We start from the raw sequence: 288,358 nt of genomic DNA on the forward strand, positions 1-288,358 counted from the left end.
TATTCAATCGCAGATTAATGTGAGCTCTGATTGTTGATATCTGGATTTATGTCACTGATACTGAGTATTAAAGTATTTTCCAGGTTGTCGCCTGCTAACCTTTATGTGTGTTGCATTTATTTTCCATAAGAGAAAAAAAGCTGTTCACACTTATATGTGCTTCCAAAAAAAAAAAAAATTCATTCTTGCAAGTGATCTCAGTTGCAGATATTTCTCTTCAGTTAAAGAAGGTTTATAAAATTCACCCAGGTTTACTTTTTCAAATTTAGATTTTAAAGGTAACCAGTGGTTCCTTCGTCTCACCTCCTCCAAAACCCAGGCAGTCATCATAGGCCACACCACCCACTCCTTCCGTCTCCATAATTTCTACCTCACCCTTTATGGTCGTCCCATCCAGCTCACCCCCACCCTGAGATACCTTGGCCTCACCCTCGACCGTCACCTCACCTCCTGACCATCCAGCAGAAAGCCCATTCCCACCTCTGCCTCCTCAAACTCCTGTCTGGCCAGACATGGGGTTTGCATCCTTCCACCATCCTCCACACCTACAAATCCCTCATCCGTCCTATCCTCTGTTATGCCAGCATAGCCTGGATCTCTGCACCCATCCGCTTTAACAAGGCTGTCCAAATCCTCGAACGCTATGCGCTCCGCCTTACCTTCCATACCCTACATGGCTCCTGTACGACCTCATCTCCTTCCCCCACCTCCTCCTTTTCCTCCAACATCTCCACATCCTTTACACTGTCTGCAGGCTGGATTCCCCCCACCCCCTGGTTTCCTCCTTCCTCTCCAACCCCCGCCCATTGCCACGCCTCTATCGCTGTATCCCCCCATCTCTCCACCTCCACACCCTCCATCACCTTCATCAGGGCAATTTCCAGCACCTCCCCTTTCCGGATGTTGAACATCGCCATGACATATACCCTTCCTTCCAACTGTAACCTGGCCTTGTCCCCTCCCCCTCCCTAGGGCCACCCTTTTCCTCTCCCCTCCTTCTCCCAGAGTGGATTTTCCTCCTTTCCCCCTCCCCCTGAGTCCCCGCACCCCATCCTCACCTCTTCCCTCCCACGTCCCTCCCTCCCTGGCCCTCTTCGACTTGCCCCCCGCCCGTCTCCCCCCTCTCTTCCCCTCCCTTCCTTCTACCCCTTCTCCCTCATCTCCTTCCACCTGGCAGATACTTCGTTTTGCTCGTCGTCATCAGTGTGCTACGTCAGTGTCGTGTTTTGCGCTGTTCTCCTGTGCGATGGGAGGTGTGATTTTAATTGTGTGCTGGACTTACACATAGTGTTACTGTCAGTGATTGTTATGTGCTACGCCGTCTGTCGGTACTTTTATGCTCCAGTTATACTTCGCCTTGTGTTCTTTTAATTGTCCCAGTGTGTGGTTTTTTGTGCTCAATACTTTGTAAGGTTTTTGTCTCCATTTTACAGTCGCACTCTTTTTGTCTGTCCTTATCCATTATGTTCCCCCATTTTTATATTTTTGACCGCGATATTTTCCCTTTTGTAATTTTAAATGTCTTCTGTTGTTTCATTATTGTCTTTTGGCTGAAGAGCAGGGCATATGCTCCTGCCAGCCCGCCCTAGATGGGGAACTGAAATTCAATAAAGAAAAAAGCGGCGCGGCAGCCAGCTGGAGTCTCTGGTCTGCTGATGATTTGAGCCAACCTCAGGAAGTGGAGAGGTCCGCCATCGCTCCTCGACTGTGACAGTGTGGACAGCTTCAGAGGGAGAATTCCTGCCACAGACTAATTTCTTTTAGTTAAAAATACTCGCAAACTAAAAACTGCAAATGTGTGTTACGTGTCATTCCCTGTCCAGTTCCTACACACGCATTGTGTTATATTGTGTTATACTGATGCGAAATTTTTTATGTGTTCGGATCGATAGGTGTATGTGTGTGTGTTTGTGTTTGTGTGTGTGTGTGTGTGTGTGTGTGTGTGTGCGTGTCTGTCTGTGTTCGCGCTCGCTCGCTTGTTTTATTTCAGCATTCTTGACTGTCATCCTTTTGCCTTGTCTCGAGCTGTGTCGTCTTGATATGTGTTGTTTTCAACTGCGTTGTTAAATATGCTGTTGGTTTGACAGCTGTAAAGAGAATTCGCCGTAAAACGACATATGATCAAAACAAATCCATGCTCTATTATTTGAATAGTGGTTATAAAATTGGAGAAAATTTGTAATGCAGCTGGATCCCCGTTTACCTGGAAGTGTCCTCGACCACTAGAGACATTCAGGTGGCAGTTCGCAGAATGAGAGAGAGAGAGAGGGGGGGTCTTACATGCGTGAAACATCTGATGCTAATCCTCTTAATCTCGGACATACTACGTAGGGACTTCAAAAAGTAAGTCATCAGTTCTGTCCCACTCTAAGACCACTGTGCAACAAGAGCGACGAGTTTTCGGAAGAGACACATTTTGTTGCAATGAGGATAACAGGTAAATGACGTTGAGCGAGTGAAACAGCGCGGTAGTTGTAAACGTACTCCAAAGCTGAGGTATTTGGGGAAAGCAAGACTCTCGAGCAAAAAGCCAGAACTGCATACAGGTTGACCGTGAAATTGTGGTATGTGGACCAAACGCGATGTCGCGTTCAGCCGTAGTAAAATGGTGAAGAAGGTCACACAGACGTGGGTGGTGATGATCCAGTCTTGCATCGCACAGTTTCCGTCTTCTCGGTAAGCTGGAACAACTTCTGGGGAGAGAGATTTTTGCGCGGTGAGGAGTGTTCTGGAACGGCGCTGTTAGCAATGAGCAGATTTCTATTGTCGAGTAACCGAACAATTTGTAGAACCACAGTTCACACGCACTTAGGACCGTGTTAATGAATAGTGTCAAGCATCTGTCACTTTCAAGTGTAATACAGCGTTCAATAAAAGTAGTTTGACCTGTCATGTGCAACTAACATTCTGAAGTTCCCTCGTAGTATCTGACTGCTGGTCAAATACCACTGATTTACTGAATGGTAGGCATCTTTAAAAGAGGATAAATGCACGATAATGTCCATGACAAAGAGAAGAATCACGATAGTACCAGATTACAAGATTTGTGGCAAACTTCGGAATGCTGTCATATCGTTTATACTGTATATTAGTACAACTACGATGCCCTGTGATATGGAAGCAACGCTTGGAATCAGTACTGGGAAAAGTAAATGGAATACACATTTGTTGGGAGAGCTCTGAGAAAGTGTGGTGCTCGTGTATAAGAAACTGCACACAAGATGTCTGTGCTGTCAATTACAGACTGCGTGGCATCGTTGTAGTGCTTTACGCTCGGGTGACATCTGTTACTTTTTTTTTTATTTGTAAAGGTATAAATATAATAGCTTTGCTCAGGAGGTTTAAGATTTAAATCTTCGTCCAGTTAATTACACTGACTTCATTTTAAGTCTTCCTCAAGAATAACACGACAAGAACAACGGAATGGCTCCGTACACCCGGCCACATCCAACTTCGCCCTTGACTAATGACATCTTTTTCCGGAGTTGACCATGGTGACTCGTTGAGGTGGATAACATAATGAGCCGTGTCACGGCTCAGCATTTTTCATTTACCCGCGAAATTATTTCACTTGTTTCCGCCGCAGCGATAGGGGGCGTGATCGCCGAACGCTGTTGGCGCTGGTGCGCGAAGCAACAGTTTTTGGGAGGACGGCTCGGCCGGTATATGGCATCAGGACGGAAGGGGTGGGGGGGTCAACTGGTGCCTGCCGATTAAGGACTGCGAGGAGTGCGGCTGTTTGCGAGCATGTGGGGAGGACGGAATGCTCGCTAGCTTAGCGAGGTTCTCCATGACCAGCTGTTGTTTGTTGGGCCTAGCACTCGAGTGTAACAGGAAACTGCATTGGTGTGGCTCTCATCACCTGGCGAAGGCCGACATTTTCATATACTTTTATTATATTTCATGATCATTACTTATTATGGGGTTGGTACTTGTAGCCAAAATTTTGTGATTTGAAATAATTCAGAGAATATCATAATGCGCCAGGTACCTACTGTGAATAATTCTTAATTTGTTTCATAGTGTATGGCACGGTATCCACTATCATCGATCATTTTATGAAAGTTCTGTCCAAATTATTATTACATTAGATTTTGTTAAAATTGGTGCGTTTAAATTGCAAATTTCCTACTTCTACTGATATTGTTTGGGATATAGATTTTGAGCTGTGTTGTGTATGCACTTAAAAGGATTGTTGTGAGTGAGAAGCACACTTGAGTGTGTAATGTTTTTAGTTCCATTGTTAAGAAGTGACCATTATCTATATTGCGTGATTTGTTGGATTTTGTAGTGAGTGGAACTTTAATTTGTGTGATTCTGTTTTGTAGAATGTTTTTCGTGGCAGCATTTGAGAATCAATTGTTACAAGAAGTTGCTAGCTCTGAATTGTCACCTCGTTAATCAATCATTTATTGACAGATGTATTTGTCTGCCTGTAGCAAGTGCGAGGCAGTAACTGTAGCTTGTTAGTACAAATCTGTTATGCAGAAATTTGAATGGAAAAAAACAGTTATCTTTGTATTATAAAGTTGTTTTATAGTATGTTGGAAGATCATTTTTTTGAGCTGTGTTTATTCTGTATCAATCAAATTTAGGTATCACACAGCTGGCAGAAATTACTGTTGAGCTCGTAATAGACTGTATGTGTGAAATAATTCGTGTAGTTTTGTGAGTGATGTGTTAAATAATTTATTTGTAAGGTGTTGAAGATCTGCATTTTTGGTGTTTTCACCTTATGTTGAACCAAAACAGAATTCATGAGGTCTTGATGACTGCACATGATATATAATATACCGTTTACTAACAGTACCTTTATGTAATGTTTCAGAGTGGGGCTGCATGTTCTTCTGGAGAATGTTTTTTTTTTACTTTATTGCTAAAATTTCTTTTCAAACTGTTAATTGTATTAACTTGGATGTATAACCAATTATTGTTAAATAATAAATTTGTGTCAACAAGGTTTGGACCGAATAAATGTGCCTACACCTTCCCCCTCCTGGCTCTACTGCCGTCTGTACATTACACATAACATTATTTTAGAAATACCTGATAAGTGAAGAACCAAAAGTGCAATAACCTTGAATCCATTCGATGCAGTGCCGTTAAGCTACTTCAGCTATGGTTGCATTTTATTTCATACGATGAGATAGCTGTTAAGTTTTAGCTTAAACTGAAGTGATGGGAACAACCGAATGAAAACAATCGATTCAGTCGGTTGTTGGAAAACAATCGACTCATTTGTTTAGTTTAAAGCATCAGTTGAATAATTCATTGATTCTTTTGAGTGAAGCTGGTCAATGGGAGCAACCGAATGGAAACAATCCAATCAGTCAACTGTGCTTCCACGTATCGGTTAGATTTTTATTTATTCATTTCTTTTGCGTGAAACCAGTCTCTGGGAGTAGCTGCACGCAAAAATTCAACCCAACCCAGTCGCGTTTTACGTACTGACTGAGTTATTCATTCTTTCTTTTCTAGTGGAACGAGTCTTTAGTTTTTCTGTCGGGTGACGCATGTATTCAGGTGAAGGTATGGAGATGGAAAGAGTACACTCTAGGCACGTGTGAGTGGGAAGACTTGTCTGATGTGATAGAAGGCGAAACAGGAGTCGCTAGGGGACCCAACATCAGAATCGGAATTTAGAAGAGGTCAGAGAGACTTAAAATCAAGTAAGGCAGAAGGGATAGACATTATTCAACCAGAATTTCTGAAATCATTGGGGGAAGTGGCTACAAAACGACTATTCAAGTTGGTGTGTAGAATGCATGAGTCTAACGATGTACCATCTGACATTTGAAAAAATATCACCCACACGATTCCAGTGACTGAAAGAACTGAAAAGTGGGAGAATTATCGCACAATCACCGTAAGGACTTCGGCATCCAAGTTGCTGACAAGAATAATATACAGAAGAATGGAAAAGAAAACTGAGGATGTGTTAGACGACGATCAGTTTGCTTTAGAAAAGGTGAAGGCACCAGACAGGCAGCTCTGACGTTGCAGTCGATAATGAAAGCAAGTCTAAAGGAAAATGAAGACACGTTCGTAGGATTTGCAGACCTGGAAAAGTGTTCTAATATGTCAAATGATACAAGATGTTCGAAATGCTGAGGAAAATAGGGGTTCACTATTGGGAGATATGGGTAATACAGCATGTACAAGAGCCAAGTGGGAATAATAAGAGTGGAAGAAGACTAAGAATGAAGTGCTCGGTTTAAAAAGGAAGTTCAATCTATACTTCGAAAAAGTAATGGAAACAAAAGAAAGGTTCAAGAGAGGAATTCAAATTCAAAGTGAAAGGATACCAATTTTAGGATTCCCTGATGACATTGCTATTCTCAGTGCAAGTGAAGAAGAATTGCAGGAGTTACTGAACGGAATGAACAGTCTACTGAGTAAGGAATAAGGAGTCGAAGAAGGACGGAAATAATGAGAAGCAGCAGATATGACAGGAGCGAGAAGCTGATCGTGAAGTTAAGAAATTCTGCTGCCTTGGCAGAAAAATAACCCACGAGAGACTGAACAAGGAGGACATCGAAAGCAGACTAGCAAAGGGCATAAGTCACAAATTGAGGAAGACATTTCTGAGAATGTACATTTGGATCACAGCATTGTATGGTAGTGAAACATGGACTGTGGGAAAACCTGAACAGAAGAGAATCGAAGCATCTGAGAGATGTGGTGTTATAGACGAATGTTGAAAAGTAAGTGGACTGATAAGGTATGGAAGGAATGTCTACGCAGAATAGGAGAGGAAAGGACCACTGACAAGGGCAGGATGATATGACATCTGTTAAGACACCAGGGAATAACTTCCCATGGTATTAGAGGGAGCTATAGAGAAGACAAGAAGAGACTGGATGGAAAATAATTGATGTTGTAGGTAGGTTGCTTGCTGCAAGCACGAATCTGCTGGTACATCAAAAGGAACAATTCGTGGCGGACTGCATCATACCAGTAGAAGACTGATGACTCAATAAAAATATGATTAATTAAATTAAAAAAAGCATTTTAGACTGCGCGCCCGTCCCGCACGCTCCGCGTCAGCGTCCTGCTACTGCCAGTGCCAGGCAGGCAGCCGGCGCGAGGAGGTGGCCAGTCGCCGCTGGCGCAGATCGCAACACTGCGCTCGCGTCGGCCACCGCGCCACCTCCTCGCACTGGCTGCCTACCTTGCACTGGCAGCAGCTGGAGGAGGCTACGAGCGGCGGCGGAAACGTGTAAAAAAAAGTGTAGAAGTAAATAAAATTACTCAAACCCAGAGGCTGACGGAAAAAGTTCACACAACTGACGTAACCGACAGTTGCTTGTGTCAGTCGGTTATCTAACATTAAGTGAAATCTATTTTTTTTTATACAGTCGACTGGTCTGAAGGTTGTTGAAAACAGTCGGTTATCCCATTACTAATAAATAAACTGACTAGCAGAACACTTTTTATGATGGCAAACCTTAAGCAACATACGTTGTTGTTGTTGTGGTCGTCAGTCCTGAGACTGGTTTGATGCAGCTCTCCATGCTACTCTATCCTGTGCAAGCTTCTTCATCTCCCAGTACCTGCAGCCTACATCCTTCTGAATCTTCTTAGTGTATTAATTTCTTGGTCTCCCTCTACGATTTTTACCCTCCACGCTGCCCTGCAGTACTAAATTGATGATCCCTTGATGCCTCAGAACATGTCCTACCAACCGATCCCTTCTTTTAGTCAAGTTGTTCCACAAACTCCTCTTCCTCCCAATTCTATTCAATACCTCCTCGTTAGTTATGTGATCTGCCCATCTAATCTTCAGCATTCATCTGTAGCACCACATTTCGAAAGCTTCTATTCTCTTCTTGTCTAAACTATTTATCGTCGATGTTTCACTTCCATACATGGCTGCACTCCATACAAATACTTTCATAATCGATTTCCTGACACTAAAATCAATACTCGATGTTAACAAATTTCTCTTCTTCAGAAACGCTTTCCTTGCCATTGCCAGTCTACATTTTATATCCTCTCTACTTCGACCATCATCAGTTATTTTGCTCCCGAAATAGCAAAACTCCTTTACTATTTTAAGTGTCTCATTTCTTAATCTAATTCCCTCAGCATCACCCGATTTAATTCGACTACATTCCATTATCCTCGTTTTGCTTTTGTTGATGTTCATCTTATACCATTCTTTCAAGACACTGTCCATTCCGTTCAACTGCTCTTCCAACTCCTTTGCTGTCTCTGACAGAATTACAATGTCATCGGCGAACCTCAAAGTTTTTATTTCTTCTCCATGGATTTTAATACCTACTCCGAACTTTTCTTTTGTTTCCTTTACTGCTTGCTCAATATACAGATTGAATAGCATCTGGGAGAGGCTACAACGCTGGCTCACTCCCTTCCCAACTACTGCTTCCCACTCATGTCCCTCGACTCTTATAACTGCCACTTGGTTTCTGTACAAATTGTAAATAGCCTTTCGCTCCCTGTATTTTACTCCTGCCACCTTTAGAATTTGAAAGAGAGAATTCCAGTCAACATTGTCAAAAGTTTTCTCTAAGTTTACAAATGCCAGAAATATAGGTTTGCCTTTCCTTAATCTTTCTTCTAAGATAAGTCGTAGGGTCAGTATTGCCTCATGTGTTCCAACATTTCTACGTAATCCAAACCGATCTTCCCCGAGGTCGGCTTCTACCAGTTTTTCCATTCGTCTGTAAAGAATTCGCGTTAGTATTTTGCAGCTGTGACTTATTAAACTGATACACTCCTGGAAATGGAAAAAAGAACACATTGACACCGGTGTGTCAGACCCACCATACTTGCTCCGGACACTGCGAGAGGGCTGTACAAGCAATGATCACACGCACGGCACAGCGGACACACCAGGAACCGCGGTGTTGGCCGTCGAATGGCGCTAGCTGCGCAGCATTTGTGCACCGCCGCCGTCAGTGTCAGCCAGTTTGCCGTGGCATACGGAGCTCCATCGCAGTCTTTAACACTGGTAGCATGCCGCGACAGCGTGGACGTGAACCGTATGTGCAGTTGACGGACTTTGAGCGAGGGCCTATAGTGGGCATGCGGGAGGCCGGGTGGACGTACCGCCGAATTGCTCAACACGTGGGGCGTGAGGTTTCCACAGTACATCGATGTTGTCGCCAGTGGTCGGCGGAAGGTGCACGTGCCCGTCGACCTGGGACCAGACCGCAGCGACGCACGGATGCACGTCAAGACCGTAGGATCCTACGCAGTGCCGTAGGGGACCGCACCGCCACTTTCCAGCAAATTAGGGACACTGTTGCTCCTGGGGTATCGGCGAGGACCATTCGCAACCGTCTCCATGAAGCTGGGCTACGGTCCCGCACACCGTTAGGCCGTCTTCCGCTCACGCCCCAGCATCGTGCAGCCCGCCTCCAGTGGTGTCGCGACAGGCGTGAATGGAGGGACGAATGGAGACGTGTCGTCTTCAGCGATGAGAGTCGCTTCTGCCTTGGTGCCAATGATGGTCGTATGCGTGTTTGGCGCCGTGCAGGTGAGCGCCACAATCAGGACTGCATACGACCGAGGCACACAGGGCCAACACCCGGCATCATGGTGTGGGGAGCGATCTCCTACACTGGCCGTACACCACTGGTGATCGTCGAGGGGACACTGAATAGTGCACGGTACATCCAAACCGTCATCGAACCCATCGTTCTACCATTCCTAGACCGGCAAGGGAACTTGCTGTTCCAACAGGACAATGCACGTCCGCATGTATCCCGTGCCACCCAACGTGCTCTAGAAGGTGTAAGTCAACTACCCTGGCCAGCAAGATCTCCGGATCTGTCCCCCATTGAGCATGTTTGGGACTGGATGAAGCGTCGTCTCACGCGGTCTGCACGTCCAGCACGAACGCTGGTCCAACTGAGGCGCCAGGTGGAAATGGCATGGCAAGCCGTTCCACAGGACTACATCCAGCATCTCTACGATCGTCTCCATGGGAGAATAGCAGCCTGCATTGCTGCGAAAGGTGGATATACACTGTACTAGTGCCGACATTGTGCATGCTCTGTTGCCTGTGTCTATGTGCCTGTGGTTCTGTCAGTGTGATCATGTGATGTATCTGACCCCAGGAATGTGTCAATAAAGTTTCCCCTTCCTGGGACAATGAATTCACGGTGTTCTTATTTCAATTTCGAGGAGTGTATCTTACCCCTAGTGAGATAAGCCTCTACATCCTTACATGTGTTCTCTAGCCATCCCTGCTTAGCCATTTTGCACTTCCTGTTGACACATATCATAAATGTAATTAAAACTTGCTGATTACTGACAAATTTACAAATCAGACTTACCTGAACAGTAGGAAGTCAATACTGTAACTAGAGTAACAGCTGACACCTACTTGGGATTTGGCAAGCAAGTGTTATTACGACTGTGTGCCAGTTGATGTCTGAGGACGGTACTGTGTACCGAAACTGGTAGCTAGTACGCAGAGCAAAGAAAAAGTGCGACTGAAGGCTGAAACAAATACTTTTTCTCAATATACTGATGGCTATTGCAACTGGCAGTATGTGGGAAATGCAGATATAGTATGAGTCACCACTCCAAACCACTCGTTTCCAGTCACCCAGTTGTGCCGCTCTGTACTCCTCCTCAAGTGCCAGTTAACACTGACTACAGAACTCGGTGGCTTATGATGATCTGCTCGACCATCGTATCCCATTCCTTTTAAATCCCTGTGCACGGTCATTACGTTAACTGCTCTGCCAGTAACATTTATGGAACACATACGTTATTCTGTTCACTGATTTTGTGCGACGCTTACAACCACCCTTCGCAACGCAGGACAGTCTGTGTGTGCCAGTACGTGAGGCCTGCCTGGTGTGTCGATTTAGCCCCAGCTGTTCCTTCACATTTCCACTTCACATTCACGTCAGTAGTTGAATTTGACAGTCCTAGAAGGGTCGAAATGTCGCTGATGGATTTGGTAGTCCAACAACACCTAGTACATATTTGAATCCACTGACCTCTCCTGACTGACCCGCACTCTGTGATATTCGCTACTTTTGGCTTCATTAATACAGCAAATGGTTAACACTATCAGCCAGAAGGCAAACATTTGTTTATAAAGATTGGCTGATGTATAATAAGGTGTCGCATAGCGGCGGTGGAATTTTCTAAATAATGTAATTCGTCGTCTTTGGGCGGCAATATAAACAGAAAAATACGGATAGATATGCGATCCTTCACTATTTGTTTCGCTGGAGAACAAATGAAGCCTTGAGAGCCAAAGACTTGTACCGTTTTTCTTAAGTACGACGGACGCAGATTTGTGGCGGTCTGGTCTAAAATTTTACTGTTGTTGTTGATGTGGTCTTCAATCCTGAGACTGATTTGATGCAGCTCTCCATGCTACTTTATCCTGTGCAAGCTTCTTCATCTCCCAATACGTACTGCAGCCTACATCATTCTGAATCTGAAAAGTGTATTCATCTCTTGGTCTCCCTCTACGATTTTTACCCTCCACGCTGCCCTCCAATACTAAATTTGTGATCCCTTGATGTCTCAGAACATGTCCTACCAACCGGTCCCTTCTTCTAGTCAAGTTGTGCCACAAACTCCTCTTCTCCCCAATCCTATTCAATACTTCCTCATTACTTATGTGAACTACCCATCTAATCTTCAGCATTCTTCTGTAGCACCACATTTCAAATGCTTCTATTCTTTTCTTGTCTAAACTATTTATCGTCGATGTTTCACTTCCATACATGGCTCACTCCATACAAATACTTTCAGAAACGACTTCCTGACACTTACATCTATACCCGATGTTAACAAATTTCTCTTCTTCAGAAACGCTTTCCTTGCCATTGCCAGTCTACATTTTATATCCTCTCTACTTCGACCATCATCAGTTATTTTCCTCCCCAAACAGTAAAACTCCTTTACTACTTGAAGTGTCTCATTTCCTAATCTAATTCCCTCAGCATCACCCGACTTAATTCGACTACATACCATTATCCTCGTTTTGCTTTTGTTGATGTTCATCTTATATCCTCCTTTCAGGACACTGTCCATTCCGTTCAACTGCTCTTCTAAGTCCTTTGCTGTCTCTGACAGAATTACAATGTCATCGGCGAACCTCAAAGTTTTTACTTCTTCTCCATGAATTTTAATACCTACTCCGAATTTTTCTTTTGTTTCCTATACTGCTTGCTCAGTATACAGATTGAATAACATCGGGGAGAGGCTACAACCCTGTCTTACTCCCTTCCCAATCACTGCTTCCCTTTCATGTCCCTCGATTCTTATAACTGCCATCTGGTTTCTATACAAATTGTAAATAGCCTTTCGCTCCCTGTATTTTACCCCTGCCACCTTCAGAACTTGAAAGAGATTATTCCAGTCAACATTGTCAAAAGCTTTCTCCAAGTCTACAAATGCTAGAAACGTAGGTTTGCCTTTTCTTAATCTAGCTTCTAAGATAAGTCGTAGGGTCAGTATTGCCTCACGTGTTCCGATATTTCTACTGAATCCAAACTGATCTTCCCCGAGGTCGGCTTCTACCAGTTTTTCCATTCGTCTGTACAGTTTGGTCATTTTCACATCTGTCAACACCTGCTTTCTTTGGGATTGGAATTATTATATTCTTCTTGAAGTCTGAGGGTATTTCGCCTGTCTCATACATTTTGCTCACCAGATGGTAGAGTTTTGTCAGGACTGGCTCTCCCAAGGCTGTCAGTAGTTCTAATGGAATGTTGTCTACTCCCGGGGCCTTGTTTCGACTTAAGTCTTTCAGTGCTATATCGAATTCTTCACGCAGTATCATATCCCCCATTTCATCTTCATCTACATCGTCTTCCATTTCCATAATATTGGCCTCAAGAACATCGCCCTTGTATAGTCCCTCTATACCTTTCTGCTTTCCCTTCTTTGCTTAGAACTGGGTTTCCATCTGAGCCCTTGATATTCAAACAAGTGGTTCTCTTTTCTCCAAAGGTCTCTTTAATTTTCCTGTAGGCAGTATCTATCTTACCCCTAGTGAGGTAAGCCTTTTCATGCTTACATTTGTCCTCTAGCCATCCCTGCTTAGCCATTTTGCACTTCCTGTCGATCTGATTGTTGAGACGTTTGTATTTCTTTTTGCCTGCTTCATTTACTGCATTTTTATATTTTCTCCTTTCACCAATTAAATTCAGTATTTCTTCTGTCACCCAAGGGTTTCTACTAGCCCTAGTCTCTTTACCTACTTGATCCTCTGCTGCCTTCACCACTTCATCCCTCAAAGCTATCCATTCTTCTTCTACTGTATTTCTTCCCCCATTCTTTTCAATTGTTCCTTTATGCTCTTCCTGAAACCCTCTAGAACGTCTGGTTCTTTCAGTTTATCCAGGTCCCATGTCCTCAAATTCCCACCTTTTTGCAGTTTCTTCAGTTTTAATCTATAGTTCATAACCAGTAGATTGTGGTCAGCGTCCACATCTGCCCCTGGAAATGTCTTACAATTTAAAACCTGGTTCCTAAATCTCTGTCTTACCATTATATAATCTATCTGAAACCTGTCAGTATCTCCAACCTTCTTCCATGAATACAACCTCCTTTGTTAGCTATGATTAAGTTGTGCTCTGTGCAAAATTCTACCAGGCGGCTTCCTCTTTCATTTATTAGCCCCAATCCATATTCACCTCCTACTACGTTTCCTTCTCTTCCTTTTCCTACTATCGAATTTCAGTCACCCATGACTATCAAATTTTCGTCTCCCTTCACTATCTGAATATTTCTTTTATCTCATCACACATTTCTTCAATTTCTTCGTCATCTGCAGAGCTAGTTGGCATATAGACTTGTACTACTGTTGTAGGCGTGGGCTTCATGTCTATCTTGGCCACAATAATGCGTTCACTATGTTGTTTGTAGTAGCTTACCCGAACTCCTATCTTTTATTCATTGTTAAACCTACTCCTGCATTACCCTATTTGATTTTGTATTTATAACCCTGTATTCACCTGACCGAAAGTCTTGTTCCTCCTGCCACCGAACTTCGCTAATTCCCACTACATCTAACTTTAACCTATCCATTTCCCTTTTTAAATTTCTAACTTACCTGCCCGATTAAGGAATCTGACATTCCACGCTCCTATCCGTAGAACGCCAGTTTTCTTTCTCTTGATAACGTCCTCTTGAGTAGTCCCCGCCCGGAGATCCCAATGGGGGACTATTTTACCTCCGGAATATTTTACCCAAGAGGTCGCCATCATCATTTATCCATACAGTAAAGCTGCATGCCCTCGGGAAAAATGATGGCCGTAGTTTCCCCTTGCTTTCAACCGTTCGCAATACCAGCACAGCTAGGCCATTTTGGTTAGTGTTACAAGGCCAGATCAGTCAATCATCCAGACTGTTGCCCCTGTAACTACAGAAAAGGATGCTGCCCCTCTTCAGAAACCACACGTTTGTCTGGCCTCTCAACAGATACCCCTCTGTTGTGGTTGCACCTACGGTACAGCTATCTGTGTCGCTGAGGCACGCAAGCCTCCGCACCAACGGCATGGTCTATGGTTCATGGGGGGGGGGGGGGGGCGATTTTTACTAAATGTATTAAAACGTGTTACATCTAAGTTTGAGTAAAGTGGAAAAAGAAGAACTGTTATAACTTATCGTCACGACGCACGAGCGACTCAAGAGGACAATGGCTATATAAAAGAGCGCTCAATGTACATGAAACGGACATAAAAATCTACTGTCAATGTAGTACTAAGCTTAATGTACTATATATGTTTTAGTTATAATGAATATTTGTTCTGGAAATATTGGATCAATTGGCAGTGCTTATTCCTATCATCTCCTCAGTATTATTTTCATTTTAATTGTGCATTTTGTTAAGATTAAAGACACCCAGATCAGCAGTCCAATTTGCGAGTTACATTGATAAAAAGAAAACTGTTTTATCGTCTTCTTGCATCAGCTTTAATATTGAATTTCTCTTTTGTGTGATGTTACAGTTATTTTTGCGCCCTTAAGAACTTTCTGATCCCTTAGGAAATTGTTTTGTTATAACAATAACCTCACCACCGGGTACGATCGTATCTACGATCATGAAGTATTTAGAAAGACGATAATGCAATTTCTTAATCAACAGCACGCTAGCTGTGACTGCTTCAAGCCACGCGAAACTGCAAGTAAAGACTATTCACATTTCATAATGCAATATTTTTTGACAATGGTCAATCTATGATTCTTACGCCAATTGTGATTGTTAAAGAGTAAGCGAAATCTCGATTTCCAACTTTTCCATTGAATAACAATATCACTTTTATTTTGTTACATTACAACTCCTGTTACTGCTTCTCTGATAAAAAAAAAAAAAAAAACAAAACAAAACAATACACCCGACACATTACACCACACTTGCTTTTATACTATGGCCAATACAGCACGTCTGTTTCACTACCAAATGTATGAGCTGACAAATGATTTCCGACAAAAAATAAATGTCTTTTAAATTAAGAATCTTCTAAAACATCGACAGAAAACAGATTCGCTCAAGTGGGCATCCTCCATTTCCAGTCAGGAATCCGTCAGAGCAGACAGTTAATTTTATTAAAGTTCACCCTGTATATGGAATCATTAGAAATTAAAATAAATAATAATGATCACGAAATTTATTTCACATTTGCTAATTTACAGTACTTATTATGAAAAAGATATCACAGCTTAAAAGTTTTACATTGTTAAGAGCATTTTAAACCTACAAATCATAATACTGCCGTACCCTTCAATGAATTATTTTGACTAGGCAGTAGGAACTCATTACACACTACAAATATTTTGATCTTTTAATTTACAAATAGTAACACCTTTGCCACAAAGTATATTCAAATCTATAGCAGGTCAATACAAACCAATCAAAGCATACTGCAATAAACAGGTACATCTCAGGACGACAATTTTACACTCGCGAAGGTAGCCTAGAAGTGAAACTGAAAGGGAACAGACAAACAAATGCAAGAACTAGCAATGGAGCATACCACGTAGTACCATTTGTTACAGAGTTATAATTCAAGTAATATCTGACACATCAGCCACCTGCAATACCAGTGTACAGAATGCAAGAAATACTATTATTTTGAAACTGGTGTGCAGTGAAATCTTTTACAAGTGAAAAGACATCTTGCTATACACTATAAGCTGCATATAAAAGTATTTAATTGCGAGACCAAAATTCAAGCATATAATCCAGTGACATTTGATACAAAGGACAAACATGAATGTATGCACAGTGATGTCAGTAACATAAGAACATCCTGTACATATTGCAGTTGACATGTAAAGTTACATACATATTGTATGCATTATATCAATGATGTGTATGTGTCAACTGTAAGATCTTTTGATGTCAAAATTTATGTGAGCCTAGAGAACACAGCATCCTATGGATATTTAAAATCTAATCATAACCATGTCTATGTAATCACGATAGGGTTCATATCCGTACCTCTGTGGTACACAGCTCATCATGTGCGGAAGTTACAACTGGCTAAAGCTGAACAGCCATACTTCTTGGCCACATTGGACATTACTTTTGCAGGATGAAAATGTGGAACTTACACTCAGGGCAACCAGTGTTATATTACAGGACTCTTGCTATCTCTGAGAGAGATAATTCATGTCTAGACATGAATAATTACAAACTGTGGACCACAAAACATCACTTGCCATCTCTGACGGAGGATATTTGTGCATTGAAGGAGGCACCCACTACGGTCTGCCAAAACAATCCAAACATTTACCTTCAGAAATTGATGTCTGGTAGCTTTCTTTGACAACAGATTAATGACTAAAAATATTAATACGATAAATTTCAATATGAATTATTACCATAAAATGAATACTAGCTCGCTACAGCATTTGTTCAGATGATGCGGAAATGTGAATTAAACACGACCAGTTTGGTAAACAGTAACACACACAACAGTGTAAACTAGGGCCGAGAGTTTCAAAACACAAAGACGTTCTGTTACAGATACCACACCGACACACAGTGACCTAGAAACGAGGCCGCATCTTTTCCTCACTGCGTCTTCACTTTATCTCGCTTTGACCTGAATAGGAGGGCGACTGTCCACCGCAGGACAAAGCACACGACAGTGACTGCAACTACGGCCACGAGCAGGACGAAGCCGATGACGTCCAGCAGCAGCAGCTGCCACCAGCGGAGGTCCAGGGCGGCGCTGCGCAGGTGCGGCGCTCCCTTGTGGCGGATCATGTACTCCAGCCACCACACCGCCTTGTCCAGGGACGTCTCCCAGTGCTCGCGGAACAGCTTCGAGTACTGCTTCATGTTCTCGGAGTACCTATGGAAGGGAAGACCAGCAACAATTTATCTCGCATGCTCACGGTACAGCTGCTGCTGTATTATCACATCTCTTTATCTTTTTATTAAATGTTAACACATCTGACTTCATCAGTGCTGTTCGTGTTTAATGTTGTTACTGTTGTGTACATAGTTCCGCGTAGTCAAATGGTTCAAATGGCTCTGAGCACTATGCGACTTAACTTCTGAGGTCATCAGTCGCCTAGAACTTAGAACTAATTAAACCTAACTAACCTATGGACATCACACACATCCATGCCCGAGGCAGGATTCGAACCTGCGAGTGTAGCGGTCGCCCAGCTCCAGACTGCAGCGCCTAGAACCGCACGGCCACTCCGGCCAGCTCCGCGTAGTCAGCGCGTACACAACTTTCCCACTAGAGCGCGCCCCGCTAAGCACAACAGCGCAGGCGCAGCGCTCGTCCGCGCGTCCGTCTCCGCACTACAAGATGGCGCTGCCTTAGAGACGGACCAAATTCTGCTTCCGCCGATCCACGTATTAATATGTAACGCAGCCAATGAGTTTGCTGCTAACATAGAACCTTTTCTCCTCACGGATCACACTCGTAAAGTGATACCTGAACGCGCGAGGTATTATAACGAGTGTACAGACCTCCGATGAGTCAGTCTGCATTTGTCTGCAACAGTCTGTACCAGTCTGCATTTGTCTGTACCAGTATATGGTCATGTTTCAGTCTGCGCCTAATCAGATTATCATATTCCTATACATAGCCATGAAGAGAAATGTATAGACACTTTTTCAAGTATCAGAGATATGTGAGAAGAAGATTAACGGACCAAGGAACTTCAGATTGTCAATTGTAAACAGCATCCACAATCAAGTTATGTAATTTCTACGCTTTTTTTATTTTAATAAGTGTGTGTGAAAGTTAATCAAGTTCTGTTTAAAGTTGGTCACCGTCGATCTACTACTCTAAGCGTGCAAGTGGCATTTCTATCGTCTGACCTAACAGCAGAAGATAAACACGCCACGGTAAGACCAAGAGACATATTGCTGACACTCGCCTACTTCGTTAGAGCGACAAGTCAATAATCTGATGGTGTGTGTACCGAAGGTCTTACAGTATGCACACCGCAGTTACCATGACAGATAGGATTATAATGGCCACAAACAGCGTTAGATCCTAAGTGGTCACTGTGAAGGACTCAGAGGTCGCCACAAGGGAAGCCTTTATATTTTGTACCAAACTCATGTGCACCTGCCACCTGAGAACAGGTTACGGACTCCCTGCAATAATGTATCATCACTTACCATTGCTCCGAGAATAGCAGCAATCGGATTACCTTCCCACACTTACGTGCTGTTAACCCAACATAAATGACTGCATTTGGAGTCGTGGCATGATTGGGAAGCATGGACTGCTGATCAGTGTCATTGCACTGTGGTCAGTTCTGCACTAAACTGGATGACTGTCGATGGCGCATTTGATTGCGTCCTGGAGAGAACTTCCATTAAGCCAGTGGTTTGGTGTGATGGTGTAGGGATCCATCAGGTCACGGCTGACAGAGATCGAGGCAACTCTGATGGCACTACGGTACAACACACACATCCTGTGTCATCGCGTGTTCCTATCATACGCCCATGGAATGGTACCACTTCTCAAGGGGCAATGCTCAACCTCACATGGCACATCACACTATAAACTGACTCTGTGACTTCAAGGTATTTACGTGGTCAGCGAATATCAGTGGAACTGGCTCGGACTTTCGTCCCAGTGCCAATAGGCAGGATACTGAGGATCAGTTGCAACACTTCTAGGCCATCTTATCTCAGAAAGAGATACAGTGGCTTTATCACGTCCTTTCCTACCAGATCTGGGCAGGTATCCAGGACAGAAAGGTGCAACGTCATACTGATAAGCGGACCCATACAGTAAAGTTCTTTGTTAATTTCATTCGAGTTTGTAATCACTGAAAAAACATCACATATCCTCTCAACCATTGAAGTGATTACTTCTTTCGTCAGGCAGTGTACTTACTTCTTGTGAAACTGTCTGGCAATATGTGTTATTTATACTTAAATTTCATGTGGCACTTGGTGGACTGGGACCAGGGATTCTTAGTGCTTCAGCGACCAGTAATGTTCGTCTTTAAATCCTGATATAAGCCGACAGTTGTCAGTGCATGAGTTCAATATGAAATGCCACACGATGTTTTGGTGGACGAAACATCAATTCATATGAAATCTGTATAGTTCATTTGGAACAGAGAATTATTACTCCAACAGCAGTATAAAAACAAAACAAAATCTTTCATCCTGTGCAAATTTTTTTCTCCGTATTGTTTCTCACTTGATAATACTGAAACGTTACCACGTTCAATGCATCCACTTAATTTAAGTAATTCATTTACGTCATTTTTATCCTCATCTATACAGCAATCTATTGCTCGTACCTCGATAAATTAAATTTTTCGATAACCGGATTTACTCTTGTCCCTTCGAAAAAAGTCAATAAATCTTAAATCCTAAGTGTTTTGACACACTCCCACACTCCATAAATCGAAATGATCATCATGACAGACCGAGCACAAACACTAAAAATCGCAGTTGGCGGCAACCTAACATTCAGTATGAAACTTCCTGGCAGATTAAAACTGTGTGCCGGACCGAGACTCGAACTCAGGACCTTTGCCTTTCGCGGGCAAGTGCTTTACCAACTGAGCTACCCAAGCACGACTCACGCCTCACAGCTTTACTTCTGCCAGTACCTCGCCTCCTACCTCCCAAACTTTACAGACGCTCTCCTGCGAACCCTGCAGAACTAACACTCCTGAAAGAAAGGATATTGCGGAGACATGGCCTTAGCCACAGCCTGGGGTCGTGCTTGGGTAGCTCAGTTGGTAGAGCACTTGCCCCGAATGGCAAAGGTCCCGAGTTTGAGTCTCGGTCCGGCACACAGTTTTAATCTGCCAGGAAGTTTCATATCAGCGCACATTCCGCTGCAGAGTGAAAATCTCATTCTGGTAACATTCAGTAATTTGAATATTTCGGTACATCTTTCCACTTTCAACTATTTGTGACACTCCTTTGTTTAGCCAATAATGAATAACTGAAAAGCGATATGGTATAAATATTTGGCCTTCTCGTGTATCGCCATTGGGTATTATATAATAGAACGACATTTCTTGACATAACTGGCCGTGACAGTCAGCCTATTACGCGCTAATATTAGTGAAACTATGTGAATAATTCTGACGTATTATGTCAAGTGGAGGTAGAAAATCTAATTTTTCTACTCCAGGGAGCTCATTCTCCACCAGATGTTGACACACAGTCAGCACGGATTCAAAAAATATTCATTCTTGAGAAACACTACTAGCTCTTTATTCACAGGAAGCAATGAGTGGTATCGACAGCAAATTGATTCCATATCTCTAAATTTGCAGAAGGATTTTGACACCGTTTCTCACGAGAGACTTCTAATCAAACTGTGTGCCTATGGAACACTGCTTCAGTTTTGCGACAGGATCCATGATTTCCTCTCAGAAACGTTACAGTACGTAGTAATCGATGGATAGTCATAAAATAACACAGAAATGATATCCGGCATTTCCCAAGTAAGTGTTATAGGCCACCTACTGTTCCTAATTACATAAACGATGTTGGTGATGATCTGAACACTCAACTGGGAGCCGGCCGCGGTGGACGAGCGGTTCTACGCGCTTCAGTCTGGCAACGCGCGACTGCTACGCTCGCAGGGCATGGATGTGTGTGATGTCCTCAGGTTAGTTAGGTTTAAGTAGTTCTAAGTTCTAGGGGACTGATGACCTCAGATGTTAAGTCCCTTAGTGCTCAGAGCCATTTGAACCATTTGAACTCAACTGGGACTGTTTGCAGATGATGCTGTCATTTATCGCTTAGAAAAGTCATCATAAGATCAAAACCAATTGTAAACGTACTTAGACATGATGTGTAAATGATTTGAAAAGTGATAATTGTCTCTCAATAAGCGTGACGTCATCTACATCAGTACAAAAAGAAATCCGTTAAATTTAGATTACAGGATAAAGCACACAGATTTAAAGATTGTCAGTTTGACTAAATGCCTAGCAGTTACATTAATGAATAACTTAAGTTAGAGATCACTTAGCTACTGTTGTTGGGAGGGCAATCCCAAGACTACGTTTTTACTGGCAGAACACTGAAATGTTATGATCGTATGGCATTGTTGACCGGGAGGCCTCATTCGGGAGAGTTCGGCCGCCGTATTGCAAGTCCTTTTTATGTGACGCCACATCGGCGACTTGCTAGTCAGTGACGATGAAAATGATGCCGGAAATCGAACCCAGGTCCCCTGCGTGGTAGGCTATAACGCTACCGCTACTTACGGAGGCGGACCAAGTCCACTTCACCATGCTTGTGGGTCCTTCGCTAGAGTGTTGCTGTGCTGTATGGGATCTTTACCAGATATGGTCGACGGAGGGCGTCGAAAAAGTTCAAGAAGGGTAACTCGTTCTGTAGCATCGCAGAATAGTGACACGGATATGATAAGAGAGTTTGGATGGCAATCATTAAAACAAAGGTGTGTTCGTTGCGGCGAGACCTTTTCACGAAGTTTCAGACACCAGCTTTCTCCTCTGAAAGTGAAAATATTTATTGTCGACAACCAACGAAGGAAGAAACGAACATCTTAATAAAATAAGAGAAATCAGAGGTCATTCAGAAAGATTTAAGGGTTCATTTTTTTCCAAGCACTGTTAGAGAAAGAGTCCGAAGCTGCTTCGAATAACCCTCTGCCAGACACTTGAGTGAGAATTGCAGAGCAGTCATGTAGGTGTAGATAATCTCCGTCGCATCTTCTGTGGGAAATAAATTTGATGCACATAATTGGAGTCACATTCACGTATAAAGCCAGCACGCTGTTTACTCAGGTACAGTTGTAAGTAGGCTGTTTAGATTTTTATGTTGGTAAGGCCACGTAGCGCTCTGTATGAAAGTCACTGGCTGTGCTGTGTGCAGCCTGTGGCTGGTTAGCATTGTTGGAATATTCGCTATTCTAGCGTTGGGCAGTTGGATGTGAATAGCGCGTAGCGTTGCGCAGTTGGAGGTGAGCCGCCAGCAGTGGTGGATGTGGGGAGAGAGATGGCAGAATTTTGAGAGCGGACGATCTGGACGTGTGTCCATCAGAAACAGTACATTTGTAATTTTGGATATCATGAACTGATATATATATTATGACACTATTAAGGTAAATACATTGTTTGTTCTCTATCAAAATCTTTCATTTGCTGACTATGCCTATCAGTAGTTAGTGCCTTTAGTAGTTTGAATCTTTTATTTAGCTGGCAGTATTGGCGCTCGCTGTATTGCAGTAGTTCGAGTGACGAAAATTTTTGTGAGGTAAGTGATTCATGAAAGGTATAGGTTATTGTTAGTCAGGGCCATTCTTTTGTAGGGATTTTTGAAAGTCTGATTGAGTTGCGCTAAAAATATTGTGTGTCAGTTTAGTGTTCATCAGAATAAGTAAAGAGAGTAATGTCTGAGTACGTTCAGTTTTGTTCAGCTGTTTGAAAATCAAGTAACGTAGAGGTTTATCAGCACAGTAATTCATTAATTTTTCTAAGGGGACGTTTCACAGTGACCGTTTTCGAACATAGGCAGGATGATTCCGTGATGATGTTGCAAACTTTCGGCGTTGATGGAGAAGAGTGAATGTAATGAGGTAAGGGATGCTGGTATGGAAATGACCTAGTGGAAAGTTACAAGCGAAATCTTTTCAGTTAAAACGCACTTCGTATATAGGTAAAAGCACCATTTCGTATTTCTAGAAAAGATTTGGTGCCTTCTCTGAGGGGACTTAACATCTGAGGTCATCAGTCCCCTAGAACTTTGAACTACTTAAACCTAACTAACCTAAGGACATCACACACATCCTTGCCCGAGGCAGGATTCGAACCTGCGTGGTTCCAGACTGAAGCGCCTAGAACCGCTCGGCCACTGCGGCCGGCGATGACTGACATCACCTGTGTACCAAACACTAGAGGAAACTACTTTCAAAGATGATCTACAGTGGAAATAAAATTTACATTACCACAGCTGTTTAGCTTCACAGCCCTAATAAACTGAAGCAATATTACCATATGTACTGCGTTCGTTACGCTGGAGTGATGGTTCTCGTGAAACACTACGATAGCAGAAGACGGTCCTTTGACTAGTATACTCTAATACTTTCTCCTCTCTGTGGTCTACAGACGAGAAACGCGAATTCCCAGCCACAAGGATCGAGTTCAGGTAACGCCTCAACGTGAGTACAGGCAGAAGAAGTGCTTTCAATCACTGAACGCTGCATACTCAATGACGACTCCCCACCCAGAGGCGAAGTCCAGTATCGTATAAGTTCGCAACAGTACAGTGCCTAACCGTTCTAACTATAAAATATCCTGAGAGGAAAGACAGCAAGTCCGTCTCTACCAAGAAAACTGATACTGAGCGACCGTCAAACACGGAAGACCTCTTTCTCTCCACCGCTGGCTTCCCAGCAAAGCTCAGCTCCACTCCCTCATAACTGCAAAAGGCGAATCATATTCTCAAAACCACGGAATATTCTCCCTCTCTACAGAGTCTCCCAAACGCCGACCAACCATTTTCAGTCTCTTGGCGTCCAGCACGGAAAGTTTGCGAGGAAATATCTATCCTGGTTAATTAGGAATACATACAATGGTATGCTTCTCAGAGTAAAAATCCTCCGAAATAACCCAGCCTGCGTGATTTCCGTGGTATCGCTTCCTGGTTCCTCTCTGCCGCGTCCAAGATTTTCTTTCCGAAGTATTATCTGGTTATCCTACTGGCCCCGCTACAACACCGGCCAGCCACCGCTGTATTGTGTTTCAGCATTCAGGTGCCCCGCCCGTCCGTCTTGGCTACTTCCCGTGTTAAGCAGGACCAACACACCTTTGCGGGCTTTTCCACCAATGGCTTACGCCTTTTTAAATATTCATATGTGCTATGTACAACCTGCCGGCTGCGGTGGTCTAGCGGTTCTGGCGCTGCAGTCCGGAACCGCGGGACTGCTACGGTCGCAGGTTCGAATCCTGCCTCGGGCATGGGTGTGTGTGATGTCCTTAGGTTAGTTAGGTTTAAGTAGTTCTAAGTTCTAGGGGACTTATGACCTAAGATGTTGAGTCCCATAGTGCTCAGAGCCATTTGAACCATTTTGCTATGTACAACCTATCAAATGATACCTAATTACGGTTGTAAATCACGGCAAAGTATGTATATGAATGCTTGTAAGGCTACCTTACAATGGTGAGGGGACGCATGATGTGCAGGGGCATACTGACCACCCAATCTTTGAACACGATACACTCACTGGTTAGCGTTACTACAACACTGTACTCATTCCCCATGTGCGACTTGTCAGCGGTTTTTCCGGCCCAGACTTCATTTTTACGGATGGAAATGCGCAGCAGCAGGTGGAGGAGCCCTCGCAGAACAGACTGTCCTGTCCATCACCCCCTCCCCCTCCCCAAACACACACACTTCCGATTTATTATCCAGCCGACCACATGTGAGATTCGTGAGACGTATTGCAACACGGGCACATGCGCCATTGTTGTCTACCCCGCTGGTGGGGAAATGGAATGCCCTGCCACAAGAACTCCTCCTGGCCAGCATGGGAGATCGCTCCAGGACAGGCACTGCCGTCCGTGGCGATCTCACAGCCAGTTAACAAGCATGTTCTGATTTTTGTTATGTCCAGGGGGCTGTCTTAGATTGCGGTAATTTCAGTGTGGTTATTGTTCATGAATAAAGATGTTGTTTCTGTTCGTCTCATTGCGTATTTCTTCTGTATTACACTGCAGTAGTTCTTTACATGTACAGTCCAAGCTATGTTACTTGACAGTGACGCGTCATGCGAAAGTTCCTTTCATCCGCAGGTTTTGCACACCGACGTAGATAACTTCAACATTTGCGAGAAGTCTGGGGTTACTATTAATATTATCCTGTAGGCAACTAATAAAAATCAGGTACACCAAGACTTACACTACTCTGGAGCACACATGAAGTTACTTCTACATTTGTCCATGACTCTCCATCTAAGATAACCTGATGCATCCCCCCTAGCATGAATCCCTTATCCAGTCACAAATTTTCTTTGATACGGAGTATTATCGTCATTTCGTTGACAAGCACTAAAACGGTAAGAGTTAAATACTGGATGATCAAATAGTCAGTATAAATTTGAAAACTGAATTAATCACGCAATAATGTAGATAGAGAGGTACAAATTGACACACATGCTTGGAATGACATGGGGTTTTATTAGAACCAACAAAATACAAAAGTTCACAAAATGTCCGACATATGGCGCTTCATCTGATCAGAATAGCAATAATTAGCATAACAAAGTAAGACAAACCAAAGATGATGTTCTTTACAGGAAATGCTCAATATGTCCACCATCATTCCTCAACAGTAGTAGTCCGCCGCTCGTGGTCTCGCGGTAGCGTTCTCGCTTCCCGAGCACGGGGTCCCGGGTTCGATTCCCGGCGGGGTCAGGGATTTTCACCTGCCTCGAGATGACTGGGTGTTTGTGTTGTCCTCCTCATTTCATCATCATCCAGGAAAGTGGCGAAACTGGACTGAGCAAAGGTTGGGAAATTGTACGGGCGCTGATAACCACGCAGTTGTACGCCCCACAAACCAAACATCATCATCATCATCAACAGTAGTAGTCGAGGAATAATATTGTGACAGTACTGTAAAGCATATCTGGAGTTATGGTGAGGCATTGGCGTCGGATGTTGTCTTTCAGCATCCCTACAGATGTCGGTCGATCACGATACACTTGCGACTTCAGGTAACCCCAAAGCCCATAATCGCAGGGACTGAGGTCTGGGGACCTGGAAGGCCAAGCATGACGAAAGTGGCGGCTGAGCACACGACCATCACCAAACGACGCGCGCAAGAGATCTTTCACACGTCTAGCAATACTTTTTTTTTTTGTTCTAATAAAACCCCATGTCATTCCAAGAATGTGTGTCAATTTTTACCTCTCTATCTACGTTATTCCGTGGTTGATTAAGTTTTCAAATTTATACTGACTTTTTGATCACCCGGTGTTTAAAAATAAAAATTAATAAAAAAAACTGAAAAACCGGTTGCGTTCTGGCTGTCACTTTCTGGTTCGCTTTCTAAAGAAATAGAAATGTTATTGAAATTACAGTAGTGCGTTTTGCTTTTTGTTTGTACAGGATACTCTTATTGCGGATTTTAGCTGATTACATTTACTCAGTCAAGCTTTCGCCACTCCAGTCTGTCAAGTAACGCAACATTTTCTGAGGACACTTGAAACTGACACTATCGGGAGTCGACGGTACTGCAGTTTACACGATGCTCTGTCTACATGGCTCGGCAGTGTAAGAGCATCTCAGAGAAAATGTCATAAGGTGGAGAAAGAATGGGAAGTATGGGCCAGGCTATCGAGAATTGAGTACGTATTATAGCGTCCCCAGTGAAATAATAAGAAAAGACTTAAAAAAACAGTATTTGTAAAGCAGACACATCTAAAAATTGAATAATATACATTTTTCTCATGTATTCGTATTATAACAATTTCTCTTTGTAAGTTTCGAGGGCAAAGAAATATAACAAATTGATCTAAAGAGACGACAAGATACGCTCTTTTGTTAATTTTTTAGTCGTCTTCACTTCTTCTCTTGTCTTGGTTGCGTGTAGACGGACATCTTGAGAGCGCTGGCAAATGTAAGCATATTTGTACTAATTAAGCAGATAATATATTGATTTAATATTATTGTTCACTTGTAATTTGTAAGAGGTGATCCCGATTTCATGTCCGCCTTCCTTGAATTAACCTGCATTCGAGTAATTTACAGTGCAACAATAGCAGCGGTCGATGCAGCCAACGACGGCATTACGTGCCGATATTAACATACAAAATTAGCGGAAGCGAAAAACTCGCCCGCTATTAACATAATATACATTTTTCCCCACATCCGCTCGACGTTGCAGAAAATGCGTAGCTTTAAGATTCTCATTTTCAGTACCACAGCCGAGAGCCAGAGCCAGGACTCCGACTACAATGCAATGGTTAACGGAAGTAAGAAGAAATACTCTCGCGCGTGTGTGGGCCGCAATTGTAATTAATAACTAAAGACTTTTTCCAGAATGAGATTTTCACTCTGCAGCGGAGTGTGAGCTGATATGAAAGAAACTTCGTGGCTGATTAAAACTGTGTGCCGGACCGAGACTCGAACTCGGGACCTTTGCCTTACGCGGGCAAGTGCTCTACCTTTTTTTTTTTTTTTTAATTTCATTTTGTTCGCTTTGGCTAGTTACATCTGCTCGGGGCGAACGGCGTAAGACATCCGTTTAAGGCCGTTGTTGATCGATTAAGTCAGTTTTCTTTTTTTTTATTACAGAGGGCAGCTAACCCTCTGACCGAACACGCTGAGCTACCGTGCCGGCCAAACGGAGCTGCCAAAGCACGTCTCGCGCCCCGTCCTCACAGCTTTACATCTGCCAGTACCTCGTCTCCTACATTCCAAACTTAACAGAAGCTCTCCTGCGAACCTAGCAGAACTAGCACTCTTGAAAGAAAGGCAAAGGTCCCGACTTCGAGTCTCTGTCCGGCACACAGTTTTAATCAGCCAGGAAGTTTCTTTCATATCAGCGCACACTCCGCTGCAGAGTGAAAATCACATTCTGGAAACATCGCCAAGGCTGTGGCTAAGCCATGTCTCCGCAATATCCTTTCTATCAGGAGTGCTAGTTCTGCAACGTTCGCAGGAGAGCTTCTGTAAAGTTTGGAAGGTAGGAGACGAGATACTGGCAGAAGTAAAGCTGTGAGTACCGGGCGTGAGTCGTGCTTCGGTAGCTCAGATGGTAGAGCACTTGCCCGCGAAAGGCAAAGGTACCGAGTTCGAGTCTCGGTCCGGCACACAGTTTTAATCTGCCAGGAAGTTTCATGAAGATTTTTTGCTTTAAAGTGAACTGACTAGTCGAGGAAATTAATATGAGAAGTTTATTCCATTGTTCAACTTATATGTTCATGCTTTAAGACTCAGTGAGTCTAAACGTTCGTTAACGTAAAAAATAATTTCCACTCAAATTTAATATTGTTAAAAAAAAGAGAAGTTCACAAAAACATTTAATTGTAAATCAAAATTGATGGAAATATCATTTTGATTAAGGCCCACCACGTAAGTCGGCAACAATCAACATTACCAACAAATAATACAGGGTGATTCAAAAAGAATACCACAACTTTAAAAATGTGTATTTAATGAAAGAAACATAATATAATCTTCTGTTATACATCATTACAAAGAGTATTTAAAAAGTTTTTTTTTTACTCAAAAAAAAGTTCAGAGATGTTCAATATGGCCCCCCCAGACACTCGAGCAATATCAACCCGATACTCCAACTCGTTCCACACTCTCTGTAGCATATCAGGCGTAACAGTTTGGATAGCTGCTGTTATCTCTCGTTTCAAATCATCAATGGTGGCTGGGAGAGGTAGCCGAAACACCATATCCTTAACATACCCCCATAAGAAAATATCGCAGGGGGTAAGATCAGGGCTTCTTGGAGGCCAGTGATGAAGTGCTCTGTCACGGGCTGCCTGGCGGCCGATCCATCGCCTCGGGTAGTTGACGTTCAGGTTTCATAACTAACCTTTTTCGTAGGACTCTCCATACAGTTGATTGTGGAATTTGCAGCTCTCTGCTAGCTCTGCGAGTCGATTTTCCTGGGCTGCGAACAAATGCTTGCTGGATGCGTGCTACATTTTCATCACTCGTTCTCGGCCGTCCAGAACTTTTCCCTTTGCACAAACACCCATTCTCTGTAAACTGTTTATACCAACGTTTAATACACCACCTATCAGGAGGTTTAACACCATACTTGGTTCGAAATGCACGCTGAACAACTGTCGTCGATTCACTTCTGCCGTACTGAATAACACAAAAAGCTTTCTGTTGAGCAGTCGCCATCTTAGCATCAACTGACGCTGTCGCCTAGTCAACAGCGCCTCAAGCGAACAAATGTACAACTAAATGAAACTTTATAGCTCCCTTAATTCGACGACAGATAGTGCTTAGCTCTGCCTTTTGTCGTTGCAGAGTTTTAAATTCCTAAAGTTATCAGGAGAAAGAAAACTGGCGTTCTACGGATCGGAGCGTGGAATGTCAGATCCCTTAATCGGGCAGGTAGGTTAGAAAATTTAAAAAGGGAAAAGGATAGGTTAAAGTTAGATATAGTGGGAATTAGTGAAGTTCGGTGGCAGGAGGAACAAGACTTCTGGTCAGGTGATTACAGGGTTATAAATACAAAATCAAATAGGGGTAATGCAGGAGTAGGTTTAATAATGAATAAAAAAATAGGAGTGCGGGTTAGCTACTACAAACAGCATAGTGAACGCATTATTGTGGCCAAGATAGACACAAAGCCCATGCCTACTACAGTAGTACAAGTTTATATGCCAACTACCTCTGCAGATGATGAAGAAATAGATGAAATGTATGACGAGATAAAAGAAATTATTCAGGTAGTGAAAGGAGACGAAAATTTAATAGTCATGGGTGACTGGAATTCGTCAGTAGGAAAAGGGAGAGAAGGAAACATAGTAGGTGAATATGGATTGGGGGGAAGGAATGAAAGAGGAAGCCGCCTTGTAGAATTTTGCACAGAGCATAACCTAATCATAGCCAACACTTGGTTCAAGAATCATAAAAGAAGGTTGTATACGTGGAAGAATCCTGGAGATACTAGTAGGTATCAGATAGATTATATAATGGTAAGACAGAGATTTAGGAACCAGGTTTTAAATTGTAAGACATTTCCTGGGGCAGATGTGGATTCTGACCACAATCTATTGGTTATGAACTGCAGATTGAAACTGAAGAAACTGCAAAAAGGTGGGAATTTAAGGAGATGGGACCTGGATAAACTGAAAGAACCAGAGGTTGTAGAGAGTTTCAGGGAGAGCATAAGGGAACAGTTGACAGGAATGGGGGAAAGAAATACAGTAGAAGAAGAATGGGTAGCTCTGAGAGATGAAGTAGTGAAGGCAGCAGAGGATCAAGTAGGTAAAAAGACGAGGGCTAATAGAAATCCTTGGGTAACAGAAGAAATATTGAATTTAATTGATGAAAGGAGAAAATACAAAAATGCAGTAAATGAAGCAGGCAAAAAGGAATACAGACGTCTCAAAAATGATATCGACAGGAAGTGCAAAATGGCTAAGCAGGGATGGCTAGAGGACAAATGTAAGGATGTAGAGGCTTGTCTCACTAGGGGTAAGATAGATACTGCCTACAGGAAAATTAAAGAGACCTTTGGAGAGAAGAGAACCACTTGTATGAATATCAAGAGCTCAGATGGCAACCCAGTTCTAAGCAAAGAAGGGAAGGCAGAAAGGTGGAAGGAGTATATAGAGGGTTTATACAAGGGCGATGTACTTGAGGACAATATTATGGAAATGGAAGAGGATGTAGATGAAGACGAAATGGGAGATAAGATACTGCGTGAAGAGTTTGACAGAGCACTGAAAGACCTGAGTCGAAACAAGGCCCCGGGAGTAGACAACATTCCATTTGAGCTACTGATGGCCTCGGGAGAGCCAGTCATGACAAAACTCTACCATCTGGTGAGCACGATGTATGAGACAGGCGAAATACCCTCAGACTTCAAGAAGAATATAATAATTCCAATCCCAAAGAAAGCAGGTGTTGACAGATGTGAAAATTACCGAACTATCAGTTTAATAAGTCACAGCTGCAAAATACTAACGCGAATTCTTTACAGACGAATGGAAAAACTGGTAGAAGCCGACCTCGGGGAAGATCAGTTTGGATTCCGTAGAAATGTTGGAACACGTGAGGCAATACTGACCTTACGACTTATCTTGGAAGAAAGATTAAGAAAAGGCAAACCTACGTTTCTAGCATTTGTAGACTTAGAGAAAGCTTTTGACAATGTTAACTGGAATATTCTCTTTCAAATTCTGAAGGTGGCAGGGGTAAAATACAGGGAGCGAAAGGCTATTTACAGTTTGTACAAAAACCAGATGGCAGTTATAAGAGTCGAGGGGCATGAAAGGGAAGCAGTGGTTGGGAAAGGAGTAAGACAGGGTTGTAGCCTCTCCCCGATGTTATTCAATCTGTATATTGAGCAAGCAGTAAAGGAAACAAAAGAAAAATTCGGAGTAGGTATTAAAATTCATGGAGAAGAAGTAAAAACTTTGAGGTTCGCCGATGACATTGTAATTCTGTCAGAGACAGCAAAGGACTTGGAAGAGCAGTTGAACGGAATGGACAGTGTCTTGAAAGGAGGATATAAGATGAACATCAACAAAAGCAAAACGAGGATAATGGAATGTAGTCAAATTAAGTCGGGTGATGCTGAGGGAATTAGATTAGGAAATGAGACACTTAAAGTAGTAAAGGAGTTTTGCTATTTAGGGAGTAAAATAACCGATGATGGTCGAAGTAGAGAGGATATAAAATGTAGACTGGCAATGGCAAGGAAAGCGTTTCTCAAGAAGAGGAATCTGTTAACATCGAGTATAGATTTAAGTGTCAGGAAGTCGTTTCTGAAAGTATTTGTATGGAGTGTAGCCATGTATGGAAGTGAAACGTGGACGATAACTAGTTTGGACAAGAAGAGAATAGAAGCTTTCGAAATGTGGTGCTACAGAAGAATGCTGAAGATAAGGTGGGTAGATCACGTAACTAATGAGGAGGTATTGAATAGGATTGGGGAGAAGAGAAGTTTGTGGCACAACTTGACTAGAAGAAGGGATCGGTTGGTAGGACATGTTTTGAGGCATCAAGGGATCACAAATTTAGCATTGGAGGGCAGTGTGGAGGGTAAAAATCGTAGAGGGAGACCAAGAGATGAATACACTAAGCAGATTCAGAAGGATGTAGGTTGCAGTAGATACTGGGAGATGAAGAAGCTTGCACAGGATAGAGTAGCATGGAGAGCTGCATCAAACCAGTCTAAGGACTGAAGACCACAACAACAAAGTTGTGGTATTCTTTTTGAATCACCCTGTATATTAAATTACGACGGCCGACTGACGCGAGAGTATGCAGATACTGTGAGGTCGATACGAGACGCGTGTGTGCCGTGCTGAGGGGAATGGAGAGAGGGCGGGGGGCTCACGTGCGGTCCTCGAGTACGGTGCGCACGGCGCGCAGCACGGCCTCCTTGGTGATGTGTCGGTGGCGCAGGCGCACGCCGATGCCGGCGGACACGATCTTGCCGCAGTTGTGCTCCTGGTCGGAGAAGAAGGGGATGCCGACCAGCGGGATGGCTCGCAGCGCCGCCTCGTTCAGGCTCTGCAGCCCGCCCTGCATGACGAACAGCTTCACGTTGCGGTGCGCTGAAACAGCAATGCACGTCAACTTAGGGCACCTGTCGTGATTTCGTAGCACAGAGCGAGCCCTCCCCACTCGTCATGCGGCACCAGAGGTGGAGGTGTCTGCTCGCTGCAGCAGGATGGGAGTCAGAACATCGAAGAAGCTGCTGACAAAAGCACCGGTGTCGACAAGCGAGCGACCGTGAGGGGAATCTTGCTGCGAGTAGCAGAACAGCTGGCTGGCGGAGCCACAGCTGAGGACTGAAAATACTCAGAGAGCAGGTGGCGAATGCACAGGCTGGGCGGTCCTCGCCTGGTGCCTGGAAGAAAATGGTTGAAATGGCTATGAGCACTATGGGACTCAACATCTTAGGTCATAAGTCCCCTAGAACTTAGAACTACTTAAACCTAACTAACTTAAGGACATCACACACACCCATGCCCGAGGCAGGATTCGAACCTGCGACCGTAGCAGTCCCGCGGTTCCGGACTGCAGCGCCAGAACCGCTAGACCACCGCGGCCGGCTGCCTGAAAGATTTCTGCCCGGAGAGCACTGCCGTGACTGTTACTTGTGCTGCGTGTCCAGTACGCAGGGCTGTCCGAGGAAACTTCCATACCTGTCAGCGAACAGTGACCGCCCTTTAATACTAGCTACTGATTGTTTTGGCTTCTCAAAGTTATTTCGTCGAAACCTGTGCAAGTTGCATTTTTTAACCTGTGTGCTATAATGCCACACTTCGTGCACATGGACGACACTTCTGTGCCCGGGAGGGGAAATACGAGGGAGGGGAAAACGGGTTCCAGTGTAGCAGACGAGCAGAGGGGCTGGAGACGGCATGAGAATTGAAGAAATTGTAAGCGTATTTATTTTACGTGGGTAGCCACGTGAAACATACAATTTGGCCGTAAACAGTACGGGGTTTACAGATCATTACAGTAATTAAAGACACTATAACGCATTAAAAATAATGCAGTTTATCGTTTGGCATAAGACTATGGATCTTTCGTTGTCACTATTTCCAAATACAAAACATACTAAGAAAATGCTCCATCCCGCTTTTCCTCATTTTACGTATCCGTGTTCGTTTCACTTTCCCTGGTAGTCACTAATTCACTTTCGTCTTCCCTTGCAGAATTATAATTGTTCCCATCAGTGTGACTATCACTATTTGAGTATATACCACTTCCCACATTTGTAATCGTTTCCAGCACTAGTTCCAGTAAATCTTCACTTGAAATATCCTGCTCTTCAATTTCATTTATGTGCTTATGGCGTTTCTTCCAATCTTCTTCCTTCCATCGAAGCAATTTGTTTATCAGTGTTAAAAACCACTCAATCATCAGGCCATTAGTGGCCCATCGGGACCGTCCGACCGCCGTGTCATCCTCGGCTGAGGATGCGGATAGGAGGAGTGTGTTGTTAGCACACCGCTCTCTCGGTCGTCATGATGATTTTCTTTGACGGAGCCGCTCCTATTTGGTCGAGTAGCTTCTCAATTGGCATCACGAGGCTGAGTGCACCCCGAAAAATGGCAACAGCGCATGGCTGCTGGATGGTCAACCATCCAAGTGTCGGCCACGACCGACAATGATTAACTTCAGTGACCTGACGGGAACCGGTGTATCCACTGTGGCAAGGCCTTACCCTATCAGTGTTATAAACATGTCCATTCTGAATGACACACTATGTTGAAAAAAGCTGTTCTTGACTTTTGTTCCTTTCAAACCGCACAGGATTCCATTCCCATGATGTCCTAACCTGCCTCGATAGAGAGGGTGTTCGACTATTAGCTTGGACAGGAATTTCTCGAGATCTCTCATCCACTGAAAATATTTGGTCATGGGTCGCAAGTGACTTGCACGCCTTTATCCTCTAGCAATTACTATTACTGATTTCTGACATGACTACTGAAGATATGAAACAACATGGGTAACTATGTAATTTGAAACAGAGCCACATTTCTGGGGCAACTCTCCGTGGTAAATTCAAGGTCCCTACATAACTTGATACCTGTCACGTGCCAAAATAACCTCCCCCCTCCAACACTAACACTGTCGGCCTATTGTACTAGTAAAAATTGAGCAAAATGATGATCACTGTGTGGGTTCTGGTACCAAAATCAAAGTCACTCTTTTCCCATTAGCTGAATTACGATAGTGTAACTACTTCATGGTATTTTCTGTAAGCATTCCAGTGCATAACTACTTCGCACAGCTATTTACAATTTTAAAATAATTTGTTCCAACTTTTAGTAGATTTTCCTCCCCAGCATTCCAAATATCCAACTTAACCCGAAGATGCTTGTAAATACCTTGTATATACCAGACTTCAAATGTTAACTACACTTCATAGTGTGATGTTTTAAACAAATGCACCAATATCCCATGTTAAAGAATTAGCACAGGCCGATATTTTAAATAATACACAATTATCACACAGTAAACAATTAGAACACTACAACAAATGCTCTCTTCCTACATAGCAAGTCTACATTTGACTGTAAAGACCATGTTGTTGTTGTTGTGGTCTTCAGTCCTGAGACTGGTTTGATGCAGCTCTCCATGCTACTCTATCCTGTGCAAGCTTCTTCATCTCCCAGTACCTACTGCAACCTACATCCTTCTGAATCTGTTTAGTGTATTCATATCTTGGTCTCCCTCTACGATTTTTACCCTCCACGCTGCCCTCCAATACTAAATTGGTGATCCCTTGATGCCGCAGAACATATCCTACCAACCAATCCCTTCTTCTAGTCGTGCCACAAACTTCTTTTCTCCCCAATCCTATTCAACACCTCCTCATTACTTATGTGATCTACCCATCTAATCTTCAGCATTCTTCTGTAGCACCACATTTCGAAAGCTTCTATTCTCTTCTTGTCCAAACTACTTATCGTCCATGTTTCACTTCCATACGTGGCTACACTCCATACAAATACTTTCAGAAACGACTTCAAAAAACGGTTCTGAGCCCTATGGGACTTAACATCTGAGGTCATCAGTCCCCTAGAACTTAGAACTACTTAACCTAACTAACCTAAGGACATCCCACACACCCATGCCCGAGGCAGGATTCGAACCTGAGACCATAGCGGCCGCGTGGTTCCAGACTGAAGCGCCTAGAACCGCTCCGCCACACTGGTCGGCTCAGAAACGACTTCCTGACACTTAAATCTATACACGATGTTAACAAATTTCTCTCCTTCAGAAACGCTTTCCTTGCCACTGCCAGACTACATTTTATATTGTCTCTACTTCGACCATCGTCAGTTATTTTCCTCCCCAAATAGTAAAACTCCTTTACTACTTTAAGTGTCTCATTTGCTAATCTAATTCCCTCAGCATCGTTCGACTTAATTCGACTACATTCCATTATCCTCGTTTTGTTTTTGTTGATGTTCATCTTATATCTTCCTTTCAAGACACTATCCATTCCGTTCAACTGCTCTTCCAAGTCCTTTGCTGTCTCTGACAGAATTACAATGCCATCGGTAAACCTCAAAGTGTTTATTTCTTCTCCATGGATTTTAATACCTACTCCGAATTTTTCTTTTGTTTCTTCACTGGTTGCTCAATATACAGGTTGAATAACATTGGGGAGAGGCTACAACCGTGTCTCACTCCCTTGCCAACCACTGCTTCCCTTTCATGTCCCTCGACCCTTATAATTGCCATCTGGTTTCTCTACAAATAGTAAATAGCCTTTCGCTCCCTGTATTTTACCCCTGCCACCTTCAGAATTTGAAATAGAGTATTCCAGTCAACATTATCAAAAGCTTTCTCTAAGTCTACAAATGCTAGAAACGTAGGTTTGCCTTTTCTAAATCTAGCTTCGAACATAAGTCGTAGGGGCAGTACTGCCTCACGTGTTACGATATTTCTACGGAATCCAAACTGATCTTCCCCGAGGTCGGCTTCTACTAGTTTTTCCATTCGTCTGTAAAGAATTCGCATTAGTATTTTGCAGCCGTGACTTATTAAACTGATAGTTCGGTCATTTTCACATCTGTCAACACCTGCTTTCTTTTGGATTGGAATTATTACATTCATCTTGTAGTCTGAGGGTATTTCGCCTGTTTCATACATCTTGCTCGTCAGATGGTAGAGTTTTGTCAGGAATGGCTCTCCCAAGGCCGTCAGTAGTTCCAATGGAATGTTGTCTACTCCGGGGGCCTTGTTTCGACTCAGGTCTTTCAGTGCTCTGTCAAACTCTTCACGCAGTATCGTATCTCCCATTTCATGTTCATCTACATCCTCTTCCATTTCCATAATATTGTCCTCAAGTACATGGCCCTTGTATAAACCCTCTATATACTCCTTCCACATTTCTGCTTTCCCTTCTTTGCTTAGAACTGGGTTTCCATCTGAGCTCTTGATATTCATACAAGTGGTTCTCTTTTCGCCAAAGGTCTCTTTAATTTTCCTGTAGGCAGTATCTATCTTACCCTTAGTGAGATAAGCCTCTATATCCTTACATTTGTCCTCTAGCCATCCCCGCTTAGCCATTTTGCACTTCCTGTGGATCGCATTTTTGAGACGTTTGTATTCCTTTTTGCCTGCTTCATTTACTGCATTTTTATATTTTCTCCTTTCATCAGTTAAATTCAATATATCTTCTGTAACCCAAGGATTCCTACAATCCCTCGTTTTTTTACCTACTTGATCTCTTCTGCCTTCACTACGTCATCCCTCAGAGCTGCCCATTCTTCTTCTACTGTATTTCTTACCCCCATTCCTGTCAATTGTTCCCTTATGCTGTCCCTGAAACTCTGTACAACCTCTGATTTACTCAGTTTATCCATGTCCCATCTCCTTAAATTCCCACCTTTTTGCAGTTTTTTCAGTTTTAATCTACTGTTCATAACTAATAGATTGTGGTTAGAGTCCACACCTGTCCCTGGAAATGTCTTACAATTTAAAACCTGCTTCCTAAATCTCTGTCTTAGCATTATATAATCTATCTGAAACCTGTCAGTATCTCCAGGCTTCTTTCATGATTCATAAACCAAGTGTTAGCTATGGTTAAGTTATGCTCTGTGCAAAATTCTACCAGGCTGCTCCCTCTTTCATTTCTTACTCCCACTCCAAATTCACCTACTACGTTTCCTTCGCTCCCTTTTCCTACTGCCGAATTCCAGCCACCCATGACTATTGAATTTTCGTCTCCCTTCAATATCTGAATAATTTCCTTTATTTCATCATACATTTCTTCAATTTCTTCGTCATCTGCAGAGCTAGTTGTCATATAAACTTGTACTACTGTATTAGGCATGGGCTTCGTGTCTATCTTGGCCACAATAATGCGTTCACTATGGTGTTTGTAGTAGCTTACCCGCACTCCTATTTTTTATTCACTATTAAACCTACTCCTGCATTACCCCTATTTGATTTTGTATTTGTAACCCTGTATTCGCCTGACCAAATGTCTTGTTCCTCCTGCCACCGAACTTCACTAATTCCCACAATATCTAACTTCAACCTATCCATTTCCCTTTTTAAATTTTCTAACCTACCTGCCCGATTAAGGGATCTGACATTCCACGCTCCGATTCGTAGAACGCCAGTTTTCTTTCTCCTGATAACGACGTCCTCCTGAGTAGTCCCCTCCCGTAGATCTGAATGGTGGACTATTTTACCTCCAGATTATTTTACCCAAGAGAAAGCCATCATTATTTAACCATACAGTAAAGCTGCATGCCCTCGGGAAAAATTACAACTGTAGTTTCCCCTTGGTTTCAGCCGTTCACAGTACCAGCACAGCAACGCCGTTTGGTTAGTGTTACAAGGCCAAATCAGTCAATCATCCAGACTGTTGCCCCTGCAACTACTGAAAAAGCTGCTGCCCCTCTTCAGGAGCCACACGTTTGTCTGGCCTCTCAACAGATACCCCTCTGTTGTGGTTGCACCTACGGTACGGCTATCTGTATCGCTGTGGCACGCAAGCCTCCCCACCAATGGCAAGGTCCATGAGTCATGGGGGGGGGGGGGGGGGGAGAGACTTTCCCTGGTAGTGTTAACTAATTCACTTTCGCCTTCTCTTGCAGAATTATAATTGTTCCCATCAGTGTGGCTGTCACTATTTGATTATATACAGCTTCCCAAATTTGTGATGGTTTCCAGCATTTGTTCCAGCAAATTTTCACTTGAAATATCCTGCTCTTCAATTTCATTTATGTGCTTACGGCGTTTCTTCCAGTCTTCTTTTCTTCATCGAAGCAATTTGTTCATCTATCAGTGTTAAAAAGCACTCCGTCATCAGGCCACAAGTGGCCCATCGGGACCGTCCGACCGCCGTGTCACCCTCGGCTGAGGATGCGGATAGGAGGAGTGTGTCGTCAGCACACCGCTCTCCCGGTCGTTGCGACGGTTTTCTTTGACCGGAGCCGCTACTATTCGGTCGAGTAGCTCCTCAATTGGCATCACGAGGCTGAGTGCACCCCGAAATATGGCAACAGCGCATGGCGGCCCGGATGGTCAACCATCCAAGTGTCGGCCACGACCGACAATGATTAACTTCAGTGATCTGACGGGAACCGGTGTATCCACTGTGGCAAGGCCTTACCCTATCAGTGTTAAAAACATGTCCATTCTGAATGACACACTATGTTGAAAAAAGCTGTTCTTGACTTTTGTTCCTTTCAAACCGCACAGGATTCCATTCCCATGATGTCCTAACCTGCCTCGATAGAGAGGGTGTTCGACTATTAGCTTGGACATGAATTTCCCGAGATCTCTCATCCACTGAAAATATTTGGTCATGGGTCGCAAGTGACTTGCACGCCATTATCCTCCAGCAATTAGTATTACTGAATTCTGACGTGACTACTGAAGATATGAGGCAACATGGGTAAGAAATAATTTAATCTCAAGGTAACTATGTAATTCGAAACAGTGTTACATTTCTAGGGCAACTGTTCGTGGTAAATTCAAGGTCCCTACATAACTTGATGCCTGTCAAGTGCCAAAATAACCCCCCCCCCCTCCAACACTCACACTGTCAGCTAATTGTACTACTAAAAATGGAGCAAAATGAAGATCACTGTGTGGGTTCTGGTACCAAAATCAAATTCACCCTCTTCCCATTGGCTGAATTACTATAGTGTGACGACATCATGGTATTTTCTCCAAGCATTCCAGTGCATAACTACTTCGCACAGCTATTTACAATTTTAAAATAATTTCTTACATTTTTTGGTTGATTCCCCTCCCGAGCATTCCAAATGTCCACTTTCAAGGTCTTAACCCAAAGATGCTTGTAAATACCAGATTTCAAATGTTAACTACATTCCATAGTGTGATGTTTTAAACAAATGCACCAATATCCCACGTTAAAGAATTAGCACAGGCCGATATTTTAAATAATACACCAATATCCCACAGTAGACAATTAGAACACTGCAACAAATGCTCTCTTCCTACATAGCAAGTCTACATTGACTGTAAGGACCATATGCCTGTATTATTAGTGTGTTAACGACAATGATACACACACACACACACACACACACACACTCACACACACACCACTACGTTTACACTGTAAAGAATTATTCCAACCCATCTGTGCTGCTAACTTTAACCACCTGCATAAAAATGACTTTGTAGTGCGATCATGACGTCACGAAAAAGATGTCTTAGAGGAGTGAGGCACTATAAGATTACAGTATACTTGTAAATAATTATGGTAAAATCCGTGTAGGAGCGTTTCTGCAGAAAAGTATTTTATGTTAAAAAACACACACACAAAACAGCACTAAACAGTACTACACAGAATTACCCCACTTCTACGGTAACAGCAACGACTGCTGCTTGATAGGAATGGTAGAGGAATGTCCTTTATTTAAAACAAAGAGTAACTATTCATCATCCACTCCATAAGTGCACATGGCCTCTGCACTGTCTGTTGGCACCGTATAAACAGGGTCACACTCCACCCACTACAGTTCTAGTTACAAACATCTACTGCACACTAAACTTTTCTTTTATCCTGAGTGTACTAAAAACGTTCTGGGACATTGGCAATGACAATTACACAAAGAGTTGTTTCATTGTGACAACCTGACTATAACTAACAACCTCGTACGGACAGGGCTGTGTCCTTCTCTAAGAAACCTATCTGAGGAGGATCCGATATCGCACAGCAATACACTAGACAAGGAAAGAGAGTATTAGTAGTGCAATACATATTCTACGTGCTCGCTCTTCCACATGGCTTAGACACACACACTCTGCTGGAAAAGATATGAGTATGCCCTTTTAGAGGTTTCAAAGTCACTCAAGATTAACTGCTGAAACAGTGCATATGTATTACATGAAATGTTCACATTTACAGAGTGATTCTGTGGTAGCACGTATCGCCCCATACTGGAACACCTGTACTAGTATGTGGGGCAGCTCCCTTGGGCGGCAATGCAGTCGCTGACTCTGGCATCCAGTCAATCGAACACATGGCGAATACTGTCTTGGGATATGGTACGCCATGCCTGCTCAACCCCTTCACATACCACTGTAAGAGTTATTGGTTGGCAAGTTGCACGAGTCATTTCTTGTCCCGTCATATCCCACACCTGCTCGACTGGATACAAGACTGGGGGGATCGTGCTGGTCAAGGATACTGCTGCACTTCTCGAAGAGCACGTTGAGTTTCATGGGCAGAGTGTCGGCGAGCCTTATCCTTCTGGAGTAGCACGTAACCTTCCTGTTGCAAGAACAGCAAACGAAAAGGTCTAACACCATTCTGCATGTGCTGAGCTCACCAAAGGCGAACGAGAGTTGTAGTTTATGGCACACCAGGCCATAGGGCCGGGGGTGGCGCCAATGTGTTTTGCACGAATGCACACTACACTACGCAATAGTACTCACCAGGTCTACGTCATGCATGCGAAAGACCATCACCTGCGTACAGCCAGAATATCCTGTCATAGCCGACGGCCATGGTGCGCCATTCCATCTTTCAAGGCACCAGGCGAGCCTGCATGTCAATGCTCTGAGTGGAAGACAGGCTAGAGTTGTGCATACCTGTAGTCCCACTTCTAATAACTGGTTCGCAACAGTTCGTGTTGATACATCTGGGCTCACAAGACATCTGTACTGTGGTACCTGTATGATCTGCTTCCGCTGCCTTTACAATACGACAATCCTGGAGGGTGTATGTGCTGCATGCATGTCCAGGACTACCTCTACAGGTGTGACGATGTTCATGTGACCACTGATACCAAAGTTATTTCACAACTGAGAAAGCACATCCAACTCGTGTGGCAATTCTCCAAAAGTACCATCCCACAACTTGGAAAGCCACAATATGGCCCATTTCAGACTCGTTCAGTTGGCTGTTGGAAGCATGATTGCATCTCCATGGCACGGTTACCTGCTTGCTTCTCCATTTTGACCATACTGAGCCTTCTGGCTGTGAGCATTACCTTTTAAAGGGTACACACAGATAGCGCTGTGGTAGATATGCCATTTTACTGCCTTTTGGCGGAAGCTATTGAGACCATTATCAGTAGATCTACTATCCCCCCGGTGCCATATGCGGTCTTTGGATCAAAATCGACGTCGTCTTTCCAGACATACCATTTTTTTCCAGCAGTGTAGATATAGACACACACACACACACACACACACACACACACACACACACACACACACACACAATGTGTGTCTTATGCGTTTGACACACGGCACAAGGCAAATTACAATCGTCAAAAGAAAATTACAGATAGATGGCGCCGTGCTGTTGGTATCACTTTCTACTGCACAATGATGTAAGTGTTACGAATATGCAATGAAAAAAAGACAGAAAAAAGACCAATAGCTATTAATAAGCGAAAAACTATTGTGAGAAGATGCTTTCGAAGAGAACTGTGTTTCCATTGTCACTACAATTATACAGTGTGTGATGGTTATAAATTCAGATATTTTTATAGATGGTACTGGAATGTGCACACATACCAGCGTGTTAGTTGTTTGCCCTTGCGTCAGACAGCCTTCCCACAAACAGGTTACAAACTTTATGATCTGATGTATTCTGCACATTGATAACTACACCACTAAGTGTACAATACATGTCGGTATAGACTGTCTGTTTTGTGTCCGTGCAACGACACTTCAACACCTGATCTGCTGCGCAAGGGAAAATAAGTATTAATGGCCTACTCTTGCCACATGTGCCTGGAAGTACGAACCAACCAAAAAATATACTACTCCTAACAGCTATAATCATAAGTATGTATATGAAGTAAATACTGATACACTGTCCTCGGTCACCCACAGAAATGTCTGCACTTATACCGGTTACTCCTGTATATCTGGCATAGCGGTTATAATGTGGATTAAAGCATGTACGAGCACAAGGATATATAACTATCTTCTTTTCTTTGCTGAGTATGTAAAAGTGTAATAGGAATGAAAATCGATGTCACTGCTACAACACACCCTCCGCCTTCCATTGCACAGTGGCTTGTAGAGTGCATGTATAGATGATGTGCATGCAGACGATGCTGTAGGAGGGGTGCAATGCCAGAAGGCTAGTTGCAAAATGCTTGTAAGAACTTCATAGAATCGATGATTGATATACGAGACATGACATAAATAAATGTAACATAGTGTGTCCATAAAGAAGGAAAGATATCCATCAATTTTCGTTACAATACTGGCAGTAAACCACTGGAATCAGTAACAAGCAACTAAATACCTTAATGCAGAATTTTTATATTCTGTACTACAACTTGTATAAGAATCAGATGCCATGCTGAGGTTCAATGGCAGAGTGTTAAGAAAAGCAACTCATCATCCACGGAGTAGGCAGTCAGCAAAATATCTTTTTGACCAATTAAATCTTTCCACACACAACTTGAGATTTGCAGTTACATCTGTATCCATTGTATCAGCATGTGGTGGACAGGTTATCATTGTTATTCTATGGGTTTTGAGAAGTCAAAACGCCTTAAGCTGCAACTGTTCCACTGATATTAAGAAAATGATGCAGTGTATCTAAATACTTAGATAGGTTGCTATTAAGGAAGTAGTTTTAGATTCCTGCAGCAGATGGATGAGATGTACGATACACTGTCTTAAATCCGATGTTAGAAACGGATATTAGCTGCTCTGTGCTTCCTCCTCAATGACTTTGTCACAGACAGAATGTTGACTTGCGTTCTTCCATACTGGTTTTATTCCTCCCTCAAAACAGTGCTCAATGCCAGTCACATTACAATGAGTGACTGATTTTCTCTTCGCTCGCTTGAGCGAAACGATCTCTGTGTATCAGAGTAATGCTGAATTTTACAAAATGTAATGTTACTTTTGATGGTATTCTCACACCTACACTGAGTTCAGGTGTCCATTCATTCGCTGCGCAAAATAGCGTGCAATTATCTGTTGATGTTTAAAAAGAAAAACCATCTCGACCACTTTTAACTTTCGGCATCATTTTAGTTTCTTGTCCACTACACGAAATGTCGTTAATGTCCAAAAATCTCAGTATGTGATTCATAGACCAACAACAGGGCTGTTGATATAAATCGTCACGGAATGCTCTCACTGGCAGTAAGATGGAAACAGCGTAATTCAAGGAGAATAAGAAGTTGCAAGGTGGCGTCCTATCTGGGCCATGCACTGCAAGTGAAAGGCCCTCAGTATCCGACAATTATCATTTTCATTACAGAATTGAGGGTTGCCATGGCAACAGGCAAAGGGCGGAAGTCATGTTAAGGGTCCCACACGCCTAATTATAGCTATCACAGGTCTGTTAAAGACACGATGAGCACAAGCTGCATTGCAGTAAAAATCTCGTATTATGAAGAACTTTTCCGTGGTAGAGTTCTCTGCCAGGAACCACTGCAAGTGGGCTCGGTGCTGAGCAGTCGGGGAGAGATTTTTTTACGCCCACAAAGAGGGCCACCCTAGTCGGCATCCAGTGCAGAAGTGTCCCTCTGATCTGACCCTGGACCGGACGCCCGTACCATACAATGGCGGCGCCGCTGCCGGACGGCAGAGGGACCTAACGTGAATTCTGAAAAAGGCGCCGGTGTGGCGCTGGGGCCACTCACCTCAGTCAAACGGGCGCCTACCAGAAACAACGCTGATTGGACAGCCGCTGGGCTTCCAAACAGTGAGCGGGAGTGACGGTGGTTGGACAGTTCGTAAGAAAATTATTACTATTGAACGGGCCCCGTCTGATAGTTACAGAAATTAGAGACTCTCACGTTTTGGGTTCGAAGCAAAATTTGGAAATTTGTGGTACGTTCCTGTGGGACCAAACTGCTGAGGTCAACGATCTCTAGGCTTATACACTACTTAATCTAACTTAAACTAACTTACGTCGTGGACAACATACACAACCATGCCCCAGGGAGGACTCGAACCCGACGGGGTGAGCCGCGCGAACCGCGGGAAGGCGCGGCTACCTCGCGCGGTAGGTTCGAAGGGAAACAGTCGCTTTTGCTCCGCTCTGTGAGACAGAGTGATAGCGAAATTTGTGTTTCGTCCGGCAGCCCGGACATTAGTTTTGCACGTACACTATCACGTGGGGCAGCCACAGCTACAACAAGACGCTGATCCACATCTCGACACCACGAGGTTGTTTTCGTGACCTCTGCGTCACATTTGTTTGAGTGCGGTAGCTCGCCAGCCTTGTTCACACGTTTTTGACTGGTTTAAATTTGAATGTATTACTTTCTAGGAACTTCATTAGGGTAATTTGCATACTGTAGTTCGTGATTCAGTGTTCCAATGTTACGCGTGACACGCAGCCGTGCCAAACTGTTGGGGTCAGAACAATCATGTGGACATGGCAGACACATATGAGAATGACAGTGTAAGGCGGGGTGGTTTGGTAAATAGCGAGATGGAACGTACAGAATTAGCAACACAGTCGGTACAGTCACACAACGGTACGGTTTTTCAAAATGACGTCACCGACGCAATTCACAGTTATTCACACACGGGTGTGCAAGCCTAACACGACCACAGTACGATCGTTAGGCGCGTGCAATCGCGTAGTTCAAACTCAAGTCAGTGACAAGTCACGCTTGAATCGGCGCAAAACAGTGAGCAACACTCATGTCTTGTTCACGTCGCACCCGAATCACGAATATAATCTCCATCCACGCTTAGTGAACAATGTGACGTAGACAATGACATAATGTCTGCATTCTGGAAATGATTCCAAGCAATGCGCGAACAAGAACGTGCAGAAGGTGCGAAAGAACGCGAACAAGAACTGTTAAAAAAAGAAGTGATAATTAGATCAAGACCGCACGCTGTCGACATCAACGGGGACAGTTGAAAATTTGTGCCCCGACCGGGACTCGACCTTGGGATCTCCTGCATACATGGCAGACGCTCTATCCATCTGAGCCACCGAGGGCACAGAGGATAGTGCGACTGCAGGGATTTATCCCTTGCAGGCTCCCCGTGTGACCCACATTCCCAACTTAATGTCCACACACTACAATCGTAGTGCACCTGCCCATTACACTCGTTACTCGCGGCAGAAAATCTTACTGAGTCCCGTAAGAGTTCGTGCAATGCGTGTGCATCTGCGCAGAAGAAGAACGTCAATGGCAGGTTAGCCTTAACTATATGAAGATGGTATCTGTTCTTTCAGACATCTTCTCATGTTAGAGAAAGAACAAAAACGCATTGCGGACAAGGCAGAGCTCCGGGCTCAGTTTGATAAGTTACAAAACGTCGACAGAAACTGTTAACGACACAGTACGTAAACAGAACGAAAGAAGTCCACCGCTCGTGGTCTCGCGGTAGCGTTCTCGCTTCCCGAGCACGGGGTCCCGGGTTCGATTCCCGGCGGGGTCAGGGATTTTCACCTGCCTCGAGATGATTAGGTGTTTGTGTTGTCCTCATCATTTCATCATCATCCAGGAAAGTGGCGAATTGGACTGAGCAAAGACTGGGTAATTGTACGGGCGCTGATAACCACGCAGTTGAGCGCCCCACAAACCAAACATCATCATCAGAACGAAAAAACAGATACCCTACGCGCGGTAGTCGCGGAAGTAAACCGAACATCCACTTCTGCCAAAAGAGTCGCCTGTGTAGCACGAGTGCCGGCCGGAGTGGCCGAGTGGTTCTAGGCGCTACAGTCTGGAACCGAGCGCTATGGTCGCAGGTTCGAATCCTGCCTCGGGCATGGATGTGTGTGATGTCCTTAGGTAGGTTTAAGTAGTTCTAAGTTCTAGGGGACTGATGACCTCAGATGTTAAGTCCCATAGTGCTCTGAGCCATTTGAATTTTTGTAGCACGAGTGGACGCCGCCACTGCTAGTAGAACGTCACATGTCGCCAGAAACAAAGCGAAACTTGCAGTTTCGACGACTACGATGACATCTAAGGCAGACCACGACAGGTTTGCTGCAGCAGAACAGAAAATTTATGAACAGATCTCCGTTCACCAGGAAAACAATATGCAAAAATTCGAGTTAATTGGTCGAAGGATCAAAGGCTTGGAACGGAAGATCAACACTCAAAGTCCACATATCGACAACTCGTCTATTAATTATACACCGTTGTCACCCTGTTCTTCCACACCGTCGGACACAAACATACGAACGCTGTGAAGTGCTTCCTTACCACACTACAAATGAATCTCAGCGACAGCACTAAATGGCTCTGAGCACTATGGGACTCAACTGCTGCGGTCATAAGTCCCCTAGAACTTAGAACCACTTAAACCTAACTAACCTAAGGACATCACACACATCCATGCCCGAGGCAGGATTCGAACCTGCGACCGTAACGGTCGTGCGGTTTCAGACTGTAGCCCCTTTAACCGCTCGACCACTCCGGCCGGCAGCGACAGCACTATTCCAGGTTGAAAACACGCACTTTCAACAACAGGCACAATTACAGAATGCATCAGCGGATGTTGCATTTGACTTCAAGCACTACGTGTCTACTTGGAAATTCGCTTGGCAAAGACAGTTCCAAAAATCATTCCCAACGCCCTGGCTGTTTTATGCAAAATTAGTGTTTGTGTACACGTATACGGACGATAAGATGCGTCGCGAGTACTGCAATTCATACGAAATCATTGATAGCAAAGGTCAAGGCACTCTGCTCGTCACCAATATAACAATCGCGTGTAAAACACGACATTATAATGTGCCCCGACATTGAAGCTACCTGATATGACGTCCACGACCGATGACCTCAGATGTTAAGTCCCTTAGTGCTCAGAGCCATTTGAACCATTTGACGTCCACGAAGATGCTAGAAGCACTAATGCGGAAAAATCCGTTTCTCGACTCTCCATATTCGGAGCGGGACATCAAAGGAATATATTATTTGAAACTGCCTTTCACCTATCAAGAGGCCTCGGTAGAGCGTTGCCAGGAAGATGTTGTCACGTTCCGTCATCTGTCGCAAGAGGCTGCTGTGGTGATTCACCATCGCACGGAAACCGAAGGCAAAAAATAAAACGGACAGAATAACACTTAGTCGTGCGGAAACAACGGGCGGCGGGATTACTCAAAATACAATAACAACAACAACAATGGTAAACACATAACAACGGTGGTTACCACAGTAGTCAGCAAGACGACAGGAATTGGCGCGACTAGGCACAAAGTTCATAACCGAACAAAGAAACGAACAGCCAGCGCTTCATTGAACGGAATGGCGAGCTCGTCGAATTTGCGGGGTCCTAACTCGACCCCGCATTCTGACAACGCCAAAAACGGCAGTTGACGGGAAAGACGTGCGAGATCATCCCGTAATTCGCGACACAACAAACAAGAACAAGAGTCAGCGAGTCGCATCGGCTGTGAGGAAATACGGGATGTGCTCGCGGATTAGGAGGACAAGGACAGTAATCCTGCCGTTCACCCCGTCATCGCCTGTGGCGGCGCTCGGCGCCGGCGACCGCTGCTGGCCTCTCGCCTGTGATGGCCTTGCAAAAAAGTTGTTGAAGCTATTACAATTGTAGCTATTAAGTTGTCCATCTCTGTTTCCGTACGAATATAACGGCAACATTATGACAGGTAAGCCTCATTACAAGACGTATCTAAGGTGTACACCTATGCGGCAGCGCGCCAAGCGTACAAGTTTTGGCCTGCAGACTGGTTCTGCTAGGCCTATTGAAAGGGTCCTGTAGCCACCTTTCATTAGTCCGGTAGCCCATTTTCACTAGTATTTCTCTTTCCTTCCTTGTTTCTCTTTTCTCTTTACTCTCATAGTGGCGTGATTGAATGAATGTGGTTGTGTGTCACGTTGCTAGACGGTGGCGTAGTCTGCTGCAGAAAGTCTGCAATAGTCATACAGATTCAGCAGCAGTTGTACAAAATAGCCAACTTTGGTAGTGGTCAAGTAGGCAAAGAGGTTTTCGCTACTTGTGAGAAATCCACCTGCGTTAGGTTGGTGGCGGAAATGGCATCTTTTGGTTTTCCGGGCCACGCGGAGCGTGGAAGAGGCTGGAGAAGAAGCGGGAGGCAGTCTGCCGCCAGTACGGGAAGCGTCCACAGCTGTACTCCCGTCGAAGAAGGGTGAGTTAGACTGACCGCGTGGCGCGTTGTTACTGTTAGCTTTTGGTCTCGCTTTTTAACTCTGAAAGATTGCTTTGCCTTGTCGCAGCAAGGAATGCAAAACTTTGGCAGATTTTACTTTCAGTAAATTTCTATAGCAGACTTGGATCCACCGGAAGAGCGCCACACAAAGGTGTCGATAAGAAGTGAGCACTCGCTTCTGTATGAATGTCTGTTTGCCTTCAGCTGTGCCTGTATAAGCTTTCACCTTTCTAAATATTTATAGCTTTGCCTTCTCAAATGGCTCTGAGCACTATGGGACTCAACTGCTGTGGTCATAAGTCCCCTAGAACTTAGAACTACTTAAACCTAACTAACCTAAGGACATCACACACATCCATGCCCGAGGCAGGATTCGAACCTGCGACCGTAGCGGTCGTGCGGTTCCAGACTGTAGTGCCTTTAACCGCTCGGCCACTCCGGCCGGCGCTTTGCCTTCTCGTACATTTTCCTTGCTTTATGTGTCTTTCGTCCGTGGGGAGCCAACCACGTGGTAGAACATTATAGTTGTTGGGCTACCGGCACACTAACTGTCCGATCTCATGTTTGTCTTAAATAATGTTAACTGTTCATGACTGTGTGATGTGATAGTTGCCATTTGGGCACTATACCTAGAAATTGTGTCTCCACAAACCACGTGGGCACGCGGGTGTACCGCGAAACGTGTACCGTTTCACGAGTTATTGCAGTCAGTTGTCAGGCAACAACAGTTGTATGAATGATTCACACCAATGATTTTAGGTGTAGATTATAGCGGTGAACGTATCGACGCTTTTCTTCAATGTTATCAGGAATTGTGTACATACCTCACATCCATGTCTTACAAATAAATGATGTGAACCACAATTTTCTCTTGTATTCCGAGGTAACGTTTTTGCACCTAAGCCACTCACCTCGTAGCTTTCCTGTTAGCACATCCAACGCGTTTCCTTACGAACAGGTCCAGTGATTAGTTTCCCTATATTTTAAAACAAATGCCTTAGATTAAGTCTTATTTTCAGGTGTGTTGCTGGAAGCTGATCTTCTGCACAGTGTTCTTGCATGTGCTATTTTATTTTAAATGGTTGATTCTCGTGAACAGTGCACGGGAAATACTATTAATTACGTCGCATGCTCTGTGAGCGATATCACGACGTGCGTATTTTTTTGAGTTTTTGGTCTGTGATCAAATTAATTTATTTTCCGACTCTGCCAAACCTTTGATTAGTTGTATGGTTAGAGTCGGTGGCGACCCTAATCTTCACACGTTAATTTCAAAAGCAATAAGTATTTACATTCCCAATAATAACGTAATAGCCCGTAGAAACAGGTTAGTTAGACTATTACATTACACGATTCCCGCGTGATATACCTGTCGCGAATCAGCGCATGCGCACTAGAGCACAGTAACCCATGGAACTGAAGGAGACTTGTTTTGTTGTAAAGTCGTTCTCACACAGGCTAAAAATGTTGTAAAATAAATTATTAAATTATATACTAAGAGAGGAAGCTGATCGCCATATTAAAGAAAGGTGCATGTTAAACGGAAAGTACACTTAACTTTTCTTTATAGGCCGGCCGCGGTGGTCTCGCGGTTAAGGCGCTCAGTCCGGAACCGCGCGACTGCTACGGTCGCAGGTTCGAATTCTGCCTCGGGCATGGATGTGTGTTGTCCTTAGGTTAGTTAGGCTTAAGTAGTTCAAAGTTCTAGGGGACCGAGGACCACAGAAGTTAAGTCCCATAGTGCTCAGAGCCATTTGAACCATTTTTTTTCTTTAAATCATATTCACAGCCTGCTTGGTATGCACAGTTTTTCCGAACTGATACTTCGATCCGACAACAAGCAAATGCAACAGTGTTCTGAGGAAGAGACAATACGGGCGGGAGCATTGTCTTGGCCAATAATCAGTTCTATCTCTGAAATCAGTTCTACCAACTGACACGTCATTCTTTTTTCAAGTTATTGAACTGATACAAGTGAACAAGTCTTTTATCTCTGAAGGTGTGGTTGTACCAATTTCAGCAATTCATACTAAAGGGACCCAGTCCTACGGTAAGTCAGCATACAAATACATTTCATAGCGTATTTATTTGGCTGCTATCATACATGACAGAATGAAAAAAAAATTCTGCCATGTATGATAATCGCACAGCGTATTCGCTATCTATGAGGTTCATTCAAATGAAACCTGGTCAGTGAGTCTACCTTTGCCTTACACGTAAGGTGGCACCACGTAACTTCGGGTATGGTGGCGCCATCTATTGATGCGTACCGTTTGACGTTGCATAGAGCCAGTGTGGTTTCACGTCGAAGAGAAGGTGGTCACACACCTTATCGTCCACTACCGAACAGGCGAGTAAGCAGGAACAACGAGGAATGATTCGCTTTTTGGCGGCGGAGGGAGTTGGAGGCCGTGAATTGTACCGACGCATGAAGGCTGTGTACGGTGAGTACACTCAGAGTCTTTCAAGTGTTGTGGAATGGCGCAAACGATTCCTTGAGCGGCGCGCGTCACTGGAAGACGATGCTCGTCCTGGATAGGCTCATCGTGTCATCACACTGGAAATGGTTGCGGAAGTGAATGCTTTAGTCTTGGACAACCTGAGAATCACTGTGGACGAGATCCATCGGATGCTGGGTATTAGCGTGGGCACTGCCCGATCCATAATGTAACAATAGCTGACCTTCCGAAAAATCTGTGCGCATTGGGTTCCTCACCAACTGACCGCCGATACGTTGTCACAGGTGCCGACTCCATGGGGCCTGAGGGGGCCCGAGCCACCTCGAACATTCGTTTGGGCGGCTTTTGTAAAATTACAAAATTATGTTGGAATTTTTTATTTTCCTTGTTAGACATTAGTTACCTTTTAAAATACATTTAGTAATTAGTTGAAACAAATAATTATTATGGTAGTAAGCAGGTTAACTGGAAACGAGTGGTGTGAATCATGATAGTGTTCCGGTGCTGCAGGCACACTTACAATTTGGCCCGGTGCGCGAACCTTTGGGTAAGGCCCGGCGCCGGCGGGCCAGCGCTGCGGCCCTGGCGACATCCAAAGGACTGCAGCAGAAGCTCCTGGAAGCCTCCGCTTCACGTTGCCTTGACGCTTTGAGACATTACGACGCTGCGGCTATATAAAGCCCACCCTGCTGTCGCAGTCATTCAGTTTGGATGGTTTCGTTCAGTGCACGCTGCAGACGTGTTTAGTGTTCCGACTTCAGTGACTAGTGGACTCTTTTATATGACTATATTTTATTCGGTTACTTTAGTCTCTTAGTGTATTGTGAATTAAGTTTGCAATGGATAAATTTGTTACCAAAAAGGCGCGCTTGGAAGTTGATGATGCTGCAAGTCAACCTCCAACAATTATTGTGTCGTCAATTGCTTCGTCGTCTTCTGCTGAGAACCGTTCACAGGCGAAACCTGGACAATATGGTAAGGGAAGATCATTTCAGAAGTCTTCGTTGATCAAGAATACATGGCTAGAATACGAAGCATCTACCGAAAGGTTTTTGAAAAGCCTACAAAGAGGCAGATACTAAAAACCTATTACAATTTTCTTCAAAAAATAAGATCCATTTACTTCCGTAGGGTTTTCTAACTGGGAAAAGGATTTGGAAAAATTCCGTCTTCATGAAAATACGTTTACGTATAAAGAAGAAGTTATGAAACTAAATTCTATCACTAACGGAAGTGTGGGCACCCAACTGAATGAACAGTTAGTGATATGAAGAAAGGCCGTTTAGCTCTTGAGACAATTTTTACTACCGTGCGATTTCTATGCCGACAGGGACTAGCAATTAGAGGGCACGAAGATGTAAACTCATTTTTTTTTTCAATTGTAGGAACTCTCAAAGAATGACTTATCTGAGTTTAAAGTTTGGTTTGGGCGTTCGGGGTATAAGTGGACGTCCCACGATATTCAAAACGAGGTCATTGATCTATTAGGAAAGTCTGTGTGGAGAAAGGTATTGGCTTCAATCAAGAAGACTGAATATTTATATATTATGGTCGACGAAACAAGCGATTTTTCGATTCACGGACGAGTGTCATCTTGTATTTGTACTATCGATGATTCCTTATTCATCAACGAAGATTTTATTGGCTTATACGAGACCCCCAACACTCAATCACAAACTCTGTTTAGTATTTTAAAAGACGTTTTTGCTCGTCTTGATTTGTCAATGGATAACTTAAGAGGACAGTGCTCTATGATGCTGCCTCGAAGTTCAAAGGACAAAAAAAGTTAGTTGTAGACAGTCCTCGCCATCTTACGTTTATGAGGGATATTATAGCTTTAGCCAAGGACTTAACAAACACCGTAAGGGAATCCAATAAAAGGATGGGACTTTTCAGAAGCATATGCTATGAGAGCGCCAACGACCAAGCTGGTCTACGACCTCTTTGCCCGACTCGATGGCCTATGCGAGTTGCTAGTATCTTAAGAATACTGTGAAACTTTGGAAAACTTCTAGAGTTTTTTGAAACATTTTCTGCAGAGGACAAAACAGAGGCAGGTTACAAATGTGCAGGCTACCTGAGTCAACGTTACAATTCAAGAATTATTTCTTTTTACGTCTTTATTGCCATGCAATGAACCCAGCAGAGGATGTCAATGAAAACATTCAATGCCCTCATCTAAGTGTTGCTGATCTGGAAAAAATATATGAGAGCTTGATTTGTATATTGAATGGAAGGCGTGATAGTTTTGAACACTTTTGCGAATTGTGTTTAAAAGAAAAATCTTCACAAGTTAATGATCCTTCGCTTCCTCGGAATGGAAGTATACCAAAGAAGTATGAAAACAACGAAGCCAGCTCGCTGCACACTTTCAAAACCCCAAAGGAATGCTACAAAGCTATTTACATTGCAGTTTGTGAAACGGTGCAATCTTGCATTACTGAGTGGTTTGCTTCAACTGGACTCACACAGGTCACTGCAGTTGAACAAGAGTGCTTGCTTTTAGTAAAGAGAAGTGAAACAAATTTGGAAAAATAAAATGAGTTTTTCAAAAATGACCTAGACACTGAGAGTCTACGCCTACACCTGAATGTGTTAGCCGTAATCGCTAATAAAAAACAACTGGTCTTAAAAAACATGCGTGATGTAAGAACGTACATTACACAAGAGCCTGCAGTTGGAGAAATGTTATATGAAGTAGTGAAGAGCATTAAGCTTCTGCAAGTAGTTACAATCACAACAGCAACAGCTGAACGGTCATTTAGCACCCTTAGACGACTGAAGTCATATCTCCAATCAACAATGGGACAGAAGCGGTTGAACAACTTGGCTGTTCTTCATGCCCACCGAGATGTTTTGGATGAAATGGATATCCGTCCAGTCATGAACGAATCCATATTCAGTAATCCAGTCTTTCTAAGGACACTCTAGCCCTAATAATGGTATTTAGAGCAAAATTAAACAATCTTTATAAAATAGAGAATTAAATACATACATGTTGCTGGTATGGAGAATCACCATCAGTGCTCATCGTTATCAAGCCGCTTTACAGAACCTTAGACAAGCCGTGGTCTAGGTGCCGGCACGGTAGCTCAGCGTGTTCGGTCAGAGGGTTAGCTGCCCTCTGTAATAAAAAAAACTGAGTGAATGGATCAATAACGAACTTCAAAGGGCGTCTGGGGAAGTCCGCCACGAACAATTGCAACGAACCATAACAAAAAAAAAGGGGGTAGCGTCTTTGATTCATAATCAAAACGTCTTCGGTCCCGGGTTCGATCCCCGCCACTGCCTAAATTTTGATAAATAATCAGCATTGGCGGCCGAAGAATTCCGGCATAAGAAGTCAGCCTCATTCTGCCAACGGCCTTGTCAAAGAGGGCGGAGGAGAGGATAGAGGTTCAGGGCACTCTCTTGTCCTAGGGGTGGGAAATTGCCCCTAAAGGCAGAAGAATCAGCAATGATCAACGACATGAGGATGCAGAAGGCAATGGAAACCACTGCATTAAAGATACGTAACGTGAATCCACAGGACATGTGGCCGGTAATTGAAGAAGTGTCATGATGATCTCTCCATTGGCAAAAGATTCCGGAATAGTCCCCCATTCAGATCTCCGGGAGGGGACTGCCAAGGGGGAGGTTACCATGAGAAAAAGATTCAATAATCTCCGAAAGGATAACGTTCTACGAGTCGGGGCGTGGAATGTCAAAAGCTTGAACGTGGTAGGGAAACTAGAAAATCTGAAAAGGGAAATGCAAAGGCTCAATCTAGATATAGTAGGGGTCAGTGAAGTGAAGTGGAAGGAAGACAAGGATTTCTGGTCAGATGAGTATCGGGTAATATCAACAGCAGCAGAAAATGGTATAACAGGTGTAGGATTCGTTATGAATAGGAAGGTAGGGCAGAGGGTGTGTTACTGTGAATAGTTCAGTGACCGGGTTGTTCTAATCAGAATCGACAGCAGACCAACACCGACAACGATAGTTCAGGTATACATGCCGACGTTGCAAGCTGAAGATGAACAGATAGAGAAAGTGTATGAGGATATTGAAAGGATAATGCAGTATGTAAAGGGGGACGAAAATCTAATAGTCATGGGCGACTGGAATGCAGTTGTAGGGGAAGGAGTAGAAGAAAAGGTTACAGGAGAATATGGGCTTGGGACAAGGAATGAAAGAGGAGAAAGACTAATGGAGTTCTGTAAGAAGTTTCAGCTAGTAATAGCGAATACCCTGTTCAAGAATCGCAAGAGGAGGAGGTATACATGGAAAAGGCCGGGAGATACGGGAAGATTTCAATTAGATTACATCATGGTCAGACAGAGATTCCGAAATCAGATACTGGATTGTAAGGCGTACCCATGAGCAGATATAGACTCAGATCACAATATAGTAGTGATGAAGAGTAGGCTGAAGTTAAAGACATTAGTCAGGAAGAATCAATACGCAAAGAAGTGGGATACGGAAGTACTAAGGAATGACGAGATACGTTTGAAGTTCTCTAACGCTATAGATACAGCAATAAGGAATAGCGCAGTAGGCAGTACAGTTGAAGAGGAATGGACATCTCTAAAAAGGGCCATCACAGAAGTTGGGAAGGAAAACGTAGGTACAAAGAAGGTAGCTGCGAAGAAACCATGGGTAACAGAAGAAATACTTCAGTTGATTGATGAAAGGAGGAAGTACAAACATGTTCCGGGAAAATCAGGAATACAGAAATACAAGTCGCTGAGGAATGAAATAAATAGGAAGTGCAGGGAAGCTAAGACGAAATGGCTGCAGTAAAAATGTGAAGACATCGAAAAAGATATAATTGTAGGAAGGACAGACTCAGCATACAGGAAAGTCAAAACAACCTTTGGTGACATTAAAAGCAACGGTGGTAACATTAAGAGTGCAACGGGAATTCCACTGTTAAATGCAGAGGAGAGAGCAGATAGGTGGAAAGGTTCAAATGGCTCTGAGCACTATGGGACTCAACATCTTAGGTCATAAGTCCCCTAGAACGTAGAACTACTTAAACCTAACTAACCTAAGGACATCACACACACCCATGCCCGAGGCAGGATTCGAAGTTGCGACCGTAGCAGTCCCGCGGTTCCGGACTGCAGCGCCAGAACCGCTAGACCACCGCGGCCGGCTAGGTGGAAAGAATACATTGAAAGCCTCTATGAGGGTGAAGATTTGTCTGATGTGATAGAAGAAGAAACAGGAGTCGATTTAGAAGGGATAGGGGATCCAGTATTAGAATCGGAATTTAAAAGAGCTTTGGAGGACTTACGGTCAAATAAGGCAGAAGGGATAGATAACATTCCATCAGAATTTCTAAAATCATTGTGGGAAGTGGCAACAAAATGACTATTCACGTTGGTGTGTAGAATATATGAGTCTGGCGATATACCATCTGACTTTAGGAAAAGCATCATCCACACAATTCCGAAGACGGCAAGAGCTGACAAGTGCGACAATTATCGCACAATCAGCTTAACAGCTCATGCATCGAAGCTGCTTACAAGAATAATATACAGAAGAATGGAAAAGAAAATTGAGAATGCGCTAGGTGACGATCAGTTTGGCTTTAGGAAAAGTAAAGGGACGAGAGAGGCAATTCTGACGTTACGGCTAATAATGGAAGCAAGGCTAAAGAAAAATTAAGACACTTTCACAGGATTTGTCGACCTGGAAAAAGCGTTCGACAATATAAAATGGTGCAAGCTGTTCGAGATTCTGAAAAAAGTAGGGGTAAGCTATAGGGAGAGACGGGTCATATACAATATGTACAACAACCAAGGGAATAATAAGAGTGGACGATCAAGAACGAAGGGTGTAAGACAAGGCTGTAGCCTTTTGCCCCTACTCTTCACTCTGTACATCGAGGAAGCAATGATGGAAATAAAAGAAAGGTTCAGGAGTGGAATTAAAATACAAGGTGAAAGGATATCAATGATACGATTCGGTGATGACATTGCTATCCTGAGTGAAAGTGAAGAAGAATTAAATGATCTGCTGAACGGAATGAACAGTCTAATGAGTACACAGTATTGTTTGAGAGTAAATCGGAGAAAGAAGAAGGTAATGAGAAGTAGCAGAAATGAGAACAGCGAGAAACTTAACATCAGGATTGATGGTCACGAAGTCAATGAAGTAAAGAAATTCTGCTACCTAGGCAGTAAATTAACCAATGACGGACGGAGCAAGGAGGACATCAAAAGCAGATTCGCTATGGCAAAAAAGGCATTTCTGGCCAAGAGAAGTCTACTAATATCAAATATCGGCCTTAACTTGAGGAAGAAATTTCTGAGGATGTACGTCTGGAGTACAGCATTGTATGGTAGTGAAACATGGACTGTGGGAAAACCGGAACAGAAGAGAATCGACGCATTTGAGATGTGGTGCTACAGACGAATGTTGAAAATTAGGTGGACTGATAAGGTAAGGAATGAGGAGGTTCTACGCAGAATCGGAGAGGAAAGGAATATGTGGAAAACACTGATAAGGAGAAGGGACAGGATGATAGGACATCTGCTAAGACATGAGGGAATGACTTCCATGGTACTAGAGGGAGCGGTAGAGGGCAAAAACCTCATAGGAAGACAGAGATTGGAATACGTCAAGCAAATAATTGAGGACGTAGGTTGCAAGTGCTACTCTGAGATGAAGAGGTTAGCACAGGAAAGGGATTCGTGGTGGGCCGCATCAAACCAGTCAGTAGACTGATGACCAAAAAAAAAAAAACGAGCCACCAAGTCGAAACGCCGAGGCATGTTGTCCAATGGCGTTATCCTCCTGCATAATAATGCGCGCCCCACACGGCCAATGCGGTGAAGACGCAGCAGTTTCGGTGGGAAACACTGGAACATCCACCGTACAGTCCCGACCTTACACCGTGTGGCTTTCATGTGTTTCGACCTCTAAAACAAGCTATTTGCAGATATAGATTCGCAACGGACGACGAAGTGTGCGACTGGGTCCAGGGCTGGATGCAACAGCAGCCCACTAAATACTTCAAGCGTAGAGTCGACCGGCTACTGTCTCCAAGAGATAAATGTGCCAACAGTTTTGGCGACTATTTTTGAATATTTGAACTGTGTACAACTACATTTCTGAGTTAATAAATCCGTTACCGCTACTTTACACTTGTGACCCTTATACTATTACACTGAGTACTTTAAGTACCCTACTGTACTTATCAGCGTACTTAGTACAAACTATTTTTTAGATCATCGTGTCTAGAGGACCCTAAAGAGACAGACGCATAGGGAGAAAATGGGAATCTGGTGCATCGAAAAGAAAAAAAAAAGAGAGCTCTTATCCAAGTGTTTTTAGTTTCTGCAACAGAGTCAGCTTCAGGGTCGAATGAATCCGTTACCCTTTCTGATACAGCACCAGAGTTGGGTGAAACTGCTGTGATCCGAGATTTTGAGCAATAAAGACTTCAAAAGCGATAATCAAGAGCAAACCGTTCATATAAGAGAGTCATTTATAGAATTAGATCCGGGAAAGTGGGTATTTGGATATGCAGTATCATGATTTAATTCAAAATTGTCCCCAACAAAACCTATAGAAACCTGAAGAAAGATACCCGAAAGATGCAAGTAAAAGACATTTTACTACAAAATTGAGTAACGATGAAAAGCAACATCGCAGATGGTTAGTTTACTCGTAGACAGAGATGGTAAAAGAAGGACGTTGTGACTAGAAAGATCTGAGCAGGATATTGCAAAGGCATGAACAAAGTCAAGGACACATGGAGTGCACGATTAGATGGATGGAATTCTGTAAAGGAAGCAAAAATGGAAAAACAACAGGTAAGGAAAACGAGAGACTGATCAGGGAATCACAAAAGTATTGATAACTTGTTCGAAAGATTGATCGACATTATAAAATACTTAGTCTCACACAATCTGGCATTTCGAGGGCATCGCGAATCCCTTAACCTGAACGATAGCGGAAACAGTGAAATATTTTATAGACCTATTTAAACTGTAATCTAAATATGATGCTAAAAGAGCACTTGCAACGTATTAACGAAAAGAAACTTGGTCAGCATTACCTGAGCACGACATACAAAATGAATTAATTACATTAATCTCTAAATCTGTTATCAAAGAAATTATAAACAGAGTCAAACAAGCAAACTATTATGCCTTCATTCTCGATTGTACCAGGGATTCGAGCCGCGTGGAACAAATGTAAATAATATTAAGATTTAGGATTTCCTCAACTACAGAGATAGAGGAACATTTCGTTGGGTTTATTGCTGTCGCAGAAACAACGGGAGAGTATTTAAAAAGTGCCATTTATAAGAAACTAGGAAATAATGGCCTAGACATCCAAAACTGTCGAGGACAGTGATATGACAATGGTGCCAATATGGTTGGAGTTAGAAAAAGCGTTCTAACAGTGTTAGAAGAAGAATACTGAGCACTAATCCACAAGCTTTGTTCATGCCGTGCGGATGCCATCGTTGCAAGTTCCTTTTCCTAGATGCCGCCAACACTTCGACAACAGATAAAACGTTTTTCGGTTTTATCAGTAAAGTTTACGTGCTTTTTACAAAATCAAACAAGCGTTGGGATCTTATAAAAACTAAACTGAAATTGATATTGAAACCGCTGTTTGAAACACGATGGGAAAGTAGAATCGAAGATGTAAAATCAATATTTATGCAATTTTATGATGTCATCGAAAGTGTGAGTGACCTGAAAAATAGAACTAATGACTGCGAAAGTCTTAGCGACTGTGAATCAGTCTTGAAGTAAATCTTAACTTTTGAGTTGTAACACCCCACCCGTCACTTATCTGGTTTTGGTGTGTGTTCACCCCTGGTAATTGTCTAACAGATCAACAGAGAGTGCAAAACTGCCGCAGTGTCGGATAACGCAAAGAAAGTAATAAGGCCCTGTGACTCCTGATTGAACTGCGGCGGCAGTGTTGACATTAATTGATTCAGAATTGATCCCTTTTAATTAAAAAGGGGTGGACATTGATGTTACATTCAGCTATTGAACACCAGATGCAAATGTTGAACATAAAATTAATTTAGAAAGTGACTTGGGATTTCAACTACTTGATTGAAAACAGATGCAGTCGATTAGCACAGATTTATTTTGACTCACGACCTTCAATCATCACATTACATGACTCTCCTAACAGGCAGTGGTAATAAATTGCGTTTGCGTGGAGTAAAGCGCGATAAATCAAATATAATTCCTATCGACTGACCCAGGCGTAATGCGAAATGCGAGAAGAATTCTGCAATACACGGCCCATGAAACCCTCGTGCAAACTTTGCCGATGTGATCCAACAAATTAATCAGTGGCCAGAGCGGGCGCAATATCACCGAATTCAGCGTGGCGGAGCGGCGTTGTTGTGTGGACGTCAACCGACCTCATGGTGCTGCAAGGCTGCGCTCGTCTATTCACTCCTAGCTACCTTGCTCAGTACATAGCTGAACCAAAACTTCCTATCCCCAAGCTCAATCGTTCCCTTTGCTAAGTCCTAAACTGCAGAGATGCTCACTCTTTCTCAGGCAAGCTGAGTCAAGAACGCCACGTCCGCAGTGTAGGCAAGCTGGGAACGGAAGACCTCTATGGAGATTTCTCACAGTCCGCTCTTCACCTCAGTTTCCTCTCCAGCAAAATCACTTACGCCAATTGCAGCGCAAGTCGCGTTAATTATGCGTCGCTTCCCAGCACCAACCAATGCCTGCTCTGGGAAGTGAACAAATTCCCACAAAATTTCCCTTCCTCTCAATTTCTGTTATTTAGCTCCTCCCAGGCCACCCAGCAAGGTTAGCGTCTGCACAAACACCAATTTTTCCGGAATTCTGACTCCCAGGAGAGTACTTCAAATTCCTCGGTCCTACGTTCCCATCAGAGGCCACCATATTTCATTCTGTCGCTCTTCACCTGATTTACTTCAGACTCTGTGGACCATGAATTCATCGTGAAGTTGCTATAGTCACGAACACGCATATTTTGACCTCTGTTGACCGCTCTACCGTGGCTTTCCGCAGCTTTCGCGCATGTTTCACTGAAAACAGGACGACAGACATTTATCAACAGACGTAAAAGTTCTCCATCTGCTTCCGAGTACACCAGCATGGGGTCGGGGTCAACCACCCACTCACTGTCACTCATCTTAAGGCGGCTGGAGGCCGCACCCCGTTACCGCTTCCTCAGAGCTAGAGCCGCCCTAAGCTGCCTATTGTCACTTCCCTTCGCCGCTCCCCAGCCGCGCACCGCGGTCATTTCTGGGTACTTCCCTGGGATAAACTAGCCTCCAGTAAATCGATGCGTTGTCACAAAGTTTTCATGTCATGTGAATTACTTTAAAACCATCACCCGACAATGATTATTCCAATATGTTCATACTATACGATCTACAAGATACATTGTGGCTTGTCAGTCATTTTGTTCAGCCCTATTGTTTGCTCAACATGAATTAGGTGATCTTTAATGACTTCATGTAAAGGGCATGGTTCTTGCCATGTTACAGAGTTTATTGTTGCAATACACATATGGTATGAGATTTTACTATGTGTCAACAATATAAGTAAACTATGGCAATCGGTTCAAATGAACTTGAAAGTTGCTATTGATGAATGGATTCAAAAATTCCATAACACAGGATTTGAAACAAGCGTTGCTGAAGCTTGGTTTGTAGAAAAAGGTAGTTACGAAATTAAGTCTCAGATTAAAAAAAAAAGCACAGAGAAAACGAATGTTATGTTATGAACAAACTGATGAGCCAATATAATCTGGTGAAATGCAGTACAGAGTTAGCTTTTTTATCATAATGATAGACATTAGAAAGAAGGTTAGCGTTGGCCATAATATTGATGGTTTATTGACAGAAAAATCGGGTTTCAATCACATAGTGATCATCTTCAGTGCTGTGGTGTACAAATTAAACTCATAGGCTCTGGTATCAAGTTATTATCAGTAACCAAATCTATTAAACGATCACCAAAGCTTAGAGTTATTGTGATCGTTTCATAGCTTTGGTTACTGATAATAACTTGACACTAGTGCCTATGAGTGCCTTTGTACACGACTGCACTGAAGATGATCACTATGTAACTGAATATTGATTTTGCTGTCGATAAACCATCAATATTACGGCCAACGCTGACCTTTCTAATTTCACGTATATGGTCGTTGTGCACACAGCACTTAATGGAGTCGCCAATCAATAATGATAGACGCTATAATAGTCGACAATGAATGCCGATTCAAAGCGCTGAACGAATATTTCGAAGGATTTGGTTTTATTTACGATTGAATTATTTGAAATAGTTATCCAAGGATGGCATTCACAAACATTGTAATGATTTAAGTAGAATACTCTGAGAAGGCGAAAACAGCGACATACAGGCTTTTGAACTTTATGAGATACTACAACTTTTAAAATCCAAACTACAGGACTCAATCAAAGACAACAACTTACTCAGTATAAATTAGAAAATAATTTGGAAGAGGTATATCGAAATCTTTACGTAACAATCAGAATAAAAAAATGGTTCAAATGGCTCTGAGCACTATGGGACTCAACTGCTGTGGTCATCAGTCCCCTAGAACTTAGAACTACTTAAACCTAACTAACCTAAGGACAGCACACAACACCCAGCCATCACGAGGCAGAGAAAATCCCTGACCCCGCCGGGAATCGAACCCGGGAACCCGGGCTTGGGAAGCGAGAACGCTACCGCACGACCACGAGATGCGGGCACAATCACAATAATGCTCACAGTTTCGGTCAGCACAGATTCTGCCGAGAGAAGAAATGATTCAGACACGATGTGCCAAGAAAGACTATCTGCATTGTGAACTGAAGCGGAAACAGCTGCTGGTATTAACTACGACGCAATCACACAAAAATTCAGTGAGGCGAAAAGCCGGAAGTTTAGTTTATTTTAATGTGTACCTGTTTAATGTCGTTTTTATCATTGCAGTAATCCTTGTATATTATAATAATAAAATTTGTGTAAAATTATTATCGACGTACATTCAGCTCATTCAACTTAACATTTTCTTTCTGAATGGAAAGCAAAAGGAGCCTCGCAAAGCTGATTTATCACCGACGTTCAGTTTCCGACCACCGCCGCCACTCATAGCCGGCTCTGCTCAGGTACGTGCTGTAGTGGACAGCCGCAGCCATGCCACTGCCATCTCAGAAAGCGATTTTCAGCTGTGTAGCACGGACAAAGCTTGGCCCTTGGCCATGAAAAAGGCACGCGTCAAAGGTGCGGAATGACTACCGAAGAGGGGCCTGCAAACTCGTCTACAATTCCCTCTGCCAGCGGCATCAACTGGAAGCAAATTTCCTACTGGTGCCTAATCTCTCATTGCAAATGGTCATAGGAGTGAACTTCCTACGTGACCACCTGGCGCTGACAGACATTGGCAGAGGTACTGCTACTATAAGAAAAGAGCGCGAAATCACAACACGATTCGAAGATTAAAGCACAACTGTCCACAAACAGCACAAAATTGTGCTACAGGAATGACGTATCTGAATTGACACCAAAGCCTTCCGAGCAGTCAAGCAACGACGATAGTGATCAGACGGAACGAGCGAGTCATACGCCAGGTAACCGAGCAAAACGTGAACACACCACAGCACACGCACGAACGGGACGGGAACAGGTGCACACCATCGTACAGGACAATGATGAAGGCTTCTTGGCTAAAACGGGCACTATTAAAAACTTCTCGTACATATTCGAGGTCAGACCACACAACACATGCTCCGTGGCACAGTACGTCATTCTGCACGTGTACCAGGATGAAGTGGAAAATTAAATTGCACGTATCTTAGCCGACGGAGTTACTGAACTCGCCCGTTCCGCCTACATCAATCCAACACATAAAAGCCGTGTAGAAAAAGGACAGTTCTATCGGGCTGGTGCTAGATCCACGTAAGATAAACACAATTATTGACACCGAGGTTGATAGACCAGAACGACTTGAGTAGCTGCTGCAGAACTTCCATGGTCGATATTTACATCTATCGACCTACGCTACAGCTTCTGGCAAATAGAGCACCATCTGGTATGCAGGAAATATACAGCCATTTATTGCTACAAAATACGTTCACCACCTTTTGATACTTGAAAGGTCATGGGAAGGTCATAACTTTGTGCGCCAAGAACTACTCCGGTCGTTCACACAGCACGGCGTCTCCATGAAGACTGAAAAGTCATGTTTCGGTGCTACATCAGTGCACTTCCTGGGGCACGTAATTACTAGGGACAGAATTTCTCCCGATCCCCACAAGATCGCAGCTATTGCGCAATTATCGCGTCCCACAATCAACTGCAGTAGCTGCGTGTCTTCTTCTTCTTTTTTTTTTTTTTTTGATGCGGCCCGCCACGAATTCCTTTCCTATGCTAACCTCTTCATCTCAGAGTAGCACTTGCAACCTACGTCCTCAATTATTTGCTTGACGTATTCCAATCTCTGTCTTCCTCTACAGTTTTTGCCCTCTACAGCTCCCTCTAGCACCATGGAAGTCATTCCCTCATGTCTTAGCAGATGTCCTATCATCCTATCCCTTCTCCTTATCAGTGTTTTCCACATATTCCTTTCCTCGCTGATTCTGCGTACAACCTCCTCATTCCTTACCTTGTCAGTCCACCTAATTTTCAACATTCGTCTATAGCACCATATCTCAAATGCTTCGATTCTCTTCTGTTCTGGTTTTCCCACAGTCCATGTTTCACTACCATACAATGCTATACTCCAGACGTACATCCTCAGAAATTTCTTCCTCATGTTAAGGCCGATATTTGATATTAGTAGACTTCTCTTGGCCAGAAATGCCTTTTTTGCCATAGCGAGTCTGCTTTTGATGTCCTCCTTGCTCCGTCCGTCATTGGTTAATTTACTGCCTAGGTAGCAGAATTCCTTAACTTCATTAACTTCATCACCATCAATCCTGATGTTAAGTTTCTCGCTGTTCTCATTTCTGCTACTTGTCATTACCTTCGCCTTTCTCCGATTTACTCTCAAACCATACCGTGTACTCATTAGACTGTTCATTCCGTTCAGCAGATCATTTAATTCTTCTTCACTTTCACTCAGGATAGCAATGTCATCAGCGAATCGTATCATTGACATCCTTTCACCTTGTATTTTAATTCCACTCCTGAACCTTTCTTTCATTTCCATCATTGCTTCCTCTATGTACAGATTAAAGAGTAGGGGCGAAAGGCTACAGCCTTGTCTTACACCCTTCTTAATACGAGCACTTCGTTCTTGATCGTCCACTCTTATTATTCCCTCTTGGTTGTTGTACATATTGTATATGACCCGTCTCTCCCTATAGCTTACCCCTACTTTTTTCAGAATCTCGAACAGCTTGCACCATTTTATATTGTCGAACGCTTTTTCCAGGTCGACAAATCCTATGAAAGTGTCTTGATTTTTCTTTAGCCTTGCTTCCATTATTAGCCGTAACGTCAGAATTGCCTCTCTCGTCCCTTTACTTTTCCTAAAGCCAAACTGATCGTCACCTAGAGCATTCTCAATTTTCTTATTCTTCTGTATATTATTCTCGTAAGCAGCTTCGATGCATGAGCTGTTAAGCTGATTGTGCGATAATTCTCGCACTTGTCAGCTCTTGCCGTCTTCGGAATTGTGTGGATGATGCTTTTCCGAAAGTCAGATGGTATGTTGCCAGACTCATATATTCTACACATCAACGTGAATAGTCGTTTTGTTGCCACTTCCCCCAGTGATTTTAGAAATTCTTATGGAATGTTATCTATCCCTTCTGCCTTATTGATCGTAAGTCCTCCAAAGCTCTTTTAAATTCCGATTCTAATACTGGATCCCCTATCTCTTCTAAATCGGCTCCTGTTTCTTCTTCTATCACATCAGACAAATTTTCACCCTCATAGAGGCTTTCAATGTATTCTTTCCACCTATCTGCTCTCTCCTCTGCATTTAACAGTGGAATTCCCGTTGCACTCTTTAATGTTACCACCGTGTCTTCTTAGGAATCGTAAATATTTTACAAAAAATTTCTGCACACTTCCTCCTTTGGCAACTGGCGCCTCAATACTCTCACGGGCAAGAATACCCGTGGCATTAGTCCAGGACGCAGAGAGCCAGTTTTCAGCGCTCCAAGAAGCGCTGATCAACGCGCTGAAACTTTCACAACCTAACCTGGCACACGACTTTTGTATCGTAACGGGTATCTCGTTAACGGGTCTAGGTGTTATATTTTTCTAGCAGTACGAAGAGGGTGGAGCGTTCGTCAGAAAGACATGTACTCACAAAATGTGAGCGCAACTACTCATTTACAGAGTTGGAGGCACTCGCCGTGGTCTGGGCTTTTCAAAAGCTCCGATACTTCCTTTACGGAAGGTGGACAATAGTGTACATAGACCACAAGGCGCTTGAGTTTTTGCTGACACATACAGATGTCTTTCCCGCTGGGTGCTACTATTACAAAAGTACTCCTTTCAAATTGTACATGCAGTGTAAAAGGGAGCGACGACATAATAGCAGACTCGCTGTCTCGGTCTTCGATAGGCTTCCAAGAAAGCACCGGAAATGACCTTCAAGGGGATAACTTTAGCCTCTACTACGTGAAGAATGTAGTGTATGAGAAATATGAAAGACATCCGCCATCAACAGTACGGCGATCCTATAATACAGCTTTTTTAACTTTTGGGAAGTGCTGTGAGTTTCGACGACTTCCCTTCGGCCTTAACATCTCATCAGCCGCACACATTCGTGATCTACGCAGTATTCTCGGCGAGTTTCTCCACTCGGCGAATTTCTCTAGGGGGGAGTTACAAACCAAAAGTACGAAGAGAAACGAAAGAAAAACGTGCGCCGGTCTTATCTATAGAGGAAAGGAACTCTATCCCACCGCGGGTGCATTGATGACGCGACATGGACACTGTGCATTCCCGATCAGCCAGTCGATCAAGTCATTTGGCACACCCATGTCAGCTTTGGCCGCTCTGGGGCAAGGAAGCGCTTCCTTAAGCTGAGAATCCTTGTTCGTTTCAAAGACATCGATAGGCGGATTAGACGCGTACTTCCAATATGCAAATCGCGCCGGAAATACAAACATATTACCAAGAGCCTGCAGGCAGTCCCAATAAACTCAAACACTTGGCTGTGGCAGACCCCATTGGACTACTCCCTCGCACAAAAAGAGGGTACTGCCACATACTGGTATATCTGGAGCTGACCTCAAAATTCGTCACTCTGACATCACTGAAACGGGCAACGGCATTAAGGGGAGGTTTACTATCTTTTGGTTCAAAAAATCTATTTTTTTTAAATTGCATTTTTGGATCCGTAAAAGTGTTTGGAATCCACTCCTGAAACAGTTTTTCCGAATTCAGAATGGAAATGTTTGTTATTCGCGGTTGAACAAAAAAATGCACCTGCCTGAAATCGGCCATTTTCGCGCACCAGTTTTTTTCTTTCGGAGGATGAGTTATTGTAGCGGTGCTTGGGAGGAAACACACAAAATTCAAATGAAAGCTTGAACGCGTGTGTTTGGAAGTTAGCCCCCAAGCATTTGATGATGATGATGATGATGTTTGGTTTGTGGGGCGCTCAACTGCGTGGTTATCAGCGCCCGTACAATTACCCAATCTTTTGCTCAGCCCAATTTCGCCACTTTCCTGGATGATGATGAAATGATGAGGACAACACAAACACCCAGTCATCTCGAGGCAGGTGAAAATCCCTGACCCCGCCGGGAATCGAACCCGGGACCCCGTGCTCGGGAAGCGAGAACGCTACCGCGAGACCACGAGCGGCGGACCCCAAGCATTTGCATTCTGGTGCGAAGACTGTGGAGACTGCTACTTTCCTGGCAGTGATCAGCTTCAACGAAGGGTATTCAGCAATTCTGAAGACCATGGCAACGATGGACGTCACCCTGGGACTCTATTCGACGCAGTTCGCCAAGCATTCGGACGACCACAGGATTGAAGCGGCCGAAAACCGCTTGTCACCGGCCGTACGAGCGCCTCTGGAGGAGCCCAGGATGGCCCAGATCGAGTAGAACGCCCTCTATGAGGAAGAGGAACGACTAGTTTATGGAACCGGAATAGCAGTTGAACTTAAGTTGCATAATATTACATTTTTCTCGAAACGACTTTTTTTTTATCGCGCGATATGGTAACTTCAAATCTGCTGAACCAATTGGCATGATTCTTTGTTTCCGACGAAGCTACCTAAACTGTCTAGGAGTTGTACCACTTTCACTCAACTACAAATATTTTTACATGGCCGGCGAAGTCAAAAAATCGATGGAAAAAACCCTATTATTTTTTAAAATGGCCGCCATTTTGTTTCCTATGGTCCAAATAACTAAAGCGAGGTATAATTCCTAAAGAGTCTTATATACTTCGCTAAAGTCAACCCAATTTTGATTTCAGACGAGCCGGCTGACCTGCGACATACCGCGCATGGAGGTCTACATCGAAATTTTGTTTCGTTCCGACAGCACTTTCGCCTTTGCTCTTCGACATTTCCGATCGAAAAATGCCAGCTTGTAGAGGAAATATCAATAAACATTTTGACCAAATTTGACATTGATATCTATAACACATCCCGAGAAAAAATTCTCAAAAAACATGCTTTTTCCGGGCCAAAGATAAAAAATCTCCCCTTACCCTTGTCAAAGCCGTTTCAACGGGACCTCTTGCCTCAAGTAGGTCATGTAGAAAAATTGTTTACAGATAGTGTTCCACAGTTCCGTTGCAACCTATGGAAGGAAACGTTGCTCAAACGCCAGTCTACATATCGTCAAATCACCCGAGTTCAGCCCCTTCTCAACTCAACGCGTTATGAAGGATCTGTAGAATCTGTGTCGAGCACACTGCGCAAAACAGCATGCTACCTGGGAAGTATTCCTCGCGGACTTCCAGTATATGGTTAATGAGACACCACATCGAGTTACCCGTCTCGCCCTTGTTTAGGTCCTCAGGAATAAACATTCTGTCGATCTGATTAGAAAAACTGTCGACTTTCCCCAAAGGGATAAATACCAACGTGAGCATCTTGCCGCCGTGGCGCTCAGACGCATAAAGGTTGCAGCGATGAGCAGGAAAACACGCGCCGACAAAAAGGCAGGAAATTGAACGTCGCAGGGAAAGCCCCCTTTAAATCATTCCGCCTGTCAAATAAGGCCCACCGTAAACGCCACAAATTCTTCTCCATCTACAACGGACCGTTCCGTGTCAGAAGGGTGCCACATGAGAATTCGCTAGAACTGGAATACATGAAGTCCCACAAATCGACAGGACTACATCATGTCTCCCACGTGAAACATTTTCCGGAATGAACAGAGTCCATTGCTCGCCCCCAAGAAAACTGTAACACGTGACCCGTGACATCTTACCTCCTGTGTACATAGTGGGTTAGATTCTAGTTTTTCCGTAATTTTAGCGTTATTTTGAGCCTAGTTTTACGCATTTATAATCTTGATTCTTCTTTCTCTTTCTTCCATTTTTGCTGGGAGTTTAAGATGTTATGTTCTTACTCATTCTCTTGGTCTTGTTAGCACCGGTTTGTTTGAATACGAATTGAGCATCAGACTCTATCACTGGACGAGTTGCTGCTGGAACTACGTCAGTTGCAGCATTTACTGCTTATAAATCAATTTAAGCTGGTTATAATTTCATATCTTGTTCGGTACGTAATTCTTATAAAATGACGTAGAAAAAAACCCGCGGAAAGTTGATTGATCCCTGCCGGTACCGAGTTTGTGTCTGTGGAGCCATTAAATAGTTTCCTCTCACGTACATAGTGTCGAAACTGACGCCTTTCCAGTTACTTTGGAATCGTTCCGGTACAGCCTTAGCACAGACGCAATGGTGCCCGCGACGGAAGTACGAGATGACAGTGTTCTGTAGGCGGACGCTTTAAGTGGTGGTGGCGTAGCTGCTATGCGGAGAGCCACGCCCTGTCCACTAACTGCATTTGCTCTGTCAACTCCCCACGCACATGTTGCGTATGGGTGGAGTGCCGTTTTTCAAAACGTGTCGCTTGTTCGGCAATTGTAAATGCCTCTGACCGACGTCGACCCTACACTAACCACCTTACGCACACTTCCCCTCGACATTCACACTTGTCGACGGCGTGTTTCTAGTTGCAGAATTACTAATGCCCGTCTACGAGTTTCAGACTGTCTACTTGTTAAACAATACGGGATGAAAGCAACGGCGTTCAATCCCGCGTCCGGTCATCCCGATTTAGGTTTTCCGTGATTTCCCTAAATCGCTCCAGGCAAATGCTGGGATGGTTCCTTTCAAAGGGCACGGCCGACTTCCTTCCCCGTCCTTCCCAAATCCGATGAGACCGATGACCTCGCTGTCTGGTCTCCTTCCCCAACAACCAACCAACCAACCAAAGCAACGGCCTCACATTCGCCCGGACTGATGACAGCTCTCACCTTCCACCGACGTTCTAGGAGGTGCATTCAAGTTCTAAGCCTCCGATTTTTTTTCTCCGGACTGGAAAGAGATAGAAACATGCGCATTGTTTTAAAATGAGGCTGCGTTCATTGGTAATACGTCCCAGAGATGGCATCACCGTACGGCAGATGGAATTTTACCGCCAGCGGCGAGAATGAGAACTGTTTTAAATACTTAAAATGGCGACGTTTTCCTTACTTGAACAGCGTGCAATCATTCGTTTTCTGAATTTGCGTGGTGTGAAACCAATTGAAATTCATCGACAGTTGAAGGAGACATGTGGTGATGGAGTTATGGATGTGTCGAAAGTGCGTTCGTGGGTGCGACAGTTTAATGAAGGCAGAACATAGTGTGACAACAAACCGAAACAACCTCGGGCTCGCACAAGCCGGTCTGACGACATGATCGAGAAAGTGGAGAGAATTGTTTTTGGGGGATCACCGAATGACTGTTGAACAGATCGCCTCCAGAGTTGGCATTTCTGTGGGTTCTGTGCACACAATCCTGCATGACGACCTGAAAATGCGAAAAGTGTCATCCAGGTGGGTGCCACGAATGCTGACGGACGACCACACGGCTGCCCGTGTGGCATGTTGCCAAGCAATGTTGACGCACAACGACAGCATGAATGGGACTTTCATTCGTCGGTTGTGACAATGGATGAGACGTGGATGCCATTTTTCAATCCAGAAAGAAAGCGCTAGTCGGCTCAATGGAAGCACACAGATTCACCGCCACCAAAAAAATTTCGGGTAACCGCCAGTGCTGAAAAAATGATGGTGTCCATGTTCTGGGACAGCGAGGGCGTAATCCTTACCCATTGCGTCCAAAGGGCTCTACGGTAACAGGTGCATCCTACGAAAATGTTTTGAAGAACAAATTCCTTCCTGCACTGCAACAAAAACGTCCGGGAAGGGCTGCGCGTGTGCTGTTTCACCAAGACAACGCACCCGCACATCGAGCTAACGTTACGCAACAGTTTCTTCGTGATAACAACTTTGAAGTGATTCCTCATACTCCCTACTCACCTGACCTGGCTCCTAGTGACTTTTGGCTTTTTCCAACAATGAAAGACACTCTCCGTGGCCGCACATTCACCAGCCGCGCTGCTATTGCCTCAGCGATATTCCAGTGGTCAAAACAGACTCGTAAAGAAGCCTTCGCCGCTGCCATGGAATCATGGCGTCAGCGTTGTGAAAAATGTGTACGTCTGCAGGGCGATTACGTCGAGAAGTAACGCCAGTTTCATCGATTTCGGGTGAGTAATTAATTAGAAAAAAAATCGGAGGCCTTAGAACTTGAATGCACCTCGTAATGTTCCACGTGTTGTTGAACGCCAAGATGGATTTGGCAGAGCTCCCCAACAGAGAGATACACACAATCGCATCTAGACTTTCTCTGAAAAAGTTTTTTTACGGTTTTCCATATTTGTAGCTGCTAAACTCCCTGTTTATTTTTTACTCAGAAGATCGAGAGCTGCACATCAATGGCGCCACATTAACAGGACACTCACTCTGTTATTCTTATCAAGAGTTAGCGTTAGGCATGATTTGCACGATCAGACTACTACATGCATCCTACAATAAATACTAGTATGTTAGAATTCGATCTGTCTGCTAAGATAAGCTTGCATGTTACTTTATGACATGCATAACTTAACGTCAAAGTTGCATGTTTACTAAGCTAAGACATTCAGTGGGCCAGTTATTTGGCGTTGGCCACGTTTCTCCCTTCGCTTTGGCCATAATCACAATGTCGTAAGAACTTCAAAAAATGGTTCAAATGCCTCTGAGCACTATGGGACTTAACTTCTGAGGTCATCAGTCCCCTAGAACTTAGAACTATTTAAACCTAACTAACCTAAGAACATCACACACATCCATGCCCGAGGCAGGATTCGAACCTGCGACCGTAGCAGTCGCGCAGTTCCACACCGTAGCTCCTAGAACAGCTCGGCCACCCCGGCCGGCGTAAGAACTTCTCCGCTGTCACAGAACACATGTGCTATCCCAACTTGCTATTAACAGTTTAAGTTCTTTTCTTATATTTCTGTCACTACTCATGTCAGGAGTACATACTCTAAATTAATTCGTGTATTGTGCTAATATTCTCTTTTAATCCATTGGTATTCTGTAAATAATTGATCTTCATCATGCTAATGATTTGAGTTTGTAACCGAAATTTATTCGTGTAGTGTACTGTTGTAATATTCTCATTGAATCCATAGGGTTTTTGTAAATAATTGATCTGTGTCATGAAAAAGTAATGTTATGAGAATGTAATCTAAATTTATTCAGATACTGTCTTTCTCTGATATTCTCATTTCATCCGTAAGTTTTAGTAAGTAATTGATGTTTCTGATGCTAATGATACACTACTACATATATTAACGTAATAGTAAAAGAAGTATCTTGTCGACTCTATGTCTGAAAATGTCCATGTTATTTATACACACTCTCCTTTCTAAAATATATGTGAAGGATAACTTTATGTAACTAATGTCTCTTTAAAACAAATTACAAAGCCCGAAGTGTAGATTATATGAGATATTTAATTGGCAGAACTTGCACACCGCCACAGTTCCCTCCACAACAGGCTGCTGTAAAGGTGTGAGCAGGACAGCCGGCCCTGCTAAGGACCGACTATCCCGCCGTGTGAGAGGCTAATGGCTTAAGCAACTCCGTGCCGCACCGGCTTTAATGACTGATACTAATGACTGGTCTAGGGGTAGCGTCTTTGATTCATAATCAAAACGTCTTCGGTCTCGGGTTCGATACCCGCCACTGCCTGAACTTTGATAAATAATCAGCATTGGCGGCCGAAGACTTCCGGCATAAGAAGTCAGCCTCATTCTGCCAACGGCCTTGTCAAAGAGGGCGGAGGAGCGGATAGAGGTTCAGGGCACTCTCTTGTCCAAGGGGTGGGAAATTGCCCCTAAAGGCGGAAGAATCAGCAATGATCAACGACATGAGGATGCAGAAGGCAATGGAAACCACTGCATTAAAGACACGTAACGCGTATCCATAGGACATGTGGCCTGTATTTGAAGAAGTGTCATGATGATCTCTCCATTGGCAAAAGATTCCGGATTAGTCCCCCATTCCGATCTCCGGGAGGGGACTGCCGAGGGGGAGGTTACCATGAGAAAAAGATTGAATAATCTACGAAAGGATAACGTTCTACGAGTCGGGGCGTGGAATGTCAGAAGCTTGAACGTGGTAGGGAAACTAGAAAATCTGAAAAGGGAAATGCAAAGGCTCAATCTAGATATAGTAGGGGTCAGTGAAGTGAAGTGGAAGGAAGACAAGGATTTCTGGTCAGATGAGTATCGGGTAATATCAACAGCAGCAGAAAATGGTATAACAGGTGTAGGATTCATTATGAATAGGAAGGTAGGGCAGAGGGTGTGTTACTGTGAACAGTTCAGTGACCGGGTTGTTCTAATCAGAATCGACAGCAGACCAACACCGACAACGATAGTTCAGGTATACATGCCGACGTCGCAAGCTGAAGATGAACAGATAGAGAAAGTGTATGAGGATATTGAAAGGGTAATGCAGTATGTAAAGGGGGACGAAAATCTAATAGTCATGGGCGACTGGAATGCAGTTGTAGGGGAAGGAGTAGAAGAAAAGGTTACAGGAGAATATGGGCTTGGGACAAGGAATGAAAGAGGAGAAAGACTAATTGAGTTCTGTAACAAGTAATAGCGAATACCCTGTTCAAGAATCACAACAGGAGGAGGTATACTAGGAAAAGGCCGGGAGCTACGGGAAGATTTCAATTAGATTACATCGTGGTCAGACAGAGATTCCGAAATCAGATACTGGATTGTAAGGCGTACCCAGGAGCAGATATAGACTCAGATAACAATACAGTAGTGATGAAGAATAGGCTGAAGTTCAAGACATTAGTCAGGAAGAATCAACACGCAAAGAAGTGGGATACGGAAGTACTAAGGAATGACGAAATACGTTTGAAGTTCTCTAACGCTATAGATACAGCAATAAGGAATAGCGCAGTAGGCAGTACAGTTGAAGAGGAATGGACATCTCTAAAAACGGCCATCACAGAAGTTGGGAAGGAAAACATAGGTACAAAGAAGGTAGCTGCGAAGAAACCATGGGTAACAGAAGAAATACTTCAGTTGATTGATGAAAGGAGGACCGGCCGTGGTGGCCAAGCGGTTAAAGGCGCTACAGTCTGGAACCGCGCGGCCGCTACGGTCGCAGGTTCGAATCCTGCCTCGGGCATGGATGTGTGTGATGTCCTTAGGTTAGTTAGGTTTAAGTAGTTCTCAGTTCTAGGGGACTGATGACCTTAGAAGTTAAGTCCCATAGTGCTCAGAGCCATTTGAACAATTTTTTTGATGAACTGAGGAAGTACGAACATGTTTCGGGAAAATCAGGAATGCAGAAATACAACTCGCTGAGAAATGTAATAAATAGGAAGTGCAGGGAAACTAAGACGAAATGGCTGCAGGAAAAATGTGAAGACATCGAAAAAGATATGGTTGTCGGAAGGACAGACTCAGCATACAGGAAAGTCAAAACAACCTTTGGTGACATTAAAAGCAACGGTGGTAATATTAAGAGTGCAACGGGAATTCCACTGTTAAATGCAGAGGAGAGAGCAAATAGGTGGAAAGAATACATTGAAAGCCTCTATGAAGGTGAAGATTTGTCTGATGTGATAGAAGAAGAAACAGGAGTCGATTTAGAAGAGATCGGGGATCCAGTATTAGAATCGGAATTTAAAAGAGCTTTGGAGGACTTACGGTCAAATAAGGCGAAGGGATAGATAACATTCCATGAGAATTTCTAAAATCATTGGGGGAAGTGGCAACAAACGACTATTCACGTTGGTGTGTAGAATATATGAGTCTGGCGATATACCATCTGACTTTCGGAAAAGCATCATCCACACAATTCCGAAGACGGCAAGAGCTGACAAGTGCGAGAATTATCGCACAATCAGTTTAACAGCTCATGCATCGAAGCTGCTTACAAGAATAATATACAGAAGAATGGAAAAGAAAATTGAGAATGCGCTAGGTGACGATCAGTTTGGCTTTAGGAAAGGTAAAGGGACGAGAGAGGTAATTCTGACGTTACAGCTAATAATGGAAGCAAGGCTAAAGAAAAATCAAGACACTTTCATAGGATTTGTCGACCTGGAAAAAGCGTTCAACAATATAAAATGGTGCAAGCTGTTCGAGATTCTGAAAAAAGTAGGGGTAAGCTATAGGGAGAGACGGGTCATATACAATATGTACAACAACCAAGAGGGAATAATAAGAGTGGACGATCAAGAACGAAGTGCTCGTATTAAGAAGGGTGTAGGACAAGGCTGTAGCCTTTCGCCCCTACTCTTCTATCTGTACATCGAGGAAGTAATGATGGAAATAAAAGAAAGGTTCAGGAGTGGAATTAAAATACAAGGTGAAAGGATATCAATGATACGATTCGCTGATGACATTGCTATCCTGAGTGAAAGTGAAGAAGAATTAAATGATCTGCTGAACGGAATGAACAGTCTAATGAGTACACAGTATGGTTTGAGAGTAAATCGGAGAAAGAAGAAGGTAATGAGAAGTAGTAGAAATGAGAACAGCGAGAAACTTAACATCAGGATTGATGGTCACGAAGTCAATTAAGTTAAGGAATTCTGCTACCTAGGCAGTAAAATAACCAATGACGGACGGAGCAAGGAGGACATCAAAAGCAGACTCGCTATGGCAACAAAGGCATTTCTGGCCAAGAGAAGTCTACTAATATCAAATACCGGCCTTAACTTGAAGAAATTTCTGAGGATGTACGTCTGGAGTACAGCATTGTATGGTAGTGAAACATGGACTGTGGGAAAACCGGAACAGAAGAGAATCGAAGCATTTGAGATGTGGTGCTATAGACGAATGTTGAAAATTAGGTGGACTGATAAGGTAAGGAATGAGGAGGTTCTACGCAGAATCGGAGAGGAAAGGAATATGTGGAAAACACTGATAAGGAGAAGGGACAGGATGATATGACATCTGCTAAGACATGAGGGAATGACTTCCATGGTACTAGAGGGAGCTGTAGAGGGCAAAAACCTCATAGGAAGACAGAGATTGGAATACGTCAAGCAAATAATTGAGGACGTAGGTTGCAAGTGCTACTCTGAGATGAAGAGGTTAGCACAGGAAAGGAATTCGTGGCGGGCCGCATCAAACCAGTCAGTAGACTGATGACCAAAAAAAAAAAAAAAACATCTGCTTAGAGGCGCTCCTCCGGGCTCGCAGTGGAGCACTGCCCCGATTCAGGTTCACCCCGAGTAAATCCCACTACACGCCACGGCAGGCCACGGCCATCGCTCACGAGCTGAAACACTGCACGTGGCTGTGTGCGACATACCAGCCAGCTCCTACCGACGGAGCTTGGAGAGCGCCTCTGACGTCTCCAGACGGCGGACGCGTGCCAGATGCGCGTGCCACGCCGTGTCAGAGCCGGAAACTGCTGCCACACACTGCTCATCGCAACACCAAAAGCTATGCCGCCTCACGCCCCATGCCGCTCCCCCTCTGACGCTACACCCCGTAACCACACCCTGCCGCAAACCGTGTGCAACGACACCACTTCGCACATGTGAGCCAACAAGCAAGTGTTGAGGTCGTGTGAAGAGTATCTTTGAATGATTAGGTAACCAAAAAACAGAGCGCCATAATCCTTCAGAGACTTTTAATGCTTGTGTCCATTGACATACGTTTATATTTTACTTGTTTTTTTTTTTTTTTGCAGTTATTATAACAGATGGTTGGTCATACTGATTAAGACTATTTCATATTCTTTTCAAAAATCACATATTATTATGTACACATGTTCCTCATTACTGCGTATATACTTATAATAATTGTTCTCACATACTTCTGAACGCAAATGTTTGTATAGTAAGTTCACGTATCTTTTTTCCCTTTTCTTCCTCTGTTCACTAGTTTCACAATTCATTTTGTGTACTTACAATAGTAATACAGTATCAAGATTGACAAGAGACATCACAGTCCCTACTCCCACGATGATACTCAATTGCAACTGAGACATATTTATGTGTCGTACCTTTAGTGTTTCGTTAAGTTTTTATTTTATGTCTATTATTTAGGATGTGTTTACGTTGTCACTACATGCCGGTTGGTACCCCTTTCATTTTCATCTTGCTCTGTTGTTCACGGCCAGGAAGTATTCTTTGGCTAGTCCTTTGCACATACCCATTTCTGTAGAATTTCTTTTGCTCTGCCCACACCTCTTCGACTCACAAGCTGTGCACATAACCACATAAAATTCTGGTAGCAAGGATGGGAAGGTTGCATGCTATATGGGGCATGCACTGCAAGTGCAAGGCCCACAATATTCGCCAATTTGCATTTTTTTATTACTAAATCGAGGGTTCCCATGGCAACCACTAAAGTGCGGAGATCAAGTTAAGAGTTCCACGTGCACAGTTATAGCTATCACAGGTGTATTACACGCACAGTGAGCAAAGCCGCATTGCAGTATAAATCACATATTACAAAGAACTTTTCCATGGTACAGTTCACTGTTAGAAACCACTGCATGTCGGGGCTGAGCAGTCGGGAGGAGATCTTATAACACCCACAGAGAGGGCTGCCCGAATTGACATTCCGTGTGGAAGCGTTCCTTTGTTCTTAACCTAAACCGGACGCCCGTCCCAGACAAATGGCGGCGCCGTCGCCAGGCGGCAGAGGGATTTCCGTGAATTCTGAAAATGGTGGTGGTGTGGCACCAGAGCCAGTGGCCTCAGACAAGGACGCCTCCCAAAAGCAACGCTGACTTCGACAGCCGCTGGCGTCCAGACAGCGAGCGGCAGCGACGGTGGTTGGGCAGTTCGTAAGAAAATGGTTACTATTGCACGGGCCCTGGCGCGGAGTGCCAAGTCCTCTGATAGCTACAGAAGTTAGAGACTTACATATCGGATTCGAAGAGCAGCATCCGCTTTTGCTCCGGTTCGTGCGACGAAGTGATAGCGAAGTTTTCTCTTTCGTCCAATAGCACGGACATTAGTTCCGCACATACGCAATCATGTGGGGAAGTCGCAGCTGCAACAAGATGCTACCCACATCTTGACACCACGTGGGGGCCGCATGCTGTGGTGTCGACATTGCAGAGAACATCTCAGGGTAAATATCCGCAGCTCCGGCCATATTCAAATCGCTCTTGCCGAGATAAGTTCAGAACCGTAAATCAAATCTAAATCGAATTGGGTAAATCCACTATAATTTCGTGCGCTCTGTCAGTGACAGGAGAGGTGCCAATCCGTTTCGAAAACTGATAAAAATAGTATTTTTGTGTTAGTTGTCATTTTTATTTATGCACACTATGCCATAATTAAACAACAAACATCACGTCACAATCATTTTGAGATTTTAATGTAAAAACCGAGTAGTAATAGAAATCTCCATCATTCTACTCAGTATTTCTGGGTTTCAATTAAAATTCCCCGCCAGTTCCCACAGGATTATTTTAGTGTTTTTATTCAATTGATACTTATTATATGTGCGGTTCCGTTCTTACCTGGAGAGATTTTTCATCATGGAATATGGATTAAAATTTTCACATTGCGTACAGGAGTCATGTCCGGGGAGTTCTATGCAGAATCAGCGTAATGCACCATCTGCACAGCATCTCATGGTGAGATCAACTTGGAGGACACCTCTCAAAGTATCTAAAAAAACAAGCTTACAGTGACAGTTATGACCATTTAGGTGCCGGCCGGCGTGGCCGAGCGGTTCTAGTCGCTACAGTCTGGAGCCGCGCGACCGCTACGGTCGCAGGTTCGACTCCTGCCGTGGGCATGGATGTGTGTGATGTCCTTAGGTTAGTTAGGTTTAAGTAGTTCTAAGTTCTAGGGGACTGATGACCTCAGATGTTAAGTCCCATAGTGCTCAGAGCCATTTGAACCATTTAGGTAGGCAACACAAATTCGGACACCATTCAGTGTGATGTGACTTTGTAAAGTAATACAGCAGATTGCGAGAAATTATGAAAAAGTAAGCACAGTCAAAATACTGATGAATAATACCACGCAACTTGAGCTGTAGGCGTATCACTACTTACAAAGGCATGCTTACATTTGGTTTTTTTCTCTCCCAATTGAGAACTGCCTTTGCCCATCAACCACCTCACCGAGAATCGTCTATAACGAAAGAGTTTCACATGGCTCCATCCACTCCATTCATAGGAAATGAAAGATTTTTGTTTGTTTTAAATAAAGCACACACCTCCACCATTACTGTCCAGTGCTAGTGGTGGTTTTAACAACAGAAGTGGGGTAAATTGTTTACAATACAATTTAGTGTGTGTCTTTTTAACATAAAATACGTGTCTCTAAAAAACACTCCTACACGGATTTTCCCACTGTTATATACAGGTATACTATAATATTATACTGTCTGGCTCTGCTCTAAGGCATCATGTTAGTGACATCTTCATTTTAACCCACTATAAAATCTTTTTTATGATTGTGTGTGTCATTAGCAGCACATGTGTGTTGCATGCAATCCTTTGTAGTATAAATTTAGTTTGTGAGTGTGTGTGTGTGTGTGTGTGTGTGTGTGTGTGTGTACATACTTGTATTTTCCGACATCGTTAACAAGTCTACAGACTCCTCTCAGGCCGTCTTAAGTGACATCATTGTTTTTAACACACTAATAGTGCAGGGGTAAGTTCCTTAAAGTGGAATGTACACTTGATACATAGCAAGAGCATATTTTTTCCGTTCTCTAATTTCTAAACTTGTGATATCAGAGTATATGTTGCAAGTGCACCCTGCGCTCATTGTTTAACATGGGATATTGGTGTTTGAGTTTAAATTACTACATTGTGGAAATTGTTTAACATTTGAAGTCTGGTATTTATGTGTGTCTTTGGATTACGATCTTCAAAAATGGGTTTTTGGAATACTGATGGGGGTGGGGTGGGGCGTGGGAATTAGCCAAAAATGTAACAAATTAGTCTAAAGTCATAAACAGCAATTGGTGGGTGTGGGGTGGGGGGGGGGAACAGGGGGAAGGAGGGTCTCATACGTCGAAGTACTTACATAAAATGCCATGCCATCATTAACTTATAATGATTCAGTCAGTAGGACCATATGTTCATTCGAATTTCCTGCAATTAAACTGATATTTAGTACCACTTTTTAAGTAGGCTAATTCTGCTGCTGGTGCTTCATAATAATTCTTTTACTATGGTGTACACATATCGTGAGACTGGGCTACAGGAGGAGGAATACGTTTAATTGATTTGTGGGCTAGTTCACAGAAAATTATCGATCATACGAAAATTTTCAGTTAGGTAACATGAAAGCGTACATTGACTATGAGCGTCTAGCACGATTTCATTCAGTAAAATCTCCTGGCTGCCCTGATCCCCTGATGTTTCCGCCCCTGTGATTTTATCTGTGTGGGAAGCTAGGTTTTCTCAGATAACCAATGCACGTAGTAAGAGCTGCAACAAAACACTGAAAGGCATACTTGCTTCGCTTAGAAACAAACCAAAACAAAACTTTTATTAGCACTTTCGATCTCAATGAAACCACTGACGTACTCATAACACTAAATTCAGACACTGTGCTAGATTTTCTTTCTTCAGAAGATTATCCTTTCACCATTCATAATTATTTGGCACATTGTCATCTTGTTCACTATTGGCCAAAAAATTCCAGCAAAACACCTGCCTGTTTGTGCAATCTTTAGACTGTCATGTGTGGGCCAACTGTACGAGGGGCGTATGAAAAGTCTGTGCAAAGTTCGAGAGATGGCACCACCGGCACGTATCAAGGACATGTTTAGTTAGTAGCATCTTTGGACAGAACGCATACCAAGTTTCAGCTATGTTGGTCTATTTCTTTGTGTTTGCCATTCGTGTGAATCAAGGAAGCCGAGTGACTGTAAAAAAAAAAAAAAAAAAATGGACGAAAAAGAATTTCGTGTGGGATTAAACGTTACTTTCTGAAAGGCAAAACACGTCAGGAGACTAAAGAGAAACTTGATAAACATAATGGTGACTCTGCACCTTCCATTAGAACAGTTTATAAGTGGTTTCAAAATTTTCGGAGTGGCCATAAGAGCACAAGTGATGGCGAACGTTCTGGACACCCCGTGGAGGTTACGACTCCAGAAATCATTGATAAAATCCATGATATGGTGATGGATGACAGAAGAGTTAAGGTGCATGAGATTGCTAGTGCTGTGGGAATCTCGAATGAACGGGTACATAATATTTTACATAAACATTTGGACATGAGAAAGCTATCCGCAAGATGGGTTCCGCGATTGCTCACACTTCACCAAAAACGGAATCATGCGAAGTGTTGCAAGAATGGTTTGCAGCTTTTCAGGAAGAATCCACAGGGCTTTAAGCGTCGTTTCGTCACTGTTGATGGAACATGGATACATTACTATACTCCTGAGACCAAACAACAATCTAAACAATGGGTTACCATGGGAGAATCTGCACCAAAAAAGGCGAAGACCATTCCTTCAGCCGGAAAGGTTATGGCGACTGTCTTTTGGGATTCGCAAGGGATAATCCTCATCGACTATCTGGAAAAGGGTACAACTATTACAGGTAAATATTATTCATCGTTATTGGGCCGATTGAAAAGCGAGCTGCAAGAAAAACGTCGGCGATTGGACCGCCAAAGAGTCATTTTCCGTCACGACAATGCACCATCACACACCTCAGCAGTTGTGCTCGTAAAATTAATGGAAATAGGATTCCAACTCGTTTCACATCCCCCCTGTTCTCCACTTTGGCTCCCTCGGACTACTATTTGTCCCACAATTTGAAGAAATGGCTGGCGGGACAAAGATTTTATTCAAACGAGGAGGTGATTGCAGCAACTAATAGCTATATTGCAGACTTGGACAGTTCCTATTATTTGGAAGGGACCAACAAATTAGAACAGCGTTGGACGAAGTGTCTAAGTGTAAGAGGAGACTATGTCGAAAAATAAAAAATGGTTTACCCCAAACACGTAAGTAGTTTTTATTTTTGCACGGACTTTCCAACGCCCCTCGTAGTTCATACCAAATCTGCCACAGCTGCTTCCCTAGAATACCGTCACTCGTTCTGCGCACTGATACCTGTGAAACAGGAAAGAAAATTTCAAGGATTTTATGACTTATCTTCATTTGAATTCCTCTAGCATCCTTTTCATTGTTGATGTAAAGATTTTCTGTCGCTTAATATTAATTTAAATTGTATTCTGCTGTCACTGCAGGTTCACAATATTTTGTTACCTGCAGGACATGGAACTGTTACAAGAGTATCTTTTCACTTGTATTCAAAACAGATGTCGCTTAATGTATCGTGCATGTCAACATCACTAGAGATGTGAGGCGAACTGTGTCTGTTGAAATGCGTTATATGACACGTAAATAGTCGTCACACGTCATTTTTCTTATATGTGAGCCTGTGTTCCAAAGCCACTAGAGGCCTGCTTCAGGGAACAGAAGGGCATTGGCTGTAGCACTACAGGTAGTTAACATCTGAGTGTGTCTTACCGAGGATGTCTTGCTGCGGCAGCCACTTCCGTACGAGGACATTGGGAGGCAGGTTGGTAAGAGTGTCCTCCTCGAACTTCCATATGACTCGCTGGGGCAGCTCGCGAAAAGCGTCGATGAACGCCTGCTTCTTGTGCTCTGGCAGCGTCGCACTCCTGACGTTCGACCCCAGGCTGAAGTAGATCACTCCGTGCTTCGCCCCATCCAAGAAGTCCTTAATGTCCTGCATAACAACAGGCGTCACAGTGTAACATTCAAATGAAGAAGAAGAAGAAGGGAAGAAGAAAAAGAAATCTTTTCTGTCTGTTTCCAAATTGAAATTAAGCACATTACTGAGATTGATACTGGCAAGATGATGATGATGATGATGATGATGATGATGTTTGGTTTGTGGGGGGCTCAACTGCGCAGTTATCAGCGCCCGCACAAATTCCCAACCTTTGCCCAGTCCTAACTCGCCATTTTCATAAATGATGATGAAATGACGAGGACAACACAAACAGCCACTCAACTCGAAGCAGGTGAAAATCCCTAACAGCACCGTGAATCGAACCTGAGACCCCGAGCTCGGGAAGCGAGACTGGCAAGAGATCAATCACACTAGTTCAAGACTTTCTAGAATCTGTGAATTTAAAGTTTCTAGTTGGATAACAAATGACAAATGAAATATTTTTTCGTGTAATAGAACTACAAATAAACAATTTTCGTTTCTTTCCATTGGTTGTACTGTGGAACTTCGCTTTTTGCCGGATTTTAAGAAGTAATCTCAAGGTTTTGATGACTTAATTTGCGAGTACTGGAAATATCTACATCTACATCTACATGTATATGGATACTTCGCAAATTACATATAAGTGCCTGGCAGAGGATTCATCGAACCACCTTTACAATAATTCTCTAGTATTCCAAACTTGAACAGCGTGTGGATCTTTCCGTGTGAGCTCTGATTTTCCTTATTTTATTATGATGATCGTTTCTGCCTATGTAGGTCGGCACCAACGAAACATTTTCGCATTCGGAGGAGAAAGTTCGTGACTGAAATTTCGTGAGAAGCCCTTGGTTTTGTGGCGTCCCTCCCAAATCCTGCCTGTATCATGTCCGTGACACTCTCTCCCCTATTTCGCGATAGTACAAAACGTGCTGTTGTTCGTTGAACTTTCTCAATTTACTCCATTAATCCTATCCGGTAAGGATCCCAGACCGAGCAGCAGTACTCTAAAAGAGGACGGACAAGAGTAGTGTTGTCAGTCTCCTTAGTAGATCTGTTACATTTTCTAAGTGCTCTGCCAATAAAACGCAGTCTTTGGTTTGCCTTCCCCAAAACATTTTCTGTGTGTTCTTTCCAGTATAAGTTGTTACTAATTGTAATTCCTAGGTATTTAGTTCAAATGGTTCAAATGCTCTGAGCACTATGGGACTTAACATCTGAGGTCATCAGTCCCGCTACCTAAACCTAACTAACCTAAGGACATCACACATATCCATGCCCGAGGCAGGATTCGAACCTGCGACCGTAGCAGTCACGCGGTTTCGGACTGAAGCACCTAGAACCGCTCGGCCACCTCGGCCGGCTGTTATTTAGTTGAATTTACGGCCTTTACGTTTGACTGGTTTGCCGTGTAACCGAAGTTTAAGGGATTCCTTTAGCACTCACGCTTTTCATTATTTATGGTCAATTGTCAATCTTCACAGCATACATATATCTTTTATAAATTGTTTTGCAAATTTTTTGATCTTCTGATGACTTTACTAGACGATAAACGACAGCATCATCTAAAACAACCTAAGACGGCTGCTCAGATCGTCTCCCAAATAATTTATAGAGATAAGGAACAGCAGATGGCGCATCACATTACCTTGGGGAACGCCAGAAATCACTTCTGTCTTACAGGATGACTTCTCGTCAGTTACTACGAACTGTGACCTCTGTGACAAGAAATCACGAATCCAGTCACATAACTGAGACGCTGTTCCATAAGCACTCAAGTTGATTACAAACTGCTTATGTGGTGCGGTGTCAACGGCCTTCTGGAAATCTACAAGTACGGAATCAATTTGAAATCCCTTGTCACCAGCATCAATAGCACTCAGCACTTCGTGTGAGCAAAGAGATAAGTTGTGTTTCACAAGTACGATCGTTTCTAAATTCGTTTTGACTGTGTATCAATATACCGTTCTCTTCGAGGTAATTCATAATGTTCGAACACAATATATGTTCCAGAATCCTGCTGCATATCGATATTAATGATTTGGGCCTGTAATTTAGTGGATTACGCCTACTACCTTTCTTGAATATTGGTGTGACCTGTGCAACCTTGTAGTCTCTTGGTACGGATCTTTCACCGAGCGAGCGGTTGTATACGATTGTTAAGTACCAACCTATTCGATCAGTTTACTCTGAAAGGAACCTAATTGGTACACAGTGAGGATCGGAAGGCTTGCCTCTATTAAGTGGTTTAAGTTGTTTCACTACTCCGGGGATATCAACTCCTAAGTTACTCATGTTGCCAGCTGTTTTTGATTCGAACTCTGGAATATTTACTTCGTCTTCGTTGATGAAGGAATTTTGGAAGGCTGTGTTTAGTAACTCTGCTTTGGCTGCTCTGTTGTCCATAATATTCGATTGCTATTGCGCAGAGAAGGTGTTGACTGCCTGGCGTACTTTATATACGACCAGAACCTTTTTGGATTTTCTGTCAGGTTTCGAGACAAAGTTTCGTTGTGCAAACTATTTTGAGCATCTCGTATTGAAGTCCGCGCTAAATTTCGAGCTTCTGTAAAACATCCCCAGTCTTGGAGATTATGCGTCCATTTAAATTTGGCATGTTTGTTTCGTTGTTTCTGCATCAGTATTCTAACCCGTTTTGTGTACCAAGGAGGATCAGCTATGTCGTTTTCTAATTTATTTGTTATAAATCTCTCAATTGCTGTCGATACTATTTCTTAGAATGCAGGCCACATCTGGTCTACACTTACATTTTTAATTTGGAAGGAGTGGAGATTGTCCCTCAGGAAGGCATCAAGCGAATTTTTATTTGCTTTTTGCAATAGGTATATCTTAGGTTTATTTTTGGAGGATTTCGGGGTTGCAATATTTAGTCTCGCTACGACAACCTTGCATTCACTAATCCCTGTAATCGTTTTGATGCTCGTCATTAGCTCAGGACTATTTGTTGCTAAGACGTCAAATGTGTTTACACAACAGTTTACTATTCGCATGGGCTCATGAACCAACTGCTCGAAATAGTTTTGATTACATTGACTTAGAAACTAACATTTATTACACTGCCAAGGTATCGTAAATCTTAGTACGTGACATCAGTTTCAGGTTGATACATCAATCCATTCCTGAGGGAAAAGCGTGTTACCTGACAGATGGACAGTAGACAGTATGATAACAAATGACCTTTTTTTTGCATGATACAACTACAGATTTACAGTTTCCGATTTTTCATTGGTTGCAGGGTGAAACATTGCTTCTTGGCAAATTTGATGATTCTAGGTCAACGAAACGTACCCTGTAGGTTCTGATGAGCGTATTTGCGAATATGAAAATATGTGACATAAATGTCCGTATAGTCCGATTGCACTGATTTAGATTCTTTTTGTAACACGAAGAGACCGCTGACCTTAATATGTGACCTAAATTTCAACACACTACCTGTTCCTGGGAAAAAGGGTTTTGAACAGTCAAACAGACAGACAGACAGACAGAGAGTAATGTGATCCTGTAAGGTTCTGTTTTTACCGAATGAGGTAACCTGAATGAGTGGACCCAAGTGATGATATGAAAACGTCCATGAAACACCTCACAGTCACCTCCGATCTGAATTACACTCTCCACACACTGTGGGTTAAACGCCTCATTAGGCACTCGACACATCACCCCAATTGAAAATGGGCAAAACGGCGCATCGACTGACTCTGGACGTGGAAGCCTACGCAGTTATAAGAAATATTGAGGTTTTCTGCCGGATTCAAGAGGAAAGAAATCTATGGAGGTGATTAGTGTTTAACATTTTGTCAACGAGGTCATTAGAGACGGAGCACAAACTCGGATGGAGGAGGAGGTCGGCCATGCTCTTTCAAAGGAACCATCCCGGTTTTTGCCGTAAGCGACTCAGGGAAATCACGGAGAATCTAAATCAGGATTGCCGGACGCAGGTTTGAACCGTCATCCTCCTGGATGCAAGTCCCGCTGCATCCCCTCCCACGCTTGTGAACTGGTGAAAAAGGCTGGAGTGTGTAACTGGAGAAAAAGGCTGGAGTGTGTAATGGTTCTTTATTTACGTGACCATTACGGCACTCCAACCCCAGTTCTCGATACCAGTAATATCGTACTACTTTTCTGCGAAGTAACAGACATATTTTTGTGACAATATTCACATTTGGTTTTATTAATGTATAGATACTCCGATGTATCGATATATTACAGGGATATGGTTCTTGTGTGTATTCATTTCTGTGAGAATGTCGTAATCTTTGACTTACTTGTATCCGTTTTGGCGCAAATGCGCACAGAGCAGCCTTCGTTTCACTTTGCAGAAGTTAAGTTGTTATTTCGCTTTGTAAAAGAACAGTCCAGTCTTGTGTTTGGTTAAAGTGGAAATTAAATATATGAAGATTGATACAAACCTGTTTTCTTGATGATGTACAATTAAGAAGAAGTATATGTGAATTTAATAGAAGTTTAATAAAAATTTGGATCGTGAACACCAAGTCAAAACTTATTTCTACCATACCATTGTTCTGATCCGGGATTGTTTCATCATTAAGAATTTCCTGAAAAACGCATTTGTTAGGTCTTCAAATATTGCAAAAATACAGACCTGGACCTTCTAGCAGTCAAAGTGGAATCACCCTAGAATCAACAAGATGAGCCATAACAACTTCGACGAAATCTACGTGGGAATCCATTCAAGATAAGCGCCAAAATTAATGTTAAGAGTGTAAGGTGCTGTCTTTATTTTTGGTGGGAAATATGTTCAATTGACGAGATGTTGGTGCTGGCCTGAAAGGAGTTTATTGTGTGTTTAATAAGAGTACTACTTGTAAGCATACAGGTTGAGGTATGCGTCTATAGCCTCCAACATGAGGAATGGAAGGAGGTGACAGTGGATGAGATTAGGGTGAATGCTTTTCAGAAAATAATGGTGATGCAACGAGACGAGCTGAACAAGCATATTGCAACTCATAGAGACTACAGCTTGTGCTGGAGCTGCTCATGCTTTTTTGGAATGATTGGTCAATCCACAGTGCAAAAGAGAACTTCGTCCTATTCGACTACCCCACGCTGTATGGTACACGGGGCTTGACTGAGGTTGCCTGAAACGGGTTTTGTTCCCCTTTACAGTCATGCGTGTGTGTATGTGTGTGTGTGTGTGTGTGTGTGTGTGTGTGTGTGTGTCCTAGGGCACAATACCACGTAAAATTAGTGAGAAACTGTCCTACAGACGCTACCGGAAGAACTGCCACTGACCGATCTAAAAGTTTATAGCTGCTGAGAAACATGCTGACATATACTTGTTAAGAAGGAATAGGACAGCAAGCTGTCACTGAAGTGTAGGAAGAGCTGTCTCCTACCGATCTACAAGAGTATACAGAATGAGATTTTCACTCTGCAGCGGAGTGTGCGCTGATATGAAACTTCCTGGCAGATTAAAACTGTGTGTCCGACCGAGACTCGAACTCGGGACCTTTGCCTTTCGCGGGCAAGTGCTCTACCAACTGAGCTACCGAAGCACGACTCACGCCCGGTACTCACAGCTTTACTTCTGCCAGTACCTCGTCTCCTACCTTCCTTACAAGAGTATAGTTGCCGAGAAATAAGTACACAGATACATGGTAAGAAGGGATACGATAGCAAACCATGAATGCAGTATAGTAAGGACAAGACAACGCTACCACTACTCACGGAAAATGGTTCCCTGCTCCAACTACGCATCGAAATTGTCGTGAAAGAATCTCATAAAAATGGATCATACTGCAGCACATGCTCTGGCAACTGAGAAAAGTCACTCTAATAACAAAACTACCACGAAAACCGACCGCAAATGATCTCGCTAGGAGAGAGTGGAGGCGGCAACACCTACGCTTACCTTGATGTGTGGATAGACTAAGCGTTTAGAACCAGTCTTATGTCCCCTCCTCCCACCTCTCCTCCGTCGCCCCGCAGGTAGGGATACCGGCATTCCAGGCCTGTTCTAACCCGCCGCTGATAGTACATAGACAGATCCATATGCTGGAAGTGATGTACTGTTTCCGCTCTGCATAAATCAGACACAAAAGGACAACTCCTGCAGGCCATTAAAGATAATTCTCAGAATATCTGGTCCCTCTGGAACAACAGCAAAATACACTCCTGGAAATGGAAAACAGAACACATTGACACCGGTGTGTCAGACCCACCATACTTGCTCCGGACACTGCGAGAGGGCTGTACAAGCAATGATCACACGCACGGCACAGCGGACACACCAGGAACCGCGGTGTTGGCCGTCGAATGGCGCTAGCTGCGCAGCATTTGTGCACCGCCGCCGTCAGTGTCAGCCAGTTTGCCGTGGCATACGGAGCTCCATCGCAGTCTTTAACACTGGTAGCATGCCGCGACAGCGTGGACGTGAACCGTATGTGCAGTTGACGGACTTTGAGCGAGGGCGTATAGTGGGCATGCGGGAGGCCGGGTGGACGTACCGCCGAATTGCTCAACACGTGGGGCGTGAGGTCTCCACAGTACATCGATGTTGTCACCAGTGGTCGGCGGAAGGTGCACGTGCCCGTCGACCTGGGACCGGACCGCAGCGACGCACGGATGCACGCCAAGACCGTAGGATCCTACGCAGTGCCGTAGGGGACCGCACCGCCACTTCCCAGCAAATTAGGGACACTGTTGCTCCTGGGGTATCGGCGAGGACCATTCGCAACCGTCTCCATGAAGCTGGGCTACGGTCCCGCACACCGTTAGGCCGTCTTCCGCTCACGCCCCAACATCGTGCAGCCCGCCTCCAGTGGTGTCGCGACAGGCGTGAATGGAGGGACGAATGGAGACGTGTCGTCTTCAGCGATGAAAGTCGCTTCTGCCTTGGTGCCAATGATGGTCGTATGCGTGTTTGGCGCCGTGCAGGTGAGCGCCACAATCAGGACTGCATACGACCGAGGCACACAGGGCCAACACCCGGCATCATGGTGTGGGGAGCGATCTCCTACACTGGCCGTACACCACTGGTGATCGTCGAGGGGACGCTGAATAGTGCACGGTACATCCAAACCGTCATCGAACCCATCGTTCTACCATTCCTAGACCGGCAAGGGAACTTGCTGTTCCAACAGGACAATGCACGTCCGCATGTATCCCGTGCCACCCAACGTGCTCTAGAAGGTGTAAGTCAACTACCCTGGCCAGCAAGATCTCCGGATCTGTCTCCCATTGAGCATGTTTGGGACTGGATGAAGCGTCGTCTCACGCGGTCTGCACGTCCAGCACGAACGCTGGTCCAACTGAGGCGCCAGGTGGAAATGGCATGGCAAGCCGTTCCACAGGACTACATCCAGCATCTCTACGATCGTCTCCATGGGAGAATAGCAGCCTGCATTGCTGCGAAAGGTGGATATACACTGTACTAGTGCCGACATTGTGCATGCTCTGTTGCCTGTGTCTATGTGCCTGTGGTTCTGTCAGTGTGATCATGTGATGTATCTGTCCCCAGGAATGTGTCAATAAAGTTTCCCCTTCCTGGGACAATGAATTCACGGTGTTCTTATTTCAATTTCCAGGAGTGTATGTAACTGAACAGCGAACAGCAGCATGCTTCCAAAGGTTCTGGATGTGCTGGCATGGCCTGAAAGTGGTCCTTGGTTACGTAAAATCAGTATCTTGTAGGAAAAACTTTGAAATCATACGTCCCATGAAAACGAGATACACAAGAGCCTTCATACCAGTCGTCTCGCCGTGCACAGATCCGCCCGCTACGCCCCCGCCGCCCCGACGGGTTGAGGGCAGTGTCCACACTCCCTAGCCTCCTGGGCTGCATGCAGCTGTATCTACATCTACATCTACATGGGTACTCCGCAAATGACATTTAAGTGCCTAGCAGAGGGTTCATCGAACCACCTTTACAATAATTCTTCATTATTCCACTCCCAAACAGTACGCGGAAAAAAACGAACACTTAAATCTTTCCGCGCGAGCTCAAATTTCCCTTATTTTATTATGATGATCATTTCTCAATATACAGGTCGGCGTCAACAAAATATTTGGAGTAGAAAGTTGGTGACTGAAATTTTGTAAGAAGTTTCCGCCGCAACAAGAAACGTCTTTGTTTTAGTGGTCTCCATCCCAAATGCTGTATCATGTCCGACAAAACGTGCTGCTGTTTGTTGAACGTTCTCGACGTACTCCGTTACTCCTATCCGGTAAGGATCCCAGACAGCGCAGCAGTACTCAACAGCAGGACGGACAAGCGTACTGTAGGCGGTCTTTTTAGAAGATCTGGTACAGTTTCTAAACGTTTCGCCAGTAGAACGATTTGGTTCGCCTTCTCCACAACATTTTTTACGTGTTCTTTCCAATTTAAATTATTCGTGATTGTAATTGCTAAGTGCACATATCAAAATAAGTTTTGCATCACCCCGGTTTCCAGAACTCCTGAAGATAGACGTTGACTGTGGATATTGTATCACAGACACAGTACCTTTGACTATTCAGAGATGTCACCAATCCCGCCCAAAGAAGTGAAAAACCATGCATGAGCAGCGCCTATTACATGAAGGGGGTCCGATGTCCGATCACTTCCAGTTATTCCACCAGGAACGAGGTACAAGGCTCGTTTTGTCTATAGTTCAACCATGCCTAGACGGTCAATACCGCAGTTCGATCGCGTCCGCATTGTTACTTTGTGCCAGGAAGGCCTCTCAACAGGGGAAGAGTCCAGGCGTCTCGGAGCGAACCAAAGCGATGTTGTTCGGATATGGAGGAGATACAGAGAGAGACAGGAACTGTCGATGACATGCCTCGCTCAGGCCGCCCAAGGGCTACTACTGCAGTGGATGACTGCTACCTAAGGATTATTGCTCGGAGGAACCCTGGCAGCAACGCCGCCATGTTGAATAATGCTTTCGTGCAGCCACAGGACGTCGTGTTACGACTCAAACTGTGCGCATTGGGCTCCATGATGCGCAACTTCACTCCCGACGTCCATGGCGAGGTCCGTCTTTGCAACCACGACACCATGCAGCGACGTGATGACTAGGTGTTGTGTGATGTCCTTAGGTTAGTTAGGTTTAAGTAGTTCTAAGTTCTAGGGGACTGATGACCATAGATGTTAAGTCCCATAGTGCTCAGAGCCATTTGAACCATATTTTTGAACCATGCAGCGAGGTACAGATGGGCCCAGCAACATGACGAATGGACCGCTCAGGATTGGCATCACGTTCCCTTCACCGAAAAGTGTCCCATGTGCCTTCAATCAATCGTCTGAGGCGCGTATGGAGGCAACCCGGTCAGGCGGATCGCATTAGACATATTGTCCAGTTAGTGCAGCAAGGCGGATGTTCCCTGCTGTTTTACAGTGGCATTATGTGGGGACGACGTACGCCGCTGGTGGTCATAGAAGGCGCCGTAACGGCTGTACGACACGTGTATGCCATCGACCGCAACCATATCCGCAGCATATTGGCGAGGCATTCGTCTTCATGGACGACAATTCGCGCCCCCATCGTGCCCATCTTGTGAATGACTTCCTTCAGGATAACGACATCGCTCGACTAGAGTGACCAGCAAGTTCTCCAGACATGAACCCTATCGAACATGCCTGGGATAGATTGAAAAGGGCTGTTTATGGATGACGTGACCCACCAGTCACTCTGAGGCATCTACGCCGAATCGCCGTTGAGCAGCGGGACAATCTGGACCAACAGTGCCTTGATAAATTTGTCGATAGTATGCCATGACGAATACAGGCATGCATCGATGGAAGACGACGTGCTACTGGGTATTAGAGGTACCGGTGTGTACAGCAATCTTGACCACCACCTCTATATGGTGGTGCAACATGCAATATGTGGTTTTCATGAGCAATAAAATCGGCGGAAACGGTGTTTATGTTGATCTCTATTCCAATTTTCTGTTCAGGTTCCGGAACTCTCGGAACCTAGGTGACGCTAAACTCTATTTGATGTATGTATTTAGTCGAATTTACGGCCTTTTGATCGTCATCGTTCGCGTTTATTCTGCTTTTTCATATAAACTGTCCAAAGGCTATGTGGCAGAGGTTTCAAACGCTCAGTAAAAGCTTTATCAATGTGTGTGTTCTCGTAATACTGTCGAAAGATAAGACATTCTGCTCGCCTCACAGAATGTCTTAGTTATTTAGGAGCATCCACCTACATAAAATGCTCTAGGTACATTTGTGGGTGGCAAAAACTTGCTCTGGACAGAATATGAGCACACAGCCATTGAGGGATGACGGTGTTGAAAGAGTACAGATATGGAGGAATAGATGGTGAAGGAATTTTACACAGCAGCCTAAAGAAAGACGAAATACTGTAATAACATCACACAACTATCAGAAAGAAACATTCCACCAGAGCAGTACTCATCTCGACGTGTGAATACAGACTAAGCAACTTAGAACTAGTCTTACATCCCCTCTTACCTTCCCTCCTACCTCCCTTTCGTCCCCCCATAGCTAGCGATACTGGTTTTCCAGACCTGTTCCAACCTGTTGCTGTCGGTACACAAAGAGATACATCCACCGCAGGTGCCCTGTTTTGCTCGGTGTTGTGTTGAAAATGACATACTGCAGAAAATGAACGTATTTCTAGGTAATATCAACTCCTGGAACAATAGCATCACGGATGGGGAAAGGCAGCTCTCTGGAAGAAGGACGGCCAAGAGCATGTCACGGTCCTCGGCTACGTCTCCTGGTGGGAAAAGGCTGCTCCAGGAGCTACACTGGCAAGAGGGGCAGGAAGCGTAACCAGAGGCAGCTGAGGACGCTGCAGGCGGCCATTATCCAATTTGCAGTCGTCGGCCGCACCTCACACCCGCTGCTGACAACGCCTTCCAGCAGCCTCTGGTAGTCCGCACGCTCTGCTAGCCTCTGAGTGGACATAATTAGGGTCTCTCTAAGTCTTCTAAACAAATTGTTACGGATGTGGGTATTACAGCCATTTCAGATGGCTTTCATGCTATTTATTTGTATGTTGGAGAAGAAAGACAAAAACCACCATCAGTTTTACACTGACAGCAAGTTACAATTCGCATCCCCCCCCCCTCTCCTCGTTATTTCGTAACTTTCAACTAAGTAAAACTACGAACTGAGTACGGTACAGTTGTCGCTGATGGTTAAGCAAATTGCCGAGGTCAGAGCTTTTCAACAATACATCTGACACACGTTTAACCAATCACACGTCTCTTGTACATGTCTATCATATATAAAATAGATACGAATAAATCACATCCGCAGTTTTGGTGTGAAAACTACCAATCACTGCAGAATATCCTTACTATTTTTGAGCATACCATTTGTGTAAAAGCGAGAGCTCTAATCTCCAAAAACATTCAGTCTACTAAAACATCTATGTTATAAGCTGTTGTGGGTTGAAATTATCAGTAGAACAGTTGCAGCTAACGCCAGTTTATCTATTTAGGCAACCATCCATCAAAAATGAAAGAAAAACACATTCGTGATGATAATAAATAAATTAGTTGCGAGAACAGATACAACCAAATTCTTTCAGTTTGATGGACAAACATCATCGTTGAGACGTTCCTCACGTTCAGAATCAGTGTAAGTGGAAGCCTTGTACATAAATTGTCATGCTCATGTGTTTCAAGTGAATGAAATATCACTATGGAACAGTACCTTCACACTAACTATCCACATGACCGAAAAAAAACCACAGTCATTTTTACATTCAACAGCAAGCTACAGTTTACATCTCTCTCTCTCCTCCATCATTATTTTGTAACATCCATTGGAATAAAACTATGAACTATAAAAACTTCGCCAATGTCAGCTGGTAGAGACCCTGATAAGAATTTTACCACATCTCTCTCTTCTGATATATATACTGAAAACAAATACCGTCCACATGGGCATATGTGGCGATCCCATTAAGTATAAACATACTGGTCCGCTGGAGCAGGTGGTCTGTGATCGAAGTCGCTTCGACAGATCTATGTAAGGTTTTGTCACTTGTGGTGGAAGAAGACCATAAACCACTGACTACCAATCACAATAGGGCATTCCTGTGTTTTGGTTTCATAACCGGTTTGATATACTGTTTTTTTGCTGTAACACATCCATGTGGTGTAGGATTACAGCTTTGTACACCATCATACTTTCTCTTCTCATACCACGACTTTGAGGTCTATATCGACATTAACACCTTTCGATTCATTGGCTCTCAAGGAAAGCTGGAAATCACATGGTATACGCTGTGCTGCTCCCACTACACATATTGGGTTGTGGTTCTGATTGAAAAAATGTGGAGGACATCGCAACATATGAAAACTGGAAGAGTTTGCAACCTTGTGAAACGTTTCCAAATAGCTGCCTGAAGGTTATGACCTCTACATTTAATCTCACATGCCACAGTGATGGAGTACCAGATGTCTCATTGTTCCGTATTCTAAGAGACAAAGAGCATTGATTTCTCATATTGCTCCCAGGTACATGATCACTGTTTTGTTGTCCTAGGTGTTGGTCATCCTGACCTCCAAATCTTTGGACACTGCAGTTTTCATTTTTTGGCTTATAATGCATAACTGCACGTGGACCAGGGTCATTCTGCAGGACTTAAACCCATAGAGCACGGACAGCATATACCATCACTTCTCAATTGCACCATTGGAGGAATGGAATGATTTTCATGTACCCAGGTCAATCTGTAAGTACCCTCAGTTTGTTTGTATTGTCCTCATTTAGACCAATTTCTCATTAATTTCACCAGGTTGTCCATAATTTCAATGCACTTTAGTCAGCTGCAAACCACTGCTCTATATGACGTTACAGCTGCAAATATGTCTCATCACAACGACCATGTGATGCTCTCAGCCAATGACACTGTAGCATGGTGCTCAATTTCTGTATCATTGCTAAACCACCCATCGATTACTAATGTGGTGTTGATTGAAATAATACAACATGTATGAATATCAGAGGGTCAGACCTCACCACAAACGTACTTGTGCTTGTAAACCTTCAGTGGCTTTCTTGGAAGGATTCAGCACTTAATGTCACTCAGGATGGCCGGAAATGTTAGCCCCATTGATTACCCTGACACTAGAATCTTTGGACACCGTCAGTATTTCTCCAACACACTGTATTTTTCAGGGTGCATTCATTTCTATGTCTTACAATGCGTAACCGCATGTGGGGTAGAGCTCTTGGTATGACAGCAGTCATGGTCCGATATTAGGTAGTACTGCCCATGTGTAGGGAATATGGCAGTTTCGTCTTGATACCACATCTCTACAACGCACTCTCCTTCCTCTATTAAGACCTATACGTGTACTATCAGTCCACTTCCAACCCCCTCCCCTCCCCGCACAGCCCGTAACATGTGATTACGAAATCTCACGTAGTTTGCAGATGGGTAATTAAAACTGACTGCAATCAGAGCCTAATATATAAGCTTATAAGCTTTTTACGGTCATTAGTGTTTGGGAAGTTGAGATTGTTTCAAACTGGTCCCAAACCACATAAAAATGTCTATCGAAATACATCTAAACAGCTTTAAAATGTCTCCAAAACTACAACATCCAACATAACAGCTATCACCTCCTCCACCATCACCACAAGAAATCCCCCTACTGACTTGGCCTCTCTTTTGTGCATGTGGTACAACTTTCCACAGGTCGTCGTTACTTCTATAGAAATGTGTTCAATCACAGACCCATACATGTAGCGTGATAGGTAAAACCCCAAGCGGTTATTCTGTGAACTGGAGCTTTTCCACTACACTCAAAGTATAAATACAGATAGCTAGCAAGAACATGTGATAACAGAATTTTAATGATTTTGTGACTTTTTCCATACTTTTGATATTTATCCGTATGTATATACACTTTGTGCTTATGGGATGTGGCTCGCTGTTTCTGATTAGACTATCTAATTACGATACATCTTACCCAACCCACTCATGGTATCTACAAAGTATTGCAAAAACGTTGTGAGGTACTCTGTTGACATTATTCTGTTTTCGATAGACACATTGCAGAGCACAGTTACGCTATTTCGTATGTTGGATCCCCATGCTGGAACCTCCCACACCTTCTCTCCCTCACCCCACTGACACATGAGGCATCGTCTGTGGCAGCGGCGGCAGCGGTGCTTGCAGTTTGCGGATGAATACTGAGATGGCATCCAAATGTGGATCTGCCAGTAATTTCGCAGGAAGCTTCTGTAAAGTTTGGAAGGTAGGAGACGAGATACTGGCAGAAGTAAAGCTGTGAGGACCGGGCGTGAGTCGTGCTTCGGTAGCTCATTTGGTAGAGCACTTGTCCGCGAAAGGCAAAGGTCCCGAGTTCGAGTCTCGGTCGGGCACACAGTTTTAATCTGCCAGGAAGTTTCCTGCCAGTAATTATATGTTCATATACTTTTTATCAGGCCGATCGAACCGTGTGTAGTCCAGGGTATTGGCTGGAGTGGATCTGTCTGCATAATAATTCATGGATAATGTTCAGTACTGATCCACCCCGCATATGATGTGAGACATTGTCCAGAAGGTGGATCCATTAGTGTTATGCATTTGGAAATAATTACTGAGTTGGATCTACCCATCCACACTCTGGGTAATGGCTGGGGTGGATCCATCTCTATGATTATTCATGGATAATATTTAGTGTAGGTCAACCCTATGTGTTATATGAGATTTTGTCCAAAAGGCAGATCTTTTTACTTTAGGTTTGATGTTCCAAGAACCACCGCTGCTGATGACAATGATGCGTCACGGGTTAGTGGAGTGAGGGAGAGAGGGTGGCGGAAGTCCCAGCTGGGGGATCCAACATACAAAATGGCAAACCTGCGCTATGCAATGACTGTGTCTACAACAGAATAAAGTCAACAAACCAGCTCACCGGAGTAATCCATTTATGTACGAGTGTGTTTTTGTGATACCTCGTAAGATTACCATTACTGCGTTGGTGGCTATGTATCTGCATAGATAGAAACAGCAAGTCACATCTGGTAAGCAGTATGTATATATATATATATTGTTGTGGTCTTCGTCCCGAGACTGGTTTGATGCAGCTCTCCATGCTACTCTATCCTGTGCAAGCTTCTTCATCTCCCAGTACCTACTGCAACCTACATACTGCTGAATTGGCTTAGTGTATTCATCTCTTGGTCTCCCCCTACGATTTTTCCCCTCCACGCTGCCCTCCAATACTAAATTGGTGATCCCTTGATGCCTCAGAACATGTCCTACCAACCGATCCCTTCTTCCTGTATTTATACTTGCAGGGTGTTTCAAAAATGACCGGTATATTTGAAACGGCAATAAAAACTAAACGAGCAGCGATAGAAATAAACCATTTGTTGCAATATGCTTGGGACAACAGTACATTTTCAGGCGGACAAACTTTCGAAATTACAGTAGTTATAATTTTCAACAACAGATGGCGCTGCAAGTGATATGAACGATATAGAAGACAACGCAGTCTGTGGGTGCGCCATTCTGTACGTCGTCTTTCTGCTGTAAGCGCGTGCTGTTCACAACGTGCAAGTGTGCTGTAGACAACATGGTTTATTCCTTAGAACAGAGGATTTTTCTGGTGTTGGAATTCCACCGCCTAGAACACAGTGTTGTTGCAACAAGACGAAGTTTTCAACGGAGGTTTAATGTAACCAAAGGACCGAAAAGCGATACAATAAAGGATCTGTTTGAAAAATTTTAACGGACTGGGAACGTGACGGATGAACGTGCTGGAAACGTAGGGCGACCACGTACGGCAACCACAGAGGGCAACGCGCAGCTAGTGCAGCAGGTGATCCAACAGCGGCCTCGGGTTTCCGTTCGCCATGTTGCAGCTGCGGTCCAAATGACGCCTATGTCCACGTATCGTCTCGTGCGCCAGAGTTTACACCTCTATCCATACAAAATTCAAACGCGGCAACCCCTCAGCGCCGCTACCATTGCTGCACGAGAGACATTCGCTAACGATATAGTGCACAGGATTGATGACGGCGATATGCATGTGGGCAGCATTTGGTTTACTGACGAAGCTTATTTTTACCTGAACGGCTTCGTCAATAAACAGAACTGGCGCATATGGGGAACCGAAAAGCCCCATGTTGCAGTCCCATCGTCCCTGCATCCTCAAAAAGTACTGGTCTGGGCCGCCATTTCTTCCAAAGGAATCATTGGCCCATTTTTCAGATCCGAAACGATTACTGCATCACGCTATCTGGACATTCTTCGTGAATTTGTGGCGGTACAAACTGCCTTAGACGACACTGCGAACACCTCGTGGTTTATGCAAGATGGTGCCCGGCCACATCGCACGGCCGACGTCTTTAATTTCCTGAATGAATATTTCGATGATCGTGTGATTGCTTTGGGCTATCCGAAACATACAGGAGGCGGCGTGGATTGGCCTCACTATTCGCCAGACATGAACCCCTGTGACTTCTTTCTGTGGGGACACTTGAAAGACCAGGTGTACCGCCAGAATCCAGAAACAATTGAACAGCTGAAGCAGTACATCTCATCTGCATGTGAAGCCATTCCGCCAGACACGTTGTCAAAGGTTTCGGGTAATTTCATTCAGAGACTACGCCATATTATTGCTACGCATGGTGGATATGTGGAAAATATCCTACTATAGAGTTTCCCAGACCGCAGCGCCATCTGTTGTTGAAAATTGTAACTACTGTAATTTCGACAGTTTGTCTGCCTGAAAATGTACTGTTGTCCCAAGCATATTGCAACAAACGGTGTATTTCTATCGCTGCTCGTTTAGTTTTTATTGCCGTTTCAAATATACTGGTCATTTTTGAAACACCCTGTAGAATGTTGTGGTAATGCGTCAGCTCACAGAATAATTGCTTGGGATTTTACCTACCATGCTGCATATGTAGATCTGTGATTGAAGTTGATTCCTTTGGCATATTGAAGACCAGTGTAAAGTTTATGATATGGCACTATACCTTTGCACATACATCCATCTCCAAAGGAACATTGCATAATAATTCAGAATAACACAGACACTGCATTATCGTATTTATTGCTGACACCGGGCAAGCGACTTTCAAGCAAAATGTTTCACCTGTACAGGAATATGCATTGCAGATGTATGAGTACAGGTTATAGACACATGGTTGGTGGAATATGAAAATTTGAGTCTGGCTGTGTGTTGTGTTTGGATAACCTGACGGTAAGCAAATGCTCGCGATATGCAGGAAAGCTGTGTTCGAGTCATTCTCTAGCACAGATTTTCATTGTCGTCTTTCCATTATACAACTTATGCTTGACCATAATTTGCGATTGAGAATACATTTCATGTATGTTGAAAGTTTTGTCACCTGTACTAGAAAAAAGCCAAGTCACTATAAATTGGGTTAACATAGTGGTAGAGCAGCTGAGAGTTGTGATGATGGATGCTGTAGTTTCATAAATAGTTTATTGCAGTTTGAATGTATTTTGGTAGACATTTTTGTGCAGTATGGGAGCGTTTTGATGCAATGTCTACCTCCCAACACTCAAAACTGAGAAAGACTTATAAATTATGCTCTGTCTGAATTTAATTTCAATTATTCACCTGTAAACTATGTGGGGATATGTTAGACCGACTATAACAGAGACGATACAAGTATAACACAGGAGCATTATATTAAAGCAGGTGAGCCACATTTCCCCCTGTCCAGGACAGCGTTCTCTGCCATACAGTCAAATACTAATATTACCAATTTAGATCTGGTAATCACAAACAACACTCATCCCACAAGTATTAAGAAGAGGAACCAATGTACCGAACAGACATAAACTCTTCCCTATTAAGAAATATACTTCTCTAAGTACAGTTAATGTGCTATGTGTGCAGAAAAGAAAACTGGAGGTACATAACACGGAAGTAATGAAACGAGAACTGGGGCATATGACGAAGACAAATGTAACTGAAAAAAGAACATGCAATTCCAGATGTGTGAGCAGGGTTTACATGTGGCTTTAAACATCATGTGTGGGGAAATCTGGTTGTAACAGGGGCACTATTAGCATTTACAGTAAACAGTAATGGAAACTGAGCATGTGTTGCAATACTGGGCGAAGTCAGTACAACTGCTTGTTCAGGGGGAGGGGGGTAAGGGGAATGATGGTACATATATACATATTAATAGTGGAAGAGGAGTGAATTATAGAGGAAACTGGAGCTACATAACACGGAAGTAATGAAACGAGAACTGGGGCATATGGCGAAGACAAATGTAACTGAAAAAAGAACATGCAATTGCAGATGTGTGAGCAGGGTTTACATATGGCTTTAAACATCATGTATGGGGAAATCTGGTTATAACAGGAGCACTATCAGCATTTACAGTAAACAGTAAAGGAAACTGGGCACGTCTTGCAATACTGGGCGAAGTCAGTACAACTGCTTGTTCAGGGGGAGGGGGGTATGAGCAGTACTACCTAACATCAGAACATAACAAGCGCTCCCTCCACAAGCTGTTACACACTGTAAGTCATAAAAATGAATGCACCCTGAAAGACACAGAGTGTTGTAGTAATGTTGAGTGTGTCCAAAGATTCTGGGGTCGTCCTGAGAGACATTTATGTGTCGCACCCATCCAAGAAAGCCACTGAAGTCACCGCTACAGGTTTGCAAGCACAAACACTTTTGGGATGAGGTCTCACTTTTCGGTATATGCCTACCTTTAGGACCACACATACAGAACGATTCGACGTTTAGCAGTTCGCGTAAGAGATATTTTCTCGTTGTATTATTTCAGTCAACGTCTCTCACACATTAGTAATGGAGGGGTGGTTTGCCAGAGGTACAAAAATTGAGAACAATGCTGCAATGTCACTGGTTAAGAGCATCACGGGATCAATGCAGTGAGACAAGTTGTCGAAAACAGTGGTTTGGAGCTTGAGTAATTGGGTAAACTGCGTTGAAAATATGGAGAACCTGGTGAAATTAATGGAAAATTCGTATAAATGAGGAAAATATAGCAAAAATGAGGGTACGTAGTTCACCTAGGTATATGAAAATTATTGCATTCCTCCAGTGCTGCAATTGACAACTGATGGTGCATACTATCTGTGTTCTACAGGTTTCAGTCCAGCAAAATGACCTTGTTCCACATGCTGTTATGGATTATAGAGCATAAAAATGAAACACACGGTTTCTAAAGATTTGGGTTTCATCCTGATCAACACCTAGAACACTAAAACACTTTTGGGATGAGGTCTCACTTTTCGGTGTATGTACCACACATACAGACCCATTCGACGTTTAGCATGTGCCTGGGGGCAATATGAGAAATCATTGCTGTCCCATTACTGTGGAACATGATATTAAATATAGAGGTCATCACCTTTGGAGACCTGTCTGGAAACGCTCCACAATGCTGCAAACTCTTCCAACCTCCATATGTTGGATGTCTTCCACATTTTCTCGATAAGAAACATCGCCTCTGTCCTCCATTTCCACCACTCAATGTGTGTAGTGGGAGCAGCACACCTTATACCATGAGATGTCCAGCTTTGTGGGAGAGGCAATGGATCGAAACGTGTTAATGTCAGTTTAGTACTAGATTTTGATCTCAATGTTGTGGTATGAAAAGAGAGTATGTGGCATTGTACAAAGCTGCAGTCTTACGCCACTTGGATGTGTTACAGAAAAAACAATGTATGAAACTGTTTTGAAAACTACAACACAGGAACCCTCTATTGTGATAATCTGTGGGGTATGGTCTTCTTCCAGTACAGGCAACAAAACTGAGGAGGTGACTTCGATCACTGCCCGCCTGCTCCAATGGATCAATTCGCGTATATTTAAGGGGTCGCCAAATACGTTCAATGTCAACATGCGGACGGTATTTGTTATCGATATATCAGTAGAGAGAGAGAGAGAGAGTCCTTCAAAAATCTTTTCGAGTTCCCTACTGGTATTAGCGATGTTTTTACAGTTCCTAGTTTTACTCCGTCGTATGTTACGAAATAAACACGAGAGACAGAAATACGAATTGTACCTTGCTGTTGAACGTAAATATGGCTGTGGTCCTTTTTGTTTTTTGTTTTTTTTTTTTCAACATGCGATTAGACAGCGTGAAAGATACTGTTGTGTAATGATATTTCACGCATGTGAAATTCATGTAATACCCATGTGCATGATAGTTTATTTACAAGATATCCAAACACACTGATCTTGTAGGTGAGGAACGCTCTCAAGTATACCAGTTTGCTCACCAAACTGAAAGAAATCGGTTGCGCTCTTTTTCCTTGTCGGCATTACCTAGATATACGTTCGATTTCAGCAAGCCTAAAACGGAATATCATTGTCGACCCGACATTCAGCAAAGCAGGGCACCTGGGGTGGACGAATCTCTTTGTGTACCATCAGCGACAGGTTAGAACAGACCTGGGAAAACAGTATCCCTACCTACAGGGCGAGGAGACGGAGGGAGGAGGGAAGGTAGGTAGGGAGGCATGACTGGTTCTAAGCTGCTTAGTTTGTATCCGCACACCAAGGTGAAGACAGTTCTGGTGAAAGGATTCTTTCTCGATAGTTGTGTGATGTTATTACAATGTTTCGTTTTACAATACAAGCAAGTCCGTCATGCACTCGTCGTGTAACATACTCATTGATACTGTGTTTTAGTTAAATAGTTGCTCGCTTATAAGAGGATGAGGTCTGTCTTCTCCTAAGACTCATTGGTACCATTCACAGGAATAACACCTCTATCCACACCAGAATGTTCATTAGTATTGGTTCTTATGTTGTTGTTTGGTCCTACAAGCATTGTCAAAGTTTTATACTGATCGTAGTTCGTTGAACTTGTTGGATGAATGTATGTTTCAGGAACGTCGGATGGTGTTACGTATTTATATTGTAATATATATTCGATGCAAGATTCAATGTTCTCGGTTCAATATTCATTATAGCAAGCATAAGTCCATACTTATGGAATGGATAGTGTCTTGAATGGAGGCTATAAGATGAACATCAACAAAAGCAAAACGAGGATAATGGAATGTAGTCGAATTAAGTCGGGTGATGCTGAGGGAATTAGATTAGGAAATGAGACACTTAAAGTAGTAAAGGAATTTTGATATTTGGGGAGCAAAATAACTGATGATGGTCGAAGTAAAGAGGATATAAAATGTAGACTGGCAATGGCAAGGAAAGCATTTCTGAAGAAGAGAAATTTGTTAATATCGAGTATAGATTTAAGTGTCAGGAAGTCGTTTCTGCTTGCTATTTGTATGAAGTGTAGCCATGTATGGAAGTGAAACATGGACGATAAATAGTTTGGACAAGAAGAGAATTGAAGCTTTTGAAATGTGGTGCTACAGAAGAATGCTGAAGATTAGATGGGTACATCACATAACTAATGAGGAAGTATTGAATAGGATTGGGGAGAAGAGAAGTTTGTGGCACAACTTGACTAGAAGAAGGGATCGGTTGGTAGGACATGTGTTGAGGCATCAAGGGATCACCAATTTAGTATTGGAGGGCAGCGTGGAGGGTAAAAATCGTAGAGGGAGACCAAAAGATGAATACACTAAGCAGATTCAGAAGGATGTAGGTTGCAGTAGGTACTGGGAGATGAAGAAGCTTGCACAGAATAGAGTAGCATGGAGAGCTGCATCAAACCAGTCTCAGGACTGAAGACCACAACAACAACAACAACAACAAGTTCATACCACGAGAGTGAGTTTACACTTATTTACCTGGAGATCTCACTGACGTTAGTACTATATCCACTATTTGCATGTTAGTACTATATCCACTATTTGCACTGTTGTAGCCACAGTACTCATTTTAAATGCACCCAGAACGCGATCTGAGGTAAGGTCTGTCGGTACAGTATTCGTTGTAGCAGCCATAAGAATCACGCCTGGAGAATACACGATGCTAATAATCATGCAGCAAATTTTTTAAATAAATGAGGTAACATTATAGCAGCTGAGCTGTTAAGAATGGCAACACTTCAGGTAGACACGCAGTGCGTTACGCCTTGAGGAGCTTGTGACCTGTGCAGTATTCCTCCATCATCTATTCCTTCACTGCCTGTACAGCCGGCATGCCTGTGTTTCAACACCAATATCCCTCATGGCTGTGTGTGTGTCTATTCAGGTTTTAACCACTCACGGGTGTACCTAGAGCATTTCACTTACGCGGAGGTTACAAAATAACAGAGATAAAGACAACATTGTATGAGGTGAGCAGAATGCCTCATCCTTCCACAGTATATGAGAGAACACACACACACACACACACACACACACACACACACACACACAAGCTTTTATTCGGTGCAGCTGTGAGTCTGAAACCTCTGCCAGGCAGTCTTTGGCCAGTTTACATGAAAAAGTAGAATAAACGCGACCGATGAGGTTTGTAACCACATGCAGCAGTGGATTTTAGAGAGAGTGGCTACTTCTCTCCCCTTGTCGGGGGCAGAGCGGGTGGATCGGCGCAGAATGAGACTACTATCAAGATTTGTGTCTGTCTCATTTACGTAGGGTGTATTGTTTCAAACCTGAACCTACATCAGACTGATTTTAATTAGCTGAGGACCACTTTCAGACAGTGTCAGCACCTCCAGGACGTTTGAAAGCTCGCCGCTGTTGACCAATCAATTCTTCATACGTAATGGCCACTCTTTCCAAGACGTATGTTTAATAGCTTGCAGGAAGCATTCTGTTCTCAAGTCGTTTATCCATCTGTGATTTCTGCTGGCTGGAAACAATATATCACTGATAGCAGATCGATCTCCAATACATGTGCAGTCGTCTCCTCTCTCTCCTGGCGAGATCTCGTGGGGTCAGGTTTTATGTTAGTTGTGTTATTACAGCGATTTTCCTCAATTTCCAATGCATGTGTTGTTTACGAGAGGTGGTTTTTTTTTTCAGGTCAATTTCTTTGTGTAACTACAGCTGTGAAGCATTTTCCGTCAGTTGTGTTAGCGTGTTTTCGCCCAATTCCTTCTTATTATGTATGTATGTATGTATGTATGTATGTATGTATGTGTGTGTACACTTGTAGATTGGTAGTAGGCAGTTCCTCCTGCGTCAGCTGTAGGACAGTATCCCACCAATATCGAGTGTTATTGTGGACTAGGGCACACAGTAAGGTGAACACACACACACACACACACACACACACACACACTCACACACACACAGACACACATAAACACACACACACATGCACGCGCGCGCGCGCGCGCGCACACACACATACACACACACACACACACACACACACACACACACACACACACAGCACACAGACACACACACACACATATACACACACGACTGAAAAGAGGAAGATACCCCGTTTCAGGTGTCCTCACTCGAGCCCCGTACACTACGGAGAGCACCTCTGATTCATTCAGTGTGGCATGGTGGAAAGGGATGAAAGTGTCTGCTGCGCTGTGGATTGACCATCCATTTCAAAAAACAGTAGTCTCCATGAGTTGCAAAATCCATCTTCAGTCCAGCCTGCTGCATCACCATTAACTGCTGTGAGATATTGACCGCATACCCATCTATTATCACCTTCCATTCCTCACGCAGGATGTTATGGATGCAGTCCTCAGCTGTATACGTACATGCAATACTCCTCTCTGGCCAACACCAATATCACGTCAGTTGAACACATTCCCCACTGAAAATAATGACAGTGCCTTCCGCTCCAGCGTTTTTCCCCACTTCACAAAAGGGGCAGGGGAAGCAACTGTAGCACCATCCAGCAGTGGGGGCGATACCATCATCAGTGTCACTTTGCCACATCGAACCCGGAGAGGAGAGGAGAGCACCCCAGGAAGAGCCATCTTAAACAAATCTTGCTACAATGCAGACTGTACTCACTTTAGCTTTGCTTCCTATTTGTGAGAAGCACAAAATCATATTAATTTCCTGAATTACAATGACGTATATTTATTCTCTTGAAGAAAAGTTTTCTGCATGACTATGCCTGTCGAAACACCAAACTACTGTAAACCCACTAGTGTGTGTGTGTGTGTGTGTGTATGTGTGTGTGTGTGTGTGCACTGCTTGAACAACCCATCTGATTGAAGCACATTGGCAAGTGGAAACAATAATTTAAGTAATTTATTGACGATCGTAAAAATACTGACTCAAATTAGTACTAGAATATCAAGTGATTACCACGTGGTAATAATGGATGAAGAGTATTTCTTTGAACTTGTCATGATGTAGAATGGTTCAGCCGGCCGGAGTGGCCGAGCGGTTCTAGGCGCTACAGTGTGGAACCGCGCGACCGCTACGGTCGCAGGTTCGAATCCTGCCTCGGGCATGGATGTGTGTGATGTCCTTAGGTTAGTTAGGTTTAAGTAGTTCTAAGTTCTAGGGGACTGATGACCTCAGAAGTTAAGTCCCATAGTGCTCAGAGCCATTTTTAGAATGGTTCGCTGGTCTTTAGTTTGACCAAACTAGTGGGAAAGACTGGAAGTGTCTTTAGACTATATGAGTGCAACACTAGATTTAATTAACATGTATCACACATTTCATGAAGAAAAGTCGCTAGGATCTTCAAGACGTCTAAAAGGTTATGAAGTATTGTAAAGTAAAATTTCCAACAGAATGTGTGCACCAAAAGTTTACTTCTGTTCTGTTTTGAAACAAAGACTGCTTAAAATGCACTCTTCAACATGGTTGGCCTCCACTATTTTAAGAACCAGATTTTATACATGCGACAAGTTCAAAACACGAATTCACCCTTAACAGGCATACGTCGTTACAAACGTTTAATCTTTGCAGTATTTACTGAAGTGCACTGCAAGTAGAGGAGTCTTAAACACTGCAATATATTGTCCGAGGCTGTATTTCTATACTGTATAACCCTGAGTCATTTACAGTGAAGAGCCAAAGAAACTGGTACACCTGCATAATATCGTGTAGCGCCCCCGCGAGCATGTAAAGGTGTCGCAACACGACGTGGCATGGACTCGACTAATATTTGAAGTGGTGCTGGAGGGAACTGACACCATGAATCCTGCAGGGCTGTCCATAAATCCTTACGTAAGTACGAGGGGGAAGAGATCTCCTCTGAAGGCACGTTGGAAGTCATTCCAGATATGCTCAATAATGTTCATGTCTGGGGAGTTTGGTGGCCAGCGGGAGTGTTCACACTCGGAACAGTGTTCCTGGGGCCAGTCTGTCGTTGAACGGTTCCAACACTGACACTTGTTGATGGTCCAGCAGTGAAATCTGCAGCGATTTTCGGAAGGTTGCACTTCTGTCACGTTGAACGATTCTCTTCAGTCGTCTTTCAACCCGTTCTTGCAGGGTCTTTTTCCGACCGCAGCGATGTCGGAGGTTTGATGTTTCACCGGATTCGTGATATTCACTGTACACTCGTGAAGTGGTCGTACGGGAAAATCACCACTTCATCGCTACCTCGGAGATGCTGTGTCCCATCGTTCGTGCGCCGACTATAACACCACATTCAGACTCACTCACATCTTGATAAGCTGTCATTGTAGCAGCAGTAACCGATCTAACAACTGCGCCAGACACTTGTATTATATCGGCGTTGTCGACTGCTGCGCCTTATTCTGACTGTTTGAATACGCGTGCCTATACCATTTCCTTTGGCGCTTCAGTGTATATGAATAAAACTTGATCTACGTCTACATCTATACTTCGCAAGCCACAGTACGGCGTGTGGCGAAGGGTGCTTTGTGTGCCACTTACTTAATTCGCAGGAATCTGATACGGGTTCCAGACCTACAAATAATGTTCAAGTACTGGTGGAAGGAGGTTTTATAGGATACCTCCTTTGTGGGTGGACCTCACTGTGAGCTTCTTATTGCCACTGTATGTCAGCCTGCTTAGCTGGATGGTAACGCGCTTGCCTCCAGTGCAAGTGCGCCCGGCTTCGATTCCCGTCCGGGTTGGAGATTATCCCCGCCCGTGTTGTCATCATCATTTCATCATCACCGGCACGCAAGTCGCCCAATGTGGCGTCGAATGCAGTAAAACTTGCGTGTGGCGGCCAAACTTCCCCGGATGGGACCTCTCGGCCAACAATGCCATACGCTCGTTTCTGTTGCCACTGTATAGTGACGCTGATACAAGTGTTTGGCGTGTGTCTCGGTCAGCCTAGCAGTCTGTATCTGGCATAACAGTATCGAGGATGCACGCAGCCAAGCCCTGTGCTAAGAACTACAGCGTATCAGAGGCGCTGTTGCCCACACCCATTCTCTTACGAATGATAACGGGACCTTAAATCAAAGCACTCAATGAATATACCTCAAAATCTTCTGAAAATTCGTAGCAATGCTGCTGAAACGTCCCCTTAGAACAATTTATACAGGACTGTGCTTAACCTGACACACAATATTATTTAGCGCAACGCAATCTGACTTTCAAAAATCCCTACAAAAGAATGGCCCTGACTAACATTAAACTATACCTTTCGCATATAACTTACCTCACAAAAACCTTCATTACTCGAACTACTGCAATACAGCGAGCGCCACTATTGCCAGCTAAATGAAAGATTCAAACTACAGAAGGCACTAACTACTGATAGGGATAGTTAGCAAATGAAAGATATTAATAGAGAACAAACAATGTATTTACCTTAATAGTCATTATATATATATAGCAGTTCATGACAAATTACAAAACTCCGCCCTCTCTCTCCCCACATCCACCACTGCTGGCGGCTCACCTCGAACTGCACAACACTACGCGCTGTTCACATCCAGCTGCCGCTGCCCAACATTACAATGGCAGACAACAATGCAAACTAGCCACAGGCTGCACACAGCGCAGCCAGTGATTTTCATACAGAGCGCTACGTAACGTTGCCAATAAGAAAATATAAACAGCCTACTTACGGCAGCTGGATGTGAACAGCGCGTAGCGTTGCACAGTTGGAGGTGAGCCGCCAGCAGTGGTGGATGTGGGGAGAGAGATGGCGGAGTTTTGTAATTTGTCATGAACTGCTACATATATATATTAAGACTATTAAGCTAAATACATTGTTTGTTCTCTATTAATATCTTTCATTTGCTAACTATCCCTATCAGTAGTTAGTGCCTTCTGTAGTTTGAATCTTTCATTTAGCTGGCAATAGTGGCGCTCGCTGTATTGCAGTAGTTCGAGTAATGAAGGTTTTTGTGAGGTAAGTTATATGTGAAAGGTATAGTTTAATGTTAGTCAGGGCCATTCTTTTGTAGGGATTATTGAAAGTCAGATTGCGTTGCGCTAAATAATATTGTGTGTCAGGTTAAGCACAGTCGTGTATAAATTGTTCTAAGGGGACGTTTCACTGCGTACTTTAGCATCTTCTTTATTCTGCATACTTCAGATGTTTTCAATTCTGTTAAGGAACGTATGATTCTCGGTGTAAAAACCAGCCTCGCGACTTACCTTTGGTAGTGGCTTGGTTTTGTTGGAGACGTGCAGTCCAGTGACTTCGACGATGCTAGGCAGATGGGGCCGCGGGTAGTCTCCGCTGAAGTGGACAGTCATCAGGATCATGCTGAAGTTGCGCTCCACCTCGTACACAGACTTGGGTTCAGGGCCCAGGTACTTCCTCATGAGGGCCTCGTGCTCCGGCAGCACCGTGTAGAACCAGTAGTGCAGGAAGCGCACGTGGAAGAGGGTGTTGCAGAGCCTCTCCCAGAAGCTCATGTGGTCCGAGTACCTGACGAAGATGTCTGTCAGGTAGGCGGGGTTGGTCGGGTTGCCGATGGTGTAGTAGGCCGGCACCATGGCCGGCAGGGTGAGGATGCCCACCAGCGGCGGGTAGCCGGCGCTGTGCAGGAGCCCGTAGAAGCACTGGTAGGGCAGCCGCTCCATCACCACCAGGTCGAACGCGTGCTTCTCGCTGCACAGTGGAACAGCAGGGCCGTGTAGGCAGTCGGGAAAGGCAGGAGGGCGTACAGGAAGACATTTACGTCTAATGGGGCGTACATTCTGAGTGGCTAGATTCCTGTTTAACGCCTGGTGAATTTTACTATGTAGGCATTAGGCAATGGTCTAAGGCATGATTCTGTATCGAATGAAACAACAAGTTTACTGTTACCAGTCACTGTTTATATCCGCAACGTGTTTCGAAAGTTTAAACCTCCATCATCAAATATGACAGTTTACATGTGATGTGTTACGATGGAGAAGGGAGCCTGTGACCACTGGAGAGAGTCCAAGTTACCCCAAAATCGTAACACAACACACTCATATGTCGCATTAAGGAGGGTAGAACGTCAAACGGGCCGACTTGGAACCACAGGACATTTTAGTTTCCACTGTCTATACTTTTCCAAGTAAATTCATAAAACTTTTTCAGCTTGACCAGGAAGGATTCAGGATTCACACTCATAGCAGTGGAAGTTCAAAAACATACAAAATAATTTTTATGAGTGAAATTTTGTCCTTCTGACAATGTTTTATGAAATTATTTCGAAATGTATAGACAGTGGAAATTAAAATGTCCTGTGTTGCCTCTCCTGCTCCAAGTCGGTCCGTTTGAAGTCCTACAGGCTTAACACGTGTAAATCCACCTGCTGATGCATGTTTAAACCTTGGAAACGCGTCGTGGATATAAATAAACAGTGACGGCTAACAGTAAAACTGTTTCATTCGATATCAATAACGATCATGGTAAAGCCTAACGTAAAATGTTCACATGTTTCTGTATTTAAACTTTCGCCTCTTGCTACTTGATCAGACGCTATATAGACTAATAGGTTTACATATCTCTGACAAATAAATAAATAAATAGGGCTCTACATCGTAAAAGATATGGAACTTCCAGTGAAACGAAACCACCTAACGGAGAGTTTTGTTCTCATTCCCATCAGTCAGGTGCTAAGAAATACGATACTGACAGAGTATTAAACTGACGAGAAACGTGTGTGAATATCTCAATACTGTTAAGGACCTGTGCGCTCTTATTGCCTCAAATGTAGTACACAAAATCCCTTGCACATGCTATCATGTAGACACTGTAGTTGCTAAAAGAAGCATTAACACACCTTTCACAGAACTGAAGAAGGACTATAATTAGAAAAGCTACATGTGTTAGTGATATAGAAGACAAACAGTGCCAACTTCTCCACATTAGAGCCTCCATAACATACGCCAGTGCGGCTTTGTAATTGGATAGGACGCCCCAGTGGAATGACGTGATAAGCGAACTGGCGCGTGACGTGGCACAAGGTACGCTTGCAACTGCAGATACAACAAACACAGTCTATTGAAGCAGCACCTACCAGACTGAATCGAACTCAGTCAGTGCCATATGAATGCCGCGTGCTTTCAAGCGCCACATCTGTTTACGAATGTTTTAGGTCCGCCGCGCGGAGTGGCCGCGTGGTTTGAGGCGCCGTGAACGGACTATGCAGCCCCTCCCACCGGAGGCTCGAGTCTTCCCGTGGGTATGGATGTGTGTGTTTTTCTTAGCATAAGTTACTTTAAGTCACTGTATTGTATCGTATTCTATGGAACTGGGGACGTAGAAACGACGGAGAGGCTTCGTCCCCGCCGTAGCTGCAGTGGTACACAACTCCACAACAGACTACAGCAGTCCACTCACCCCACCGCCGCCCTACACCGAACCCAGGATTACTGTGCGGTTCGGCCCCCACTGGAACACCTTGGCAACGTCTCACCCCAGACGAGTGTAGCCCCAATGCTTGCTTGGTAGAGTAATTATGGCGTACGCGTACGCGGAGAAAGTGTTTCCGCAGCAATCGCTGACATAGTGTAACTGAGGCAGAATAAGGTTCAAATGGGGGCCGGCCGAAGTGGCCGTGCGATTCTAGGCGCTGCAGCCTGGAACCGCGAGACCGCTAAGGTCGCAGGTTCGAGTCCTGCCTCGGGCATGGATGTGTGTGATGTCCTTAGGTTAGTTAGGTTTAACTAGTTCTAAGTTCTAGGGGACTAATGACCTCAGAAGTTGAGGCTCTAGCACTAAGCACTATGGGACTTAACATCTGAGGTCATCAGTGCCCTAGAACTTAGAACTACTTAAACCTAACCAAGCTAAGAACATCAGACACATCCATGCCCGGGGCAGGATTCGAACCTGCGACCGTAGCGGTCGCGCGGTTCGCCGGAAAGCAGTGCGTTAGGCCACACGGCTAACCGGGCGGACTAAGTTACTTTAAGTACTGTGTAAGTCTAGGGACCGATGACCTCAGCAGTTTGGTCCCTTAAGAATTTACACATTTTTTTAATTTTTTTTAGTTTCGGTGGCTGGCAACAATCAGAGCAAAATGCCTCGGACCTTTGGAGGTGACGGAGTCCCACCTCTAACTGACAAACCAGGGACTCCTAAGATACGACTTGGCAAACAAATGGTAATGAGATGGGGAGCTATTAATATCAACGGGGGCTGCTCTGGGAAGAAGGTAGAGCTGGCAGAGGCTGCAAGTAAGATGAGGCTGGACGTTTTAGCTTTAGTGACATTCGGGTAAGGGGTGAGAAAGAAGAGGAAGTGGGAGAATACAAGCTCTACCTGTCAGGAGTCAAAGCAGGAATAGCACAATGTGGTGTAGGGCTTTACATCAGGAAAGAAATGGAACCCAGGGTAGTTGCAATAGGCTATGTAAACGAACGACTGATGTGGATAGATTTGACAGTGGCTAGCAAGAAAATTAGGATTGTGTCAGTATATTCGCATTGTGAAGGGACAGATCAAGATAAGATGGATAGTTTTTATGAGGCACTCAGTGATGTAGTTGTTAGAGTAAAGGACAAGGACAGTGTTCTGCTCATGGGTGATTTTAATGCAAGGATTGGAAATCGAACAGAAGGGTATGAAAGGTTTATGGGTAAATTTGGAGAGGATATGGAGGCCAAATGGTTCAAATGGCTCTGAGCACGATGGGACTCAACTGCTGTGGTCATAAGTCCCCTAGAACTTAGAACTACTTAAACCTAACTAACCTAAGGACATCACACACATCCATGCCCGAGGCAGGATTCGAACCTGCGACCGTAGCGGTCGTGCGGTTCCAGACTGTAGCGCCTTTAACCGCTCGGCCACTCCGGCCGGCTATGGAGGCCAACAGGAACGGGAAACAACTCTTGGATTTCTGTGCCAGTATGGGCTTAGTAATCACAAACTCTTTTTTTAAACATAAGAACATCCACCGGTATACTCGGGAAGGCAGGGGAACCAGATCTGTCATTGACTATATAATAACAGATCAGGAATTCAGGAAGGCTGTGAGAGACACACGTGTGTTCAGGGGAGTCTTTGATGACACTGATCATTATTTAATCTGCAGTGAAATTGGGATTGTGAGGCCGAAAGTGCAGGAGGTCAGGTCAATATGTAGGAGGATAAGAGTGGAGAACCTTCAGGATAAGGAAATCAGGCACTAGTACATAACAGCGATCTCAGAGGTACCAGTTAGTTTAATGTAGTCAATTACAGTCATTGGAAAAGGAATGGACAAGGTACAGGGACACAGTACTAGAAGTGGCTAAAGAATGTCTTGGAACAGTAGTGTGTAAAAGTAGGATGAAGCAAACAGCTTGGTGGAATGACACAGCCAAGGCAGCCTGTAAAAGGAAAAAGAAGGCGTATCAAAAACGGCTACATACTAAAACTCAGGTAGACAGAGAAAGTTATGTTGAAGAAAGAAACAAAGCCAAACAGATAATTGCAGCATCCAAGAAGAAATCTTGGGAAGACTTTGGAAACAGGTTGGAGACTATGGGTCGAGCTGCTGGAAAACCATTCTGGAGTGTAATTAGCAGTCTTAGAAAGGGAGGTAAGAAGGAAATGACAAGTATTTTGGACAGGTCAGGAAATCTGCTTGTGAATCCTGTGGATGCCTTGGGCAGATGGAGGGAACATTTTGAAGAGTTGCTCAATGTCGGTGAAAATACGATCAGTAATGTTTCAGATTTCGAGGTAGAATGGGATAGGAATGATGATGGAAATAGGATCACATTTGAGAAAGTGGAGAAAATGGTCAATAGATTGCAGTACAATAAAGCAGCTGGGGTGGACGAAATTAAGTCGGAACTCATCAAATACAGTGGAATGTCAGGTCTTAAATGGCTACACAGGATAATTGAAATGGCCTGGGAGTTGGGACAGGTTCCATCAGACTGGACGAAAGCAGTAATCACACCAATCTTTAAACATGGAAACAGAAAAGATTCTAACAACTACAGAGATATCTCTTCAATCAGCGTTGTGGGAAAAATCTTCTCAGGTATTGTTGAAAGGAAAGTGCGGGTATTAGTTGAGGACCAATTGGATGAAAATCAGTGTGGGTTTAGGCCTCTTAGAGGTTGTCAGGACCAGATCTTTAGCTTGCGGCAAATAATGGAGAAGTGTTATGAGTGGAACAGGGAATTGTATCTATGCTTTATAGATCTAGAAAAGGCATATGACCGGATTCCTAGGAGGAAGTTATTGTCTGTTCTACGAGATTATGGAATAGGAGGCAATCTTTTGCAAGCAATTAAAGGTCTTTACATGGATAGTCAGGCAGCAGTTAGAGCTGACGGTAAATTGAGTTCATGGTTCAGAGTAATTTCAGGGGTAAGACAAGGCTGCAACCTGTCTCCACTGTTGTTCATATTATTTATGGATCATATGTTGAAAACAATAGACTGGCTGGGTGAGATTAAGATATGTGAACACAAAATAAGCAGTCTTGCATATGCGGATGACTTAGTTGTGATGGCAATTCGATTGAAAGTTTGCAAAGTAATATTTCAGAGCTATATCAGAAATGTAAGGACTTTGGTATGCAGATTAGCATCTCCAAAACGAAAGTAATGTCAGTGGGAAAGAAATATAAACGGATTGAGTGCCAGATAGGAGGAACAAAGTTAGAACAGGTGGACGGTTTCAAGTACTTAGAATGCAAATTCTCACAGGATGGCAACATAATGAAAGAACTGGAAGCGAGCAAAGCTAATGCAGTGAGCGCTCAGCTACGATCTACTCTCTTCTGCAAGAAGGAAGTCAAGCTATCTGTGCACCGTTCAATCTTTCGACCAACTTTGTTGGATGGGAGCGAAAGCTGGGTGGATTCAGGTTACCTTATCAACAAGGTTGAGGTTACGGATATGAAAGTAGCTAGGATGATTGCAGGCACTAGTAGATGGGAACAATGGCAGGAGGGTGTCCACAATGAGGAAATCAAAGAAAAACTGGGAATGAACTCTATAGATGTAGCAGTCAGGGCGAACAGGCTTAGATGGTGGGGTCCTGTTACACACATGGGAGAAGAAAGGTTACCCAAGAGACTCATGGGTTCAGCAGTAGAGGGTAGGAGGAGTCGGGGCAGACCAAGGAGAAGGTACCTGGATTCGGTTAAGAATGATTTTGAAGTAACAGGTTTAACATCAGAAGAGGCACCAATGTTAGCACTGAATAGGGGATCATGGAGGAATTTTATAAGGGGGCTATGCTCCAGACTGAACGCTGAAAGGCATAATCAGTCTTAAATGATGATGATGATGATGATGATGATGATTAGTTTCGGTTGTTGGATTTTCTCTGTACCCACCAAAATGAGAGACGATCCTGAGTTCCGTAGTTTTTTCACTTTTCCTATGGAGAAATAGCCCATGTACCTGCCATCACAGCACCGCTGATTACAGCAAAAGGAACGGCCTAGGCAAAGTGTGGGAAGGGACTGAACGTGAAATGTCAAGGAGGGATACAGAAATTTAAATTTTGTTTAGTTTATTTATGGAAGAGAAATAGAATAAGAACTAAACAGAAATATTTAATAAAAATTTCTATAAAACGTATCTGCAGTTTTTTCTTACCGATTAGCAGGATGTTTTATACGAGGCTGAGTCAAATGAAAACCTTAAATTTTTTTTTTAATATTATTTATTGGGCAGAAGTGGTACAAAGCAATACCGCTTTTCAACATAATCTCCCTCACATTCAATGCAAGTCCTCCAGCGCTTACAAAGTGCATGAATTCCTTCAGAAAAAAAATTCTATTGGTAGTCAGCGCAACCACTCATGCACCGCGTGGCGTACCTCTTCATCAGAACCGAACTTCTTTCCTCCCATTGCGTCTTTGAGTGGTCCAAACATATGGAAATCACTTGGGGCAAGGACTGGTGAGTATGGTTGATGAGGAAGACACTCAAAATGCAGGTCTGTGATTGTTGCAACTGTTTGTACAGGCAGTGTGGGGCATTGTATTGTTATGTTGCAGAGAGACACCTGCTGACAGCAATCCACGTCGCTTTGATTTGATTGCAGGCCGCAGATGATTTTTTAGGAGATCTGTGTATGATGCACTGATGACAGTGGTCCCTCTAGGCATGTAATGCTCCAAAATGACGCCTTTTTTGTTCCAAAAGATAGTCAGCATAACCTTCCTTGCTGATGTTTCTGTTCGAGACTTCTTTGGTTTTGGTGGTGAGGTATGGCGCCATTCCTTGCTCGCTCTCTTCGTTTCCGGTTGGTGGAAGTGAAGCCCCGTTTCGTCCTCAGTAACGATTCTTGCAAGGAAGCCATCACCTTCTAGTTCAAAGCGCCGAAGAAGTTCTTCACAAGCATCAACACGTCGTTCTCTCATTTCAGGAGTCAGCTGCCGTGGCACCCATCTTGCAGACACTTTGTGAAACTGGAGCACATCATGCACAATGTGGTGTGCTGACCCATGACTAATCTGTAAACATGCTGCAATGTCATTCAGTGTCACTCGGCGGTTTTCCTTCACTATGGCTTCAACTGCTGCAATGTTCTGTGGAGTCACAACTCGTTGTGCCTGACCTGGACGAGGAGCATCTTCCACTGAAGTCACACCATTTGCGAACTTACTACTCCATTCGTAGACTTGCTGTTGTGACAAACATGCATCACCGTACTAAACCTTAATTCGTCGATGAATTTCAATAGGTTTCACACCTTCACTACGCAAAAACCGAATAACAGAACGCTGTTCTTCCCTGGAGCACGTCGCAAGTGGAGTGGCCATTTTTATACTAATACTGCGACAGTATGTGTGCATCTGCACTATGCTGCTACCTACAGGCCATTCTGCACGCTGTGTGTAGCACGCTTACCAACTTAGAGGATAAGGGCGCGAAATTCCCATTTGTTATTACAAATTTGAGGTTTTCATTTGACTCACCCTCGTAATACCAGATCGTTTTGGTACGTAGTTACACACATTGTTCTACCAAGATATTGCTGCATGTGGGCTAAGAAAGAAACTACAGAGCCGTTTTCTCGACTCAATAGCATTGTTTCTAAGTCTCCGTCGGTTTCCTGGGTTTTGATGCGAGTTCTCAACTAGGTGCTCTGCACCGTGCTGCCCAAATGACATAGAATTCACAGTATCACATACACTGTCGTAAATATCCGTTAAATCCCAACTACGTTATCTGTTGCTGCTACGGACTCTGAAACTTGTATCCCCTTTCGAAATCTCGAATCACAAGCATGCCGAGCCACCTGCAACGTCATGCGTCGTATCACTTGTGAAGTCATGTCGGTGGTCGCTCTGCCTTACAAAACGGACTGTTGACCTCGTAACCCAGCTTTTACGTAAATATTTGTATATGTATCGGTCTGTTCTTTCGGACACGTCCGATAGAACAGACACCACAAATATATGAACATGTATGTCTGATGGCCATTAACTTCATTTCAGTGCGGATGCATTTGTAAGTAGGCTGTTTAGGTTTTCATGTTGGTAACGCCACTTAGCGCTCTGTGGGAAAATCACTGACTGTGCTGTGTGCAGTCTCTGGCTGGTTTGCATTGTTGGAATATTGTAGTGTTGCGCTGTTGGGTACGAACAGCGCGTAGCGTTGCGCAGTTGGAGGTGAGCCGCCAGCAGTGGTGGATGTGGGGAGAGAGATGGCGGAGTTTTGAGAGCGGATGATCTGGAGGTGTGTCCCACATGAAACGTCCCCTTAGAAAAATTAATGAATTACTGTGCTGGTAAACCTCTTACGGTATTTGATTTTCAAACAGCTGAGAAGAACTCAACGTACTCAGACATTTCTCTCTTTACTTATTCTGATCAACACTAAACTGACACACAATATTTTTAGCGCAACGCAATCTGACTATCAGTAATCCCTACAAAAGAATGGCCCTGACTAACAATAACCTATAGCTTTCATGAATCACTTATCTCACAAAAATCTTCGTAGTCGAACTACTGCAATATAGCGAGCGCCAACACTGTCAGCTAAATAAAAGATTCTAACTACCGAAGTCACTAACTACTGATAGGCATAGTTAGCAAATGAAAAATTTTGATAGAGAACATATATATATATATATATATATATATATATATATATATATATATATATATATATATATATATATCAGTTCATGACATCCAATCTTACAAATTTACTCTTTCTGATGGACACACGTCCAGATCATCCGCTCTCAAAACTCCGCCATTTCTCTCCCCACATCCACTACTGCTGGCCGTTCACCTCCAACTGCGCAGCGATACGCGCTCTTCACACCCAACAGCGCAACACTGCAATAGTAAATATTCCAACAATGCAAACCAGCCACAGACTGCACACAGCACAGTCAGTGATTTTCATACAGAGCGCTACGTGGCGTTACCGACATAAAAACCTAAACAGCCTACTTACACATTCTCTGCCTGAACTCTTCCGGGAATCCAGCATGATGCGGCGAGCAACGAGTATGTTGGACAGGTGAGGTAACTTGGGTCGGACGGAAAGGGTACTCTGATTACCGAAGCAGTTACGCCGACAGCTCGCGTGAAGCGGGAAATCGGGGTTTAAGTCCCGGCCCGGCACAAACTTTTACCTGTTGCCACTGAATTCATTTCAGTATCCAGTTGTGACCGCTGGCAGAATTAATTTCATTTTATCATATACACGGTTGTTTTTATTGGTATGCTGTATGGTAGGCAGGATGGCACGTACTACGAGTACATCAGACTGTTACATAATGAATGCCTTTCTGTGAGACCTATTCAATGTCTGTTCGTCTGTGTTACAGTAAGCATGGTTCGCGACACGTTTGCGGATTACACAGACATGCTCCCTGCGTATGGCGAAGTTCGAGGTAACGGAAGAGCTGCTAGTCGGCTGTATTACCAACGTTTTCCGCAAAACTTTACGCAGCGGATGCGAGAAACAGGTACCTTTATCGCCAGGAGGTAGGGCTGTCGTGCTCCACGGCAATGCCACACGCCCATATTTGGTGTACTGCATCGCACTGAAGAGAACTCGTCAACGAGTATTGGAACAACTGCGCCTGCAATAGGTGTCAGTCATAGTATCCTCTGCGACATTATGTGCGCAGCTACTACATCCGTACCTCTAACAAAGGGTAAACACTAAGGGTCCTGCCGATTTTCAGCAACGCGTTGCCTACTGCACGTGGTTCCTGCACCGCCACATCGTCACAACCCTGTTTCCACGTCGAGTTCTGTTCACAGGTGAATCTAAGTTCACTAGGGGCAGTGCTATTTGCTCGAGTATCATGTCGTTTTTGGAAACCCAGAATCTACTATGTAGGAATCAACATGGATTCCGGAAACAGCGATCGTGTGAGACCCAACTCGCTTTATTTGTTCATGAGACCCAGAAAATTTTAGATACAGGCTCCCAGGTAGATGCTATTTTTCTTGACTTCCGGAAGGCGTTCGATACAGTTCCGCACTGTCGCCTGATAAACAAAGTAAGAGCCTGCGGAATATCAAATCAGATGCGTGGCTGGATTGAAGAGTTTTTAGCAAACAGAACACGGCATGTTGTTATCAACGGAGAGACTTCTACAGACCTTAAAGTAACCTCTGGCGTGCCACAGGGGAGTGTTATGGGATAATTGATTTTCACAATATATATAAATGACCTAGTAGATAGTGTCGGGAGTTCCATGCGGCTTTTCGCGGATGATGCTGTAGTATACAGAGAAGTTGCAGCATTAGATAATTGTAGCGAAATGCAGGAAGATCTGCAGCGGATAGGCACTTGGTGCAGGGAGTGGCAACAGACCCTTAACATAGACAAATGTAATGTATTGCGAATACATAGAAAGAAGGATCCTTTATTGTATGATTATATGATAGCGGAACAAACACTGGTAGCAGTTACTTCTGTAAAATATCTGGGAGTATGCGTGCGGAACGATTTGAAGTGGAATGATCATATAAAATTAATTGTTGGTAAGGCGGGTACCAGGTTGAGATTCATTGGGAGAGTCCGTAGAAAATGTAGTCCATCAACAAAGGAGGTGTCTTACAAAACACTCGTTCGACCTATACTTGAGTATTGCTCATCAGTGTGGGATCCGTACCAGATCGGGTTGACGGAGGAGATAGAGAAGATCCAAAGAAGAGCGGCGCGTTTCGTCACAGGGTTATTTGGTAACCGTGATAGCGTTACGGAGATGTTTAACAAACTCAAGTGGCAGACTCTGCAAGAGAGGCGCTCTGCATCGCGGTGTAGCTTGCTCGCCAGGTTTCGAGAGGGTGCGTTTCTGGATGAGGTATCGAATATATTGCTTCCCCCTACTTATACCTGCCGAGGAGATCACGAATGTAAAATTAGAGAGATTAGAGCGCGCACGGATGCTTTCAGACAGTCGTTCTTCCCGCGAACCATACGCGACTGGAACAGGAAAGGGAGGTAATGACAGTGGCACGTAAAGTGCCCTCCGCCACACACCTTTTGGTGGCTTGCGGAGTATAAATGTAGATGTAGATGTAGATGTTCTGAATTAGCGAAAGTGCCATGTCTGGGCAGACGAAAACCCTCGTGCCATGCATGTTCAGGGATTTCAACACCAGTTTGTCCATTAACGGGTGGGCAGGTGTTCTGGACGGTCATGTGACTGGGCCAAACCTCCTTCCACTCAAGCTAACTGGTCCTGCATACTTGATCTGCCAACAAAACTTACTGGACCCCTTCTTGGAAGCTGTGCCACTGAATGCCTGTCAGGAAGTGTGGTTAAAGTATGATGGTGCACTAGCTCATTGCTCACTTGTGGTTAGGAGGCATCTCAACAGACGACACGGTGAAAGATGAACAGGCCGAGGTGATCCAAGCGCGTGGTCACCGTCATCGCCGGATTTGACTCCTATGGAATACTTCTTGTGGGATGGTATGCAAAGTTTAATTCAACACTCCTGTAGAGACAGAGGAAGATCTGCTAGCACCAGTTCTATCCGCTACACTAGAAACTGAAGAGTTTACAACAACTGTCTGTTCACTTTTAAGAGTTCAGTAAACGACATTCCCTGTCTAAACCAGTCCTGGACGATGGTCTGTCCGTTGTCGTCCGGATGGAGAGTGCGTGCCGGCCGGTATGGCCGAGCGGTTCTAGGCGCTACAGTCTGGAACCGCGCGACCGCTACGGTCGCAGGTTCGAATCCTGCCTCCGGCATGGATGTGTGTGATGTCCTTAGATTAGTTAGGTTTAAGTAGTTCTAAGTTCTAGGGGACTGATGACCTCAGAAGTTAAGTCCCATAATGATCAGAGCCATTGGCCATTGGAGAGTGCGTACCAGACCATGCTTCGTATATACAATGTCTGTAACAACACTGCTGGTCTCCACATCGAGCTGCTGTTGTAATGCTTCAGTACTCTTCTATATGTACAATATGATGGGTTCCTTTTTTGGTTTGGAATAATATAAACACGTAATGTTTAAGTGTTAATACCTAAAGTATGCTTAAGTGATAAATGGATATTTCGTTATGTTTCCTTTCGAATCGTTACCAAGTAACTGTACTGCGTCACGTCTAATTCAGTTCCTCAACCAGAAACGCAAATGTTAAAAATCTGAACTGAAACTTTCGTAAACCCTCGTCGCCAGTTTCGTAAACCCTCGTCGTCAGTTTTGTAAAGGCCTCGTCGTTTCTGCTGTGGAGGCCGACTTGTTACGATAGGACGAGTTTGTGAGTTCGCGAAATGGCATTTGGTGCAGTACACCGCTAAGACAATTTCTCCCTGCCAGTATTACACAGCTGTGCCCCAGGGTCAAGTAACAGGAACGAAGGGTCTTCAACACCACAACAAATCAGGAACAAAGTCACGCAATTGTGTTAAAAGGTTTACTTACCTTTGTGACTGGTCGAATAACAATGCCAGCAACACTGTTCGTAATATAACACAAAGAAGCCCTCAGTGGCTAAGTGTAAATAATCGTAGGTAAAGTTCACAGTACACAAGAAATGCTATTTACAACAACTGTCTGTTCACTTTTAAGAGTAAACGATATTCCCTGTCTAAACCAGTCCTGGACGATGGTCTGTAATCAAGTGAGCGAGAGATGCTCTTGTATCTTCCGAGTTGGCTTCTGTCCGTTGTCGTCCGGTCATTGGTGGTCTGTACTCGGTCGGCAATTGGCCGAGACGAAGACGGTCTCTTCATCCCCAGCGCCGCCCGTGGCGCTGGTGGAACTCGCGCAAGTGGCGAATCTCTGTGGCACTGACACCATCTCGCATCTTTCAGCCTGTGGTGCATTTGCCCTGACTGTGTCTTGTTCGGACGACACAGCAGAAACCGCCGTACAACGCAAACGGTACGTTTCCAGACATTCAAAATATTGTGTACTCATTCCCCTTCACAAGCCCTAGAAGTCTGTATATACAGGGTGAGTCACCTAACATTACCGCTGGATATATTTCGTAAACCACATCAAATACTGACGAATCGATTCCACAGACCGAACGTGAGGAGAGGGGCTAGTGTAACGGGTTAATACAAACCATACAAAAATGCACGGAAGTATGTTTTTTAACACAAAACTACGTTTTTTCAAATGGAACCCCGTTAGTTTTGTTAGCACATCTGAACGTATAAACTAATACGTAATCAGTGCCGTTTGTTGCACTGTAAAATGTTAATTACATACGGAGATATTGTAACCTAAAGTTGACGCTTGAGTACCACTCCTCCGCTGTTCGATCGTGTGTATCGGAGAGCACCGAATTACGTAGGGATCCAAAGGGAACGGTGATGGACCTTAGGTACAGAAGAGACTGGAACAGCACATTACGTCCACATGCTGACACCTTTTTATTGGTCTTTTTCACTGACACACATGTACATTACCATGAGGGGTGAGGTACACGTACACACGTGGTTCCCGTTTTCAATTACGGAGTGGAATCCCGACATGTCAGGCCAATAGATGTTCAATGTGGTGGCCATCATTTGCTGCACACAATTGCAATCTCTGGCGTAATGAATGTCGTACTCGCCGCAGTACATCTGGTGTAATGTCGCCGCAGGCTGCTACAGTACGTCGTTTCATATCCTCTGGGGTTGTAGGCACATCACGGTACACATTCTCCTTTAACGTACCCCACAGAAAGAAGTCCAGAGGTGTAAGATCAGGAGAACGGGCTGGCCAATTTGTGCGTCCTCCACGTCCTATGAAACGCCCATCGAACATCCTGTCAAGGGTCAGCCTAGTGTTAATTGCGGAATGTGCAGGTGCACCATCATGCTGATACCACATACGTCGACGCGTTTCCAGTGGGACACACTCTATTCCACTTCGTAATTGAAAACGGAAACCACGTGTGTACGTTTACCTCACCCTTCATGGTAATGTACATGTGTGTCAGTGAAAAAGACCAATAAAAAGGTGTTAGCATGTGGACGTAATGTGCTGTTCCAGTCTCTTCTGTACCTAAGGTCCATCACCGTTCCCTTTGGATCCCTACGTAATTCGGTGCTCTCCGATACACACGATCGAACAGCGGAGGAGTGGTACTCAAGCGTCAACTTTAGGTTACAATATCTCCGGATGTAATTAACATTTTACAGTGCAACAAACGGCACTGATTACGTATTAGTTTATATGTTCAGATGTGCTAACAAAACTAACGGGGTTCCATTTAAAAAAAACGTAGGTTTGTGTTAAAAAACATACTTCCGTGCATTTTTGTATGGTTTGTATTAACCAGTTACACTAGCCCCTCTCCTCATGTTCGGTCTGTGGAATCGATTCGTCAGTATTTGATGTGGTTTACGAAATATATCCAGCGGTAACGTTAGGTGACTCACCCTGTATGTGGTTGCGGGATCAAGAATGGTGTCTGTTCTTCTGGACATGTCCGAAAGAACAGACACCACGCATGTATAAAAGATCAGGAACGCTGTATAGGGAAACAGAACAGGAAGTTCAGAAAATACCGGAGGAGATCGGAGACTATCTTTGGACACATAATAGCTGAAAATCAGGAACGGCAATGATGACAGAAGTTTATGAAGTTTCCAAAGGAACATTCCTAGTACCTGTGTTGGAGACAGCAGAGGTACAAGAGCTCATGCGGTCTAAGGCATTACGAGACAGTATTAATAAACGACGCAAATGCGTGTAGGATTAATTACGGAGGAAGTTGGAAACATCAAGGCGAAGGGGGCGCGGAATGGGAGTTGGTGGTCTTTTGCAGTCAACGGTTTCCAGTGCATAATGACTCATGATGCCACGGATGTACTCCTGTTTAACCAAAGCCAGCACGTTAGGTAGAGTCCGCATGCTGCGCCACAGTGTTGTATGTACGCTCACCTTTTTCTGATTTGTAAATTCCATCAAATTACTCGCCCTTCTATCTCCTCTTCTTAACTGACCTCGTTTTTTGGCCTTACCAACGACTTTAAATTCACTTCCTCTTGTTTTAGTACATCCAATTCTACTTATTTATGCCACCGTCGTCTTATTCTTTGTGGAATTTATCTGTAGTGATCCCCTATTCATTGCCGTTCCGAACGTCCCGTAAGTTTTCCTGAGGTTAGGCTTCTTGTTCGATGTACATGAGATCATAATCATGGTATTTTATAGATACCCCGTGACAGTTTCCTCTTCCTGCATTAAATCCACTCCTTCCTCTTCGCGAAGGACTGTAACGAAAATTTCACCATTTTGTGCGTCATATTGCAGTCTCTCTTCCTTCTTGCGTCGGAGCTATCTGCACTGGTATCATATTACATCTATTAGGCGGTAATTCTTTCCTTCTTGGTACATCGTTCTGCCTGTTACCTTTCCATCTATTCCTACGCCATACTTCCATTTTTTTCATTATTTCGTGCCAGGCAGTCTAATTGGTCCAGCACCTGCACAATGGTATTGACGTCTACTTTTTTGGAATTTCCATTAATTTTTCCTGCACTGCTGCAAGCAGCTTATTGATTATAACTGAGATTATATCAGACTCAACAATAAAAGCAAATTAGAGTAAGGGGGCCTACAACATTATCGACTTGAAAAGATATTACAGTGGTCGACAATTAAATCTCAAGGGTCTTGTAATTATGCAAGATATGTGGATTAGGACTACAAGGAGCAGGAGCTACTGGTTCATACTTGTTACCTTTCATTTTATGTACAACCAATGAGTCTGCCACAAGTCTATCAATCTTTAAAGCGCAAACTAGTCTTTCTCTATATCCGCACACAAGAAACTACTACATAGCAATGCTCTCGACAGCAGTGTGAATATCGAACAGGATACACAAAATTAAAAGAAAACAATTCGTAACATGAAGAGATAGTCAACAGAACGAGTAACAAACGCACTGTTAAGGCAAGTAGAGGAGGAGCGGAGAATAATTTTAGAGTGGGGAAAACGAATAACACATAGTAAACGAATGACTTGATACGTTGCGAATAAAATAGTAACTCATTACGGTAAAGACTGATAGGTATACAGACAAACAACGGAGGTGCTACCCAACCACGATATTATTGCACTTGGGCCATTGTCGGAAACCGCGATGAGGTTGCAGTACAAAAGTGCAGTGGTGACTTTGGAAAACTGTCAACGCATTCAGGTCAGTCGTGGATATACTGGTATGCACTGTGTGTCTCGTTTGGAAAAGAATTTGTTCCAGTCACTGTCTTCCAGATGCAATAACACTGTGGTCGACTTGTACACATACTCCAAAAATCAATAAACGAACAACTTTATCAGATAGAACCGACGAGTATGAGGAAGTGGTTAACAAAATAAGGGAAGATATTTCAGAACAAAAGTATAAGGTAAGTCATTCAGTCGAAAATACACCAAGCGTGTGTGAACATCTCACATTTTTAAGAGGTAGAGGGGATTAAATAATGTAAGCGGGCATCAGTGTGCTGCATTATAATAGGTATTCGATGCAAAGAATACTCAGTGGCCAGAGGGAAAATTTAGAGATTATTCAGTAGAGGGTAAGTAATTCCTCCACCAACAGTATTGATGGAAGGGAAACGGTAATATACTACAAATAGTCCCACTAATGATTAAAGTAATTTGGCAGGTATTATGAATGAGTGTGTGGCAAAGGTGTAATACACAGAGATGAGTAACAGTTGAAGGCATGTTCATTGCGAGGAAAGTAAGTATTAGGTATCATAAGAAGTGTAATAAATCGTATAGGCAATTACTGATGTTACAATAAAGCACCCCTATAGGAATCGTTGCTTTCGCACGGACACTATCGAAATGAAAGCAGGCAGTATGCACTGATCTGAATATCGACTGCAATCAAAAAAGTGATGGTTATAACGGTATGAAATATGAGATGAGTATCAAAGGAACAAAATATCTCAGGTGGAGTGTAAAATGAATTCCAAAAGAAAAGAATACAGCACTGTCTGCATTATAATAGTTGGAATAGAAGATACACTAAGACGTGCGTGTTAAATGTAAGTATGTATAATTAAGATGACATTAATGGCAGTGGTGAATTAACAACGGAAGTGGATATTTGCTGGGCCACAGTGGACAGAGGGATGGCCAAAGCTCACAAAAAATGTGTGTGAGAGAGAAACTCACTAAAGGTTGGAAGCGAATTCGGACTCAGTTTTGGTAAGAGAGAACAAACTTATGACATTTTGTAAGGTGTCCGAATTTTACAGACCATACATGATCTTGATCCATAACGACAGTACGATGCAATATGAGATCCTCAGAAAATAATAATTATATTACATCAACAAAAGGCAATTGCAGTAATCTGTTGTACCGAAAAATAACAAAACAATATCTACCAATATGGACAGGGGCAGCGATAAATAAGTTAAAGTGAAACACATTTTGGAGACGAACAGAGTAGGTGGCTAATGGCATCGGAAAACCCCACTTAACAAGAGAACGGCGAGCTTCAGTGCTTAAAAGAACAAGGCCAGAACAATTATTATTCTTTTTATATAAATACGGCCACGAGCGGGGGTAAGTGGCTGGATGGCGTTAACAGGGCTAGGCTGCGACCCAGCAAGAAAATAAAATTCACTTCTAAAGAAACGGCGATTGGCTGAAGCCATACTGGGCAACGCAGATGTGACACGGAGAGGAGATCCCCATTATGTAAAAGCATTTTGAGAACTAAAATTTCTAGATATCTCTCTTGTCTCACGGAGGAACACACAAGTGTGTGGAAAATAGAGATGGCGTTGAGAGCTTTGCTTTCTGCGAAGTGTGGGCGATATTCTTCACATATCGTGGCGACAGACAAAGAGGTAGTTAATTATTCCTGCAGGAATTTTTGCAGGCAAAGAAATTGTGCACGTTGCTCCAACCCTTAGTGAGTGTGCAATAGGCATTATTTCGACTAGGGAAAGTTTAAAGTTCTATGGAACGCAGGAAAGTTGAGACTGAGTGAATACAGTCTAGGCCAGAGTATGGAATTAGCGTTTCAGATCCAGCACGGAGACAATGCCATTGCAGATGCTGCTTGGTAAAGTACCATCGCGCATTACGCCACAGTAAAAGTTGAGTCTAGATTTTGCTGACTCCAACTTGCGTACACTTTGACCATTGAATATCATAAGCTAGGATACTAACCTACCCTCACATTGAGTGAATAAGAGTTTTTTCAGTGGTTCAAAAAGTAAATTTATTCTCCACCAACTCAGTGCATTGACCAGCTAGAACATCGTAGATCTAAATGAGCTAATGACGATTTAATCATTCTTCCCTGTGATAAAAAAGTTTTCATATATACAGATAACGAGTTTAATAATCGTCAATTCAGTATGTCCAAGAGTTAAATATTTTTTGCAATTTTGTTATATGATGACATGATGGAGACCGTGGCTGTTGTTTGAAGACAAATGTTGATGGTGTTAGGACAGCAACCAGCCACAAATTTACTTTCAGTTCCATTATTTATCATTTCAACCACGCGCCACATGATCTCAGCGACAAATCTAAAGTGTACAGTGAGAACTATTTACGTGTGCAACAACGAGGATGCAGTGGGAATGCATTTACATCGGTTGGACGAATGTTATGAAAACAAACACTCGAAACCGACGTTTCACGTAACTCACATGCAACGAAAATCTGTAACGCAACCATCTGTGTGTGGCGTATTTATAATTATGTTTTATTTATATTTTAGGACAATTAATCTATAAAAACACACCAAATATCATAAAGAAAGCGTGTAAACCGTCTGAGGATGAATCACAACGATTCGAAACCGATAACGGTTTCCTTTGAATAAATAAAGGAACTGAAAGTAAATTTGTGGCTGGTTGCTGTCCTAACACCATCAAAATTTGTTAAATATTTTATTATTGAGTGTTTAAAGTAATTGAACATGATTGTTATGTATCACTTGACCACTGAAAGCACAGTTGATAAATTATATGTAGAAAATAGAAAGGGAACAGCTGTTTTTTTTTTCTAGAATAGATCCCAAACTTCCACTTTTATTAATTCATGCATTCTAGTTACGTGACAGCAGCATTTCTAATGAATTTTGTTACGATCTGAACCTGATATTAGCTGCCTTACAGGGCCATATTTATATAGAATGTCTGTCTGACATCCTGGGCTTGAGAAGACAGTTCAGATGTTTCGTGCATTTGCGCACTATGTGGTAAGCTAAGTTTGCACACATTAGTCCACTCGATGTGCAGATAGTGAGGACAATCTCACAATTTCTAGTAACGAACTATGTAGCAGAGATGGAGCAAGACTAAATTGATACTTCATAAGCAATAAGAGAAATGAATGGCTAACAAATTTTGCAACTATTTTCAAGTTTAGTTTAGTATGACATGTAACTAATCAATGTTGAAGTCTTCCGTTTGCATGATAAAATGCGAATTGATGCATCTGATTGGAACTGGAGAGAATATCACTAAAGTCTGGTTTGGTGGAGGCAACCGCATTAATCGATCGTGTCGTAGAAACTGACAACTGGTGTGAAATAGTATTGTTTATTAATTAGAATATCCGGGTGACGGACAAAGTAAATGATCACGACTAACCAACCGGTATGAAAAATTCACATTATTAAACATGCCGTGAGCGGATGCAAATATTAGCCACTACTCGATTAATGTACCAGCAAGTGAAACGTGCGACTGTAATCGAGAGTACAGAAATAAATTTGTTTGAACACGGTGCTGTGGCAAAACTTACGAACCATAATAAAACATGGCTTCACTTAAAAGACATGGCGTGCTGTTTACTACAGATTAGCTCCGCAGTTTGCTACAATTTAAACTTAACAGCGCTACAACATGTCAGCGAGGTCACGACCTCGTGCTATCGTCTGCAGCGAGAGGGGCTTCAGTGCAAGGTATTAGGTGCGTGTTCTTTTGGGGAAGCTATTCTCTCGTGTACGGTTCGTCTGTTACAAATAGACACTGGTGCACGTAACATATTAACACAAGGAGAGTGTTGTACGTTGGAGCGAGGGAGAAATGACTGTCAGTTCGTCACAGGACGCATCTAATAGTATTCTACGTGTGAATTACAATGGAGGCAGTAAATTATTTGACTTCGTCAGCCTACAGTCAGCATTTATCCAACAAGGTTTCAAGAAAACAGCTTACTTTCATGGTATTCAATGAACATCAAGGCTACATTTTAATATTACCTACACTGATGCAACTCCTGGAGTTAAGCAAAACTGATAAGGACACCAAATATTGGAGCAGTGCTCTACATCAGGACACATTTGCGTCTTATAACGTGTTCCCTTTACAGATGGACTGCACATTCCTAGAATCCTACTGAGAAATAATCGTCTTTCATTCACTTTCCCTGCTACTGATTTATCATATTTTGTCCACTTCATATTGATTCTTAGAAACGCCCCACTACTTTAAACGACACCATAGAGCCCAGTATTTTACCATACACGTTGTAAGCGGACACTGTCAGTAGTTTATTGGCATTGCTTCAAATTTATAAACATAAATTGCTTCGGCCAGTACTCACTATCACTTAAGGAAAATTTCCACTAAGTAAATCAAGTTGGAATAGTGTTCAAGACATTAAAAAGAAAAAGAAACAATTTGTAATAGTCTTCGATACTTCGAAAAGAAAAAGAAATATTAAGCTCATCAACACGTCCGGGATGATTTCATTAGAGACCGGGCACAATATGAGGTGGAACAAGAGTGAAGAAGAAATCAGCCCTTGTCCTGTTTTTGCTACCGCGGCATTCGCATCAGCTGATCTCGGGATTCCTGACGGAGATTTCAACCAGACCCCTCGCGAAAGCAAATCTACGGACATTACCAACACTCCAATTCGCACAGTCCAGTCACTCGATTTCTCTGATGGGCTTCCTATAAGCCTGTATACCGCAGAACCTTACACGAGTAATATTACGTTCCTCCAAATCCTTCCTCATGTACGTTATTTTGTATTTCCTCTCTCTCAACATAGCCATAACCCTGAGTTTTCTTCAGTAGCAGCCCTGGGGACATGCTTCCAATGTGTCCATGAGAGCCCATTCTTCTCTTAAGCGACTTTCATATGCTTGTTGTGCAGTTTCTTGTTTCGCTTATTTGGTGGTGATCCATATTCTTCTCTGTATATCCCGAACATTAGTATGGTCTCAAGGCGCGCCTTTACTACCTACCTTGATAAGCATTTGATTGCGTACAAACTTGGTGGTTTTATTAAAGTGTTGCAACATATAACTCACGATGTTCTAATTTCTGCAGAAAAATTCGATATTGGTAACATCGAATGGAACTCGTCTTAGTAAAAGAAGTAACGGAAGACTAACTGATTGATACTGCAGTGTTTAAGTAACGTGAAGAACACAGCAAGTGCCATATCCGATTTGCCAGTAACTTCAATCAGTGGAAGAGGGGTCAAAATAAGCGAACACATGTCTCGGACTATCCGATTCTGAGAAAACGACGGTTGAAGATTTCGAGGTACTCTTTGTGCCTTTTAGCAAGTGCCTGGCTCAACCGAAGCGCTAGCATGACGACTATTGTCGCAGCTTCACGCTTTTGCAATCCGTTTTCGGAAGCCGGTTACAATTGTTACTTAAGTTTTTCATCTATCTGTCCGTAGAAGATTGCTCCACGGATGCTTTATAATACATACTGAAATAACTTTCTGCTTATTTGTCTACTAGTCGTATATCTGATAAATATATAAATTTTGAAAAAAGAAAGACCACAATAAATGAATGAGACGATTATTTGAAATTGTTTTCAGTGAAATTCTTCTAGTGAGCCTTGATTCACGATCAGTTGCAAGCACTAGTTGTCGGTAAAGTTGTCCATAACGTGTGGTTTTTCGCGAAGTTTTTATCCAGAGTGCAATCCATGCGAAGAGATGTGACTGTGGGTAACCTGCCTTCGAGCGATGATCGTGATGTCTGGAACTTCTATGTTCCGAATGTTTCCGCGATAGTTATAATCCAAGGGAATCTTCCTGAAGAATAAACACAAGAATAAAATTTAAGAATTAATAATAGGATCTGATATAAGAATGAAATACAAGAATACGAGAATACGAGAACCTTTGTAACCCTTGAAAGTATCATAGATACACATACACTCCAGGAAAGGGAAAAAAGAACACATTGACACCGGTGTGTCAGACCCACCATACTTGCTCCGGACACTGCGAGAGGGCTGTACAAGCAATGATCACACGCACGGCACAGCGGACACACCAGGAACCGCGGTGTTGGCCGTCGAATGGCGCTAGCTGCGCAGCATTTGTGCACCGCCGCCGTCAGTGTCAGCCAGTTTGCCGTGGCATACGGAGCTCCATCGCAGTCTTTAACACTGGTAGCATGCCGCGACAGCGTGGACGTGAACCGTATGTGCAGTTGACGGACTTTGAGCGAGGGCGTATAGTGGGCATGCGGGAGGCCGGGTGGACGTACCGCCGAATTGCTCAACACGTGGGGCGGAAGGTGCACGTGCCCGTCGACCTGGGACCGGACCGCAGCGACGCACGGATGCACGCCAAGACCGTAGGATCCTACGCAGTGCCGTAGGGGACCGCACCGCCACTTCCCAGCAAATTAGGGTCACTGTTGCTCCTGGGGTATCGGCGAGGACCATTCGCAACCGTCTCCATGAAGCTGGGCTACGGTCCTGCACACCGTTAGACCGTCTTCCCCTCACGCGCCAACATCGTGCAGCCCGCCTCCAGTGGTGTCGCGACAGGCGTGAATGGAGGGACGAATGGAGACGTGTCGTCTTCAGCGATGAGAGTCGCTTCTGCCTTGGTGCCAATGATGGTCGTATGCGTGTCTGGCGCCGTGCAGGTGAGCGCCACAATAAGGACTGCATACGATCGAGGCACACAGGGCCAACACCCAGCATCATGGTGTGGGGAGCGATCTCCTACACTGGCCGTACACCACTGGTGATCGTCGAGGGGACACTGAATAGTGCACGGTACATCCAAACCGTCATCGAACCCATCGTTCTACCAATCCTAGACCGGCAAGGGAACTTGCTGTTCCAACAGGACAATGCACGTCCGCATGTATCCCGTGCCACCCAACGTGCTCTAGAAGGTGTAAGTCAACTACCCTGGCCAGCAAGATCTCCGGATCTGTCCCCCATTGAGCATGTTTGGGACTGGATGAAGCGTCGTCTCACGCGGTCTGCACGTCCAGCACGAACGCTGGTCCAACTGAGGCGCCAGGTGGAAATGGCATGGCAAGCCGTTCCACAGGACTACATCCAGCATCTCTACGATCGTCTCCATGGGAGAACAGCAGCCTGCATTGCTGCGAAAGGTGGATATACACTGTACTAGTGCCGACATTGTGCATGCTCTGTTGCCTGTGTCTATGTGCCTGTGGTTCTGTCAGTGTGATCATGTGATGTATCTGACCCCAGGAATGTGTCAATAAAGTTTCCCCTTCCTGGGACAATGAATTCACGGTGTTCTTATTTCAATTTCCAGGAGTGTATGTAGTAAATAGTTGGTTGGTTGATTTGGTGGGTCGGGATCAAACAGCGAGGTAATCGGTCCCATCGGATTAGGGAAGGATGGGGAAGGAAGTCGGCCGTGTCGTTTCAAAGGAGCCTCCCAGCATTTTCCTAAAGCGATTTAGGGAAATCATGAAAACCTAAATAAGGATGACCGAACACGGCTTTTAATAAATGTATGACACTTACTGTGATACCTAGTCGTAATTTTACAATTAACGTAACATCCTTGTACCCTGTAACTTGATAACAAACATTCATGTAATAGCGTTCTAAGGACATGGAGAGGTAAACGAAATGAAATAAAATAAATGAAATGGACCAGGTTTCGAACATGGCGTGCAGAAGTGACAGACCACAACGCCAATCACTGCGGCACAGTTTCAGCTGACACTTTCGCGCTCTATAAGGTATAACAATTACGTATAACACTGATCGTCGTTTTCTGTGAAATGACCGAGTATTACGGATAAGCCGAGACACATGTTGGTTTATTTTGATTCCTCTTCCATTGGGCGAAGTTTCTGAGAAATCGGATTATGGCACTTGCTCTATTATCCTCCTGTCCGCAGCACGTGGTCGTGCGGTAGCGTTCTCGCTTCCCGCGCCCGGGTTCCCGGGTTCGATTCCCGGCGGGGTCAGGGATTTTCTCTGCCTCGTGATGACTGGGTGTTGTGTGATGTCCTTCGGTTAGTTAGGTTTAAGTAGTTCTAAGTTCTAGGGGACTGATGACCATAGATGTTAAGTCCCATAGTGCTCAGAGCCATTTGAACCATTTTTTTGCTATCCTCCTAAGAGATGTTCTGAACAGCGAGTGAAAAGCAGAGGGGCCCAAAGAGAACAAATCTGCAACTGGCTCCAAAACGAATATATTGTGACATCTGCACACAGTTCGGTCCGTGTGCAATACACGATTTTAGTTAGGAGGTTATTATTTCCAACTTACTTTCAATATAAGATGCAGAGATTCGGAAACAATAAACTACTTAGTCCATACAAGCTGCATCTAGCGGCTGGGAGTGGGGTTACATTCGTCATCACGCAAAGCTGTCGTTACTGACTACATCACAACGTACGTTGCTTCACTGTCAGTACCGTGAGATGTTGCTGATGATACTTTCCCGAAATTTTAAAGCTCGAGCGACGGTTGTAGCATTACATAGGCGTGAACTCACCTTATCCATTCCTTCACCTGAGGCAAATTCAATTCATGGTGACAGAACTCGACGCCGATTCCGTGGTACATCTGCGCCCTCACTATAGGCGAGGAGTCAGCGACCAGCGACGCGTTCACCCCTCTCATGAGGGAATAAGCAGAAGAGACGTCCAACAGCGTGTAGTTTTCATTGCTTACCTGCACAAAGTGATGCAGTAACGGTTATTTATGTGAAGTTGCACAAATAACTCATCTCGTAGCGTCGGTTAAGTAATTTTAAATATCTCACAAAGCAAAAGGAAGTAGATGGGGAAATAAGGAATTTACACTCCTGGAAATGGAAAAAAGAACACATTGACACCGGTGTGTCAGACCCACCATACATGCTCCGGACACTGCGAGAGGGCTGTACAAGCAATGATCACACGCACGGCACAGCGGACACACCAGGAACCGCGGTGTTGGCCGTCGAATGGCGCTAGCTGCGCAGCATTTGTGCACCGCCGCCGTCAGTGTCAGCAATTTTGCCGTGGCATACGGAGCTCCATCGCAGTCTTTAACACTGGTAGCATGCCGCGACAGCGTGGACGTGAACCGTATGTGCAGTTGACGGACTTTGAGCGAGGGCGTATAGTGGGCATGCGGGAGGCCGGGTGGACGTACCGCCGAATTGCTCAACACGTGGGGCGTGAGGTCTCCACAGTACATCGATGTTGTCGCCAGTGGTCGGCGGAAGGTGCACGTGCCCGTCGACCTGGGACCGGACCGCAGCGACGCACGGATGCACGCCAAGACCGTAGGATCCTACGCAGTGCCGTAGGGGACCGCACCGCCACTTCCCAGCAAATTAGGGACACTGTTGCTCCCGGGGTATCGGCGAGGACCATTCGCAACCGTCTCCATGAAGCTGGGCTACGGTCCCGCACACCGTTAGACCGTCTTCCCCTCACGCGCCAACATCGTGCAGCCCGCCTCCAGTGGTGTCGCGACAGGCGTGAATGGAGGGACGAATGGAGACGTGTCGTCTTCAGCGATGAGAGTCGCTTCTGCCTTGGTGCCAATGATGGTTGTATGCGTGTTTGGCGCCGTGCAGGTGAGCGCCACAATCAGGACTGCATACGACCGAGGCACACAGGGCCAACACCCGGCATCATGGTGTGGGGAGCGATCTCCTACACTGGCCGTACACCACTGGTGATCGTCGAGGGGACACTGAATAGTGCACGATACATCCAAACCGTCATCGAACCCATCATTCTACCATTCCTAGACCGGCAAGGGAACTTGCTGTTCCAACAGGACAATGCACGTCCGCATGTATCCCGTGCCACCCAACGTGCTCTAGAAGGTATAAGTCAACTACCCTGGCCAGCAAGATCTCCGGATCTGTCCCCCATTGAGCATGTTTGGGACTGGATGAAGCGTCGTCTCACGCGGTCTGCACGTCCAGCACGAACGCTGGTCCAACTGAGTTCCACAGGACTACATCCAGCATCTGTACGATCGTCTCCATGGGAGAATAGCAGCCTGCATTGCTGCGAAAGGTGGATATACACTGTACTAGTGCCGACATTGTGCATGCTCTGTTGCCTGTGTCTATGTGCCTGTGGTTCTGTCAGTGTGATCATTTGATGTATCTGACCCCAGGAATGTGTCAATAAAGTTTCCCCTTCCTGGGACAATGAATTCACGGTGTTCTTATTTCAATTTCCAGGAGTGTAGTTCCGTAAATTAATACGAGGATAATCCCAAAAGTAATGTCTCCTATTCTTTTTTTAACTACACAGACCTGTTTATTTCTACAATGGTTTACATCAGTTTACAGCTTGACCATTTAGCTACTTTTAGACATAATCACCATTTCTGTCATTGCATTTTTGTAGACGCTGTGGCAGTTTTTGTTTGCCCACGTCATACCAGCTCGCCGCCATGCTGTTCAGAAAGTTATGAAGCTCTGCTTTCACGTCGTCGTCGGAGCTGAATCGCTTTCCGGCCAAATGTTCTTTTAACCCAGGGAACAGGTGATAGTGACTGCGCGCCAAGTCAGGACTATAGGATGGGTGGATGATTATGTTCCACTGAAACTGTTGCAGAAGAGCAACTGTTTGTCGAGCGATGTGTGGGCGAGCGTTGTCTTGGAGACTGTGTACGCCCTTGCTCAACATTCCTCTTCTCCGGTACTGAATTGCCGTTTGATTTTTTTTAGAGTCTCACAGTACCTGTCAGCGTTAATTGTGGTCCCAGTGGGCATAAAGTTGACCAACAATACTCCTTCCCTATCCCAAAAAACGGTTGTCATGACTTTACCGGCAGACTGTGTTTGTGTGAATTTCCGCGGCTTTGGCGAAGAAGGATGCCGCCACTGGCGTGATTGTTGCTTGGTCTCAGGTGTAAAGTGGTATGCTCAGGTTTCCTGACCCGTGACAATTGAGTCAGAAAGTTGTCCTGTTCGGCTGCAAGGCGGTGAAGAAACGCACGGGAAGGATCAACTCGTTGCCGCATATGGTCCTCAGTCAGCATGCGTGGCACCCATCTTGCGCTCACCTTCCGGTAGTTCAATGTTTCTGTTAAAATACTGTGACCGGTGCTTCGGGAAACCTCAGGAACCAACGTGCAGATATCATCCAGGGTGATCTGCTGATCTTCACGCATGCTTTTCTCATCCTTCAACACTGTCTCCTCAGAAATTGACGGTCTCCCGCTGCTTTGTTCGTCGTGAATTTCGGTCCGACCAGCTGCAAATTCTCTGCACTATTTACGAACATTTTTGACATCCATGCACGACTCACCATACACTTCCGTCAATTGGCGATGGATTTCAATCGGCGCAGTGTGCTTTGCATTCAAAAACCGAATAACTGCGCAATTCGTACTTGGTGGCTGTAATATCCAACGGGAGCTCCATTCTCGACGGCTGCCAAGCCAAGACTGAGCGCCTCAGCGCGGCGTGCACATGTTTACACATAGAACATGAAATACTCTTCATAACAGTGTGACCAACTGCTACATAAACAGAGTTCTGCCACAAAAGGGGGGTGGTCAAACAAAATGCTCAATCGGTAGACGGTCAGAAGACGTAATGAGTAGCTGCTGTAAAAGCCAGTTGAGTGGAGGGTGGCGGTCGAGTGGTCAGTAAAAGTATGATCAAACGGATTAAGATATGGCAAAACGGAGCCAATAAATCGTAGCCCCTCATTATCTTGTGTACGAACTGTTTGTGAAGAGAGTATTACTGTAGTTTAGGATAACAAAGCGAAAAGTGTCTGCCTCTATCCCAGTCATTCGGTTTACCAGCGTTCGTAATGCAAGTTGCTGTTGTGCTCTTCAGTTAGAAGACTGGTTTCATACAGCTCTGCACGTTAGTCTGTCGTTTCCAAGCCTCCTAATCTCTGCATTTCTACCTGCTTAATGCAGTGAAGCCTTGGCGTCCCTCTACAATTTTTACCCCCTCCACCTCCTCCCTGCCTCCCCCTCTCCCCCCCCCCCCCTCCCCACACACTCACACGCACATTAATATACCGACGATTCCGTGACGCCTCAGAAAACAGTCAGGTAAAAAACAGTGATGCACCACGGAGGAATTATCCGAATGCGATGAAAGTGGGTAAATGTTATGTGCATGTACGGACAGATTACTACAAGAAACTTCCTGGCAGATTGTAACTGTGTGCTTGACCGAGGCTCGAACTCGGGACCTTTGCCTTTCGTGGGCAAGTGCTCTCTCTTCCAGGAGTGCTAGTTCTGCAAGGTTCGCAGGAGAGCTTCTGTTAAGTTTGGAAGGTAGGAGACGAGATACTGGCAGAAGTAAAGCTGCGAGGACGGGGCGTGAGTCGTGCTGGAGTAGCTCAGTCGGTAGAGCACTTGCCCGCGACAGGCAAAGGTCCCGAGTTCGAGTCTCGGTCCGGCACACAGTTTTAATCTGCCAGGAAGTTTCATATCAGCCACACTCCGGCGCAGAGTGAAAATCTCATTGCAGATTACCACCATTTGAGAAAATTGAATGTTTTATTCAAGAGAAAAAGTTTCACAGAATGAGCAAGTCAATACCACGTTGGGCCCCCTCTGTCCCTTTTGCAAGCAGTTATTCGGCTTCGCATTGATTGAGCGAGTTGTGGGATGTCCTCTTGGGGGATATCGTGTCAAATTCTCTCCAATTGTCGCATTAGGGGTCATCAAAATCCCGAGATGGTTGGAGGTCTCTGTCCATGACAGCCTAAACAGTCTCAGTTGGGGAGAGATACTGCAAGCATGAAGACAAACAGCAGAAACTCTCGCCGTATGTAGACGGGCACTACCTTGCTGAAATGTAAGCCCAGAATGGCATACCATGAAGGGCAATTAAACGGGTTGTAGAATACAGTTGACTTACCGCTGTGTTGTAAGGATGCCGCGTGTGATACACAAAGCGGTTCTGCCACAAAAAAAAAAAAAAAGAAAGAAAGAAAATGGTGCCTCCGACCATCACTTCTGGCTATTTGGCCGTATGGCGGGATACCGCCGTGTTGCTGTACCACGAGTCTGCGGGGCGCCTCCAGACACACCTTCGCTGCTCATGAGGGCTCAGATCCATTTGTAACCCTGTAAGAGGTATGTGCTGCCTGCGATATGTAAGCTATAAGAGAATCTGAGACCAAAGAGCAGTGTTGACTGCAGTACGAACTGTGTAGCAGTAGCAGTAAGTTGTTGCTAGCGAGCAGTCGCCTGTCTGCGCTTGTCAGTCAATCCTGTCTGGTGTATCATGTTGGCTGGGCCGGTCGCGGTGCAGCGATGCCGGAGCCTGAGTATTATAGTATAAGGTAAAAAAGCAGCCTCACGCATATCTAGTAATATTATGTAAACTCACATGTAAATCTTTTGAAAATGTCCTAATAATAATCTTTGTCTAATTTCTAACAAGCATTCATTTCAATTTAAAGAATATAATTTTTTTAATGCATGATCATTCCGATTGTTGCAAAAGAAAAATCATTTGCTTCCTTTCATAAGTAACAGATGTATAGGCCAGCATTGCACAGAGCTGTGCCGGAAAAGAGCTGTTGTAAGAGCAGATAGTTGCCGACTTTATGGAGGTGAGAATTTTTGCTTTTTATTCAGGATGATCTTACAGGGCCATGACGCAGCACTGCTGTCGTCCAAATTTTACCAGGTTACTGAATTTATTTTTTATTACGAGGTTTAGGAATTTTTCTGTTTCGAGCTTATATTAAATGAGAAAAGAATTTTGTGGGTACATTAAATGGGAACCAATTTTGTTCAGAGGTTACATAAAAAATAGAATCATATTATTATTATTATTAATTAAGTTTTTTTAAGAGGTTAGACAAAAATAAGAATCATTAACCAAACAATATTTAAAAATTATTTTGTGTGGGGAGGTTACAACCCATCACTGAAGACAGTTCTACTCCACTTAATGAGATTCCAGGCCGAGGACGTGTCTGGAGACGCTCGCGCTACCGAACAGCGCCGCGTAGAATATGAAAGATGTTTTCGCCTTACGCTGTCCCGAAAGATCAGCTGTACCGGAGAATGCAGTGGAAAACGGACACCGAACTGCATTCGATGAGACTTGCATTATCAAACGGACCGACGGCTGTGGGGACGGTGCTGTAAACGAAGCTGTAGAGATCAAAATATCGGACAACACTCTCAATAATAATGTGGTTTTGCCTCTGTTTAACTCAGAGTTTAACACAGCACTTGGTTACTTATTGCGCTTGCCCTTTTGGTCTTTCATGTCTGTTGTCTACTTTTGATAGATGCTACTAACAAGGACATTTTCAGCCTCTTACAATGCTTTCAGTAGCAACCATTCCACTCTAGATAAATAGGCCCAACTGGAGTTGGTTATACAAGACAATAAGTTTTCATGCGGTACCTGATGGGCGTAGTTGTTTCCGCAACATCGCTGGTTCCCTATTACCACCGCAACGCAGTCCGCGAAACGTCTACCCATTTAATTTCTAACAGACACGAAAAAAGCCTCATCTTTGTTGGAGAGATGGGCACAGCCGATACAATTTCTTCAGTCGGGCCAGTGGTATTTCACAAGGATTTATTTCTTGTGTTGTGATTCATAGAGAGCTGCTCCGTTAAATGCTCCTCGTGTGTCGACAATTTCTCCACTTTTTTCCCCTAGTCCTCGAGTCTCTCTACATGTGATCATATGGAGGCAACTTCCAGTTATACAGTGGCGTAAATAAATTTAATTTTTGCTACTTGCCACAATATGTTCTCCAAGCAGATACAAGGTCGCATTTTAATTGAGATGTTTAATCGCCATTTCTAAAGCAAATTTTGGTGTCATAGCCTCATACAGGAGGAAGGATGATAGACATTAATTTTGTACATGGATGCACGTTCAGAGACCGTGAATAGTTACAATTGAAAGAAAAACAGCCCTCGGTCACTATTTTTAACAAATTAACCTGGATTCAACACTGCACCTGCACCACGCAAGTAACGAACAGCCCTTAGTGGCTCGCTATCACAGTTTTTATTTATCTTAAATATCTTTGTGACTAATGCACTTTTGGCATATTTATTGTTTTATAAATGACATATAAGTACTGCCAGTCTTTTACGATAATTCCATACTTACACCCTATCATACGTTTTCAGCCATAATTCTCTGACCATGTTATAGAATATAGACCATTGTATGATTTAAATTCTGAGGAAGACACTCCTAGCAGTGATGAAACCAGGTTAATTTGTTAAAAATCGTGACCGAGGGCTGTTTTTCTTTCAATTGATAGATATTAATGTTCCGTAACTACTTGTGACCTTTACTAATATTACTCGAAGTTTACAAATTGAATAAGATTGCACCACGGCAGCGACGTGGCGAGTCCTTATCTACCACCTTCTAGTTCCTTTCTCTACAGACATACGAAGATTTAAAACGAAGAAGATGGTCGAGGGCGTATGCGTAACCACATCTACCGGAGTCAACAGTGACTATAGCAATGTTCTTTGCTTCTTTTTGGATACTGGATGTTTTAATTTCATTCTGCCATCTACGAAACTGCAACGAAAATTAAAGAAACTATATTAAGAAAATGGAAACAAGGTTATAGGGTTACTGGCAGACAATCGCTAACAGGTGCTATCGTTCCTTTGTTTACCCGTGCGCAGGTTCTTCACACCAAAGTAAAAACACTGCGCGACAGACGTAAAGGACCACTTTTTAGATACCACGTAACTCCCACCTATTGCGACGTTTAAATTAGACATTCCACTCAAAAGTATACACAAACGTTCCTCCGTATCGGCGCCCTGGGACGCTTTAGTCGGTGAGGTGTCGACACATGTGAAGAAAACGTCCTGCTCCGAAGTCCACGCGACATTAAGGTGGGTTAACGATGTCACGTTGGCTCCAATTTCCACCACAATTCTGCCCAACGCCGCCGCGGACGTGTCACAAGATGCGAAGGTCGTCACAGCCCGTTTTACCCACTTTTCACCCCTTCTTTTGACGCCTCTACAATGGATGTTACACTACTGGCCACAAAAATTGCTACACCACGAAGATGACGTGCTGCAGACGCGAAATTTAACCGACAGGAAGAAGATGCTGTGATATGCAAATGATTAGCTTTTCAGAGCACTCACACAAGGTTGGCCCCGCTGGCGACACCTACAACGTTCTGACGTGAGGAAAGTTTCCAACCGATTTCTCGTACACAAACAGCAGTTGACGGGCGTTGCCTGGTGAAACGTTGTGATGCCTCGTCTAACGAGGAGAAATGCGTACCATCACGTTTCCGACTTTGATAAAGGTCGGATTGTAGACTATCCGGTTTATCGTATCGCGACATTGCGGCTCGCTTTGGTCGAGATTCAATGACTGTTAGCAGAATATGGAATCGGTGGGTTCAGGAGGGTAATAAGGAACGCCGTGCTGGATCCCAACGGCCTCGTATCACTAGCAGTCGAGATGACAGGCATCTTATCCGCATAGCAAAAACAAATCGTGCAGCCACGTCTCGATCCCTCAGTCAACAGATGGTGACGTTTCTAAGACAACAACCATCTGCACGAACAGTTCGACGACGTTTGCAGCAGCATGGACTATCACCTCGGAGAGCATGGCTGCGGTTACCCTTGACGCAGCATCACAGACAGGAGCCCCTGCGATGGTGTACTCAACGACCAACCTGGGTGCACGAATGGCAAAATGTCATTTCTTCGAATGAATCCAGGTTCTGTTTACAGCATAATAATGGTCGCATCCGTGTCTGGTGACATCGCGGTGAACGCACATTGGAAGCGTGTATTCGTCATCGCCATACTGGCGTATCACCCGGCGTGATGGTGTGGGGTGCCATTGGTTACACGTCTCGGTCACCTCTTGTTCGCACTGACGGCACTTTGAACAGTGGATGTTACATTTCAGATGTGTTACGACCAGTGGCTCTACCCTTCATTCGATCCCTGCGAAACCTTACATTTCAGCAGGATAATTGACAACCGCATGTTGCAGGTCCTATACGGGCCTTTCTGCATACAGAAATTATTCGACTGCTGCCCTGCCCTGCACATTCTCCAGATCTCTCTCTAATTGAAAACGTCTGGTCAATGGTGGCTGAGCAACTAGCTCGTCACAATACGTCAGTCACTACTCTCGATGAACTGTGGTATCGTGTTGAAGCTGCATGGGCAGCTGTACGTGCACACGCCATCCAAGCTCCGTTTGACTCAATGCCCAGGCGTATCAAGGCCGTTATTAAGGTCAGAGGTGGTTGTTCTAGGTACTGATTTTTCAGGATCTATGCACCCAAATTGCGTGAAAATGTAATCACATGTCAGTTCTAGTATAATATATTTGTCCAATGAAAACCCGTTTATCATCTGCATGTGTTGTTGGTGTAGCAATTTTAATGGCCAGTAGTGTAGATCCGTGACACATATCGCCAGGGTTCTGAGCGGCGGTAGATATGGAATCGGCCACTCACAAGAAAACTGCGATATTTCAACACAGTGCGTCGCAGTTCTAACATCCATCGCAGAGGCGACCAAAGAAGAGGTGAAATGTTTGTGAGAGGGGCTCTGACGACGTTCTCGTCGTGTGACACGTCCACGACTGCGTTGGCAGAATTGTGGTGGAAATTGGTGACAATGTGACATCATTAACCCCCATGACGAGTCACATGAACCTCTAAACTGCGGCCTTGTTTTCACGAGAGTGGCGTCTCATGGCGCCTCGTTCTTGCGTCATTACACAGGAAGGATGTACGCGCCTTCGAGGCAAGAGTCAAACTTGCATCGCAGTGTGTGGAAATTACAGCGTTCCGCAAAAACGGTCCTTCAGTTCTGTTGCACACTGTACTTTCCGATCATTTTAGTTAAATTTGCTATGGTTTTTATCCACTTAAATCTACACTACTCGCCATTAAAACTGCTACACCAAGAAGAAATGCAGATGACAAACGGGTATTCATTGGACAAATATATTATACTAGAACTTACTTGTGATTACATTTTCACGCAATTTGGGTGCACAGATCCAGAGAAATCAGTATCCAGAACAGACACCTCTGGCCGTAATAACGGCCTTGATACGTCTGGGCATTGAGTCTGTAAGTAGGCTGTTTATGTTTTCTTACTGGCAACGTTACGTAGCGCTCTGTATGAAAATCACTGGCTGTGCTGTGTGCAGTCTATGGCCAGTTTGCATTGTTGTCAGCCATTGTAGTGTTGGGCAGCTGGAAGTGAACAGCGCGTAGCGTTGCGCAGTTAGAGGTGAGCCGCCAGCAGTGGTGGATGTGTGGAAGGAAATGGCGGAGTTTTGAAATTACATATATTATGACTTTTGATGATATTAAGGTAGATACATTGTTTGTTCTCTATTAAAATCTTTCATTTGCTAACTATCCCTATCAGTAGTTAGTGCCTTCCGTAGTTTGAATCTTTTATTTAGCTGGCAGTAGTGGCGCTCGCTGTATTGCAGTAGTTCGAGTAATGAAGATTTTTGTGAGGTAAGTGATTTGTGAAAGGTATAGGTTAATGTTAGTCAGGGCCATTCTTTTGCAGGGATTTTTGAAAGTCAGATTGCGTTGCGCTAAAAATATTGTGTGTCACTTTAGTGAATGTTTGAGTACGTTCAGTTTTGCTCAGCTGTTTGAAAAGCAAATAGTGTAAGAGGTTTATCAGCACAGTCGTGTATAATTGTTCAAAGGGGACGTTTCAAGTCGAATAGAGCTTTGGTGGCGTGTACAGGTACAGCTGCCCATGCAGCTTCAACACGATACCACAGTTCATCAAGAGTAGTGACTGGCGTATTGTAACGAGGCAGTTGCTCGGCCACCATTGCCCAGACGTTTTCAATTGGTGAGATATTTGGAGAATGTGCTGGCCAGGGTAGCAGTCGAAAATTTCTGTAACCATAAAGGCCCATACAGGACCTGCAACATGCGGTCGTGCATTAACCTACCAAAATGTACGGTTTCACAGGGATCGAATGAAGGGTAGAGCCACAGGTCGTAACACATCTGAAATGTAACGTCCACTATTGAAAGTGCCGTTAATTCGAACAAGAGGTGACCGAGACGTGTAACCAATGGCACCCCATACCATCACGCCGGGTGATACGCCAGTATGGCGATGACGAATACACTCTTCCAATGTGCGTTCACCGCGATGTCGCCAAAGACGGATGCGAACATCATGATGCTGTAAACAGAACCTAAATTCATCCGAGAAAATGACGTTTTGCCATTCGTCCGCCCAGGTTCGTCGTTGAGTACACCATCGCAGGCGCTCCTGTTTGCGATGCAGCATCAAGGGTAACCGCAGCCATGGTCTCCGAGCTGATAGTCCATGCTGCTGCAAACGTCGTCGAACTGTTCGTGCAGCTGGTTGTTGTCTTGCAAACGTCCCCATCTGTTGACTCAGGGATCGAGATCGGATAAGATGCCTGTCATCTCGATTGCTAGTGATACGAGGCCGTTGGGATCCAGCACGGCGTTCCGTATTACCCTCCTGAACCCACCGATTCCATATTCTGCTAACAGTCATTGGATCTCGACCAACGCGAGCAGCAGTGTCGCGATACGATAAACCGCAATAGCGATAGGCTACAATCCGACCTTTATCAAAGTCGGAAACGTGATGGAACGCATTTCTCCTCCTTAGGCATCACAACGTGTCACCAGGCAACGCCGGTCAACTGCTGTTTGTGTATGAGAAATCGGTTGGAAACTTTCCTCATGTCAGCACGTTGTAGGTGTCGCCACCATCGCCAACCATATGTGAATGCAATTAAAAGCTAATCATTTGCATATCACAGCATCTTCTTCCTGTCGGTTAAATTTCGCGTCTGTAGCACGTCATCTTCTTGGTGTAGCAATTTTAATGGCCAGTAGTGTAAAAAGGTAGGGGTAGAAGCCTACAAAGGCAATCAATGTGTAAGTAGGCTGTTTATGTTTTCTTATTGGCAACGTTACGTAGCGCTCTGTATGAAAATCACTGGCTGTGCTGTATGCAGTCTGTGGCTAGTTTTCATTGTTGTCTGCCATTGTAGTGTTGGGCAGCTGGACGTGAACAGCGCGTAGCGGTGCGCAGTTGGAGGTGAGCCGACAGCAGTGGTGGATGTGGGGAGAGAAATGGCGGAGATTTGAAATTTGTAAGACTGGATGGCATATATATTATGATTATTAAGGTAAATACATTGTTTGTACTCTATTAAAATCTTTCATTTGCTAACTATCCCTATCAGTAGTTAGTGCCTTCAGTAGTTTGAATCTTTTATTTAGCTGGCAGTAGTGGCGCTCGTTGTATTGCAGTAGTTAAGAGTAACGAAGATTTTTGGTGAGGTAAGTGATTTGTGAAAGGTATAGGTTAATGTTAGTCAGGGCCATTCTTTTGTAGGGATTATTGAAAGTCAGATTGCGTTGCGCTAAAAATATTGTGTGTCAGTTTAAGCACAGTCTTGTATAAATTTTCAAAGGGGACGTTTCATATGTCGACCCTTAGCCGAGGATACCTCACTGGAATCTTTTGATATTTTCTTGTAGTTTGTGTAATTAGTGTAGATTTTGTTTATTGCTAGCGCGTAATTGTAGAGAGAATCTCCTTTGTAGGTGCAGTCTTTCATTGTTGTACAGTAAAACAGTTGTGGCAAGCAGGTAGATTTGCACCAAGTATTTCGCAGCTGCGCTTGCAATTAACTAGATATTATTTTCAGTTCTATGTTAATGTGTTCTCTTATTTTTGCTCTTAAAATTGTGTTTTTTTGTGTTGGCGTGTGAAATATTGTGACAATAATGGCGTGTGAAAAACGTAATACTAGGCTTCAAAGTAAACTGAGAAATGACAGTGAAGACGAAAGCAGTGTGTCAGCGCCACCGTGTAATGAATTAACTAATGTTCAAAGTAGTAATTTGGTAATTGTACATAGGGAAATGGAGCGGGCTGCAAACAATGGTGTAGACAGTGAAACAATTAGTGAACAGGGAAGCATTATCGATCGATCGGTCAGCAACAGCTTGCCTCAGGAATCCGAAATGACAGGACACAATCTTGCAAATACTGTAGATTCTGGTTTTGCGTCCTCGCCCTTTTCTCAAATAAGTCAAGACACATTTTCTGCTATTCAAACTGCGAATATTGCCGGTTCAAATGCGTTGCCGAATAGCACTGAGGACCATGTTTCAGACACCAGTGCACTGTTATTACAGTTAATGCAACAAATGGGACAAAGGCTACAAAAGTTAGACACGACGCTTGAACAAAATCAGAAACAAATGGGACAAAATCTTCAAAAGTTAGACACAATGGAACAAAATCAGAGACAAACACAGCAAAAGCTTCAAAAGTTAGACACAATGGAACAAAATCTTCGGAAGTTAGACACCACACTTGAACAAACACGTGAAGATTTAACTACTGAGTTACATAACATTGAATCGAAATGTCAAAAAGTCTGTAATGGTGTAAAAACACAAATTTGTGAGCATTTTCAACCTATTTTTTCGCGGCATGAAAATGCATTACAGAATCACGAAGCAGCCATAAAAGAACTGCAAACCATTGTTCATGGAAATCATGAGACCTTGTGGGCTAAAATTGACTCAGTTGCATCTACCGATTCGGTTACGCAACTTACAAAAACTCAGGAAAACTTAAAGGACACAATAGATTCGATTTCAACACAAATGGACTCTCTGAAACTTGGTTCAGAAAAACACACTGAGGAAATGTGTTCACTATCGGAGAAAGTAGCCGAACTTTCGGATCAGGTCACTAACTTATCTACGAAGGTAGATGATAATCTGAATGACACAAAACTGGTAGTCTTTAATGACACAGAAGAGTGCAAACAAATTAGGAAACTGGAACAAAATCTGAATCAAATTAATACGCAACACCAAAGAGAAATCCGGGAAGTACAACATCAGCTGACACAGGTAATACAAGAATTACATATTTCAGAGGACACTCGCGCTCCAATACGGGAAGAGGGACATAGAAATACGGAACAGCCACAAAATAATAACTCAGGGCACTTCGGAAATTATGAAAGAAATTGAGATGGAACCGCCGACACGACGTAACAATGACCGACATGCTACTCGCTGACACGATAATTTTGACTATAAGCTGTTCATTACTACATGTAAATTCAAAACGTTTAAGAATTCTGCCAACGACATTCATCCACAAGCGTGGCTCCATCAATTCACTCATTGTTTTCCTCCTAACTGGTCATTGGAGCACAGGTTAGAATTTATGTGTGGCTACTTGGAGAATGAACCAGCTGTAAGAATGCGATCGGTCATTCACGATTGTCACAGTGAATGAGAATTTTACCATGCGTTCCTCTCAGCATATTGGTCTCAAACTACACAAGACCGAGTAAAACATAGCATCATAATGATGAAACATTTCGAACAATCTGAATTTTCCAGTCTTGTGAAATATTTTGAAGACATGTTGCACAAGAATCAGTACCTGTCAAACCCATAAAGCCCCTCAGAACTCATCCGCATTTGCTTAATCAAACTGCCTGAATATTTACGACATATTATTTTAGCAGGACGTTGCAAAGACGACATTGAAGCTTTTCAGGGACTGTTACAAGAACTGGAAATTGACACTGACAATCGCAGAACGCGAAAAGAGGAGCACAACAATTACAGATCACATCCGTCACAATTCCGCGATGACAGAAATAATATACGACAAGGCTATTCTTTCAATGTAAATCGTGACCGAAACAGACACCATCCGTATGACAACCGTTGGCAGAGTAGTAATAATTACAGGGAAAGATCACCTCTCCGCGGTAATGACTGTCACAGAGACAATCAGAGAAACAGACAATATTGGAACCAAAATAATTATTATCAAGGGAGACAGAATAACTTTAGACGCAACGGTCCAGCGCGCAGTTACGACTCAGGGAGAAATTCTCCACCACGTGACCGACAAGAAAGAAACTATGGAATTTACCGACATGACGACAGACGATATGATCGTAACGACAGACCTGAACTGCATCAGAACTGGCGGGATTTAAACAGGGCAGGGCCCTCTCGTCACGGTGAATTTGTAGAAGTTAGGTCTCCAAATCCCAATAACGATGCGTGCCAACAAAGAGACAATAGGCAATGACTCACACCACTGACAGCCACAAAACGTACTTATGAAACTGACGACGCAGCTGCCGTAGCTAGTAATTACGTAAAAATGGAAGACATTAGGGACATCTTACTCCAGGAACACGACGTAAAACATAACAACATTGCATATCCTGTGATTCACATTACTGTAAATGACGTAAAATTTACGGCAGTACTTGACTCTGGCAGTCCCATTTCAGTAATTAGTGAAACAGCTTTTAGCAAGTCCAACAAATCGAACGATTGCCCCACACTTCCGTTACGTAAGATTAAATTACAAGGAGCAATCATTGGAAAAAGTGTAGACGTACACCAACAAACCAACTTAGAATTGTTTTGTCAAAGCCACTGCTTCTCTATGAACTTTCTTATTGTTCCATTATTGTCGACGGAAATTATATTGGGAGTAGACTTTTTGAATGAATACAAAGCAATCTTAAACTTTCACGATGCTGAAATAAGTTTAGAGAAAGAAGGTAAGTCAATAGCTTTGAAATTTGAAGACTGGCTCTCAAACCATGATAATTAATCGGCTTTACCTTCTGTTAGACAACAGTTCGGAATTTTCTACGGAACTAGACACTAACTATCACTCTGCAAGTACTGACAGGGATGATATCGATGGCATATTTGAAACTAATGAGTTAATTCAGAATAAAATTCAAACAATTGAGAATTGTAATGACAATGATAGGCAGGACCTTTTTGAGATTTTACAAGCACATTCCACAGTTTTTACTCACAAAACAGGAACAATCAAGGGATTTCAATACCAATTTCGTGTTCGTGAGCATACTAAATTTTGTGTTAGACCATACGTAATTCCAGCACATTATAGGGACCGTGTTAGAACATAAATACAATCTATGCTTGACGAGGGCATTATTGAGCCTGCAGTAAGCTCATACAACAATCCGTTACATGTTGTTGAGAAGAAAAATGGATCGATCAGGCTTGTCTTAGATTCGAGACAAATCAATACTATCATTATTCCTGAAACAGACAGGCCGCAGACGATGGAAGAACTTCTTCAAAATTTTAATGGTGTAAAAGTATTGTCTTCCATTGATCTCAGATCCAGCTTTTATCAGATCTAACTTCATCCAGAATGTAGAAAATACACAGCTTTCCTTTGTTTCGGCGTTTGTTATCAGTTTCGGAAACTTCCTTTTGGTTTGAACATTTCTTCAGCAACATTCATTCGCGGGCTAAATTCCATATTACCTGAGTTCTTAAAACGTCACATCACCTTATATGTGGACGATATTCTGATAGCAGAAGCTTCATGGGAACAACATAATCGCATCCTCAACCGTTTGTTACGTATTTTTGCATAATCCGGAATTAGAGTTAACTTGGAAAAGTCTGAATTCGGTAGGTCAAAGGTGAGGTTTTTGGGACATATCATTTCTTCTGAAGGCATTCAGCCGGATCCTGAAAAGTTAGAAGCAATCAGAGCCATTCCAGTTCCATCCACAAAAAGACAAGTCCGCAGTTTTCTAGGTCTCGTAAATTTTTACCGTCGTTTTCTGAATATGAAAATTCTAGTTACACCAAAACTTTGTTCTCTCACTGGAAAAAATATTATTTGGAATTGGGACGAACGAGCTAAGTTGGAATTCAATTCTTTGAAAGACTCGCTACTTAACGAGCCAATACTAGCTCATCCAGATCTGTCACAAGATTTCTGCCTTAGCACGGATTCTTCTAAAGTCGGTCTTGGTGCCCATTTATTTCAAGAAGCCATAGAAAATGACACTACCATTCAGAAAACCATTGCTTTTGCTAGCCGAGAGCTAACAAAATCTGAAAAAAATTGTTCTGTTACTGAATTAGAAGCTTTAGCTATCGTTTGGGCATTTAACAAATTCCGTTTCTTTCTTTCTGGTAAGCACGTAACAGTATACAGTGATCATCGTGCATTACAATTTCTTATGTCTTCAAAATTAAATCATGACAGGTTAAAACGTTGGGCATTGTTTCTGCAAGAATTCCACTTCACAATAGTCTACATTCCCGGCAAGGAGAACATTGTTGCGGACGCACTGTCACGCGCACCGGCTGGGCTTGAGAAAAGTACCACAGAAGGCAACCTCGAGAAAAATTTCAGTATTCTTTACATTCAGTAAGTCGCCTTTGAAAACTTCATCACCACATCTTTAAAGGACATTGCTCATGAACAAGATAAAGATCCGATTTGGAAAGACATCAAAAGTAAATGGCATGAAAAGCCGCACACTCAGATTCGGCATTATTATCTGGTTAGAAACAACATACTCTTCAAACGCTGCACTGTTGATGACAAGCTATGGGTACTTTGCATTCCAGATGATTTTGTTAATAAGCTCATTTGGTACATTCATTTCAGCTACGCACATTTTGGCCCACGAAAATGTTATCATATTCTTCGAACGACTTGTTATTTTAACAATATGGAAAAGCGAATTCGAAGAGTCTTGTCTATTTGTAAACTTTGTCAAAAGGCGAAACCATCTACTATCTCACATCGTGCTCCGTTGTTTCCTATTATTCCTTCTAAATTAAAAGAATTTGCTGCTGTTGATCTCTTGGGACCCCTTGTCAGAACATCGAATGGATTTTCGTACGTTCTACTCGCTGTTGAACTTACTTCAAAATTTGTTTCTTTCACTCCGTTACGTAAAGCCACTGGACGGTCTGTATCCAACGCCTTTGTTAAAAATTTCTTACGTGAAGTTGGCCACGTTGCTAAAGTCATTTCAGATAACGGACCACAATTCAGATCTGCTGTTTGGTCACGCATGCTTCGGAATCATAAAATCAAACCTGTTTTTATTTCATTGTACTCACCACATTGTAACCCGTCTGAAAGGATTATGAAAGAAATCAATAAGCTTTGCAGACTTTATTGTCACAGAAAGCATCAGCATTGGGACAGATATTTACACTTATTTCAAAATGTGCTGAATGAATGAAATGCCTCATGATTCCACTGCTTTACCACCTACTCTTGTACTAAAGAATGAAGAACCACTGAACAGAATCAGAGAGCTTGTATCTTTCCCAAATACACGTAAATTTCGACACAAAGACATAATTGATTTGGCTCTTAAAAATATAAAATCTGCAGCAAACAAAAGGAGAAAACTACACGGTAAAGCAAATGCAAAGAAATTATATATTGCTCAGAAAGTTCTCATTAAAGCTCATTCATTATCACATAAAAAGAAACACTTGAGTCACAAATTCTTTCTAGTTTACAATGGACCTTACAGAATCCGACGTATACCACATGATAATTGCGTTGAAGTTGAAACTATGCGTACTAGGAAGAGTAAAGTTTTACACCACATTTCACATGTAAAACCGTTTATTGAAAGATTATCTGCCTTTTAACTTTGTCTTCGCCATATAACTTTTCACTTTACATTGCTGGTATGCTTTGTCAGTTTTAAGAAACTGTTAACATGCAACAATGTTTGAAGTTAAATATCCAGTCAAGAACCAAGAGAACTTATTTAAACAGAAATTACGAATGCATTGTTATTGCGAACAGACGACACAGTGTTATTGTGTGTGTACATTCTTGCTTGTTAGTTGCACGATTACGTAATGACTATAAGGCTCACATACTTGGAACATATACCGGCACTGCTAATGAGATTCTAATGCAACATTTTGGTTTACTTGAAAATACATTCTGGATTTAAAGTACTTTCTGTGAGATACCAGATGAGACAGTAGTTAGTTTATGTGACAGATACACGATTTTATCACGACACTACTAACGAGTGACAATTTACAATGTTGCTTTTGCGGTGTTTCTGTTTTATATCTGCACAGTTTTTCTGAATTATTCTGGAAAGTAAAACATGTTTTAGTAGTAAGTGTTGTGGTATAGCTACAAGGAGACAGCCTTTTCTGTAGCACAACAATACGTTACAGCGCAGTACTTTCATCATCACAACAATAAGCATAATAACTAAGATATCTATACCCAAAGCATTTCACTTTTGTTTATCATGAGGTAAGTACATTGGCTTCTGCAGAACTTAGCTATCGGAGCAAAATAACTACGACACTTCCACAGAGATTATCTTACAACAAGATGCACCATTTAGCGCTACAGGACACGCATTTGAGTGCTTAATTTTGTACTTAAACCATTTATTTTTCAAGATTTTTGAAATACAAAGGTTTTCCGTGATACATTTCATTCCATTGCTGTAATCTGTAACACCTGGGGGTATAATTACATTAATCCTCAGGGGGGTACACACTTACTTTGTGTACCATGTGTTTGGCAAGCACAATGAGCCCTAGCTAATATGGTATTTGCTTATACAACTTTACACATCGGTACCATATTTCTCTAACATAAATTACACAGCTATCTGATCATTTAACTGAGAGAGACACACTTTTTTATTACGTCAGTGACACATGTTTACGTAACTACACCGTTGGATAACTTCACACTTACGAAATTGTATTTTGTCTGTACTTTGTGAACCACATTTTTTCAGAACCATTGTGATACTATGAGAGCTTTGAACGATGTATTTGGTATGAGATCATGATTTTTAAAGTACGTTTGAGGTAGATGACACTACTGAAATGAGCAGAGAATTTTCTTTAGGTTTTGAAATTATTGCAGAAAGCTGCGACGTTTTTGAGATTTGATTGAGGTGTTATGATGTTATTATTACGATGACGATTTGTATTATGCTGCTGAGGTATGGTTATGATTCATAGGCTGATGCTATATGAGTTATTTGATTATGCTACGTATCTGTTATGATGAAATATTGAAGAAGTGTCGACGAATAAGGTAAGGAATAATGAGTAGTGGTTAGGGACTCTGGTTTGTGAAAAACGTTGTTGGAAACCAAGAATCGTACTTTAAGAGTTATGAAATGTATGTAAAAGCGTGAATGTATTACAATGCCGACGAAAATTTTTTGGACACTGGTATATCAATAGCATTTTGTTTCCACAGATTTGTAACGCAAATTCTTGACCTGTGAAATATTTTTACATGAGACTGTCACTGTAGCGGAAACTGCTGTCGTAAATATTTCGGTAAGAAAGTTAAGTGACCACCTTCACATAATGCGTCGTGGGCACCCAGCTGTGCGACAGACGCCCGAAAAAAAAAGCCATTAATGTGTGCCTTTCAGAGGCACAGGCAGAAAAAAAAGGGGAGGCCATTATCCTCGCTGTTGACATTCTTTTGTAGAAAGCATCGCAAATACGACACTCTCAAACTTGAAAACATATGATTACACTGTGGAGCTCTTAATTTATGATATTTACTAAAATGCCTAATGAAATGATGAGAAACATTTTACATTTATTCTTTTTCTAGTTAAGAGATTTGCTCATTTCCTTTAATATCTAGTTTCTAGCTGCACTGCAGCATTGGTTATTATAAAATTTAATAGATGTACTAATATCACTATTTTCTGTCTACAGACCCAGTAAAGAATACGTTTATGATGTACTTTCCTAGAAAAGAGAGCACAAATAGACATTTCCCTTCACAGGAATTGCATAAATAATTTTTTTAATGACTTGGTAACTTTCTTGCAGAGTAAGTTTTTGTGCTGCATCACCTTAGTGTTAAGATGTGACATAGGTATTAAACATGGCCATTTTCACTGTAATATTTTTTCTGCTTGAGCTTTGTCATGTTTAGGTATAAGTTATTTCATTTGCTGCTGCTGTTTGCCAGGCATAGTGTTACTGGATTTGACTTTGTGTTACTCTGCTAAGCCAGTTTACTACTGATTTATTTTTCTTGTTTGCTGCACAGTGCCTTATATTAGTTGTAATATTGCAATTGCTTTGCCTATTTAAATTTTTTGTCATTGATGTTTGTGTTAATTGTTTTGTGCTGCTGCATTGCCTCGTCCCTTAGTTTAGCATCTGGGCTCAGTAGATTTAAGTTAGCGTAAGAGGGGGTAGCCTATAAGAGAATGAGTTGCGATGAATTTGAAGAAATGCACTGAGAGGTTATATGAGAAAAATACAGAAAGCATGCTTGGATAGGATTTTTTTGGTGGAAACAAAGGTTGAAATAAGACGAAAGATCTATGGAATGAAGTTTTGAGTTGGACTGCCGTACCAAATGTTACACTGAAAACAAACCCTGTCCTTTCCTTTTGTGTTATCCCACTATGTGTTTGTGTACCCTCGTGTATTTGTTTTCTTCCTGTCTCTGTGTAGTTTCATAGATTTTTTTTCTTCTAATACTAAGCTACATTCACTATGATGAGGAATACCGTTATCCTCAAATATAATTGGCATTAATAATATGTTATTTACCTTGTAAATATGCTTAGACATTATTTATTCTGTTTTGTTTTAATGCTCATGTGTAAAGTTGATGTTTCAAAAGTTATTCTGATCTTTTATATATTTACTCACGTCATAATTCCTGTAACACTGATGTATATGTTACTTTGATTCTTATGTAAAGCCTGTACTACAATTGTTATCTGTATTGTTATGTTCTTTAATGATGTATTTTGTACCTTTGTAATCGTATTCTTATGTTATAAAATTGTAATTGACACCAGTTCATCATATTATTAACTTGTAAGTTACATTTCACTGCACACATTTCTGTTGGTCATAGTATGTGGACAATATGTGAGAAGTAGGGACTGTTAGTGTTTGCAAGGACATTTCCAAAAAAAAAAAAATTGTGAGTGCACAAGTTGTGGTTTATGGACTTGCTATATTGTCTGCACGACTCTTTGATGGTGATTGTGCACCTGCACAGTTGCAACAGATGGCTGCTGGCCGTCTCTACAAGGACTACAGTGGGTCTGCATCTTTGATGACCCACCAATACCATTATTTCTACAAGGACTACAGTGGGCCTACAATTTGCTGACTCACCAGTACCATTATTTCTACAAGGACTGCAGTGGGTCTGCTCCTCTGGTGGCCCACCAATACCATACTCTCTACCAGGACTACAGTGGGTCTACACTGTGATGACCTACCTACCAATATTCTTCAAAACGTCGAATGACTCTGCTGTGGGTTTGCTCTGTTGTGGCCCATTACCTGTCAGCATGTCAAGAGTCAGCACTGTCTTTCCGTTGGAAGGACAACACTACTTCTTCAAGACTGCATGGAAATACACTACTTCTGTGTGCATTGTCTTTTACTGCTCAGACTGTGAGAAAAGAAACGGCAGTTTCACTCTTGATGAATGATCAGGACTGTCTTTATTGACTGTGAGAAAATTTTAGCTTTTGACCAACATTGTATCAATAAGTGTGTGCATTTGATATCTTTGTTATTGTAATTATGAAAAAATTTATCAAATCATTATTGGCCACTGCCCAAAACAATTTGTAAAATTTTTTGTAGGGAGCATGGGGGCTATGTAAGTAGGCTGTTTATGTTTTCTTATTGGCAACGTTACGTAGCGCTCTGTATGAAAATCACTGGCTGTGCTGTGTGCAGTCTGTGGCTAGTTTTCATTGTTGTCTGCCATTGTAGTGTTGGGCAGCTGGACGTGAACAGCGCGTAGCGTTGCGCAGTTGGAGGTGAGCCGCCAGCAGTGGTGGATGTGGGGAGAGAAATGGCGGAGATTTGAAATTTGTAAGACTGGATGGCATATATATTATGATTATTAAGGTAAATACATTGTTTGTTCTCTATTAAAATCTTTCATTTGATAACTATGCCTATCAGTAGTTAGTGCCTTCAGTAGTTTGAATCTTTTATTTAGCTGGCAGTAGTGGCACTCGCTGTATTGCAGTAGTTCGAGTAACGAAGATTTTTGGTGAGGTGAGTGATTTGTGAAAGGTATAGGTTAATGTTAGTCAGGGCCATTCTTTTGTAGGGATTATTGAAAGTCAGATTGTGTTGCGCTAAAAATATTGTGTGTCAGTTTAAGCACAGTCTTGTATAAATTTTCAAAGGGGACGTTTCAAATGAACTGAAAATTGCTATTTACTTCACGATTGGTGCGAAATGACCAACACTATGTGGCAGAGTAACGTCCGAGTAAAGCTATGAGAACTGCACGTATAGTGAAGGTACGGATCCGGATAGTGTTCTATGGAAACTGTATTACGATGAAAACTGAAGAAACACCGCAGTAACTCTTCTTTCGGCAAATACACTAAAACTCGTTATTTGGTCCATCATTTAAATAAGGGATTATTATGGCCTCACACCCCGCAATACTAATCATGTTCGCTTACCCTCCTAAAACTGTCTAAAATAAACAAAAAGAGAACACAAAACTACAGAAAATGTAAAAGTCAAACCGCTCGCCTGCACTGGATCGGCAGTGAGGTGCGTGACGTGGTGACCCCGGGCGAGCAGCGCCTCCACCACCTTGTTGATGGGGTACGTGTGGCTGACGGAGGGCGACGGCACGATGAACAGGATCCTGGACGCTGAGGACCCGCCCATCAGTGCCACCAGGCACAAAAGCGCCACGTGCAGGAGCCCCATCTCCCGTCTGGCAGGCGCAGGCGAAGTCTGGAACAGAAATGTTACGTGAACAGCTCGTAACGTTTCCGAAGGCTTAGCACTTAAACGTTTCATTGCTAGCAACGTATTATAAAGACTCCTATTATTACAAGGCTAATTACTATTTAGCTCTACAGGGCCTTTATACTGAAATGGTTCTCCACACCACCTAGTATTGACTTCTATGTGTGTGAGTAACTGTTTGTTCACTGTTGTGGGTAAATACATACAGCGTACACAGGGCGGTGTGTGAAACTGATAGCGATTACACTCTTCCGCTGTTGTAGAAATCTGCTCCAGATTTCTGCAGATACCGTGTTGAGCTGAAAGTGGTAACCAAAGTACGGAGAAATATTCTTCGGGGCTCTGTTGCATAGCAATCAGATTGCTTTCAGTTCTGAGAAATGTCCAGTTACTATTGTGGATTTGAATGATCCATGAAGTGACTTCTTTTCCGAAGAAAACATCGAACTATTTCACTAGAACTGAACGCTCCCGTCGGAACTGTTCTCAGCTGTGGGATATTAGTAGATCACAATAGCAGTATATCGCTGGGTGTATAATAAGACGTACCTTCTTGAAATGAACAATATTTTTATTGTTCTATTAACTGATTTCCTTCCATATGCACTTATATTTTACAATATGAATCACAAACTCGCAATGGCGTCGATTTTTACATCACAAGAATGGCTCTCCTCTCCTCAAATTTCTCTTAACAAGAACAAAACAAAAAAACTATATCCTAAGAATAATTATGTGAGCGCTGACCGCCACAGAGTAATAAACAATATCTTTGTCTCTCTCTCGCACTGTCACAGCAAGTTACGCTGCATGATACATCATATATGCCCCTCTTGTGGACGAACGTTTTTGGGCAAAAACAAACACGAGCGTTCACACAACACTATATCGATGATTGTTTATGACGCTGTATTAAAGTCCACTAGAGTATTAATGTCCACTGTATTTCTTATGATATTTGGTATTAGTGAATGACTATCTAAATGTAAATTATAGATTTGGTGCATATACTGCTGACAAAGGCTGTTCTGAATTCCTGATGCAGCATATATGCATAGCATAGCTTACATGCTGCTTTTATTCATTTGTCGAGGATGGCATGAGATGTGATCAGAAACCTTTTTCATCATCACTCAAAGCTTCTGTCACTCGCCTTGGGATGTCTCAAACGGATAATGTAGCCATTCGGCCAAGCCCCACAAAGGAAAACCAAGGAAAACCTCGGGGTAGATTTACCATCCTCGTATTTCTCATTTGCAAAGATAATTAATTGAATTACAATGGAAAATAAAAAAAATATTTACAATATGGATTTTTTAAACACTGTTCACAAAAGAAACACAACACTGTTAATCTTCTGTGTCTTGAGGTGAACCGTCGACGCGTTGATTTACGTCCATCTACGATTCCCTTCTATCAGTCATCTCCGGGTAACTGATTGCATTCTATTCCCATTTCACTATCTCCTCGTGGGTATTATGGTTTTCCGCATATGGTTAACATGAAAATAAGAGTCAGTGTAAGTTCCGTGGAAAAGGTGTTTGATCTATGCTGAGCTGAAATAGAATCTAAGATTAAAGTTCTTTCTAATTCTCTGTCCTGAATTCGAAATATTCGGAAGTCGTAAGGTGTTCTTCATTTCTATCAACAACCCTAGAATGCACTATACACAAATCCAACTGGAGCTGCCGTGTCAACTTATGCTCGTCATCCTTCAGATGGACTTTAACACTTGTTGATGTGCTTGTAACTGAAAGGCATTCGCTCAGTTGGTAACTTCGCGAGCAACAATTGATACAACATAATTTACATACACAGGTATGTTACAACAATAGTACAATTCTAAAGACAATGATCATCACAAAAGATTGAAACAAAGTGATATGCGTCCTTTTAAAACTGAGAACGGGTTACCCCTTCCGAACAGCATGACTTCAGCTCAGCGAGTAAAAAAACAAATACAAACATACATTGAGATTGTTAAATTGACATAAGAAAAAAATATCTTGCCATAGACCAGATTCATTTGAGTTACTAACCCATGGTCATTATGCATTGTGAAACCTGATTGAAGTTACTATCAACTAAATAAAAATTAAAAAAATTTTAAAAGAAATCATTCATACTATAGCTAAATTCTCTGTATACTGAAAAGAAAACTTATCTTTACAGTGGAAAACAAATACATAATGCCTGCATATCTCTCGTACATTATGCCTGAAAAGAAAAACTAACTACTAAATTGCAAAAAAAAAAAGAAACTATCCTAAGTATGATTCATAGGTTTAATGAAAATTTTGTAATCAATATTATTTGATAAGAATAGTATTTTCAATCTTCAGAATCTTCAGTCATCATGAAATTGCTTTAACAAGTGATGAGGATACATTCCTTTCACCCTTCCATTCTTCACATCCTTCAAAACATAAGTTCCTGGATGGGGTATTTTGGTAATCACAAATGGTCCTTGATACAGTAATTGCCATTTTGTGTTCTTCCTCTGTATAAGTGAAGCCTTAGGATGAGTTTTTACTAAAACTTGGTCTTTCACTTTATATGTTTTTATTTTTCCAAGTCGATTGTCAAAATATATTTTCCTTTTTCTTGCCTTGTCCATTATATTAAGTAAGGATTGTCGTACTTTATTTTTGTAGGTCTATTTTGTTAATAGCTACTTTAGGAATTGGTCGAATCCAGTCATTCTGTTCCTGTTTTCCAAACATCAGTTCGTATGGGGTGTATTCCGTCGTAGTATGTGGCATATTGTTTACAATTTCCTGAAAATCGTGAAGATAATCGATCCATTTGGGTTGCTGGTTGTGGAAATATGTTCTCATGAACCGGTTTAATTCACGAAAAATTCGTTCCACGGGATTCGCCGAAGGGTGGTACACTGATGTTAGAATTTGTTTTATATCACAACTGGCTAATGTTTGCCTCCAACGAAATCCAGTAAACATTGACCCATTGTCAGAGAGAATAGCCTCTGGTTTGCCAACCTTGACTATATAATCCTTGACCAGCTTCTTGGCTATGGATGCAGCAGTAGCTGATTTTAATGGATAAAGTTTGACATACTTAGTAAATATATCAAGAAAAGCTACAATATATTTGCATCCTCCCTTTGATGATGGTAGAGGACCACAGACGTCGACCAAAATGATTGACAGCGGTTTAGTGGGTATAATAGGATGTAGGAAATCTTTCACACAAAAATTTCCTGGTTTGGCTAGCTGACAAATTTTACATTTCCTTAACTGTCTGTGCACTTTCCTGCGAATGTTTGGGAAGTAGCAATATGCTTGAATCTTCCGAGCACACTTTAATACTCCAAAATGTCCCCAAGTGATGTGCGTGTGCAAAATTAAGTCATTCTCATTCTTCTCGGGAATACACACCTTCCAATTATCTGAATCAAGATGCCCTTTGAAGAATAAGACGTCGTTCTCAACTTTGTACAGTCTCTTCAGATCATCGTTTCCAGGCTTTGCTAAAGTTTCCTTTATTGAATGCCAACGAGGATCTTCATTCTGCAGTTTTTCCATGTTCTTACACATGTCAAGAAAATGTTTCCTATATATTCTATCAGTCATTATAAGAACATTAAATTCGGACGGATTGTCCGTGATGTTGATAGTTGACAAATCTCCATCTGGCATTCTAGACAGTGCATCAGCGATGAAATTATCCTGTCCGCTTAGGTATTTAATTTCAAATTGAAACTCTTGGAGTGAGAGCGTCCATCTTGCTAATCTTGGATGTAATAATTTACATGTTTGCAAAAAACTTATCGCTTTGTGGTCACAGTATACTGTTGTCTTCGCTCCATATAAGTAATAGTAAAATTTCTTAAATGACCAGACTACGGCCAATGCTTCCCTTTCGGTAGTCGTATATGTTCTTTCACAAGCAGTTAAGAGTCGGCTAGCAAAGGCTATTGGACAGAAAGTTGATTTTCTGTCTATCATCCTTCCTTGGAAGAGGCATGAACCTATTCCAATTTCCGAAGCATCTGCCATTAAACCGAATTCTTGGCTCATATCTGGATGATATAATATTTGTGAATTGACTAAGGCATGTTTTATTGCTTCAAATGCATTCTGACATTGTTGCGTCCACACCCACGGACTATTTTTGCGCAACAAGCTGTACAACGGTTCTGCATTAATAGAGTGGTCGTGAATGAAGCGCCTGAAGAAAGAGACAACTCCGAGGAAGCCCTTTAACTGCCTTTTTGTTGTTGGAAGTGGAAAGTTTCTGATTGCCTTTAGTTTCTCGGAGTCCGGTAAGATGCCTTTTCCATTTATAAGATGACCCAAAAATTTGATTTTATCTCGAGCAAAGTGGGACTTTTGCAGATTTGCGGTTATGCCTGCTTCCTTGAAACGTTCTAACACTCTTCTCAATAAATCAACGTGCTCCTCCCATGTGGTCGTAGCTATGAGCATGTCGTCCACAAACAAAGTTAAATTGCTTCGAAGTGCAGGTCCCAATGCATAATCTAGAGCATTTATAAAAACTCCTGAGCTCACGTTTAACCCGAAAGGTAAAACCTTAAATTGATAGCTTCTACCTGCATGTACAAATGCGGTGTACTTTTTTGATGGTTCGTCTAGAGCCACCTGCCAAAATGAACTTCTCAAATCAATATTTGTTAAGTATTTCATCCCCTCGAACTTTTGAATTAGCTCATCGATATTTTCCGGATGAGTTCGCACGGGCACGATAATCTTATTTATCTGCCGTGCGTCTAGCACGAGACGAACTTTTCCTCCCTTTTTCGAGACAACATGAAGCGGACTACAGTATGGACTCGTCGAAGGTTCGATCAGATCCCATTCAAGCATCTGGTGGATTTCCGCATCAACTGCCTTTCGTTGGTGCCACGGTACTGGATAAGAAATACGGCAGAAAACTTGGTGTGGTATCACATCTAAATGACATGTGTATCCCTTGATTACACCAGGTCTTTCTTGAAAGACTTCATGATATTCCTGTAGAAGATCATATAATTGCTTTCTTTGGTGTTGTTGCAAATATTCAGGTTCTTGTACCTTTTCATATACCGTATCTTCAGGGTTTAAAACTGGTTGCAAGTAATTAATTTGGTAATACCGTACAGGTTTGCTATGTATCCACTTTATTTGCAGCTTTCGTCCCTGACAATACTTTCCATGGGTACTATATTCCCTGAGAAGATTCACTTGATGTTTCTGATCCATTATTGTAAAACTGGCACGGCCTAGAGAAAAATCGATATGCCAATTTCTCTCTCTAAATTCATCTATACCCAGGATACAGTCCTCAACCAATTTTTCTATTACAAGGAACGTGCAATTTATAGCTACATTTCCTATATCTAACTGGAGTTGAGTCTGCACTTTAACCTGAGAAGACTTATGACCAGTAGGACCTACAATTCTACAACATTGAACAGGAAAAACCGGTGGATTTGCTTTCTGGAGTATTCTTTGAAATAACTTCTCAGAAACGACATTTACTGCTGCTCCTGTATCTAAAGTAACTTGCACAGTAATGCCTTCAATTGCCGCCTGAATTTTCGCAACAGGTTCAGTGATATGTTCCTCTTGACAAGGCATCATATCTTTCTGAAGTTCTTCTATTAATAATTTGCCATCATTGTACCGAAAGAAATTGACGCTTGAATTTTCGCCCCTGAAAACTTCCTCGACTGCACCGTCGGGGCTTCTGACAGTCGAGTTTAGTTTGACGATCGTCCATTATTAGTAGATCTCTGCTCCGTTACGTCGGTTATTATTGGTGGTTGATTTCTCCATTCATTTGCATTATCATTTGGTATCCAACCTGAAGTTTGTGGTTGGTTGTGATATTCTTGGGTTGGTTGCTGATATCGGCGTTTTTGCTGATAATTCCCTTCTTGATAGTATCCTTTCCTCTTCTTATTATTCTTCCTCCATTTCCGTTTATATGTTTGTTCACATTGTTGGTCATGATTACACTGGTCGGGATTTTCGTTACCAAATTTCACGTTTTTCTGGAAATATTTCACCTGTGGGTTTGGTGAATTGTGTGCAAAAGGTTTGTTTCCATACTGTTTGTTGTTACTATTATATTTGTTAGGTTGGTAACTTGGCTGGTTATAGCGCACACGTGATTCTTCGAACAGAATGTCTATTGAATCCAATGTGGCTAGAAAATCTTCCACATGTTGTTCAGGCACATGTAGAAGTTTTTCCTTAACTTCAAGTGGAAGTTTGCCCTTTAATATTCGAATGACATCCTGCGTCGGGATTGGTTCATTCCAGTATTTACTTTTATTTATATACTTCTCGAAATACTTTCTTAAAGATCCATTTTTGAAAGAAAAAGGTTGTGGGTCAAAAACTTCCTTACGTAGTCTTTCTTGTACTCCCTTATTCCAGTATTTGTGCAAGAAAGCGCGTTCAAATTGGTCATAATCTTGACACCAATCGGATGCTTCTGACGCCCACATCGATCCATCTCCATGTATGAATCCTGCAACGTACATAATTTTTTGTTGCTCAGTCCACATTCGCGGCAATATCCCTTTAAATTGCTTGATAAATACCACGGGATTGATCGACTTCCTTTCGGGAATAAATATCTGGAATTGACGATATTTAAGCATTTTTTCTTCATTCATGGTCACAGGTGTATTCTGGTGGCTACTTCGCGGCGAATGATAATCTCGATCATCTGTTTCTGGTTGATTACGTAAATATGCACCAATACATGGATATTGTTGCATGGATTCGGTTTCACTGGTTTCATCAGGAATAATGTCTGCCTTTGATAAACTGCAAGTAGTATGTGCCCCTCTAGTATTAACTAGACCTTGCTGGCATGCTTTTAATGTATTTTCTATCTTTGCTTTCCAAGCAGGAAATTCATCTCCTATATTCTCCTTAATCTCTTTAACTTCTACCTTAAGTTGTTCTTGTGCAGCTTCGTTGTTAACTTGCACGTTAGAAACCGTTTATTTCAAGGTTTTGTCAACATAATTTCGCACTGTCTCGGTTTGCTCTTTCGCCCAATCTTCAATGTCCTTAGAGAATGCGATCTTATGTTCATTGAAAAGTTTCTCTATGTGTTTCTCGCCTTCGAGACTGAGAGTGTCTATCCTCCGAGTAAGCTCAATGACAGCTTGCTCGTTATCGTGCTTAATTGTATTCACGTCTTGCGCAATAGTGTTCTGTACATGAATAACTTCCTGCACTTGATGATTTAGTGTATCTTGACGACATAAGATGTCTTTGTATTTGTTTGTTAATTCCTGATGCTGTTGTTCTTGTGGAACTATGAGTTGTGCCTGACTGGTAATCAAGTGACTCTGCTTTGTTTCCAAACTCTGGAATTTTTCAGTAATCTTATCATTTATTTCTTTTAGTTTATTAGATTGCTCCTGAGCCAAATTAAATTGCGCACTCTCCAATACTTGGAATCTACGATTCACGTCGTTTGCAAAATTAGATTGCGATGTTTCCAATGCCTTAATCCCTTGTGTTATGACAGTCAAACTTGACATCAGCTGGGATAACAAATCGGTATTCTCAGCAATTGGCGATTGCACTGGGCTTAATGAGGATTGTACCGACACAATTTTCGGTACAGTCATTTCGTTTTCGCACGCGTCTGTGTCAGAGATAAAATTCATGTTGTTTGTTGGTTGCTGCATATTTCTCTGGACTTCTTTCGACATATGAATGTCGGAACTAGCAACCGTTTGTGTCGACGGCGTGAGCGCATTAATTATTGCTGGTTGCTCAGCCGTAATCGACATATCGCTAACTACGGCGGTATTAAATTCTGTGGCACTAGTTGACGATGCATTCACACTATTTAATTCATTTTTTGGCATTGTGATGCGTGCTTGCTTATTGCCTTTGAACATAGATCTAGTTACCACCATGTAAATGAGCAATTGACAGTTTCTCCTCTAAATAAGTCCTACAAAAGGGACTATTGAACTTTTACACACGCAAAAAAAAACGTTAATGTCCTAATGCTGTCAATGTACACTTTACAATGTGACACAAACACAGTACATAGATAACACATAAAATATTGTCTTACTATATCTACTGAAATACAGGAATTCTAGTAAAAGTAATATAGCAACACTATTTATACTTAGAAAATTAATAGCTGAAAGGTAACTAAATGCATAAATGCTCAAGAAAGCTAGTAATTCAAATGTTCTGGCCTTTTAGAAGTTTCTGCTCGGCTGCTGGGACGGCGTACTCGTTCTCTTCACAAGATACTCCCGCACGTTCAGTTAGCATGAAACATACAAAGGACCGTAATGTAGTTACTCTATAAAACTAGACATATATACACACAATGAAACATTAATTACTAAATTACTAACATGGTTATATTTCATGTTCACTATGAGTGTTGTGTCAGGATCGTGTCCTGTCTAACGGTAGACATTTATAAAGACTCCTATTATTACAAGGCTAATTACTATTTAGCTCTACAGGGCCTTTATACTGAAATGGTTCTCCACACCACCTAGTATTGACTTCTATGTGTGTGAGTAACTGTTTGTTCACTGTTGTGGGTAAATACATACAGCGTACACAGGGCGGTGTGTGAAACTGATAGCGATTACACTCTTCCGCTGTTGTAGAAATCTGCTCCAGATTTCTGCAGATACCGTGTTGAGCTGAAAGTGGTAACCAAAGTACGGAGAAATATTCTTCGGGGCTCTGTTGCATAGCAATCAGATTGCTTTCAGTTCTGAGAAATGTCCAGTTACTATTGTGGATTTGAATGATCCATGAAGTGACTTCTTTTCCGAAGAAAACATCGAACTATTTCACTAGAACTGAACGCTCCCGTCGGAACTGTTCTCAGCTGTGGGATATTAGTAGATCACAATAGCAGTATATCGCTGGGTGTATAATAAGACGTACCTTCTTGAAATGAACAATATTTTTATTGTTCTATTAACTGATTTCCTTCCATATGCACTTATATTTTACAATATGAATCACAAACTCGCAATGGCGTCGATTTTTACATCACAAGAATGGCTCTCCTCTCCTCAAATTTCTCTTAACAAGAACAAAACAAAAAAACTATATCCTAAGAATAATTATGTGAGCGCTGACCGCCACAGAGTAATAAACAATATCTTTGTCTCTCTCTCGCACTGTCACAGCAAGTTACGCTGCATGATACATCATAGTATGTATGTGCACAGTCGTCTTGCCTCCAGTGATGATGATGATTTTTGGTGCGCGGTGTTTTTTTCCTTGTGGTTTTAGGGCGCACAACTACAGTGGTCATTAGCGCCCAGACTAAGTTACGAATGCACTACGAGGCACAAGGTTAAAACAGCAACTAAAAAGGACAACACTGTAAAAGGCACATTAACAGGCAAAGGATTAAAAGAAAACAGCATAATCAAATGTCTTTAGGATTGTCAAGTGGATAAAACGAAGAACGCGAGCAGCTGCTCCTGGGTCATCCGCTAAAATTTCATCCACAGTACATAGCAGGCCAAGATCAATGCGCAGTGTATTAAAATTCGGACAGGACGTTAAAATGTGGCGTACCGTCAGCAATTGCCCACATGGGCAGAACGGCGCCGGCGCAGCCGTCAGAAGATGGCTGAACAGGCAGTGTCCAATCCGTAACCTGGCCAAAACGACCTCCTCCCGACTAGAAGGGCGTGAAGAGGTCGTCCAAGACGTAGGGAGAGGTTTCAAGTATAATGTTACTTAAAATCCGTCTTGATTGCAAAATTTTTTATTATTCATATGACCGGTTTCGGTTCATTCAGAACCATCTTCAGATCTGTAAAAATAATTACGCTAATTTACTATTTCACGAAAGCAAATCTTTTTCATCCTATCTAATCAACATCAAATGTACCAGAACGTACCTGATATTTCAGTTAGAGGAGTAACCCGTCCAAATCCAGCACCTTTCACATGCTACGTCACATAAAATTGGTTGGCAAAGTGCACGTCATTTATATTAAATATAACACTATTACCGACAGGTGGCGTCTGGTACATTTGTTACATTCCATTTGCACATATTGTATTCAGTAGATCTTTTTTCTATTAAAAAATTTTAATTAAAATATGTAGATGTCAAAGCTAAAATCTGTACTTGTCAGGATTAAAAAACAGTAAAATTATCGTTTTTATACGATCTAAAAGGCATAGGGCGATTTATATATCTATGGTGCTGGTGTGAACTTGTTTTCTTCTACGGTCTGCTTCCGTGGTTCCCGCCACTTTGGTGTTGTGCCGCGGTGCGCTCAGTCGTCTGCTGTCCATCGCCGCGGGCAAGAGGGCCGCACAGGAGGGCCCCGTCAACGACGCCAGGCGCTGCACGCGTCTTCCGGCTTCTCCACCGCGCACCATCTCTCATCCCTCGGCCTGGATCTCCATACGCAACAGTTGTCATCTTAGTAGGTCGACAGAAATGCTAAAATAGGCGTTATGATTGAATTCGCTTTGCTCGTTGAGGATTAAATCAGGATCTTTATTTTTGTGGGTGTATATTTCGATCTCTTCCAAAATGTTAAGAAACCGTCCCTTGTGAGCTCTATGCAGGATGTCTAAGTTGTTTTCAATATTCGTGACTGAGTGCTTTGTCGCAGCCATATGCGCCCCAAAAGCTGTTTTGTTTTGAGAGTAGGTGTGCTCCCTGAATCTGGTTTCAAAGTTCCTACCAGTCTGCCCTACATATTGTTTACAGCAGTCATTACATTTGATTTTATATACACCTGAATCCTGAAATTTATTCCTACTATTACATATTCTATGCCGGAGCTTCAATTTTAACGTGTTATTTGTTCGGAACCCTATTTTAACGTCGGATTTACGAAAGCATCTTTCAATTTTGTCTGCAATTCTTCCATTGTAAGTGAGAGCTACATATTTTTTCTTGTTGTTCCTCTTAACTGCTACTTGACTTCCTTCTGTTTGTTCCATTTGCCTCTTTTTTATCTTCCTATAAATATTCATCACCTGCTTACACGTATATCCGTTCGCTACGGCCACTTGTTTTAAAATACTTAACTCCTTTTCTACTTCGTGTTGGCTTAGTGGCAATCTTAGTAGCCTGTATACCATCGAAGTAAAATATGCCCATTTGTATCGCGGTGGGTGACAAGAGCGCTCATTGATAACTAGATCGGTACACGTAGGTTTCCTGAATATGCTAAATTAATGCTTCCCATTTTTCTTTATTAGTGTTAAATCTAAGTAATCTATACGGTTGTTTTCTTCAAATTCCATGGTGAATCTAATTTTCGGGTGTTGAGAGCTCATTTTTTGTGCTAAGTTTTCGATATCATTTTTATCTCCTTTGTATAATATATCTCCTTTGTGTAAATAAAATCAAATGTAATGACTGCTGTAAACAATATATAGGGCAGACTGGTAGGAACTTTGAAACCAGATTCAGGGAGCACACCTACTCTCAAAACAAAACAGCTTTTGGGGCGCATATGGCTGCGACAAAGCACTCAGTCACGAATATTGAAAACAACTTAGACATCCTGCATAGAGCTCACAAGGGACGGTTTCTTAACATTTTAGAAGAGATCGAAATATACACCCACAAAAATAAAGATCCTGATTTAATCCTCAACGAGCAAAGCGAATTCAATCATAACGCCTATTTTAACATTTATGACGACCTACTAAGATGACAACTGTTGCGTATGGAGATCCAGGCCGAGGGATGAGATACGGTGCGCGGTGGAGAAGCCGGAAGACGCGTGCAACGCCTGGCGTCGTTGACGGGGCCCTCCTGTGCGGCCCTCTTGCCCGCGGCGATGGACAGCAGACGACTGAGCGCACCGCGGCACAACACCAAAGTGGCGGGAACCACGGAAGCAGACCGTAGAATAAAACAAGTTCACACCAGCACCATAGATATATAAATCGCCCTATGCCTTTTAGATCGTATAAAAACGATAATTTTACTGTTTTTTAATCCTGACAAGTACAGATTTTAGCTTTGACATCTACATATTTTAATTAAAATTTTTTAATATAAAAAAGATCTACTGAATACAGTATGTGCAAATGGAATGTAACAAATGTACCAGACGCCACCTGTCGGTAATAGTGTTATATTTAATATAAATGACGTGCACTTTGCCAACCAATTTTATGTGACGTAGCATGTGAAAGGTGCTGGATTTGGACGGGTTACTCCTCTAACTGAAATATCAGGTACGTTCTGGTACATTTGATGTTGATTAGATAGGATGAAAAAGATTTGCTTTCGTGAAATAGTAAATTAGCGTAATTATTTTTACAGATCTGAAGATGGTTCTGAATGAACCGAAACCGGTCATATGAATAATAAAAAATTTTGCAATCAAGACGGATTTTAAGTAACATTATAAAATCACTGATTGCGGTTATCCCGTAAGACATTATGTCTGTTTTTGCAAAGAGGTTTCAAGGCCCGAAGCTTGTTTTCAGTAAGTGTAGACCAGTCGGCATGCCACAGCGATAAAATGCGCTGACAAATGACCCTGCTAAAATCAGATGAAGGCACACAACAAGAAGCTGTCCGAGGCTGGAGGACCGCAGCCTTGGCCGCGGCATCTGCAGCTTCGTTCCCAGGGATACCGACACGGCCAGGAACCCACATAAAGGTAACCGGAGAACCGTCGTGCGCCAGCTGCTGAAAAGGGCGCTGGATCCGGTGCACGAAAGGGTGAACCGGATACGGATCACTGAGGCTCTGGATGGCGCTCAGGGAATCAGAGCAGATGACATAAGCAGAATGTCGGTGGCGGCGGATGTAAAGAACAGCCTGATAGAGAGCAAATAGCTCAGCTGTGAAGACCTGTGAAGACCGAACAATGGCCATGGAGCCGGTATTTGAAACTGTGTGCTCCGTCAATAAAAGAACACCCGACACCGTCATTGGTCTTAGAGCCATCTGTATAAATGAACATCGTATTAATGAACTTCTGAACGAAGTTCGAAAATCCGGGAGCGGTATACCGAAGCTGGGGTAACCTCCTTTGGGAGCGAGCTGAGGTCAAGGTGAACGCGAACCTCACCCTGGAGCCAAGGTGGCGTTTGGCTCTCGCCCACGCTAAAGGTTGCAGGGAGTGAAAAATCAAGCTGCTGAAGGAGGCGACGAAAGCGAACCCCCGGTGCGGGGTGCTCAACATCTTGGTCATCAGCGACCTGAGGAAATGTCAGCATTCTCGTGGGGAGTGGGGATCGGGGAAGATGCGGAGGGATGAAGGCTGTTACCACATGCGGCGTAGTTTATATTGCATTAAAGTCCGCCACCCCTCCCCAGCACTTTACGGATGATGTCCAAAAGTTCAGAGAATTTCAGCACGCGTGTAACATTGGTAACAGTACAAGAAAGGGTGTCAGTCTGCAAGACACACGTAGGCAACATACGCTGAACAGAAAGTGGAACACCATAAACTTCCTCCTGCCGGTGAAGGAAACTGTCAACGGGCCATATCCTGTGTGCAGTCTGGTGAGCAGTACTTTCTCCCATCGTTGAAACTGACAAAAATTTCGCTATGCCTGTGTGGTGGATTTGAGTAACCACAGTGGGTTTTACGCCACCTCCAACCGTTCAGTTTCACAAATGGTTCAAATGGCTCTGAGCACTATGCGACTTAACTTCTGAGGTCATCAGTCGCCTAGAACTTAGAACTAATTAAACTTAACTAACCTAAGGACGTCACACACATCCATGCCCGAGGCAGGATTCGAACCTGCGACCGTAGCGGCCGCTCGGCTCCAGAATGTAGCGCCTAGAACCGCACGGCCACTCAGGCCGACACAGTTTCCCACTGATGCAAGATTCGACAGTCAGATAATGATATAATGGGGTGCAAGTAGTTGGTACACACACGTACACCACAGTTCAAAGATGTAGATGATGATGATGATGATGTTTGATTTGTGGGGCACTCAACTGCGCGGTCATCAGCTCCTGTACAAAGTCCCAATTTTTACATAGTCCAATTTTTACACAGTACTATCTACCCACTGTCACAAATGATGATGAAATGATGAGGACAACACAAACATCCAGTTAGAGAAAAACCCCAACCCGTCAATGAATCGAACCCGGGACCCCGTGATCCAGAGGCAGCAACTAGCCACTAGACCACGAGCTGTGGACCCAAAGATTTAGCTTTGGCTGCTTTGTCACACTTCATATCATACTTAGATTTTGATGCCTGGGAGAAATACACATTTTATTCTACAATATGTGACATTTCATGTCGTTATTACAATTCTCTTTTCGGATAGGATTTTTATTCATTTTACTGTCAGTCGCTGTACACTTCATAATTTGATGTACACATAATAAGCCGGCCGTTTGTGACCGAGCGGTTCTAGGCGCTTCAGTCCGGAACCGCGCTGCTGCTACGATAGCAGGTTAGAATCCTGCCTCGGGCATGGATGTGTGTGATGTCCTTAGGTTAGTTAGGTTTAAGTAGTTCTACGTCTAGGGGACTGATGACCTCAGATGTTAAGTCCGATAGTGCTTAGAGCCATTTGAACCATTTTTGAACACATAACATCTTTAATACTTGAAAAAAAAAACACTTCCGCTAATTTTGACACCTCTTACCAGTGATACTCCTCTCTTTGTCGTTTGTCAGTTTTTATTTTAATACTTTGATAAGCACAACCTCTAACATGAGTTTGTACATGTCTAGCAGGCACTAAAGATCTAACAAAAAACATCTCTTGACTGTCATGAGATGTCATTCTACGAGTAGTAGGAGAATACCTGACTGCATACCTCTCTGGTTACTGATATACCTGTAGTAACGCATATTTTCTTAGAACAATAGTCACCCATTGTTTTGAATACAAACTTAAAAGTCTTTGCAGTATTTGAATAGACAACATGTAATTATTACAAACACTACACCCGAGCGCATGAAACTCCAGAAAGAGAAATGATTTAATGAAAAGTTGCTGAAGACACTTTCTCCTGATACTCAGTCTCGCTTTACAGCTCATCCACATCATGTCCTACAGCTGTTAGATCGCCTAACTGTAGCAGGCTGTATTGCAGAATGTAGCTTATGTTCACTTACATTTTTTCCTCCCATTATTTACTCTCGGGCTTGGTGCACAATACCTACGGGTCTTCCTTCGTGACATGACGGTAATGCTTTTGTCCAGCAGGCCAACAAATGTATTACTTAACAGTGTGCACAGACTTCAACACTGCTTCTGCATGCAGTCTTTCGGAACTTCTCGGACCAGTTGCAACATCTCAGCCTCAAACCTCTCATGGTCGGACGTGAAGTATATAAACACCTGCTTGGACATCCTCAGACTCTGATCTGCCTTTTTAAACAGTAGCTGATCATTACTTAACTTCGCATGCTGCCGTTTTGTGTCATCAATTAGCAGTAGTTCCTTTGCGGGAGCAATACACTTGAACAGATGCTTCATTCCGTTCACTGCTGACGACAGGGGTTTTACATATTGTCCTCTACTAGCGGGATAGTTAAGGCGTAACTTAAGATATTTCCAGCAATGAAAACATCCAGATCAATAATTTTGATCAATTGCTAACTGCTGTCGGCCGCAGGGACATCAGAGGACCGCTTGTCCTTGGTGTCGTCTTACATCAGTTCTAGATACTTTACGATCTGAAAGGGATTGATCAGATGCCGCTCCAGGACGCCTTTCTGAGCGTTGGCCATTGCTGTTCTTATCGTATTCCCGCTCTAGCTCGTTGAAAATGCCCGTGAGTTGTATTACCTGTTCGTTAAAAGTGATCAAAATTGTTGCTCTCCGAAACGTTTGTCGGTACTGTTCTCAGTTTCTACTGTGTGGCTGCTCAATTGTTTCATTCCATGCGTGATAATCTCTTCATTTCTCACTATGGAGCTTATCGCGTGACTAAAAGTAGTCCAGGTAGTATCTGTGCTCCTCTTCTAAGACATCTACCTTCACCTACCTCCGCCTTAAAATAAGTAGCGTCATCTTGCTCCAGTGTTCTGGACAAACTCTTACCGTCCTCGCCCACAAAATCTAAAATCCCTCGTATCTTTATTTGGGCCTCAAGCCGTGTCAGTTGTCTCCTGTGGCTTTTCACGTTTTCCTACTTTAGCGCACGCTCTACAATATTGGACTCTTTTGCATTCATGTTCAGTAATCCAATCTGTCTTTACAACATCCGATTGTTCGCCTTGTGAGAACATCAGTGTGCTCAAATTTCTCTGTCAGTTCCATTAAATTAGAATAACTCGCAATTTTCCAAGTTACACTGTAAATTGCCACTTGCGCGTGGCAACATATGCACTTTGTTATCTGCAAGTACGATTACTGTGATACTAAAAAATTCCTTCATCCTGTTGACATGAACCTTAAGATACTTATTTCTTCGCAAACAGATTATAACATCAGCTCCCTTCGTTCATACTGCTGTGTACAGGCCTAGTCATCGCATATGTAACTTCTATGATCTGCCTCGTCATACGTTCTTATCATAAAAGAGAACTTATCCCTGCAATGGGATTTGTGCAGTCCTAAAGCATCGACTGTACTCCGACCAGCGCAATGGCGCCAAACGGTATCAAGAAGGCGCTGACCCGCGCGCCAATGGAAAGAGCGAGAGGCGCCACACCTCCAGGAAGACAAAAGGGTCCAGCGCCGCCTGTCTGCACTGGCCTAACCAGCCACCCACCGCTGGGCAGCCCAGTTCGGTTGTAGTCTTCAAGAGCATCAGTACTGACAAGGGAACCTCCCCACCGCACCCCCCTCAGACTTAGTTATATTTGGCACAGTGGATAGGCCTTGAAAAACTGAACACAGATCAATCGAGGAAGCAGGAAGAAGTTGTGTGGAACTATGGAAAAAATAAGCAAAATATACAAACTGAATAGTCCATGCGCAAGATAGGAAACATCAAGGATAGGGTGCGCTCAGGAGCGTCGTGGTCCCGTGGTTAGCGTGAGCAGCTGAGGAACGAGAGATCCTTGGTTCGAGTCTTCCCTCGAGTGAAAAGTTTAATTTTTTATTTTCAGACAATTATCAAAGTCCAGGCACTCACACGTAATCAACTTCGCTCTCCAAAATTCCAGGACATGTTCAGATTTGCTTGGACATATGCAGGATTTGACGGTCTACACAGGAAAAATTTGAAAACGTTAAAAACATATGTTTTGACAGAGCACAGGGAAACTGTGCGACTGTGAAACTGTTGCATTCATTTGTTGCAGTTTATGTGACATACTCTTATGTTTTTATCACTTTTTGGGGAGTGATTATCACATCTACAAGAAAACCTTTTTACCCATTCGCCAAGTGTACGAGTTAGGCGGGTCGACAACATATTCCTGTCATGTGACGCACATGCTGTCGCCAGCGTCGTATAGGATATATCAGACGTGTTTTCCTGTGGAGGAATCGGTTGACCTATGACCTTGCGATCAAATGTTTTCGGTTCCCATTGGAGAGGCACGTCCTTTCGTCTACTAATCGCACTGTTTTGCGGTGCGGTCGCAAAACAGACACTAAACTTATTACAGTGAACAGAGACGTCAATGAACGAACGGACAGATCATAACTTTGCGAAAATAAAGAAAGTAAACTTTTCGCTGGATGTAAGACTTGAACCAAGGATCTCTCGTTCCGCAGCTGCTCACGCTAATCACGGGACCACGGCGCTCCTGAGCTCACCCTATCCTTGATCTTGCCTATCTTGTTGATGAACTACTCAGCTTGTATATTTTCCTTATTTTTTTTCATAGTTCCACACAACTTCTTCCTGTTTTTTCGATTGATCTGTATTCAGTTTTTCAAGGCCTATCCACTGTGCCAACTTATAACTAAATCCGAGGCGGGTGCGATGGGGAGGTTCCCTTGTGAGTAACAGGAAGTCGTTTTACTTATCCTCCGTTCTGCGAGTAGTAATAGTAACTAAATCACTTGTATGTAGGGGGCAAAGGAAGCACAGGAGTCAAGAGCAGTTAATTTCATTTTATTTCTAAAAATAAAGAGTTTCTTTAATCTTCAAGTGATCGTTTTGGATTCCTGATACTGGCCATCACAACTTCTCTCTTTCCTTGTTTGCGTCACTGCTGACTCCCACAGTAGCTGGTACAACAGAATTTCTTTCGATTCTGTGTCCTATCGCAGTATTCCTTATTCTTTATGATACGTTGTGCGTTCTGTTCTATCGCACACCAATGCATGTCTTGAATGCTCTCCTCTAGCTCTATCACATAATCATCAAAATCATACCTCAGTCCAGCGAGATCTTCCTGTAGTATTTCTGGAATGTTAAATGTTCTTCTAAAGAACGATTCATGTGGCTTGCATCGTGTCTCGCTGTACTGTGTCGTATTATACGCAAAAACCGCAAATAGAACCCGATTGCCCCCGTCTGTCTGAAGTCTGCTCATATAGTGTCCCGACGCCTCCGTTAAAGAACGACGTGACATCTATAACGCTCCGTCGGTTTCAGGATGGTAGCTGGTAGACTGTACCTTCTCGGGACGCAAAAGTTTACATACTCTTTACACAGTTTTGTTCATGAAAATACTTCCAATTTCACTTGACAATACTGATAATATTCCGAACCTCAGTATAACTTTCTCAACTAGCACCCACGCTACTGTGTCGGCACATTGCCCGTCAGTAATTTTCAGTTACCATAAAGTTCGTCAGTGCATCCTGAAACATAAGGATGTACTGGTTTCCTCTGTCCGTCTGATTTAATGGACCTACTAGGTCAATATCACGCCTTTCGAAAACGTGTTCAGGCGTCTTTGTGATCTCTACAGGCAGCTTTGTGTGTTCCGTAATAAGCTTATTCTTTTGACAACTTTCTTATTTCTGGACATATTCTTCTATATACTTCTCTTGATACTGTTCCACACCGGTACTTTATTATTTGCTCACAGGTTCTTCCTAATCGCCTGGTGCCCTCTAGTGAGTGAATCGTGAAACTTTTAAATTTGACTTTTTTATTTTCCCTGATTTCTCCTGCTGTCATCGGCTCAGCTTTCTCGCTTTTATCCGTCTCTGACACAAACGCAGTTGTCTGCTGTTCTCAGCTGAGCAGTGTCACGTACCGAGCGAGTCCTCGTCGCAGCGCTTGCCACGTGCCCTCGTGGGTCAACAGCCCCGCTGTCGCCGCCTGCTGTCGCCGCCCCCGGCCTCGCTCCGGTTTCTGCTTCTGTCCCTACTGTGCCCTTACGTAAGCTACTGTCGCCTTCAAGTCGCGCACCAGCCGACCTGACCTCTCTCACTCGCGAGAGTGTGTCTGTAACTTCGTTCCTTTTGCCACTCTTGGACATTATCTGGCAGGATTATTCTTCCAGCTTTAATTTAAACTTCATACATCTCATATACAAACTACCCATTTTAGGGATTTATGATCTGTACATATCAGGAACTTTCTGCATATCAGCAACTTCTAAACACATGCTCTAAAATATTACATTGCCCAACAAAGGGCTGACATCATCCTCTCAATCGTACTGTACCCCCTTTCTGCCCGGTTCGATGTCCTCGAGGCATGCGCGGCAGGTAAGCGACTTCTAATTTTTTTTCCCTGACTCAAAACTGCTCCGATACTCTACATCTACATCTACATACATACTCCGCAATCCACCATACGGTGCGTGGCGGAGGGTACCTCGTACCACAACTAGCATCTTCTCTCCCTGTTCCACTCCCAAACAGAACGAGGGAAAAATGCCTCTGTACAAGCCCTAATCTCTCTTATCTTATCTTTGTGGTCTTTCCGCGAAATATAAGTTGGCGGCAGTAAAATTGTACTGCAGTCAGCCTCAAGTGCTGGTTCTCTAAATTTCCTCAGTAGTGATTCACGAAAAGAACGCCTCCTTTCCTCCAGAGACGCCCACCCGAGATCCTGAAGCATTTCCGTAACACTCGCGTGATGATCAAACCTACCAGTAACAAATCTAGCAGCCCGCCTCTGAATTGCTTCTATGTCCTCCCTCAATCCGACCTGATAGGGATCCCAAACGCTCGAGCCGTACTCAAGAATAGGTCGGATTAGTGTTTTATAAGCGGTCTCCTTTACAGATGAACCACATCTTCCCAAAATTCTACCAATGAACCGAAGACGACTATCCGCCTTCCCCACAACTGCCATTACATGCTTGTCCCACTTCATATCGCTCTGCAATGTTACGCCCAAATATTTAATCGTCGTGACTGTGTCAAGCGCTAATGGAGTATTCAAACATTACGGGATTCTTTTTCCTATTCATCTGCATTAATTTACATTTATCTATATTTAGAGTTAGCTGCCATTGTTTACACCAATCACAAATCCTGTCCAAGTCATCTTGTATCCTCCTACAATCACTCAACGACGACACCTTCCCGTACACCACAGCATCATCAGCAAACAGCCGCACATTGCTATCCACCCTATCCAAAAGATCATTTATGTAGATAGAAAACAACAGCGGACCTACCACACTTCCCTGGAGCACTCTAGATGATACCCTCACCTCCGATGAACACTCACCATCGAGGACAACGTACTGGGTTCTATTACTTAAGAAGTCTTCGAGCCACTCACATATTTGGGAACCAATCCCATATGCTCGTACCTTAGTTAGGAGTCTGCAGTGGGGCCCCGAGTCAAACGCTTTCCGGAAGTCAAGGAATATGGCATCAGTCTGATACCGTTCATCCATGGTTCGCAAGATATCATGTGAAAAAAGGGCGACTTGCGTTTCACAGGAGCGATGCTTTCTAAAGCCGTGCTGATGCACGGCTGGCTAGCGCCCGTGGTAATCGTAAAGTTCTTTCCAGATTCTGGATACCGTAGTACAGGCGGACTGATCAGCTTCTCCTTCAAACGCTGAAAAGCGTTTTCCTGGTCGACACCTCAGGTGTCTCTCTTTTAGTAATTCGTGTAGAACCTTCATGATTTTGCTGAAGTTGCTTCTAAAGCACTGGTATTATCCCAAGAGTCCTAATACACTTCTAACTGTTCCATTGTTTTTGGGTTGTGGATACGCCTGCATCACTTCGACCTCCTTTGAGTCTGGCCTCAAATAGCGCACTTCCTTTTGCTACAATTCACGCTTGCTCACCTGTAGCATTAAAATGTGAAATCTATGTCTTTCATATACATCTGTCAGTCAAATATTACCACCTGAGCAACTTTTCACTTTTTAATCCCGTCAATACGCAGTTAATCGATCTCTGAAACGTACGTGGAGCTGTTTTAAAACCCATGAGCATTCGTTTGTACTCATAATGTCCATACAGCGCACTAAAAGCCGTCTTTTGTAAAACCTGTTCCTCTAACAGGACTTGACAATGCCCCCTTCGCTAAACGGAGGATCGAGAAAAACTTTGCAACACATATATACTGAATTTAGAGAGATCTCATTCAGTCGCCTATAGTACGCTCTCTTTCAGTCGCCTGTAGTACCCAACTATTCGCCACTTTTCCCACTGGCTGCTGCAATCCATCTTTTTCAGAACCAAAATTAATGGAAAGCTCCATCCAGTTTTGCTTCATGCTACTGCCACCCTTAACATCTTTTCAATTAACAAGAGTCTTGTGCTGGCCTTTTTCGCTGCAGCTGTATATTAATTTCAGTAGTTCAAAATAAAAACGCCTTTTGCATACTGCACATTACGTTCTTTTATTTATCTTCCGCATCCAGTCGCGTTTTACCTTAGTTACAAGGCATCTTCAGTGTGTGTCCTGAAATATTAGACTTTTTTCCGTTTGCACATACAGGTTATCGTTTGCACATATGCATTACAGATTTAAAACAGATCATCGAGCTTTTTATATTAAAATGGAAAGGTACTTACGCATCAGTGTTTAATTTGTTATTTTTAAGCCAACCAGTTTTCTATCAGGTGGAAAACTGATGAAAAGTTTGGAGTTTTCCTTTTGGTCACTGTTTTCAGCATACAGCACTTTAACTGCCGTTTTCAGTGTGTATAGTGTTATTAGTTTCTGTAAGTGTTGCCAACTGTCTCAGGCTTTACTTCCAGATGTTTTTTTTTTGTGCCTATATGTGCGCTGATGCAAGTTATATGTGTATATAAATTCTTTATTTTTTTCTCATTTTTTTAATTTATTTGTGTATTTTTTTCTTCCTGGAGTACATCATTTTGTGTTTGTGGTAGCAATTTAACTTCGTACATGATATTACCTGTATAACGTAACTTATCATGGTGCGTGGTTCTATAATTGCTACTGGTGCGTGGTTCTATAATTGCTACTTTCTCTTCTGCATACAGGTGACTTACTCGAATACTATCCGTTAGTTGACTTATTCTCCCTCTGAGCTGTGGCTTGTTTTTACTGATACGATTCACTCTGAAAGATTCTCGTAACGAAGCCCTCTTGGAACTGCTTCTTCTGCTAACCGTGAGCGTCTGTAATAGCTCAGGTAGATAAACGCTCTTGGTGATCTCTTGTTTCGAAATGATAGCCTCTCTCATTTCGTTTGCCCCTATTTGTATTCGGCGCAGCCGTTCCCTTCGGGCTCCTATTGTTAGTGTTGAAACACGGCTAACAATTGGCTTGCGCCCTTATTGCCTGTCTCCGGCAGTTCCTGTGGCCTGCCTCTGACGTATTTTGACAAATGCTGTGTCCTTCTGGCGTACTCTCCCTCGCCTTTCAACGAGTTTCTCGTATCGCGCTCAGTCCCTTCTCGAAAGAGCGTCCTCTTTCTCCTGAACGTACTGTGCGGAGCTCACCCTGTGACTCCGTCTTCAAATCACTGCATGTCTTTCGCTCAGCGTCTGAGCTTTTCCTGGAAGAGTTTCCTCTTTCCTGTACTGGCAGCTCTGCACTGTGCAAAGCTCACACACTCTTGCACCGTCTTCATTCCGATCCGTTCCCCGCGAATCCACAGGCTTCCTGTGGTATAACTGACTACGACTCCATTTTCCTCGAAAAAGTGTCGGCGCACCAGACCTTCAAACGGAAGATCGACATCTTCTCCAATTACGTGGATGCAATGCCTCACTTGCAGTCCGCTTCCTATTCGTAATCCGAAGGTCACAATGCCCTCTGTCCTTGCAAGCGTTTCAGTGATTCCCAAAATCTTAATACGTTCGACAGAATTATATTTTGCGCTTCTCTCTGCCACTTCTCCAAATTACGACTATTTGCGCTTCACTATCCACGAGAAATCTCAAGCGATTATTAGTGTCGTCCTGACATTCCAATTCTATAGACTCATTTATGTTTTCGCAATCACCTGCTTACATATTTCCAGGCATGTCGCAAGGCGGTTGCCTTCTTACACCCTTACTTAGCTTTCCTCGCTTTTACTTTTCCTGAAGCATTCTGTGCATTGGCAGACGCTCTCTTGGTGGTCTCTCGTCGGCGATGACAGAATCTTGCACACGCACTGCAATGTTTCCGAAACGATTTTACAGAAGCTATTCAGTAAAAAAATTCATTTTTGCTTTACTTGTAGCTTTGTCTGTCAGGTTCATTACGATGTGCCCATCATTTCGTTAATAGTCATAGATATTGTGATATTTACGTGGAAGTAAGACACTGCGAGAAGTTCGAAAAAGTTTACAATGAAAAACAGGGGTCACTATGATTTTGCGCTTGGTGCGTATTACGTAATATGTTGCTGCGAATGAATTTTAGCTAACTTATTTTTTCTTTAGGCTTTGATGCAGGTCTCTATCTGCCGCAATCTCGAGAAAATTGATGTGACGTAGCACATTCATTTACGATCGCACCGAACCAGCGATAAAGCCAGAGTGAAATATCCGCAGCATTCCTCATATTTGATACACTGTTTGAGACATCGAAATGAGATATTGGCAAATGATAGTACACAAAGAGGAGAGTGTTTTGCCGTAGGGCTATTATGCAAAACTTCATTATCTACTGTGTTATTCCACTAACTACAGACTTTTCCGATTACAGAATGTAATTTTTAAGGGCCATCGATAGCTGGTGACACGAGAAATGCTATGTGTTCTGGAGCAACGTAAGTGAGGACATGACACGTTTATTTTGTACTGAGGACGTGCTTTTCCGTAAGATGCTCAACTAACTGTTCCGCACTTTCTTAATGAACTGTAAGTAGGTTGTTTATGTATTTGTATGTTGGTAGCGCTATGTAGCGCTATGTATTAAATCCCTGACTGCTATGTGGCAGTCTGTAAGAGACTCTGTGGCTGGTCGGACTTGCAGTTGGAGGTGAACAGCCAGCAGTGATGGAAGTTTGAGGTGAACAGCCAGCAGTGATGGAGGCTGGAAGTGAGTAGTTAGCATTGATGGAGGTTAGAGATTTGAAGTGTTAGCGAAAGTGGACGATCTGGACGTGTCCGATTTGGAAAGTAAATATTATTCATGATTATATAATTTTTGGAACTGGATGTCACGGTCTATTATATAATTTTTGAATTGGTTGTCACATTATGAAGATAAATACACTGCTCTGCAACAAAATCTTTCCTTTGCTAACCACATGCCTATTAATAGTTAGAGCCTTCAGTAGTTAGAATCTTTTATTTAGTTGGCTGTATTGGCGCTTCCTGTATTGCAGTAATTCGTGTAATGAAGATTTTTGTCTTACGTAATGTATAGGTTATTGTTAGGATTTCTTCTTATTCAGGGCCAGTCTCTTGAATTAATTTTAAAGCAGTCAGATCGCGTTATCCTTGAATATTGTGGGTAATTAATGAATAGGAGAAGTTTGAGTTGTGTTTGTCAGGGAAAATTCCGTAGGTCAGTGTTGAGGTGATAAAGAATAGCAAAGTGACAGTACGTTCAAATTCACTCAGCAGTTTGAAAAATAAATTAAGAAGTTCCACCTTCTCAGTTGTTTCAGTCCAAGTAAGTAAAATCATCTTAAAAAGAAGTTTCAAAAGCACTGTTTCAGAATTCTCTCGCAGTCCCGTCTACACAACGTGTCAGTGACGCGATCGCGATACAGTGTAAACTCTGCTCAATTTTCGCTAAACAAGCAAATTTTAACATGGCAACTAGAGAACTGCGTAGGTTCTACTCAAAATCCCCCCCCCCCCACCTCATGACACATCTCTGAAAGTTACAAATGGTTAACAAACCATGCGAAAATAAATCGCGGCAGAATTTTTTTTGGTAGTAACCAAAGAGCAGGTGACAGATCTTTTTGAATAGTCACCATGTAAGTGTGGGAGTAAAGAGGCACCACTTCATATTTACAAAAAATGTGAGTGTAGGCTTCCGTTTAGAACGGCACTTCTCCTCCGGCACTCAGCATTTCCCCTACAGCGCCTGCCCGCGACCCCCACCACTACCGGTCTACCCACGTGAGCCCTGCAGTAGTCTGCCGGCCTCGGTATTCTGCCTGCACTGTTCTCTCGATCCACCCGTTCTCTTACAATTTCCTGGTATGACCGGCCTGGCTTCCCGCACGTGGCCTTTTTTTTTTTTTTTTTTTTTTTTTTTTTTTTTTTTTTTTTTTTTTTTTTTTCCCTGCACCGTACCGCCGTCTCGGGCGATTCGCTTTCCTCTGGCTCTCCTTTGCGCTAGGTGCTCACCGCGCGCATACGCTATGGTCTTCACCCATCTATGGCCATCGCCCTTCTTGTGGCGTCGCCTTTCTATTCTCTCTAGGAAACTTATTCGTGTTGCCTATCAGGCGTTGCAATCATTAAATCCCTGCTGCTGTGGCCGAGCGGTTCTAAGCGCTTCAGTCCAGAACCGTGCTGCTGCCACGGTCGCAGGTTCGAATCCTGCCTCGTTCATGGATGTGTGTGATATCCTTAGGTTAGTTAGGTTTAAGTAGTTCCAAGTCTAGAGAACTGATGACCTCAGATGTTAGGTCCCATCCTGCTTAGAGCCTTTTGAACAATTTTTGATTTATTAAGTTTGCGACGATATATACCTTGATTACATACCATACAGCTGCAATGAAATCAGCTGTTAAAATGGACCGCTAACCTAATAGCGAAAGATTTAATCGAAAATGTGTATTGGATTGCAAGGAGCCTATGGGTGCGGTAGACGAATGTAACATGTTACTTATCTCAGCGGAATTTGTTCCCAAAACATGAAATAGCACAAACAACTCTTTTTTTCACTCCATAGACATGTGCGTGCTAAATTATCACGTTATTTACGAGGTTCATACCAGGAAGAATCCTTCAGTCAACGAATGTCACTTCAGCCCCATTTCTGAGATATTGTGGACATACCACCAAAACACAAAAGCATAAGGAGGTCCCTTAGACGGTGAAAATCCATTGCGGCTTCGAGAAAAGCAGTTTACAAGCACCCTTGAATCGTCAGTAAGCCACCATACAAAGCGTGTCCCAGTACAGCTAAGACTGCGGCTATGAAAAAGTCTTGGATTCACAAAATCACTGTATTCATTCAATAGTCTCCCGCTGTTTGAAAAGTGTTTTGAAAGAGTCACTGTGTTCCTTTTCACGAATTGCATTTAGTACTTCAGTAAAATTTTTCAATTGCATCGTAACGGTGACCTTTCATTGACACCCTCAATTTGGGGAGCAACCAGAAGTCGGGTGGGGCTAAGTCTGGCGAATATGGCGGATGATCCACTTTCTGACCAAAACCTCGCGCACGATCTTCGGTTTGTGGGCTGAAGCGCAGTCATGGAGGAGCGACCAGGAACCTGTCCTCGGTATTCTGGTCGAATTCGAAGAATTCTCGTCCACAAATTATAGAGGAAGCCGAGATAATATGCAGAATTAAGGCTTTGCCCTTCTGGTAAAAACACTGCTGGTGTATGATTGCTTTAGAATCGAAGAAAACCGTTAGCACTGCCTTCTCATGAGTCTCGTGCGAGCACATTTTCTTTGGGACGTAGACATTAGATGCCCTTTCGACTTCTGTGGACTGAGTCACGCTACACTCTGCCGCTTTGTAAGAGGCTCGCGTTGGAAACACGAGGTCTCACCGGCACTTACAATCAGTTTTGTGAAATTAGTACCACCTTGGGCTGCCTGTAACAGTTCTTTGCAGTGCTTCCATGCTTTTTATCACCTGAAACTGTGCGCAGCGCAAACCACGCACAGACTTTCCTTTTGCTCAGATCCTCAGTCAAAATTCTGAGCACAGTAGTTTTCGGTATTGCTGACAGCTCTTCGATGAGTCGTGCAGAAACACATCTATCCGATACAAAGATTTCGGCAATTTTTTGCACCCGTGCGACATATTCACGGCTTCGTTGCTCGTGCTTCGTCTTCAACATCTTCCATCCTGAATGAGATTTTCACTCTGCAGCGGAGTGTGCGCTGATATGAAACTTCCTGGCAGATTAAAACTGTGTGCCGGACCGAGACTCGAAATCGGGACCTTTGCCTTTCGGGGGCAAGTGCTCTACCAACTGAGCTACCCAAGCACGACTCACGCCCCATCCTCAGAGCTTTACTTCTGCCAGTACCTCGTCTCCTACCTTCCAAACTTTACAGAAGCTCTCCTGCGAACCTTGCAGAACTAGCACTCCTGAAAGAAAGGATATTGCGGAGACATGACTTAGCCATAGCCTGGGGGGATGTTTCCAGAACGAGATTTTCACTCTGCAGCGGAGTGTGCGCTGATATGAAACTTGCTGGCAGATTAAAACTGTGAGCCGGACCGAGACTCGAACTCGGGACCTTCGCCTTTCAGGGCAAGTGCTCTTCCATCCTGTCACGAAGTAGAGCATTTCACAGGAAACCACTTTAACGACTGAAACAATCTGTGCCATAGACACTTTTCATCATATCGAACATTTCGCTGGTTTATTTGCCTAACTTCACACACAGCTTATTTTTGCCTCTCTGTTACACCGCCATTTTCCAACGAGTGTCAGACACGTATTGTTACATTCGTGGCCAGGATGCCTGCTTATTTGATCTTCTACAAGGCTGTTGTTGAAATTTCGAGGATCGTGACGCCGCAACTCGCCACGAGATAAGATTGTGGTTTGGAATTTCACGCAAGCAGTCCTAACAGGACGGGGACACACTGTGTATGCGCCAAGGGCAAGAAACGAAAGGAATGGCATTACTGCTGTTAACAATGTGATCTGGAACTGTGTGTTGTGCCCTGTGACGAAATACAGGGTTATTACAAATGATTGAAGCGATTTCACAGCTCTACAATAACTTTATTATTTGAGATATTTTCACACTGCTTTGCACACACATACAAAAACCCAAAAAGTTTTTTTAGGCATTCACAAATGTTCGATATGTGCCCCTTTAGTGATTCGGCAGACATCGAGCTGATAATCAAGTTCCTCCCACACTCGGAGCAGCATGTCCCCATCAATGAGTTCGAAAGCATCGTTGATGCGAGCTCGCAGTTCTGGCACGTTCCTTGGTAGAGGAGGTTTAAACACTGAATCTTTCACATAACCCCATAGAAAGAAATCGCATGGGGTTAAGTCGGGAGAGCGTGGAGGCCATGACATGAATTGCTGATCGTGATCTCCACCAAGACCGATCCATCGGTTTTCCAATCTCCTGTTTAAGAAATGCCAATGCCGAACATCATGATGGAAGTGCGGTGGAGCACCATCCTCTTGAAAGATGAAGTCGGCACTGTCGGTCTCCAGTTCTGCCATGAGCCAATTTTCCGCGGGCTACGCGTGAAACTCGCCCGCACGCGTTCAACCGTTTCTTCGCTCACTGCAGGCCGACCCGTTGATTTCCCCTTACAGAGGCATCCAGAAGCTTTAAACTGCGCATACCATCGCCGAATGGAGTTAGCAGTTGGTGGATCTTTGTTGAACTTCGTCCTGAGGTGTCGTTGCACTGTTATGACTGACTGATGTGAGTGCATTTCAAGCACGACATACGCTTTCTCGGCTCCTGTCGCCATTTGTCTCACTGCGCTCTCGAGCCCTCTGAAACCTGAAGTGCGGCTTCAGCCGAACAAAACTTTATGAGTTTTCCTACGTATCTGTAGTGTGTCGTGACCATATGTCAATGAATGGAGCTACAGTGAATTTATGAAATCGCTTCAATCATTTGTAATAGCCCTGTATATCACACACAAAATCTTTCTAAGATGTGCTTCTCTGTAATGTTATCTAGTTTTAGAAACTTGAGCATCAGAGAGAATTCAAAGTAAAATTTATTTTAAGTAACTTATTGGCGAGAATAAATACAGAAGAAGCTGCCGTGTGGAGCGCTCCTACCGCACACGGACATGCGCACTAGAGATGGGGCGCTCGCGAACTAACGGATCCAAAGGAACGGTTCACCAAGATGAACGGAACGAGCGAGGAACGAATTCTAAGGGACGGTCTTTCACAGTTCACTTCGATCGCGGCTTTCTACTTGGAGTTCTCGGAACGGGAAACGGTCGGTCTCGTTCTCGAACGGCACGTCGGTCGGTCTCGTTCCAGCCTCGGTCCCGTTCCCGTCTGTCTCGGTCTCGGTGTCGTTCGGCCGGACTCGTCCTTCTTCGCGTGGCCACTCGTCGCGGTTCCACTGCCGACTGCTCATAGTTCGGTATCGATTTTTTGTTGTTCGTTTCCTTCGCTTCGCACTCCCATTCTAGATCTGTTTCAAACAATTTTTGAACTCTGAACTTCTGGTTCTTTTCGTTTTCTGTTCAGCGCCCACGACCGGTAATTAAAATGTATTTTCTAATTACGTAAATTACATAAAAATTACGTGGTATGTAATACATAGATTTATTCAGGTAACAAAACGACGTATCAACTTACTACACTATTTCGATAAACAGCAGAAGAAATACTTGTAAAAAGGCAAGATTTTTTGTTATTATACATGCAAAGGACGTCGGCACGGCACACACGAATGGCCATTTTCCGTCTTTTTTTTATCCAAAGTAAAAGACCATGTTCATTGTGGTGGAAGGAAGACCGGCTTGCAACCGAATGAAGCCCGCACTTCGTAATCGAGTGTCTGGTGTCACATTTTGTAAAGAGAATATGATAACTTCTACAGTATTATTTCAGTGGTACAGGGTGGCGCACGAAAAATCGACCCCGAGTACTAGACTGCTCATTGTCGCCCACCATTCGTCATCTATTGTTTGGAAGTTGTTTGCATTAGCTTATCTGTTATTTATTCACTGCCTGAATATTACATGTTTATCTATTCTGCTCGTAGTGGTCAACAAATCGTGCGTAATTGGCGAGCAGTTTGTACTCGGCGCCGGTTTTTCGTGCGCCAGTTTATATTATTTCACTGCGATCAGTCACATAACGCTGCAGTTGGCTAAACGAGATGTTTTGCAGAATGACGAAAATTACAAGAGTGTGAGAATTCTGTTATGAATAAAAACTGCACTCCAGGGGAGAGGCAAGTGCCCCCTCTTGGTGCCTTCCATCTTCAGTCACCTATGCTACTAATTTTCAGTTTTCCATAAGAACCATATACCAAGCTCAATGAACTAAAAATGAATGGTTCCCAAAAAAAGAGCGATCGCCAGTGAACTAGTTCCCATGGATGAACGACTTCGCCCATCTCTAATGCATACTGTTGTGACGCACTCAGCAGTCAAAGGATTAACCAACCATATACTCGTAGACTCTGCAGCTGCTGTCAGACTTAAGAGCTCTACAGCCACTGTCAGAATTAGAAGAATTAAGCGACGGGCATTTGCAGCCCTGGTGAGAGATTGTGTACGTTATACGTAATGGTGGCCACGAAATTACTATCGCTACATCTGCGATCCCGTGCCTGTGTACACAACACTACATCTACATCTACATCTACATTTATACTCCGCAAGCCACCCAACGGTGTGTGGCGGAGGGCACTTTACGTGCCACTGTCATTACCTCCCTTTCCTGTTCCAGTCGCGTATGGTTCGCAGGAAGAACGACTGTCTGAAAGCCTCCGTGCAAGCTCTAATCTCTCTAATTTTACATTCGTGATCTCCTCGGGAGGTATAAGTAGGGGGAAGCAATATATTCGATACCTCATCCAGAAACGCACCCTCTCGAAACCTGGCGAGCAAGCTACACCGCGATGCAGAGCGCCTCTCTTGCAGAGTCTGCCACGTGAGTTTGTTAAACATCTCCGTAACTTGATCACGCTTTCCAAATAACCCTGTGACGAAACGCGCCGCTCTTCTTTGGATCTTCTCTATCTCCTCCGTCAACCCGATCTGGTACGGATCCCACACTGATGCGCAATACTCAAGTATAGGTCGAACGAGTGTTTTGTAAGCCACCTCCTTTGTTGATGGACTACATTTTCTAAGGACTCTCCCAATGAATCTCAACCTGGTACCCGCCTTACCAACAATTAATTTTATATGTTCATTCCACTTCAAATCGTTCCGCACGCATACTCCCAGATATTTTACAGAAGTAACTGCTACCAGTGTTTGTTCTGCTATCATATAATCATACAACAAAGGATGCTTCTTTCTATGTATTCGCAATACATTACATTTGTCTATGTTAAGGGTCAGTTGCCACTCCCTGCACCAAGTGCCTATCCGCTGCCGATCTTCCTGCATTTCGCTACAATTTTCTAATGCTGCAACTTCTCTGTATATTACAGCATCATCCGCGAAAATCCGCATGGAACTTCCGACACTATCTACTAGGTCTACTAAGTAGGCTACCTGGGCGCTAGTTGAGGGACGAACGAAGCTCCGCCGAAAAATGACCACGACGACGCGGCCAAGATCTTAGACGCTGTAGCCTATTCTGTGCTCGAGAAAGGTCTGGATTTTGTACCAGCACCTCACACAGCAGCAATCCGACATGTGTTAGCCATGTCAGAACTGCCACTCTTACAACTTCCCAGTGATGTTGCGGAAGAGATTAGGAGAGCAACATGCCGATTTAAATTCGAGCTCCGCTTAAAAAGTGCAGTATCACTACAGCCGAAGCCTGAAGACAGACAAGGACCTCGTCATTTTACGTGTCTACAAGAGTAATGAGACTGTGCTCATCTCACGAACTGAGTGCAACGAACCTGCATATCGAAAGATAAGACAAAATCCGACTGGAAAAACTCTAGACATCCTCGAGGCGATCCGATCGGTTTTGCCGTGGGCGCAACCGATTCCAGCGACATTGCTGGTAGGTTACTGGAAGGAGCGAGGAACGATTCTTGGGCAGCGCGACAGAACGGGAAGTTGGCGAGAGGGCTGCGAGGTGGCCCGGAAAATTCTGGTGCCGGTAGAGGCTCTGTGCGCAAGTCACGGACGACGTGAGTGGAGGAGCGAGCACCGCGGGCCGGGCTGGACGCCTCGGTTTGGTGGGGAGCAGCGTTCGACGTGCTGTGAGGTTGTAACGGAACATATTAAAGGCTTTACTTTACCGAAGTATGCGATACCCTCCAAATTCAACCAGTTTAACGAGTATTTATGATTATAGAAAATTTATTGTGTATGTTAACAATGATTGCATAACATGTCTGCATAAACAGTCAACCCATTAAATTATACTGAGTAACTGACCCACACAAAAGTTTATATCACTTGATCACTGATACAGCAAATGTCATCATGTAAAAACACTAAGTTCATCTTAAATAATTAATATGAAGTACGAAAAATAGTGGCCAACTTAGGTATTTTGGATCTCCTTAAATAAAAATCACCCAGTGAAACCTATTTGTTCACTAGGAGCGGTTTCACTCAGTATTCACGAAATCAATCCTATTTTAGACGAAAACCAATGTAATTCTTAATAATTCATGTTATTTACTTATTTATGCAAATTAGAGAAGTCAATTGACAAACTTCTAAAAAACGGCCTTTTTGTAACAAAAATTATTCTGTCAAGTCAACAAATCTGTCTGTCATTTTAATAACATGTTAAATTATGTCACTCGATGCAAATTAATAACTTTTCTGCACAAATTTTGATAACAGATGTACATGTGACTTATAAACTATATCTCTTTTTAGTAGTTCTTTGACAATGTTATAAATACAAGCAGCAAGAAGGGTCGGGAGGCAGTCGGAATGTCACTTTGGTAAAGTGTGTTTGTGTGTTATTGTTTGAGGTGGATAAAAAATGCAAAGAACATGTAACGGAAGTACTACTTCGTGTTGAGTCATGGTCTTTGGTGGACAGTGGAATTAAGATGGCCACCAGAGTAATAAATATTTGAAGTTTACATATTTGTTGGTTTCGCTCGTTCTTTATCATCAAAGGCACATAAAAAACACGGGACCTCATGCTTTTAACCCTAGACAACCAGATTTAGAGCCAGCATCAGCATCGAGACACAGCAGCGATCCAGCAAGTAGCAGCGATTACCACAACACAATGCATTTTAATGGCGCCAACCTAACATCAAGTGCTAACAAGCTCCGTAAATGGGAGTGAAATAGTGCGATTATAGCAATTAGCAATATCTACGACTAGGCGACCACTACAAGGTGGAGGTGTCCGATAGCAGTTTGGGATCGCTGTTTCTAGGGTGAGCAGGATCTTTGGGAGACAGCGCTGGCGTCGTGGCTCGTTAGACATGTTACACAGGGCCTTCGCTGTAGTCGATGGATTCTGAATTTAGATCCTTCTGGACGTTTCAAAGCTGTAACTGGTAGAGATAATCTCACATTACGATCTGTTCAACTGGTTGCTAGTACATTTCTCCGCTAGGTGTTGAAATTGTGAAAGAAGCTATTCTGTCGAGGTCGACGTATTTTGCCGCCAAGTATGACATATTGTGAAAGAACCGTTTTCGTTTGCTGTGTTCTTGTCCATTGCGTACGTTGCCACAGTTAATTACGTGCAATTACTGAAGTATATCTTACTTGAGTTAACTAATTTCACTTCTCCGTTTCTTGTAGAAGCCTGTTTATATTCTGTGCACTAGTTTTCCGTGCTCTCACGGGATTGTTTTGTAATTGTAAACAACCTGCAGCAGGTTTGTCAGCTCTTGGCCAGCCAATGGGATATTCTGTCTCTGGACTTCTGATGTTTAAATGAGTCGGATGCTGGTACACGAATTTTCCGGGTTTACGAATGGTTCAAATGGCTCTGAGCAATATGCGACTAAACTTCTGAGGTCATCAGTCGCCTAGAACTTAGAACTAATTAAACCTAACTAACCTAAGGACATCACACACATCCATGTGAAACGTTCCCTTAGAACAATTTATACATGACTGTACTTAAACTGACACACAATATTTTTTTAGCGCAACGCAATCTGGCTTTCAAAATTCCCTACAAAAGAATGGCCCTGACTAACATTAACCTATACCTTTCACAAATCACTTACCTCACAAAAATCTTCGTTACTGGAACTACTGCAATACAGCGAGCGCCACTACTGCCAGCTAAATAAAAGATTCAAACTACGGAAGGCACTAACTACTGATAGGCATAGTTAGCAAATGAAAGATTTTAATAGAGAACAAACACTGTATTTACCTTAATAATCATAATATATATAGCAGTTCAATTTCAAAACTTCCGCCATCTCTCTCCCCACATCCACCACTGCTGGCGGCTCACCTCCAACTGCGCAACGCTACGCGCTGTTCACATCCAGCTGCCGCTGCCTAACACTACAATGGCAGACAACAATGCAAACTAGCCACAGGCTGCACACAGCACAGCCAGTGATTTTCATACAGAGCGCTACGTGGCATTACCAATATAAAAATCTAAACAGCCTACTTACACATGCCCGCGGTAGGATTCGAACCTGTGACCGTAGCGGTCGCTCGGTTCCAGACTGTAGCGCCTACAACCTCACGGCCACTCCGGCCGGCCCGGGTTTACGTTTTCGAGGTTATTTTACTTCTTTGTTCTTACTTCGTGTTATTGCAACCAATTGCCAATGATCAGCACCCGTTTGTTGATGACAGCACATCATTCATACATTGGAAGTTACGTGATTTTGTTACCTCCTGTAATGTACTACTAAAACGGTGGTTAACGCTTACCTTACGCTGTCACCTAATGGTATTCGTTAATGACAAAAATTTCTGGTAAATACTACAGAATTTCTTTAATAATTTCATGTTGCGGCAAGGACCCATCCAGATTAGTTTTAGCGTTGTAATATCTTATGGTGTTTGATGGACGAAGTCGTTCTCCTTAAAAACATAACTGTAAGTTAATACTTCCCGTTTGACTGTATCACCGTTTTACATTAATGTTATTGCTACTCGCATTTGATTCTGTGTGCTATGGTTTTTAAAGAATAATGTATTTACTGACTGTGTTCAAGTTGTATCAATGTATATTTTTTGAGTACCGAGGAATGAAAGCTTCTACTGTAACAAAATTTGCGTTGGTAAGTCTAAGAACTTGAGTGAATGTTCAGCAGCTTTCTACACACCGCTTCCTAGCCAACCAGCTCAATTGGTGTGAAATCTTAATAGAAGGCGGTTTCATTCCTCAAGAGGAGTTCTATTCCGACTAACGTAATGAAGGGCCTGCGCCAACACGCTGCTGTTCCCCCAAAACTGTATGACCAGCCAAAGACTCACAAGGACGCGCTCGCTGTTGGCCACCATAATAAGCAACATCGCTGCGCGAACCCATTGTTTCGCTATACATCTTACATCGCTGTTGTGACCACACGCACGCAGATGTGATCGTCGTATTAGGAATTCAGAGAATTTCACAGGACGCCGGAAGAAACTTCAGCTACAACTACCGTATCTTTTGCTGAGCTTTGACGTAGTAATCTTATTTACGTAAGTGCCTCTACAAGATACGTTAGAACTTTCTAGCAGCATGTTCTGGAAAGACAATGTGGTACTGTTTAAATACGTGCTTATCTCAAACTACAGCCGTACGAGAAATACAAAACTAATCACTTATCCTCTACGTTACCATGCTGCAATGCGATCGGAACAGTTAGTTAAGGAGAACGATTACGTTAATAAAAAAAAGCAAAATGAAAAAAATATATCTTATAGTGTTGCACTTATGTATGTTCATATGTGACTTTCCTGAATACCCTCTCTTTTCCTCTTGCCGGACAAAGCGTGGCTAGAAAAATTGCTTCCGTCAGTGGGATATCTTCCAGATACCAATGATACAAGGACCATGTTAACTGACTTCTGCCCCCAAATTGGCACTGAATGGAGACGTTCTTTATCCACTGTGATCTGATAAGTTGTATGCCCAGAAGAATTTATGTGAGCGTCGTTGACCACGTTTGTAATGCCTCGAATGGGACAAAGCCGTTTATGACAACCACCGTTACGAACAGCTGTTACACACAAACTATGCGGCATTCAATATCGCACATCTCCTTGATTCACACATATCACTGGTCCATCAACGGCGGAGGCAGAGTTTTCTTACAAAAGACTTGTGGAGTCATTCTGTGCTCAGACACTAATTAACGGCTCGGCATTAGCCTTGTCAGCATGGAGCGGTGAATGGTCAACGGCGGCTGACTCTACGCCACCAGCGCAAACAACAACAACAACATCGGCTGTATACTCCGACCAAGTGAAATGTGTGCCTCAGGTCACAAGGGATTATTTTTGAACATATTGGGCGACAATTATTGAACCGCATGAAATAAAATCGTCACAACTTCTGGACGGTTTGCGTTAGGGCGTTCAGACTGCACCGTTGGCCGCGGGGCATGATGGGAATTAGTATGCGCATGCGCACGGGACTTCTTGTTGTCGGCCACTTGCACGTGAAAATGTCACGGTACGCCGTGAAGCCTACTATGCGAGCAATAATAACAGCGCAACTGCGGTTCGGAGGAAGTTCGCGACCGAGTTCAAGCTGAAGACAACCGGCCCAAGTGTGCTAACAATCAAGAATTTGATTCGTAAGTTTGAGAGAACGGCTAGTATTCACGATCACAGCGTTTCCCAACGCCGGTCGTCCAAAAAGAGTCAAAATGCCTGAAAACATCGAAAAGACACGCATGTAAGTAGGCTGTTTAGATTTTTATATTGGTAATGCCACGTAGCGCTCTGTATGAAAATCACTGGCTGTGCTGTGTGCAGTCTGTGGCTAGTTTGCATTGTTGTCTGCCATTGTAGTGTTGGGCAGCGGCAGCTGAATGTGAACAGCGCGTAGCGTTGCACAGTTAGAGGTGAGCCGCCAGCAGTGGTGGATGTGAGGAGAGAGATGGCGGAATTTTGAAATTACATATATTATGACTTTTGATGATATTAAGATAAATACAGTGTTTGTTCTCTATTAAAATCTTTCATTTGCTAACTATCCCTATCAGTAGTTAGTGACTTCCGTAGTTTGAATCTTTTATTTAGCTGGCAGTAGTGGCGCTCGCCGTATTGGAGTAGTTCGAGTAACGGAGATTTTTGTGAGGTAAGTGATTTGTGAAAGGTATAGGTTAATGTTAGTCAGGGCCATTCTTTTGCAGGGATCTTTGATAGTCAGATTGCGTTGCGCTAAATAATATTGTGTGTCAGGTTAAGCACAGTCGTGTACAATTGTTCTAAGGGGACGTTTCACGCATTATGTTTTAAACCAGCTCCACAAAATCGATCATATGAGCTGCACAACAGGTGGAAATCAACAGGGAGGCACTATGGCAAATTGTTGTTGAAGACCTGCATCTCTTCCCACAAAAAAATTCAAACACATCAATGATCACCGTGTCTGGATGGTTCAGTCAGATTGCCTAGTGAGCGGGAGACCCGGGTTCCAATTCCAGTGCGGCACAAATTTTCAAACGTCCCCACTGATTGCAAACAATGCCCGCTCGCAGCCACTGTATGTAATTACTTTGAACTGGGATACTCAGCTTCGCTCTGGAGTTGATATGAAATTGTTTGGTAGTTCGAATAAAAGGATGCAAGGTAAAAAGATTTATTGATAATATATACTATTTACAATACTTGTTAAGGTATGTCTCATTGTTTCTGACCATTTAGCGGTAACCGTAGAACTCCTTGGAAGCGACGTTTTTGTTGTTTGTACGCCTGTTTCAGGTTGGATTTGTTTCACATTGAAATGATGTCTGTCCTCTCCGTGCAGAAATATTAATGGATATGAGCGGTATGTCTGTGCAATGCACGTAGTCCTCTTCTTCGTTGTACAATTATATCACGGCCTGTGTTTTATTGTCCACATTTACGATAGCGACTTCGTCTATCCGAAGCGCATTAAATCGACGTTCGTGTAATCCAGGTGGCCTTTTGTCGGATCAAATTACAATATAGTCGTGAGAAATCATTCGGTCTAGTGCTGCTCTGAATATGTAAATCAGCTGATTGTATTTGTGTACGATCCTCTGTACATCACGGACTAATTCTCCTCGCAGTCCACTGATATTTATGCAATATTGATCGATTTCTGTTTCTTGATTTCTGATTAAACGCACTTGCAGAAATTTGTAGTCTTCCCTGCGTAGTGGCAGTAATCATACCATGTTGTGACAGATTTGTTCAAAAAATAGTTCAAAGGCTCTGAGCACTATGGGACTTAACTTCTGAGGTCATCAGTCCCCTAGAACTTAGGACTACTTAAACCTAACTAACCTAAGGACATCACACACATCCACGCCCGAGGCAGCATTCGAACCTGCGACCTCAGCGGTCGCGCGGTTCCAGACTGTAGCGCCTAGAACCGCTTGGTCACTCCGGCCGGCTTTTTCCAGTTATCTAAGGTCCAATCGGTATGGTCACGATCCCAGTAGAAGCGCTGCAAGCCATGTAGTGCTGTTAGCAAAGGCACTCGCGTTGATCGTCGGCTGCCGTAGCCACTAATGCAAAATTTCGTCTCAGTATCCTAATAGATACCCGTGGTCTAGGGGTAGCGTCTTCGGTCCCGGGTTCGATCACCGCCACTGCCTAAATTTTGATAAATAATCAGCATTGGCAGCCGAAGAGTTCCGGCATAAGAAGTCAGCCTCATTCTGCCAACGGCCTTGTCAAAGAGGGCGCAGGAGTGGATAGAGGTTCAGGGCACTGTCTTGTCCTAGGGATGGGAAATTGCCCCTCAAGGCGGAAGAATCAGCAATCATCAACGACATGAGGATGCAGAAGGCAATGAAAACCACTGCATTAAAGACACGTAACGTGTATCCACAGGACATGTGGCCTGTAATTGAAGAAGTGTCATGATGATCTCTCCATTGGCAAAAGATTCCGGAATAGTCCCCCATTCGAATCTCCGGGAGGGGACTGCCAAGGGGGAGGTTACCATCAGAAAAAGATTGAATAATCTACGAAAGGATAACGATCTACGAGTCGGGGCGTGGAATGTCAGAAGCTTGAACGTGGTAGGGAAACTATAAAATCTGAAAAGGGAAATGCAAAGGCTCAATCTAGATATAGTAGGGGTCAGTGAAGTGAAGTGAAGTGGAAGGAAGATAAGGATTTCTGGTCAGATGAGTAACGGGTAATATCAACAGCAGCAGAAAATGGTATAACAGGTGTAGGATTCGTTATGAATAGGAAGGTAGGACAGAGCGTGTGTTACTGTGAACAGTTCAGTGACCGGGTTGTTCTAATCACAATCGACAGCAGACCAACACCGACAACGATACTTCAGGTTAACATGCCAACGTCGCAAGCTGAAGATGAACAGATAGAGAAAGTGTATGAGGATATTGAAACGGTAATGCAGTATGTAAAGGGGGACGAAAATCTAATAGTCATGGGCGACTGGAATGCAGTTGTAGGGGAAGGAGTAGAAGAAAAGGTTACAGGAGAATATGGGCTTGGGACAAGGAATGAAAGAGGAGAAAGACTAATTGAGTTCTGTAACAAGTTTCAGCTAGTAACAGCGAATACCCTGTTCAAGATTCACAAGAGGAGGAGGTATACTTGGAAAAGGCCGGGAGATACGGGAAGATTTCAATTAGATTACCTCATGGTAAGACAGAGATTCCGAAATCAGATACTGGATTGTAAGGCGTACCCAGGAGCAGATACAGACTCAGATCACAATATAGTAGTGATGAAGGGTAGGCTGAAGTTCAAGACATTAGTCAGGAAGAATCGATACGCAAAGAAGTGGGATACGGAAGTACTAAGGAATGACGAGATATGTTTGAAGTTCTCTAACGCTATAGATACAGCAATAAGGAAGAGCGCAGTAGGCAGTGCAGTTGAAGAGGAATGGACATCTCTAAAAAGGGCCATCACAGAAGTTGGGAAGGAAAACATAGGTACTAAGAAGGTAGCTGCGAAGAAACCATGGGTAACAGAAGAAATACTTCAGTTGATTGATGAAAGGAGGAAGTACAAACATGTTCCGGGAAAATCAGGAAGACAGAAATACAAGTCGCTGAGGAATGAAATAAATAGGAAGTGCAGGGAAGCTAAGACGAAATGGCTGCAGGAAAAATGTGAAGCCATCGAAAAAGATATGATCGTCGGAAGGACAGACTCAGCATACAGGAAAGTCAAAACAACCTTTGGTGACATTAAAAGCAACGGTGGTAACATTAAGAGTGCAACGGGAATTCCACTGTTAAATGCAGAGGAGAGAGCAGATAGGTGGAAAGAATACATTGAAAGCCTCTACGAGGGTGAAGATTTTTCTGATGTGATAGAAGAAGAAACAGGAGTCGATTTAGAAGAGATAGGGGATCCAGTGTTAGAATCGGAATTTAAAAGAGCTTTGGAGGACTTACGGTCAAATAAGGCAGAAGGGATAGATAACATTCCATCAGAATTTCTAAAATCATTGGGGGAAGTGGCAACAAGACGCCTATTCACGTTGGTGTGTAGAATATATGAGCCTGGCGATATACCATCTGACTTTCGGAAAAGCATCATCCACACATTTCCGAAGACGGCAAGAGCTGACAAGTGCGAGAATTATCGCACAATCAGCTTAACAGCTCATGCATCGAAGCTGCTTACAAGAATAATATACAGAAGAATGGAAAAGAGATTGAGAATGCGATAGGTGACGATCAGTTTGGCTTTAGGAAAAGTAAAGGGACGAGAGAGGCAATTCTGACGTTACGGCTAATAACGGAAGCAAGGCTAAAGAAAAATCAAGACACTTTCATAGGATTTGTCGACCTGGACAAAGCGTTCGACAATATAAAATGGTGCAAGCTGTTCGAGATTCTGCAAAAAGTAGGGGTAAGCTATAGGGAGAGACGGGTCATATACAATATGTACAACAACCAAGAGGGAATAATAAGAGTGGACGATCAAGAACGAAGTGCTCGTATTAAGAAGGGTGTAAGACAAGGCTGTAGCCTTTCGCCCCTACTCTTCAATCTGTACATCGAGGAAGCAATGATGGAAATAAAAGAAAGGTTCAGGAGTGGAATTAAAATACAAGGTGAAAGGATATCAATGATACGATTCGCTGATGACATTGCTATCCTGAGTGAAAGTGAAGAAGAATTAAATGATCTGCTGAACGGAATGAAGTCTAATGAGAACACAGTATGGTTTGAGAGTAAATCGGAGAAAGACGAAGGTAATGAGAAGTAGTAGAAATGAGAACAGCGAGAAACTTAACATCAGGATTGATGGTCACGAAGTCAATGAAGTTAAAGAATTCTGCTACCTAGGCAGTAAAATAACCAATGACGGACGGAGGAAAGAGGACATCAAAAGCAAACTCGCTATGGCAAAAATGGCATTTCTGGCCAAGAGAAGTCTACTAATATCAAATACCGGCCTTAATTTGAGGAAGAAATTTCTGAGGATGTACGTCTGGAGTACAGAATTGTATGGTTGTGAATCATGGACTGTGGGAAAACCGGAACAGAAGAGAATCGAAGCATTTGAGATGTGGTGCTATAAACGAATGTTGAAAATTAGGTGGACTGATAAGGTGAGGAATGAGGATGTTCTACGCAGAATCGGAGAGGAAAGGAATACGTGGAAAACACTGATAAGGAGAAGGGACAGGATGATAGGACATCTGCTAAGACATGAGGGAATGACTTACATGGTACTAGAGGGAGCTGTAGAGGGCAAAAATTGTAGAGGAAGACAGAGATTGGAATACGTCAAGCAAATAATTGAGGACGTAGGTTGCAAGTGCTACTCTGAGATGAAGAGGTTAGCACAGGAAAGGAATTCGTGGCGGGCCGCATCAAACCAGTCAGTAGACTGATGACCAAAAAAAAAAAATCCTAACAGATAAGTTCGTTGTACGACTCACATTGATTTCTGCCGTTACGTTACGCAGTGTTGTATGTCTGTTAGTACTCACAACTTCTGTTAGTACTGACAATTCAACGTAAGTGAAGGCCATCGACCACTGCGTTGTCCATGGTGAGAGGCAATGCCTGAAATGTCATTCTCGGCACACTCTTGACACTGTGGATATCGGAAAAATGACTTCCCTAATGACTGCCGAAACGCAATGTCCCGTGTGTCGAGCTCCAACTGCTATTCCGCGTTCGAAGTCTTCGTGCGGCCATAGTCCTTTTCACATGAATCACGTCAGCTCCGCCAACGCACCGCCCTTTTATACCTTGTATACGCGATACTACCAACATCTGTATATGTACTTATCGCTATACCATGACTTTTGTTACGTCATTATATTTATACGAATTCACTTATTTCAATTTATGAACCACTGATATTGTAGTCATTCGATGCAACGTTTATCCGTTGTCTGAAGTGCATATTTCCATACGTTCGAAGAAAGTTACCAATCTTTGCAACACTCTGAAATCTGATCAGGAGCTGAGTGAATATTTCTCCATTTTACTTATACAGTATTTCATTACATATAACTGTGTCATCATCAGAGAATCTGAGGTTGCTATTCATTCTGTCATTAATAGCCAACATGAAAAACAGGTGCACCAACACACTTCTCGGGTGTAGAGCTGATGTTACTTCTATTTCTGTGGATGACTTATCATCCAAGTTAACACACTGCATCGTTCCTATCACAAAATTCCCATGTGAGTCCCGAATTATTTTTGATACCCATACAATCCTGCTTTTGTCAATAAAACTTGTTTGATAAATGCATCTGTGACTAATGAACTATAGTCTATGAGAGTTTCTACATTTGTGGTACTATCGATAAGTCTGGAATTGAGTAAAGAAGAGAGATAAACACGATTTCATCAAACTGACCATCTGTCACCTGAAACCTCACAGGAAGCCGTCACCTTAGCCCGTTTACGATAGATAGGGCAGTAATCCGGAAAAGAAAATAAAATAACCGCGCGAAACAATGAGCTTCAGCTTGGAGCAATTCTTACCACTTAGCAAAGTTTTACGGCTAGCGTGTCACATATACATATATACATTGAAGCCCCAAATAAACTCGTATAGGCAAGCGTATTCAAATACGGAGATATGTTCACAGGCAGAAGACGGCACTGCGGTCGCCATCGCCTATATAAGAGAGCAACTGTCTGCCGCAGTTGTTAGATCGATAACTGGTGATAAAATGGCAGTGTATCAAGATTTAAGTGAGTCTGAATGTGGTGTTATAATCGGCGCACGAGCAATGGGACACAGCATCTCCGACGTAGCGAGTAAGTGGGGATATTCCCGTACGACCATTTCGCGAGTGTACAGTGAATATCAGTAATCAGGTAAAAGATCAAATCTCCGACATCCCTGCGGTCGGGAAACGATCCTGCAAGAACGGGATCAACGGGGACTGAAGAGAATCAGTAAACGTGACGAGAAATGCTACACTTCTGTAAATTACTGCAGATTTCAGTGCTGGTCCATCAACAAGCGTCAGCGTGCGAACCAGTCAACGAAACATGATCGATATGCGCTTTACGAGCCGAAGGCCCACTCGTGTACCCTTGATGACTGCATCACACAATGCTTTACGCCTGGCCTGGGCCCGTCAGTACCGACATTGGACCGTAGACGACTGGAAACATGTTGCCTGGTCGGACGAGTATCGTTTCACATCGTATCAAGCGGGTTGACACGTGCGGGTATGGAGACAACCTCATGAATCCATGGACTCTGCGTGTCAGCAGGGGACTGTTCAAGGTGGTGAAGGCTCTGTAATCGTGTGGGGTGTGTGCAGGTGGAGTGATATGGGACCTCTGATACGTCTAGATACGACTCTGACAGGTGACACGTACGTAAGCATCCTGTCACATCACCTGCATCCATTCATGTCTATTGTGCATTGAGACGGACTAGGGCAATTCCAGCAGGACAAGGCGACACCCCAAACATCCAGAATTGCTACAGAGTGGCTCCAGGAACACTCTTCTGAATTTAAACACTTCCGCTACCTACCGAACTCCCCATATATGAACCCTATTGACCATATCTGGGATGCCTTGCAGCGTGCTGTTCAGATGAGATCTCCACCCCCTCGTACTTACTTACTTAACGATTTATGGACAGCCCTGCTGGATTCATGGTGTCAGTTCGTTCCAGCACTACTTCAGACATGCCACACCGTGTTGCGGGGCTTCTACGTGCTCAAGGGCACCCTACATGATATTAGTCAGGTGTACCAGTTTCTTTGCGTCTTCAGGGTATATATCCTTTACGCATCAGTGTTTGGTTTGGTCGTGATACATGAGATCAAATAATTTCATGTCGGAAGAAGCTGCTGTGATTGCTGGGAACTGAATCCGGAATTGTCGTGTGAGCATCTGCCCCCTGTAACCGCTAATGTACACCATAATCAGTCAAGTCTTTTGCCTCCTTATGCACACTGTGAAAGTAAAGACAAGGACAACAACGATTAGTCCTGTAATCAACGGTTACACCTGTTCAGCCCAGAAGACGAAAAACGTTTTCAATTCGGTTCCCTGTAGCTTCGCAGTTTACCGATTGATTTTGTTTGACTAAAATTTGCAAGTAACACTTCAGAACATCTCCAGGATTAGCGGATATTTATAGGCGACTTCTAAAAATGGTGTTCGTAACAGGATATTGCCTCCATCTAGGAAATTATTCTAAAGTGTAGCTACATTCACATGTTTCGTTTCTTTCAAGTTTTCACGAAGGTCACATGCGTGCTCGCTGTATTCTGAAAGAGAACAGAACACGGAAGCAGTCTTATCTCCGCTGAGAATGAGAGTTCAGTGTAGAATATTGTGGCCTATACGTTTTACCATAATGCCAAGAAGGTCTCACAAATATAAAGAGAAGCACTAGGACACGTATTTGAGTTACAGAAGGTCTTTTTTCTCACGTTCTGTCCATGATCTGCAGCTGAAGACAAAGTCGTCAGTCCCCAATCACACAGAGTTGCCAAAATGAAACTGTCCCGCAAACTGCGCACCAAATACGAATCTTGACATTATGCTACGGTTGTTCAGCATACTAATCAGGAATCTGCAGTAACTTCATATATTTTGACACTCTGAACCAGGCCGAATATGGAGAAACGAGAAATTGAAGATCTAAACGCCTCGCTACCATTTCATTCAGACGCCGCTGACAGAATCTAAAACACGCAAGCTGGTCTGGAAACCTTAAGTAAACCACAACAGAAAATTTACAAGGATAAAGATCCAAAAATTATTCTGACAAAACGTACATTGTAAATCCCTCTCGAACACGTTCTTTTCGACAGGCTGTCCTTCATTTGTGTAAAGTTTGTAAGTAGACTGTTTATGTTTTCTTATTGGCAACGTTACGTAGCGCTCTGTATGAAAATCACTGGCTGTGCTGTGTGCAGTCTGTGGCTAGTTTGCATTGTTGTCTGCCATTGTAGTGTTGGGCAGCTGGATGTGAACAGCGCGTAGCGTTGCGCAGTTGGAGGTGAGCCACCAGCAGTGGTGGATGTCGGGAGAGAAATGGCGGAGTTTTGAAATTTGTAAGACTGGATGTCATGAACTGCTATATATATTATGACTTTTGAACACTAGTAAGGTAAATACATTGTTTGTTCTCTATCAAAATCTTTCATTTGTTAACTATGCCTATTAGTAGTTAGAGCCATCCGTAGTTTGAATCTTTTATTTAGCTGGCAGTAGTGGCGCTCGCTGTATTGCAATAGTTCGAGTAACCAAGATTTTTGTGAGGTAAGTGATTTGTGAAACGTATAGGTTAATGTTAGTCAGGGCCATTCTTTTGTAGGGATTTTTGAAAGTCAGATTGCGTTGCGCTAAAAATATTGTGTGTCATTTTAAACACAGTCATGTGTAATTGTTCTAAGGGGACGTTTCAAGTTCTCTAGTGTTCCGACTTCGTTCCCATACACCGAGGTGACAATATCATAGAATAGCGATATTCACACACTAAGGTGGCCGTAAATCGCGTGCACAAGGCATAAAAGGGCGGAACATTGGCGGATCTCTCGTTTATCTCAGGTGATTGGTGTGCAAAGGTTTCCGACGTGATTATGGTCACACAACGGGAATTAAGAGACTCTGAATGCCGAATGATAGTTGGAGTTACACGTATGTGACATTCCATTTCGGAAATGGTTATGGAAGTCAGTATGCCGAGATCCACCGTGTCAATAGTATGCCGAGAATGCCACATTTCAGGCATTGTATCTCACCACCGACAACGCAGTGCCCGACGGCCTTCACTTAACGATCGAAAGCAGCTGCGTTTCGGCAGGGTTGTTAGTCCTAGCGGACAAGCAAAACTACGTAAAGTAAAAGCAGAAATAATTGTGGAACGTACGGTGAACGTGTCTTTTAGGACAGTGCGATGAAATTTGGCGTTAACGGGCTATGGCAGCAGATTATCGACACGAGTGCCATTACAGACAGCACAACATCGCCTGTAGTCCCCCCCCCCCCCTCCCTTCCTCTTGGGTTCGGGACCACATCGGTAATACTCTCTGTGGTGTCACCGCCAGACACCACACTTGCTAGGTGGTAGCTTAAATCGGCCGCGGTCCAGTAGTACATGTCGGACCCGTGTGTCGCCACTGTCAGTACTAGCAGACCTAGCGCCACCACATGGCAGGTCTAGAAAGACGGACCAGCACTCGCCCCAGTTGTACGGACGACATTGCTAGCGACTAGACGTACGAGGCCTTCCTCTCATTTGCCGAGAGACAGTTAGAATAGCCTTCAGCTAAGCACATGACTACGACCTAGCAAGGCGCCATTAGCCTTACCTACTTTGAGAGTTATAGTATAAATGTCTCAAGAAGAACGCTGTATTCATCAGAGAATAAAAGTTAAGTATAAAGCAACTACGTACTTTTCTTGCTACCATTCAATAGTTATCCTGTTTCAGACTTCACGCCCGTCTGCATTAATTAGCGTGCCTTTCGGCTACCTCCGAGTGGTGTGGCTGTCTTGCTACGCCACAACACTCTCGACGATTGGAAAACCGTGGCCTGGTAACATGACTCCCGATTTCAGTTGGTAAGACTTGATAGTAGGATTCGATCGTGGTGCAGACCCCATGAAGCTATGGACCCAATTTGTCTACAAGGCACTATCCGAACTGGTGCTGTCTCCATATTAGTGTGGGCTCTGTGTACGTGGAATGGACCTCTAGATGCTCGGCTGCTTTGCAGCCTTTTGCAGCCATTTATGGACGTCATATTCCCAAACTACGATGGAATTTTTATGGGTGACAATACGCCATTCCACGTGGTCACAGTTGTTGGCGATTGATTTGAAGAACATTCTACACTATTCGAGCGAATGGTTTGACCACCCAGTCCGCGCAACATGAATCGCATTGAACATTTATGAGATGTATTTGTTCATGCATAAAATCCTGCACCGGCTTCATTTTTCGCAGTTATGGATGACTATAGAAGCAGAAAGGCACAGGGTCTCGGTATGATATCTTCCTCAGTTTCGCGCTGCTAATCTGTTTCAGCGTCGTGTCTCGCAATAGGTCATCAGTCCCCTAGAACTTAGAACTACTTAAACCTAAATAACCTAAGGACATCACACACATCCATGCCCGAGGCAGGATTCGAACCTGAGACCGTAGCAGTCCTGCGGTTCCGGACTGCAGCGCCTAGAACCGCACGACCACCAGTGGAAGAGAGGATTTGGCGGAAGTGAAGATGTGAAGACGGGTCGTGGCTGGATAGCTTGGTAGGTGAGGACATTGTCAGCATTAGGCGGGGTTTCGGGTTCGAGTCCTGATCCGGTTGCCTTGCTGTTTCGATCACGTTTTCACGAAATATCCAAAAAACTTTTCGAACGAGAGGTATGTTTGTGGAAGTGTGTAAGTAAGGGTGGAGGTGTCGGCACAGACCTGCCGCAAATGTCTGCAGAGCTTGACAAAAGGTAAATCCAATATCCGTGGTCTCATCTTTCGCTTGGGAAAGGCGAAGCCCTTATAATGGTGGTGCAACAAATGCAAGTGTTCTTACCACATACGTAAGAGCGAGATATTCATATGCGAAAGAATTAGTCAATGGAACTGGTTGCTGCTGCGTGGCAACCTCTTCCTTTACGCCAAAGGGCGCCGTCATGCCGAACGTACACGCTAAATAGCTGTTCACTTAATTTCTCAAGAATCATTCCAGTAACCGTATGTGATTCTCTTTCACATAACAGTCCTTAAGTGCCGAATGTCTTTCTTAGTGCTACATCCAGCAATTTCGTAGGGCATTTATGCACAAAACATCTGTAAAACATTAAAGTCATACGGCAGCAGTGGACAAACGAGGTCATCAGCATACTTTCTTCATAACAGATGCTTTTCACATTTAGCGAGGGTACGACAACTGGACACGGATCAGTACACAAAATACCGAAGCGAGGGACGGTAGGGCAACGAAATGGTTCAAATGGCTCTGAGCAGTATGGGACTTAACATCTGAGGTCATCAGTCCCCTAGAACTTAGAACTACTTAAACCTAACTAATCTAACGACATTACACACATCCATGCCCGAGGCAGGATTCGAACCTGCGTCCGTAGCAGTCGCGCGAATCCGGACTGAAGTGCCTAGAACCGCTCGGCCACCTTGGCCGGTAGGGCAACTGCCGCATTTCCAGACACGCAGGGTGATGCAGAATTCTCGCACTCGGACGCCACAGCGCTGTTCCTTGCTGCTAACAGCACAAAAGTGTCTCTTACAGAATTTCGTCGCATGCACATTTTACGTGGAAAATAAGCTTCAAAAGAAAGGCAATCTGACAGCATTTAATCATATGTCCTACAAGCCTGTTCACACACTACCCTGTAGTAATGCTGCCCAGCTGGCGTAATGGGTAGACCCTTGGGGAAGAATAGTTCTAAAGTTTTAATGTGTGCGTAGTTCTGCCTTACTATTTTTCTAATTTTGTACGGCGTGGTACATTATTTGGATTCTCATTCGACATGAAAAAGACTTGCAGTTATTAATACAGAAATGAAAAGACAGTGAAAGACAATATGTCACTGACAATGTATATAAAATACTAGAACTGGCCGCCCTTGTTCGTTTTGATATATATGTCTAAATACGCCACACAGATAGATTCTGTAGTTAATTCCGTCCTGTGAGAGTAATTTGTTGTTACAGGTTTGTTTATAAATTCACCTGCTACCAGTCACGATTTTCTTTATTTTATTTTTCGCACAACGCGTTCCGGAAAATGATTCCCATTTTCAAGTGCATTTTTTTGTATTTGTTAAGTCATTCCTATGTGATGTTGTCGATGTGTGAGAATCTGCTTCATTTCGTTGAATTTACTAAGCAGAGTCTCAAACATCGACCACATCACATAGGAATGACTTAACAAACACAAAAAAACGCACTTGAAAATGGGAATCATTTCCCGGAACGCGTCGTGCGAAAAATAAAGAAAATCGTGACTGGTAGCAGATGAAATTATAAACAAACCTATTGTTTTCACAGTCGCAGGCTTCCAAAACGATTTATAATGGATCAAATCAAATTTGCTTTTAGCTGATTTTTATCCTCCACGAATATTTCTGACATGAATTACCAATAATTTCCAAAAGAACTGTACTGTAAGACATATATCGTTCAAGATACGGTGTATATCACAGCATTACTCAGCAGCTCAAAATTAGGAAAATAATGACGCCTCGAGACGGAATAGAACTTTCGAAATGGAGTATTCTAATGCAAAATACATATATACCCACTGTGAAGTGGGTACACTTTTGCAATAGAATACTCCGTTTCGAAAGTACATATATATATATATATATATATATATATATATATTACAGACATGTATAGTGATTTTCGTGTGTGGTTTTCACGGAGTTGACTGGTAGTCATGGGCTTATATTGTTAGCCAATCAACAGATTATAATAATACTTAGAAAGTGTATTTTTTGTGCAAACATACTATTTTTTTAAATGGAACAACGCCTACTGACATTAACAGACTTAGAGTACGGTAAATTAGAATGGCTGTGTGTTTGTCGCAGTAGTCTAGTGGGAGTCGTTTACGAGATATCGTATTTTGAAAATTTCCCACACCGGCACCTGTACAATATCTGTGCTAGCACACACTAAAGAACAACACTAGAGCATACACTCGTTGTGTGGATTCTGGCCAGTAACGATACACGCTTCCACGTGCTGGCATTTCAGCGGATAGGTCCGAGCGGGTTGCGGTAATACGTCTTTGCATATCATCGGGTGCAGCCGGTATGTTCTTGTAGACAGCGGCTTTCAGTTTTTCCCACAGAAAAAAGGAGATCGGTGTCAAATTCGGGGAACGGGTCGGCCATGGTACAGGTTCTCTGCGTCCAATCCAATAATTTGAAAACAATTAATGAAGACGGGCTATATTACTTCGTACACTATGAGCTGGACAGCCATCACGTTGGTGCGACAGGTTCCTCCTGCTCTACAGAGGAACGTATTCTAGCATCCGTGGAAGATGGTCTGTTAGAAGGCTGCGGTATATGTGCGTGTTCAGTGTTCCGTCTGTAAAAAACGGGCCTATGGGGTGGTCGTTCACTATCCCACGCCACACGATTACACTCCATGGACGCGACGTTCCACCTGACGAAGCCAACGACAACTGTCAAAGACCAATATCGCATTTTTCTGCGGTTTAGCTCGCCATGATTGATAAATGTTGCTTCATCACTAAACGAGATACGTGATACATCTGGAGTATCCTGTCTTAATGCCCATTAAGTTAAAACGTTCTCATAATCGTTTCGGTGCAGCTCTTGATGGAACATATGTCGTTGGAGAATGCGCAGGACACTTGCCTGACTCATGTCGCCGGCCGCTGTGACCGCGTGGTTCTAGGCGCTTCAGTTCGGAACCGCGCTACTGCTACAGTAGCAGGTTCCAGTCCTGCCTAGGGCATGCATGTGTGTGATGTCCTTAGGCTGGCTAGGTTTAAGTAGTTCTAAGTCTAGTGGACTGATGACCTCAGATGTTAAGTCCCATAGTGCTTAGAGCCATTTGAACCATTTTTGACTCATATCACTTCCTCGTGCAACTGATCTGGAGCTAGCATGAGCATCAACTGCAACAATAGCAAGGACATTAATTTCCCCCTCTTCTGTGGTCACTTCTTTCCTACTGTTTGTCTACGTGTGACACTACCATTTTCACGTAACTGCCTGAAGAGGTTGATAAATAACTGCCAAGAAGGCATGTCTCAAACAACGTACAAGAACGAACTGCATTCTTCCTGCAGTCTCCGTTCACCATGAGCATGTCGGCTTTTTCTGCAGATAAATCCTATCGTCCACTCACTACCTGCTGCTTGGACTGTCACACTCTGACTGACTAGTAAGTCACACTGCATTCAAGGAACATACAAGCACATTGTAAACAAACATAACGACTTCGCAGGTTGAATGGCACAAGTAAGTGTCACCGTGGTAACTAGGCACAGTATGATATCTCGCAAAGGACTCGCACTAGACTCCTGCTACAAACACCACTGACATTCTAATTTACCGTACTCTTAGCTCGTTAATGCCAATAGGTCATTTTTCCATTTAAAAATGTATGTCTGCACAAAAAATGTACTTTCTAAGTATTGTTGCCATCTGTCGATTGCCTAACAGTACGAGCCCCTGACTACCAGTCCATCTAGTGAAAACCGCACACCATTAGCACTTTCATTGTTCGCAATATTTGCGGGGCAACTTTTACGTGATTCACCCTGTACACAGCTACCATGTAATAACCGCGTATAAGATAATGCGTTCCTCATTTTTCTTCAGTGAATATATCAGTTCAACTAAAATGTTTCTTGCTTGCAACCACTCTCTGCAAACACCTTTCTCATCACACCATGGGCACAGACATGGAAAGTAAGTAATTAGAAGTTTGGTTTCAAGCGTAACTATAGTGCAATCAGTTTCGTATTTCTGGTTCGTGAGTGTGGAAGGGCAAAATATCGTGTTCCACTTTTCGATGGAAACAATTTTGTAAATTGGAAGTTTCGAATAAAGGTATGTTTGATGAATTAAATTTGGTGCATCTCACTGCAGAAAAACACACTTTCAAGAAAGTGAGACGGAAAGGAACCGACTGAGAAAGACAAACAACTCAAAAATCGCATGAAACGTGATATAAACGGTAGTTCAAGAAAAGTAGAACGGACTGCGGGCAGCCGTTTGGAAACGTGAATAGCTGTAACAGTGCATTTCGAACGTAGAAAAAACTTGTGTGACACCTTTGAAAGAAAAAGCACCGCTAGCCAGTTACATCTACATAAACAGTTACTGTAATTGATGTTCAGTCCTACGAAAAGTGCACTGACTGAGCATTTCTTAGATACGTGATCTTCTATTGATTGGTTCGACAGTCGTAGAAGCTGATGCCGTGTGTCATCTTTTGTTGACGGTGCCACAGGAATATGGTAACGCTGTAGCTGCAACCGAGGCGTTATCCACGGAAAATAAAAAATTAAGCTTCGTGAAAAATAGACTCACAGATCACAAAAATAGCCATGCAAACGAGGCTCGGCTCTGAGCACTAAGGGACTCAACATCTGTGGTCATAAGTCCCCTAGAACTTAGAACTACTTAAACCTAACTAACCTAAGGACATCACACACATCCATGCCCGAGGCAGGATTCGAACCTGCGACCGTAGCGGTCGCGCGGTTCCGGACTGAGCGCCTAGAACCGCTAGACCACCGCGGCCGGCACCATGCAAACGACAAGAAGAAACCTGTAGTTTACTCAGGAGAGAATGTAGTGTTTCATACGTACAGGAATGGTTATAGTCATGGGAAAATTCAATGGAAAAACAAATTCACGAATATCGGAGAAAGCGACAAGCGCAATTCTGGCAGAGAAAACCAACTGAGCCCTAAATCTCATATCCGTGGTGGACTTACACATAAAAGATATGAATGTAACGAAAGAAACAGAAGCAAGAAAGGCTCTGTAAACTCAGCAAGTTGTGATTCTCAACAAGTTTCTGTCAGTTCGGATGAATATTGTTGCCGTGCTGACGTTTTAATTAATCTGCTTCGAGGTTTTTGGGCTCTAGTGCGATTGAATAATTTGTAAATGACTTGACTGGCGTTGATACAGTGCAAAATCTGGATCTGTTTTTAATGCAACGCTGTTCAGTGCAATGAATGTCGTCGGCATTATTAACCGAAAGGTAGGTCCAATTTCGATTAAAAATATTTCAGTTTCCTTGGACTGGCTCGCAAACTGCTGTCAGTGCACAGTCTGGAGACCAATGGTTTCATGGCCATGTTTGAGAACAAAAAAACAACTGTTCATAAAGGAAAGGATGCTGCTGCCATGCTGAAGAAAAATGTACGCAGTGAAATTCGGCAGAAACCCCCGCACGGTGTTTCTTGCCAAAGTACTGCGAACATCAAAGGTTACGACACTTCGATTACGTCAGTCTAAAGGTGCTTCCGAAATACGTGAAGGGAATGAACACTGAAGATCTGAAGACACCAGAATCGTGCACTGCCTGCGTGGATGAGAAGCAAACAAGACTTCCACATAGTCAGAAGAGGAGGAGGAGGAGGAGGATTAGTGTTTGACGTCCCGTCGACAGTGAGATCATTAGAGATGGAACTGAAGCTCGGATTACAGAAGGATGGGGAAGGGAATCGGCCGTCCCTTTTCGAAGGAACCTCATAGAATTTGCCTGGAGCGATTTAGGGAAATCGCGAAAACCTAAATCTGGATGGCCGGATGGGGGTTTGAAACGTCGTCGTCCCGAATGCGAGAGCATGCTGATCGGTGCAATATGTAAGTCTCGGTAGTGACGCCATTTTCGGTTCTTTATCCGAAATTTCCTATTCAGTAAGCTTCTGAGACCTGTTACCGAACAGTCATCTCGCCGATTTTTGGACAATTCTACAGTCAGGTTCTGGATTTGGGTATGTCCCTGTTGTTCGGTTAGCTGTGGTTTATTTACACCTATAATTTGTTATTTTAAACATATAGAGCGGTTTTAGCTTTGGTTTTAATGAATGTGTTACTAAAGAATCACCACAGGATGCGTCTGGATGGAAAGTGAGTTCATAATAGGCTATTTACCTTTGTTAGGAATGTGGTTAGGTTAGGTTGTTACTGTGAATGATTACAGCATCCAAAATAAAATAAAAAAGTTTTCGGTCAATATTTTTTCAAAATACCTGTTATTTTTACGCAATAAGAGTTTAAAGATCATTAAATATCAAGACATCTGCTCAGCTTATGTACATTACATGTGTTAGCTGAAATTCTAGTGACTTCGCATATTCTTTTCCACAAATGGTTTACTTATTGACTACCGCAACGCGTTTAAAACTTTTAATTAACAGTGAAAATGAAATTTGTGAAGTCTGATAGAGGAAACCTTCCAACTTTTCATGCCTGTACGGCTTACACCCGTATCATTCGGCAACGAAGTCAGCCTGCGTCTCTCTCGATGGGAATTACATAAAATAACGCACTAAAACCATACAAGTTGTAGTAGCGAAGTTGATAAGGCGACAAACTGCCTTGGAAAAGGGCGTACGTTCGGATATGCCGGCACGGTAGCTCAGCGTGTTCGGTCAGAGGGCTGTTCACCCTCTGTAATAAAAAACTGAGTAAAGGAATCAACGATCAACTTGAACGGATGTCTTGTGACGTCCTACCAGACCAAACGCAACGAACAATACCGAACAAAATGAAAAAAAAGATACTGCTGGATGCGATAATATTTTTTTTCCACTTCGTGTTTCCAACACATTCTGAGACTTCGTTAATCGTCAAAGTTATCCGTTTTATTGAAATATTCGTTGTAATTTACACGTAAGATCGCGCTTTCACAGTACCGAGTATCTCCGATTTCGTGACTTCCATGTGTTTAAGAAATGAAAGATGAAATTACTGTGCGTGAAACAACTGACTGTGACGTTTATACTACTTCTTGTCACAAATAATTCACCATTTTTTTCGGAATATGTTGCGATTTCCGAGAGTGTGGTCAGACAGGAATCTAAGAGCACAACGTAAATTCCTGCGAATGAAACTAGCAGCAATCGTCTTTATACTCTAGCTTCTCACAAGTATTTATCTGCGATTAAATCCTTAACAACAGTAGACAGAGATGAAAGATTCCAGCCACAATATTTTCAGATTGTACCGCTATATATGAAACATTATGATTCATCAGATGCATGTTATAAACTACAATGAACTTCTATAGCTCCACTCGCCACACGTTCTTGAAAAGGCGTTTTTTTTATTCTGTTTTTATGAACCAAATCGTTAACGTGTCATATGGGGAAGTAGGCTACTTCGTCATTTCGATCTCTAGGAGCTAGTTACAACCACATTCTATGCATCTTCTTATTCTCTGAAAATCTCTTAAACAATTTTTTGGGTTCGTGGAGATGTGTTTCGTCTATGCAACTAATTGAAGGCAGTTTGTTTATTGCCACACATGTTTCGCATCTTTCTTTTGTGAAGCATCTTTATACTGAAAGCAAGGGGAAACTACGGCCGTAATTTTTCCCGAGGGCATGCAGCTTTACTGTATGATTAAATGATGATGGCGTCCTCTTGCGTAAAATATTCCGGAGGTAAAATAGTCCCCCATTAGGATCTCCGGGCGGGGACTACTCAAGAGGATGTCGTTATCAGGAGAAAGAAAACTGGCGTTCTACGGATCGGAGCGTGGAATGTCAGAACCCTTAATCGGGCAGGTAGGTTAGAAAATTTAAAAAGGGAAATGGATAGGTTAAAGTTAGATATAGTGGGAATTAGTGAAGTTCGGTGGCAGGAGGAACAAGACTTCTGGTCAGGTGACTACAGGGTTATAAACACAAAGTCAAATAGGGGTAATGCAGGGGTAGGTTTAATAATGAATAGGAAAATAGGAATGCGGGTAAGCTACTACAAACAGCATAGTGAACGCATTATTGTGGCCAAGATAGATACGAAGCCCACACCTACTACAGTAGTACAAGTTTATATGCCAACTAGCTCTGCAGATGACGAAGAAATTGAAGAAATGTATGATAAAATAAAAGAAATTAGTCAGATAGTGAAGGGAGACGAAAATTTAATAGTCATGGGTGACTGGAATTCGAGTGTAGGAAAAGGGAGAGAAGGAAACGTAGTAGGTGAATATGGATTGGGGCTAAGAAATGAAAGAGGAAGCCGCCTGGTAGAATTCTGCACAGAGCACAACTTAATCATAGCTAACACTTGGTTTAAGAATCATGATAGAAGGTTGTATACATGGAAGAACCCTGGAGATACTAAAAGGTATCAGATAGATTATATAATGGTAAGACAGAGATTTAGGAACCGGGTTTTAAATTGTAAGACATTTCCAGGGGCAGATGTGGACTCTGACCACAATTTATTGGTTATGACCTGTAGATTAAAACTGAAGAAACTGCAAAAAGGTGGGAATTTAAGGAGATGGGACCTGGATAAACTGAAAGAACCAGAGGTTGTAGAGAGTTTCAGGGAGAGCATAAGGGAACAATTGACAGGAATGGGGGAAAGAAATACAGTAGAAGAAGAATGGGTAGCTTTGAGGGATGAAGTAGTGAAGGCAGCAGAGGATCAAGTAGGTAAAAAGACGAGGGGTAGTAGAAATCCTTGGGTAACAGAAGAAATATTGAATTTAATTGATGAAACGATAAAATATAAAAATGCAGTAAATGAAGCAGGCAAAAAGGAATACAAACGTCTCAAAAATGAGATCGATAGGAAGTGCAAAATGGCTAAGCAGGTATGGCTACAGGACAAATGTAAGGATGTAGAGGCTTATCTCACTAGGGGTAAGATAGATACTGCCTACAGGAAAATTAAAGAGACCTTTGGAGATAAAAGAACCACTTGTATGAACATCAAGAGCTCAGATGGAAATCCAGTTCTAAGCAAAGAAGGGAAAGCAGAAAGGTGGAAGGAGTACATAGAGGGTCTATACAAGGGCGATGCACTTGAGGACAATATTATGGAAATGGAAGAAGATGTAGATGAAGATGAAATGGGAGATACGATACTGCGTGAAGAGTTTGACAGAGCACTGAAAGACCTGAGTCGAAACAAGGCCCCCGGAGTAGACAACATTCCATTGGAACTACTGACGGCCTTGGGAGAGCCAGTCCTGACAAAACTCTACCATCTGGTGAGCAAGATGTATGAAACAGGCGAAATACCCTCAGACTTCAAGAAGAATATAATAATTCCAATCCCAAAGAAAGCAGGTGTTGCCAGATGTGAAAATTACCGAACAATCAGTTTAATAAGCCACAGCTGCAAAATACTAACACGAATTCTTTACAGACGAATGGAAAAACTAGTAGAAGCCGACCTCGGGGAAGATCAGTTTGGATTCCGTAGAAATACTGGAACACGTGAGGCAATACTGACCTTACGACTTATCTTAGAAGAAAGATTAAGGAAAGGCAAACCTACGTTTCTAGCATTTGTAGACTTAGAGAAAGCTTTTGACAATGTTGACTGGAATACTCTCTTTCAAATTCTAAAGGTGGCAGGGGTAAAATACAGGGAGCGAAAGGCTATTTACAATTTGTATAGAAACCAGATGGCAGTTATAAGAGTCGAGGGGCATGAAAGAGAAGCAGTGGTTGGTAAGGGAGTAAGACAGGGTTGTAGCCTCTCCCCGATGCTATTCAATCCGTATATTGAGCAAGCAGTAAAGGAAACAAAAGAAAAATTCGGAGTAGGTATTAAAATCCATGGAGAAGAAATAAAAATATTGAGGTTCGCCGATGACATTGTAATTCTGTCAGAGACAGCAAAGGACTTGGAAGAGCAGTTGAACGGAATGGATAGTGTCTTGAAGGGAGGATATAAGATGAACATCAACAAAAGCAAAACGAGGATAATGGAATGTAGTCGAATGAAGTCGGGTGATGTTGAGGGTATTAGATTAGGAAATGAGACACTTAAAGTAGTAAAGGGCTTTTGCTATTTGGGGAGCAAAATAACTGATGATGGTCGAAGTAGAGATGATATAAAATGTAGACTGGCAATGGCAAGGAAAGCGTTTCTGAAGAAGAGAAATTTGTTAACATCGAGTATAGATTTAAGTGTCAGGAAGCCATTCCTGAAAGTATTTGTATGGAGTGTAGCCATGTATGGAAGCGAAACATGGACGGTAAATAGTTTGGACAAGAAGAGAATAGAAGCTTTCGAAATGTGGTGCTACAGAAGAATGCTGAAGATTAGATGGGTTGATCATATAACTAATGAGGAAGTATTGAATAGGATTGGGGAGAAGAGAAGTTTGTGGCACAACTTGACCAGAAGAAGGGATCGGTTGGTAGGACATGTTCTGAGGCATCAAGGGATCACCAATTTAGTATTGGAGGGCAGCGTGGAGGGTAAAAATCGTAGGGGGAGACCAAGAGATGAATACACTAAGCAGATTCAGAAAGATGTAGGTTGCAGTAGGTACTGGGAGATGAAGAAGCTTGCACAGGATAGAGTAGCATGGAGAGCTGCATCAAACCAGTCTCAGGACTGAAGACCACAACAACAACTTTATACTGCCTTCAGTTAGTTGCATAGATGGAATATATTTCCATGAATTTTGAAGCAATGAAGGAACGACGGAAAACAGAAAAAAAATTATGAATGTTTCTATAGACGTATTTGTACAATGTGGTACTACACTCCATTCCTAACTCATATTCCGAAACCGTCAAATCCAAAACAAGACGTCGATGTGAATGAGGAAAAAATGACATAATGTGACATTTACGACAGTCTCCAGAACACCTTCAATGTTCTATCGTTATCATGCATTTATAGGAGCCTGTGGTCAGCGAAATTTGAACAGTATTACGTACTCTAACCACACTTTTCGGTACTGTGAAGAAGAATGGCTTGCCAGTGTCAGCTGCTAGCTGCTTCGAGTTCGTGCCGACGTGGCGCTGCAGTGCGCATGCGCGGATCTGGGACAGATTGCTTTTCATTGGTTGGCGCGAGGAGACCTGACAACAGCATTTTGGGAACTAGGACGTTGAGGCACAGTTTTCGAAATGCTTACTGAATAATATTGGGGCTCTGTTTCGAAAACAAGACCGTTCGGTGCGCTCGCAAACCGAACCAATCGGCAAAATGGCGGAAAGATACAGAATAGGGCCCCAGTGTGCTGACCACAGGGCAGCCTCGTTCGGTATCATCTACATCTACATGATTACTCCGCAATTACATTTAAGTGCGTGGCAGAGGGTTCATCGAACCACAATCATACTATCTCCCTACCATTCCACTCCCGAACAGCGCGCGGGAAAAACGAACACCTAAACCTTTCTGTTCGAGCTCTGATTTCTCTTATTTTATTTTGATGATCATTCCTACCTATGTAGGTTGGGCTCAACAAAATATTTTCGCATTCGGAATAGAAAGTTGGTGACTGAAATTTCGTAAACAGATCTTGCCGCGACGAAAAACGTCTTTTCTTTAATGACTTCCATCCCAACTCGCGTATCATATCTGCCACACTCTTTCCCCTATTACGTGATAATACAAAATGAGCTGCCCTTCTTTGCACCTTTTCGATGTCCTCCGTCAATCCCACCTGGTAAGGATCCCACACCGTGCAGCAATATTCTAACAGAGGACGAACGAGTGTAGTGTAAGCTGTCTCTTTAGTGGACTTGTTGCATCTTCCAAGTGTCCTGCCAACGAAACGCAACCTTTGGCTCGCCTTCCCCACAATATTATCTATGTTGTCTTTCCAACTGAAGTTGTTCGTAGTTTTTACACCCAGTTACTTAGTTGAATTGACAGCCTTGAGAACTGAACTACTTATCGAGTAATCGAATTCCGACGGATTTCGTTTGGAACTCATGCGGATCACCTCACACTTTTCGTTATAAATAACTGCAACCTGCCACACCATACAGCAATCTTTTCTAAATCGCTTTGCAACTGATACTGGTCTTCGGATGACCTTACTAGACGGTAAATTACAGCATCATCTGCGAACAATCTAAGATAACTGCTCAGATTGTCACCCAGGTCATTTATATAGATCAGGAACAGCAGAGGTCCCAGGACGCTTCCATGGGGAACACCTGATTATCACTTCAGTTTTACTCGATGATTTACCGTCTATTACTACGAACTGCGACCTTCCTGACAGGAAATCACGAATCCAGTCGCACAACTGAGACGAAACCCTATAGGCCCGCAGCTTGATTAGAAGTCGCTTATGAGGAACAGTGTCAAAAGCTTTCCGAAAATCTAGAAATACGGAATCAACTTGAGATCCCCTGTCGATAGCGGCCATTACTTCGCGCGAATAAAGAGCTATCTGCGTTGCACAAGAACGAGGTTTTCTGAAACCATGCTGATTATGTGCCAATAGATCGTTCCCTTCGAGGTGATTCATAATGTTTGAATACAGTATATGTTCCAAATCTCTACTGCAAACCGACGTCAATGATATAGGTCTGTAGTTCGATGGATTACTCCTACTACCCTTCTTAAACACTGGTGCGACCTGCGCAATTTTCCAATCTGCAGGTACAGATCTATCGCTGAGCGAGCGGTTCTATATGATTGCTAAGTAGGGAGCTATTGTATCAGCGTAATCTGAAAGGAACCTAATCGGTATACAATCTGGACCTGAAGACTTGCACATATCAAGCGATTTGAGTTGCTTCGCAACGCCTAAGGTATCTACTACAAAGAAACTCATGCTAGCAGCGGTTCGTGTTTCTAATTCTGGAATATTCCATTCGTCTTCCCTGGTGAAGGAATTTCGGAAAATTGCATTCAATAAATCAGCTTTAGTGGCACAGTCGTCGGTAACAGTACCATCGGCACTGGGCATCCGGTCACTATCAGAAGACCAAAACCTCAGCCGGAGCCAAAACATCAGCGGGAACTACTACACAAGTCATGGTTCCTGTTACTCTCGCGTCTTACTATGGAAACAGGTACATCATTACATTTATAGATGACTATACCCATTTTACAACGATACATGGTGGTAGAGACGGGGCCAAATATCTCACGAAATAAGCATCAAAAGAAAAAACTACAAAGAACGATACACGTCTAACTTGAAGGGGGAAACCAGATGGCGCTATGGTTGGCCCGCTAGATGGCGCTGCCATAGGTCAAACGGATATCATCTGCGTTTTTTTTTAATAGGAAACCCAATTTTCTATTATATATTCGTGTAGTACGTAAAGAAATATGAATGTTTTGGATGAACCACTTTTTTCGCTTTGTGATAGATGGCGCTGAAATTGTCACAAACGTATAAGTATGTGGTATCACGTAACATTCCGCCAGTGCAGACGGTATTTGCTTTGTGATACATAACCCATGTTAAAATGGACCGTTTACCAATTGCGGAAAAGGTCGATATCATGTTGATGTATGGCTATTGTGATCAAAATGCCCAACGGGCGTGTGCTACGTATGGTGCTCGGTATCCTGGACGACATCATCCAAGTGTCCGGATGTTCGCCGGATAGTTACGTTATTTAAGGAAACAGGAAGTGTTCAGCCACATGCGAAACGTCAGCCACGACCTGCAACAAAAGATGATGCCCAAGTAGGTGTTTTAGCTGCTGTTGCGGCTAATCCGCACATAAGTAGCAGACAAATTGCGCGAAAATCGGGAATCTCAGAAACGTCGGTGTTGAGAATGCTACATCAACATTGATTGCACCTGTACCATATTTCTATGCACCAGGAATTGCATGGTGACGACTTTGAACGTCGTGTACAGTTCTGCTACTGGGCACAAGAGAAATTACAGGACGATGACAGATTTTTTGCACGCGTTCTATTTAGCGACGAGGCGTCATTCACCACCAGTGGTAATGTAAACCGGCATAACATGCACTATTGGGCAACGGAAAATCCACGATGGCTGCGACAAATGGAACATCAGCGACCTTGGCGGGTTAATGTATGGTGCGGCATTTGGAAGGAAGGATAATTGGCCCCCATTTTATAGATGGCAATCTAAATGCTGCAATGTATCCCGATTTCCTACGTAATGTTTTACCGATGTTACTACAAGATGTTTCACTGCATGCAGAATGGCGATGTACTTCCAACATGATGGATGTCTGGCACATAGCTCGCGTGCGGTTGAAGCGGTATGGAATAGCATATTTCATTACAGGTGGATTGGTCATCGAAGCACCTTACCATGGCCCGCACGTTCACCGGATCTGACGTCCACGGATTTCTTTCTGTGGGGAAAGTTGAAGGATATTTGCTATCGTGATCCACCGACAACGCCTGACAACATGCGTCAGCTCATTGTCAATGCACGTGCGAACATTACAGAAGGCGAACTACTCGTTGTTGAGAGGAATGTCGTTAAACGTATTGCCGAATGCATTGAGGTCGACGGACATAATTTTAAGCATTTATTGCATTAATGTGGTATTTACATGTAATCACGCTGTAACATCATGCGGTCTCAGAAATTATAAGTTCACAAAGGTACAGGTATCACGTTGGAACAACCGCAATAAAATGTTCAAACGTACCTACGTTCTGTATTTTAATTTAAAAAAACTACCTGTTACCAACTGTTCGTCTAAAATTGTGAACCATATGTTTGTGACTATTGCAGCGCGTATCTATCACAAAGCGAAAAAACTGGTCCAATTAAAACATTCATATTTCTTTTCGTCCTACACGAATATGTAATAAAAAATGGGGGTCCCTATTTAAAAAAACGCAGTTGATATCCGTTTGACCTATAGCAGCGCCATCCAGCGGGCGAACCATAGCGCCATCTGGTTTCCCCCCTCAAGCTAGACAAGTTTCGTTCTTTGTATTTTTTCCGTATGACGCTTATTTCGTGAGATATTTGACCCTGTCACTATTTGGCCCTGTATATGTGATGCAAAATAAATTCAAAGTACTAGAATGCGTTACACAGTATGAAGTAGCGGCAACTACTCATTTCAGTATCAGGATTAGTAGATTCCGATGCCATAATGGAGGTTAATATCTGCCACATGAGTTGAAATACTTCTTTGAGAAGAAATGAATCCAGGATGAATTGACAATGATATACACCCCACTGCGAAATGGAGTGAGTGAACGTATGAATAGGAACATTATTAACAAGGCTCGTGACATGTTGTTGAACAGTAAACTTGAAAAATATTTTTGGACAGAAGCAGTAAAGACTGTTGTTTACCTGATAAATCACTAACATGCGCATTAAACATGACAGTTCATGCTACTCTGTGGTATGGTGGAATCACAGAGTTGCAAAAACTGAGAGGGGTTGTGTTGTGCGGCACATTTACTTCCTCCTGCAGAAGTGATTGCTGGAAAGTTTGATTACATAAATAAAGAAGTGCTTCATAGTTAGATACTGTGTTAATGGATATCGGTTATGGTCCTCAGAAGAGAGACGAATCTTTCTTGAAAGAGACATCAAGTGTGATGAAATTTGGTTTGATATAATAATGGAAATTGGTTATCTTGCAAAGAAGACAAAAACTATGAAGTTATCTTCGCTAAAGAAAATGTCAGTGATTGCAAAAATCACTCCAACCAAGTAAAAATGAAGCTGAAGATGGTAAACCTCCTGAAATCCAGAAGAGTGTCCAAGAAAGGAAGGGTCTGGTGTTGGTGGAAGACTATGCTGCATTAGCATTAAAAGCAAATATATATGTCAAGGATGTTCCAGTGACTGTTACGGCAGATCAGATAAACAAGAATGGCTTCTACATCTACATCTACATTTATACTCCGCAAGCCACCCAACGGTGTGTGGCGGAGGGCACTTTACGTGCCACTGTCATTACCTCCCTTTCCTGTTCCAGTCGCGTATGGTTCGCGGGAAAAACGACTGTCTGAAAGCCTCCGTGCGCGCTCTAATCTCTCTAATTTTACATTCGTGATCTCCTCGGGAGTTATAAGTAGGGGGAAGCAATATATTCGAAACCTCATCCAGAAACGCACCCTCTCGAAACCTGGCGAGCAAGCTACACCGCGATGCAGAGCGCCTCTCTTGCAGAGTCTGCCACTTGAGTTTGTTAAACATCTCCGTAATGCTATCACGGTTACCAAATAACCCTGTGACGAAACGCGCCGCTCTTCTTTGGATCTTCTCTATCTCCTCCGTCAACCCGATCTGGTACGGTTCCCACACTGATGAGCAATACTCAAGTATAGGTCGAACGAGTGTTTTGTAAGCCACCTCCTTTGTTGATGGACTACATTTTCTAAGGACTCTCCCAATGAATCTCAACCTGGTAACCGCCTTACCAACAATTAATTTTATATGATCATTCCACTTCAAATCGTCCCGCACGCATACTCCCAGATATTTTACAGAAGTAACTGCTACCAGTGTTTGTTCCTCTATCATATAATCATACAATAAAAGATCCTTCTTTTTATGTATTCGCAATACATTACATTTGTCTATATTAAGGGTCAGTTGCCACTCCCTGCACCAAGTGCCTATCCGCTGCAGATCTTCCTGCATTTCGCTACAATTTTCTAATGCTGCAACTTCTCTGTATATTACAGCATCATCCGCGAAAAGCCGCATGGAACTTCTGACACTATCTACTAGGTCATTTATATATATTGTGAAAAGCAATGGTCCCATAACACTCCCCTGTGGAACGCCAGAGGTTACTTTAACGTCTGTAGACGTCTCTTCATTGATAACAACATGCTGTGTTCTGTTTGCTAAAAACTCTTCAATCCAGCCACACAGCTGGTCTGATATTCCGTAGGCTCTTACTTTGTTTATCAGGCGACAGTGCGGAACTGTATCGAACGCCTTCCGGAAGTCAAGAACAATTGCATCTACCTGGAAGCCTGTATCCAATATTTTCTGGGTCTCACACGATCGCTGTTTCCGGAATCCATGTTGATTCCTACATAGTAGATTCTGGGTTTCCAAAAACCACATGACACTCGAGCAAAAAATATGTTCTAAAATTCTACGACATATCGACGTCAGAGATATAGGTCTATAGATTTGCGCATCTGCTCGACGACCCTTCTTGAAGACTGGGACTACCTGTGCTCTTTTCCAATCAGTTGGAACCTTCCGTTCCTCTAGAGACTTGCGGTACACGGCTGTTAGAAGGGGGGCAAGTTCTTTCGCGTACTCTGTGTAGAATCGAATTGGTATCCCGTCAGGTCCAGTGGACTTTTCTCTGTTGAGTGATTCCAGTTGCTTTTCTATTCCTTGAACACATATTTCGATGTCAGCCATTTTTTCATTTGTGCGAGGATTTAGAGAAGGAACTGCAGTGCTGTCCTCCTCTGTGAAACAGCTTTGGAAAAAGGTGTTTAGTATTTCAGCTTTACGCGTGTCATCCTCTGTTTCAATGCCATCATCATCCCGGAGTGTCTGGATATGCTGTTTCGAGCCACTTACTGATTTAACGTAAGACCAGAACTTCCTAGGATTTTCTGTCAAGTCGGTACATAGAATTTTACTTTCGAATTCACTGAACGCTTCACGCATAGCCCTCCTTACGTTAACTTTGACATCGTTTAGCTTCTGTCTGTCTGAGAGGTTTTGGCTGCGTTTAAACTTGGAGTGAAGCTCTCTTTGCTTTCGCAGTAGTTTCCTAACTTTGTTGTTGTACCACGGTGGGTTTTTCTCGTCCCTGACAGTTTTTTACTCGGCACGTACCTGTCTAAAACGGATTTTACGATTGCCTTGAACTTTTTCCATAAACACTCAACATTGTCAGTGTCGGAACAGAAATTTTCGTTTTCATCTGTTAGGTAGTTGAAATCTGCCTTCTATTACTCTTGCTAAACAGATAAACCTTCCTCCCTTTTTTTTATATTCCTATTAACTTCCATATTCAGGGATGCTGCAACGGCCTTATGATCACTGATTCCCTGATCTGCACATACTGCTGTAGCAGAAGAGATGCAAGTAATAAACGAAATCAACACCTGGGCAGTATATGAAATACCTGAAAACAGAAAGGCTTTGAAACTACACTCCTGGAAATGGAAAAAAGAACACATTGACACCGGTGTGTCAGACCCACCATACTTGGTCCGGACACTGCGAGAGGGCTGTACAAGCAATGATCACACGCACGGCACAGCGGACACACCAGGAACCGCGGTGTTGGCCGTCGAATGGCGCTAGCTGCGCAGCATTTGTGCACCGCCGCCGTCAGTGTCAGCCAGTTTGCCGTGGCATACGGAGCTCCATCGCAGTCTTTAACACTGGTAGCATGCCGCGACAGCGTGGACGTGAACCGTATGTGCAGTTGACGGACTTCGAGCGAGGGCGTATAGTGGGCATGCGGGAGGCCGGGTGGACGTACCGCCGAATTGCTCAACACGTGGGGCGTGAGGTCTCCACAGTACATCGATGTTGTCGCCAGTGGTCGGCGGAAGGTGCACGTGCCCGTCGACCTGGGACCGGACCGCAGCGACGCACGGATGCACGCCAAGACCGTAGGATCCTACGCAGTGCCGTAGGGGACCGCACCGCCACTTCCCAGCAAATTAGGGACACTGTTGCTCCTGGGGTATCGGCGAGGACCATTCGCAACCGTCTCCATGAAGCTGGGCTACGGTCCCGCACACCGTTAGGCCGTCTTCCGCTCACGCCCCAACATCGTGCAGCCCGCCTCCAGTGGTGTCGCGACAGGCGTGAATGGAGGGACGAATGGAGACGTGTCGTCTTCAGCGATGAGAGTCGCTTCTGCCTTGGTGCCAATGATGTTCGTATGCGTGTTTGGCGCCGTGCAGGTGAGCGCCACAATCATGACTGCATACGACCGAGGCACACAGGGCCAACACCCGGCATCATGGTGTGGGGAGCGATCTCCTACACTGGCCGTACACCACTGGTGATCGTCGAGGGGACACTGAATAGTGCACGGTACATCCAAACCGTCATCGAACCCATCGTTCTACCATTCCTAGACCGGCAAGGGAACTTGCTGTTCCAACAGGACAATGCACGTCCGCATGTATCCCGTGCCACCCAACGTGCTCTAGAAGGTGTAAGTCAACTACCCTGGCCAGCAAGATCTCCGGATCTGTCCCCCATTGGGCATGTTTGGGACTGGATGAAGCGTCGTCTCACGCGGTCTGCACGTCCAGCACGAACGCTGGTCCAACTGAGGCGCCAGGTGGAAATGGCATGGCAAGCCGTCCCACAGGACTACATCCAGCATCTCTACGATCGTCTCCATGGGAGAATAGCAGCCTGCATTGCTGCGAAAGGTGGATATACACTGTACTAGTGCCGACATTGTGCATGCTCTGTTGCCTGTGTCTATGTGCCTGTGGTTCTGTCAGTGTGATCATGTGATGTATCTGACCCCAGGAATGTGTCAATAAAGTTTCCCCTTCCTGGGACAATGAATTCACGGTGTTCTTATTTCAATTTCCAGGAGTGTATGTGGGTCTTTAAAGTGAAACATGATGATGTAGACAAAATTAATAGTTATAAAGGTAGACTAGTTGCACGAGGTTGTTCTCAAAGAAAAGGCTTTCAGTATAGTGAAATATATGCTCCTGTAGCAAGGTTGACAACTCCGTGAATATTACTTGCTGTTATGAATAATGAAAAGTTGACTGCACATTAGACAGATGTACAAAGTGCCCCCCTTCTTGCGAATGAAGAAATTTATGTAAAGATACCAGCCGAATTTAATGTAGAACCAGTTATTGTAAGTAAGCTAAACAAAGCAGTTTATGATAAAAAGTAGGCGTCAAGATCTTGGAATTTAATGACTGACAAGTTTTTTGAACATTCAGGCTTTGTTCAAAGCAATGCTGACAGGAACTTAAACATTGTGGTTTATATTTTGTTATATCCAGATGACATTTTAACTTTTGGTAATGATGAGTTGTAATTGAAGAATTCAAATTAAGTTTAATAAGTAAATTTAAAAAGAAATATTTTGGTGATATGAAACTGTTCTTGAGAGTGGAGATAGATAAGAGGGTGAAAGGAATAATTTTGAGAAAGAAAACTAATTTCGAAAATCCAATAGAATAGAATTAAAGAAAAGTGGAGGGTGATAGGAGATTTCATTAAAAAGTGTCATACAGAAAATTAATAGGATGTTTGCTGTATGTAACTCAAACAACACAATCTGATTTACGTCATGCTGTTAATTATTTCAGTCATTATCAAAGTGATCCAAAGGAATCACAATGAATAGGTTTACAGAAAATAATGCATTACATAAAAGACGCAGTAGATTGTGGGATGCATTACAAAAATGAACAGAACAATCAAACTTTAGTAGCTTATACTAATGCTGATTGGGCCAACACTGCAGATAGAAAATTAGTATGAGGTTATGTTATCAAGCTCTTTGGTAATCCTGTAAGATTTGAGAAGCTATTCGAAGACTTAAAAATTTTGAAGGATAAGAAACTTATTTATTAAAACAATCAGTCTTGTATCACCTCTCTTTGTAAGTGGGAATACAAAAGATTAAAAAACATAAATGTTAAGCATGAGTTTCTTAGAAATTTATGTTTGACAAGAAAAATATATGTCAAGTACATTGCTGCAGAAAATCAGTTAGTCAATATTTTTACGAAATCCTTACACAAATACAAATTTGAAAACTAGTCACAAGTTTTGAAATTACGGAAAATAGTAGACTAGCGTTATATGGAACTGAGGCAGAGATAAGGAACAGCAGTTCTATATTACACCACAGTCTAACATAACAGTCGTGACACTCCAGCTCGTTTTTGTTACTCCAGCAATAACAGCGCACCAAGCGGCCAGTAAGCGACACTTCTGAATACGATATCAGATGAGTGTGAAAACTATCGTTTATACCGATTTCCAACATAATTTTTACAGTAGAGTATCTAAATAGTGCCATAAAAATCGACAATACTTAAGAAATTACACCACATTTGTGATTATTTAGTGTCTTGAGGACTCTCAGAGATACGAAACAGTGCATTACTGAACAGCTTATTAACGATTCTCTCCCAGTTTTCAAGAAGGGACGTCGAACAGATGTGCAGAACTATAGACCTATATCGCTAATGTCGATTAGTTGTAGAATTTTGGAACACGCATTATGTTGGAGCATAATGACTTTTCTGGAGACTAGAAATCTACTCTGTAGGAATCAGCATGGGTTTCGAAAAAGACGGTAGTGTGAAAAACCCAGCTCGCGCTATTAGTCCATGAGACTCAGAGGGCCATAGACACGGGTTCCCAGGTAGATGCCGTGTTTCTTGACTTCCGCAAGGCGTTCGATACAGTTCCCACAGTCGTTTAATGAACAAAGTAAGAGCATATGGACTATCAGACCAATTGTGTGATTGGATTGAAGATTTCCTAGATAGCAGCATGTATTCTCAATGGAGAGAAGTCTTCCCAAGTAAGAGTGATTTCAGGTGTGCCGCAGGGGAGTGTCGTAGGACCGTTGCTATTCACAATATACATAAATGACCTTGTGGATGATATCGGAAGTTCACTGAAGCTTTTTGCAGATGATGCTGTAGTATATCGAGAGGTTGTAACAATGGAAAATTGTAGTGAAATGCAGGAGGATCTGGAACAAATTGACACATGGTCCAGGGAATGGCAATTGAATCTCAATGTTGACAGGTGTAATGTGCTGCGAATACACAGAAAGAAAGATCCTTTATCATTTAGCTACAATATAGCAGGTCAGCAACTGGAAGCAGTTAATTCCATAAATTATCTGGGAGTACGCATTAGGAGTGATCTAAAATGGAGTGACCATATAAAATTAATCGTCGGTAAAGCAGATGCCAGACTGAGATTCACTGGAAGAATCCTAAGGAAATGCAATCCGAAAACAAAGGAAGTTGTTCGCCCACTGCTTGAATACTGCTCACCGGGCTGGGATCTGTACCAGATAGGGTTGATAGAAGAGATAGAGAAGATCCAACAGAGAGCAACGCGCTTCGTTACAGGATCATTTAGTAATCGCGAAAGCGTTACGGAGATGATAGATAAACTCCAGTGGAAGACTCTGCAAGAGCGACGCTCAGTAACTCGGTACGGGCTTTTGTTGAAGTTTCGAGAACATACATTCACCGAGGAGTTCAAAATGGTTCAAATGGCTCTGAGCACTATGGGACTTAACTTTTGAGGTCATCAGTCCCCTAGAACTTAGAAATACTTAAACCTAACTAACCTAAGGACATCACACACATCCATGCCCGAGGCAGGATTCGAACTTGCGACCGTAGTGGTCGCGCAGTTCCAGACTGTTGCGCCTAGAACCGCTCGGCCACCACGGCCGGCTACACACCGAGGAGTCAAGCAGTATATTGCTCTCTCCTACGTAGATCTCGCGAAGAGACCATGAGGATAAAATCAGAGAGATGAGAGCCCACACAGAGGCATACCGACAATCTTTCTTTCCACGAACAATACGAGACTGGAATAGAAGGGAGAACCGATAGAGGTACTCATAGTACCCTCCGTCACACACCGTCAGGTGGCTTGTGGAGTATGGCTGTAGATGTAATGCACAGAAATTTACGGAGTAGTGCGTTTTTCCTTTAATAACAAAAAATTGCTAAAACACCAGAAGACCTGTCCTTATGCAGAAAGACGTCATTTATCTACCAAACAATACTACACTCTCAGCCAAATCAGTGAATGCGGAATGCATTCTAGCAATTGAAGTGTTGACAAATTTCCTTTCTTTGACGTCCACTTTCCGCCGCAAAAAATTGCACTGGAGGAAATTTTGTTAGAGACATTTTTGTACAGTTAGAATTTAAGGACCCACTGTGTGATGTCCGAGTGTGCGAATTTCGTGCCGCCCCGCACGCTACCACCGAACTAATTACAGTACCACACATAAAATGCTTTACGTCACTCAATCATTCAATGGATAAAACTTTCCGAAATCGGCAGACTGAATAAATAGTTGCTGTAGGAGAAAGCTTGGTGTGCTGTTCTCTCGTTTGCATGACGCCCAGAGACAAAACTTCGAAGCAAACCGGCTAACTGAATACGCCAATAATTTGAGAGGGTATGCGGTGTATTGCACAGTCCGTGCCATGTTTTAGTTAGCTATATACTCTTCCATCCTGCTTAAACATATTTGAAGAATCACCATTATAGCTTCTAATGTGTATTGTTCGATGCAGCACAAGTAGCCAAGATTAATGAGCGGATTTCTGCATTCAGCGATATTTAAATGAATAACCTTCGGGAATCTTCCGATCTCAAACTTTGGCACGTGTCGTAGCATTTATTACCTTCAGTTCCGGAAATTTCGTTTACTGTGCAAGGCGAAACATGAACTTCCATCCTATTCTCGCGAAATACTCGTGTTAACGCATGCTTCCACACTGTATCTGCGTAAATGTGATGAGCACTTACATATATGCACATGTATGATTATTTTAATGACGAGGAATTGAGTTTGTTACTCACTCTATGAGTGAAGTTTACTCCCCGTGCAGAGGATCAATAATAGGTTGTTTCTCAGTCTTCTGTCGCGTCTGTGTAAACAACACGTTCCACTCAGCAGCCGAAGTCAACAGCACCCGCCCAATGTCAACAGGCGACTGCCTGCGAGGTCAACATGGACGTCACGTGACAGAAGCGCGATGTGAGCGCCACGCCGCTGCGGCGCGGCCAAGGAGGAAACGCCCACTTGGCAGCAGTCGAGATGACTGCGTGTAGCGAGGTAACGCCTGTAGAATGGAATCCACAGCTAACGGCTGAGTCGTGTATGAACCTTAGGAACGAAAACTGCATATTCGTAGTATGTAACCGTGTTATCGTGTCTCGCCTCTTAAAATTCGATTTTCTTAACGAGGAGGAAGAGAGTCTTATTAAACGTGTCAGCTATTAACATCAAGGAGTTTATAACTAGGAGCAACGACGAGAAAAGGGATCTTCCTAGTGTTTCGCCAGTTTGATTTACTGATACCAAATTGACGACGGCAAAGTGGGGACTCGACCTTGCCACTGATTGAGTCAAACACAATGATGTGATATTGTGGCACAATCCGCTCACCTTTCAATTCACACAGACACAAACACACAGAATCGCGCGTACCTCCGTTTCTGCTGAGATACTGACTTGCTAATAACCTGTTGCAATCACAGTTCGCTGTATATGCGGTGAATGTCACAGATGAATGTTAAACAGTTTTGAAGCCTGGCAGATGAAAACTGCGAACAGGACCGGTACGCGACCTCGGAAACTTTGCCTTTCGAGGGCAAGTGTTTCGCTGACTGAACCATACAGGTGCGGCTCACGATCCGCAGCCAAAGACTCTACTGACGTCAGCGTCTCTGTCCTACTCTGCAAACTTCACTGAGGTTCTCGTTTATGTTCCTGAAAGAAAGTACGCTGCCGAAAAATGACTCAGCCACTCCCTACTTTATAAGTTGATTACAGATTGACGAAATAACGGCTTTTACCAAAAAAAAAACAACTCTAATGTCGCACAGTGAATCGAAATAACGAGTACAAAGAAGGAAATCCATTTGTCTCAACCGATTAATTATGCACGCATGAAGAGAGGAAAATAATTCTCCGATCATAAGGAACTGACTCTGTCCTCGCAACTCATACTGAAACTGATGCAGTTCAGACGCTGAAAGATACTATGTCAAGTATCCTCATAACCAAAGTTCAGATTGTGGACATGTTGGTTTGCCATATCTAGCTGGGACCTCGTCCGGACACTCTAAGGTGGAGTTGTACGAATGAAATAAAAAAAATATGTAAGGTAATTGCTTTTCGTTTAGAACACAACTACATGGAAACTGTTGCGATAGAAGTAGTTGGTACACCATATTTTTCGGAAGATTTCGTCTTTTCCAGAAAGCTTTTTTATCCCCTTTTACGTATTTATAACACTCTATGCAAGTCAGCTTGTAGTTAAAATGGCACTGTAAGATTGATTCCACAGTCCCTGACAGCAGTCAGTTGCTTTCATCACACCACAGCGAAAATATTCTTTCCACAGGGGCGTTGTGTTCAGGAATAGAAAACAAATGCTCACATAATTTCGCAGTTGGTATTTGCGTTCAGGATTTTCGATTTCATTAAGAAAATAAATCCGTCTTTCTTACACAGAATGTTTAGACTTCTATTCTTTCGAGTCACTCACAGTTTCTAAAAAGCTCTTCAGATACATATATCCCTGAAAACAATTGTTGCCTGAAATTTTCACACCATTTTCATTCAGGTACATAATAGTGTTCTCAATCGTCACCCAATCTGTGGTTTCAGATAGCGTCATCCAATCGAATACTTGATATTTATTAAAAGAAATAGCCCATTTCTGTAAGTAATCAAATACTATGGTATAGAAAGCCGTTGTCTCTTCCTCAAATTTCGAAATCAAATTAATTATTGCTTGGTTAGGGTTTCCATTCTTTAATTTGTACAAATTCATGTTGGTTTTCTTGCCAATAAAACTGGCAGCTTTCCTTTCATTCCGACATTTTCGAGTGTCACTTAATACACTCCTGGAAATTGAAATAAGAACACCGTGAATTCATTGTCCCAGGAAGGGGAAACTTTATTGACACATTCCTGGGGTCAGATACATCACATGATCACACTGACAGAACCACAGGCACATAGACACAGGCAACAGAGCATGCACAATGTCGGCACTAGTACAGTGTATATCCACCTTTCGCAGCAATGCAGGCTGCTATTCTCCCATGGAGACGATCGTAGAGATGCTGGATGTAGTCCTGTGGGACGGCTTGCCATGCCATTTCCACCTGGCGCCTCAGTTGGACCAGCGTTCGTGCTGGACGTGCAGACCGCGTGAGACGACGCTTCATCCAGTCCCAAACATGCCCAATGGGGGACAGATCCGGAGATCTTGCTGGCCAGGGTAGTTGACTTACACCTTCTAGAGCACGTTGGGTGGCACGGGATACATGCGGACGTGCATTGTCCTGTTGGAACAGCAAGTTCCCTTGCCGGTCTAGGAATGGTAGAACGATGGGTTCGATGACGGTTTGGATGTACCGTGCACTATTCAGTGTCCCCTCGACGATCACCAGTGGTGTACGGCCAGTGTAGGAGATCGCTCCCCACACCATGATGCCGGGTGTTGGCCCTGTGTGCCTCGGTCGTATGCAGTCATGATTGTGGCGCTCACCTGCACGGCGCCAAACACGCATACGAACATCATTGGCACCAAGGCAGAAGCGACTCTCATCGCTGAAGACGACACGTCTCCATTCGTCCCTCCATTCACGCCTGTCGCGACACCACTGGAGGCGGGCTGCACGATGTTGGGGCGTGAGCGGAAGACGGCCTAACGGTGTGCGGGACCGTAGCCCAGCTTCATGGAGACGGTTGCGAATGGTCCTCGCCGATACCCCAGGAGCAACAGTGTCCCTAATTTGCTGGGAAGTGGCGGTGCGGTCCCCTACGGCACTGCGTAGGATCCTACGGTCTTGGCGTGCATCCGTGCGTCGCTGCGGTCCGGTCCCAGGTCGACGGGCACGTGCACCTTCCGCCAACCACTGGCGACAACATCGATGTACTGTGGAGACCTCACGCCCTACGTGTTGAGCAATTCGGCGGTACGTCCACCCGGCCTCCCGCATGCCCACTATACGCCCTCGCTCAAAGTCCGTCAACTGCACATACGGTTCACGTCCACGCTGTCGCGGCATGCTACCAGTGTTAAAGACTGCGATGGAGCTCCGTATGCCACGGCAAACTGGCTGACACTGACGGCGGCGGTGCACAAATGGTGCGCAGCTAGCGCCATTCGACGGCCAACACCGCGGTTCCTGGTGTGTCCGCTGTGTCGTGCGTGTGATCATTGCTTGTACAGCCCTCTCGCAGTGCCCGGAGCAAGTATGGTGGATCTGACACACCGGTGTCAATGTGTTCTTTTTTCCATTTCCAGGAGTGTATGTTTCTTATTTCAGTTATCGAGACTTTATTCTTCTCCACGCTTTTTATATTTTCTTCAAATAGAATCAAGTTTGAGTACAGAAATGTGAAGTAAATTTCACTAATCGGATTACTGAAAACGTCTGTAATTATTTTAGGTGGCCTGTCGTCGGCGACAAAAAATTGTTTAAATGGAATCCAGAGCTTAAGAATTCTCTCAACTCAGGCATTAACGACAGCCATATAGTTTTGAGTGAGATGGAACATTCTGATGACTGCCATCAACCTATTTGCAGAACTCTTTCAGCGCCTCTGTCCTTAACGTGTATATTGAAAATTAATTAAATATTTTCATGACAGTCAAGACTGCAGCGGCGCTTGATATAGTATTGTGGAGAATACGGCCAGGGCATCCAGTTACTTCTATGTTTTTTCCTAGTTCTTTAATTTACTGAAACACATTCTGCTGGCCGCGTCGATGATGCATTCCGAAGTTTGTATTGGTACTATCTCCACAAAAAGCAATTAATTTATCTAATGGAATTTGCAGTTCTCTTAAAGTCTCTAGAGAAAACTTTGTAATTGTCTCCAGAGTTCAGCGTTCAGAGTTCAGCGTTCAGCGAATCAAACTTCAACGGCTTCTGTTGGATTCCGCCAGTTTCAGTAAAGTAATGACCAACTAAAGAGAACGTCTTTTCAATCTCGTGATTCGACGAGTAGGTGCCCATGCCGTAAAATGAAACTTCTTGCAGTTTGTTATGCATTCTGACACGGAGTGTGATGCGAGAATATTTTTAATGATCGCTTTAGCTTTGGTCCTGGCTTTAAACAGCTTTGCGGTGACTCTGGAATCAGGATATATTGCGGCATTTAGTTTTGCGGTACAGTCAAGAGAACTGAAGGGCAGATGATGCTTGACAACTTGATAAACTGTTGTTAATTCTGCAGCAGCAACGAGCAGTTATTCCTTGGTATCTTCTTTAATCATGAATGTGGGAATAGGCTTTGATGTCGATGCTATCGCGAATCTGTTTGAATGATTCTTCGTAGAAATGTGATGCCTCACATCTGCCTTACCTCCGTGAGTTTCTGAGATGAAACAGCTACAAATCTCACACAACGCTTCCTGTCCGTACGTCCTATCTTGGCGAAAGACCACCATTTCGTGTAATCATCTGAAAAGTGACACTTTCACCATCGTTAGGCATTTTCGTAAGCTATGATAAAATAAGTTTGTTAGACGGTACGTACACGTCACTATACACGACCTACATATCGGCAGTAAACACTCCAAACATCACTAAGTTGCACTCTTCGCATTACGTTTAGAAAGAATTGTCGTATCAGGTTGTTATTCAAATGGGAACTGTCCCATTGTTCCGCGTAGCGTTGCTTAAATAGTTTCAGCCCTGTATTACTGGAGAAGTCTGGTATTTCCTCGAATGATGGCGATAGATCTAGGAGGTGCCTGCATCGGCGGTACAGGATACGTAGAGAGGCTGTATACACAGGCTCTCTAAGGATACGCAACATGCAACGACATTTGCGTGACGACCTTGTCAAAATAAGCTTACTAACAAAAATAAAATTGAGGCTGCATTTAAATGTTACGCTAACGGACGGTATTACTTCAGTACTTGAGCTAAGCTCGTAACAGTATTTTCCAAAATCGGGACAAATCTGGGTCTTGTCGGGATGCCGGGAAGTTTATTGGGACGGATGGCAAACATAGGACATGTATGTACTTAGCCTACCCCATAACTATTCAGTATATACATTGATCAAGGGATAAAGGAAGCCAAGGAGAAATTTGGAAAGGGAATTAAAGTTCGAGGAGAACAAATTAAAAAAAATATAAAAGTTTATTGTTTGCTGGTACCATTGTGCTGGTATCAAAAATGGTTCAAATGGCTCTGAGCACTATGGGACTTAACAGCGGAGGTCATCAGTCCCCTAGAACTCAGAACTACTTAAACCTAACTAACCTAAGGACATCACACACATCCATGCCCCAGGCAGCATTCGAACTATTGGTATCAGAAACACGAAAGAGCAGATGAACGGAATGGATAGTTTTTTGAACACATAAGCTTCAAGAAAATAAAACAATGGTAGTAAAAAGTAGTCGAACTGAATCAGGCGGTGCTGAAGGAATTGATTACGCAATGTGGAACTAAAAGTAACAGATGAATTTTGTGATTCGGAAAATTTAACCGCTGTATTGTTTGAGAGTGGTTCATGGTGTGGGTTCCTAGTTCATGAACCACGGGCAACGTATGAGTGGCCGAGTAAGTGGTCCCGACAGTCGGGATACCAGTTACTTTGGAATAAGGCTGGGCATCTCGGACATATTCTGAGTCGTGGTCACCTTTGTGCTCATACGGCAAAGACTACCAAATCCACCGGTTAGTCCCTCAGCCGTTAGGGGTAAAACCCAATGGGACTCGGGGCAAGTAAGGCTAGCAACCTGCTTCCCTGGTACTTTAAATATGATGCTGGCAACAATCAGAGCAAAATGCCTCGGACCTTTGGAGGTGACGGAGTCCCACCTCTAACTGACAAACCAGGGACTCCTAAGATACGACTTGGCAAACAAATGGTAATGAGATGGGGAGCTATTAATATCAATGGGGGCTACTCTGGGAAGAAGGTAGAGCTGGCAGAGGCTGCAAGTAAGATGGGGCTGGACGTTTTAGCTGTTAGTGACATTCGGGTAAGGGGTGAGAAAGAAGAGGGAGAATACAAGGTCTACCTGTCAGGAGTCAAAGCAGGAATAGCACAATGGGGTGTAGGGCTTTACATCAGGAAAGAAATGGAACCCAGAGTAGTTGCAGTAAGGTATGTAAACGAACGACTGATGTGGATAGATCTGACGGAGTCTAGCAAGAAAATTAGGATTGTGTCAGTATATTCGCATTGTGAAGGGACAGATCAAGATAAGATGGATAGTTTTTATGAGGCACACAGTGATGTAGTTGTTAGAGTAAAGGACAAGGACAGTGTTCTGCTCATGGGTGATTTTAACGCCAGGATTGGAAATCGAACAGAAGGGTATGAAAAGGTTATGGGTAAATTTGGAGAGGATATGGAGGCCAACAGGAACGGGAAACAACTCTTGGATTTCTGTGCCAGTATGGGCTTAGTAATCACAAACTCCTTTTTTAAACATAAGAACATTCGACGGTATACTTGGGAAGGCAGGGGAACCAGATCTGTCATTGACTGTATAATAACAGATCAGGAATTCAGGAAGGCTGTGAGGGACACACGTGTATTCAGGGGATTATTTGATGACACTGATCATCATGCAGTGAAATTGGGATTGTGAGGCCGAAAGTGCAGGAGGTCAGGTCCATATGTAGGAGGATAAGAGTGGAGAAACTTCAGGATAAGGAAATCAGGCACAAGTACATAACAGCGATCTCAGAAAGGTACCAGTTAGTTGAATGTAGTCAATTACAGTCATTGGAAAAGGAATGGACAAGGTACAGGGACACAGTACTAGAAGTGGCTAAAGAATGTCTTGGAACAGTAGTGTGTAAAAGTAGGATGAAGCAAACAGCTTGGTGGAATGATACAGTCAAGGAAGCTTGTAAAAGGAAAAAGAAGGCGTATCAAAAATGGCTACATACCAGAACCCAGGTAGACAGAGAAAGTTATGTTGAAGAAAGAAACAAAGCCAAACAGATAATTGCAGCATCCAAGAAGAAATCTTTGGAAGACTTTGGAAACAGGTTGGAGACTATGGGTCAAGCTGCTGGAAAACCATTCTGGAGTGTAATTAGCAGTCTTCGAAACGGAGGTAAGAAGGAAATGACAAGTATTTTGGACAGGTCAGGAAAACTGATGGTGAATCCTGTGGATGCCTTGGGCAGATGGAGGGAATATTTTGAAGAGTTGCTCAATGTAGATGAAAATGCGATCATTAATGTTTCAGATTTCGAGGTAGAATGGGATAGGAATGATGATGGAAATAGGATCACATTTGAGGAAGTGGAAAAAATGGTCAATAGATTGCAGTGCAATAAAGCGGCTGGGGTGGATGAAATTAAGTCGGTAGTCATCAAATACAGTGGAATGTCAGGTCTTAAATGGCTACACAGGATAATTGAAATGGCCTGGGAGTCGGGACAGGTTCCATCAGACTGGACAAAAGCAGTAATCACACCAATCTTTAAACATGGAAACAGAAAAGATTGTAACAACTACAGAGGTATCTCTTTAATCGGCGTTGTGGGTAAAATCTTCTCAGGTATTGTTGAAAGGAAAGTGCGAGTATTAGTTGAGGACCAATTGGATGAAAATCAGTGTGGGTTTAGGCCTCTTAGAGGTTGTCAGGACCAGATCTTTAGCTTACGGCAAATAATGGAGAAGTGTTGTGAGTGGAACAGGGAATTGTATCTATGCTTTATAGATCTAGAAAAGGCATATGACCGGGATCCTAGGAGGAATTTATTGTCTGTTCTACAAGATTATGGAATAGGAGGCAAACTTTTGCAAGCAATTAAAGGTCTCTACATGGATAGTCAGGCAGCAGTTAGAGTTGACGGTAAATTGAGTTCATGGTTCAGAGTAGTTTCAGGGGTAAAACAAGGCTGCAACCTGTCTCCACTGTTGTTCATATTATTTATGGATCATATGTTGAAAACAATAGACTGGCTGGGTAATATTAAGATATGTGAACACAAAATAAGCAGTCTTGCATATGCGGATGACTTAGTTGTGATGGCAGATTCGATTGAAAGTTTGCAAAGTAATATTTCAGAGCTAGATCAGAAATGTAAGGACTATGATATGAAGATTAGCATCTCCAAAACGAAAGTAATGTCAGTGGGAAAGAAATATAAACGGATTGAGTGCCAAATAGGAGGAACAAAGTTAGAACAGGTGGACAGTTTCAAGTACTTAGGATGCATATTCTCACAGGATGGCAACATAGTGAAAGAACTGGAAGCGAGGTGTAGCAAAGCTAATGCAGTGAGCGCTCAGCTACGAGCTACTCTCTTCTGCAAGAAGGAAGTCAGTACCAAGACTAAGTTATCTGTGCACCGTTCAATCTGTCGACCAACTTTGTTGTATGGGAGCGAAAGCTAGGTGGATTCAGGTTACCTTATCAACAAGGTTGAGGTTACGGATGTGAAAGTAGCTAGGATGATTGCAGGTGCTAGTAGATGGGAACAATGCCAGGAGGGTGTCCACAACGAGGAAATCAAAGAAAAACTGGGAATGAACTCTATAGATGTAACAGTCAGGGCGAACAGGCTTAGATGGTGGGGTCATGTTACACGCATGGGAGAAGCAAGGTTACCCAAGAGACTCATGGATTCAGCAGTAGAGGGTAGGAGGAGTCGGGGCAGACCGAGGAGAAGGTAGCTGGATTCGGTTAAGAATGATTTTGAAGTAATAGGTTTAACACCAGAGGAGGCACGAATGTTAGCACTGAACAGGGGATCATGGAGGAACTGTATAAGGGGGGCTATGCTCCAGACTGAACGCTGAAAGGCATAATCAGTCTTAAATGATGATGTAAATGATGATGATGATGATGGTGATGATTGTTTGAGAGTTGCATAAATCCGGAGCGTTTGTAGCCGTTAAACACAGTTATGTCTTTCTACGACATAGTTCTCCGTTTATCATTTATAATTCGCTAATCAGTCCGTTGTACTTCGAAATCTGCCTCAAACGTCGCACATTTATAGAAAACTGTTATTTGTGAAGTAAAGAAAACAAGTTTCGTATGAAAAGGACCTTACACTTTTACATATTCTTATTCTTGTACTTAACAGAGGACCAATGGTAGCGAAGTGGCTAGGCACGTTTGCGCCAACTACGTGGATTATTCAGTGGCTTCTAAACTTCTTAATCCATAATGATTCTGTGTGCCAGTTGACAAATGAACTTTGGCAAATCAAAGCATCATGTAGGATCTGCGTTCTAAGAAAAATGTTCTACTCTACAAGGAATGTATTGTCGAAATTCAAATAGATCAGTGTCGTAACTGCTGACGAAAACTGGTGTTGGAAGGAAGATTATGGAGGAAGGGCTGAATCCTTAAGAAAAGCATTGTTATGTAGTAAAGTTTTTACACAATCATAGAAGTTGAGTCCAGCCGACTGCGTAAAGAATGCGTCTTGTTTTAAAAACTGTTTCACTGGATTGTGGATGCACCTGCTCCTCTGGTACCCGGGCAGATTTGATGAATTCTGACAGTCCACGGTAGTCGACACAAAGTATTCCACATTTCCACTGGAAATTCCGCCACAGCCGCTGGGTTATTCAGTTTCCGGATCCAGTATCGATCGAAGACATTTAAGGGCGTGCGACAGCTAGACACGAGATTTGATTTTCCGGTCCTACCTACACACACAGTTTTCGTTTAATAGTATGCCGATGACACCACCATTCTTGCCTTCCCACTAACTCTCCAGACTTCCTCGTGGTCTTCTCGTATCTATCATCGCTTTAGACTACAACGGCTGCTAACAAAATTAAACGAATAAAACCCATATAATAATTATAGAATGCCGTTTAGGTTCATTTTTCCAGATTTCCTCACCAGAATTTGTAATCATCTCGCTACACACTAAAATACCTCTGTTAACTCTTGACTGTTGTAATCTACCTGTGGTTCGTACATGTCTGCAACGACGTCGATGGGAAGACTACGTTTAAGCTACACTGCAGACGTTTGTGAGAAGCGAGTCGTCAGGCAGAACTCATTGTTGTGAATAAATACGAGGGGGGGGGGGGGAGGATGACACTCATCAACAAAATATAAAACGGAGAAGTACTTGCAAAAGCCATTGAAGACGTATGTTTGGTCACTGGCTTGCAATGGAAAACATGTGGCTTCTAGATCCTCATAGCTTCTCAGAACAACTGTAAATTAATTTACCTTGCCGAATGTCATGTGCAAATATCAATGTAGTATACCAAAAGAAAATACACGGCTATTACAAATGATTGAAGCGATTTCATAAATTCACTGTAGCTCCATTCATTGACATATGGTCAAAACACACTACAGATACGTAGAAAAACTCATAAAGTTTTGTTCGGCTGAAGCCGCACTTCAGGTTTCTGCCGTCAGAGCGCTCGAGAGCGCAGTGAGACCGGAGATGGTATGCGCAGTTTAAAGTTTCTGGATGCCTGTGTAAGGGGAAATCAACGAGTCGGCCTGCAGTGAGCGAAGAAACGGTTGAACGCGTACGGGCAAGTTTCACGCGTAGCCCGCAGAAAATTGGCTCACGCCAGAACTGGAGACCGACAGCGCCGACTTCATCTTTCAACAGGATGGTGCTCCACCGCACTTCCATCATGATGTTCGGCATTTCTTAAACAGGAGATTGGAAAACCGATGGATCGGGCGTGGTGGATATCATGATCAGCAATTCATGTCATGGCCTCCACGCTCTCCCGACTTATCCTCATGCAATTTCTTTCTGTGGGGTTATGTGAAAGATTCAGTGTTTAAACCTCCCCTACCAAGAAACGTGCCAGAACTGTGAGCTCACATCAACGATGCTTTCGAACTCATTGATGGGGACATGCTGCGCCGAGCGTGGGAGGAACTTGATTATCGGCTTGATGTCGGCCGAATCACTAAAGGGGCACATATCGAACATTTGTGAATGCCTAAAAAAACTTTTTGAGTTTTTGTATGTGTGTGCAAAGCATTTTGAAAATATCTCAAATAATAAAGGTATTGTAGAGCTGTGAAATCGCTTCAAAAATGGCTCTGAGCACTATGGGACTCAACTGCTGAGGTCATTAGTCCCATAGAACTTAGAACTAGTTAAACCTAACTAACCTAAGGACATCACAAACAGCCATGCCCGAGGCAGGATTCGAACCTGCGACCGTAGCGGTCTTGCGATTCCACACTGCAGCGCCTTTAACCGCACGGCCACTTCGGCCGGCGAAATCGCTTCAATCATTTGTAATAACCCTGTATATGTGACATGTGATGTAGCCAAAAAGTCGTCAGGCTGGAGTCGTGATGGGATGGGGAATCGTGAACTGAATCTCAACGATTATCATGATCCCAAACAGGTCGTTTATTCACATTTAAACTGTCACGATATAACAGATTATGAAACAATCAAACGAATTAAAATACGACTAGTTCCCCTAGCAGTTACTTGAAGAACATTCGTATGTAGAAGGGGAAAATACCATTATTAAGCTAAAAGTTTCCGTGTATAAGCACCTAGAATATTACGGACATTAAAAGGATTCTGGGACGAGGAAGGTACAAAAACATCCTGCATTAGGACACACATTCATAGAATCATTCGTTATAAACACCGTATTATGGCGCGACGGCGTGCAGTTCTACAACACGTAGACAGAGAGGGCGTACAACGTCACCAAGAACAAAGTTCTGTGGAGGACTCTCCGTGTGTGAAGGCCGAGGTCCGGCCGTAGCAGCTGGCCGAGGTGAAGGACAGCCGGCGCAGTGCAGTGCTTTGGCTGGAGCGGGCACCCTGCCACAGAACTGCAGCGGGCGACTGCGCGTGCGGTTGAGCAGCCAGCAAGTGGGTGTGTGACGTCAGTAGCACCGTTTAGACACAGCTCGGCTGCTGCACGCCCGGTTAGCTGCTCGGTACTGCCATCCCAGAAGAGGCGCCTGGCTGGGAGGGGAGGGGAAGGCTGTTCCCGCCATCTCGCCACCTCCACTTGCATCTCTCCGGCCTCCTAACCACGGACGATCACACGTATTACACAATGATAATTATAAATGCTCTACATAATTACCGAGCGAGGTGGCGTAGTGGTTAGACACTGGACTCGCATTTGGAAGGACGACGGTTCAATCCCGCGTCCGGCCATCCTGATTTAGGTTTTCCGTGATTTCCCTAAATCATTCCAGGCAAATGCCGGGATGGTTCCTCAGAAAGGGCACGGCCGACTTCCTTCCCTAATCCGATGAGACCGATGACCACGCTGTCTGGTCTCCAACCATCCAACCTCTACATAATTGTTCCATCAGTTGCTCTAACAGTTGCATGGAGGCTTAATTAAAAAGTCTCGTAACCGGTTGGCCCTGACTAGTATTTGTGGTGTCACCGCCAGACACCACACTTGCTAGGTGGTAGCTTTAAATCGGCCGCGGTCCGCTAGTAAACGACGGACCCGCTTGTCGCCACTGTCAGTGATTGAAGACCGAGCGCCGCCACACGGCAGGTCTAGAGAGACGTACTAGCACTCGCCCAGTGGTACAGACGATGTTGCTAGCCATGGTTCACTGAGAATTACGCTCTCATTTGCCGAGACGATAGTTAGCATAGCCTTCAGCTACATTTGCTACGACCTAGCAAGGCGCCATTACCAGTATAGATATTGAGATTCTATTAATGTATCATCAAGAGCGATGTTCTACAAATGTGGATTAAAGTTAAGTATTCCAGAAGCTACATACTTTTCTTTATAGCATTCATTACGTATCCTGTTTCAGACCTCAAGCCACCCTGCTTGAGTTTAAGCGCGTGCCTTTCGGCTTCCACTCATTGTGTCTAGGCTGTCTTGTCTAGACAGAACAGTATTAGCACGAAATCTGACTGCATAAAATAAAAATAAAGGATGACAAGGAATTTCCATTAACACAATTGATTAATTAAGTCCCCTGCAACTATAAAAGCTACGAAACAACAAAGCACAAGTGTAACTGTTCTGTGTATGGTAGTTTTGAAACGTCCCCTTAGAAAAATTTATGAATGATTGTGCTGGTAAACCCCTTACGTTATTTGATTTTCAAACAGCTGAGCAGAACTGAATGTACTGAGACATTTCTCTCTTTACTTATTTTGATCATTACTAAACTGACACACAATATTTTTAGCGCAACGCAATCTGACTTTCAATAATCCCTACAAAAGAATGGCCCTGACTAACATTAAACTATACCTTTCACAAATCACTTACCTCACAAAAATCTTCGTTACTCGAACTACTGCAATACAGCGAGAGCCACTACTGCCAGCTAAATAAAAGATTCAAACTACTGAAGGCACTAACTACTGATAGGCATAGTTAGCAAATGAAAGATTTTGATAGAGAACAAACAATGTATTTTCCTTAATAGTGTTAAAAGGTCATAATATATAGCAGTTCATGACATCCAGTCTTACTGTCTCTGATGGACACACGTCCAGATCATCCGCTCTCAAAATTCCGCCATCCATCTACCCACATCCACTACTGCTGGCGGCTCACCTCCAACTGCGCAACTCTACGCGCTGTTAACAGCCAACTTCCCAACACTACAATCGCGACCATTCAAACAATGCCACCCAGCCTCAGACTGCACACAGCACAGCCAGTGATTTTCATACAGAGCGCTACGTGGCGGTGGCGTTACCAATATAAGAACAGCGTACTTACAGTTTGACTCAATGTACATGTATCTGGCTCGGTTCTTTCTCAATACGACAAAATATTTTAAACACCATTTACAATGAACTAATTGAATAACCAGAAATACTATACTCTCTCTCTCAACAGAACTACAACTGCACTCGTCATACGCTGAACTACTATTGCACCAGTAGAGGTGGCGGAATAATAATATTTGGCGCAATCTCTAGTCATACGCCCCTCCTCCACGGGCTAGAATTTGGTGGTACTTTTGCTAGCATTGGTGGTGAAAATACCACCAAATTCGTCCAAAAAACACAGACAAAAATAAAAGATGATATTAATAAGTAAATATCACATAACTAAATAAATTTTGTTTTGCACTGCCCTTCAATAACCTAATATATAAAAATACAGTAAGGAATACAAATGCTTGCATACATGTGATTTTACATAATAATTTACGCAAGTATAATATCTCAGAGTAGTTAAACAGTTCAGTCAATGGAACCAGCAATGACGAATAGGTGCACATAAGAGTCTCATAACATTTCATAAATAGTAAATACACAATAAATCAGTTTACACAAATATTCACATAAAATCCTTTCAATAGTTCAATAAACAAGTAGCACGCCTCAGAGTAGTTGACAGTTCCTACAGTGGCACCCAGCAATGGTCAACAAGTGCAGGTAACAGTCCATTCATTAGCAGAAATTAAACATTTCCAAGTGGCACCCATCAATGATAATAGGTGTAAGCACAAAAAACAGTTTGAATGCACACACGATTGCTTTTACAAAATTGTTATCGATGCTCGTACATTAAACATACAAATTATAATAAACACACAAATGATATCAGATAATTGTCGTATTAACTACTACAAATACATAAATATCAGTAAACCTATAATATTTATGGGTGTCAGTGCAAGCCACAACAAATAAGTAAAATAATATTTAGGAGGTAGGTCGGTACCAATTATTTGGGATTAGGAAAGGAAAACACACTCACTCAACTTTCATCCACATATTAAGTACTATTGTGTAATTGAATAGTGTTAACTGTGTAAATGCAATTCTGTCAAAATTTTGTGTTCAACATGTATATCAAATAGTAGTCCCAGCAGTGTATAATAGTCAATAACAGTTAGTCAACGTCATAGTCATCATTTCAAGACCAATGTTTGCCAAGCCACATCAAAATGTACGGTTGCTGAACAACTGTTAGTTTGCCAAGATACGCAAATACTTCCTCCCCAAAAAAAGTATATACTGCTTATTGATTTAACAAAGTGTGTGTGTAGACAATCTTCCTTCCAATGGAGTCTGCCATCTTCATCCTTCTTGTTCTATATAAACCAACAAAAAAAATATGCTCCTCACTTAACTTACCTCTTATCCACCAAAACTCCAATAATCATCAGCATCACATAATCTCTATACTTCATTAATACCTCTTCAATGCGTCAATACACATAAACCTTATCACCAATATCATTTCACTTCTATGACAACTCTTTCCTCTAGTCAATTTCCTCGAACAAGTACAGATAAAATCCTAGTGCAAACTTCAATTCATCATCCCATACAATCCAAAGACACAGTGTCAACACACAACCTCTGTGTAATCCACCTGAGCCAAATCTTCTGCTCGTTATGAATTATAAAATACGTTTTGGTTACCTTGTCCATCATAAAATAAAAGAAATGCTTACATGACCTGTAACAGACTTCAGTTTGAATAACTTTCAGTAAGTAGGTGTGAGTACACAGTATTAATGATCACATAAGAATTTGAATTAATAAATCGTAATATTTCACAGTGTGTACACGACTTCAAGAATCACGGCAAAACAGAAGCAAACATGTGGAGTATTTCTTTGTGTCAAGTGTCACTTGCTATTTCAACTGCTCACGAAGAATGCAGTGTAATAACTGTCAATGGTCTAAAGCTAGTGTTGGTATTTCATGTCGTCAGCTTCCTTTCTATTATAATGAATTTATACAGCTTCCATAAAACCTCCAGTTCATGTGACTTCAATGAAGTTTCTTGTACCCATGTAGTTCGTGGAATTATAGCAGTTTATTGTCTCATCTTAAAATGTAAAGCACTGAGCGTAAGCAAAACATGCAATAGTGAGTAAATATACCAGTAGAGAACAGAATGGCAACAAGTGGATGCAGCACAATCCCTACAACGAGGCTCTGCCAAGCGAACAATCTATAATTAGTACCATAGTGTAACCTAAACTCTATGTTCGTACACAGTATGTAAGTATTTCTCTAAAAATTAAAAAGAAGTTATGACAAAAAAACAGAAATGTGTAAATATGCAATCCATACGCAAAGCAGCAAGTATATATCTTATATAATAAATAGGTCATTAGTATCATATCAGCATAAGCAAATAAATGTTCATATGTAATCTCAATAAGTAAACATGAAGGCGCAAGCAGATAAATCACAAAGTATAACTTACATACATAGCCATATCAGCACAACTAATCAGGTGACAAATATAATTTAAATAAATAGGCACAGCAGGCACATAATAAAAAAATATGATATCAGTGAAAAAGCATGGCAGCCAAGCGATGCATAATATACAGAAGTAACAACCCTGTTCGTTAATAAAATCAGCAAATGTACGCAAGCATGTCGCTTCACAAGTAAATTCATAAAGCATAAAATTTAACACAAAGTATAAATCACGTAATCGCGAGCAGCAAATTATGTATAAAGTACAAACCTAAGTAGAAATATGTTACCTGAAAAATAAACTCAATTAATAGTTACATTTTTAGTTTATTACCTTATCCTCGAAATTACATTCTTCCTGAAATTTTCTCGATGGCAAGTATTCTTAATGTCGGACACGCACAGAATTTACCTGAAGTTCTTAAATATTTTATACAACTGCGTCCTCGAAAAACTGAACGTTAATAACATAAGTTATCAAGTCACTATAGCTTTATACTGAATTTAATCGGAGAAATTAAACAGTGTATTTGCCTACGGCTGTCAGTGCATTCGCACTGAACGCTCGATCAGCTGTAGGTAAGCGTGATGTAGGAAGTAATTGTTTGCGGTCAACGGCTACCTTGTGCGGCGCGCGGACTGACTGTCGCTTTCTGTATGTGCTGCCGCTAGAACACGGCGCGGTATCCCTGTATTCTCTGCGTGTTGACGTGTAACTGTAAATTTCTCAAAAGTATGTCATTCCACAAAAATTTTAACGTTCGATATGTGATGTATTCCATTAGAGCGCGGTGATTTAAGAATTTCTACTTCAACAGTGTTATCATGAATACTTTTGCAAACTCTATATGGACCGTTACGAAGCAGAAAAAAATTGCGACACAAGCCTTTTCATTTGTGAGACAAACGATGAGGCTTAATTAACACCTTTGACCAACTGACAAAGTTTTTAAACGACCAGGACGTTTAGCTGATTTCTCTCTTCTAGCAGCCGCAGATGCAATATTTTGTAGAGCCAGATTGACAACTTCAGAATGCCGCAGTTTCCGTGTAGGCGGAAAAGGAACGATTTCAGAAATAGGATTTGTCGGTGCTTTATTTTTTAATATCAACATAGGCGTTAAAGAAGTTGAATTATTACGGAGTTCATTCAGAATGTTTTGAAAAATATGATGATACTGATCCCACGTTCTGCGATTATGATGACAATATAGAAGACACAATTTATTGATTTCCTTCATCTATCTCTCTGACGCGTTAGATTGAAGGTGAAAAAGTGAAATGAAAATTGGTTTAATCTTACGAAGCCGTAGAGTACGAAGCCAAATTTAGAGCCAAACTGTGATCCATTATCTGATATAACTTTATCAACATGACCCACTTCTTTAAGAAAATGTTTGATGAAAGCATTAGATACTGAACGAGCTGTTGCTTTGCGTAAAGGTGTAACACACACATATTTTGATGTCAATTCCACTACTACCAAAATGTACACAAAACCATTAGTAGAAAGAGAACCACTGGACCGAACAAATCGACTGCAGCCATCTCCTTTAATCTCGCTAGAATGATAGGAAACAACGGTGCTCTGTGAGAAGTAGTTGGCGGCTTAGCCTTTTGACATGATTTACATTTAGCAAGAACACATCGAATTCGTTTTTCCATATTACTGAAGTAGCAATTTTCTCGTAATTTATGAAAGCATTTCCTGGGACCAAAGTGTGCATAACTGAAGTGTGTATACCAAATCAATTTATTAACCCACTCATCAGGAATGCAAACTAACCAAACAGAGTTGTCAACCGATTTTCGTTTAAAAAGAGTATCATTGCGAACTAAATAATACTGCCTATCGCTACGCTTTCCTTTGTCATAAGGCTGGTATCTATTGCCCTGTCTGTATCGTCTGTCATTTTCAAAATTACCACTATAACGTCCGTTCCGATCATTATCCCTTTTCTCTGAAAATCTATTGTGATTACCAATACTGAAAAAATTACAAGAAGCTCCGTCGTCATTGTCATACTCAAGTTCTTGTAGCAAAGTCTTAAAAGTTTCAATGTCGTCTTTACATCTTCCGGTTAAAGCAATGTGTCTTATCGATTGCGGCAGCTTAGTTAAACAAATACGAATTAATTCAGTCGGGCTATAAGGGTTGGAAAGGAGTTGATTCTTTCGAATCATGTCTTCCCAAGTATTCTGCCGGCGTGCCGAACTCAGACTGTTTAAAATTACGCTGCATAATAAGACTGTTTGACTCCGTCTTGCGTGTTTTCGGACCAAAATGCCGATAGAAATGCATGATAAAAATCATTTAAATTATTACAATCTCCAATAAGTGCGCGCATGCGCGTCGCCGCTTCGTTTTCTAAATATCCACACATAAATTCCAGTTTGTGACTTAGTGGCCAAGTTGGCGGAAGTGCGTACGTAAATTGATCTAACCATGAACATTGATGTATGTCATTATTGGAATTGCGAAAGATTTTAAATTTCCGATCAGTTAAAAAGTGTTTATAGTCAAAGTATTCGTCTCATGGCGACAAAGACCTACCGCGTCTGTCCCAGTCCGAATGTCGATTATTGTCAAGATCGCGCGCCTGGCGCTCTCTTGTTGCATCTCGTAAATGAAATAAATTATTTCCTTCAAAACCCCCGCTATCGGTGATTCTAAATTTCTTCTACTGTCTTTTCCTACGATTTCGCTTTCAATTTGTTTAACTTGCTTTCGCAAAGCCTCAAATTCCCTTTTAACGCGTTCATTAAATTTTCCCTGATTTTCAACATGTTTATTTATATTCTGGTACTCTTCTGTTTCTGCAAATGGCGATGGAGCTGTATCATCTGAATTTCTGTCCCCATTTAAACTAAGATTTGTCAATTTATTTGAAATCTCCTCAACTCTTTCCGATAAGTCACCCGTTTGTTCTGTTTATTTACGTCTTCCGTAAGTGTCGCGACTCTACTGTCTACTATTTTTACTATCAAAAGAATTCCAAGCGACGATCCGAAGCAGCGATCGCCACGTGCATGGGGGCTTAATTAAAAAGAAAGGACTGAAAAAATGCAATAGTTTTAATAGCTGTGTGACCGGTTACGAACTATCGTAACCGGTTGGCCCTGACTAGTATTAGCACGCAATCTGACTGCATTAAATAAAAATAAAGGATGACAAGGAATTTCCATTAACAAAAAAATGGCTCTGAGCACTATGGGACTTAACATCTTTGGTCATCAGTCCCCAAGAACGTAGAACTACTTAAACCTAACTAACCTAAGAACATCACACAGCACCCAGTCATCACGTTTCCATTAACACAATTGATTAATTAAGTCCCCTGCAACTATAAAAGCACGAAACAACAAAGCACAAGTGTAACTGTTCTGTCTGTGGTAGTTTGACTCAACGTACATGTATCTGGCTCGGTTCTTTCTCAATACGACAAAATATTTTAAACACCATTTACAATGAACTAATTGAAAAACCAGAAATACTATAATTGCACAAAGAAACCAGAACTACAAGTCTAATAAATGAACACGAGCCAGATGCCTTGTTGACTGTACCTGTGAGCAAGAGGCACTGTCATTAAAGAAAACTGTAATACCTTTTTATCTCATTATGTATTGACGAAAATTTTCCATTACACCAGGATCATAAATCAAAATCCCATCTCCTTTCTCAAATACACTCTGACAATTGCAACTTCTTCCATCTATACATTACACCAACCGAACAGCATCTACTCTCTCGCCCAACATAACAACAACTGCCTTCGACATCCTCTGAACTACTACTGCACCAGTGGAGGCGGCGGAATAATAATCTTTGGCGCAATCTCTAGCGCTGTGACTCAGTGTAGCCACCTTTCACAGTTCACGATGTACACATGATCATAGACAAAAGGAAAACTGGTAACGCGACAGCTTTGTAATGATACGTGAAAGTATGACAGTAATGTGGCAAAGAGCACTGGAAGTCTCTTAAATTCGTATTAATGATAAAATAACGTAAGAGAAAAGGGTCACCCACTCCAGAGGTTTATAGATATTCGCGGTTCCTGACTGACAATGATATAATAACAGTATTTAAGGATTCCATAGAATCTAAAGCAATACACATTAATGCACAGGAAAAATCATGCTGGCCAGAGATTTATAAAACTGCGTGTTTCCTGACAATGAAATCGTAAAAATTTAAAGTTTCCTAGAATCTAAAGGTATACCCATTAATGCGAAGGAAAAATTATTCACGCCAGAGGCTTATAAATGTATGTGTTTCCTAATTGTCGATGAAATCCAAAAAGTATTTAAATTTTCCTGGAATCTAAAGGAATAAACATCAATGCAAATGAAAACTTGTCCGCAGCAGTGCTTTATAAAAGAGCATATGCCCTAATTGAGACTGAAACTGCAATATTATTTAAGGTATCTTGAAAATGAAAGTGACATACATTCTAAACCAATGACCTGCATCTTCCTAGACGTAATGATGATTAACTTAGAATGATAGTGAATATTCTATCACTCTGTTCGTATACACCAGTGCTGTGATATATAAAATTAGCATTCATATACATTCGAGTACGTCCACATTTTTCTCCATACTAAGAGCCACACATTGGATTACACACCATCTTATTACAGAAGGTCAAGACGCTCCGCGCATTGATGACTTCTCTGTCAAGCTACCAAATGTAAATGATACGACTCTTTGTACTGGAAAGTACCATTAAAGTTATCTTTTACAAAATTATATTTGTTATCCCAAACTACATCTGCACTATGAAGTAATATGCATATCCAATTCTCTAACAGTCTAGCCAGTTTTTACAGTCATAAAATGATTAGTACTTGCACCACTCCAAAACTACATCGTGCACATGAAAATTTCGACGAATTCGGCGATAACGAGTAGGCGTCCTCTCCTTTTAACTGGAAAACCCATAAGCCCGAAGACAGCTATCTAGAATATCAAATACATAAAAATCACTTCCCTCTCGACCTGAAAAACAAATGTGTTCAAACACTTACACTTCCAATAATTGATTACAGTCATATTGTCCTGCAAGGTCTTTCTCAGAAAAACTCAAAAGATCGATTTTTGGTCATGTTTCAGCAACATATGCACAGCTATACTGGCTGCATGCAAACAAGCGCCAAGATTTCCATTCCCTCTGTCTCCTTGACTGCCTCATCTACACTGTGCTTTATACTTCTCCTCGACTTCAACAGTCTTCTGTGAACAACTTGTCAGAAACACACGTTCCCATTGTTCTTTCATTGTTCAACCACATTCTCGAAGTCTTTCTTAGTATCAGCAACCATATTGTGGGATTAACTTCCCCCATTATATTAGAGAACAGAATAACTAAAAACAAACCTACTGAAGCAACAATAGTGGCTACCACTGAGCCTCTGTGCCCCTGCACATTCTTCTTCCCAACCATATCTTCCTCATTTCCCACTATTCTTAGCTAGTGCAGTCTGCCCAAATTTCCTTTCCTCAGAACTTGCTATATCAGAAAACATTTATTTTGTACATAAATAATTTCTCTTTATCTCCACCATTATCATTATTGTTATTACTATCATTATTATTAATATTATTATTATTATTGTTCTTATTAGTGACAGCATTAGTAGAAGTACTGCCAGAATTAACTTTATTAGTTCGTACCCAGTATTATTTACTCACACTGCCTCTACAAATACTCAAATCATTTTACTGTAGTTTGGCATAATTTAAAATTATTTCTTAGGTAACTATGATTTTTTAAAATTATGGTAGGTATGTGATTAGATCAGGTTAAATAAATAAATAAACATATCGGAAGCACTACAAAGCACCTAATCTGCATGGGGCAGCGTATCTGATTTAAAGTGTGTGTAGGTGAGACCAGGGATATCAATGATGTTCTAACAACACACCACAATACATAACAAAGAAATTTTATTAGCTAAACATAAAAATGGTTCAAATGGCTGTGACTACTATGGGACTTAACATCTGAGGTCATCAGTTCCCTAGAACTTAGAACTACTTAAACCGAACAACCTAACGACATCACACACATCCATGCCCGAGGCACGATTCGAACCTGCGACCGTAGCGAGCTAAACATAGTTTGCGACACAAACGTCTGATACAATGGCTCAGAACAAGAATTATTACAACTGGTTTTTCGGTCACCATTCTGTCCATTGCAATCGTCCTGCACCTGGGTCAGAACATCAGTGTTGTAAAAAGTTCTCTTTCAGGTAAAGAGAGTCCCAGAAGGCCATCCGCCCTGTTAACAGGTCGTCCCGCATGCAAAACTTCAGCACACCTAGACAGTCAACAACAGTTTCTGTTACTTACGAGCAATGTGGTGGTCCTTGTTATGCATGCAACACAATGGGTTTTTTTATGTACATTTCACAACATAATGGTACACGCAGAGCTCCGTGTGAATTTAATGCAGTAAAACAAATATTTTACGTATGTTCAGTTACCCTGGCTGTTTTAACGTCAGGTTGACACAACAGGAACTACAGAGCTCGATGTAAAAGTCAAACAAGAGATATCACTACATAGATCGTAGTCATATCATCTGGATTGTAGACCACACTTGTGACTCTCCATCTACGAAGCTCTTAAAACACGGGCGATGTACTTGAGGACAATATTATGGAAATGGAAGAGGATGTAGATGAAGATGAAATGGGAGATACGATACTGCGTGAAGAGTTTGATAGAGCACTGAAAGACCTGAGTCGAAACAAGGGCCCGGGAGTAGACAACATTCCATTGGAACTACTGACGGCCTTGGGAGAGCCAGTCCTGACAAAACTCTACCATCTGGTGAGCAAGATGTATGAGACAGGCGAAATACCCTCAGACTTCAAGAAGAATATAATAATTCCAATCCCAAAGAAATCAGGTGTTGACAGATGTGAAAATTACCAAACTATCAGTTTAATAAGTTCAAATGGTTCAAATGGCTCTGAGCACTATGGGACTCAACTGCTGTGGTCATCAGTCCCCTAGAACTTAGAACTACTTAAACCTAACTAACCTAAGGACTTCACACACACACCCATGCCCGAGGCAGGATTCGAACCTGCGACCGTAGCAGCAGCAGCGCGGCTCCGGACTGGAGCCCCTAGAACCGCACGGCCACCGCGGCCGGCGTTTAATAAGTCACAGCTGCAAAATACCAACGCGCATTGTTTATAGACGAATGGAAAAACTGGTAGTAGCCGACCTCGGCGAAGATCAGTTTGGATTCCGTAGAAATACTGGAACACGTGAGGCAATACTGACCCTACGACTTATCTTAGAAAATAGATTAAGTAAAGGCAAAGCTACATTTCTAGCATTTGTAGACTTAGAGAAAGCTTTTGACAGTGTTGACTGGAATACTCTCTTTCAAATTCTAAAGGTGGCAGGGGTAAAATACAGGGAGCGAAAGGCTATTTACAATTTGTACAGAAACCAGAAGTAGTTATAAGAGTCGAGGGGCATGAAAGGGAAGCAGTGGTTGGGAAGGGAGTGAGACAGGGTTGTAGCCTCTCCCCGATGTTATTCAATCTTTATATTGAACAAGCAGTAAAGGAAACAAAAGAAAAATTCGGAGTAGGTATTAAAGTGCATGGAGAAGAAATAAAACTTTGAGGTTCGGCGATGACATTGTAATTCTGTCAGAGACAGCAAAGGACTTGGAAGAGCAGTTGAACGGAATGGACAGTGTCTTGAAAGGAGGATATAAGATGAACATCAACAAAAGCAAAACGAGGATAATGGAATGTAGTCGAATTAATTCGGGTGATGCTGAGGGAATTAGATTAGGAAATGAGACACTTTAAGTAGTAAAGGAGTGCTATTTGGGGAGCAAAATAAATGATTATGATCGAATTAGAGAGGATGTAAAATGTAGACTGGCAATGGCAAGGAAAGCGTTTCTGAAGAAGAGAAATTTGTTAACATCGAGTATAGATTTAAGTGTCAGGAAGTCGTTTCTGAAAGTATTTGTATGGAGTGTAGCCATGTATGGAAGTTAAACATGGACGATAAATAGTTTAGATAAGAAGAGAATAGAAGCTTTCCAAATGTGGTGCTATAGAAGAATGCTGAAGATTAGATGACATAAGATACGATTAGATCACATAAGTAATGAGGAGGTATTGAATAGGATTGGGGAGAAGAGAAGTATGTGGGACAACTTGACCAGAAGAAGGGATCGGTTGGTAGGACATGTTCTGAGGCATCAAGGGATCACCAATTTAGTATTGGAGGGCAGCGTGGAGGGTAAAAATCGTAGAGGGAGACCAAGAGATGAATACACTAAGCAGATTAAGAAGGATGTAGGTTTGCAGTAGGTACTGGGAGATGAAGAAGCTTGCACAGGATAGATTAGCATGGAGAGCTGCATCAAACCAGTCTCAGGACTGAAGACAACAACAACAACTACAAGTGAGTCACATTTTTTATTGAGAGATTGGTCACATTTTATTATTGGTAGGTTACAGAATTTATTTATCTGTTGGTAGGTTACGCAGAATGTGAATGACATAAATAATTATATTTTTTACTGTTGGGAGGTTTCGGAACTTTTCTGTTGGGAGGTTACAATAAATGTGAATATTGTTTAATATTATTTTATTGTGGGGAGGTTACAAGATGAAGAGGAAGGGACGTTATGATAGGCCATGTTAGACATCAAGGAACATGGCATTTGATCGAGCTGTAGAGGGGGAAAAAAATTAGCGAAAGACGGAGGTTGGTATACGTCCAACAAGTAATTAAGGACGTAGACTGCAAATGTTACTCTTAGAAGGAAATGTTGGCGCCTGAGGGGGGGGGGGGGGGGAGATCGTGATGGCCGCTTCAGGCCAGTCGGAGGACCGATGACACAGGAGTGTCATAATGTTGAATTTCCGACTCAGTGCTTTTAATCTACCAGAAGACCACCTCCTTCACCACGGCGACTCCGCTTCTCGTTGGCGGCGATCTGCAGGCAGGGCAGAGCGCGCCTGTGAGTGGCGGTGGTGGGCCGCCAGACGGCGTACACAGAGTCCGCGCAGCCGCTCCTCAGCCTGTGGCCGGGGGTCCGCACCACTGGTGCCCTTGGCTGCCTGCAAGACCAGCCAGCACTGCAGCACGGCACGTGGCATTCAACCTGCAGGGACTTTAATGGGAAGCTATTGTACGAGGGCAGTTCAATAAGTAATGCAACACATTTTTTTTCTCGGACAATTTTGGTTGAAAAAACCGGAAATTTCTTGTGGAATATTTTCAAACATTCCCGCTTCGTCTCGTATAGTTTCATTGACTTCCGACAGGTGGCAGCGCTGTACGGAGCTGTTAAAATGGCGTCTGTAACGAATGTGCGTTGCAAACAACGGGCAGTGATCGAGTTTCTTTTGGCGGAAAACCAGGGCATCTCAGATATTCGTAGGCGCTTGCAGAATGTCTACGGTGATCTGGCAGTGGACAAAAGCACGGTGAGTCGTTGGGCAAAGCGTGTGTCATCATCGCCGCAAGGTGAAGCAAGACTGTCTGATCTCCCGCGTGCGGGCCGGCCGTGCACAGCTGTGACTCCTGCAATGGCGGAGCGTGCGAACACACTCGTTCGAGATGATCGACGGATCACCATCAAACAACTCAGTGCTCAACTTGACATCTCTGTTGGTAGTGCTGTCACAATTGTTCACCAGCTGGGATATTCAAAGGTTTGTTCCCGCTGGGTCCCTCGTTGTCTAACCGAACACCATAAAGAGCAAAGGAGAACCATCTGTGCGGAATTGCTTGCTCGTCATGTGGCTGAGGGTGACAATTTCTTGTCAAAGATTGTTACAGGCGATGAAACATGGGTTCATCACTTCGAACGTGAAACAAAACGGCAATCAATGGAGTGGCGCCACACCCACTGCCCTACCAAGAAAAAGTTTAAAGCCATACCCTCAGCCGGTAAAGTCATGGTTACAGTCTTCTGGTACGCTGAAGGGGTTATTCTGTTCGATGTCCTTCCCCATGGTCAAACGATCAACTCTGAAGTGTATTGTGCTACTCTTCAGAAATTGAAGAAACGACTTCAGCGTGTTCGTAGGCACAAAAATCTGAACGAACTTCTCCTTCTTCATGACAACGCAAGACCTCACACAAGTCTTCGCACCCGAGAGGAGCTCACAAAACTTCAGTGGACTGTTCTTTCTCATGCACCCTACAGCCCCGATCTCGCACCGTCGGATTTCCATATGTTTGGCCCAATGAAGGATGCAATCCGTGGGAGGCACTACGCGGATAATGAAGAAGTTATTGATGCAGTACGACGTTGGCTCCGACATCGACCAGTGGAATGGTACCGTGCAGGCATACAGGCCCTCATTTCAAGGTGGCGTAAGGCCGTAGCATTGAATGGAGATTACGTTGAAAAATAGTGTTGAGTAGCTAAAAGATTGAGGAATAACCTGGTGTATTTCAATGCTGAATAAAACAACCCCTGTTTCAGACAAAAAATGTGTTGCATTACTTATTGAACTGCCCTCGTACTATGGACAAATGAGCAAATAGATTAAAGAACAATGTGCGTACTGAGGAGTTCCCTCAATACATACATCATTAGCGTGCGATCAAGCAACCTAATGGTCCAAGTCCTTATTTGTGTTGCAGTACTGCCTTCGTCTCATGTTACTTAGATGTGCCACAAGAAACATCCTCAGATGGTTTGTTGTGTTGTGATTAAGTCTTCTCCTGACTAGGTCGTGTCTCAACGATAGTGGTCTTTCCAATAACAACAGATGGCGGTTGTGCTTGTTGATGCATCTACATCTACATCTACATGATTACTCTGTAATTCACATTAAAGTTCTTGGCAGAGGGTTCATCGAACCACAATCATACTATCTCTCTCCCATTCCACTCCTGAACAGCGCGCGGGAAAAACGAACACCTAAACCTTTCTGTTCGAGCTCTGATTTCTCTTATTTTATTTTGATGATCATTCTTACCTATGTAGGTTGGGCTCAACAAAATATTTTAGCATTCGGAAGAGAAAGTTGGTGACTGAAATTTCGTAAGAAGATCTCGACGCGACGAAAAACGTCTTTTCTTTAATGACTTCCATCCCAACTCGCGTATCATATCTGCCACACTCTCTCCCCTATTACGTGATAATACAAAACGAGCTGCCCTTTTTTGCACCCTTTCGATGTCCTCCGTCAATCCCACCTGGTAAGGATCCCACACCGCGCAGCAATATTCTAACAGAGGACGAACGAGTGTAGTGTAACCTGTCTCTTTAGTGGACTTGTTGCATCTTCCAAGTGTCCTGCCAACGAAACGCAACCTTTGGCTCGCCTTCCCCACAATATTATCTATGTGGTCTTTCCAACTGAAGTTGTTCGTAATTTTAACACCCAGGTACTTAGTTGAATTGACAGCCTTGAGAATTGTACTGTTTATCGAGTAATCGAATTCCAACGGATTTCTTTTGGAACTCATGTGGATCACCTCACACTTTTAGTTATTTAGCGTCAACTGCCACCTGCCACACCATACAGCAATCTTTTCTAAATCGCTTTGCAACTGATACTGGTCTTCGGATGACCTTACTAGACGGTAAATTACAGCATCATCTGCGAACAACCTAAGAGAACTGCTCAGATCGTCACCCAGGTTATTTATATAGATGAGGAACAGCAGAGGTCCCAGGACGCTTCCCTGGGGAACACCTGATATCACTTCAGTTTTACTCGATGATTTGCCGTCTATTACTACGAACTGCGACCTTCCTGACAGGAAATCACGAATCCAGTCGCACAACTGAGCCGATACCCCGTAGGCCCGCAGCTTGATTAGAAGTCGCTTGTGACGAACGGTGTCAAAAGCTTTCTGGAAATCTAGAAATACGGGGTCAACCTGAGATCCCCTGTTGATAGCGGCCATTACTTCGTGCGAATAAAGAACGTGCACAAGAACGATGTTTTCTGAAACCATGCTGATTACGTATTAATAGATCGTTCCCTTCGAAGTGATTCATAATGTTTGAATACAGTATATGCTCCAAAACCCTACTGCAAACCGACGTCAATGATATAGGTCTGTAGCTCGATGGATTACTCCTACTACCCTTCTTAAACACTGGTGCGACCTGCGCAATTTTCCAATCTGCAGGTACAGATCTATCGCTGAGCGAACGGTTCTATATGATTGCTAAGTATGGAGCTATTGTATCAGCGTAATTTGAAAGGAACCTAATCGGTATACAATCTGGACCTGAAGACTTGTACGTATCAAGCGATTTGAGTTGCTTCGCAACGCCTACGGTATCTACTACAAAGAAACTCATGCTAGCAGCGGTTCGTGTTTCAAATTCTGGAAGATTCCATTCGTCTTCCCTGGTGAAGGAATTTCGGAAAACTGCGTTCGATAACTCCGCTTTAGCGGCCCAGTCGTCGGTAACCGTACCATCGGCACTGCGCAGCGAAGGTATTGACTGCGTCTTGCCGCTTGTGTACTTTACATACGACCAGAATTTCTTCGGATTTTCTACTAAATTTCGATAAAATGTTTCGTTGTGGAACCTATTAAAGGCATCTCGCATTGAAGTCCGTGCCAAATTTCGCGCGTCTGTCAATTTTAGCCAATCTTCGGGATTTCGCGTTCTTCTGAATTTGGCATGCTTTTTCTGTTGCCTCTGCAACAGCGTTCGGACCTGTTTTGTGTGCCATGGGGGATCAGTTCCATCTCTTACCAATTTATGAGGTATGAATATCTCAATTGCTGTTGCTACTATATCTTTGAATTTGAGCCACATCTCGTCTACATTTGCATAGTCAGTTCGGAAGGAATGGAGATTGTCTCTTAGGAAGGCTTCTAGTGACACTTTATCCGCTTTTTTAAATAAAATTATTTTGCGTTTGTTTCTGGTGTATTTGGAAGGAACGGTATTGAGCCTAGCTACAACGACCTTGTGATCACTAATCCCTGTATCAGTCAGCATGCTCTCTATTAGCTCTGGATTGTTTGTGGCTAAGAGGTCAAGTGTGTTTTCGCAACCATTTACAATTCGCGTGGGTTCGTGGACTAAATGCTCGAAATAAGTTTTGGAGAAAACATTTAGGACAATCTCGGAAAATGTTTTCTGCCTACCACCGGTTTTGAACAAGTATTTTTGCCAACATATCGAGGGAAGGTCCCCACCAACTATAACCGTATGAGTGGGGTATTTATTTGTTACGAGACTCAAATTTTCTCTGAACTGTTCAGCAACTATATCATCGGAGTCTGGGGGTCGGTAGAAGGAGCAGTTAAGTATAACCTCCATTCATACCAATTCGCACGGAGTATCTACTTCGACTTCACTACGAGATAAACCACTACTGACAGACACAAATACTACCCCACCAATGCTGCGTAATCTATCTTTCCTGAACACCGTCTGAGACTTCGCAAAAATTTTTGCAGAACTTATTTCAGGCTTTAACCAGCTTTCTGTACCTATAACGATTTCAGCTTCTGTGCTTTCTATTAGCGCTTGAAGCTCAGGGACTTTCCCAGCACAACTACAACAATTTACAACTACAATTCCGACTGTTCCTTGATCTAAGCACGTCCTGTATTTGGCATGCACCCTTTGAGATTGCAGCCCACCCCGTACTTTCCCGAGGCCTTCTAACCTAAAAAACCGCCCAGTCCACGCCACACAGACTCCGCTACCCGTGTAGCCGCCAGCTGAGTGTAGTGAACTCCTGACCTATTCAGCGGAACCCGAAACTCCACCACCCTATGGCGCAAGTCAAGGAATCTGCAGCCAACACGGTCGCAAAACCGTCTGAGCCTCTGATTCAGACCCTCCACCCGGCTCTGCACCAAAGGTCCGCAGTCGGTTCTGTCAACGATGCTGCAGATGGTGAGCTCTGTCTTCATCTCGTAAGCAAGACCGGCAGCCCTCACCAAATCAGATAGCCGCTGGAATCCAGAGAGAATTTCCTCAGATCCAAAGCGACACACGTCATTAGTGCCGACATGTGCCAGGCTGCACCCTGTGCTCTTCATGGCATCCGGAAAGACCCTTTCCACATCAGGAATGACTCCACCCGGAATGCACACGGAGTGCACACTGGATTTCTTCCCCTCCTTAGCCACCATATCACTAAGGGGCCCCATTACGCGCCTCACATTGGAGCACCCAACTACCAATAAGCCCACCCTCTGCGATTGCCCGGACCTTGAAGGCTGAGAATCATCCTCTGAAACAGGGCAGGCAGCCGCACCTGGTTCAGCCAGAGACAGTACCTGAAACCTGTTTGTCAGACGCACTGGGGAGGCTTTCTGACCAGCCTCTGGGGACGTCTTTCGCTGCCTGCCACACCTTGGAACGACCTCCCAATCAACCATAGTCAAGGTCTCAGCCCCACTGCGGGCAGCAACCGGGGCAACCACAGCGGCAGACCGATCTGGGGACAGACGGGAACGAGGTTGACATCCCCGTGATACCCAAATCCGGCTCCCCACAGTGGTGCCCATTGGAAACAGTTTCAAGCTGTGCGACCGATGTCAGCGCCGCCTGCAGCTGTGAGCGAGGGGATGCCAACTCAGCCCTCATCCGAACACAGCAATCACAGTCCCTGTCCATTCTAATCGATGTTGAACAACAGTTACTGAAACACGAGTCCGTGCCTAGATAACGCAAGGGAAACACGCAAAGAATGTATGAACTAACCTGTACAAATGCCTAACGACTGCGCTACAATCTGCCTGAATTTACGATTACAGTAACTAAAACTCGAAATTACACCCTATACAAAACTCACACGCAATTTCAGTAAGAATCTACGAAGTAAACACAGAAAAGAAGCTATATACGTATCTTTCTGCGCTGTCGATGTGCACCAACTGAGAACTCAGGCCACACTGGTCTCTGAGGGCCTACTAGACAGACAAAAATATTATTTCGCCACTTGTACTGTTCATAACAAGTTTTATGTCCCCTTATGAATTTTATTATTCTGTCGAGATCTTAGAAGCATAGAAGCTTCATGTGAATGAAGTTTCTTGTGACGGCTTCCTTGCACAAAATATTGTCGATCTCCTAACCGTGTCAAATTAGAGAAAATTTTCGAGCTTTCGGTGAAAAATCTCCATCGGTTTGGAAATCTGAAACTGTGTGTCGTAATTGATGCTGTGATCATCTTATAATCGGCTCCTGTCATCACGACGTCTTCAATGCTCTTGGTGCCTATTTGAACTTATGGAACCACGCGAATACATCTGTAATATCCCAACGTTTAGGAACCGCTTCTGTGCACTGCGAACATAGCTGCTATTGCACAGGTTTATGTTATAGTTGCAAATCTGAACTTGCAATAACCATGTGCAAACAGTCTAAAAAATATAGAGAAAGTAACGGATCAGATTGGAAAGATTTTAAGTAAATATGATATTACCTGTTTTTAGACCAACGAAGAAAATTTGTCATGTTCTCCGGTCTGTAAAAGATAAACGCGCTCCTCTATCAGCCAGTGGCGTATATAAAATTCCGTGTGCATGTGGTAAAGTTTATATTGGAACAACAAAAAGAAGCGTAAATATACGGTTAAAAGAACACAGAAGTCTTTGCCGATTAGGAAAAACAGATAAATCGGCTGTAGCAGGACACGCTTTTCAGTCAGGAAATCATCAAGTGAAGTTTTCCGAAACAAAAATTTTATCTACGACGACGAACTATTACCCACGGCGTTGTAGAGAAGCAATTGAAATATATAAACATAGGGATAATTTTAATCGGAAAGAAGAGACCATGAAACTTAGTGATATTTGGACAGTAGCGCTACAGAATTGCTAGACAGTTTTATCCGTGACGAGATTACGATCGATAGTTAAGTTTTATCTCTGACAAAGATTATCTCTGCATATCACGTGTAACTCTGGTCACACCCACTTTCTACGATATATAAGTCGCTCTCAGACGTCCGACCCGTCAGTCGGCAAGACTCACCGGAGGAGAAACACCCCTCTGAAGATGTCCAACGCAGCTCTGGACGAAACGTTAGGAGCTGAAGAGTTTCATGGACCACGACCTTACATCCCGGAAGGTTTACCAGAAGATAGTCAAAAACCACCTGAAGCGAAAAAGGTAAACACAGTGAAAGGTCTCTGTTGGATTCCTTTCATGTTTAATTTCTTAAATCTGTTGCCATTTATGGAATAAATTCCTCTTCTAAATGTACTGTGGCGTTTCTGACTATCTGGGAGGAGACTGAGCAGTGGAACGTGTTACTTTTACACATAAACAAGAACGATCCGTCACACTACTACACTTTAAAGCACAGTTTATATGTAATTCTTATATGTAATTCATGTTACACAGTCTCATACGGAACCTACATCCGCTTTCTTTTATATACTGTATATGATAAGATACTGTCATCCCCCTTCCCTTTTGTGTGAGAGGATGAATGAGCATATGTATTTCTAGTTGCATGCTTGAGGGTAGCAGACAAGGCTGTCTGCTAGAGAACAGTAGGACCAACGTCAGAACAGGTAGCTACGCTTCCTAAAAGCAAAGAGGTTTCTATCCTTAGTATGGTCCTGTCCGTCCGTTGTCATGTTGGTATAGGAAGCTGCCCCTCTGGCCACTTCCGTTGGTCTTTGTGAGCCACCCTCAGGAAGCACGCTAGGCAGTAGGGCAGTTGCTGTGTGGCCGTGGCGAGCGTCTGAAGTGGTAAGATCTCCGGCTAAGCGCGTGTCTGTTAAGTCCGTAGGACAATGGATTTCTTAAGTTCAGCCTAACTGAAAATTTATTCACCTTTATTTCGGGTTTAGGTCTAAAATATCCGATGTTATCTTAAATTGCAGCGCAGTATAATTCTCGTGTGAAGTTCAGATTAGTTTCCGGTAGTTGCTTTGTTACTACTTTGTGAGTAAAGTGGAACTACGTGTTGATCAGTAACTCTAACTAAGATCAATCTTAAATGCGAATGCTTGTGTGATTATAACGTCTCGTCTTGACTATATTTTCAGCCCACGTGGGGTGTACTTTGCGAGACCACTACCACGTGCTTATATAACTGTTTGACCCATCAGGTTAATAGTAAGACGTTAGTAACCAGTTCAAGGTTTTTCTTTTGTCAATTGCTTTTCGATCTAATTTATTTTAATTATCAAAATTATTGTGGAGTTGTACGCTTTGTGTAAACCAAGTTGACCACGTGAAGCATGTGGTGTAATCATCAAAGTAGCCCTCAGCTATTCGTTTTGCGAAGATTTCACAAAGAGTTAATATGAATTTAGTATACCAATGTGTGGTAATTACATGACGGACAGGATTGTGGTATGAACGTAATTTCTTTGGGTAAAAACTGAATCTGTTGGTTGTGGTTAATTTCTTCTTGCTTATGTTTCAATGTTCTTCGTGTGTTATTTTATGAATGCAGTGTTGTATCCAGTCTCCCAATCTTGGGTCCATATTTTATGTGTTCCGTAAAATTACAATCTCACATTTTTTTTTTAATCGTAAATAAGGCACCAGCTCAGTTATAACTCACGTATAATACGCTGAAATTTCAATGAACAATCTTAAAATAAATTTCCAAATATAAACTGATTTCTTTCTTTTTATTTAAATTATCCTTTATATATATATATATATATATATATATATATATATTACCGGTTTTGTATGACTATTAAAAGATTATCATTAATGTTAGTCTGCTTGGTAAACCTAGACTAAATATCTGATGAAACAGTTGCCCAGTAATCCACGGTTAACGTCCCCAGACAGATCACGGCTTTTAACCAGCTTTTATTGTCTATTAGCACCGATATCAGCATAGCAAATTAAAGTTACAACATTACAACAGGCCGGGTCAATCGCTTACCATCAATTGCACATGTCCGAGTGCCTCTGACATATCCTCCACATTGGTCCTTGGGCTGGGTGACGAATCCAAATAACTGATAGCTACTAAAGTTTGAGTTGTTTATGTACCGAGGTTATTCACCTACGTAATAAAATTCCATATTAATGTGGAAAGGCAAGTAGAAGAAAAGATAATACTTGCTTATTGACAATTTCCATTCTGAAAAGATTAATAGTTATGAAACACTGGTATGGGAAAATTACCTAACTAAAACTTAATTCCAGCAGCCAGGATACTCTGGTGCCTACTTTTGGCGGTTATTTCAAAATAGCTCACCTTTTCGACCCCTCGCATGGAGATTTGTATCTGTGATGTTCTGAGATAGAGTCCAGGTATATTTTTTCGCTAATTTTTGTTCTTTCGGAACTTTTCTGCTATGTATCTCAATGCTACTATGCATAGGAATTTGCGCCTGGGATGCTTTATTTCGGGTCTAGATTGTGGTATTTTTTTCATTTTACAAAAATTTTCTGTACTCACAATTACACAAGCGTGCCCTTACTTCTGTTCACTATATTACATCCCTATTTGCGGATTCGTTTCCCAGTGGCAGTGAAATTTTCGTATTTTTCGTACCACAAGTCTCTTATCGATCCTACGACCGCCGGCCGGGGTGGCCGAGCGGTTCCAGGCGCACAGTCTGGAACCGCGCGACCGCTATGGTCGCAGGTTCGAATCCTGCCTCGGGATTTATGTGATGTCCTTAGGTTAGTTAGGTTTAAGTAGTTCTAAGTTCTAGGGGACTGATAACCTCAGCAGTTAAGTCCCATAGTGCTCAGACCCATTTTTTTGATCCTATGACAAAACACTCGTCATATGTATTCTTCTTTTCATTTTTTTCCAAATTTCTTTATCTGCACTTGTTTCCGCTCCAAGATTCTTGCGTATTACACGTGCTTGTTACCGACAAGTCTTCCACGGTTTTATTCGTACCTACAGTTATTCACTTTTAAGATTCTAAGTTGAAGTTCCCAGTGAGGTCATTACACCAGTTCGTGACTTAAAACAAACGTCACACCATCTTTGAGCCATCTACAGTAACATATCCCAGCCGCCTTAGGGTCTTTGACATGCGGGAGCCAATTATTGCACAGACGGTCGAAATTCAGTGGAGCCAGCATGCTCTCTGGACCCGGTGTTCATGTGACTTAGTTGATTGTGGCCCTGTTTCTTACTCTGTGTAGACAGAGACGGCTCTCGCAGTGCCTCAACATGCTGCTTGATATAAGTACGTACAGTAAGATCGCTGCCTGCTGTGGGCTAGGTCACCGCAGTTCCTTCGCCACTTATGCTCTTGCATTTCAAGTATATGGCGGTTCAGAACAGTTTCTTATATCGCATATTTGATAAGCAATACATTTCAATAATGTTCTGTGAGCCATTCGAACCCACATGGGCAGCAGTTTGCACTTGTAAATAATGCATCTATGAATATCAAAGACTTGCAACATACATACATCCGTCTTTCTCTCTCTTAAAAATTAAAAGTAATATTTTGAGTCTCATGAGATGAATATGTAATTTACGAACTTATATAACATTTGTACTGTGCGAGAGTTTTCAATCTCGTTTTTATTCTTTCCTTGAATCGAATCGCCTCTAAACTGACATTTTTGTAACTTGAGTTGAGTACAAACAGCCTCTTACTTTCGGTTAAATAACTACGCTCGGGTTTCGTGGCAAAATCTGATAGAAAAGCTAAAGAAATGCACCTAGAAAAATATTGCGCAACATGAAAATAACTGCACTTTGGGAAGTGCTTTGATAAGAGGCACAAATATTATATTTAGTTAGTAAAATACCTTCTGAATAAAAGTAGTTTCAGTTAAAGATAGTTATTATTCACAGTGCCTGGCAAAGAAAACTGGAGCACCCAGAAGGAACTTCACAGGTTGAGAGAGTGTGCGATGCTATTCCAGTGATAACAAAATCCAGTCAAATGTACAAAAAATCTTTGCAGTATGAACCCACTTATTGGTATGGCACTGCACAATGTCTGGTCTGGTTGCATGCACTGATTCCGTTGGGAAAGGTATCATTAAGCCGTTTTATCCTCTTTTCAGGTAAACTTTCCCACGACTGTAGGAACTGGTCCTCGACATCCTGGATATTGGTACAGGAACAAAGTTCATGTGTCGTATTGGGCACAGATCTGGAGATCTTGCTGCCCGTCGGAGTATCTGAACATCACGCATACAGAATGAGATTTTCACTCTGCAGCGGGGTGTGCACTGATATGAAACTTCCTGGCAGATTAAAACTGTGTGCGGACCGAGACTCGAACTCGGGACCTATGCCTTTCGCAGGTGAGTGCTCTACCAACTGAGCTACCCAAGCACGACTCACGGCCCGTCCTCACAGGAGACGAGGAACTGGCAGAAGTAAAGCTGTGAGGACGGGCTTGGGTAGCTCAGTTGGTAGAGCACTCGCCTGCGAAAGGCAAAGGTCCCGAGTTCGAGTCTCGGTCCGCACACAGTTTTAATCTGCCAGGAAGTTTCATCACGCATACAGTTCGTAGAGACAAGTACGTTGTGTCGATTTGCATTATCCTATTGAAAAATGGCAGTCGATACTGTCCGATGATATGTAACACATGAAGACACACGATGTACGTGACTTACCATTGTGCATCAAAGTTCCCTCAATCACTACCAGGCAATGGCTCCCACACCATGACTTTAGGAGTAACATACACGCAGAGCTGCCTCAAACCTGTCCTTGAGGCGGTGAAAGGCTTGTTGACAGGTGACGGACAATTTGCCTTTCTTGCGCAGCTGACTTAAAAATGTGTGTGATACGCGCAACTTGAAGAATGAGCTTGGTATAGTACGTGATTTTACCAAGAAACGCCTGCAGTTGTTTAAGATTAGTGCTGGCTAGTCTGTTGATGATGACGTCGACACGGTCGCGCGTGGGTGTGAAGTGGGTGTTGTATCCCTGTGAGTAGGAATGTGCCTCGGGTATTTGACGCTGGGGGCAAAGAAACTGCGCTTTTCCAGATGACAGTGTAAACCTTTCTCTGGGGCCATTTAAAAGGGGATTCAAGATTCTCGTAATATTCCGCATGAGTCGCACCCGTAACAGTAATATACAAGGTGCGACAATAACGTAAAGAGACTGATGTAAAAAAAATGTTGTTTATCGTTTTGGTCAAGTTTGTTGTGATTCTCCAACAGAAAGGGGTTCCTACTCAATGGTCTGAAGATGACCACAGTAGTGGTCGAAACCGGTCACCTTGTTAAATAAATCGTGATCAAGACTGTTTTTAACAGTAATTATTTTCAAGTTGAGTGTTGTCTCCTTCAAAGTAGTTGCCTTCTGATTGCACACGCTTTTTCCAGCGCTTCTGCCATTGATGATGGTAACATTTCTGGAACTCATCTTCTGTAATATCCTCTAAGACCCTCGTCACAGCTTTTTGGAAATCTTGTGTTGTTTGAAAATGGTGTCCCTTGACTGCCGTTTTGACTCTTGGAAATAGAAGAAAGTCGCATGGAGCGATATCTGGTGAATAAGGTGGCTGTGGTAGTACTGAAATTTGTTTTGAGGTTAAAAATTGTTGTACTGACAGAGCAGTATGGGATGGCGCATTATCGTGATGCAGAATCCAATGTTGGCACGGACACGAAGAACTCTTTTAAAAAGTCTTTCTAAAATTTCTTTGTAGTGATATTGGTTGTTTGTCCAGAAGGCACCCACTCTTTATGAACAATTTCCTTGGAATCAAAGAAGCACACAAGCATGCATTTCACTTTTGACTTTGACATGCGAGCTTGTTTTTGTCTGGATGATCCCTTTGAGCGCCATTGCGTACTTTGGCGTTTTGTCTGTGAATCGTACTAAAAAAACCAACTTTAATCACCAGTGATAACATGGCTCAACAATTCTGGATTGATTTCCGTTTGCTCTAACAGATCGGGTGCCACATTTTTCCGTATTTCTCACTGTTGTGGTGTGAGATTTTTGGGGACCATTTTTGCACAAATCTTTCATACCAAGATCTTTAGTTATTATTAGACGAACCATTTCTCGATTGATGTTCAGTTCTTCTGCAGTCATTTTCACGGATAATCTTCGATCAAATCGTACGAGTTCACTCACCCTGGCCAAGTTGACATCCGTCCGTGAGGTTGATGGTCGTCCACTGCGGTCTTCATCTTTAAAATTCGTTCTGTCTTCACTAAACATTTTATGCCAACGAAAGACTTGAGCTCTTGACATAACCTCCACTCCAAAAACTTTCTGAAGCTTACTGTAAGTTGTCATCGCGTTTTCACCCAATTTAATGCAAAAGAAATACCATCCCATTGCACAATATTATGCTGTTCCATTTCCGTGACGAGAGACACAAACACGTGTTAAATTATTACAGCACAACTCAAGACTGAGCAGTTGCATCGATGTGCTGCTTGGACTAGGAGCAGCTTATAAACCAAGGTCAAAGATATTGTGCCCATGCAAGCCTGCAGGGTTGCCACATCTTGCAAAGAAAATCAATCTCATTTTTTTTCCCCACCTCATATAATAAACACATTGTGGAATAACTGTTCAAAATACTGTTGGAACATGGTGGGTTCTCTCAGAACCCCAGACAGTAAGTGACTGTACTCGGACAAGCTGAACGGCGTATTTAAAATAAGTAACTGACGTGATATCTCTTCGTGTGACAGTTCGAGGTAAACGACCTGTAAATCAGTTCTCGAAATACATTGGCCTCTGTCTAGCTTACACACACGTACTCTGGGCGCGGCAAGGGCCAGAGGTCAATGTTAGATTGCGAGTTAACAGTGGGCTTACAACACCACAGGCACGTTACGACCTGTTTGGTTTCCTAATTACCACCATACGGTTTGCCCCTTGACTGATGGAAACCAGGCAAATACACCTTCGTGCGAATTCCAGTTGAACCGCCACAGTTCTGGCGCTGCTGGCGCTGCAGTCCGGAACCGCGAGGCTGCTACGATCGCAGGTTCGAATCCTGCCTCGGACATGGGTGTGTGTGATGTCCTTAGGTTAGTTCGGTTTAAGTAGTTCTAAGTTCTAGGGGACTTATGACCTAAGATGTTGAGTCCCATAGTGCTCAGAGCCATTTGAACCATTTGAACCGCCACACGAACTACTAATGGAAGCAGGCGAACTCAGCAAAATTTAGGCACCGCTGAAGGCTTCAGAGAAATGAGCCATGAAGTTAAGTGCACGCCGGAAAGTTCGTTCAAATCCCTGCCTCTATGCTGAGCACCGTGCTTCGAGACCACAAAAAGGCGCCGTGGTTGACAATGAAGAAATTTGGTCCGCTACTGTCAACCGAAAACTAGTAAAGACATGTAAACTGTAAATGTTAGTTGCAATTGGGGAACACACCACTATAAAAATTAACACTCGTTCAACCGTTTTGTACTTAGTCTCCAGCGGCAACTCGTCTAGGAGAGGAACGGCCTTCGGACTGGGCGCTATGACCGTTGTGGCGGATGTGAACCGTGCTGGCAATGTGTGCCCCCATCGATTGAGGACAAGCTAGCTCGGTCTCCGTACTCAGGACAAGACACGCTGTAGACGGGGGAGGAGGGGGGAGGGGTGTTGATGGACAGAAGGAGCGATGTGCTCAGATCTCGTAGGAGACACCGGGAATTTGGATGTCCGTGAACTTAGGTGGACTGAGAAGCAGAATGAGAGGATGATGTGCAGAATCATGAGATGACCGCTGTTTACGACGGCGACTAATAGTTCATGCAACTTGAATGTCAAAAGCATGCTCATCTGCCGAAGAAACCTCGAAAGATTTAGTAATTTGAAGCACTTCACAAGACCAGGATCGGAATTGGACAAATCTTTAGCCGTCCTTTTCTGTCAGCGACGAGGCGCACAATCAATAATTCCGCATACGAAATTTTTACGTTCTGGCACTTAAATTTTTTCTTGCGTGCGAGACATGCAAGTTGGCCGCCCGAGCTGCGTACGATTGCCGATGTTCTTTATGGTACTGATTAAACTGAAGTCTAACAGGAACAAGGCGCAGCTTATGACCACGGTTTTCGGTTAACAGGTCGCAGAGATCACTGAAAGACAGTTAACTAGGTTCCGAGAGTGGCTGCAAATCCCACACCACTTCGTATAAGCGACTACTAGAAGGCAAGAGTTTTGTCACGTTCCTGCTGACTGGAAATGTTGTACGCACCACGATGCGTGTCGAAACGTCGAAAGTAGACGTCGTCCCAGCTCTCTGAAACTCCATCGGAGAGAGCGAACCTCGTGGTGACGCAGCTGTTGTTGTTTTTGTTGTTGTTGCCTGAGAGACAGTCTGTAGGAGGACAAACTGCTGTTCCTCATCAGCCACAAACAGTAGCTGTTGTAGCTGGCTGCTGTGTTTGCTGAGCCGGTTTTACTGTTGGAATGACAGTTGTTACCGACACAGATCTATGAGCTAGGGGTCTATAGCGCAGGAACTGAAAGAAAACACAACCCGCAACACTTTTCGAGAAAATAGAGTTTGAAAAATTTAGGCGTTCTTTCATATTTTTCAGCTGCAGTAATACCAAATAAGTTCTTAGTTTCATAAACGCCAATAATATCGAATATTCCTGCCGGTACAACTTGTTTTGTGAGCTATATTCTGTGATATGTTTCGATATGCATGGTGCGCCACGGAAATATATGACGACCGAGAACTGTTTATGAAAGAAAGCCAACTTTGTTTTGCAATAGACACATTGAAAAAAAACATGCATTTGCAAATGATTCGGCGTTCATTACATGTGCTATACGCTGCAATAATTATTGTTTTCCATGTTTCTTGCTTGTTTCATAGCAGTCCTTGTCACAGTTGAACATACCGATTTGACTGAAATTTCTCGCATATACTTTATTTCCAGCCTCCTTAATAATAAATATTTTTCTCCTCCTTTCAGTATAAATATTAGGAAAATAATAAATGAATCATTAAATGCTGATAATTAGCACAGTCATAATAAATTTGTGTGTAGAATTACGGGTAATAAAAAGGCCCAGGGACTGAGATTCGATCCAGAGATCTCGCGCTTAGGAAACAAAGCGCTTAGCCGCTCGGTTGCGGACTCCCTGAATACTTTCGACCCTTCAAAGTATATAAGAACACATAAAATTTTCAAACTCTATTTTGTCGTAGACGGTCGAGAATTGCGTCTTCCTGTTTACAGGTATTGTGCCCTACGCAACGTGTCAGTATGAATCAAATCGGAGAGGGGGAGCTCATGCGGTCCCCTTGTAAGTTTAACTGTAGTGCCCCTGCTGCGTTATTACTAACGTCCACTGTAGTGGGTATTAAACGCACGTTGCCACGCCGCCGAACACGGGGCCGCTGTCACATGCGAATGCGCCCCAAATCTGGATACTGCGCCACTCGACCTGGCAGCCAGGTGGAGACGCGCAGTGAGGCTACTTTCAGACTCTGTCGGGAGCTGATAACGCTGTCTCATACGTCTGTATGGTACCTCCAAGTCCTTCACGGCGGTCACTCGGCGTCTGACGCTGTTCACAGTCCTCATATGCCCTACCAGGCCTACCAACAGCACTAAACACGAACAACACTAATGCGCTCTGGTGGCCCGTGTTAAAAGTTGTAAGTAGGCTGTTTAGGTTTTCTTATTGGTAACGCCACGTAGCGCTCTGTATGAAAATCACTGGCTGTACTGTGTGCAGTCTGTGGCTAGTTTGCATTGTTGTCTGCCATTGTAGTGTTGGGCAGCTGGATGTGAACAGCGCGTAGCGTTGCGCAGTTGGAGGTGAGCCGCCAGCAGTGGTGGATGTGGGGAGAGAAATGGCGGAGTTTTGAAATTTGTAAAAATGGATGTCATGAACTGCTGTATATATTATAACTTTTGATGACTATTAAGGTAAATACATTGTTTGTTCTCTATTAAAATCTGTCATTTGCTAACTATGCCTAATAGTAGTTAGTGCCTTCCATAGTTTGAATCTGTTATTTAGCTGGCAGTAGTGGCGCTCGCTGTATCGCTGTAGCTTGAGTAACGAAGATTTTTGTGAGGTAAGTGATTTGTGAAAGGTATAGGTTAATGTTAGTCAGGGCCATTCTTTTGTAGGGATTTTTGAAAGTCAGATTGCGTTGCGCTAAAAAATATTGTCTGTCAGTTTAAACACAGTCATGTATAATTGATCTAAGGGGACGTTTCATATGTCGACCCTTAGCCGAGGATACCTCACTGGAATCTTCTGATTTTTTCTTGTAGTTTGTGCAATTAGTGCAGCCTTTGTTTATTGCTAGCGCGTAATTGTAGAGAGAATTTCCTTTGTAGTTGTAGTTTTTCATTGTTGTACAATAAAACACTTGTGGCATGCATGTAAATTTGCACCAAGTATTTCGCAGCTGCGCTTGCAATTAACTAAATATTATTTTCAGTGCTATGTTAATGTGTTCTCTTATTTTTGCTCTTCAAATTGTGTTTTTCTGTGTTGTCGTGTGAAATATTATGACAATAATGGCGTGTGAAAAACGTAAGACTAGGCTCCAAAGTAAACTGAGAAATAACAGTGAAGACGAAAGCAGTGTGTTAACGCCACCATGTAATGAATTAACAAATATTCAAAGTAGTAATTTGGTAACTGTGCATAGGGAAATGGAGCGGGCGTCAAATAATGGTGTAAGCACTGAAACAATTAGTGAACAGGGAAGCATTATTGATCGATCGGTCGGCAACAGCTCGCCTCAGGATTCAGAAATGACAGGACACAATCTTGCAAATACTATAGATTCAGGTTTTGCGTCCTCACCGTTTTCTCAAATAAATCAAGACACATTTTCTGCTTTTCAAAATGCGAATATTGACGGTTCAAATGCACTGCCGAATAGCACTGAGGAACATGTTTCAGACACCAGTGCACTGTTATTACAGTTAATGCAACAAATGGGACAAAGGCTACAAAAGTTAGACACAACGCTTGAACAAAATCAGAAACAAATGGGACAAAATCTTCAAAAGTTAGACACAATGGAACAAAATCTTCAAAAGTTAGACACAATGGAACAACACCAGAGACAAACACAGCAACAGTTAGACGCAATGGAACAAAATCTTCACACCACACTTGAACAAACACGTGAAGATTTAATTATGACATTGAATCGAAATGTCAAAAAGTCTGTAATGACGTAAAAACACAAATTTGTGGGCATTTCCAACCTATTTTTTCGCAGCATGAAAATGCATTACAGAATCACGAAGCAGCCATAAAAGAACTGCAAACTATTGTTCATGAAAACCATGAGACCTTGCAAGCTAAAATTGACTCAGTTGCATCTACCAATTCGGTTACGCAACTTGCAAAAACTCAAGAAAACTTAAAGGACACAGTAGATACTCTGAAAATTGGTTCAGAAAGACACATGGAGGAAATTAGTTCATTATCAGAGAAAGTAGTTGAACTTTCGGATCAGCTAAATAATTTATCTACAAAGGTAGATGATCTGAATGACACAAGACCTGTAGCCTTTACTGAAACTGAAGAGTATGCACGAATTAGAAAATTCAAACAAAATCAAAATCAAATTAATACACTGTACAAAAGAGAAATCCGGGAAGTACAAGATCAGTTGGCACAAGTAATACTAGAATTACATATTTCAGAGGACACTCGCGCTCCAGTACGGGAAGAGGGACATAGAAATATGGAGCAACCACAAAATAATAACACAGGACACTTCGGAAATTATGAAAGGAATTGGCAAGGTACACCGAATTTTAAGATGGAACCGCCAAAACGACGTAACAATGACCGACATGCGACTCGCCGACATGATGATTTTGACTATAAGCTGTTCATTACTACACGTAAATTCAAAACATTTAAGAATTCTGACAACGACATTCATCCACAAGCATGGCTTCATCAATTCTCCCATTGTTTTCCTCCCAACTGGTCATTAGAACACAGATAAGAATTTATGTGTGTCTACTTAGAGAATGAACCAGCTGTAAGAATGCAATCGGTCATTCACGATTGCCACAGTGAAGGAGAATTTTACCATGCCTTCCTCTCAGCATATTGGTCTCAAGCCACACAAGACCGAGTGAAACATGGCATCATAATGATGAAACATTTCGAACAATCTGAATTTTCCAGTCTTGTGAAATATTTTGAAGACATGTTGCACAAGAATCAGTACCTGTCAAACCCATACAGCCCCTCAGAACTCATCCGCATTTACTTAATCAAATTACCTGAACATTTACGGCATATTATTTTGGCAGGACGTTGCAAATACGACATCGAAGCTTTTCAGGGACTCTTACAAGAATTAGAAATTGACACAGACAGTCGCAGGATGCGAAAACAGGAAAACAATAACTACAGGTCACATCCGTCACAATTCCGTGACGACACAAACAATAACTGGACACGACAAGTTTATTCTTACAACGCAAATCGTGACCAAAACAGACACCACCCATATGACAACCACTGGCAGAGTAATAGTAGTTAACAGAGAAAGATCGCATTTCCGTAGTAATGAATATGACAGAGATTACCATAGAAACAGACAATTTGGGAACCAAAATAATTATTATCAAGGGAGACAGAATAACTTTAGATGCAACAGTTCAGCGGGCAGTGACGATTCCGAGAGAAATTCTCCACCACATGACCGACAAACAAGAAACTATGTAAACTACCGACAAAACGACAGACCTGAATTCCATCAGAACTGGCGAGCTTCAAACAGGGCAGGGCCTCCTCATCAAGGTGAATTTGTAGAAGTTAGGTCTCCTAATCCCAATAACGGCGCGCGGCAACAAAGAGACAGACAATGACTTGCACCGCAGGCAGCCACGTGCGCCAGCTGGCTCAGCGAAAAATAACATAGACGCTAACCTTGAGAAAAATTTTAGCATTCCTTACCAACGTATACGACATGATGATTGCGTTCAAGTTGATATTCTGCGTACTGAGGAAGAGTAAAGGTTTACAACACATTTCACATGTAAAACCGTTTATTGAAAGATAATCTGCTTTTTAACTTTGTCTTTGCCATAAAACTTTTCACTTCACATTTCTAGTATGCTTTGCCAGACTTAGAAACTGTTAACATGCAACAATGTTTTGAAGTTCACTATCCGGTCTAGAACCTAGGGAACATATTTAGACAGTATTTACGAGTGCATTGTTATAGTGAACAGATGACACAGTGTTATTGTGTGTGTACATTCTTGCTTGTTATTTGCACGATTACGTAACGACCATAAGGCTGACATACTTAGAACATGTACCTGTACTGCTAACGAGATTTTAATGCAACATTTTGGTTTACTTGAAAATCCATTCTGGATTTAAAGTACTTTCTGAGAGATACCAGATGACACAGTGGTTAGTTTATGTGACAGCTACACGATTATATCACGACGTTACTAATGAGTGACAATTTACAATGTTGCTTTTGTGGTGTATCTGTTTTATATCTGCACAGTTTTTCTGAATTCTTCTGTAAAGTAAAACATATTTTAGTAGTAACTTTTGTGGTATAGCTACAAGGAGAGAGCCTTTTCCATAGCACAACAATACGGTACAGCACAGTACTTTCTTCATCACAACAATAAGCATAATAACTAAGATATCTATACGCAAAGCATTTCACTTTTGTTTATCATGAGGTAAGTACATTGACTTCCACAGAACTTTGCTTACGGACGACGATAATTACGACACTTGGCACATTTTTTACCCTTAAGTAATGACAGCGATTATGTTACAACAAGACGCACAGTTTAGCGCTACAGTACACGTATTTGAGTGATTAATTTTGTACTTAAAACATTTATTTTTAAAGATATTTGAAGTACAATGATACAAAGGTTTTCCGTGATACATTTCATTCCATTGCTGTAATCTGTAACACCTGAGGGTATAATTACATTAATCCTCAAGGGGGTACACGCCTACTTTGTGTACCATGTGTTTGGCAAGCACAAGGAGCCCTAGCTAATATGGTATTTGCTTATACAACTTTACACATCGGTACCATATTCCTCTAACACATAAATTACACAGCTATCTGATCATTTAACTGAGAGATAAACTTTTTTTACTACATCAGTGACACATGTTTACGCAATTACACAGTTGGGTAACTTCACACTTATGAAATTGTATTTTGTCTGTACTGTGTGAACTCTTCATATTTTTTCGGAATCGTTGTGATACTATAAGAGCTTTGAATGATGTATTTGGTAAGGGAGCATGATTTTAAAGTATGTTTGAGGTAGATGACACTATTGAAATGAGCAGAGAATTTTTTTTAGGTTTTGACATTATTGCAGAAAGCTACGACGTTTTTGACTGAGGTGTTATGATGTTATTTTTACGACAACGATGTGTATTATGCTGTTGAGGTATGTTTATGATCAATGAGATGATGCTATATGAGGAATTTGATTATGCTATGTATTTATTATGATGAAATATTGAAGAATGTCTACGAATATGTATATGTGTAATAAGGAAGGAATAATGAGTAGTGGTTAGGGACGCTGATTTGTGAAAAAGGTTGTTGGAAACCAAGAATCGTAGTTTAAGAGTTATGAAATGTATGTAAATGCGTGAATGTATCACAATGCCAACGAAAATTTTTTGGACACTGTTATATCAATAGGATTTTGTTTCTACAGATTTGTAACGCAAATTCTTGACCTGTGAAATATTTTTATATGAGACTGTCACTGTAGCGGACACTGCTGTTGTAAATATTTCCGTAAGAAAGTTAAGTGACCACCTGCACGTAATGCGTTGTGGGCACCCAGCTGTGTCAGACGCCTGGAGAAAAAGCCATTAGTGTGTGCCTTTTCAGAGGCACAGGTAGAAAAAAAAAAGGTCATTATCCTCGCTATTGACATTCCTTTGTAGAAAGCATCGCAAATACGACACACTCAGACTTGAAAACATATGATTACACTGTGGTGCTCTCAATTTATGATATTTACTGAAATGCCTAATGAAATGAGAGAAACATTTTATATTTATTGTCTTTCTAGTTGTGAGATTCTTTTGCCTTTGGAGACGACATTTGCCCAGTGAATGACGTTTCATGCATTGCTCTATATAGGCTATATATATTTGCTCATTTGTTTAATATCTAGTTTCAAGCTGCACTGCAGCAATGGTTAAAATAAAATTTTATAGGTGTACTAATATAAATATTTTATGCCTACAGATGCAGTAAAGACTAACTTTATGATGTACTTCAAAAAAACGAAGGAGCACAAAAAGACATTTCCCTTCACAGGAATTGCATACAGAATTTTATTTTCAAGTACTTGGTAACTTCTTTTGTAGAATAAATTGTGATGCATCACTCTAGTATTAAGATGTGACATAGGTATTAGACATGGCCATCTTTAGTGTAATATTTTTTTTGCTTGAGCTTTGTCATGTTTAGATATAAGTTATTACATTTGCTGCTGCTGTTTGCCAGGCAGAGTGCTACTAAATTTCACTTTGTATTACTCTGTTAAGCTAGTTTTACTACTGATTTATTTTTCTTGTTGCTGCACATTGGCTCATATTAGTTTTAATGTTGCATTGCTTGGTAATTTAGATTTACTGTTGCTTGCTTTGCAATTTTCCACTTTTTTGCTGTTTGTGTTAATTTGTTATGTGCTGCTGCATTGCCTCGTCCCTTGGCATATATATCTGAGCTCAGTAGATTCAAGTTAGCTTAAGAGGGGGTAGACTATATAAGAAACTAACTATGATGAATTTATAAGAAATGCATAGAGAAGCTATAAGAAAATGGTTTGGCAAAAAAAAGGGTAGTGTACAGTGGAGAAAAACTATTTTTGACAGAGTATGTGAACAGAATACAGTAAACAGGCTTAGATAGGACTTTTTGGGAATAATGATGAACGAAGGGAGATCTCCATGCAAAATACTGCAGTAAAACAAACCCTGTCCATTCCTTTTGTGTCAGCCCTCTATATGTTTGTGTACCCTTGTGTATTTATGTTCTTCCTGTCTTTATATGTTTATCTGATAAGACTTATGTTGTAGAATTTTTCTAGTACTCAGCTACATGAACTATGATGAGGAATACTGTTATCCTCAAATATAATTTGCATTAATAATATGTTATTTACTTTGTAAAGAAGTTAGACATTATTAATTCTGTTCTGTTTTAATGCTCATGTGTGAAGTTGATGTTTCAATAATTATTCTGATCTTTTATGTATTTACTTATGTCATAATTCCTGTAACACTGATGTATATGTTATTTCGATTCTTTTGTAAAGCCTGTACTACAAATGTTATCAGTATTGTTATGTTCTTTAATGATGTATTTTGTACCTTTGTAATTGTATTCTTATGTTATAAAATTGTAATTGACACCAGTTCATCATATTATTAACTTGTAAGTTCCATTTCACTGCACACGTTTCTGTTGGTCATAGTATATGGACAATATGTGAGAAGTAGGGACTGTTAGTGTTTGCACATGTGTTAATAATTCAGCAAGGGACTGGTAAACAGCATTGCTGGTTCTAAGGACAATTAGAAAGAAAAAAAAACTTTGTGAGTGCACAAGTGGTGGTTTATGGACTTGCTATATTATCCGCAAGACTCTTCAATGGTGATTGTGCACCTACACTGTCAAACAGATGGCTGCTGGCCATCTCTACAAGGACTACAGTGGGTCTGCATCTTTGATGATCCACCAATACCATTATTTCTATAAGGACTGCAATGGGTGTGCACCTCTGGTGGCCCACCAATACCGTAACCTCTAACAAGACTACAGTGGTCTGCTCTGTGATGACCTACCTACCAATTTTCTGCAAAACTTCGACTGACTCTGCTGTGGGTTTGCTCTGTTGTGGCCCATTACCTGCCTGCATGTCAAGAGTCAGCACTGTCTTTCCATTAGGACAACACTACTTCTTCAAGACTGCATGGAAATCCACTACTTCCATGTGCATTTTCTTTTAGTGCTCAGACTTTGAGAAAAACACTGCGATTTTACTGTGATGAACGATCAGGACTGTCTTTATGGACTGTGAGAAAATTTTAGCTTTTGACCAACATTGTATCGATAAGTGTGTGCATTTCATTTCTTTGTTATTGTAATTATGAAAAATTTTATCAAATCATTATTGGCCACTGCCCAAAACAATTTGTAAAATTTTTTGTGGGGAGCATGGGGGCTATGTAAGTAGGCTGTTTAGGTTTTCTTATCGGTAACGCCACGTAGCGCTCTGTATGAAAATCACTGGCTGTGCTGTGTGCAGTCTGCAGTCTGTGGCTAGTTTGCATTGTTGTCAGCCATTGTAGTGTTGGGCAGCTGGATGTGAACAGCGCATAGCGTTGCCGCAGTTGGAGGTGAGCCGCCAGCAGTGGTGGATGTAAGGAGAGAAATGGCGGAGTTTTGAAGTTTGTAAAAATGGATGTCATGAACTGCTGTATATATTATGACTTCTGATGACTATTAAGGTAAATACATTGTTTGTTCTCTATTAAAATCTTTCATTTGGTAACTATGCCTACTAGTAGTTAGTGCCTTCCATAGTTTGAATCTGTTATTTAGCTGGCAGTAGTGGCACTCGCTGTATCGCTGTAGCTTGAGCAACGAAGATTTTTGTGAGATAAGTGATTTGTGAAAGGTATAGGTTAATGTTAGTCAGGGCCATTCTTTTGTAGGGATTTTTGAAAGTCAAATTGCGTTGCGCTAAAAAATATTGTGTGTCAGTTTAAACACAGTCATGTATAATTGATCTAAGGGGACTTTCCACAGTGACTGATCTTTTACACACTCGCTGATGTTGTTCACGTGTACGTAGTTACATAATCGTCTGCTCACGTCGTGCTTCATTATTTTGTGAGTGAATGTAATTTCTTTTCTTTACTTATTACCAGGGGACTTGTGTGAAACTTTCGCACATTTATGGCTTTGATTAATAACAGAATTTGGAATAAGCGTACTCGTTCTGACACGAGTAGTTGTGGGAATGAAGCGAAAACGTCTTTAATCATGAACTGACCGATGTGAAATAATAACCACGAATTTATAACACATACTTGTATATATATTTCCATGTGGCCAAAAATGTGTTTTGTATTCGGAATTTTAGTCCCAGATCCCCGCCCGTAATACGAGCTGGAACAGTCAGTAGGGCCACGTAACATATAACTTTAGCCCGACGAACGTTTTCAATTACAGTAAGTACGTTGGAACCTAACAGTAATAGGCAAACCACAATTCAAGGCGGCAATGACAAATATGTTTGTCTTTTCGAAAAGTATATTTGCTTAAATCGTCAACTTGTACGGCGGGCAGAGATAATGGAGTAATGAAGTGGTCGCAGTTATTATCTGTGACTATGTTGTAGACAAATCATACAGTTAATAAGTATTTAAAAGAAATAAAATGGTATTGATAACAAGGTAACATGAAAAGGGAGCCTCTTATTCGTGACTAGTAAGTCAGCTTCGAAAAATATAAAAATGGTTCAAATGGCTCTGAGCATTATGGGACCTAACATCTGAGGTCATCAGTCCCCTACAACTTACAACTACTTAAACCTAACTAACCTAAGTACATCACACACATGCCCGAGCCAGGATTCGAACGTGCGACCGTAGCGGTCGCGCGGTTCCAGACTGTAGCGCATAGAATGGAAAAATATAGGTATATAGGTATGAAGCTAGACATCCATGATGGCCTTTTGCCTCTGATAGATAAAAGTCTCTTTTATGTCACAAATTTTTCACAAATGGTACGTTTTAGTGCAGTACGCAATGTCAGGATCCGGTGAAAAAACCTTTCTAACAATACTAAATTCATCCCTGTACGATTAGTATGTTTTGAAAAAAAAAGGGATGTTGGTTCAAACGGCTCTGAGCGCTATGGGACTTAACATCTATGGTCATCAGTCCCCTATAACTTAGAACTACTTAAACCTAACTAACCTAAGGGCATCACACAACACCCAGTCATCACGAGGCAGAGAAAATCCCTAACCCCGCCGGGAATCGAACCCGGGAACCCGGGCGCGGGAAGCGAGAACGCTACCGCACGACCACGAGCTGCGAACAGGGATGTTGACTTGAGGAATAATACATGCAGTGTGATCGTCATTCTTCTCCCATTTACGGCATTTAATATAATAATTTACCTTTTTGCAAATTTTTAATGAAAATGTGTTAGTACGCATTACCTTAACATTGCCGCACTGCCACGTCGGCCATTTCTGTCCCTGGCTGTCGAGTGTGTGTCCTGGCGGTGTGACTACCTGTGGGCGAGATGTTGATGTCCAGTGTTGGGCAGGCAGGTGAATGCCACGGAGTTGATGTGAACTGTAGCGGGGTTAGGGCTTTGTGGCTGCGTGCCGCCCCAACGCCCACGGCAGACACGTGCTTTCTCTCTCGGCTCGTTCTGCTGACGTTACTTGAGATCCTTACGCTCGCACGCTCGCTGTGTTTACTGACTGGACTCAGCGGTAATCCTAAAGAATTTATTCTGCGTTGCATTGCCACTTGGCGCAGACCGTTTCAGTGTGGTATTGGTCCAAAGTCGGAAGACAAATGACAAATGTCACTGTCCGTTATAAAATTGCGAGCTATCCACGCAAGAGGTTTGGTTCACACCCAGCATACAACACTGATGCTTCCAGAATTCCATTCAGCTGTAGACTCCACTGGACGCACTATTCTGTAGTGTTTTTGTTTTGCACCAGGTCGAAGAATTTCATTAACAAACGTACACGTCTTACACCCGTACAGCTATGCTCAGTAGGCCTTGGAAACAGCACTTACCCGTATTTGGCGAAGTTGGTCCAGAGGGTGACGAGAGCGTCGACGACCTTCCAGTCTCGGCTGTCCTTCGGGAAGGAGGCGGCCACCGGCATCAGGTACAGCAGCTCGTCGCAGTGGCAGAAAACCTAACTAATACACAGGAGACCAACACGTCATACTTACTGTTCTCATTCTTCATATATACAGAACGTTTCTCATATCGTTAGGTTCGCTGGAGTTCAGATGATAGGCTTGCACTTACCCAGAACTTCTTCTTTCTGAAGACGGAACTTGTAAACTACTTTCCACGGATTAAGAAGGTAGAGGCCCGTCATAACTACGTTTTAGTACAATGTAGTCTACATCTACATCTACATTTATACTCCCCAAGCCACCCAACGGTGTGTGGCGGAGGACACTTTACGTGCCACTGTCATTACCTCCCTTTCCTGTTCCAGTCGCGTATGGTTCGCGGGAAGAACGACTGCAGGAAAGCCTCCGTGCGCGCTCTAATCTCTCTAATTTTACATTCGTGATCTCCTCGGGAGGTATAAGTAGGGGAAGCAATATATTCGATACCTCACCCAGAAACGCACCCTCTCGAAACCTGGACAGCAAGCTACACCATGATGCAGAGCGCCTCTCTTGCAGAGTCTGCCACTTGAGTTTGTTAAACATCTCCGTAACGCTATCACGCTTACCAAATAACCCTGTGACGAAACGCGCCGCTCTTCTTTGGATCTTCTCTATCTCCTCCGTCAACCCGATCTGGTGCGGATCCCACACTGATGAGCAATACTCAAGTATAGGTCGAACGAGTGTTTTGTAAGCCACCTCCTTTGTTGATGGACTACATTTTCTAAGGACTCTCCCAATGAATCTCAACCTGGTACCCGCCTTACCAACAATTAATTTTATATGATCATTCCACTTCAAATCGTTCCGCACGCATACTCCCAGATATTTTACAGAAGTAACTGCTACCAGTGTTTGTTCCGCTATCGTATAATCATACAATAAAGGATCCTTCTTTCTATGTAATCGCAATACATTACATTTGTCTATGTTAAGGGTCAGTTGCCACTCCCTGCACCGTGCCTATCCGCTGCAGATCTTCCTGCATTTCGCTGCAATTTTCTAGTGCTGCAACTTCTCTGTATACTACAGCATCATGCGCGAAAAGCCGCATGGAACTTCCGACACTATCTACTAGGACATTTATATATATATTGTGAAAAGCAATGGTCCTATAACACTCCCCTGAGGCACGCCAGAGGTTACTTTAACGTCTGTAGACGTCTCTCCATTGAGAACAACATGCTGTGTTCTGTTTGCTAAAAACTCTTCAATCCAGCCACACACTGGTCTGATATTCCGTAGGCTCTTACTTTGTTTATCAGGTGACAGTGCGGAACTGTATCGGACGTCTTCCGGAGTCAAGGAAAGTAGCATCTACCTGGGAGCCAGTATCTAATATTTTCTGGGTCTCATGAGCAAATAAAGCGAGTTGGGTCTCACACGATAGCTGTTTCCGGAATCCATGTTGATTCCTACAGATTACATTCTGGGTTTCCAGAAATGACATGACACGCGAGCAAAAAACATGTTCTAAAATTCTACAACAGATCGACGTCAGAGATATAGATCTATAGTTTTTCCGCATCTGCTCGACGACCCTTCTTGAAGACTGGGACTACCTGTGCTCTTTTCCAATCATTTGGAACCTTCCGTTCCTCTAGAGACTTGCGGTACACGGCTGTTAGAAGGGGGGCAAGTTCTTTCGCGTACTCTGTGTAGAATCGAATTGGTACCCCGTCAGGTCCAGCGGACTTTCCTCTGTTGTGTGATTTCAGTTGCTTTTCTATTCCTTGGACACTTATTTCGATGTCAGCCATTTTTTCGTTTGTGCGAGGATTTAGAGAAGAAACTGCGGTGCGGTCTTCCTTTGTGAAACAGCTGTGAAAAATGTGTTTAGTATTTCAGCTTTACGCGTATCATCCTCAGTTTCAATGCCATCATCATCACAGAGTGTCTGGATATGCTGTTTCGAGCCACTTACTGATTTAACGTAAGACCAGAAATTCCTAGGATTTTCTGTCAAGTCGGTACATAGAATTTTACTCCCGAATTCACTGAACGCTTCAAGCAAAGTTCTCCTTACGCTAACTTTGACATCGTTTAGCTTCTGTTTGTCTGAGAGGTTTTGGCTGCGTTTAAACTTGCACTTCGTCATTAGTCTCTGTCGGTGCATTATGGCCGGGGGACATCGGCTGGTACGTACTTTTCAATTCAATAAACTTCACCAACAGCCGTATACTTTAGGTTATTTTATTTTATTTCGAACGCAGCCAGTTTCGGCAATTCATTTTTGCCATCTTCAGGACCCATATGCTTTTTTCGAATTAACGAGTTTACCGTATAGCGTCATAAAACGGGATACCGTGAATCCCAATATTTGTGCAACAGATCCAACGAAAGCCTAACACTAACTCACAGTTGACAGTTGGTATCACGCTTTCGTTGAATCTGTTGCACAAATACTGGGATTCACGGTATCCCGTTTTATGTTGTTATACGATAACCTCGTTGATTCTAAAAAAGCGTATGGGTCCTGAAGATGGCAAAATGAATTGCCGAAACTGGTTGCGTTCGAAATGAAGTAAAATAACCTAAAGTATACGGCTGTTGGTGAAGTTTATTGAATTGAATAGTTCGTCATAATGTTGACAATTCTTTAAGTTACAACATGCTGTCGTAATTACTGAAACGGACAGTGCGAAATTTTCTTAGAATATTTCCTCAACATCCGGAAATCAAATAATGTAGTGCTACAAGTTGTCGTCACATCTTGCATACTGTTAATACGTATTCGTTTTTATAAAACGTTACGGAATCATAATGTTCTACGGTTATGAATTTTTTTATACACGTAAGCACTGTGCCTGACAAAAAAAAAGTAAAGCACCCAGAAGAGGAGGAGCAAACGAAATAAAATTTCAGGGGTTGAGATGATATGTGATCACAAAATCGAGACAACTTTACAGGTAACTTGGCAATATTAGCCCCTTTATAAACGACATTCTACAGCATCTGGCCTCGATGCATCCTGTGATGCGGTTTGGAAGGATGCCTTAACGCCGTTCTGTCTGGCGACATACCACGTGACTTTCGAAAAAAATATCATCCACTCACTTCCAAAGACTGCAAAAGTTGACAAGTGCGAGAATTATCGCACAATAGCTTAACAGTTCATACATCCAATTTACTGACAAGAATAATATACAGAAGAAGGTAAAATAAAATTGAGGATGTCTTAGATGACGATCGCTTTGGCTTTAGGAAAGGTAAAGGCACCATAGACGCAATTACGACGTTGCACTTGATAATGGAAGCAAGATCTGGAAAAAGAGTTCGGCATTGTAAAATGGTGCAAGATGTTCGAAATTCTGTAGGGGTAAGCTATAGGGAGAGAGGGGTCATATACTCGTACAATATGTACAACAGCCAAGAGGGAATAATAACAGTGGACGACCAAGAAGGAAATGCTCGTATTAAAAAGGGTGTAAGATAAGGATGTAGCCTTTCGCTTCTACTGATCAATCTGTACTTCGAGGAAGCAGTGATGGAAATAAAAGAAAGGTTCAGGAGTGGAATTAAAATTCAAGGTGAAAGGATATCAATGAACGATTCACTGATGACATTGCTACCTTGAGTGAAAGTGAAGAAGAATTACATGATCTGCTGAATGGAATGAACAGTCTAATGAGTATATAGTATTGGTTGAGAGTAAACCGAAGATATACGAAAGTAAAGATAAGCAGGAGAAGTGAGAACAGCGAGAAACTTCGGCATTGGAATGAAATTGAGCAGCCGGCCGGTGTGGCCGTGCGGTTCTAGGCGCTTCAGTCTGGAACCGCGTGACCGCTACGGTCGCAGGTTCGAATCCTGCCTCGGGCATGGATGTGTGTGATGTCCTTAGGTTAGTTAGGTTTAAGTAGTTCTAAGTTCTAGGGGACTAATGACCTCAGTAGTTAAGTCCCATAGTGCTCAGCGCCATTTTTTTTTAAATTGAGCGTATGGCACCATTGACCGGGAGGCTCCATCTAGGAAAGTGCGGCCGCCAAGTGCAAGTCTTACTTCAGTCGACGCCACATTGGGCGACTTGCGCGCCGGTGATGAGGATGGAATGATGAGGAGGAGGACAACACGGCACCCAGTCCTCGAGCGGAGAAAATCTCCAACCCGGCCGGGAATCGAACCTGGGCCCGCTTGCATGGGAGGCGAGCACGTTACCACCCAGGTAAGCAGGCGGACAACATCAGGATTGATAGTCATGAAGCAGATGAAGTTAAGGAATTCTGCTACTTAGGCAGTAAAATAACCAATGGCGGACAGAGCAAGGAAGACATTGTTCAATTGTGTGTGAAATCTTATCAGACTTAACTGCTAAGGTCATCAGTCCCTAAGCTTACACACTACTTAGCCTAAATTATGCTAAGGACAAACACACACACCCATGCCCGAGGGAGGACTCGAACCTCCGCCGGGACCAGCCGCACTGACCATGACTGCAGCGCCCAAGACCGCTCGGCTAATCGCGCGCGGCAGCAAGGAAGACATTGAAAGCAAACTAGCAACGGCAAAAAGGGCATTCCTGGCCAAGAAAAGTCTACTACTATCAAACATAGGCCTTACTTTGAGGAAGAAACTCATGAGAACGTTCGCTTGCAGCACATCATTGTATGGTAGCGAAACATGGGCTGTGGAGAAGTCGGAACAGAACAGAATCGAAGCACTAGAAATGTGCTGTTATAGAGGAATGTTGAAAATTGTGTGGGCTGATAAAGTAAGGAATGAGGAGGTTCAGCGCAGAATGAGAGAGGAAAGGAAAGTGTGGGAGACACTGAGAAGGAGAAGGGACAGGATGATAGGACATGTATTAAGACATCAGGGAATGACTTCCACGGTACTAGAGGGAGCTGTAGAGGGCAAAAACTGTAGAGAAAGACAGAGATTGGAATACATCCAGAAAATGATTGGGGACGTAGGTTGCAGGTGGTCCTCTGAGATGAAGAGCTTGCCACTGGAGAGAAATTCGTGGCGGATCCTATCTAACCAGTGAGAAGACTGATGACAAAAAAAAAAATCTTCTCCTGGGATGAGATGGCCTACAACTGTTGTAACTTGTCCTTGGTATCCTGGTCACTTGCAGTGCTAAATTCCGACTTGGCCCCACACTTATTCTATCCAGGACAGATCTGGGGATCTTGCTGGCAACAGGAGTACATCAACATCATGCAGATAGTTCATACAGACTCGTGCCATGTATTGACGAGCATTGTCCTGTTGAAAAATAGCATCATAATACCGTCCCACAAGTTGTGACACCTGAGGACGCACCATGTCCGATGTACGAAGTAACATAGCGTAGCATAGCGTTGACAGTACGCCCTCAGTCACTACAAGTTGTGGCATGACGTCATACGCGATGGCTCCATACATCATGATGCCAGGATGATATCACATTCTTCTTGGAAAAAATTGGACGAATAGAACCTTTCCGGAGGTCGGCATCACATTTGCCGGTGATGGTCATCTAGGACAGTGCTGAACCACGAATCATCTCTAAAACACAGTGTGATACCGTT

The 288,358-nt window shown here is 42.9% G+C and overlaps 2 protein-coding genes across 2 annotated transcripts; one reads left to right on the top strand and one right to left on the bottom strand.

Annotated features, from left to right (window-relative positions):
* Positions 1-15,612: 15,612 nt before the first annotated feature.
* Positions 15,613-230,869, bottom strand: LOC126094959 (UDP-glucosyltransferase 2-like). Its single transcript, XM_049909614.1, has 7 exons — positions 230,739-230,869; positions 159,045-159,254; positions 136,160-136,338; positions 111,244-111,703; positions 83,662-83,884; positions 32,477-32,696; positions 15,613-17,306 (listed from the first exon to the last, which is right to left on the bottom strand). Exons 2-7 carry the CDS (start codon positions 159,225-159,227, stop codon positions 17,024-17,026), a joined length of 1,548 nt encoding a protein of 515 aa, XP_049765571.1. The 5' UTR covers positions 159,228-159,254; positions 230,739-230,869; the 3' UTR covers positions 15,613-17,023.
* A 5,760-nt stretch (positions 230,870-236,629) lies between these two features.
* On the top strand, positions 236,630-237,520 carry LOC126095341 (craniofacial development protein 2-like). The gene has a single exon (XM_049910146.1). The coding sequence runs from the start codon at positions 236,630-236,632 to the stop codon at positions 237,518-237,520; it is 891 nt and encodes a 296-aa protein (XP_049766103.1).
* The last annotated feature ends 50,838 nt before the right edge of the window (positions 237,521-288,358 follow it).

This window comes from Schistocerca cancellata, chromosome 8 (genome assembly GCF_023864275.1).
Source record: "Schistocerca cancellata isolate TAMUIC-IGC-003103 chromosome 8, iqSchCanc2.1, whole genome shotgun sequence".
In the NCBI taxonomy this organism is placed as follows: domain Eukaryota; kingdom Metazoa; phylum Arthropoda; class Insecta; order Orthoptera; family Acrididae; genus Schistocerca; species Schistocerca cancellata.

Bases quoted from the DNA above. Each gene is read 5' to 3' on its own strand.
- LOC126094959 (XM_049909614.1), bottom strand. From the start codon at position 159,227: ATGGGGCTCCTGCACGTGGCGCTTTTGTGCCTGGTGGCACTGATGGGC. The intron at 83,885-111,243 runs GTAAGTCGCGAG...GTTGTTATGCAG, and splicing joins AAACCAAGCCACTACCAAAG to GACATTAAGGACTTCTTGGA. The intron at 17,307-32,476 runs GTGAGCCCCCCG...TCCCTTCCATAG, and splicing joins ACCGTACTCGAGGACCGCAC to GTACTCCGAGAACATGAAGC.
- LOC126095341 (XM_049910146.1), top strand. From the start codon at position 236,630: ATGGGACTCGGGGCAAGTAAGGCTAGCAACCTGCTTCCCTGGTACTTT.